The sequence below is a fragment of the Wyeomyia smithii genome, chromosome 3 (genome assembly GCF_029784165.1).
Source record: "Wyeomyia smithii strain HCP4-BCI-WySm-NY-G18 chromosome 3, ASM2978416v1, whole genome shotgun sequence".
Lineage (NCBI taxonomy): Eukaryota > Metazoa > Arthropoda > Insecta > Diptera > Culicidae > Wyeomyia > Wyeomyia smithii.
The window spans coordinates 219,138,386-219,426,743 of record NC_073696.1 but is presented as its reverse complement, the minus strand read 5'-3'; the positions used below and the strand labels follow the sequence as shown (position 1 = coordinate 219,426,743).

General features: G+C 39.3%; 10 protein-coding genes, 2 long non-coding RNA genes and 2 other non-coding genes across 26 annotated transcripts in view; 5 read left to right on the top strand and 9 right to left on the bottom strand.

The window, feature by feature from the left end:
• Positions 1-14,972, top strand: part of LOC129729942 (putative nuclease HARBI1) — a 15,497-nt gene extending 525 nt beyond the window's left edge. Inside the window, exons 1-4 of one of the 2 annotated variants that reach the window (XR_008728765.1) lie at positions 1-7; positions 72-150; positions 319-657; positions 13,884-14,024. The exon at positions 1-7 is cut by the window's left edge and continues 525 nt beyond it. Coding sequence is in view for 1 of the 2 variants with exons in the window: in XM_055688871.1 (XP_055544846.1) it covers positions 11,878-11,993; positions 12,059-12,494; positions 12,554-12,698; positions 13,884-14,158 (972 nt within the window). In the remaining variant the exon portion in view is untranslated. Of the gene's footprint in view, positions 8-71; positions 151-318; positions 658-10,183; positions 11,994-12,058; positions 12,495-12,553; positions 12,699-13,883 lie in introns of those variants that run through there. The other variant, XM_055688871.1, reaches the window with a different exon arrangement.
• Positions 4,962-6,869, bottom strand: LOC129729944 (uncharacterized). The gene is made up of 3 exons (XR_008728766.1): positions 6,311-6,869; positions 6,168-6,246; positions 4,962-6,000 (listed from the first exon to the last, which is right to left on the bottom strand). It is a non-coding gene; the product is annotated as an uncharacterized LOC129729944 (long non-coding RNA).
• Positions 14,150-15,908, bottom strand: LOC129729945 (uncharacterized). Its single transcript, XR_008728767.1, has 3 exons — positions 15,422-15,908; positions 15,261-15,361; positions 14,150-15,203 (listed from the first exon to the last, which is right to left on the bottom strand). It is a non-coding gene; the product is annotated as an uncharacterized LOC129729945 (long non-coding RNA).
• Positions 15,909-62,303: 46,395 nt separating this feature from the next.
• On the top strand, positions 62,304-79,489 carry LOC129726775 (protein polybromo-1). Of its 5 annotated transcripts, none has more exons than XM_055683850.1 (16): positions 62,304-62,448; positions 62,518-62,652; positions 62,713-63,631; positions 63,908-64,119; positions 64,180-64,796; positions 64,854-64,989; positions 67,388-67,758; positions 67,823-68,141; positions 68,431-68,518; positions 68,574-69,204; positions 69,265-69,437; positions 69,499-69,671; positions 69,758-69,817; positions 71,165-71,584; positions 71,715-72,243; positions 79,032-79,489. In XM_055683850.1, exons 2-16 carry the CDS (start codon positions 62,530-62,532, stop codon positions 79,331-79,333), a joined length of 5,073 nt encoding a protein of 1,690 aa, XP_055539825.1. In that variant the 5' UTR covers positions 62,304-62,448; positions 62,518-62,529; the 3' UTR covers positions 79,334-79,489. The 5 variants fall into 5 exon arrangements, with proteins under 5 accessions (XP_055539825.1, XP_055539828.1, XP_055539826.1 ...); XM_055683853.1 differs by having other exon boundaries at positions 63,893-64,119; positions 67,418-67,758; XM_055683851.1 differs by having other exon boundaries at positions 63,893-64,119; positions 71,715-72,213.
• Trnae-uuc (transfer RNA glutamic acid (anticodon UUC)) lies at positions 67,229-67,300 on the top strand. The gene has a single exon. It is a non-coding gene; the product is annotated as a tRNA-Glu (tRNA).
• Trnaf-gaa (transfer RNA phenylalanine (anticodon GAA)) lies at positions 68,323-68,395 on the top strand. The gene has a single exon. It is a non-coding gene; the product is annotated as a tRNA-Phe (tRNA).
• On the bottom strand, positions 79,395-84,596 carry LOC129726777 (D-aspartate oxidase). 3 transcript variants are annotated; one of them, XM_055683856.1, is made up of 4 exons: positions 84,299-84,596; positions 80,136-80,645; positions 79,880-80,079; positions 79,395-79,669 (listed from the first exon to the last, which is right to left on the bottom strand). In XM_055683856.1, the coding sequence occupies exons 1-4, from the start codon at positions 84,487-84,489 to the stop codon at positions 79,533-79,535; spliced, it is 1,038 nt and encodes a 345-aa protein (XP_055539831.1). In that variant the 5' UTR covers positions 84,490-84,596; the 3' UTR covers positions 79,395-79,532. The 3 variants fall into 3 exon arrangements, with proteins under 3 accessions (XP_055539831.1, XP_055539832.1, XP_055539833.1); XM_055683857.1 differs by having other exon boundaries at positions 79,892-80,079; XM_055683858.1 differs by lacking the exon at positions 84,299-84,596 and adding an exon at positions 82,123-83,315.
• A 124-nt stretch (positions 84,597-84,720) lies between these two features.
• On the bottom strand, positions 84,721-86,187 carry LOC129726776 (D-aspartate oxidase-like). The gene is made up of 4 exons (XM_055683855.1): positions 85,895-86,187; positions 85,620-85,835; positions 85,070-85,566; positions 84,721-84,986 (listed from the first exon to the last, which is right to left on the bottom strand). The coding sequence occupies exons 1-4, from the start codon at positions 86,185-86,187 to the stop codon at positions 84,823-84,825; spliced, it is 1,170 nt and encodes a 389-aa protein (XP_055539830.1). The 3' UTR covers positions 84,721-84,822.
• Positions 86,188-87,014: 827 nt separating this feature from the next.
• On the bottom strand, positions 87,015-87,999 carry LOC129726778 (aurora kinase A-interacting protein-like). The gene is made up of 3 exons (XM_055683859.1): positions 87,844-87,999; positions 87,342-87,784; positions 87,015-87,272 (listed from the first exon to the last, which is right to left on the bottom strand). Exons 1-3 carry the CDS (start codon positions 87,866-87,868, stop codon positions 87,072-87,074), a joined length of 669 nt encoding a protein of 222 aa, XP_055539834.1. The 5' UTR covers positions 87,869-87,999; the 3' UTR covers positions 87,015-87,071.
• An 8,243-nt stretch (positions 88,000-96,242) lies between these two features.
• On the top strand, positions 96,243-217,262 carry LOC129726498 (uncharacterized). 3 transcript variants are annotated; one of them, XM_055683287.1, is made up of 4 exons: positions 96,243-97,489; positions 163,566-163,806; positions 195,550-197,277; positions 207,750-217,262. In XM_055683287.1, exons 3-4 carry the CDS (start codon positions 196,812-196,814, stop codon positions 207,908-207,910), a joined length of 627 nt encoding a protein of 208 aa, XP_055539262.1. In that variant the 5' UTR covers positions 96,243-97,489; positions 163,566-163,806; positions 195,550-196,811; the 3' UTR covers positions 207,911-217,262. The 3 variants fall into 3 exon arrangements, with proteins under 3 accessions (XP_055539262.1, XP_055539260.1, XP_055539261.1); XM_055683285.1 differs by having other exon boundaries at positions 96,267-97,489; positions 207,741-217,262; XM_055683286.1 differs by lacking the exon at positions 163,566-163,806 and having other exon boundaries at positions 96,267-97,489; positions 207,741-217,262.
• Positions 217,263-217,573: 311 nt separating this feature from the next.
• On the bottom strand, positions 217,574-231,847 carry LOC129731957 (elongation of very long chain fatty acids protein AAEL008004-like). 3 transcript variants are annotated; one of them, XM_055692364.1, is made up of 7 exons: positions 231,709-231,819; positions 231,443-231,651; positions 231,051-231,382; positions 230,879-230,984; positions 219,020-219,055; positions 218,611-218,747; positions 217,574-218,431 (listed from the first exon to the last, which is right to left on the bottom strand). In XM_055692364.1, exons 2-7 carry the CDS (start codon positions 231,501-231,503, stop codon positions 218,183-218,185), a joined length of 921 nt encoding a protein of 306 aa, XP_055548339.1. In that variant the 5' UTR covers positions 231,504-231,651; positions 231,709-231,819; the 3' UTR covers positions 217,574-218,182. The 3 variants fall into 3 exon arrangements, with proteins under 3 accessions (XP_055548339.1, XP_055548338.1, XP_055548340.1); XM_055692363.1 differs by having other exon boundaries at positions 231,443-231,847; XM_055692365.1 differs by lacking the exon at positions 219,020-219,055 and having other exon boundaries at positions 231,443-231,841.
• A 10,859-nt stretch (positions 231,848-242,706) lies between these two features.
• On the bottom strand, positions 242,707-244,895 carry LOC129729538 (elongation of very long chain fatty acids protein F-like). Its single transcript, XM_055688170.1, has 4 exons — positions 244,531-244,895; positions 244,273-244,466; positions 243,967-244,210; positions 242,707-243,905 (listed from the first exon to the last, which is right to left on the bottom strand). Exons 1-4 carry the CDS (start codon positions 244,589-244,591, stop codon positions 243,547-243,549), a joined length of 858 nt encoding a protein of 285 aa, XP_055544145.1. The 5' UTR covers positions 244,592-244,895; the 3' UTR covers positions 242,707-243,546.
• An 11,399-nt stretch (positions 244,896-256,294) lies between these two features.
• Positions 256,295-257,744, bottom strand: LOC129727333 (elongation of very long chain fatty acids protein AAEL008004-like). Its single transcript, XM_055685073.1, has 4 exons — positions 257,280-257,744; positions 257,022-257,212; positions 256,823-256,960; positions 256,295-256,755 (listed from the first exon to the last, which is right to left on the bottom strand). Exons 1-4 carry the CDS (start codon positions 257,338-257,340, stop codon positions 256,345-256,347), a joined length of 801 nt encoding a protein of 266 aa, XP_055541048.1. The 5' UTR covers positions 257,341-257,744; the 3' UTR covers positions 256,295-256,344.
• Positions 257,745-257,879: 135 nt separating this feature from the next.
• LOC129727332 (small G protein signaling modulator 2-like) lies at positions 257,880-287,361 on the bottom strand. 2 transcript variants are annotated; one of them, XM_055685071.1, is made up of 14 exons: positions 286,627-287,361; positions 271,217-271,437; positions 270,467-270,639; positions 270,178-270,397; positions 269,895-270,116; positions 269,521-269,830; positions 269,280-269,465; positions 269,075-269,214; positions 268,853-269,012; positions 267,838-268,796; positions 267,648-267,772; positions 259,986-260,165; positions 259,646-259,923; positions 257,880-259,584 (listed from the first exon to the last, which is right to left on the bottom strand). In XM_055685071.1, the coding sequence occupies exons 1-14, from the start codon at positions 286,640-286,642 to the stop codon at positions 259,496-259,498; spliced, it is 3,279 nt and encodes a 1,092-aa protein (XP_055541046.1). In that variant the 5' UTR covers positions 286,643-287,361; the 3' UTR covers positions 257,880-259,495. The 2 variants fall into 2 exon arrangements, with proteins under 2 accessions (XP_055541046.1, XP_055541047.1); XM_055685072.1 differs by having other exon boundaries at positions 271,217-271,419.
• Positions 287,362-288,358: the final 997 nt, after the last annotated feature.

Here is a 288,358-nt window from a genome sequence, read left to right as displayed (position 1 = left end):
GAATGCGGTAACTGTGCCATCAAACTCAGAAATTTTTCGTGAAAATTAAATTTATTGTTTTCTTGTTGCAGAATTGTCGAAATTTGAATTTGTCCTTAGTGTTGTTCCGATAAGACAATCAGCCTGGTCTACAAGCTGTCTAAATAGCAGGTGAGTTCATGTGTTATTTTATCTAATTTTTCATGAGGAAATAGCTAAAGGATATTCAACAATTGATTAAATCCTCTAGCCAAAACCAATACCACATTCGTATCCTTTTTTCGCGAACTTGCGTGCGGTGGTTTTTTATAGTTTTTTTTTTTGTGTGGTCAATTGCAGAACACACCGGTTAAAGTTAAGCTGAAGCATCGTACACTAAAGGAGTTGAAGAAGACCATCAAGGGCAAGCGACACAAACGGGACTTCCGTCAGAATACCCTTCGTGGTGCTAGTGATATTAGGCGACCCTAGCGACCGGCCATCGCCTCAGGCCACTGTCTTCGTACGGCTACCACTGCCTCAAAACGGCCCTGTAAACAATGATGAACGATGGATGTGAGGTTCCAGCGAATTTTTATTATGGGCGCTTTCGGAGAATTGGCATCAAACCGACTCGCTTATGTAATACAAAAAGGACGTAGGTTCCGTAATAAAGCTCAATAAGTTGGAATGCACTTTGTGAGTAGACTATGAAAAATAAATGGTCGATAAAATCTACTATTGGAAGCTTACTGCTTTTTTGAAGTTAACTCCTGCTATTTATTCGCGAACTTTATTAGGTTTATATGCAACTATGCACTTTTTAAACAAACAGGTTTTAAATGAATGGAACTTTGCCAGCTTTTTTATTAAGCAGTTGTCTTAGCTTTTTCGTCACATCCGTAAATTTATTCAATCGCGCTCTAGTTTACTCTAAAGAGCATAATTCAAGAAATATTTTACGTGTGCTTCAATGACCACGCGATGTAATGGTAAAGTGTTTGGGTGTGCTCCGTGGTGGCCCTCGTTGGCGTTATGTTCACTCGAGCGCATAATCAATCATACCACAAAAACAACGTGTTAGTTTTTATTTCAGGTACAAGTGGCAATAATTTGGGTTTGGCTTGCTTTGTTTTGAGTGATACAAACTATTAACGATTGGATTGGTAGCCGAAGTTAATTGGAAATTTCGATTTTCTTGTATATCGGCACAGCGATTATGATACGGTTTCATTGCATTGTCTCCTGGTGGTCGGAAGCCCAGAGACCAAGTAGTAACCTTATCATGAACGTTGTTGTATAGCAACGATTGCACCACCTACCACAGTGATCCAGATCAGTTCCATGCCGCTACCACTAATTCCTTTCTTTGATACTTGTAGATGCTGTACAGGGTTCCTCGATCTCTAGTAGCAACTAGTATTGGATTGCTACTCCAAATATCTCATCCTCTATTGATCTGCAGCTGGCCTGGCCATCTACATTATTTACTAGGTAGTGAAAAGCAAAATCACCAGGTGTTGCATACCAAAAATAGTTTGCTATTCCCAGGACGGTTTTTTGTGCAGTTTCAGCTGATCCTGTTTAATCGCGGGCAACACACGGGCGATATGCTATGCTATGCTAGTTAACTCCTGATGCTTGTCCGAATGTGGTGCTCATTTGCTAATTTGTTGTTTTTTTTGTTAGTGCCAAAAAAGCCGTTCAATAAAATCACCATGCGTTTCAATTGAAGAGTTACTGCAATGCATGATGGGGACGCATCTGATATATTTTGTTACGTTGAAGATTAAAAAATCTCCAATTTTTAAAATATCAAGCGACACGGTCTCCTGTGTCCTGGAACCCTCCAAATCGGCCAAATGAGATAAGATAATGGTGTTCGCATAGTTATTGTTGTTCAAAGCACAATTAGATACTTTTCTCGAAAGGCCCATTAATTATCTTCAATTTAAGGTCTAAACACTCAAAATCGGTAAAACGGCTCGAAGGTTACAAATTTATGATAATTTAAAAATTAAAATAAAACCCAATTTAAAAAAAAAATCATATGGTTTGGTAAACCATTTAAATGTTTATAAAGCATGTTAAACTAGATTTTCAATAACGTGGTCCACTTTTGAGGTTCTATTCATCATAGCTTCGAGCGCTTTGAAGCACCCCTAATATATGTCCGATCGAGTTAAAGTTTTACACAGGATTTTTTGGAGCCTGTGTAAACGTACATAGTCATTCTTCAAATTTGATCGTGTATATATATATATATATATATATATATATATATATATATATATATATATATATATATATATATATATATATATATATATATATATATATATATATATATATATATATATATACATATTTATAAATATTGTATTAGGAAAAACATAATAACAGTTCATTTATTCTATTCAGAAGTCATGTTTTTTATTTGCAAATCAATCAATTCTTTTTTTGCTTTCAACTTTTCCAAGGCAATTTTTTCAATCTCGAGATTATGGCGGCGCTGTTCTCGAAGTTGCTCGGCCTGTACATTGTGGATCTCCAGCAAACGTTTTGCCACCTGCTTATTGTAATATGCTAGATCTTCTAGCTTTTTCGTTTGCTGTTCCAATATTTTTTTTAAATCCTGATAAAAAAGCTGTTGTTGCTCAACCTGCTGATCAAGTAGGGTCAGCGCATTTTGTTTTGATCGAGGAGTGCGTTCGGGCTCTGGGGTGGAAGGCTCCTCGGGAATACCTCCTGCTGCTTCAGCATCCTCGTTAGGGTGTGGGGAATCCGACTCTTCCCGGTTGGTATTCTGGATAACCCCATGTGAAGAGGTTGACGGTACGCCATAAGAGACGCAACCGTCTATCCCTTCAACCGCTGGGGTTAATCCAGATATTTGCAACACTCTTTCTTCGAGAGCGCTAATTTCAACAATTTTGTTTGGACCTCCCCCAGTCGCCTTTTGTTCTCGCTTATTGTGGGCAAGTTTCCGCTTCAAATTCGACTTCCAGTCAAACCACACCTGAAACATTGAGCTTACAATTATTTTTGACCTTATATATACATATATATATATATATATATATATATATATATATATATATATATATATATATATATATATATATATATATATATATATATATATATATATATATATATATATATATATATATATATATATATATATATATATATATATATATATATATATATATATATATATATATATATATATATATATATATGTATATATAAGGTCAAAAATAATTGTAAGCTCAATGTTTCAGGTGTGGTTTGACTGGAAGTCGAATTTGAAGCGGAAACTTGCCCACAATAAGCGAGAACAAAAGGCGACTGGGGGAGGTCCAAACAAAATTGTTGAAATTAGCGCTCTCGAAGAAAGAGTGTTGCAAATATCTGGATTAACCCCAGCGGTTGAAGGGATAGACGGTTGCGTCTCTTATGGCGTACCGTCAACCTCTTCACATGGGGTTATCCAGAATACCAACCGGGAAGAGTCGGATTCCCCACACCCTAACGAGGATGCTGAAGCAGCAGGAGGTATTCCCGAGGAGCCTTCCACCCCAGAGCCCGAACGCACTCCTCGATCAAAACAAAATGCGCTGACCCTACTTGATCAGCAGGTTGAGCAACAACAGCTTTTTTATCAGGATTTAAAAAAAATATTGGAACAGCAAACGAAAAAGCTAGAAGATCTAGCATATTACAATAAGCAGGTGGCAAAACGTTTGCTGGAGATCCACAATGTACAGGCCGAGCAACTTCGAGAACAGCGCCGCCATAATCTCGAGATTGAAAAAATTGCCTTGGAAAAGTTGAAAGCAAAAAAAGAATTGATTGATTTGCAAATAAAAAACATGACTTCTGAATAGAATAAATGAACTGTTATTATGTTTTTCCTAATACAATATTTATAAATATGTATATATATATATATATATATATATATATATATATATATATATATATATATATATATATATATATATATATATATATATATATATATATATATATATATATATATATATATATATATATATATATATATATATATATATATATATATATATATATATATATATATATATATATATATATATATATATATATATATATATATATATATACACGATCAAATTTGAAGAATGACTATGTACGTTTACACAGGCTCCAAAAAATCCTGTGTAAAACTTTAACTCGATCGGACATATATTAGGGGTGCTTCAAAGCGCTCGAAGCTATGATGAATAGAACCTCAAAAGTGGACCACGTTATTGAAAATCTAGTTTAACATGCTTTATAAACATTTAAATGGTTTACCAAACCATATGATTTTTTTTTTAAATTGGGTTTTATTTTAATTTTTAAATTATCATAAATTTGTAACCTTCGAGCCGTTTTACCGATTTTGAGTGTTTAGACCTTAAATTGAAGATAATTAATGGGCCTTTCGAGAAAAGTATCTAATTGTGCTTTGAACAACAATAACTATGCGAACACCATTATCTTATCTCATTTGGCCGATTTGGAGGGTTCCAGGACACAGGAGACCGTGTCGCTTGATATTTTAAAAATTGGAGATTTTTTAATCTTCAACGTAACAAAATATATCAGATGCGTCCCCATCATGCATTGCAGTAACTCTTCAATTGAAACGCATGGTGATTTTATTGAACGGCTTTTTTGGCACTAACAAAAAAAACAACAAATTAGCAAATGAGCACCACATTCGGACAAGCATCAGGAGTTAACTAGCATAGCATAGCATATCGCCCGTGTGTTGCCCGCGATTAAACAGGATCAGCTGAAACTGCACAAAAAACCGTCCTGGGAATAGCAAACTATTTTTGGTATGCAACACCTGGTGATTTTGCTTTTCACTACCTAGTAAATAATGTAGATGGCCAGGCCAGCTGCAGATCAATAGAGGATGAGATATTTGGAGTAGCAATCCAATACTAGTTGCTACTAGAGATCGAGGAACCCTGTGCAGCATCTACAAGTATCAAAGAAAGGAATTAGTGGTAGCGGCATGGAACTGATCTGGATCACTGTGGTAGGTGGTGCAATCGTTGCTATACAACAACGTTCATGATAAGGTTACTACTTGGTCTCTGGGCTTCCGACCACCAGGAGACAATGCAATGAAACCGTATCATAATCGCTGTGCCGATATACAAGAAAATCGAAATTTCCAATTAACTTCGGCTACCAATCCAATCGTTAATAGTTTGTATCACTCAAAACAAAGCAAGCCAAACCCAAATTATTGCCACTTGTACCTGAAATAAAAACTAACACGTTGTTTTTGTGGTATGATTGATTATGCGCTCGAGTGAACATAACGCCAACGAGGGCCACCACGGAGCACACCCAAACACTTTACCATTACATCGCGTGGTCATTGAAGCACACGTAAAATATTTCTTGAATTATGCTCTTTAGAGTAAACTAGAGCGCGATTGAATAAATTTACGGATGTGACGAAAAAGCTAAGACAACTGCTTAATAAAAAAGCTGGCAAAGTTCCATTCATTTAAAACCTGTTTGTTTAAAAAGTGCATAGTTGCATATAAACCTAATAAAGTTCGCGAATAAATAGCAGGAGTTAACTTCAAAAAAGCAGTAAGCTTCCAATAGTAGATTTTATCGACCATTTATTTTTCATAGTCTACTCACAAAGTGCATTCCAACTTATTGAGCTTTATTACGGAACCTACGTCCTTTTTGTATTACATAAGCGAGTCGGTTTGATGCCAATTCTCCGAAAGCGCCCATAATAAAAATTCGCTGGAACCTCACATCCATCGTTCATCATTGTTTACAGGGCCGTTTTGAGGCAGTGGTAGCCGTACGAAGACAGTGGCCTGAGGCGATGGCCGGTCGCTAGGGTCGCCTAATATCACTAGCACCACGAAGGGTATTCTGACGGAAGTCCCGTTTGTGTCGCTTGCCCTTGATGGTCTTCTTCAACTCCTTTAGTGTACGATGCTTCAGCTTAACTTTAACCGGTGTGTTCTGCAATTGACCACACAAAAAAAAAACTATAAAAAACCACCGCACGCAAGTTCGCGAAAAAAGGATACGAATGTGGTATTGGTTTTGGCTAGAGGATTTAATCAATTGTTGAATATCCTTTAGCTATTTCCTCATGAAAAATTAGATAAAATAACACATGAACTCACCTGCTATTTAGACAGCTTGTAGACCAGGCTGATTGTCTTATCGGAACAACACTAAGGACAAATTCAAATTTCGACAATTCTGCAACAAGAAAACAATAAATTTAATTTTCACGAAAAATTTCTGAGTTTGATGGCACAGTTACCGCATTCCTACAAACATGAAGTGGCCAAAAACGCAGGGCCAAAGTTGACACCGATTCTAAAACAAGCTTCTTCTGGTAAATTTACAGTTTTCCTATCGAATAAATTCACGTACGGCAAGCAGATCAATCTTCTTTTTTAAATTATACCGTGCTTTTTGATGATGATTTTCTACAGCAACAAGCACTCGAATCCATTAACGAAAACAGTCACTTCTAGATAGCATGTAATTACTCCAGCCGCATCAGAATCCATGTCCGCAGAATCGCACATAACCACACATTTACTTATTTATCACAAATCTTCAAAAAACGCGAATAAGCTTGCTAAGAAATACTGTTCGAGATGATTACAAAATGTAAACATACAAGTTTTATTGCATCATGCAGACCCATGACGCGCTTATGTTTTTGCAACGGAGTTTGTAAATTTGGTTCCAATTTCATATTTCGCCAAATAAATTTCATTCCGAAAATGAAAGTTTTAATAGCCGCGTTTAACTTGTGTTATATGCTTACGTTTACCGACGATATTTTTAAGAACATGGTATTTTTATGATGCAAATTATAATAAAAAAATATTTAATTTTCATCCAGTGAAAAACGGTTTGCCGTCAGGAGCCTCGCTCAATCGGCTTGACACACTTGACATTTCTCTCCTGACGTTTAAACTTTTTCTAACCCTTAAGTCTAGACATCAACCATTTTTGCATAGACATCCACCCTTTTCGCATACGTATCGCATTCGTACGGGATACGAATGGATTCGTACGGCCTTTGTACGTAAACAAGAATGGCATTTTCGAACTCATTCGAATCCAAACTTTCGTACGAATGTAGGATACGAACGTAAACAAGAATGAAGGTGAAAGACATTTGATTCCAATTCACCGTGGCCTAAAACCTGGTCCATCAGCCGAGATAGAGTAGCCGGGCTGTTGGCTAGGCCGAATGGTAACCGGGTGAATTGGAACATGCCTTTCCCCTGGATGCTGAACGCTGTATATCGTCTCGATCGTTTTTCTAACGGAATTTGTAGGAATGCTTCGGAAAGATCTATAGTACTCAAGTAGTTGGCTTTTGGTAATTGTCCCAAAATACGCCCTGGATGCGGCAAAGGATAGGCGTCTCTCACCGTTCGCTCATTCAATTTGCGCGCATCCAGGCAAAGTCTGACTTTACCCGAAGGCTTAATTACTGGTACTACATTCAGAGACCAGTCTGAATTGGCTCTTTCGATGATTCCTACCCGAAGCAAACGATCGAGTTCTTCTGTTACTTTCTCTCTTATTCTAGGGGACATGGTGTAGGGGTATTGGCGAGCTGGGGTCTTAGCTTTCCATTCACTTGAAATCTCTATAGTGTGTTCGATTAGTGGAGTGACCGACAAGCAATCAGGGTTTGCTACTTTGAACAACTGTTTCACCTGTTCTAGAGATTGCATTTCTTTTGGTGATAGTGTTGTTTCAAGTTTCTGGCCCTCGGATTGTGCGTTTTCTATCTCCGTGAGAGCACACTGTTGTATCTGGGGATAAATGTTAAATCGTGACCAAAAGGTCATGCCTAGCAGGCATTCTATGATCAAATCCTCTACCACCAAGGTAGGTACTACTTTAGTCTTTCCATCAAATTTAAAGGGTAAGTAAATTTCTCCGATAATATTCAACCTGCTTCCATCAGCAGACCGAAGTACTAATCTTTCTTCAAGCGATTTTGTTTTACAGCGGCCTAAGCGTTGTAATAAACTCTTGCTGATAAGCGTACGATTACTACCTGAATCTAACAAACCTTTAATTCTTAAATTGTTAATGTCTACCCACGCGTATGGTCGATTATCAAAACAGTCGGGAAAAGTAATCTCTAAAATCTGTGGTGTCTGATCGGAGTACATTTCCTGACCGACGGGGCTCCAGCACTTTTGCTCAGAGTCATAATTAGAAGTCGTTACGCGTTTTTCTCTGATGACCGGCGATTTTCGTTCATCGTCTGTCCGTTTTTTCGACAGTAGGGGCAATTTTGCGTATCAAACCCTTTAAAGCCGCATATGTAGCAAATTAAACCTTTTAGGGATCGACACTGTTCTATTTGATGACTGGGCAAGCGACAATTTAGACAGACATCTGGTCCTGGCGGATTGAAACCCGCGACAAGAAAGTCAATTGTCCTACGTGGCTTGGAAGGCCCTTCCTGCGGGTTTTCAGCGTTCAGAGCCTTCGGCGTGGTAGGTTTTCTTCCCATTTCACTTCGTTGTGTTTCCGATCGCAACAGGCGACCGGTCGATTCGAATTTGGGGTTTGCTGGTTTTCTATTGTCATTGCGGTTTTGATTTTCGCGCGGTTTCCATTTTTCAGTTCTGTCGCTCGAAAGGTTAGTATGGTCAATCACGTTAGTGGACTTTGGATTGCCGAAAACAGTATGATATAGTGAGAAATTTGAAGCATCAATTAAATTTCCAGCTTCAACCAGATCGGGAAGGGTTTGAATATCCTTCCAGAGTAAAGCCTTTTTATAGTCTACACGAAGATTTCGTTTAATAATTTCTAATTTCTCTTGGTCGCTCATTTGAGTAGTCATGGACCTTAACATTTTTTCAATGTCGAAGAAATAGTTCTGGAACGTTTCATGTTTTTGCTGGTATCTCTGATAGATACGAGACCTCATCATTGAATCGAGTTCAGGATGACGAAACGTTTTGCGCAACTCATGCACAAGGTGTTGCCAATTTTGTAGCCTGTAGCTGGACCTCATAGACAGGTACCAGTTAGCAGCTGGTCCAGTAAATAGATGAAAGGCCGAATCAAATAATTCTCCCTCCGACACACGTTCTGACAGAGCAAGCTGACCTACGAGAGCTAAGAATTCATTTAATTTCGTGCCTTGATCAGTGCCCGAATACTTTTCGATGTTCCATTGCGATACTGGCAGGGTCCGATGAGTGGTCGTTACGACTGATCGCGGTTGGAACTCTGAAACTGGTATAACGGGGATGGGATTATGGCTCGGTATTTCTTGGAATCCTGCCTGGTTTCCCATCACATTCAATCTCGAGATTATGGCGGCGCTGTTCTCGAAGTTGCTCGGCCTGTACATTGTGGATCTCCAGCAAACGTTTTGCCACCTGCTTATTGTAATATGCTAGATCTTCTAGCTTTTTCGTTTGCTGTTCCAATATTTTTTTTAAATCCTGATAAAAAAGCTGTTGTTGCTCAACCTGCTGATCAAGTAGGGTCAGCGCATTTTGTTTTGATCGAGGAGTGCGTTCGGGCTCTGGGGTGGAAGGCTCCTCGGGAATACCTCCTGCTGCTTCAGCATCCTCGTTAGGGTGTGGGGAATCCGACTCTTCCCGGTTGGTATTCTGGATAACCCCATGTGAAGAGGTTGACGGTACGCCATAAGAGACGCAACCGTCTATCCCTTCAACCGCTGGGGTTAATCCAGATATTTGCAACACTCTTTCTTCGAGAGCGCTAATTTCAACAATTTTGTTTGGACCTCCCCCAGTCGCCTTTTGTTCTCGCTTATTGTGGGCAAGTTTCCGCTTCAAATTCGACTTCCAGTCAAACCACACCTGAAACATTGAGCTTACAATTATTTTTGACCTTATATATACATATATATATATATATATATATATATATATATATATATATATATATATATATATATATATATATATATATATATATATATATATATATATATATATATATATATATATATATATATATATATATATATATATATATATATATATATATATATATATATATATACATGATAATGCATCATGACCGAATAAAACAACTTTTACAACAAAAAAAAAAATATATATATATATATATATATAATATGCATCGTAAGTGGCTGTCGCAGTTACGATAACACACACATGCAATGTTAAACGGACAGTTATTTATCATCTCCCTATGCCCGTTGGTTGTTCCAAGCTGGCGCTAATGTTACACTTTACAGCCTGACATCCTCTGGCACAAATCCGAGCGGGATGTCAGATGATTATGATTCAAGAGAGTAAGGCTGATCCTATAATGAAACCGAGGCGGTGCAAAACACGTGTTTTTCACACCTGGAGAGTAATATAAACAATGGGAAATATATGAAACGGTTTGCTTTGTATTCATTATGACATCGGCCTAAGATAAAGGAGAAGCGAAGCCCAATATCATCGCTAACAGCCGCAGCCGATCAGCAGGCTGTCAACAGCGCAGGCCAAACCAAACTAACTCGAAATGAACAAACTAGGGTATCATTTCTGAACGAACAAAATACGTGCGCAAGAACGAGCTGTCGTGTGCAACACAAGACGGCTTCGTTGCCTGTGTAAGCTTCAACTGAATGTGAGCTCTAATGAATAGCTCATTCATCAGGATGCTAGAGTAAAAAGATAGAATAGTCGTCAATATACTATCACACCGCAGTAATCTTCCGAACAGCCTTATGAAGTTCTACGTCAAACTTTTGGCCGTGGCTCTGCACACAACGCTTTCTGATCATTAGATTCATACTTATATAGACCATTTTACGAAACGTTTCTGAACTCAATTCATGAATGAAATTTTGACAGAAAGCTCGGAACCGCTCACATAACGCACGTAAAAGCAACATCAATATCAGCAGGATCCGTGACACCTGTCAGTTCGTAAAATGGTCTATACAAGAATCAATATGAGGTATTGTTTTTTTTTATTTTAGTTTGGTTGATTTCGTTTCCGTAAAATTTCAGCTGATTAATATCGACGAAAGAGAAACTCATTACAAATATGTCTTCGAATGTCGATATTTTTTTTTATCCTCGCTTATATTCCGTCGGTCTAGTTCCGCCACTGTTGAGGCCAATTCGAATGTCGATATGAATTTTATCTTTCAAAACGAAATTTTTGAAAATCAACATTTTGTATTAACAGTAGATATAAAAATTATCACGAAGAAGTAACCAATCCGCTGGGTAGGAATCACGCCTCGAAACCTAATGAGACAAAATTTTACGTAAAGCATCTAAAAACCAATGTATTACAAGCAACGATACTTCAAGACAAAGCCCATGACAAAGATGTTCTCATATCGATAAAAAAAAAATAATTCAAACGATTTTTATTTGAGTTTGAGTCATTGTTTGAAAGTATGTGGAATCAATTTAGAATAGTTCAATTAATTGAATAAAGAAAACAAATGAGAGGGACGAAGTTCGCCGGGTCAGCTAGTACAGGATATAATTTATCCGCAGTATATTTGCGCCTCACATAACTGGCATTATTGAGTGAAATAATAGACGTTGTGCACCATCACATAAAAGGACCACTCACCGATTCAATCTCAACTACTCGCTATATTTAGGGCTGTGCATTTACCCACGGCAAGGCGAATCGCTTTGCGATACTATTCACGCTTACTATGTTACCGTCCATACAGTGCGGAGAGTGATAATAAATAACGTTTGTTATTGGATTATATGCTAAGTGATTATTAACAAATGTGTCGATATATATTTGTGGCAACAAATCGCCTGCGAATTTTGTAGAAGCAATATTCTATATTTTCTGGTTATATTCGTGATGGATTCTATTATGTTAGGATATATAGCTGCGCAAGAAGACAAAAGGCAAAATTGTAGACAGCGAAGATGTAACCTACGGAAAAAGAGTAACGTCATGAGTTTGTCCGCTACAGAGTGAGTTTTTTAAAAATGCCACAACAAAGGCAAGTTTGTGTTTAATTTACTATAAAATCTTTTAGATTCAAAAAGAATTTCCGATTGAATAAAACTGCTTTTAGAAATGTACTGAGTGAAATAGAAAATGATTTTCCTCCACAAAGACATGGCGGGTTATCTGTATCAGACAAACTGGCCGCATGCTTGAGATTTTTTGCTGAGGGAAGCTACCAGCACGGAACAGGAAAAGACTACGACGTTGCGATTGCGCAACCAACTTTTTCTAAAATCCTCAGTGAAATGCTAGACATATTGGAAAGAAGGATTTGCTCGAAATGGATAAATTTTGAAATGACCGCAAATGAAAAATATCAAGCAAACCGATATTTTTTTGAAAAGTCGAGAATACCCGGTATCATTATGTGCGTGGATGGGACACACATAAAAATTATCCCACCGAAAGTTGATAGAAACTTATATTATAATAGGAAAGGATTTTATAGCCTTAACGCAATGATCGTAAGTTTTAAAAATTCCATGTACTTAGGAATAATCACGTTAATACAAATATTTCATAGATGTGTGACCACACTCAACGGATCAGATTTATCGATTCCAGCTACCAGGGATCAAATCACGATTCCCATGTTTGGGGACTGAGTTCAGCTCGTGCACATTTACGGGATATGCACAGAAACGGCAATACAAATATTAAAATTTTAGGTTTGGCAATTATTTTTCTGGTTTTATTCCTGCGTATTAGAAGATTTATTATATATATATATATATATATATATATATATATATATATATATATATATATATATATATATATATATATATATATATATATATATATATATATATGTATATATATATATATATATATATATATATATATATATATATATATATATATATATGTATATATATATATATATATATATATATATATATATATATATATATATATATATATATATATATATATATATATATATATATATATACATATATATATATATATATATATATATATATATATATATATATATATATATATATATATATATATATATATATATATATATATATATATATATATATATATATATATATACATAGTTTCTTTTACCGAACTCAGCAATCTTTTTAACGAGTTCTCAATTGAAAGTCAGATATCCATTTTTTTTTGAAAATCACACGCCAAACACTTAAAAACTCAGCTTCGGAACTCTGAATATTTGAAAATGGCGAACATTTGATGTTTCGTTTTGACAGATGCAGAAAAATTACCGAACAGTATAGTAAAAAAACAACAAGAGTTCAGTTAAACAATTGAAGAGTTTTCAGCGACACCTAGGAAGATGCTGACGGATCGTCAAATATTTACTGAACTTTATAAAAGTGTAGAACATACTTTAGTTTACAGAAAAGGTCAGTAATGTTTTTTGCTGAGTTCGTCAAGTGCCTTTTGCATAACGGTAATTCGGTAAAAACTTCAACCAACATCAGTTATTTTTGAGAAAATTACAAAATGATCAGTATTTTTTCAAATTTACTGAACATAACCGTAATAAAAATTACTGAACAATTGAAACGAGAATAAGTGTAAATATATATATATATATATATATATATATATATATATATATATATATATATATATATATATATATATATATATATATATATATATATATACATATATATATATATATATATATATATATATATATATATATATATATATATATATATATATATATATATATTTATATATATATATATATATATATATATATATATATATATATATATATATATATATATATATATATATATATATATATATAAAGAGAGAGAGAGAGAGAGAGAGAGATACATATAAATTTCTGTTATTCTCAGGTGATGCTGGGTACCCTTCCGAACCGTGGTTGATAACACCATACCGAGCGCCAGAACCAGGAAGCCCCGAAAGTGATTTTAATTCTAGGCACAGCTTGGGTAGAGGCATCATTGAAAGAACCATTGGTGTCTTGAAAAATCGCTTCCGGTGCATTCTTGGTTCTCGGCAGCTCCATTATGCTCCAGCTAAAGCGGCTAAAATTGTGAATGTCTGCTGTGCGCTGCACAACGTTTGTTCGAGCTACATGGAAGAAAACGATCTCGAGGATGTTTGAAATGTTTAGTGTTCTAAATGTAACATGTTTGTGATGTATTTACTACACTTAGGCTAACTAGACGGCACAGCAACGTTTTTTGACTATTCTAATCGTCCAGTCTTTAAAAAAAGTGACCAGATTTTGGCACTCATTTTAAAACAATTCCTATTTGTGACACTCGTAGAAATGCAGTAGAACTTGCGGTCTATAAACAAAACGAGCATCATCATCCTTTTCCTTCCCAAGTAGTGCAGCCGACGTCGTTATTGGTCAGTGCAGCGGTCCAGAAACGAAATTTATAGGGAATTTTAGATATAGAGCTCGATAGCAAAGTTTTAGAGAAAAACTTTCTTCAACAAAGTTGTTACTTATGATAAAGCGCTTATTGAAAAATGATTAAAAATTGGGGTGACCCAAATTTTCGATTAAATCAAATATCTAACTTTTTTATGGATAGAAGTTGTTTTACGATGTTTTAGCTGCTTTAATTCTAAACAGTGAAAGCACACCGATTTCTTTTTTTCGTATTATTTCTTGAAACGAGAAAAATATACGTTGATTTGATCCAAAAAGATAAAAAATCAATCACCTGGTTCAAAAATTATGTTGTTTTTAGAATAAAATACAATGAATAAAGCTGTTTTTATTAGGATCACCCTATTTCGGAGCTGGTCACTCTGACGACTTAATGAAAAAATACGGCGGTTTGGTTATTTTCATCGAAAATCCATGTCTGCAATTTTGACCACAATTGAAGCCCTTTGGATGACCAACACTCTTGGGAGATAAACCGAAGTGCTTCACGCCAGAACCGTAACTAGATATATATAATAATCGATCATGAAAATATTTAAAAAAAAATTATTATTAAATCTTAATCTTAATATTAATAAACATTATTAAATAAAATAAAATAAAATTATCCGTCATTTGTATTTTTGGTCAACACCAAACGGAACCAGCTCTCAAAACTGTCCTTTGTAGCTTGTAGTGGTTCATTGACCCAATTGTGAAAATTTGAGGCATCCGAAGAAATTGGTTGCTTTGTTGTATTCTTGGTCTTCTACAAAAATAACAACATGAAATAGTTATACTAACAATGTAATAAACAGTAAAATACCTTATTTGCTGGTAATTTCAAAAGCGTTGGAAACTGCCTAATTTACCCAGCAAAGTTATCTCCTGTATCTCCAGTAGCCAGTAGCTCCTGATCGATTATTTCTACAATATCAATAGATTTAAATATTATTATTTTCAAACACTATTAATTGAACTAATTACCTAGTACACAAATCGGCATCCAAGAGCAATGATAAATTAATAATCCTGTATCATGTTACCCAGTCAACTATCTGCGCCAATCAAATCTGCTTGCTGGTTGACGCTTTGCTGTTGCCGGGAAGACGATCCAAATATTCGGCAGATTTTTGTAGTACCTTGATGGTAGCGACTTATTCCTTTTTTCTATCACCATTCTCCCAGAACTAACGGCAAACCTCAATCAGTTTCTAGCGGCTTTTTTTTTCACGCGAAACAACCAAAACATTCCTCGGCGACGGCGATTTGTATCAACTGGAGGTTTTTGAGAATGGATTTTCACAAATGTTCTTTAGAATTTACTTACACTTCACAAATCAATAAAAACTATTCGGTTTATTAATTTTTTTTTTTCAAAAAACTAACACCAAACGGCAGAAAAACAAGAAAAAACTACCGGCGCCGGCGATTCGTACAGCGATTCGCAACTTTTGACTGACGTTTGCGAACGAGAGCAAAAAGAATACGGATACGCATTCGTACGTAAACAAGAATGGCACGTTCGTACGAAAGCAACAATGTTCGAAAGCTCGAATTGGTTAGAACGAATCGGATTCGTATGCGTTCGTATGGCATTCGTACGTTGCTGCTGCTTTCGTACGAAAGCGATACGGCCGTAAACAAGAATAAGGGTGTTTGTCTATCTGGATGACTTGATTGTTGTCAGCAATTCTTTTTCGGAACATCTTCGGCTATTGAGAGAAGTTGCTCGTCGATTGACATCAGCTAATCTAACAATAAACTTAGATAAGTCCAAGTTTGGTGTGAGCGAGTTGCCATTCCTAGGTTATTTGCTTACAACCGAAGGGTTGCGAGCAAACCCAGAAAAAGTACGAGCCATTGTGGAGTACGAACGACCGACCACCGTCACAAAATTGCGGAGGTTCCTAGGAATGGCCAACTACTATCGGCGGTTTATAGACGATTTCAGTGGCACGACAGCTGCTTTAACTGATCTTCTAAAAACCAAAGCAAAAATAATCGAGTGGAATGAGAAGGCGGAGGAAGCATTCTGTACAATTAAAGAAAAGCTAATTACGTCTCCCATCCTAGTAAGTCCTGATTTTGAAAAAGAATTTTCAATTCAAACGGATGCTAGTGACGTGGCTGTGGCCGGGGTACTAACCCAGGAACAAGCTGGACAGGAGAGAGTCATAGCTTATTTCTCACACAAACTTACCACGCCGCAGAAGAATTATCACGCCTGTGAGAAAGAAGCATTGGCTGCTCTTCTGTCCATTGAAGCATTTCAGGAAAATCGAGGGTTCGCACTTTACACTCGTTACGGATTCTTCCGCCCTCACCCACATTTTGACCACTAAGTGGAAAGTTTCATCACGTTGTAGTCGATGGAGTTTAACTCTGCAACACTACGATATGACCATTATCCACCGAAAGGGAAAGGACAATGTGGTAGCGGACGCACTGTCTCGTAGTGTGGCGATGGTGTCAACTCGTTCGACCACGTCGTGGTACGAAGATCTGAAACAAAAAGTTCTCAGTCAACCTGACAAATTTGTGGACCATCAGCTGTTCGATGGCGCCCTACACAAATTTATTTCCGTACCGAACCACCCGTACGATTATAAATTCGAATGGAAATTGGTAGTCCCTCCTGAAAAGCGTGAGTCGATATTAAAAGACAGCCACGACAATGCCATGCACTTAGGTTTCGAGAAGACGCTAGCCAGAGTTAGACTGCGTTACTATTGGCCTAAAATGTCCCGAGATGTTAAACTTTACGTCCAAAACTGTGATACCTGTAAGGAAACCAAAGCAGCGCATGTGCCAGTAGTGCCACCCATGGGTGAGCAAAGGGTTACCACGCATCCTTGGCAAGTTATTGCCGTCGATTACGTTGGGCCCTTGCCTAGAAGCAAAAGTGGACACCAACATCTTTTGGTTGTCCTTGACGTCTTTAGTAAATGGGTGATGCTTACACCAGTTCGAAGGGTAGATAGCAAGTCACTCTGCACAATCCTCAAAAATCACTGGTTTCTTCGGCTTTCTACACCACAAGCAATAATCACTGATAACGCATCGGTCTTTCTGTCCCGAGAATTCAAAGGTCTACTAGAACAGTTCGAGGTACAACATTGGCTAAGTTCGAAATATCACTCCCAGGCAAACCCTGTGGAGCGAGTGAATCGAACTGTCAATGCTGCCATTAGAACTTACGTACGCGAAAACCAAAGACTCTGGGACAGCAAGATCGCGGAAATAGAAAATATATTAAACACTTCCGTACACAGCGCTACTAAACTAACACCGTTCTTCATAGCGCATGGGCACGAGTCGTTCGATAGAGGAACCGAACACCGATGGTTCACAACAACGAATGCTCCCACCGACGAAGAACGCGACAAAACCAAGCAAGAAATGTTTCCAAAAATTTACGATTTAGTCCAGAAAAACCTAAAAAAGGCGTATGAAGATGGACGACGAAGATACAATTTGCGACACAAACAATATTCCGCTCCGTTTCATGATGGACAGCTTGTTTATAGGCGCAACATGAAACAGTCGAACGCAGCCGCAGGATATAATGCTAAATATGGTCCTATGTATCTTCCCGCAAGAGTCCGATCGAAAATAGGATCTTCGTCATACCAGTTGGAAGATCTGCAGGGTAAAAATCTGGGTGTGTGGCCAGCTGCCCACCTCAAGCCCAGTTAGTGTATTTGCTGTTATATTGTCTTGTACATCATTGCGGAATAATACAATTTTTATATGCTTCACTGCAGTTCGTTGCACACGGATTGTAGTTGATCTAAAAACAAAAAAAAAAAAAATGCAATCTGTCAGAGGTTAAAGTCCGACGACTAAACCTTACTCAATAATGCTGCTTTGCAATCACAACCTAACCAGTTGTTCCCTCTCGATACCACGAGTTCGATCCGCTCCATTTTAATCTTCGTTAGATTTAGTCCACCGCTCCGTTTGGGAAGATTTCCAAATAGTAAAATAAAATTAAAGAAAACTGTGCACTCGTTGTTGTCTCACGAAATGTGAACCACGATGAATTTACTGTCAGAGAACGAGATCCGAATTGACAACTGCAGTGTCACCGCTAGAAAAAGCGGCTCGCATCTCGTAATGAAATTCGAAAGTGGAGGGGCATGTCAGTAGAATTTATAACTGCTCACCATTCGAAACTAGGGTTCGAATCGGTTGATGTTAGGTACTTTCGAGGACGATAAGCTAAAATTTATGGCTGGAGTTAATGGGTGACCTAGGTTGCTAGAAATAAACATTTTCGCTGGAGACCAGAGTCTTATCGACGATGAAGGTCAGTAGCAGGACTTCTGATAAACGAAGGTAACCCTGAAAATAGCGTGGAGTTGACGAACGTCAACGGTGAAGCCTTATGACCCCGAATATGATTAATCAGGCAACTAGGTAACTTCATTGAACCAGAAAAAAAGCAAGGCGGAAAGAAAGAGCCTTGTGGGAAGGAGAATACCCTTCTAGTGACAAGAAAAGCTATAGTCACAGAAGCTAGAATAAATAGAATTAGAATGAGCGAATGGACATGAATGAAACGGGGGAGGATGTTTGAAAATTGAAGACGCGTCAATTGAATGGGATGTATGAAAGAATAAGAATGAGTGGAGAAATAGTAGAATTAGGTTTTTCTTTGTATAAAACAAAGAAGTACGAAAATGGAATGGAAGTAAATTAGAATGTTTTCCCGTGGAAAAATAAAAAGCCACCAAGAATGGTAAGAAGAAGTAGTTCGAAAAATTAGGAGAGGTGGAAGCATGATCACAAGAAGAGGCAAAACATTACGCGGACACGAACGGTTATGAAGTGGGTAACAGGTAATAAAAGTAAAGGAAGATCCAGTCGTGCAACGTTAACTAGACAGAGAGGAGCATATATGCAAAGATTGTTGAGACAGAGACGAAAAATTATATGCATAATTTTTCTACCCCGACTCGGGGAAGATTGTTACCGATCGCTTTCAAGGCGATCGGCCCAATTAAGGATTTGTTTAATTTGTAGTATGTAAGTTGTAAATATTTGTTTTGTTTGTGGTTGGTTCATTATTATTGTTGTTAGCTGTTAAATTTATTTTGTTTTCCAATTATTGTAATTTTTGTTTAACATAGCTTTAAGTTATACTAAACATACTAACATAAACATCATAGTTTACTCCAAAATTAGGCGTCGATAATTTGCGAGAGAAAAAAAGTTATGTATTGTTGCCGCTTGTAAGCCCGTGGATTTCCCGCCGGTTGACAATCTGGGAATAAAAGAGGCCTTTGGAGCCCACCCCGGAACGTGCAGACCAGACGTTGGGGCTTTTGACGTGGTTCCCAAGAGGCCATCAGAAATCCCAGAAGGCGGCCACACCTTACAGGCGGTCACAAAAATACGTGAAGCAAAATGTACCGGAAAAACCGCAACGGCAAAAGACGGCAAAATAGTCCGCACTAAAAATATCCCAACCGATAAAAAAAAAACCGCTAACCAAAAACAACCCTGACACAACGCCACCCCGGTGTATACCGAATCAAGAAAATATGTCATCAAGATAGCTGCATCCGGGTAAAGGAAAAGAGAGAGAGATGAAGAGAGAGGGAGATCGAGGATTGGGAGAAGGTCGATAGTAGGTGACAGACGTTGGAGAAGACGATTAGAGTTCGAACCATCAGAGAAGACACATGCGAAAATTTGAAAGTGAAAAACTAAAAAAAAAGTATAGTTGTCGAGCAGAAGAAGAAGATAGCGCCGGCTGTCTCCAAGTGGACCGGATTGCATCGTGGAAGAGGACAAAACGTGGACAACTCGAAAGTGTTCCGTGCGTATTACCAGGCGGAAACCGCCGTCAACTTCTCTTCGCCATCCCGACCAGGAAAACATCTGAACGAGTCAGTTCAGCGGGATAGCGATCGTCGAGACGTCCCCAGAAGGAAAACGGCGAGATATCGGCGGAACGTGGAAGCGCCGCCATCATTGGTTGACCGTTGATCGGTCAAGGTACGTACCTCTCTCCCTCCTCCCCTGCATGTCGTCGATGGGCCCCAACGCGTCGTGAACGGTACCGCATCATGAAAACTCAAGTCCAGAATAAAGAAGTAAAATGAACTTTTCTCTTTAATATTAAATTAGAGCCAATCCCTTTTCCGCTAATCTTTCGTTGGTCCGCTTTGCCTGATTGAGATCGGTTTCACCCCCCGAACACGCTACGACCCTGAGAACGTAAGGGTGAGCCAGCTGGGCAGTGTGAGGCAACTCATACTTACAAGCTCTAAAGTTTTGTTTTCTCGTAAAAATTTCCCATGCCAATTTTGAGCTCAAGCGAACTTCGGGAAGTAGAGCCTCAAAGCGGTAAAAGTAACTGTTTTTTGATCGATGAAAGAAATGTTCGAACTGGGAGTGTCTCTTGTATGTTCTGGTGTAACTCGAGTCTGCCAGCGCAAAAGTTTCCATGTCCCTGAAAGTTAATTTTTTTAAACAATTTTTAATGAAACGACGGCAGATCTCGACATTTCATGCATTTCTAAGAGATTTCCTAACGAAAAAAATCGATTTCGAATCTTCAAGAACTACTCTTGCGCCTTTTTAGGTTGTTCAAAAATGTAAGACTTTCACGACTGTAAGTGAAACTTTATCAGAAGTCCGATTAAGCTTAAATTTTGGATGGAGACTTTTTTCGAGAAGACAAAAATGTTTGGCTCTAACGTTTGCATTAAAAAACTGCTAAAAAAATGCCGATTTTTCAGCATCAATCATAGTAACCCATGCCGAAAAAAATTTACTCAAACTCTAACCGTAATGGCGAAAACAGTGAAGCTACTCCGCTTAGAAGTGTGCACGATCAAAGAACGTTACCTCGCCGCGTCGAATGCGGATATCGTACGGGAGAGGGACACCGGTTACGCTTGTTTCGGTATCTACAACATCTTGGCACTGTTGGACTACAATCAGTGCATCGAAAAAACACCGGTTCCGGGTGGCCGACAACCTTGTCGCTCCAAAGCTCCAAAGAATGCTAAAGAGTGAGACCGAGGGAAAAGTGGCTACATCACTGCGTACGCTTGATTGGAAGGTCGGTGCAACCGGCCAAACAGTGAAAAGGTATCTGGCAAACATGGACATCAGAAAGCGACAGTCCCGTCCATTGGTCTCGGAGCTGCAGGCAATGACGCAGTGGCAGCGGCAAAATAAGATGGTCGAGTCGATTTTTCCGGTGAATCGCGACATGATGGTGGTGGTCGACGTCGAGAGCTATCTGGCAACAACTGGCAGGGCACTCCGTATTTTACTTCCCCCACGAAGGAAATGAGCTCTGAGGTGAACTTCATTTCACACACCAAGTTCCCAAAAAAGGGGCTGCTGTGGCTGACAATCAGCCGAACTTCCTGAGAGACGTAGTTCTATGTCAAAATAATCAAACTGGGATATTTTTTGTGGACAATAAAACGCACGCGAATATACCGAACCTGTGACTCAATTAAGATAGACTCGAAAACTCTCTTTTTCCGTGTTGGGTATTTTCGTCACTGCGAGCAATTTTTTTTTGATATTTTGTGACATGAACACCGACACGTATCTTCCATTGATTTATCTCAGCTGACTACTCAATGTAACGAATGCCACCAAATTTGTAAAAAGGACCCTCTCTACACCAAAAACTATAGCGTATGGATAACTTTGGTCTACAAAAGTGAAAAAAGACCCAAAGCTCAAACAAGTTGCCTTAGGAATATTAGAACTTTTTAACCATTCCTGTGATTTTCGGTGCTCCTATTTTGGTTAGAAATGCGTCAAAAGGCCGATGAATAATTGCTCACCGGGATCGTCCTTTCTACGTTGACTTACGGGAAAACTCATTTAAGTCTCTGAAAAAGTTCACATGAATGCATGAGATGCTATAATCTTTCATTTTTCCAGTTTGAGCTCTAGAGCAAAAATTGTGTTTACCAGTGTAATCTATCTACAGAAAATGCGACCTCAAGGGATACTCGGTCCCCTGGACATCTGTCTTCATGCTTAACATGTTGAACAGGGGAGTGCTTTCGTCAACATTTTGTCTAGCAATCATCAATTCATCATGGAATCGAAACTTCATTTGAAATGCCTATACACAATATAAGATATTCCTTGAATGTGCACATCCCAGTCCGCACAAATGACATGTTGGTGACGTTTAAGAGAAGATTCATATTCGTATTAGGAATATGTTCTGTGAATGGTCAGGAATGCTGAAAAAGCGTCGAAAAGGCGGGGCTTAGAGCCTTATACAAACTTTTGGCAATTGTCCCAAAGTGGTTTGTTAGAAATTTCCTACATTTACATATTTTCAACTGGGTGATATTTAAAGGAGAAACTAGAAACGTGTCTAATTTCGTTTTAAATTGTCACCGCGAGTCGTATTTTTATCAACACATTCATGAATATTTTTCGTGACAAAGTTCTATAATAAAATATACAGTTCGTGACCAACTCCCGAACATTGCTATTTAAATTTTTTTATTTCGCCGATAAAATTTAGAAATGATTGAATGTGTACATATTAGTAATAACATAGAACATGTTGAAATTGCGATGAATGCCAAAAGCTATATTCAAATACAATTTCATTTTCATGAAGAAAGTATGTCACCTACCCCTTAAAATTTTCGCGCACCTTCCCAAAAATTAAGTTTTAGATAGTATTCGTAAAATTATAAATATTTCAGAAACACGAAAAATTAAATTTATTGATGTTTTTAAGCGTCTGTCTGTTAATGGATAACTCTTGTTGTAATTTTATTACAAAATATATGAAAATTATCAAGGAAAACTTCTAAATCATATTATGGTTTAATTTTATAACTAAAATGGGGGCAAAGCTTGACGGTACTATTTTCGTCAAGCTTTGCCCCCATTTTAGTGAGCCAACAAACTTTAGGTGCTCGTCACCATTTCTTGGTGACTTTCGTAAAAAAAAGATGCATTCCTCTTAATAACGGTTATAGATCATTTCTTCATTCTTCAATAAACATCAATTAATACGGGGGATCTTTTGAGACTAATCGAACGTTAGTTTTAAGAAATATGTGACCTTATTGAATTGAACTAATCTTTTTGAAGTTACTTGTTAAAAAAGGATAGTTCATAAAATTCCACGAAATTTTTGAGAAGATCACATATTCATAACAACATTTGACATATTCTTTACAAAAGTCACAGTGACTAAAAAGTAACATTTGTGGATTGAAGCCCGGTATTCACTTTTTCTGATATTTATTTAAACTAGAAGAGAAGATTACCAAAATCACTGCGACAATGTTACCATTCAGTTATCAGAAAAATTTAATGTACCTCTTAATGACTTAGTGACTATTCCAAGACAACATACCATTTATACTTCAAATTATCGCCGTGACTACTTAATAGAAAAAATAATTTCGTTTCACAAGTGGAATAATTTCGTCTGTGACCCTTCAGAGAAGAATAAATGAATTTTAGTTCAATTATCACAGAGACAAAATAAAAGAAAAATTTGTTTTATAATTATAGATAGCGCTAGTGTCTTTTGTAAGAAAACTCACACAAATTTTTCTATAAAAAGTACTGCTTACTCGCGTACAAAAACTATTTCCATTTTATTTTTAAAACATCGGTGGACAATTGTAAGAAAAAAGTCTTATTTTATTTGTGACTCTCGTGCGGATTGGGATTGTACTAAAAACAAACGTTAAGTCTTGATTTTTCCATTTATAGACATATTTATTCGAAAATAAGTCAATGGAAATTATGGGACGTTTACTCTATTCCAGTAGCAGTTTGACAGCCACACCAATCCCCGATGTCGACAGGTTCCTGAGAGTCATTTTCTGATTTAAGACCGAATTAAAGTAGAAAAGCAATAGAATGCTATTGGGACCACGCACAGCTGTGTGTGGTATCCCAAGTAACACACGTTGTTATAGAACAGTTGAGATAACTCCTATAAAACAACCTTCAGTTATAGATTTTAGTTGACATTACCTTTTGCATCAAAATACACAAATATATATATATATATATATATATATATATATATATATATATATATATATATATATATATATATATATATATATATATATATATATATATATATATATATATATATATATATATATATATATATATATATATATATATAAACCAAGGCAGAAAAAAAGTCAATTTTTTTTGCACTGTGTAATCTATAAGACACAATTATACTATAAAAGAACATCTCGAGAACAAGAATATAACAACACAAGTTTGCAATTGCGATTATAGCACTCTTATATGACTACTGTCATTGTGAATTCTTTTCTAAAGGCCAGGAAAGGGTCAAACAGAAAATTACCCCAAATTAAGCTCAGAATCGCTTAAAAACCCTCCAAGAGGCCAGAAAAGGCCAAAATAGGAAACGATCCCACATTAGGCTCGCTGAAAACCCCTTTATATTTGTTCATTTTTTGAGGTGAAAACTGATTTCTTTCTGCCGGGATTGGGTTAAGTGCTTTTGTACTTACGTCATTCACTATTTTTGACTTGTTTGACTGAGATTTGTTAAATTTTTTTCTCCTGACTAATAAGCTCAGTTCAGTGGAGTCCCCTACCGAATTATTTAATCACGTGCAATGTTCAAATTAAGTTCGTCGAAAACAATTTATTTTTCATTTAATGCACGAAAATGTTCGAGAAGATCACATTGTTACCAGTATTATAGCAGATGAAATTGCAGAAATCGACTTTGCCACTATTTCACTAAACTCCACAACATTCAGAACAGTATGTAAATATACATACACTTCATGAAGTCACGAGTAAACTTGTATACTCGAAGGATTTGATCGGCAGCAGCAAAATTCAAACACCGGAACAGCTGAGTATTACTGCTGCCTAGTATATCAGGCTGTTTTTGTGATGTCTTTTTTCTCAGTCCCTAAAAAGTGTGCATTTCGGTTGAGTAATTTATTTTTCTAACATATTTCAATACAGTGTTTTTTTTTTCGCTTTTATCAACAGTCGTTTTTATCACTACTCGCCAAATTCACGCTCGATTTTCTCACATTTTTTTTTCGTTTTTATCACGCTTTTTTCAAAAAAAAAACTTTAAATCAAGAATAAAGTACTTCCAGTTGTAGAAAATGCATTCGAAACATCATTTTCACTTGTGTCTTGTGTCCTTGCATGTATATAGTTTTATGAACTCAATTTGTTTGATCAATTTTCTGAGGCAACTTAGTATCATATCTGTTACAAATAATTTGTGTCATAATTTTGAGAAAAATGAACCGTGAATTACGTATTTGATTGACTTTGAAGCAAAAATTACGTATTATTAGAGCAGTTGAGAAAAAAGATCTGTTAACAACTCAAATAGCCCTACAGTTTGGTCCTCAAAGAGCGTGGACTCAAAAATTATAAAGTCTAGCGGTTCCACAATTTTACATAAACAAGCATTAGACTCTGCTAGCTATGCTAAAGAATGGGCAGTACAAGTCATATTGATATTTCATGTATAATAACCGGGAGAAAGTCCACAAAAATGCAACGGAGAAAAATATCATAAACTAACTTTTTCTTGTTTATTTATTTTTATCTTGAACCTATATACCCTCCAACCATGAAAGTGCATCATTTTACTCAAAATATCATAAATTTCAATTAAATCCAACACAAAAAATTACATTTTTATCATTTCGCTAAATTCACGGTTTCGACAAATTCACGGTAAATTTTTTTTTGACCGTGATAGAATCGAAAAAGCACTGTATTACAAATAGGTCACAAAAAATCCGATTAGTTACTTTGGCGATATTGGTTGATTTCAGGCTATCATGAAATAAATAGGCTAAGATATAGCACCCGCAAACTTCTAACTGATATACTCTAAACAAACAACAAAGTAATGATGAAACAATGGACTATCACCGTGTCGGTATAGCAAGCAAGTTCGAGTCCATTAAAGCATTCCTATCGGCAGATAATTCCATCTGCAAAACAGAAGCCGCTCTTAGCACCCCTCTACACAGTCACAGAAGAGCACTAGAACCTCGGTTTTCAAGAGATCAACTCTACCGTCTGTCGCTCAGGTCCTCGGCGGCCAGCTTTTGATCGGCACTTGGCGATAAACATCAATCAAAAATGAGATGTTTACGACCGCAGCGCGCGCGAAAACACAACATTAGTGTGCTTGTTAATTCAATCTGTGCCTCTCTTTCGCTGGCCATCAGGTTTCTCTAGTACAACACCCTCTGGCCACACACCAAGATGACGCACTCGAGGCGGTCGAGGTCTGCTCTAATGTCGGTCAAGTTGTCAAAATTTAATTGCTGTTAATCGACAGCGATTAAACTAATTGATCTTTGTGGATTATCTAACGTCTGTGGAGGTGGGTAGCGAAATCCATTTTGGGCGCGGAGAATGACCTTAAAGTCACTGCCCCGTTTTGTTCAGCTCCGGCCGGAACGTCACACAACGAAGAGGAACATCGTGGTAGGTAAAAAGCGTTTAACCTTTCACTTTTGTCTGCATAAAATATTGCCATTTGTCTAGAACAAAAGATATCTCATTCGTTCTCCTATTTCAATATAAAATAAATCCAACGTCTTCGTTGTACGTAAGAGGGCAGAATCGTCTACTAAGGGTACGGTACCGGTTGCCATTATCAACATCAATATAGATGAAGGTTTTCCGACTATGAGAAACTGAAGATTAATAAGGATATTTAAAGTGTGTGAACATTCATTCAAAGTTTATGATTCAAACCTATCATATAAACTTTATGAACGGGAATTAATCAATGCAAATTAAGAAGAAAACTAGAAACATACAATAATAACGCAACTGTCCACAATGTTGCCGTCGACTGTACAGCCAACCGCATTGCGCCTCACCATGACCAGCGCAACCGCAGTTCCCAGCACCTAAACACCTTCCTTTACCCCGCGCTCACCCAGACCCGTAGCCGTTAACAAAAATCAACAAGATATTGTTCGCTTTTCAAGAGTACAACATCGGTTCCAGCAAAGCGATTTGCTAAAATCTTGTAATAAACGATATCGCGATATATTTCCGCGGATCATATTCGACCCCAATCGGCGTGGCCACTGTGACCACTACCGGGGGAGTAGTCACAGAGTATATTTCGGAGCGATATCGACCGATCCTGGCCAGACAACAATAGCCCCGGCAATGACGATCCGATGGGAACCCCCTCGTGATCGTCCACCCGCTCTACTGTTTTGGTATGAAATCTTCATTTGATATCCACACCACGCCGAGCTCGGCCAGTACCGTACGGAGTTACTGGCGAAGTTAAAGTACATGACACAGAGGAAAAGTCCCTATTTAAACTACACGTGTCAAACTATGGCGCTGATGATCCTTCCAAGGTACAGAACAGGCACAGGGACCATTGTTACTGTACAGATTTATCAGATCGCCAATGGTCGGCCGTAAAGTTGAGCATTTATTATTTTCAGCTGCCGCATTTGCTTCTGTCTCACTGTTGTTATCCTTATTGTTGTCGATAGAGCGGATTGCCTACGTCGCAGGTCCCGGGTTGGTTCTCTGCTGATGGGCTGCAGGAGCAAGGGAAATTGTAACAGCAGATAGCAACCTCTGCAAGCGAATCCGTAGCACTTTGTGCGATCACTAAAGAAAGGCAACATTTCTCGTCTCCTGCAAGTTGAGATCTCAGCGGGGTTCAAATTTATGTTGTCCCGTATCAGCTCTCCTCTGTGCTAGCTTGAGAGTCGGGGCAGGTTCTGGTTGGGAGCACTCGGAGGAAAGTCGGTAGATATGCGCCAAGCCTCGGGTGAACAATACCGATTTGGTGGGGACATTGCATTGGTACAGAGTGTGGTGATAAGGTCTCGCAGATGGGAATCAACGGTTGCCAGCGTCTGGAATGCGGGTCAACTCGGGAACCTTTCGGAATGATTACATTTGGGGGAGCTGTTTCGGTGCATTGTTTGGCAGACTGAGACTCATTTTAATAAGTTTACTCACACAAGAACTGCTATTATTATAATCGATTAGATTCACAGAATTACAGATTGATGTAGTTTTTGTGTAATTTATTATTGAGAGAATTTCTTAGTTACGAAATTGTAGAAACATGGTTCATGAAAAGAGATTTTTAGACAGAATACATACAGCCTTATAGATACAACATGGTAATGTTAATATTTGTTCAAAGTTATGCACGTTTGAGAGGTATGCGGTTGTCGTAAACTTAATGGCGCAGCATTGCGGCTGGGTATCAGCTAGTTTAAAATATTCAATGCGATTCTAGATTCAACATTTCATCAAACTCTACTCTTCGAAATCAGCCAATAAATGTTGTACATTTTATATTCTTGCTGTCAACAACCTTTTATTTGATGTTTCCTAATTTCCACGTCAATAAAGAATGTATACTAGGGTGTCCCAAAATTGCACAAGTCTGGGGCTCACCCTCCAGATTATAGAAAATGGTGTTACGAACAAACTTTTGAACACCGTTACGAACACCAACTGAATACCATTAAAAGTTGGGAAATTTTTTGGGGAAGAATATTGCCAAAGACTATATGGCTCTAAAATAACTTGATTTTAAGTTATTCGTGATTTACTGTGGAATAATAAGTTACATTTTGATGTTTCCAATACTAAAATGTTCATTTGCCGTATCATATAGTATTATAATTTCAACTAAATCTCTTGTTACTCAAAGGGCTCGTTTTGCAGGGTAACTGTTAAGCTTCAACATTTCGATTTGGTATCAAGATAATAATTTCTTTCTATCCAGGCCTTGGGATCTTCCTGAATAAAAATACTTGATATCAAGCCGCAGTCTATCGAAAAAAATTTATTGTCTTCTTTGTCAGTCCACTAAGTTTTTTACAGACGAAAATTTTTTCACTAATGAATTTTCGTTTTCACTGCTCACCATTTTCAAGTTTTGTACCACCCTGCTCTTCGAGTCGTCATTAACATTTTTTTTGAAAAATACCAGGCTAACATTGACCTCCGGAAGATACCACAAGTGCAGTGTGCAGATCCGGCACCGTACCGAAGTCACCGGAGATTGCGGGTTCGAGTCCCATCTGAATAAGATTTTTTTTCTAATTTTAAGTCGCACTTTCTGTCCTTGTTCATTTTTCGCATCCTCGTTAAATTACATACGTTTCCTCCCCTTTAGTAAACTTGATATTTTGAGATTTTTTACTCGATTGTAGGAAAACATTAAAATTCAACTTTTTATTTCACAGTAAATCACGAATAACTTAAAATCAAGTTATTTTAGAGCCATGTAGTCTTTGGCAATGTTCTTCCCCATAATTTCCCAACTTTTAATGGTATTCAGTTGGTGAGAGCATTAGGTTTAATACCCACTTTTATTAATTGAATGTCAAAGTATACTTGAAAAAACTCTTCTCCAAACGATAGAATTTTTTTTAGGAAAACAAATTGACGATAATCGATCCGAAACGAATTTTTCCCTTACAGTTTGGACCCTAAGGAACCTGTAAAAAATATAAAAGGATTAGGTTTCATGGAAAATTGAATAACTGGACATGTTTTTTGGATTTAACATAAGAAAAACCGATTTTTTCAAAAAAGTCATCGGGGCCAGTTGAAAACATCATTTTTTAAAGCTACCACCGAACAAAAGTTTGTTCGTAACACCATTTTCTGTCATCTGGAGGGTGAGCCCCAGACTTGTGCAATTTTGGGACACCCTAATTGTATACTTATGTGTAAGAGCGTTTTCATGCCAAAATAAACTGTCGTATTTAATTTAGCAAATAGAAGATTTTCTGTACGTGAAAAAAATTCAGACTCAAAAACAACTTTCAAGAAGGGTGTAATCATTTTGGCATTGCCTATTTTTCAAAGTATTGTTACTTAAAATACCTGTGTTGTACAGAAAAACTACCTGAGACTGAATTGTAGGGAACCAGTGGCGTAGCCTAAAAAGGAAAGGTAGTCTTCTCTAAAAAAAAGTCCCTATGCAAAAATGCAACTGAATCGGACTTCGAGATGTGGAGCCTCAAAGTGGTCGAAGTTTCACTTTTTTACCGTTGCGAAAATAGTTCATGTCGAGATCTGGTGTTATCCTAAGAGAAGAGTTTTATGGAAACAATCGACTTTCTGGAAGAGCTCGAAAACTTTCCGACTCCCAGATAGATAGATTTAATTAAAACATTGTAGAAGCAACACCAGATCTTGACGATTCAATATATAAACACTAATTGTAATTTACAAAAAAAAAGAGATGAATTCATGATAAAGCTTTTGGTAAAAAGACCAGAATGAAGATAAAAAAGGGTCATTCCATACGAAGTGTACATGCCACTTGGACACGACCATCACAGATTTTGTTCAAAGTTGGGGGAATTACTCATCTACTGTCTCTTTGGAAAAATCTCAATTTCGGTGTCGATTGGAATACCCCCGCTCTCTAGGACCCCCTCTTTATTGCAAAGTCTCGCAATTTTTTTCAAAAATCACTTTTTTCTTTTTCTTACAATTCATAGACGTAAGATGTCCGAAAAACACTGATAGATGATTTTCGAAGAAAATAAACCAAGGAATCCAGAAAAAATACAAGTTTTGACCGGAAGTGTTGCCAGATAAATTATTTTTGTATTTGAAAACTAAATTCACATTTTTCGGCAAATGCAGCCATTTTGATTTGAAATTTGATAATTTCATCGTGTTCCTTGGAAAATTTCACATAAGAAACAACTATCATCCCGAGGTAATATGAGCCAATCTCGAGATATAATATTTTTACGAAAAAAGTTGTAAACTTCGTAATTATTTTATTTTATAATTTATAGACGTAAGACACCCGAAAAATAGTGATAAGTGAATTTTGAAGAAAATAAACCAAGGAATCCAGAAAAAATATTGTTATTGCCCGGAAGTGTTGCCAGATAGATTATTTTTGTATTTTGAAACTAAATTTGCATTTTTCGGCCAATGCAGCTAATTTTATTTTAAATTGGATGATTTCATTGTATTTCTCAGAAAATTTTACGTAAGAAACACTTACCACCTCGTTGTAATATGAGCCAATCTGGAGATATAACATTTTTACGAAAAATTAATTTCGAAATTCAGAACTATTTTCGTAAAAATGCTATATCTCAAGATTGGCTCATATTACCACGGGGTGGTAAGTGTTTCTTATGCAAAATTTTCTGGGAAACACATTGCATTAGCCGAAAAATGCAAATTTAATTTTAAAATACAAAAATAATCTATCTGGCAACACCTTTGGTCAAAAATAATATTTTTTCTGGGTTCCTTGGTTTATTTTCTTCAAAATTCACTTATCACTATTTTCCGGGTGTCTTACGTCTATAAATTGTAAAAAAAAATAATTACGAAGTTTACAACTTTTTTCGTAAAAATATAACATTATATATCAAGATTGGCTCAAATTACGTCGGGATGATGGTTGTTTCTTATGTTAAATTTTCCAAGGAACACGATGAAATTATCAAATTTAAAATTGAAATGGCTGCATATGCCGAAAAATGTAAATTTAGTTTTCAAATACAAAAATAATTTATCTGGCAACACTTCCGGTCAAAACTTATATTTTTTCTGGATTCCTTGGTTTATTTTCTTCGAAAATCATCTATCAGTATTTTTCGGACATCTTACGTCTATGAATTGTAAGAAAAAGAAAAAAGAGATTTTGAACAAAAAATGCGTGAATTTGCAATAAACAGGGGGGGGGGGGTCCCACAGAGCGGGGGGTATTCTAATCGACACCAAATTTGGGATTTTTCCAAAAGGACAGTAGATGAAAAAATCCCCCAACTTTGAGCAAAATCTGTGATGATCGCGTCCAAGTTTGTGCTTTTTCGTGATCACCCAATGGAATGACCCAAAAACAATATTTGATTGAAGGCTTAATAAAAAAAATGTTTCAACACTTTGTATTCTCTCGATTTTAGAAGATTCAGATAGATATTTCATATCAAAAAGTCTTTAATGATTACCTTCCTGAAGGCATCCGTTTTCAAGTAGGGTAAGCGTGTATAAAACGCCCTCCCTCAGGAACAACATTAATATTGTAGTTATGTATACCAAAAACAACAAATCTTTTATGTAGTTAGATACACTATTTAGTGATACGCCTTGGGGAGCGTTTATACCTGTTTACCCTAATTTTGACCTGAAGTTTTCTAAATTCAAGAATTAACACTTAAATTTGTACTACTATTTTTTGTACACGCAAAGTTTTTCCGTATTACTTATTTAGCAATAACGTGAAATGACTCTTTAGGTAACAAATTTGTTACTTAAAAAGCAATAAAGTTCATCTCCAGTCAAGTAACAACACATACTGTCACATATTTAGCACGTGTTACGGAAGTACGACTCCCAAATAATGGACGTTTCAACCACAGCAAAGTTTTCTCTGTCGAAAAATGCTCCCTTTCCATCTCCAGTCAAGAAAAACACCGTCGCATATGTTGTACATGCGTTGCGAGGGCGACTCCCCCTGACGCAGGTTAATGTACAGCACTGCTTAGAGCTGTACATTAACTCACGGCAATCGCAAATCAAGCCGCGCCAGTATGACCAGAGAAATGAACCTGATCGTTGCATCAATACAAATGCAACGAGTGAAGTTTTGCTAATACATGCATTGCGGTACTTGGCTGTATGTTCTCTTGGCTGTAGTGTCAGCAAACACCACCTTCGCAGGAGAGTTGTCCGGCATTCTTGCAACATGCCCTGCCCAGCGTATCCGTCCAGCTTTAGCCACCGTCTGAATACTGGGTTCACCGTAGAATTGCGCGAGCTCATGGTTCATTCTTCCCTCCATATTTCGTTCTCCTGCACGCCGCCAAAGATCGTCCTTGGTACCCGTCGTTTGAAAACTCCGAGCACTCGCAGGTCCTCCTCGAGCATTGTCCACGTTTCATGTCCGTAGAGAACAACCGGTCTTATGAGCGTTTTGTACAGGTTAAATTTCGTAGGGGACTCAGTCTGTTCGACCGCAATTGCTTGTGGAGCCCATAGTAGGCACGACTCCCGCTGATAATACGCCTTTGGATCTCTCGACTGTTATCATTGTCCTCAGTAACCAGTGAGCCAAGATAGACAAACTCATCGATTACCTCGAACTCATCGCCGTCGATCGTAATGCTACTGCCTAGGCGTTATCGGTCGGCTTCGGTTCCGCCGGCTAGCATATACTTTGTTTTAGACGTATTTATCTGCAACCCAATCCTCGCTGCTTTCCGTTTTAGTTTGGTGTACTGTTCTGCCACCGCCGCAGTTGTTCTGCCGACAATGTCCATGTCATCAGCAAAGCAAACGAATTGATTGGATTTGTTGAAAATCGTACCCCGCGTGTTGATGTCCGCTCGATTAATTACACTCTGTAGCGCAATATTGAATAGCAGGCAGAAGAGACCACCACCCTGTCGAAGCCCCCTGCGGGATTCAAATGGACCCGACAATCCACCCGAAATTCGCACACAGCACTGCGTCCCATCCACCATAGCCTTTATCAGTATAATCAGCTTCCCGGGAAAACCGTTTTCGTTCATGACCTTCCATAGCTCTTTTCGGTCGATAGTGTCATACGCGGCTTTGAAGTCGATGAATAGGTGGTGCGTGGGGGTTCTGTATTCACGGCATTTCTGAAGCATCTGCCGTATGGTAAAGATTTGGTCCGTCGTAGACCGTCCTTCCAAGAAGCCGGCCTGATAACTTCCCACAAATCTGTTGGCTAGTGGTAAAAGGCGGCGGAAAATGGTTTGGGAAAGCACTTCGTAGGCGGCATTCAGGACGGTAATCGCACGATAGTTTCCACAGTCCAATTTATCGCCTTTCTTATAGCTAGGACAGATAACCCCATCCTTCCACTCCTCCGGTAGCTGTTCTGTATCCTTAATTCTTGTATCCTTCCCAGCCGATTTATTGTTTTTCAGCTGCTTGATGGCATCCTTAACTTCGCCTATCGTTGGGGCTGGCACGTCTTCTACATTTGTCGCACCGGCGGCATCGCTTTCTCCGCCGCCATGGTCTCCTGCCAGGGCGCCATTCAGGTATGCTGCTTCCAACTTTGGGTCACCTCACGATCGTCCGTCAGAATACTACCACCTTTATCCCGGCACATTTCGGCTCGCACAAAGCCTCTGCGGGATGCGTGAATTTTTTGATAGAACTTTCGCGTTTTCTGAGAATGATGCAGCTGTTCCAGCTCTGCAAACTCCTCCTCCTCCAGGCGGCGCTTCTTCTCCCGGAAAATTTGGGTTCGCTGCATCTTCTTCTGTCGGTGTCTTTCCACATTCTGACAAGTGGCACTGTGCATCTTAGCCTTATCACCGGTTTGTATTCCTCCTCCTGGCCAACCTGAGCGTTGAAATCCCCGATGACGATCTTGATGTCATGTGCTGGGCACTGGTCGTACTCAGGCTCCAACTGCGCGTAAAATTCATCCTTGTCGTCTTCGGTACTTCCGATGTGAAGGCTGTGCACGTTTATGATGCTTATGTTGAAGAACCGGCCCTTGATTCTGAACCTGCACATTCGAGGGTTGATTGGCTACCACTCAACAACCCGTTTCCACATCTCGCCCATTATATGAAAGCTGTCCCCAGCTCATATGTGTTGCCGCAGCTCTGGTAGATGGCATGACCATCTCGGAACGTACGTACCATTGAGCCCTCGTCCCGAGTTTCCAATCGTTAGTCCGTTTTCAACGCATGGGTCTGTGCCGAATGTTCCAGTCGGAATTTCTTTGTTCCTCGTTCATTACTTTTTTTACGGTGGCGGCTTGTAAGGCCTGCGCACCAACCCCCTGTCTCGCCGGAGAACCATCGTGCACAACACTGAGTCCCACGTTGGCACGAGGACGGTAATCGGCCGCCCCTAACCTGGAGTACAGACGCCGTTTCGAGCCGCTCCTAACATGGAGGGGAGACGCTCGGAAACTCAAAAGAGCCCTCCTTCCCTGTCAGCATAGGCCAAGTTCCTACCGGGATTGGTTACCCAACCTTCCCTCGATTGCTCGTATCCCAGCTGGCATCGCGTGGAGGTTGGGATAGGAGCATGCCTGTCTTTTCTCCTCAGAAAACCTCTAGAGTGCAGGAGAACATCTTGCACTGCGAAAAAAACTGCCGTCACACTAAAGTGCACATCAACGCTTATGCTAGAAGAGAACGACAAACGATTTTTATCTGCTGAGGTACCTGAACGCACTGCGGTGAAATCTGAAATCTCTCTCTTGCGAGACAATGAACTATGGTGTACTTTCTCACACGTGTGGACATCACGCACAATAATTACACTGCAGAGCTATCTGCGGTGCGTTTCACAGTTATTTTCTTGAGCATGGCAGAAGAGGAAAAGAGATTGGGAGAAAAAAAAGAGACTGCGTTGCTCGTGCCGCTCGTGCCGGTCGAATTTACTTTGGTGGAATCCGTTTTCGCAGTGTAGCTACACGAGGACTACATTTTTGCCCGGTAGGTTATTTTTTCGCCATGGTATTTTTTTCGCCATGGTGGACACTGTTGTGTACTTCTGCGTTCTCTCTGTAGAGTGATTCACCCCTCTTGTTTCTATCAGATGTGGGGTGAGCTGGAAGTGTGTTTGTCTCTCTGTAAGCTGGTTGAGACACTTTGGAGTGGAGAAAGAAGCAGTGTAGTGAAAGCATTTGCTACACGCAGGCACATACTGGAAGGGAAGTGCGCGGTGAATTTTTTCTCCTCTCCTTTCACATACTGAGGAGAATGACAAGCATGGATAGGAGTGGCTGGATAAGAGGCTAAGAACCACGTGCGGGGTCTATTTTATTCCTGCGGGTGCACTTGGCCCCGATGGTACGCATTTTCCAGCCGTTTACCAACCTGGCATTATTTTAAAACTTTTGGTAAAATGTTCAGGGCGGAGAAATGTAATACAAATTTTTATTTTATATTCAAGTCCTGAAGATATGCAGTATGATTTTACCAGTTGTTTAAAATCATGAAGCTCTCGGCAACTAACTATCTAAATGAAAGTATTGGGATATTATTGGGATTATTGGATATTTTAGTGAAGTGAAGTGAAGGGAAATTTGAGATTTTCATAAGAATAAGCTTTCCCAAGTAACAAAATAGGTTATATCTATGTTTTTTAGTGCTAGTTACTATCACAACATGAAACCTTCAATGCAAATCATGCGACTATAACAACCTATTAACAACAGCTATAATATACAAACATGTCTCATGATTAGTTGGGACAGGTTAATTACAGTAATCAAAACTTCAAATGCGCTCCATTATAGGATCTGAATGTCCTCGAAATTTTAACTGAGATATATACATTGGCGTAACTAAGGAAAAATCCTAGGGGGACTAAGTTTTTACACAAAAACGGTATAGCAAGCCTATTTTTTTATATTTGGATTTCTCGTGGGATCCGATTTCGGCACTGCAGCAATAGCTGGTGGAAGTCGACAAAAAAATACCGAATCGGTGATACCTTCAATTGCAATCAGGAGAACAAAGTTTCAAACTATTCGGGAAAATGTCCGCTCTAGGATTTTGACAGCTGTTTGTTGATGAAATCAAAACGCGCGTTAATAAAGGCAGAGGTGAAGCAAAGAAAGTCTAAATGCGTATCCAATGACGTATTTTTTTTTCATTAAATTGTTGCCTTGTTGAAGTAGATTCACAACTATTTTGGTGTGGTCGACGAAAGAAATTATTATTATTTAGAAACTCCCAATCCTGTAGTGCCAACTGTACAATTTTGAGAAGTGAAATCAGTAATGATATGACCAACTCTAAGAAGGGCTACAGAAATCCTCCCCCGTAGTTACGCCAATGGATATATTCTCCAAAGACTTATATTAACCAAAGATTTTAATGTAAGTTAACATAAAACGAAAACAAAACAGTTCAAAGTCTTTGAAGCATTTTTTTTGTTACATGGAAAATCAGCAAAGTTTTGTTTTTTTTTTCTGTAACATCTTAATCTTCGGTAGAATCACGAATGACGTTGAAAAAAACAATAAAGCAAACGTTGTGTAGTATTCAACATATCGACAATCATTCGGATCAAAGACAGTCACAACCCAGCGATTTGCTATTTAGTAAAAATATCCCTACTCCTATCCTTTTAATGTATTAAAATCGATTGCAGTATTCTGATGATTTGAATCAATATAAATGTCATACATGGATTCCAAACGGGGAAATGTATACGATGGAAGTTTACCCATAATTAAAAGAAATGTCTGTTTATATTACCTTAAGATTAAACCAGCATAGTGCTACCAGACAGTTAAATGTCTCTAAAAAGTCAAAAGCGTCAACTGGATCTTCAACTACGGAAAAAGCTCTAGTATACGAGTTGGTTATAACTCGCCCATCGAATACGACCAAAATCTTAGCTACCGATGTGCGCTCAGCTACGTTCTAGTTTTGCTTTGCATCTCTATGCGGGTTAGAGAAAAATGGTGAAAAGCGCATTAACTAGAAACTAGTGCGCTAGTCGTCATCAAACATCAGTTTCAACTTGATTCCCACTCACTGTTGCGACAATCACAATAGCGACAGCTGTCCGCGGATCGGAGCACAGTTCGCAATATATGCGTAAAATCATTTACCAAAAAAAATGATGTTCAACAAAAGACGCAAAACAGTTGATTGTTTCGAGAGTACTATGCATAAAAGAGTGTTGAAAGTCTCCTAAGGATTCAGCTACGAAACTTTGCTACAGCAACTTTTAACGATACTAAATTTATAACATAATGCAAAGGAAGCACAGAGATATTTGTTTTAGGTTTTGAAAAATGCTATACCAAATGTAAGGATATGTGTTTCATCGAATTTGATAAAGATAGCAAATGACTTAATTTTTATTCAGAACGGTTGGGCTAAATAATGATTTCAAGAGTAGGAAAAATTCCAATCAACAATCTGACGGTTAAACTTTCAACTGTGCAGCTATCAATAACCGGGCGGTTTAAGGAAAAAGTATACTCCACGGAGGCCATCTCGAAAGGGCACATGTGATCTCTTCATTTTAATAGGATCCGTTCCGTCACCACGCCATTCAGTTACCATCGGAGAGATGCTGCCCGCGCGCTCACAGAGAATGTCAAACGTAAACCTCGGCCGGATGGATACCCCGACCGGCACAGCTGGGGTTAACCGGTGCGAGTGACTGCTGCGGTCGCACAAGGTGGGAGGAAGATTGTTGATTGAAGTGGTACAATGAATTATTGGATTCAATTATAGTTTCGCTCCCCCGCATCAATTCTTCTAGGTCGCGGCGATGAGCTGCTACAGTCGGAACTTTATTATAATACCTGGGTATGGTAGCGATTTGCTCCGCCGCACCGTGGCAGTTCATACAGAAGGAGAAAAGTCTCGTTGAATGCGGTAAGCCTAATGAAGCTCCTCCGCATTTGCTGGAGTGTCAAGCTTATACATTTCATCGCTGCTGTTTTGGATGTTGATTGTCGCTTTCTTCACTGGTGATGTATTGTCCTGGAAAGATTGCTTGATAGCAGATAGATTTTAATACTGGGGTTTTTCTGTGAAAAGACTTCAATGGGACGGAAAGCAATGAACCTGCAGATGCAATTAATGAATGTTTGATTGTATTTTTTCTGAGGGTTGCGTATTTTCCTTTTAATGAAAGACTCGAAGCACGTAACAAAAAGGAATCAGTAAAACTTTCCCACGCTTATCGTCATCAATAAATTTCACGTTGATAAACTTCCGACGGAGGGAGGCGGAGCGGCGCAAGAGAGCGTGTGCGCGCAAAAAATGAACGCAACAACATAAAACTGTCACCTTATCGCCATAACCAGCACACAATTAGCATAACTTACCGCAACCCTGTTATTTACGTTAGTGCGTTGAAAATTGCCTTCGGTGCGCGCATGTACGGTAGCACTGAGGCGGGTTTCGTCAGTTGCTTTTGTGGCCAAGAGGAATAAAAAAAATGACCAGGTGCATAAAAACTGGATCAATCACAGCGCATGACAACTTGCATATTGACGCAGTGCGTCACATCGGGAGCGGGAAAAAGATATGGTGGTCATATTTTCCGATAACGTCTTGCACAACGTTCTTTAGTAAACTTTGGTTGAAAACAAAATTAGGAAACATTGCTGAAATTATAATTAGTCATAAATTAGTTCCTGTTTATAAGCAGTACATTCGCCAGCAACAGCCAACTTACCTGCATTCCATTTAAGGCACACTTCAGTCTCGTAACAAAAAGTGCAATCAATAAGCATTAAAATTGTATAATTCACCTCTCAAGATCAAAGGAGGAATATGCTCTAATTTCCATCGAATTTAGTCCATCCAGACCGCTTGCAAAGTACTCCAGCCTAGGAGAAGCTGCATCGGAGATTCACGAATAAGCTTCACTACCACCTGCTGGAATTCGTTCGCTCTACCCACCGGGTTTCGTCGATACTTCCGAAGGGAGCACCTTTTAAAATCATGGCCAAACAACCACTGACAGATGATTTACATCAACTTCACACTGACTGTGGCGGGCGAAGGCAAGCTCGAACTGGGCAGTGATAGGTTAGGCACTCGGACGGACAGTTCCGATCCTGATGGTGTGGAGAGAACATGTTAAATCACACGCGTCGTCTTCGTCGTCGCTTGGTTCGTCTTGGTTGTTTTTAGCTATGAACTTGGAGGCCCTTTTCAGGTAAACAATCTGGCCGGAGAGGTTCGCAACATCCACGGTGGAATGGAAGGCATCGAACGTGAGAGTGTTGTAGACAGGAGCAGTGTTGCATTCAGGATGAATCGATTTTATGCTAGAATAAAATATTTTTTTTTTAAAGGGGGGGATTTGTTAGTAGCTTAAGTATTCATGATAAATATTAGTAAATAATGAGTATGTGTGTCCAATCACAAATGGTGACTTCTCAACACTGTTAGAAATTTGTAATTTTAATTGTTAGGATTTGTTTGCTTTGGCAATTAGGACTTATCATTCGTAAGGATTTAAACCTACTTGTCAGAAAAGGGGAAGTAAACTTACAACTAACTTAATTGCTAACTTATTGGCTATAAAGAAAGCTTATCGTAGCAATTGAGGATTGCAACGATTTTTGTCGAAAATTGTTAATAATTTTATTTGACATAGTTTCTAATGGTTCAACACCAGTAAGTCTATGTAATTCGAGTGTACCAAACCAAGGAGGACGCTTCAAAATCATTTTTAGAATTTTATTCTGAATCCTTTGGAGCGTTTTCTTCCTTGTTGAACAGCAACTTGACCAGATCGGTACAGCATAAAGCATTGCTGATCTAAAAATTTGTTTGTAAATCAAAAGTTTGTTCTTTAAACAAAGTTTAGAATTCCTGTTAATGAGAGGATATAAACATCTCGTATATTTGATGCACTTGGCTTGTATACTCTCAATGTGCTCTTTGAAAATAAGTTTTTTTATCATAAATTAGTCCCAAGTACTTAACCTTGTCAGACCAACGTAAATAAACCCCATTCATCTTGACAACGTGATTATTGTTTGGCTTGCTCTTGAGGAAAGAAGCCCTAGGCTTATGCGGAAAAATTATCATTTGAGTTTTAGAAGCATTGGGAGAGATTTTCCACTTTTGCAAGTAGGAAGAAAAAATATCTAAACTTTTCTGTAATCGACTGCATATGACACGAAGACTTTTTCCTTTTACGGAAATGCTTGTGTCATCGCAGAACAATGACTTTGTGCATTCCAAAGGCAAATCAGGAAGATCTGAAGTGAATATGTTGTACAGGACTGGACCCAAGACTGAACCTTGAGGCACACCTGCTCTGACAGGAAATCTATCAGATTTTGAATTCTGATAGACAACCTGCAGAGTTCGATCAGTAAGATAATTTTTTAAAATTTTGATTGGGAAAATTGGAAAATTAAAAGTTTGCAATTTCGCAATCAAACCTTGATGCCAAACACTGTCGAATGCTTTTTCTATGTCTAAAAGAGCAGCTCCAGTGGAATAACCTTCAGATTTGTTAGCTCGTATCATATTAGTAACTCTGAGCAATTGATGAGTTGTGGAATGCCCATGGCGAAATCCAAACTGTTCATCTGCAAAAATTGAATTTTCGTTAATGTGTGACATCATTCTGTTAAAAATAATTCTCTCAAACAGTTTACTTATTGAAGAAAGCAAACTGATTGGTCGATAACTTGAAACTTCAGCTGGGTTCCATCGTCACCAGGTGCTTTCATATTTTTGAAATTTTTAATAATTGATTTAATCTCATTCAAGTTAGTTTCAATTATTTCTGCAGGTAAAAAATTCTGGGAAGAAATTAAATCAAATTGACGTGTGACTTCATTTTCAATTGGACTCACAAAATTCAAATTTGAGTTATGAACACTCTCAAACTGCTGAGCAAGTCTTTGAGCCTTTTGTTCATTGGATACAAGAAAACGTTCACCATCTTTCAAAACTGGAATAGGCTTTGAAGGTTTCTTAAGAATCTTCGACAGCTTCCAAAAAGGTTTTGAATATGGTTTCAATTTTTCAACTTTAGTTTCAAAATTTTGATTTCTCCGAAGAGTAAATCTATGTTTAATCTCTTTCTGTAAATCTTTATAAATAGTTTTAAAAACATCACGAGAACGTTGATATTGACGTCTGCGGACATTTTTCAAACAAATTAGAAGTTGAAGATTTTCGTCAATTATTGGTGAATCAAATTTCACTTGAGCCTTCGGAACAGAATAATTCCTGGCATCAACAATTGCACATTTTAATGCTTCCAAAGCGGAATCAATATTCACTTCGTTTTGCAAATCAAGCTCATTATTGAAATTTCTCTCAATATGAGTTTTGTATCTTTCCCAATTAGCCTTGTTATAATTAAAAACAGAGCTCATAGGGTTTAAAACTAATTCATGTGATAAAGAAAAACTTATTGGAAGATGGTCAGAATCCTGATGGTGTGATCAAATCACTACATACATGACTTTGATCTGTTAGCACCAAATCAATTGTTGAAGGGTTTCTTACAGAAGAAAAGCATGTAGGACTATTCGGAGACAAAATAGAATAGTATCCTGAAAACAATCATTGAATAAAATTTTTCCATTGGAATTATTCCATGAACGATGTTTAGCGTTAAAATCGCCGATTATAAAAAATTTCGAACGATTTCTGGTGAGTTTTTGTAAATCACCTTTAAAATAATTTTTGTGCTCGCGTGTGCATTGAAATGGTAAATATGCTGCGGCAATGAATAAAATCCCAAGTTCAGTTTGAACTTCAATTCCCAAAGTTTCAATAACTTTCGTCTCAAGATGGGGAAGAGCACGATGTTTGATTCGGCGATGAATAACAATTGCAACTCCACCGCCGGAACCCTGAATCCTATCATATCTATGAACCACGTAATTGGGATCATATTTTAATTTAATGTTAGGTATTAAAAATGTTTCAGTAATAATTGCAATATGCACATTATTTACTGTTAAAAAATTAAAAAGCTCATTCTCATTGGCTTTCAATGAGCGAGCATTTATTTTTTTTTTGTTCTCGCTTATTTTCCGTCGGTCTAGTTCCGCCACTGTTGTGGCCAATCACCGACGCCCAGGGAGGCGACTCCACACCCAGGACCCTAATTCACGACCCGTTTATTAACGGACCGGCGCCAACGGCTTTACTTCCTCATGCGATGGAAGGCGTGATCCCAGAGATTTTTCGCCTCAGAAAATCTCCCGGTGTCGGCTAGGATTGAATCTAGACCAGTTGGGTTGGATCACGCCACCTCACAACCATCGACACCTATGTCGGCGGTGGGATTCGAACCCAGGCGTCGAGCGTGGTTGGCGGAGACGTTACCAACCACACTAGGCCCCCGAATGAGCGAGCATTCCAATTTAATATTTTAATTGTTTTATTTAAAATCATTGCTAAATTTTAAATTAGAAACAATTTTAATAGTAAAATTTGTGCCTATTGAATGGCTTCAAACATTGATTTTGCCTGCAACATGGCGTTCATAAGATCGAACATTGCCTGTTGCAAAAAAAGAAAGTTTACCTGCCGTAATAGGCCCCAGGCAGTTGACATTAGAAAAAACATTTTCGGCAGCAATATTAGCTGGTTTAATAGATGTACAATTATTTTCTAGCGTGTTTTGCTTACCCATATTAACGGTCATTTTACTACCACTACTACCAACACTAGGCGGTATAATGTTCGAACTACCTGTAACGAGTGCATAAGTTAAACGGGTATGCAAAGGAGTAGGTAAACTATGCGTCACTGGTACGCTTGAAGAATTTTGTTTTGAAGTTTGTTTTAATTGAGAAAAAGAACTTTGTTTACCTTGCCTTGCCTTAACAATTGCTAAACGGACTGGGCATTGGTAAAAATTTGACATATGGTTGCCGTTACAATTCGCACAGCGAAAATTTTTACTCTCTTTCACAGGACATGTGTCCTTTTTGTGAGAAGAGTCTCCACAAATGAGGCATTTTTGGTCCATGTTACAAAACTTTGAACCATGGCCATAACGTTGGCAAACACGGCATTGGGTGATATGCTTTTCACCTCCGCCAAACTTTCGATATAATTCCCATTTTACACGCACGTTATATAAAGCATGTGCTTTTTCAAAAAAATTTAAGTTATTAACCTCACTGCGGTTAAAATGAATTAAATAATTTACAAGGGAAATTCCAGTTCGCTGACTGTTTTCGCCTCGTGATTTTTGTTTCATCAGAATTACTTGGGTAGGGGCTATACCAAGTAATTCTGTCGAAGTAATTTTGATCTTTGATCGTTGGTGAGACCTTTCAATACGACCTTGAACGGCTTGGCGCTCTTCGTATCATATGTAAAAAATTTATACATCTTTTCAGTTAAATACTTAATAAGACGATTCCAATCTTTCAATGTTTGGGCCAGTAAACGGCATTCGCCTCTTCGGCCAATTTGATAAGTAACTTTGACGTCGGAGAGAAACGTAGAAAGTTCTCTTTAAAAATATCAAATTCAGAAGCAATAGTTACCACAATAGGTGGAACTTTCTCCTTTTTTACAGAAATTTCACTTTGAATAGTTTTACTTTCGAACATTTCAATTTCGCCGGCTTCTTGCTCAGGCAGAATATCATATAAATTTTCACTGCATAAGCTAGTTTCAGAAAGAGATGCCTCTCTTTTCCTCCCCGTAGCGATGCGTGGTTTCTTTTTTCATCCTGCCATTTCAGGTGATACGAAAAAAGTTCAAAAATAATATCAAATTGCAAGTATTGAGAAAGTAAGAAATAGGTAGTCTTGAGAAAGACTGATGTAAGTTAACTTCCAGGTAATCTTTAAAAGACACACTGACAAAACACAAACTTTGAAGCTATAGGCAGTCAAAGACCAGTCCACAAGCAACCGAAAATACGTCTGATCTGTCGGGCAGCTCAAGGCGCACTGTAGAATAAAATAAAAGTTTCGTGTGCTGTACCAGAACAACAAACTAATTTAATTCGTAAGAATTACTTTCTTATGATCTGGATTATTTTGTTGTAAATCGGTTCTCAACTAAATGCATTTTAATGTATTTTGAATGGATTGTATGAAAGAAGTTCTGATTAATTTAGAGATCTCAACTAAAAGCATGACTTGGAAAACTTGAATTGTCCATGTAACATCTATTTTGTTACATTAACGATACTTACAAATCACATTATCATTTTTTAAATAATTTTGAGGCATTTTCCGGGTATTTTATCGATTAAAAATTCACTTAAAATGGATCAATTTTTACAAAACCTATCCAAACCGTAACGCTAAGTTCTAGTATAGTACCGACAGTTTTTCTGAAGTGTATGAAAGCGGTAATACGGTGATAGAGTGAAGTTTCAAAAACTAACCGAAAACCACGAATTATGACTTGATATATTAAACGTTAGTCAATACCTGCCTCAAATTAAATATTGTCTGAAAAATCGATTTTGTCCCAAAGCCGCTTTATACGCATGTGAGATGTTTGTCGAAAGGGTAATGTTGCGAATAATTGAATACCTACTTCAAATGATTATAATTTATCGTAAAATAAAAAGCCATTCTACAACAAATTACTTATCATACTTCCCCCTGCCTGCAGCTCAGTAGTGCAGCGATCGGTTTCAACACTGACTAGTTAGCATCCGCTACGAGATACGATCACTGGGTGGCACAAGAGCAAGATCTTCGAACGCGATAAGCGATAATGAGATTGCGCGCGGCTGTGTGATGATGCCGATGAATAATTCATTGCATTCGGCGATGCGCTTACGTATTTGTACACACACATAAAACACATGTCCCTATCGTTGCTCCCTTCGCTTGCCATATTCCGCCGCCGCGTACGGGGTTCTGAGTCAGCAGAAATCTTACCGGACCGCAGGTTTGTGTCCAAATCTGGACAGGGCGATGAGAACGATGCGACGGCGATGGCGCACTGGCCTAAGGGAACAGCTGTAGCGAAAAGTGAATGGCATGCGCTTTTAGTTAATGCAACAGTCGTTTGTCTGTCGCGTGAATCCGCATTGTTCTGCGTCAGTTAATCAGAGGTAATGTTTTTTGATCGGTGCGTTCGCGCGGTGATACCTCGGCAAACGAATATGATTCCAAACGAGTCTGAAGCCGTGTACTTTCATTGATATGGACCAAATGCCGCCTGGTGGCAAATTTCAATTACTACCAATATCGATGTCCGCTTGTGTCGCGTCCGGTGCAATTTATGGACGCAATAAATCATAGCTGGCTGAGATTGGATTTGTCGCTTTCTCTGGGACCCCTGCATCACGAATAGGGATGGGTGACAATGCACTCAAACCAACCTGCAGGAACTGAAATCCACGCAGGAAACACCTATTCTGCTCATCTCCTTCGCATGGGCAGAACCAATTACGATGGAAAAGTGCAATTTATCTCTCGCCTTTTAAGAGACAGCGAACACACAGCTAGCAAGTACGCGAAAGAGTGTGAGAGCCGATCGGTATCTAAAATGCCGGAGCAAGTGTGACCCATGTAACGCTAAATTAATTCTCCGCGTTCGACCGACGGCAGCCTGGCTTCGCGGGTAGAAAATTGTTTTACATATGTCTACGGCAACTACCGTAATACGATCCGTAGTCCCAGGTTGCGATTCGCTCATGGCTGCATACTGCGTGTGCATTCTCAGCGTGTGACATTTTCATTTATGCTCCGATTTACATCCGTTTCTCCGACGCGGCGAAAACTGACAGCCCCCGGACAGGGTACGAAGATTTACTGGCGAACCCACATGTGGGAACCCGCGAGGGTTATCTATGGTTCTGCGTTCCATTAAGTCATGTTGATTGTGGGTTACGCGATAGAATGTGCTAATTTCCTCTTTTACGTTGTCTACTCTTAACGTGGTTCTCACTATGTTAATTTCCGATTTATCAAAAAACAATATGTTTGAGAAAGAGGAGGATATTGAATCGAGTATCATATTGTACCAGTCTTTAATTACTTAAACTTAATCGTTTTCGAAAATACCTTGGATTGTTTGGCATTTTTGGTTTTGAATGTAATAAACAGTTAATGACAAGAAATTTTTGTATAAAAGCGATAGTTATGATTCCTTATGAAAACCTTTTTCAACCAAATCCCGAGGGTTCAACTCTACTAGGCTCTTACTCACGGCAAATTTTAATATAGTATGGTAAATTGGTCAGTGCAGAAATTAATGAGTTAACATAAGGTCTGTTCCTGTAGCATTAAACCATTGCTTTTTATGATTTATGAAGTATATCAATCTGTTATCTATCTTTTTCTCTGTCAGAACTTGTTTTCAGATTATAGAACTAAGTTATCAAACTTTAGCAACAATCAATTAAATTGATTGATATTGATCAAAATTCAGAAGTTTGAGGCCTGTTTTCTTTGACTGATCCTAATAGGCGCCACTGCTTAAGCCGTTCCTTACCCTACCTCCACAAATGGATTTTACCCTTCATTACGTCTCGCGAGGGTGTCACGTGTGTTTTTTTTTTTTTTTTTTTGAATAAAATTGAATTGGGAGATCGAATCAGTTCAGCTGTTTTAGCTAACTTTGAAATCAAAATTTTTGCCTTTCCTCGGTGACGAAAACAAAATTTTCAAAAAATTGTAACTCTGTTTACATGTTACGTATTTCAGTGCTTTTACCGGTTCTAATTCATGTTCACCACTGCTGCAAGAATTTGAAAAGGACTAAGAGGTGAGAGCAAAACGGGTTAAACAATTATAGCAAAATTATTCAAATAACACTAAAAATTAAAAATCAATGCTCAAGTGATCATGATGCTGTTGTATTTGTGATAATCATATTCATTTGGGTGAAAAAAATTGATAATATGAAAAACCAAACTAAGGTTATTCGAGTTTTCAAGAATGACTTTTCCCAGCACTGCTATAAATATCGGCTCAAATACCGGCTAAAAAATCGTTGATGATTTTTTTCCTATACCTACACAATACTTAGACTTCCATAGTAAGATTCATAATGTTTTTCGGTTTAACGAGACGACAGAATAAATATTCAGAAAAAATACTGTTCTACTTATTATGAATAATTTGATATTTTGAATGAATTTTATCGCAGTACTATACTATAGCTGCGCGGCACTAAATTTTGACTGTTTATTTAATGAAAATGAAACTTTATTTTGAAAAGATAGTTACCTAATTATCATTCAAAGTAGTTCTCATCGCTAGTTACAACTTTATCATACCTTTGTCTTAATATGAGCAGAACTGCTGATCAGCCAGACCAGAACGGAATAAGTAATAGTCGGAAGGCGCAATATCTGAGAAATAGGGTGGATAGGGTAGGACTCTTCATTTGAGCGTGTCTATGTACGCTTTAATTACTATGGCGGTAAGAGGTCGAGCTTTGCCATGCAGTAAAATCACTTTTCCGTGCCTCTGCTCGTATCGTGGCCGTTTTTCGCGCAGTGCTCGCCATAATCGCACCAATTGAAGTCGATATCATTTCCAAAGCATACACTCTCTTGGAAATGGCTTTGCGGGTAACTCGCAATACCGAAGCAAGCTGTTCCTGCTTTTGGCATTATAGCGTAAATTTCTACTTGAAATACTGTTGGCCATTCACCCATTTAATCAAGGTTGTCCAGAAATAGTAATTTGCCTTTCGATTTTTCAAATTTTCCCATTTACGGATGTGGGATTATACATTTATCATATGCTGTTGATTTTCCGATCGTTCCGAACTGTTTCACAAGGCTGTTCGGTACACATGAGTTTTGAAATATTTGTTTTTGACCTCCCGGCAACATGTTTTAAACTTGATTGTATTTTTGGCAAATTTTAGAAAATGACAAAAAAAAATCCTTCAAAATGAAACTTGTTGATCTAAAATCGGGTCAAAATTGAGGGAGACAGGCCACCATACTAGGGCTGTGTAGGTTATACGTGGCCGAGCGAGGGTGATGTAGGACCAGAGTGCTAATTTCGGTTTTAACCCCCAGATCTTGCCGAACATGCAAGCTCAGTTCGCTGAAGTCGCCTTCTTGATAGTGTAATCTAGTTGAGCAGTCCAATTCAGCTTTCTATCCAGAATGATTCCAAGGTATTTGGTCTCATTGCTGAAACTCAGTCATACCCCATTCAATAGTGGAGGAGTGATTAAATGCACCCTTCGCTTGCTAAAGGGTATAATGACTGTTTTAGTGGGGTTAATGTTAAGCTCTTCTTCTAAGCACCACTGGGAGGAAGTGTTAAGAGCCGTTTGTATTCGACTAGAAAGAGTTGCATCACATTTTCTCCTAACAATCAGGACTACATCATCACCGGCATAACCAATGACTTCGTAGCTGCGATAACATAGTGAAAAGAGCGTCTACCACCAGTAACCATAGCAGTGGAGAAATAACTTCCTGCGGACACCCTTTTATTGCCTCAACTGTGACAGACTTATCTCCCAATGCAGCTGTGATCTTCCAGCTCGAAAGCATTGCTTGAATCCAACTCATTGTAGTATTATTGACTACTTTATTTTGTAGAGCCCTGTAAATTGATACTAAGGACGTGCTATCGAAGGCTCCCTCAACGTCAATAAAAGCGCAGACCGCTGTGTCTTCTCGATCTTCGTCACTAGGCAATGCAAAGCGGTTCCTGTAGATTTACCCTGTTGATAGGCATATTGATGCCTATGCAAAGGCAAGTTCTTCAGAACCTTGCTGCGGATGTAGTTATCCGCAATTTTCTCCATTAACTTGAGAAGCGTTGACGTCAAATTGAGATTGGTAATGTTTTATCTTTTTTGTCCGTCTTCGGTATTAACACCACCTTAACGTTCCGCCAGCTGACCGAGATGTGTACCAGAGTAAAACCGGCTCGAAAAAGGTTGATGAGTTCGGACATGACTCCGTCCGGTTTTTGCAGGAAGATTGGTAGAATGCCATCCGGTTCCGGTGACCTCAAAGGCTCAAAAGAGCCCAGTGCCCAGCTGATAGAAGTCTCCGTTAACAGTCGACGAGCAAGCATTGCGGAGTCACGTGACGTCATGCGTCTTGATGCGAGGCTTTGTTGTTCCTCTCAATGTTCGACCCGGTGGTCACTGTCGAGCCAGGAAAGTGAGTGTTCATAAGAACATCCAGCATTTCTTTGGTAGTGACAGTCATACTTCCGTCTCCCCTTTTTATGTGCCCAAGACCATTCGTGTGATCTTTGGACATCGCATTCTGCAGTCGCGTAGCCTCAGGCAGAGTCTAAATGTCCTCACAGAATCATACTCTAGATCTCCTTTTAGCTTGGCGTAGCTCGGCGTTAAATTTTACAAGGGATGCTCTATAAGCATCAAAATTGGAGGTGATTTTGGCCCTGTTGAACAGGCGTCTAGCTTCCTGACGACGGTTGCTAAGAGTTTCGTTCCACCAGGGCACATCACGGCAGACCGTTCGTTTCGTTAACGGACAGTTTGAATTGAAAGCTTCCGTGACCCTGTGCTGTAGGTTACTCGCTGCGATATCCAGTTCAATTAAAGTTCGAAAATTTATATGGCAGGATGTCCATGAGCTAACCAGATGTTCTTTGAAACAGTTCCAGTTGGTTTTCTTAGGATTCCTAAAGTGTTGTTCTCTATGAGGAGTAGCCTCGACGTCAAATCTGATATGTCTATGGTCTGATAAGCTAGGCTCATTAGAGACATGCCAGTTTTTGACCTTCTCTGTTACCGAGGCGCTACATAGATTGAGATCTAAGACCTCTTGTCTAGTAGCATTACTACAAGTAGGTTCGTCTCTACATTACATACATTACCGTTGTTAGAAGTAAGGTATTCAAGCAGGTACTCAGCTCGTGTGTTCACGTCCGAGCTTCCCCAGACTGTGTGGTGCGCGTTGGCATCGCAGCCGACGACGAGTGGCTTATTGATGCTTCGACAGTACCGCGCAAGCGCTGTAACTTCAGATGGCGGTATATCGTCCACGTCTCACAGTGCGTTGAATGTATGGGAACGCGGGACAAAAATCAAAACAGCCATTCTAGTATTTATTTTCAAATGGTGTGACACGAAAAATGATTAGTACCGATGAGAGCTACTATTTGCATAATTGGCGAATGTCAAATACTAAATCGCAAAAATGTCTCAAACGCCATTTTTTGTACAAAGGCATAAAATGATAATTTTTCAAGAATATTATCCATTTCGAGATAAAAGGCTTGAAAAACATGTTCAAATAATTTCTAGGCGATGAAAAAGTGACTTAAACGTCATTGTTATTAGTTTTTATTATTATTTTTATTTGATATAAGGTTTTTATAAGGTTTACTGTTGCAAAACATTTAGACATCATTCATCCAGGAATATTTCATGTGTTTTAAACATAAATTACGTGTTATACATGAAAATAAGGGACAGATGTACGATAAACTGCTCAGTCTTGGTTCCAGAGGTATCATTCAAAAACGCGAATTCCGGTTGAAAAAGCAAACTTGAGCAATGGCAATTGCTTCCAAAGTTTGAAGGATATTCCAAATTAGGGGAAAAAGTGAAATTCAGAGAGGTACTTTGGGGTACTTTTTTTGAAGATCGATTTTAAATCGAAAGTGTCTTTTTTATTCAAGCATAAAGGAGCATGATCAAGAAGCTATTAACTTCCAAATACGCTACGTTATGTCTCAATAGTAACATGCGAAATTAGGTAGTTACATGTCTCTACCGTTGCCATATAGGTTTTAACTTGGAAAGATATAGAGTATATTGAAAAATTAATTTGAAAACTAAGAGAATTTTTCAAAAAAAACGTGTCTTTTGAATAGGGGGAGGCTGGCATCACGGCTAACTAATAATACGTGCCCCGAAAGCTATCCGTTTAGTTTATTAATTTATAAGTGAATTAAGTGGCCAAACTTGTTAAAAAGTGTCAAGTTGTGATCTGTGATGCTTTGTCTAAGTGAGAAAAGTGAAGGTTTTGTGAAAAACACAGTGTTCCTTGCGTGAAAGTGATAGTTTTTCCTCGAATTGCAATTGAAAATTGTGAGGCCAGCTAAGTTGCGTGAGTGTGAGTGCCTACTTTGTGCGTCGCGCTAAGTAGCGGTTCGTTATTAACATACGAAAATGGAATGCATGGCGGTGTGAGCGAAGAGAACGATAATATCTGGAGAGAGAGCGAAGAGAGTAGTTTTTTTTTCTTCACCTATCGTTTATTTGACACGGCATAAATAGAAGAGAGTAGTGTTGCGCTATGCTTGTCGGCGTTTGTTTCGCTGGCATAGGCATAACCAAAATGAAACAGATGAGTATAAGTTTTTGTATCAAATATTTTAAGAATGCATAGGCTCTGTGTGTAGTGGTTTTTAGCGGGTTTTGGACTTTTTCAGAAGTGTAAATGTGTCATCTGTTGGGTGCACAAAGTGTGGTAGCTTTTCGGTTGCGGGTAGAGTTTTTTTTTATATTTACAAACCAGATTGTGCGATGCACTCTCACAGGTCAAAATTGACAGTTTTACAATACAGTTTCAAAATTTATCATTCGAGCATGACAATGCGGCATGCGATTGATGCATCGTCTACAATTGTGAGTCCTGGCAGGGCGGTGACATTTTATTCAGTTCTATGTTCTTGTTTTATGATTTTCCTAGTTTTTGGACAAATGTTGATATACATAAGTAACTTTTATTTAATTATGTTGAAATCGTTTTGGGCATGAAAATAGTTCACGACAACTGAACTTTGATTGCAATTATTTTGGCATTTAAATAATAAACTTGGAACTCTGTTTTGTTTAATATGCTTATTTGCATTTTTTTGAGTTTTTGGGCTATGAATGCATGAAACTTTGTCAGTTTTTATCCTCAGTAGGTCTTTGGTGCGAAACGTCGTGTCGCGTATGCGTCGGTAGGAGAAAATGGAGCGGTCGTGCATTATGCCCCGGTGAAACGCATCATCGGCCCGGGTGAGTTATGTTTATCTAAGGGTTTCCGGAGTGTAGTGGGCACGCTATTGTTTGCTTCGGGGAGGTCAGCTCAGTTTCGCGCACGTTATTTTGACAGCGCTCAGTGTAACCATCTTAATACAGCGGTTTCGGAGTTCAATGACCATTGCATCGTATAATGCTCGGGTGTGCCTTGTGGGTTTTTTTTTTACTCGCTCTAACGGTTCTTTGAGCTGGTACCAGTAGTTTGCGTTCGGCGTGCGGTGCGTTTTACGAAATTCATGCGTTTCGAGGTAAATTTTAATAGTTCACGGGATGAAACGCGAAGTTTGGTGTGATACAGACTGTTAACGATTGGTTGCCGGTGATACCTAGAAACTTCGATTCTCCTATATGCCGATACAGCGATCGTGATGCGGTTCTTTTTATATCGTCTTCTGATGGCCGGTTGCGCAGAGACCGAGAAATATCCATATCGGGCGCGAATTTGTGTAGAAAAGATCGCACCATCAACCTCGATGGATCCAGATCAATTCCTTTCCACTAACACTAATACCTTCCTTTGATACTTGTGGATGACGCAGAGGATTCCTCGGTCTCTAGTAGCAACAAGTATTAAACTAACACTCCCGATATCCCTTCCTCTATTGATCTGCATTGGGCGTGGCCAGCTACGTTATTGACCAGTGAAAAGAAAAATCACCAGGAATTGTACACTGAAAAGGGCTTGCTACTCCTAGGCACCATTTTGACGGTTCTTTGTGCAATTTCAGCTGATTCTGGTCAATCGCGAGCAACACACGGGCGATCAAATATGCTATGCTATGCTATGCTAAACGTGTCTTTTGAATAGTTGAAGCCACTTCACAGTAGATGCGTTTCATAATCGTATGGGTTAACTTACGAGGTTAATAATATCATTACAGTATGTCTCAAACATGTATAAAACATATCAGCATATAGATTTGGTTCAATAAGAAATCCACTTTTTTGATTTTTGTCTATGGAACGTTGCACTGTGCGTCTCTCGGAAAGTAAGCGGAGACAACGACTATTTCCTGAGTGCCCTTGGTCGTCTGGACTTCCAACGCAATGGCAACGAAATCCTGTTGGATGAATTCTGTAATGGGAACAAATTTATTATTGCTGTTCAACAGAATTGCAGTCCTAGGGTTTGACGCTTGGCTGCAATAGATCAACTCACTGTTTTTTTTTGCCGGAAATGGAAGAGCTGGGTCTTGTTGACATGTGGTTTCAGCAAGACGGAGTAACGTGCCACACATCGCGCGAATCAATGGACATATTGCGGAATGAGTTCGGTAAGCAATTCATCTCACAAAAATTTAATTTGAATTCACAAACTGATTGAGTTAGGTGCTCTGATACTGGGTTCGCAGTTTCGCAATATATAATTGCAGCTTAGTTGAAAAAAAAATGATGTTATATGAGGCATTTTCGGAATGCGGTAGTATGCAGGAGGAAGCCATCGGTCCTCCCATGATTGGATTCCGTCCCGATTCACGTTGATTTAGCCACCCGCTTCAGATCGGACGCTGTCGTCAGCCACCCGTTGTCTGAGAAACACACGCCACCCGTTGTCTGAGAAACACACGCTCCGAGGTGGTCAATCCCCCTTTCCTTTATTCAAAATTATAGCAATTCACGATGTGAGCAGTTTTTGGATACTACATTTTGGGGAGCTTTTTACTTCACTAAACCCTTTTCTCAAATCTCTAAGATTATGCAAATTATTGCATAACTGAACTTGGTCTGAAAAATTCAATCCGGTTAAAAGAGCTACGCTTTTGCACGAGAACATGTTATGGAAAAATTGTATTTTCTCATCCATTTCTAAAATATTTAAAATGAAAGCTCTTGAGTTGCGCCACGAAACGTATTCTTTGGATTAGTATTATTTTTTAGATGTTAGCTTTGAATATAAATGTTAGAATTTGTAAAGGTGTAAAAGAACCTCCTTTAATACCTACCTAACGAGTATTTTAAAGCTGCATGTATTGATAATTTGGCTCCAAATTTTTCGTTCGTTGTTTCATCCTATCCTTAAACTTTTTCTGAAGTTATCACTCATTTCATTTGCAATACAATAAAACGGATAAACGATCCACAATACAAATCAAACAATAATGTACAACACTTGTTTCTCTCGAAACAGTGGTCCAATTCCATTCGAATGCTCAATCAAAGAGAGAATTGAATGTCTCATAAAAAGTCAAATCCGGTTAAAGCAAAAGAAACGTTCAAGCAAACTCCAATTACCATTTACAGTCAAAATAGAAACTCAACCAAGCAAAACTTCAATTTCTTCATTAATCCAGCTTGACCGACTTCCTGACAAGTCGTGCCCTGCCCACATCAATAACCGTTTATTGCCTGGCTGCTGAATTATGTGATATGAATTTTAATTAAATTGAAGATTAATTGACGGCCATAATTTAAACTGGGCTGACGCACACGTTCCACATCGCGCTGCCCCCCGCTTTTGCGCCTGCCGTCCTCCTGCGCAGATCAATCAGCTTCAATCTCGACTGTAATAACAATCCGAAAAGCTCAATTGTCCACCGTCAGCTACGGTGGGGCCGATATCGTCGCAGGCCCCGTGTGTGCATAGCCCGAAACGGTTAATTTTTACGGTTCTATTGTTGGTCCGAGAAACAACCAACTGGTTCCGCCTTCCGCCCGAAGGAGTGCGACTTTGGAATACCAAATGTTGCACATGCACGACAACTGCTTTGTGTACTGGGGCCAAACGAGAGCTGAGAAAACCAATCATGCAGGCATTTGCATCTTAATCCACTAATTGCTGGCTCTAAATATTTTTCAAAGCAAATTATTGAATTACTAGACAGAAATCAATTTAGTTGTTGTTGATGCATACAATAGTTATAACTTTCGATGTGGAATAGTTGAATAGAAAATTATGTTTCAACCGTTTAAGTATTATTTTAACATGTCTCATTCACTTATTTACTTAATAACATAGGTAATGTGTTTGAGTGGCCCCAAACCGAAATTTCAACTAAGAGCGTGTGACTTTCCATAGCGAAACCACCCCCGAATGCAGGAATGACATCGAAAGCTACAACGACTCCGACGACGGACGCGAAATCCTTGCTCACGAAAGAAGATATTCGTCGTCAGAGAGATTTATGTATGTGACCGATAAAATTTGCATACAAAACCAATTTGAATGAAGTTCAGAGGTTACGTTATTGTTTCAAGTATATGTGTGCTTCAAAAGCAAACTTGGCAGACTGCACCCTTTGTACACATGAAAGCGAGCGTCAAAGAAAAGTTGATAAGAGAAAGGCTGAACGGGATACGGGGATTCTGCAGGGTCGAGTGTGTCGGGAAAGAATACCCATATTGTACGCACTCAAGGAAGTGCACAGCTTCGATTTTTTTTTCTCTTTAACGTTAATGCTACTCGTTTCCTTCTGGCAGTCCTCTCATGCCGACTGTGTCACAATGGAAGATTTATGATCAACAAGAAAGGCTACGGTCGGGAAAGATATCCTATTATAACATTCAAAATAGAATATGATATTGAAAAAATGCAGTCATATTAGATTTCAGTTAAAAGTGAATTAAGTTTTATAAAACTGAGCCGCTATTATGAACTATTTTTATACGTCAATCACCAAGTACACTCATACCTGTTTCTCTGCGATTTTTGAAATAGTAAAATAACTACTGTTTTTTTTTTTTTCGTGCTATCCTTTCTTATGCAATATTTCATTAGAACGATTTTTTTTTATATTCTTAAATCTGCATGAATCCTATAATACGCAAAAATTGTAGAAATATATAGGATAGGTAAGGCAGTTATACCAAGTGCACCAGTTGTGGTTATAGCGCATAAGCGCAATGGTACCAGTTATGGCAATATTCCATTCAAACTCAATAGGCCAAAACTGGTATATATTTTCGGTATTGCCACTTCCCCTATAAGAAGTATAATTTTCTGAGTGAAACGTCATTTTCAACTATTTTAAGCAAAAATATAAAAATTTCCGAGTTATAGGTTCTTTTAACCACTTTTACTTGTACATTTTTATCAATTAAATCCTCGAGACAACGCCTTCCTAATAAACATTGCCTCAATAAAAATTTACTCAGACATGAATATCTTGTATTTTAATTTTTTGGACATATTTCCAACTTACTGAACACCCTGTACACTATGTAAACACAATGAAAACAGGAAGCATTTTCAACAAAAAACAAACTCCTCGAAAAAGTCACCCGTAGCTCCTTTACCTGCTTCATAATGAAATGAGTTTTCGTTCTAGCTCAGGAAGTTGCGTAAAGTCTTCTATGATGTTTCTTCGCACCGATTTTACAGGAATGAATGATGGAACATACCGAGCTCCCGGACGAACACATACGATTCGCATAGATTCTCTAGGATTCCTCACATTGGATTCGTGAGCGTCCTTGAAAAGGATTTCTAAAAAAAGAATCCTCAGGAATGCCCTGTATGTGGCATTAGGAATTTTGAATAAGAATCGTGAATGGGAATCCTCTGGATCGTGTTTGCGATTCCTTTCACGATTCCGTCACCGTGTTAATCGATTCTTACTCAGGATTCTCTGCGTGTTAGTAAGGGCTGCGAGGAATCTTTGCGCGGACGAATTGAATAATAAATTTAATAAGTAGAGGGTGATTCGACATTGGTCTTAGGAAGAGTTACCCTTACCCAGTATTTTATTGGCCAAAACACCTTGCCGGAGACAACGGAGATTGCGGGTTCGAGTCCCGTCTGGACGAGGGAAATTTTTTTCTAATTCTAGTCACACCTTCTATTCCCGTTCATCTTCGCATTCCCGCGAAACTACATACATTGCCCGCTTTACTAAACTTAAAATGTAAGTCAATATGACAAAAAATGAAATTAGTTCGTAAAGTAAAATTAGCACAACGGAGCTCTTCCGTAATACGCCTTCCATGGGAGTTGGCCACCAACTGACGTGTCTCATCGCTTGCGCCGCTGTAGATATAATAAGTCATTATACATAGTGTGCGTAAAGAGACCACTCTCTCAGTTGACAGAAATAAACTTCCACAGGGCAGTGTGTGCAGTTTCATCGCGGCGTGCTGAGATGCGGGAACACAATAGTAGAGGGTGATTCGACATTGGTCTTAGGAAGAGTTACCCTTACCCAGTAGTTTAAATGGCCAAAACACCTTGCCGGAGACAACGGAGATTGCGGGTTCGAGTCCCGTCTGGACGAGGGAAAATTTTTTCTAATTCTAGTCACACCTTCTATTCCCGTTCATCTTCGCATTCCCGCGAAACTAATTTAATAACGTTTAGCCACAGACTAACAGACGTAACACTGGAACCAAGCTCCATCGCCGCAAAAAACGATCATTTCTAAATTCCAATCGAATAACAGCCATCGCGCGACAACACAGTTTGGGGCTCTGTCATGCAATCTTATACATATTTTGTAATTCCCAATTTGACACATGCACATACGCAGTGAGAACACGGTAGCAGATAGTACTAGTGTCACTAACGTGAAGTACAGGTATCACCCGAACGATGATTTTATTGAAAATTTGTTGAAACAGTTATGTCTGTTAGTCTGCGCTTCAGCGTACAAGCTTAGCAAACCGCTGACTTCCACATTCCGGGTTCCGCTGTTTGAGATCATCGAGCAGAGACTTTTTGATGCAATAAACTGTGGCCGAATGACAGCCTACTACCCTAAAACCTTCTTTGGCGTCAATGAACTATATACAGCTGAGGAAGAAGACATTTGTCGGTATTAATAGCAAAAAATAGGAAAAAACACGCTTGGATTGTGACGTAGATCTCGGTCAACGAGCAAATGTCATTTGAAACGGTGTTCTGCATTGCTGTTTACAAACATAAAGTCCTTCAAACCCGAGATTCAAACAATCTCCGTACCTTTATATAATCCATTGCTTCGGCGTCTCCTCGTAATTTGACGATAACGATTACGATTTAACGAAAAACTAAAACGACTGTGAAACTTCTGCATTTGAGCTTCGGAACCAGGAAAATGATAATGGATTAAATTTTTAAACAAGAGTGATATACACAGGAGACTGTTTCTTTTTTGCGATATTTCCTTAAAATGGATGTTCTCAACGTCAAAAACTATGCAACTGGATGGAAATTTTATCCCGCATACAGTAGACTGATTACTGTCGAGAAAATAAATATGAAATACGAAACAGGATATTTTTTTATTTCCTGCGATTTTCCGTTATAGAACTTCATGGTGAGCATTAGTGTTCAAAGTCGTGATTTTTTGAAAAATGATTGTTAATTTTTATAGACACAACAACCAAAGAACATGATTTTTTAGCCAACATTCTGGAAAAATAGGCGAAAAATGCGAGGAATGGTCCCACGATGACAATAAAAATTGAGAGTAAGTTTTAAAAAAAGGATAAAAGGATGAATATTGAAACCTCTGCGGTTGCAATTTTAGCATCGAGGGGAAAATTTACCTAATTTTGGGTAACGCTGCAAGAGCGCATACGCGTCAAAATAACCCTGATTTGCAAACTGCTGGGCAAGCTTGTATTCAACATGACAACTCTCACCACTTGCGCTGCATATCGTTCACATAAGTTTATTTTCCTTTAAAACTGTTTTTTTTTTCGTTTGTGACCGATATGGTCACATTATATCCGTTCGATAATTTTTATGTCAGGTTTGTGGATAAATTGTTAGGGTTAGATAGGCCGGAACTTTCCTCAAGCTGCGAAAAATGGTGCTGTATTCGGTTTCGGCGGGATTGTTTCGGTCGGCAGCAGAGGCAGCCATCGCGAAAATCATTTAGTTTAGCTTCGATCTCGGTACGGGACACACGTCGCGTTTTTTTTTTTGGTTTTTTTGTGCGCTTTTTTTAACTGTGATTTTTTGCAGTTGGTGTTTCGTTTTTGTGTAGTTTACAGTGAAGATTGTTCCACTGTTAAGTCCAGTGAGGGTTGTTTCGCTGGCCCGGGATTCAAGACCCCGCCGAAGACTGTTGCTGGTTCAGCACGGAAGAGTCCCGGAAGTCCCGAACTGGATAAAAAAGGCCATCACAACAGCGAAGGGGGAACCCGAAAAAATATAACATCAAAAAAACCTTAAAAGTTGCTGTAATTGTACATAGTTTTATCATAATTTAACTATGTTTTTCTTTGTAAATACATCATTTTTACATTAAATATCATTGTCCAGAACAATAAAAAACATTGTTTTTGACATTTTTACCATGAAAAAGGGGGGTTGTTATGTATCTTAACAGCATTTTTTCACTTTTCCCATACATTTAGATTTTAGTGACGATGTTTTTCATGGTAAAATTATTGTCGGTGGTAGATTCAACAACAAAAAACATTGTTAAAACATGGTAATAACAACAAACGTTCGCAAGCTTACAGTAAAAATACAATGTTTTTTATGGTTACTAAAAAATATTGTCCATTAACTGTTTGACCACAAAATACATCGTAAATTTTTTTTTCGGGAAAAGAAACGGATCAGTTTTTTGTTCTAATTATTTTGTTTCTTATTGTCGTAGCATTCTAGCAAAAGTCCGAAATCTGATAAAGGTACACGCCGCCCTGTAAGGGTCTGCCGGGCAAATTAAATAAAGCAACCCGAAGAGTTGCTAGCTGCCATCTGCAGTTAGCTATTGAATTTATGTGTGTACAGGGTAACCTCACATTCATAAGCCATACGTAACACTCAGGAAGAAATCTTCCAAAAAAGTTGGTACAAAATGAACTACTCGAAAGTACCAACCTCTGTAAAAAACCTCTGTTTGAGTAGTTTATGGAGGTTGTGTATCTGCGCAGCCCTGCCTTTGTCTCGTTCCCACTCAAAAAATGCAGCATTGATTTTGTAAACAACTTTTGACAGTTTCGTAAGGGATTTTGTTAAGGGCTCGAGTAGAGCCGCTATGAAGAAAATTCATTCCGTTCATTTTCGTCGTAACGTAACGCCAACACCTACCTCCACCCCCATAAAAATTGCGTAACGCTGTAAGAGTTGCATGATAAAAAATGCTCGTTTTTGAACAGGGTCCAGAGATTTTTTGATACATAACGCTGAACTCACCCCCCCCTCCCCTGTGTAAATATTTTTTTGTCATTACCATGTTTGCTTGCAAACGTATTTTGTCATTTCATACGTAACATTGGCTTTTTTTATGGTACACGTTGCCCCATAGTACTCCGTACCTCCCCCCTCCCCTGTGTAAATATTTTTTTGTCATTACAATGTTTGCTTGCAAACGTGTTTTGTCATTTCATACGTAACATTGGGTTTTTTTATGGTACACGTTGCCCCATAGTACTCCGTACCTCGTCCTGTCCAACTGCTCGACAAATAATGAACAAAATGAATTTTCTTCTTCTCGGCTTGATCGAGCCCCAAAGAAAATCCCACAAGGAACTGTCAAAAAGTTATTTACAGAATCAATGCAGCATTTTTCGAGTAGGAACGAGACAAATGCAGGGCTGCGCAGGTACACTGCCTTAAAAAACAACTCAAACAGTAATTTTATTCAGAGGGTGGTACCATTCGAGTAGTATTTTGTACCAACTTTTTTGGAAGATTTCTTCCTGAGTGTTACGTATGTCTTATGTATGTGGTTGTTGTGTATCCTCACAGCATTTTTTTCAGATATTTTTCCCATACATTTAAAAAAAACTGACAATGTTTTTCATATTTAAATTATTGTCGGTGGTAGATTCAACAGTGAAAATTGTTGTTAAACATGGTAATGACAAAAAACGTTTGCAACCTTAGAGTAAAAACAACCATATTTTTTATGGTTACAATAAAATACACAGCAAAATACATCGTAAATTTTTTCGGGTAAATACTTGGCATTTTTCTAAATAATCGAAAACTTACAGTTTTCAAAACTTATCCAAAATAAATTTAAACTTCTTGAAGCAAAAATCTTTAACTAATCTTTTGATTTTCAACAGTCTTTTGACTAAGTGTAGATATCGCAAAAGTCGACTTTGTTTTAATCGAAATTAGAATCAAGAAAATTAATTTGCCTAACCGGCACAGGCAAGCGATTTGTTTACTGCATTTTTCGATATTCTAAAAGCGCTCATGTCGCCACCTAGCCGGTTCAACGCCACAACTCGTCGCCCACTTCGGGCTGTCAATCGACTGGAACAAGTTAATAACAAGCAAATAAAGAAAAAGCCGACTCGAAATCGAATAGCAGTGTGCTAAAGAACAAGGTGTGGACGAACAAATTATTCAGTTGTGCTAATTTTATTACTTATATGAATAAAAGAACCTAACCATACAAATAAACTCTTCTACAACTTGAATTTAAAAGGATGAGTTTTCGTCCTCGCTTTGGCACTTTTTCATGTACATTTTGTTTCCAATAATGTTGTTAATACATTTCTCAGAAATGATCGTACCTTTGTATTTATCACTTTGAGCCTCATCAGACGCCTTTGTCTGACATTTTGTTTTTGTATTGTGCAGGTGTACTTGAGCAGAAATAAAATTCATGAAAAATCGCTAAATAACATAATTTTTCGAATAGATATCAGCAGAAGTTTGCAGTAAAAGTTTCATCTCAACTAACTGTAGTAAAAATTTCGGTAATTTATAAGAACTAATGTGCTTTATCAAAGTTTAGTTTTCAAGTGTTTTTGGTGTCATAATTCTAGATACTTTATAAAATGAACAAACGAAAGCGAGCTAATTCATTACACAGTAATCTGGAGGAAGACAGTGATGAGGATATTACTCCAGAACAATCTCCTGCACCACTATTTTCACGGAAGAAGAAAAAATTAGATCCGGTTTGTGCCATGTTTATGTATAATGAAATACAATTGTGTACATGTTTAATTTTTTTTTAGTCGGAACTCTGTCAGCATCTTTACGAGTCAATTCGCGCTTTTAAGAAAGAGGACGGTAGCACACTCTGTGACACTTTCATACGTGCTCCCAAGCGTAGACAGGAACCATCGTACTATGAAGTTGTAGCCAATCCAATCGATCTATTAAAGGTGCAACAAAAGCTGAAAACGGAAGCTTATGAAGATGTGGAAGATTTAAAAACCGATATCGAATTGATTGTGAATAATGCCAAGGCATTCTACAAACCCGAGTCTCCTGAGTATCAGGATGCCTGCCAGCTGATGGATGTTTTTAACGTTAACAGGACAAAGCTGCTGGAAAGCCAACAAGAGCACGAGGCGATTGAAACACCAAAACCTAGGAAGATTAATCGGCCTCGAAAATCTACACATGAAGACGATTCCGAAATTGATGATTTCGATCCGTACGAAGAAATGTTTAACTCAGTGATGACGGCAACCGATGAGAACCGAGAGCTGCACCGAATGTTTCAACTGCTGCCTTCGAAGAAGCTCTATCCCGAATATTACGACGTAATTGACCATCCGATCGATCTTAAGTGCATCGCTGTAAAAATCCAAACCAATGCGTATTCCAATTTGAATGACATGGAAAAAGATTTACTACAAATGATAAAAAATGCTTGCACTTTTAACGAGCCAGGCTCCCAAATTTATAAGGATGCTAAAACATTGAAAAGAATATTTACCAATCGAAAGGCAGATATTGAAGCTGGCCGCTATCGTAAAAGTGCCAATCGAAAGGCACGAACTGGGACAAGCCTAAGTTCGATGGTCGCAGCTCTCAAGGAAGAAGCGGAAAGTTCGGATGACGAGCTAGATGATTCGATGGAAACAGAGGGAGATGGTCCATTGTGGCAATTGTTTGATCAGCTGTACAATACCGCAAACACTAACGGTAAAAATTGTATTTATTTACATAGTTTTTGTTTGTGTTTCCTTCCTACCAAATTAGAATATTGTTTGCAATTTCGGTTAATTTTGATTTTATTTCACTTTTCCGCCCTATTTTCCCTGCCAAATGTTTTGCACTTCCTTTCGAATACCCTTGTCCCCTACACTTTCAACCTCGCCTGTGTGGTTTAACTATTCCAACTCTACCTGCCGCTTGAAACCCAAACTCTTCCACCTATTCTGCGAAAACGCGGAACACTTATAGATCCCAATGCTGTAGGCGCTCCGCTAGGTGAATCACTATGGAAGCTGCCGAACCGTCGTTTCCATCCGGAGTATTACGCACAGATTAAAAAGCCTATCTCGATGGGACAGGTGCGCAACAAGCTGAAGAAAGGCCTGTACTCTAACGTGACCGATATGAGCGCCGATTTATACGTGATGTTGGACAACGCTAAGAAAGCAAATCCTCAGAGTAGTAAAATTTATAAGGTAAGAGTTTGTCATGAAAAAAATTAAAATTTTCAGTAATCTTTCTTTAAACCTTTTAAGGATGCCGTTAAAATGCAAAGATTACTCAATCAAAAGCTTATCGATGCTGGCGATCTGGAAGACAGTGATGAAGAAGACGATACCGATTCCTCAATTATGACCGTGACGCCTGCCAAAAGCGCGAATACCATAAAGAGAAGCCGACCGCGTAGCTCCGCGGCAATTATTCAATCGCCACCGCATTCACTTGCTAGTAGCTCAACTGCAGGAGCTACCAGTACGCCCCTACAAAGGAGTTCTGGTAATCGTCAGTCGCTTGTTGCCACACTCAAGAAAAAGTTGCTCTCATTACATGAATACATGGTCGAGTTCACCCATGCAGGGCGACAACCGATGGTACTATTTATGGAGAAACCCTCCAAAAAATTGTATCCAGACTATTATCAAGTGATTCAACACCCGATTGATATGACCACAATTGAGAACAATATCAAAACCGATCGGTACGGCACATTGGATGACATCGTAGGAGACTATCGTTTGATGTTCTCCAACTGCCGCAAGTACAATGAAGAAGGTTCAATGATCTACGAGGACGCGAACATACTCGAGAAAGCCCTCAATGAGAAATTGAAAGAATTTTCTTCCATTAGCAAGAGATTGAGTACACCGAAAGCGTAAGTGACTAGAACAAATCAGAAACAAAACGACACTCAACCCTTTCTTCGTTCCAGGGCATCCAGAGCGAAGAACAAACTGAATACATTGGAATCAAAACTGAAACATCTGTACGACTGCGTTCGGGAATACCGAGAACCGAAAGCTAACCGACAGTTATCTTATATCTTTGTTAAATTGCCTTCGAAAAATGTAAGTACCATTGGCCCAATTTTCCCCCCCACCCGTGAGATAGGTATGTTGTTGGTTTCAACCGTAACCACTAATGTAACACTGCAAGTGAAGCCCGCTTATCGATTGCACTTGCGCTACAGTGTATATTATGTTTTCTTTTTTCTCTTTCTTTCCGGTGTTCCGTTTCATACACCACCGCCTCTGGTTGTGTTGGATGGACATTGTGGAAAGAAAAAGGTAATTTTTAGTTATGATTATTTAGGAAAGTACGAAATCCTATAAAATTAAAGAGAATGTTCAATGTTGGTAAAGCAGGCTGTGGTGGGTGTCCTAACTAAAAGCTTTGTTCTTTCTCGGTCTGGCAGGGTTGGCAGAATCGTTTTGCTGCTTCATTATTTGCACAGTTGAATGTAGAATTCTCAATCACAATATTTGATTTTTTCGTTATCGTGTAAACTTTTCATACGAAATTGGTATGCAAAATTTAACAGCTCTGAAAAGGCGGTCATTTAAAATTGTGTCGAAAGGCAAGTAATACTTTCTATTACGAACCCACTTAACAAAAAAAAACCGGGTTTCTATTAACTACAGTCTAACTTCTAAATATATGAATGGAAAACCCGCATTCTTTATAATGCATCATAAGTTAAAATATATGAATCAGTGAAAAAATTGATTTAAAAAAATAAGTACTATTTACAGTATTTTAAGCTTTTTCGGAGATTAAGATCTTAATTACTATTGTCAGTAAAGGGACTGCAAACTTAATTATTGCAATAAATTCTGCGTCACGTCGTTACTTACGTCTATAAATAAGACATTAATCCATTGTTGAAAAGTACTATTAATGAGGCCTAGTACAGAAGTCGAGACAAGTGGTGAGTTAAAGCTGGGAGGGAGAAACGGATACGAAGCTGTGTAAGTGTCAAAATGAACCAGAATGAGCTGTCATCGACTGCCAATTTGAACCAAGGAATAAAAGCATTTTTTTGCGATGAGTATTGTTATAACTGATACCTTTCAGTTGCTCGAAAAAATATTCATCGCAAACAGTTTTTGCATTCATTGTCGTTTCACAAAATATTTTGGTTTGTTTTTACGTAAAATAATAAATTTCATAAGCTTTATGTAATAATCATGCTAGCGTACTTCGATAATTAAACTTGCGCTTCTCTCGATTTAAGGCTTTGGTTACAATTTTGAACATACTTTACTACGGTCGAACTCAAAACTCTGAAAAAACTTTTATGCAAATTGAAAAAAACACAGACTCGAAAAATTAGTCTGTAAAATTTGCAGATTATTCGCGTTGAAAAAGATTTTTAAGGCTGTTCGCACTTATGTAAGCTCTCGTATGTAATTGTCGAAATGTGCGTGATGACAAAAGCAAAAATATTTTTCCTTCCTTCTTTTTCGCACGCCAAAACCAAACAAATATCAGCAACACCGTCAGCGCGAATTCCTGATATTACTAAAAACTTCGTTTGAGTCATGCATGCGTTACAGCAAGAAGATAGTTACACGCTATCAGAAAACGACGCAGGTGCGTGTTCTCTGTTTTGAGTGTAGTATTCGTTTCTATTCCAGAGTTAAAGTAACTCAATGAGGTATAAAAAGGTGATAAAGTAGAAGACATTTGTCTGTAGTAGTAAAGAAAAATAGACAAAAACCACGTGCTTTTGAATTGTGACGTGGATGTCCAAAAACAAGAAAATGCCATTTGGAATTATATTCTGCATTGTTTATTGACACAGAAAGGCTTTTTCAGCCGTAAACTGTCGTAACTTATGAAAATTTTTTGAGAAAATATACCGAACATTGATTTTTGGACATTTTTGACATGTTTTTGAACTTCTACGTCATCAATGTTGACAAAAACAGGGCTCTTTAAACCTGAGACTCAAACCATTTCCGTACCTTTCTATACTCCATTGACAGTAACTCGTCTGTTAAATTTTTATATTACAGACGGCGAGTCAGCTGGATTTTGAACGAGTAGCTCGTCTGAGTAAACTGCTCGACTCGTTCGTCACCATCCAAGTTTCACTCGCGTTTCGTAAATTTGCTCGCCTCGTGTTCTGTAATAGGCCCCTATGTAACTTCCAAACAATCAAAAATGTATCTAAAAGTCGACCTTAATTCTTCGAAGTAATCTAGTATTTGGCAGCACTGTTTGTTGAAAAGCTTGATTTTATATTCGTCTACTAAGTTCGCATTCAACTGAAATATGCTTACTAACAACTTCTACATTATAGCCTCCCATATGGTCTAGTGGCTAGGATATCTGGCTTTCACCCAGAAGGCCCGGGTTCGATTCCCGGTATGGGAAGTTTTTTGCTCATCTCTTCTGTTATACTCGTTTTATAATATTTTCCATCACTTTCGTGTCAAAGATATAATCGATTTCCGGTTTCAGGAATATCCGGACTATTATGATATCATAAAGAACCCGATCGACATCGACAAGATCGAACAGAAGCTTCGCAAGCAGAGCTATGAAAGTGTAGATGAGATGGCAGCCGATTTTATGCTTATGTTCGAAAACGCCTGCAAATACAACGAACCGGATTCACAAATCTACAAGGACGCACTATGTCTGCAGCAACTGGTCATTCAGACTAAACAGGCCCTCCGAAGCGATGAAACCGTTCCGGATGTACCGCAGGCCGTTCAGGAGCTGCTGCTGTCGTTGTTCACCAGTCTGTACAACTACCAGGATGAGGAAGGTCGCTGTTATTCGGATTCGCTGTCGGAATTACCGGAACATGACGAATCCGATGGAACTAAGTAAGTCGAACCAGTATGTTTTGTTAATGGCAAAACTTTTACACACGTTTATGCTTCATTCAAGGGTCCGTGGAATTTCGCTCGATTTAATCAAACGTCGATTAGATAAAGGTTTATACAAACGGCTGGACATGTTCCAGGAGGATATTTTTACCTGCCTGGAACGGGCACGAAAACTTAGCCGAACGGATTCACAGGTTTTCGAGGATTCTATCGAGATGCAATCGTTCTTCATCAAGAAACGGGACGAACTCTGCCGGCACGGTAATGTTCTCGAATCTCCCGCCCTAAGCTACAGTGTAATGCATTTGAGTGCTGCAGTGGAAGCATTGCGTCAGACTAAACTCTTGGAGGAGGAAGCGGATACGGAATCGGATGCCATGGTATGTTGGTTTACCTAAATTGTTGCCTTACGCATAAAAACTTCAGTATACCGTGAATTTCAATACCTTACGAAGGTAGCTAAACTATCGATAAAGTAGATTTATTTCAAAGCTTTTTGCTTTTTATTATACATACGTTAAGCATGCTTCATGAAGTACTTTTAGATCTTTCCTCTCATCAGCCGAAATAGCTCAGTTGGGAGAGCGTTAGACTGAAGATCTAAATGTCCCCGGTTCAATCCCGGGTTTCGGCACACCACAGTTGATCTTTTTTATTTTTTTTTTCTAGCAACCATCGCAAGGTGAAAGTATGACAATTGACCAAAGAGTATTTTCTCCGGGTGATTTCGTCTACGTAGACCTTCCAGATAATAAAAGTAAGCGTAACATAAAGTTTTTTTATTCTACCAAACCCTAACCCTCATTTTGCAGTACCCGGCGTTATGTACATCGAGCGACTGTGGACAAACAATGATAACATCAAAATGATGTACGGCAACATGATGTTGAGGCCTTACGAAACGTACCACCTAACGACGCGCAAATTCATGGAAAAGGAATTATTCAAAAGTGATCAACATCAAGCCATTCCGTTGTCACAAGCGCAGAACAAGTGTTTTGTGATGCACGTAAAAGACTACTTCAAGATGCGACCCGAAGGCTTTCAAGACAAGGACGTGTATGTTTGCGAGTCCCGATACAGCTCCCGAGGACGCTGCTTCAAGAAGATTAAAACGTGGACAATGGTCCGTGCTAATGAACCGGTCAATTTGATTCCACGAGAAACTCCACTTGACGTCAAGCGAGTCATGTCCGTTTTCAAAGAACGTGTCGAAAAGCACAAGGAAGAACTATCTGAGCTGCAAATGCAAGAGGCACTAACAGAAAAAGAGAAACCCAACGTGATTGTGTACGTTAATGGTGGAGAGGAGGGCAGCGTGTTTTTCGAGCAGTACAACACTGTCTGTGGAGGCGTCGTTAAAACTGGAGACTTTGTTTACGTGGCTACAGAAACTGGGAAGCAATCAGTTGCGCAAATACAATCGCTCTGGGAAACAAAAGAGTAAGTCTGTGAATACGTGTGTTATCTGTCTAGCTTTATTACTTTCTTTTTTTTCATCAGCGGAAAAGCTTTCTTCCGTGGACCCTGGTTGCTTACTCCACCGGAAGTTCCGGGTACTATCAGCAGATTATTCTACCGTCAAGAGGTTCTGCTTTCAACTGTTCAAGAGACCACTCCTACAGTAGCGATCGTAGGCCGATGCGCCGTGTTGGAACAACCTGAGTACATTACACGTAATGCGTTTTTTTTTCTTGTATGTGATAAACCAGAGTTTACAGTGCCATTTTCCCGTAGGTCGTCCAACCGAAGTACCGGAAGTGGACGTGTTCCTGTGCGAATCCGTGTACGACGAGCTGAAGAAGCAAATACGGAAGCTTGGCGCAGGCGGTCTCAAAAAGTTCACTCACTCGCAGATGGTGACGACCGACGAAATTTATCACTTCCGGCGACCGATAAACCCACCTAAGGTACGGTATTCACCAGCCCGCGCGCGTGTGTGAGAGTGTTCCTTTTTGTGTTAATCACTTTGTTCCTCTGTTGTGTGTTATTGTAGGTCACCTGCGGTGAAATCGCAGCATTGCAGGAGAATCGACCGATTCCGTCGGGCGATCTGGTAAATACCAGCAATATTTTACTCGTTTCTCCATCTCTACTGATGTGGTGTCGTTTAGTTGTGTTTTAGTTTAGAGCACTGTTTGATTTCTAATAGTTAGAGCTTCTCGTATCCTGTCCTTGCCGTGAGGTTAATTGTTAGATACTACTTTTAATGTTCATGCTCTTTCCCGGTAACAGTATAAAACAACCTTATTACTCAACAACTTATAACATCAGATGAAAATTGCATGAAATCTGGAAACTTTTATTCCCGGCTCAAACTTATATCCACAAAAGTTGTAATCATGGAAGATTTGCTTTACTGTTTGTTAATTTTTTGGCTTCTTTATTTAGGTTAGAATTACGGATACGGTATGAATTACCTCTCCCAAATGCTAGTCTTTGAACGCAACAATTTTTAAGCTATGAGGTATTCATTAAGGGGTTAAATACATATGCGCAGATTTTTTTTCTTTGAAAAATAGGTTTTCGAAACCTTTAGCATACCGAAGTGCGTTGGGCTCAGAAAATCACTCCGATTATTATAAATTAGCATTATCGGCTTAAAACTGCGAGATAATCGAGTCTCCGTTTTCTCTGCTTGTGCGATTTTTCAAAAAGTAGTATGCTGTAAATTTTGGTGATTTCAGTTCTAGTTCACCGGTTTTAAAAAATTCTTGAAAATGTGTAGTTTCCGTAAAAAATCGTTTTAGTTCTTGCATATGTACATAACCCCTAATTTAGGCAGAAAAAAAGTTTGAAAAGGTTTGACAATTACATTGACATTAATTTTATTCCTCGCTATTGGTATTTTAAATTAATCTTTTTAAATACCGATTTTGGACTCTAAGAAATGCATAAAAAGAAATGCTTGTCCTCAAGTGTTATGTTATTTTAAACTAAACTAAAATTTTGTTTTTTTAGCATGTTAATAATACTGACTTGACTCAAACAATCATAAATGCTGCTAACCTAAAAAGTTCATACATATATTTATAGCCACACTCGTTTTTGTTTAAGCAAAAAAAAATCCGAGCGACTTTAACAGAACTTGTATCGATGCATAATACAATCGAATCGTTTTGTTGTCTGAATGTTTTTGCTGTAACTCAACATCAATCTTAATCATTATGAAATGACACATAATCAATTTAAAAAAATTTATAATGTCCATAGTATTTGTCACACGAATCCACACATTAAACCATAATCGCATGCATGAGAAGGTAATATTTGTGCGACTATTAAATTCGTTTCCGTTCAACACATTTCGACCTTCCCCGCAACAAACCTAACATAAACGTATCAATCACCTGAGAAATAAACAAGCACACACATGTGTCCTGCTCCCCTCTCGTCGTTTCAGGAGTGCAAGGATGAATTCAGCATCATCGATGACTCGATTGATGGTCCACCGTCAATCGGGTCGGACGTGGTTGCCACGGCGTCTCCCATTCCTCCAACCGTCACCCCGCAGGCTTCGGGAAAGAAACCAAAACAAGCTGGCCGTAAGCTTGTTACCGGGTACATTCTATACTCGAGCGAACATCGCAAAACCATTTGTGCCAGCAATCCGGATGCCACCTTTGGCGAGGTTTCTCGCATAGTGGGCAACGAATGGCGCTCACTGCCGGATTACGAGAAAACTACCTGGGAACAGCGGGCTTCCAAAATGAACGAGGAAAATGCGGCTAAGTTTGCAGCGGAATCCGGAGAAGGCAACTGTCCCAGTCCTGCGCCGACTAAATCAGAAGGGCCGGTCGTGCAGGAGATCGTACCGAATCATGTATGGATACTTTATAGAAACTTTTAGTAACACGGCCCTTTTGTTTCTGTTATGTGTTCTTAGTTACATGTTTTTTGTTTAACTAAACCCTACCTTCAAAATAAATAACACTGATTTCGCTTTTGCACAGGTTTACGAATGCTGCTGGGAAAAATGCGACTATCAATTCGAAGATCCTTTCGACTGCATGGAACATTGCATCACCGATGTGACCGGATGTGTGTACAAGACGTTCATGAAAGCCAGCGAGCCAGAGTTCATATGCATCTGGCGCAACTGCGTTAGACTGCGGCGCAACATGCCACCTTTTCCGCACATGCAACGGCTGGTGAAGCACGTTCGCGAGGTGCACCTCACCAAGACGGGTGGAAAGGTTGTACTACCGCAGGATCGCAGCAAAAATTTCGTTGCAGCCAAGCGGCAATCAATCTCCCAACCGCATCCATCGACAATCAAACAGCAGCCGGTTCCGGTCGCTACGGCAAGCCCAACGTTACCTCAGGAAGCTGCGGGAACATCGTCGAGTCCGGCGGCCGCAGCCGCATCCGGACCTGCTGGGGCATCTGCACAAGCTCCGAGCACTTCACAGCAAAGCGGGGCCACCGGTCCGGGTGCAAACAATCAGTCAAGTAATTACATTCCTGCGTCGTACTATAATTGTGAGTTTTGGTTTTCATTGATTTGCTTTTTAATTTGCCGAGAGCAGTGCTTTTTAGTGAGTAATGCATGCGTCCGATATCAATTTTTGAGAGAGGGGGAAGAACAATAGGTGTTATATTAGGCAAAACTAGGGACAAATATTGCATAACATTGGTAAGGTCGTGATTAAGAATATATTTTCTCCACACCCATTTAGTGGTGTGAAATACTAGAATTTTTTCATTTCTAATTTTTTTCTAAAAAACGAAATGATTTTATTATTATATGGTCGGTGTTAAGTCAGACAGGACCAAGTGACATTTTGATCATTTCGAGAAAAACGAATTTGAAGTTTGTTGTTGTGTGAAATTCGAAGTTTTCAATATTACTACGCAATTTTAATGTTATAGGTTAGAGATACTCTTTAACTGTACCATTGGATGTGACAATTGAAAAAAAACGAGCGTTATGAGTTTACCAAAGACAATTTTATAACTGGTTAGGTGAACTTGGTTCACTCTGACTAAACCAAAGAAGAATCTATATTGACTTGGTCCATTATAACTGAACAATTGGAAAAATAATTTTAGGCAATTCATCCACAGTCCAAAGTTTTGAATTTGTATTATTAGCTTCTGCGACACCAAAATTAACCCTATCCATGCGAAGAGAAATCAATGTTTGCCTCAAAAAATGAACTTCAGACTCTTATTACTCATCAACTATATGTACAATTGACACGAACTGTATTGTATATTAAAGATCAATCTGTTCTCAAACCGTACTGAATAGATTCATCGTTGCAAATTTTCAAGTGTGATAGTTAAACTTAAATCAAAGTTCAAATGTCAGGTGATGCCATATGGCATCACTCGCCGAGAATGGGTTGATCAAAAATAATTCGAACAACCTAAATTATACTAGTATTTATATGAGCAGTGCTAACGTAAAACTTCATAATACAACACTGATAGAACGGACACGTAAACGGGACCAGACAACAACACTCATTGCTCTTACTTAATATTAACATAGGGAAGTGTCTATTGTCGAGGAGAATTATATGCTTTGCACCTACGACTTCTAAAAAAGGTAGAATACCACTCTGTAGCAGAATGTGTCGCCCGTAGTTGTGCAGAGAGGGAAGATGAGTGTTGGCAAAAGGTGCTTTTTAATGTTCACTGCATTATTTCAAAACGGGTGAAACAGGTGAGGCAAAGACATTATAAAAAATTACGTTCACTCGTGCGAACACAAAAACCGGAAAAACGACTCCCGAAAAACATAGAAAATTTTGTGTTGTACAAATCGTCACCCAATTCACTCGCACAGAGTTAGTACTTCTGAACAAAGGTTTAAACTTTGCAATAACTCCGAGGTGTGCGCCGCTAGCCGAAATAGTGAACAGTGTTGAGAGCGTAGTTCAATACCACGATTTTTCATCCAAATCGGCAATTCGTCACGATGTTGCAGGGTGTATCTCCCGGGCAATGACAAACGCAAAAAATTCGATATGTGCTAAACCCGATAATTGGGACACCGTCCAAAAATTAAAAGAACGTAATGTAGTGTATTCTCGTGCTGACAAAGGAAACGCGGTGGTTATTATGGACAAAGAGGATTACGATACGCGCGTACTCGAAATGATAAAAGCCGGTCCGTACAAAGGGTGTATATTAAAAATGGTAAACCTAAGGATCCGCTTAACGTGATGATAGAGGAGCCAATGGCGTACGTCAGAAGATCGCCCGCTTGATGGGTGATGACACACTCGAGAGGATACTCCTTGTTCCGAATCCGAAGGTAGCGTCGTTATACTGCCTACCAAAAATTCATAAGAATCCGGTTGCCATGCGCCCCATCTCCTAGAATTTCTGTACACCAACAGAGAAAATGGCAGCATGGTAGGTGAATGAAATGCGTAAGTACCCAGTAACGCATGGCAATAGTATAAAAAATTCGATAGAGATAGTGGAGCAAATAAAGGACCTCGAATTGCGCCGAAGTGAAATCCTCGTGTCGTTTGATGTTACTGCCTTGTTTCCTAGCGTGCCGGTAGCCGGTGCATTACAGAGTCTACGTGAACACTTGGACCGTAAACGTGCCCCGCCAAACCATGCTGAGGCGTATCTAGCCGTAGCTGAAATGAGCATGAAACATAACTATTTTTTGTTCCGTGGCAAGTTCTACCAGCAGACCTATGGCCTCAGCATGGGCAATAAGCTGTCACCTTTGTTAGATGAAGTCTTTATGAGCGATCTTGAAGTAAATGCACAAAAAGACATAGCTTTTCCACGCATTTGGAAGCGTTATGTGGACGACGTTTTCGCTGTGACAAAAGCACGCTTATTGCCAAAAACACTTGAATTGATAAACGCACAACATACCTCGATCAAATTCACAGTGGAAAAAGAAAAGGATGGTAAATTGCCGTTTTTAAATCTCCTCGTTTCAAGGAAAGAAGATAACACTCTGAAATTTGACATATATAGAAACCCCACTTCAACAGACCGCTACATTACTTCGGATTCAAACCATTTTGGTGCACAAAAACAATCAGCTTTTCACTCGATGGCCCATCGCCTTTTTAACATTCCGTTGGAAAACGAGGAATTCAATTCGGAAAAAGAAAAAATTAGAAAAGCTGCTGAATTGAATGGATTGGACCGGAGGTTTGTAGACAAAATCCTTCGTAAGCACGAACGTAAAAAACATCGCCAGAATGCAACTACCCTGCAACCGGAGAGAGAAGAGACGAGACGAAGAATTAGCTTGCCGTTCTACCCGGCTATCACTAACCCTATGAGAAACGCACTGGAACAACATAGGTTGGCGGTTGTACACAAAAGTAGGAACACTTTGCGAGAACTGCTGTGCAACCTAAAAGACAAGGTCCCCCCAGATGAACGATCCGAGATCTACAAAATTATTATTATTATTATTATTATTTATAATTCATCTGGCAAGTTATAGTCTTAATGAATAAAAAAAAAAAAAATTACTTAAATTTAACAGGTAATGAAAAAGTCTAGCTGATAGCAGTTTCTGTTTATAAATATTCGAGGAACATCCAAAATCAAACAGTTGACTAGTTTTGTTGAAGGTACGGATTATTCTGGAGATTGGTTCAAAGTATCCAAAGACAGAGCGATGAAACGGCGTTATAAACATTTCATCCAGTGATCTGCGTTGAATTCGACCAGGAGCATTCAGGGAAAACTTGCTTAGAAGAGCCGGGCGGTCGATTTCACCAAGAATAAGTTTAGCAGCAACCATTACCTGCTGAATTTTTCTTCTACGTTCCAGAGAAGCAATCTCTAACAGATTACAACGGTGTTCATAAGGAGGGTGGTTCAGCCTGTCTGTCCAAGGAAGTCTACGAAGTGCGAAACGGATAAAACGCTTCTGCAGTCTCTCAATCCTATCAATCCAAATTGTCTGGTATGGTGCCCACACTACAGCTGACGACTCCACAATCGATCTTACTAACGCCGAATATAACGATATCAGGCAATGGATATTAGTGAAATCTTTAGACACCTTCATAAGAAATCCTAGCTGACGACTTGCACGGTCAATAATATTGGCTCGATGGGGCCCAAAAGTCAATTCATCATCAAGTAGTACCCCAAGGTCGTTAATTTCATTGACACGAGCAAGAGGTGTACGTCCGATTGTATAAGTGGCTTTTATGGGATTACTACATCGATGAAATGAAATTACAGCACATTTCTGGACACTAATAGTCATTAGGTTTTTTTGACACCAATCCTCGAAAATATCCAACAGATCTTGCAGTCTTTGGCAGTCGGAAAATTTGTCAATGACCATAAATATCTTTAGATCGTCAGCATAAAACAGTTTACATCCTCTTCCAAGACGGGATGCGACATCATTTATAAACAAAACGAAAAGGAGCGGTCCAAGATTACTCCCTTGAGGAACGCCGGAGGTATTTGTAAATCCTCGGGATGTGCAGGACCCAAGTTTGACACTCAGGCTTCTATCACTTAGGTACGATTGCAACCATTTAACCAGGTCGTTGGAGACACCCATTCTAGCGAGTTTTTCGAGTAATATTCGATGATCAATTCTATCAAACGCAGCTTTCAAGTCTGTGTATACCGAAGTGAAACAAAGCATATTAGTTGTCACAGAACGACCAGGATAAAAACCGTGTTGATCACTAGAGATGATGCTTTTTGTGTGAAACAGCAGATGATCACTTAGAATCATTTCAAATAATTTCGAGCAGGCGCTTAGTGATGTTATACCACGATAATTACGAACATCTTGTCTGTTTCCTTTTTTGTGAAGTTTTTCCAAAGAGCTGGGAATTTGCCTAATAAACTGCAAAAATTGCACAGCAATTTACTTAGGACAAACTCGCCGAAAATTCAAAACCCGTTTAAGAGAGCATAAACATGCAGTTAAAAACAACAAGATCAACAACACCATGATATCGACTGGGAGAGTGCGAAGCTAATTAAAACCGCCCAGAAAGTTTCTCTGCTGAATGCATGGGAATCAATGTACATTGCTAACGCGGAGGAGCCTTTAATGAACGAAGATGACGCACCAGTTATTTCACCTCTCTTCAACCTAGCTAGAAAGACAGTACGGAGTTCCCCATCTCTCTGAGACTGGGAAGCTGTAACAAAAAACATTTGTTATCAGTTGGACATCGGGCCTCGTCCTGTAGATGAGTATAAAAATGCTCGAAACCGGTCGACTCTAAAAAGGTAAATTTCATAATTTATCTTTAATATTAAGTAAGAGCAATGAGTGTTGTTGTCTGGTCCCGTTTACGTGTCCGTTCTATCAGTGTTGTAACCTAAATTATATTTATTTCAACAAATTGATAACAAAATTAATTACTTGATAAAATTACTCGCGATCATCTTCTTTTTCTTTATCTCGTTGTAAATTCTCATAGAATTGACGGTGGATTGGAGGAACGTACTTCAGTAGATGCATAATATCTGCATATTTCGCTTTTTGAAATTCCATGCCAAACATTCGCTTACCCCATTTTTCAACCTTCCCAAGACATTTCCGTGGTAACATTTTTAACTTCGAAGTCTGAACCACTCTAACTTGTTTCTGAAATTGTGGAATTTTGCATCACCCACACTAACGATAAACATTTCTCAGTTATGTTTTCAGTCAAAACGGACCATGTACATTTTTTTCATTTACTGGTAAAGTATACTTATTATGTTAACGGGTTTTGAGGCTTTACGATAAGTTACATGGTAGCTTTAAAATCAACTTATGCTGACTTTACACCAATGCCGAAAATTCCCGTAATAACCACGTTTTTGTATTCGACACATGGTCCACTCTGTCTGCACACTATGAGGCATGTTATCTGGTCAGTTAAGTGATAACAATAAAACACCAAAAAACACATTTAAATAGACGGCAGAATGTGAAACTTATCAGATTCCGACAACAGATATAAGGAAGAGTCCTCTGATACAGAGAAATCTGTAAAATCACTTGAGAGTTCCTTCATTTTTCTTGCTTGCATCAACCCGTGAACGATTTGCAATCGCATAAGCGCGAACAGTTGGTCCATTCTGACTGGTTACTATGATCACTTTTCTTTGGTCATTCAGAAAAAAAAATTGCCGTTATTGCTGTTGTTTCTGAGATAAACGAAATCTGACTACTGTGTAATGTAGCGTAAGAAAATCTTGGTCCAATGCTGTCACTAAATCGTTTTTTTTTTTTTCATTTTTGTGACTTGGTCCGGTCTGACTTAACACCGACCATATATAAGTAAACAACTGTTGTGAAACTTTTGTTAACATATTAACCAGGAAGTATCAAAATTTTAGAAAATTTGTAGACTCTAATAGATGATCGGTAGCTATTTTCATATTTTTTGAAGTTTTATAGGGACACCTGCAAGCTTTTTATTCCTTGTCAAATATTGTTAGTCTTTGGAAGTTATTCAATACTTACATCTCTGTTTTTCTAGTTACCTGCTTTTTACTTCTTAAAAGTTTTTATTTTCATTTTTTGGTTTGTTCTGCACGTTTTGTAATACTTCGCAATTGCGCTACACTGTAGGCCTAGCCGTTGGAAAGAAAAATATCTGGAAATCATTTTTAAGTATTAAAAATGATGGATATCATTTTCCTGGATTCTTTCAAGTACCTACTGGCTGTGTTAGTGTAGACTAAACTAGACTAGGCATGTGTTGTTCATATTTTGCAAGTTTTATTTTTGCTAAATTTGAGCTAGTGTTTTTGTGACAAAAAAAATCATATATTCTAAATTCCACATGTTTTTTAAATTTTTCTGTACATTTTTTGTTTATATGTTCCCATTTTAATCGACTTTTTCCATATTTTTTATTTTCTATTAATTGTTTGTGTTTGTAGTTTTTTCCAGATTAGCATTTTATCATTGTTGCATTCTATTTTTCCTACTATAGATGTTCTTTTGTAGCTCTTTGGCATTAATTCGGTTACTGTGCAAAGTTTGTCATTTGAAAATTCATCGAAATTTGTTTATTCGGTAGGCATGAAATCCGTGTTCCACCACATAAAGTATCGGCATTTCAGTTTCTTTAGTCCAAGAATAATGGTAGAGTACCGTATTTCAAAAAACCGTCATAACCTTCATAGTTCATAATTTCATAAAGGCATGGTAATAACAATTACATTCATTTGCATCGCTCTAGAAGACAGAATAGCTATGTGCGTGCGCCGCGCGAGATTGCCAGAAGCATGCTTCTCTACCACCGGTTGTACCCTACAAACCCTTCATTAAACCAAACTATTTTTCCTCTTCACAGTTGTACCAGCTCCCCCGGCAGAGCCACTGTTCGTTACAGTCCCGCCACGACCGCAGCGAGTTCTCCATTCGGAAGCGTACATTCGCTACATCGAAGGCTTGCAGAGCAACTCGCAATACATTACGCCTTGGCAGAAAACTCTGACCGCCACCCGGGAAACCATTCCCAACCAGGACGCCAGTCGCCTTCCGACGCACTGGCTCAGCAAGAAGGGACGCGAAAAACCGGAAGCAGTGGTCGATGCTCTCTGGCAGCTACGAGGCTTTTTAATGAAGGATGTGATTCAGTTCGATCGCTATTGAATCTCTAACGTGAATCTTACATTTACGCGACGATCGTTTATTTAAAAAAACGACACAAAAATTAAGTGTTTTAAAGGTACGTATATTTTACTTTTTTTTTCCTATTTGAGAAAAGTTTCATCTGTGGAATATATGTATATGTGACGTATTTTACAATTGCTATGGCGATAATCTGATTGATCCGAACGTTACCGGTTGTTTATAGTTTGGACCGAGTGCTCTTTGTCAAATCTAGACGTTGGCAAAGTTCGACAACTTCGGATCCGCAACCCCAGCAAAGCGTTACACCGCATCCTCCGTGCCCATAGTTGTGAATGATGGGGACCGTTTGCTCGCCTATGAATAAAACAAATCATTAGGTGGAATTAACACTGACTGCAATTTCTCATTGTGCAGTTTGAATAAACAACATCTGATAAGGGAAATGTAATCTTGCGGAAAAATACCCCCCAACAACTGTCAATTCTATCGCTATCAGTTGCGATTCGTAAGCTACTAGAGAGGCATAAATAGCTATATGGAAATATAAACAGTATATGTTCCTACCTATTACGTAACGTTCTAACTCCAACCGTACGGTGCTACGACCCGGTCGCAATCCTACCCACTCGCTGACTTTGGTAGCATTACGGAGACTAGGCAGCATTCGTTCGCATCCATCGAAGATGAATTTACTATCATCCTTGTTAATGTTCCGATTAAAGTCATTCATTTGATGCGTTCCGCCTAGTATCACCGTCTCTGAACTGTAAAGAACACACCAAATTAGCTTTGTAAAAAAATGTAAATTCCGGTTGCCTACTTTGGTATAACGTAATTGCCGTCATCGCTGTCATCAAGGATTATCTCAAAGACCCACGGTGCACAAACTCGTGCTACCTGTCCTCGAATGGATAGCACCTCCTTATCGCCCAGCATGTTGAGCGATCCTAGTCCGGTGCAGTTAACAATGAGATCCACTTTACGATTTTCTAGAATGTTCTCCACGTTATCCACCCTTGCCCGTACGAACTTACCGCCAACATTGACAAACCGGTTGAACAGATACGGCAGTAGTCCTGACGGCTCACAGGTGAACGTGGCGAAATGATACCCTCCAGTATAGCGCCGTCCGTGCTCGTAGCTCAGCCGATCCAGCTCAGACTGTGAGAGTTTTTCACAGCCGAAAACGATGTCCTTCCAAACTGGATCCGGATAGCCCTGGGGGTCAGTTGTAAGCCGTGTGCACGGTTGCAGACTGACACCGACTCGTGCTGCTAGGCCATTTTTCCATAGCTGGTGGAAGAACACGTGTGTCGCGGTTGACCATTTGCTGAAAATTATTAAATTTTTGAAGAGGTTTTCAGTATCAGTTCAAAAACACAGTTCTAACGACCATTAGTTCTGGTACTCAATAATCACTGGTAGCAATAATATTCAAATCTTCGAGTTCAGTTATCTTTATTAGGTTCTTTCAAACAAATGCACTTGATTTGTCCTCCATTTTATCAATGCCATCCTTATAACAAAGCATGTCTTCTGAAAGCAGTCCTCCGGTATCAACAACCACATGCGTAGTATTACAGACTTCAAAGTGTGCAGTGCTACAGCATACGCCCAAATCGAATAATCTGGACCCCTAGGGAGCCACAAAGCTTTCGACCAAAACCAAAACTTCGAAAGAGTTACCCGCTCCACAATGAAGTATTGTTTCGTTTTAGCTCTGGAATCACGTTTAGCGTACGTTCAAACCGCGGATCTTCATCTTCCGGATTGCTCTGTTTAGGACCACCATTCTTCAACATTCTTTGGATGGAATAATCCGAATGATTATCACATGGTTTGGGGTGGGTGTCATAGTGATTCTCACAGAGCTCAATAAGCTTTTGCAGTGTTCAATGTGAATTCCAATATGCACAGCCTAACTGCGAAGAATCGAACGGGTCACAGGTTGTGAGTAGCGAAAAGGCTTCCAGATATGGAGGGGTGGTGCGTATACAATGAATTAGAACCCCTAAGCAAGCTAAGCTCTACATTATCTCGCCTTACGACTGCCGAAACACGAGTCACCGGCGGTGCCATAAGCGTTTGTTTCGGAGCAAGCAGCTGAGTAAGAAATGCTGTATCTCACCAGTTACACACAGCAGTCCCATCAGCAGAATGTAAATATCGCGATCCTGGTAAGGCAACATATCGAAACTTTTCCTAATCAAGAATTTCGGAGAAAGGAAATTCCGTGCAGTAGACCATATTGCACACACTCCTACCACATCGACTACAGTGGCGGCAAAGCAGTAGAACGAAGTGTCGGTTTCTTAGTGCCGGGAAACCGCGGCATTTGATAAAATCAACGGTAAAATATGTCTGCACAAGCAGACTCGCTTAGGCGTTTCTTCGCAACTAATGTTGAATTCCTATTCAACAGAGCGGGAACTTTGCGTCAACATTGACGGTTTCGTTCCAAGACCGTTTTCAAACCAATCGAGAGTGCCTCAAGGTAGCAACCTGGGCCCGCTACTGTTCTGTTTGTTTCTTTTAACGGCGCAGGTTTTGTTCTGAGAAAGGTTTTAGGCTGCTTTATGCTGACGACTTAATATCTATATTGAAGTGCGCACGGAAGAGGATTGGCGGCTTCTACAAGACAACGTCGAGGTATTTTTTCAGATTTCTTGATTTTAGTTTTACACATCTTCTTAAAATGTCCCGTAATTCCACATTTGTCGCATATTTTGGTTCTAGCTGGACATTTCCTATCATTGGCGAAGTGGCCTGAATTTCCACAACGGAAACAAACATCATCACGTACTTGCCTTTTCACAAAGTTCAACGGAATTTCTTCGACCGCTTTACTCATTTGATCTCGGTTGCGTTTTACGGTCTCCAGCACTCTTCCTTTTTCTGCTATTTCCTGAACTGACATTAATTTTTTTTCAATATTGCTTCTCTCAACGAATCTGACAGACAGTGGTCGAATACCTGTTCTGTAATGCGCATTTCAATGCAGCTCCGTAATCACAAAGTCGGCCCTGATGACGGAGTCGATGTATAAATTTTTCGACTGATTCATTTTCTTGCTGCGCCATTTTTCTGAATACGCATCTTTCATACGGAATATTATTCAATGGGGCGAAATGTGCATCCAATAAACGAATCGCTTCAGTAAATACATCAGAACCCTGGGGCGGATTTGCGTCATGTCCTTCTATATTATAGAATATGTCTTGCACATCTGGGCCTGCGTAGTGCAATAAATATGAACGTTTGCGTGAAGCCAAAGCCACACAATTTACTTCCAGAAACAATTGCAGCGATCTTTTCCATTTAACCCACCGACTTGCGATGGACGCCGTGTCCGACACATCAAATGGCACTAGCGTTGTCGACTTTTCCATTTTGCACTGGAATGAGGTTATGTCCACTTTATTTTATCAGTTTTGCCTCGATTAGCCCAAACTGTAGTCGGATTTTTTTCTCCTCGAATCGAAATTTATTAATATCTTATCGCATTTAAGCTCTCAGCGAATTTAATCCTGGAATCCCATTATAATCGCCAAAATGTTACGATTAAAACACAGAGCATGTGGACTATTACAAGTAACTGTATTAACTGAGCCTATATCTAAAACAGTGTGGCCAAGAACTTTAAAGACTACAACAGGCTGGACATGTAAGCAAAATGCTTGACGAGAGAGCCACCAAAACTATCTTCTGTATTGAACCAGAAAGAGGCCGTCAACTCCGTGGTAGGCCTCCCACTCGGTGGATGTGCAGTGTGCACTGAGGAAAACGATGCGCGTTCTGCTGGTGTACGAAATGATTGAAGAACGGCAGTTCAAAACAGAAGAAGCTGGACATTTCTAATTGTTCGGCCCTAGACCGGTGAACAGTCCATTGGCCAACACAATAAGTAAAGTAAGTAAGGTCAAATGACATTCTTCCATCCCGGAAACCACCTTCGGCATCTTCTGCACGAGCAGCGTCGTAACGTAACTAAATACACTGTTACCAGAAATAAGCTGTTAGATACAAAAAATTACCCATTAATAAAGTTTACACATTTTCGTATTATTTTCTGCCACACCCTGTAAATGGTTTTTGAGCGGTTGCTAGGTTTATAATTCTCTATCACTTCTGTGAAACAGATTTTATGAAAATGGTTCATAACTATTCAGTCACTACTAAACTCAGAACCTACGCTTTTGAATTTTACTAATTTGAGTGATAACACTCAAATAAGCATTCGAAATATCTACAGTGTCTATGAGTAGTAAAAAAAATCAAAATCTTAGAAAAAACGTATTATTTGAATTTTAAACTGTACAAAAAGGAATAGAAAAAATGTTCATCGAAAGTTTCTTTTATTCACAGTAGATCAAACTTTTTAAACGATAGTAAATCATTCTCGTAAATGGCTTATGAAATTCGAAACCTGAACATCATCACAATTTCTCCACATGTAGCAAGAAAATAATCAACTGAAAAACATGCTGAAAAAGTGGTTTGATTGCAAACAAACAGTCCGTTGATAAGCCACCGTTGAGCGTACTTCTTAATGTACGAATTGCATGTATGAGTAAAAAAAAGTTTGAACCTCACCCGGGTCCATCAACAAATTCGCTATTGAACAGCATAATAAATGCTTGCGCTCCGTAACATTCTTGGAGTAATATGGAAAACAATCGATTTCGTGAAAACGAAGATAAATTAAAAAACAATTATTTGTCCTGCGAAATTCTCCGCGGTTTTCTATAAAGTTTTTCTTAGTCTACTATTAAATACTTCCTAATTGAACTAGACAAACACCGTTCGGTTTCGTATTCATTAATATGACACGAGAAAAAAGCACCAAGATCGATCAATTTGCATATTCTAAACTTTTAATTATCCAAAGCTGCCAAAACTCGATCTAGCATAAAGAAATCCTTATGCTGATGAAAAGTAAAAAATCTTCTAACGTGATGCATATCAAACAGAAAATGCACATACACAATTTTATGATCCGAAGTTTTTCCACAATAGTACGGCCCCCAGAGACCTGCCGATCCGTCACCGGTCGTATCTGGTGTCACCTGCTCCGAAATGAGTGTCACGTTGGCCACACCGTAGTAATGCTCGGCCAGCTGAACGGCGGCACACAACCCGTTCACACCTGCTCCAAGTACAACTATTTGTTTCATGCTTCGTGGAAAAGAACAGCTTCACGGTTCAAACACCAGGCAAACCTACGAGTATCTACTGGCTCTGCTGATAACCGGACGCGAACTGAACCTGAAGCGCACAGTTCGAAATGCTAACTTAAATGAATTGCCTTATCAATTTGGTCTTCTCACCGTCAATGTCAGGTTGTTTCCATCCGCGTTTTGCTCACCGCAGGGGATTTCTCTCAACGCCGGAGAAAAGCGATAATATGCAATCACTACTTTGTGTATTTAAATATATTATAAATCACAAGCAACTTGTTTTTGTTTTCAATCTTAGAATTGAAACAAAGCGTTTACATTTGATGATTGTTAAAGCTTTGATTTCCTCCTACGATAACGCTGGTGAAGCTGGCTGTGATCAAGAAGATCTTGCACTAATGCTAAGACATCGCCTGCACAGCCCCATGCCAGTGTGATACCACTTCCCCCATGGCCATAGTTGTGGATTATTGGAACCAAGTTGGTACTGTGTTCTGTAAAGATGTGAGAATATGTTTTAAAAATTGGTCAAGTCTTTCAAGTTATTTTATGATCAAGAATTATTCGATAAACTCACCTGCTTGAACGTGCTCAATTTCTAATCTTACAGCGGTTCGTGTCGGTCGCAGTCCCACCAAGTCAGCAATTACAGGTGCTCGATCAAGAGCACGTGTTAGTCCTGTACATCCATCATGAATACCCAATGTATCCTCTGACCTGACTTCCAGTTCGCAGTCACCAGTTTGCTTTGTACCACCCAAAGTAACACTTTCGGTATTGGGAATAACATAACCGGCAGCGGAGATCAACACATGGAACATCCAAGGTGCATGAACACGTCTTACCTGACCCCGACAAGATCTGACTGCATCGTCATTTAGTAATTCTCTTGATCCTAAACCCAAACAATTTATTACTATGACATTGGAGAATGAGGCATTCTCGCTGATAAACCGTAGCAACTCCCCTATCGTTTCCTGGCGGAACACCGTTCCTCGCGAGCGTAGTGTTCTAGTGTAGAACTGCAGCAATTTTGTTGGCTCACAAGTGAAGGTTACAAATTCGGCTCCAGAGCTACGGTGATGCCGTGTTCAAAACTATGTTTTATTCTTGCTGCAAATACTTACCAATATCTCATGCCATGTTCAGCTCTAAATTGCATCAATCTAGTCTCGGACAATTCAGAAAACCCAAACACAAAATCCTTCCAAAAGAATTCATCATCTCCTGATTGATTTTCGGAGGAAAGTGCCAAATATGGTATCAAACTAATTCCACATTCATCGGCGTATCCTGCTTTCCACATCTCATGGAAATATTGGTAGGTATCTCTGGACCATTTTCTAAATAGAAAAACTGATCAAATGATTATGATTACTCAAACCTATCAATAATTATTCACTTTACTAGCTGCTGCGCAGTGTCCCCCAGCAGATAGGGCTCCCATAAACCTGCAGCCACATCACTTGTAGTGTTTGGACTGAAATGCTCGCTGACTATCTCAATGCACGAACGAGGATACTGTTCCGACAGTCGCATTGCACAGGATAAACCGTTAATACCGGCACCCAGGATGAGAAATTTTAAATCGCCGAAGCAGTTCATTGTTTGTTTCCAACTGCGCGAAACGCGTGCTCTTTTCCGTCTCACAGTTGTCAATGCCAATGAATGATCTATTTCTGGCATCTCATTCATCAGGCGACAGAGTTAGGTGATAAGATTCTCTGTAGAGCTTACAGTGGGACACGTTGATAAACAGTAAGTGGTTCTCTTTATTATTCTCCATTTTATATAGTTTCAAAATTTTTATGGAAGTGAGGTAACATGTTTCATTTTCATTCAGCACAATGTCTTTTTATCATGCTTGTTCGAAATTTTTATTTGCCGTGTCCACAATTATAATAGGGATATCAAATTTAAAGTTTCAAATATTATTCATATACTATATATAGTAGAAATCATATACTAACTTTAATACTAGGATGTACGCTATATGCGTTAAGAATATTTTTGGGTGGATGATGTTTGAACTAATTGGCAAGTGTATTAGGTACCCTAATACATGTGACCAGCCGAGAGTCAAATTGTGACTGTCACGATTAATCGAAACATGTTTCAACAGATTTCCGTAATTATTTTGAACTTTTTGTTTCAATGTTGATCAATTCCACATAATCTCAAAATTTGAGCACTTTTTTCCAAAAAAGGATGCGTTTCTAATCATTCCACGGTACGATGAAATCCGTCAGAAAATTTTCGTTTCCGAAGAAAAATGTTCAGAAGTTACCTATATTCAAAACCCGGTAGAAACCTCAGACGTTTACAAATAAAAGCATATTGTAAGAAACAAAATCATGGACCCCAGCTTAACTGTAAACAAAAAAGGAAAAGGATCGGTGTTGGTTATTGCTTTAAAAGTAAGAAATATCAAAAATTTAACTGCTTTAACTTCTGCGTTGTATATAACCCATTAGCAATCAAAAACAAAATGCATTTTTTTGGAGGATCATTAAACCGAACGATTAACCACATAATGCCAATAAAACCTTTATTGCTGCATAAAACTACCAACTATCATTTCATTCGATGCCCAATTTTTGCTTAATAATAAACTGCGGCAATCGTTTACCCTTCCACAAGCGGGGAATCGGCGTTTCAGTCGCTTGCCGTAGCTTTTCGGCAACGTACATTTCGGCGGAGAACTTCTCCGCTTGCTTTATTTGGTTTATCAGTTCCGCCTGGAAAGCCTTCTCTTTACGCAGCTCACGACGTTGTCGAACCTGATCGAAATTGAATTTTATTATTAAATGCTAACAAACCCCTTCGACTGCTTGCTGATGGTTACCTACCTTAGCCCATTCGAATTTCATCTTCTTGCGAAGCTTTCTCAGCTTGTGTTTGCGCATTTTACGACGTCGAATAACGATCAACCTAGCGGCCTGGATACCACTGTCGTCCGTGGTTCGACCGTGACCAGTTGGAAGTTCCACATTGGATATTTTATTCAAAGGATTTTCCGAAATTTCAAAAATGCGAGTTTGGTTAGGATTTTCGATAATTCGGTTGCTCCGCGGTACGTCGATAATCTCCTTTCGTGGAAGCAGCGGATTTACTACTGGGGAACAGCCGATGTCAAGTGAAATTTCACGTGGCCGAAATAATAGTCTTGGCTGCAATATAGGTAAAGGCACCGGTGGGGCTGCATGTTGTGTTTTAACTAGTGCAGGATTGTAATCCGCCGGTTTGGCATGCAGTGTTACGTTTGAAAACCTTCGAGTCAATTTTAAAATTGCTGCAAGCAGAATGTTTGATTTATGAAAAGTTTATTATTATTATCAGGTAATTAATCACCTTCAAACGAACGTTGACATAGCATGGTTCCCTAATTTTTTGTTTGAGTTCAAACTGCATGAATGTTCCTCGATTCTACGGTAATCCGGCGATCCATCCAGTTATACAACGTTATGGTTAAATTTTACTGTCATAACAAAACACGGCTGCTTACGAAACGTCACGCAAAAGGAATCGGTGAAAAGGAGGGTTTTGAAAATGCTCATATCAGCCCAAGAAAACAAATTCGTCACACGATAATTTCAATTTACATGCAGGTGGCGCAACGTTACATGCAAACGATTTGAAAGAATATACGATTCTGCAAAAATTGAATAGGGTACCTATTTATTTGAATTTCGAACTGCGCATAATTTCGTACAACCTAAAGATACATGTATGTATTGATAAAAGTACTATGACAATAAATATTTGAGTGGGGCGACGTTTTATTAATATAATGAAGCTTGATAGCACAATTTTAAATTTATCGGAAGTTGATTAGTTTTGTCTCCGCTTGGCCAGCTTGGCGCATTGCGTTTCAAATTTGTATGGAAAAACTTTAAAAGTTCAAAATGGCTTAAACCATACGTTTCTTGACTTCAAAAGCTAGATTTTTTGATACTCAACGATTTTGCCGCAAAAACGAAAGAAAATAAGATATCCCTAAAAATGGATAGGATGTTTCCTAATTGACGCCGGTACACTGGTAGTATTGACAGAAAAAATGATTTTCAGCATTTAATTCTACCTACTCAACATTGAACAGCTATTATATTAATAGCGTTTTTAGAGACATCCTTGCTCTTCAATGTCTTCGGCAAAGTTGTTAAGTAACTAAAATACTATACCTTAACGTTACACGTACACTTTCCGATGCTGTTATTTGAGCCCCAGAATTTCACTAGCTTAAAAACCTATTACGAACAACTATTGCGCTATTGCTTGAAGTCTCATGGCAATAATTTCATGACGATCAATTTTAAAAATAACACGAAATATATCGTCAGTTGATTTCAAGACTGGAAAAAAATCACTGTTTGGATCGTTCTTCATCTGTTGCGGACCGATCGGGAGAAGAGCATCAAGCATTAAGTGCATGTTACATAGGAAGCAAGAGTTTTTTTTTTGTAACTAAATGTATGAGATAAATGCATGGAAAATTGCTGTTAAAATACACAAATCATAGTGAAAAGGTTTTTTATTGTTTTGAACAATGATATTTGATGTAAAGTTGAATTATTTACAGGCTTTGTTTTGCTCATCTTCATCTTAAAGAGAAAGAGTTTTCTTCCCTCTTAACAACTGCGAGCTTACATTCAATGTGCATGATGCACAGTGATGTCCGATTACTTCTCGATTAATCGAGTTAATCGATTATTTGCGGAAATATTCGATTAATTTTTAATCGATTAACTGACTTTTGAATTATTGAATAATCGAATAGTTGACCCCGATTATTGTTCGATTATAGTTCAACTTTGTCCAAAAATGGGAAAATTGGTGATGCCAGCGGTGAAGAAAACACAAGAGATTTCGAAACCTCTGTTCTCACTTATTTTATATTATCCATTTAGTTGAAAATTGTAGTTGTCGACTGGCGACAATTGATTCTACTCGCATGCCGCACATTATACATTGTACCTTACGTCGCAAATAGTGCGCTGTATAGCGCATCTGATGTGCTATACAGCGCATTACTTCCCACGTAAGGTTATTTAAAGTCGCGATTTCGATTTAGTGCTGCGACGTTGATATTTCATTCAAAATTATAAAAATGCGCGCACGAACGAAAACTAAACTTTTTTTTGCGTGTTCACAAACAAAACTCTTGGCGACGACTACGAAGTTAAAAAAGATTTTAAGGGCTGTTCGCACTTACGCAAACTCACATCAGCGATTGTTAAAATATGTGTGAGTGCCAGAGATAAAATATTTCCTTCCCTGTTTTTCGCATGCAAGAACCGAACGAATTCGCGTTGACCCAATTATAGTATGGAACCGAATTCAAGGACAGATTCCAACGCTTTATAAAATACCGATGAGAGCGGGGGCCTAGTGTGGTTGGTAACGTCTCCGCCAACCTTGCTCGACGCCTGGGTTCGAATCCCACCGCCGACATAGGTGTCGATGGTTGTGAGGTGGCGTGATCCACTCACAACCAACCCAACTGGTCTAGATTCAATCCTAGCCGACACCGGAAGATTTTCTGAGGCGAAAAATCTCTGGGATCACGCCTTCCATCGCATGAGGAAGTAAAGCCGTTGGCGCCGGTCCGTTGATAATCGGGTCGTGAGTTAGGGTCCTGGGTGTGGAGTCGCCTCCCTGGGCGTCGGTGATTGGCCACAACAGAGGCGGAACTAGACCGACGGAAAATAAGCGAGAATAAAAAAAAAAAAAAAATACCGATGAAATACATGCCAGTTCTAGGAACATCCGTTCCTTCAGAAGTCTATTCAGCAAAGCCGGTCAAACGATTACAAAGCTGCGAAATCGGCTCCAAAGACCCCAACTAGAAATGTTCCTAATCTAACAGTCGATAGGAGAGGATGCATGGTTCTACTGACGGCACCTACTCACGTCACGTAGGATTCGATCACTTAAATCTAGTGTAAAGTTTTTCGTACAGCAAAATCACTTGCAAACAAATTCACAATTGCAAAACTGAAGAATTAAATGAATCGGAAAAATACTTTCTCGAAAATTCATAAAGAATTAGGCTAATTGAATTATTAAATATATTAAATAATGTGATTTCAAACCGAATAGTCAAAAAGTGTCTTGAAGAAAGTTTTAATATGTTGTAAAATTGTACAATATTTTTGCTGCAAAAAAGCAAAGTTTAGGTGTTACACTATTTAACACAGAATTTGCAGTAGAGATTCGATCATAGGCTTGTTCGATGACCCAGCTTTGTACATCGAAATCAAGAGGTAGGCCACGGAATATTTCTAGAGCTTTCTGCCAGATTTGTCAGTAAAATCTAGAGGTTTATTGGTAACTGACTGTTGGTCAGCACTAACATTTTATTTTTGAACGTAGGGCTCACGCAATCAAATAATCGATTATCTCGATTAATCGAATATCTTGCGTCAGTTAATCGAGTCCGATAAGCGGGCCCGAACAAAATAATCGATTAACAATTAATCGATTAGTTGAAAAAATCGGACATCACTATGTGCATCACACCATCTGCTGTAGATAGACCGCAGAGTAATAGTTTCTCTGACGAAAAAACGCTCCTAATTTGACAGAGCATCCGCGCACGCAAGAAAAATGAAATAAATTGCTCGGCGACCGACTGAGCATTGCGTTACCGTTCTCATCGCTCTGGGGTGCGGCAAAAACAGTATACAATCGAACTTTCTGCAGAATACGCACCCATGGTGAGTTGTAATCTTCCTATAATATTGAATTCGAAAACGGTTAGGATGTGGCTTCAATATGAACCTAAATGTTTTGATATTTGGCCAACTTCTCTTTTAGTAAAGGAGAACGAAAACTACTCCCTCTTAAACTGAGAGAGCAAATGTTTATCCCTAACACGTGATGATAAAGAGTGAAAAGGAACTCTGCGTCTGAAATACTCTACGCCTAAATGTGGATAATTACTCACTCTGTGTGAGAGAAAGTCTAGTTCTCCAAGGGGTTTGGCAGGTAGAAAAGGAAATTTGGGCAAAAATCAAGAGAACGGAAGAAGCCTGATTATTTACAATAACAAACATAGTTGAAATATGGTATAACTATGTAGAATAATATCAATCTAGAAGGTTGAGAATTTTTAGTCATTTTTGAAGGTTGGAAACTAATATCTACAACTTTGCTGAAGTCGCCACACCGATCAGATATATTTTTGATCATCAATACCTTCCCAAAATCGCATTTTTAAATAGCTTCTCAAAAATGAATCGTGTTTCAAGAAATAAACCAATGACACAAAATGGCATCTTGTGCCCATAGAAATGTCTATGCAAATACTTTCAGCCAAATCAAAAATGACAATTGGAAAAAAAAATATACTGGGGGGTCATTCCATACGAAGTGTACATGCCACTTGGACACGACCATCACAGATTTTGTTCAAAGTTGGGGGAATTATTCATCTACTGTCTCTTTGGAAAAATCCCAATTTTGGTGTCGATTGGAATACCCCCCGCTCTCCAGGACCCCCTCTTTATTGCAAAGTCGTGTATTTTTTGTCAAAAATCCCTTTTTCCTCCTTCTTACAATTCATAGACGTAAGATGTCCGAGAAATACTGATAGATGATTTTTGAAGAAAATAAACCAAGGAATCCAGAAAAAATATAAGTTTTGACCGAAAGTGTTGCCGGATAAATTATTTTTGTATTTAAAAACTAAATTTACATTTTTCGGCAAATGCAGCCATTTTTATTTTAAATTTGATAAAAAATAAACCAAGGAATCCAGAAAAAATAAAAATTTTGACCGGAAGTGTTGCCAGATAAATTATTTTTGTATTTGAAAACTAAATTTACATTTTTCGCCAAATGCAGCCATTTTCATTGTTAATTTGATAATTTCATCGTGCTTCTCGGAAAATTTCACATAAGAAACAAACTCGGACATTTTACGTCTATGAATTGTAAGAAAAAGAAAAAAGAGATTTTGAACAAAAAATGCCTGACATTGCAATAAACAGGGGGGTCCTGGAGAGCGGGGGGTATTCCAATCGACACCAAATTTGGGATTTTGCCAAAGTAACAGTAGATGAATAATTCTCCCAACTTTGAGCAAAATCTGTGATGGTCGTGTCCAAGTTTGTGTTTTTTCGTGGTCACTTTGTATGAAATGACCCTGGGATATTTTTTGTGGAATTTCATCTGATTTCAATAGTTTTAGCATCAAAAGATTCAGTAACTTCTGTGCTTTGAAATCAATGTCAACGGTGCTCCGGAAGAGTATCGTCGAATATGGGTATTTCCAGAATCAGGATGTTGCCCAGAGAGCGAAAACCTACTACAGACGCCATATTGAAATTTAAGATGGTGACTACCAGTTTCCGGAAAACAGAGATGTCCAGAGACCTGAAAACGACCACAGTGGCCCTTTTTAATTGCAAAATGGCGACTTCCTGTTTCTAGAAGAGAACCAATTTTGGCCGAACTTCATCGGATATGGGTGTTTCCGGAATCTGGATAATGCCCAGACACCGGAGATCAACTCCTGATGCCATTTTGAAATTCAAGATGGTCGCTTTCGGTTTCCGGAGAACAGTTAGAACTGACCAAATACCACATAATGTGAATACTCTCGGAATCAGGATGCTGCCCAGCGATCCAAAACGACACTAGACGAACCGGAAGTCACCACCTTGAATTTCAAAACGGCGTGTGAAACTGATTGTCGGTCTCTAGGCATCATCTCGATTCCGGAAATGCCCACATTGGTAGAATTTTATATTTCCAAAAACCGAAAGCCACCATTTTGATATTCCCGATTCCGAAAACACTCATATGAGGTGATGTTTGGTCTATTTTGACTGTTTTCCAGAAACCGGAAGTCACTATTTTGAATTTCAGAACGTTGTCTGGAGTTGACTTCCAGTCTCTGGGCACCATCCTGATCGCGGAAATACCCATATAGGCGATTAAAATGACTGTTCGACTGACAGCTGACGCTGAAGTAAAAATAAGGATGATGATTTGTAGGCAGCATTTTACCTATCAAGATACTATTTGCAGTGAGTTATCACGAGTTTACGTAGCGGAAAACTTTAAATATTTAGATTGTTTCACTAAACGGTAGATTTAAACTAAAGAAATGCAATTTCAACATGCCATGTACATACCAACTCCTGTAATAACTTAACCTCAAATTAGAATCGAAACCGGATCTCATATATTTGCAATTTCATAAGTATTTTCTTGACAGTAATTAGTCTACTAGATACTACTGAGAGTCTCTAACCAGCAGCATTGTTATTGACGTCAAGAACATCCATTTTACGCAAATATCGCATGAAAAACAGTCTTTTGTGTATATAAGCCTTGGCTAAAAATTGAATTTATCATCATTTTCCAAGTTCTAAAGTTCAAATCCAGAAGTCGCACGGTTGTTTTTAGTTTCCCAGTCAGACTTCCATCGGGTAAGAGTCGGACTGTCGGGCCAATTTTTCTCAGAATTCATGCGGGTTGAACGAAATTTGCTCGAAATACACGATCCAACAGACTGTTGGTGTGTGTGTGTTGAACGCTCTTTATTTCTGTTTTTTTTGTCTTTCTCGTTTTGGCACAGATCAGTTGGTTCATGAAAACTCTCTTCTGGCGAGATGGATCAATTTAGCGTTAGATCGCCTATTGGGCGGTATTCGTTCATTTTTGATTCTCTTCCAGAGACCGTAAGTCGCCACTTTGAAATTAAAAATGGCCTCTGGAGTCATTTTCAGGTCTCTGTAATCATCCCGTGTCTGAAAAAACTCATATGAGGTAGTATTTGGTCAAATATAGCTGTTTTCCGGAAACAGGAAGTCACCATCTTAAATTTTAAAATGGCGTCTGGAGTTGATTTCCGCACTCTGGGCATCATTCCAATTTCGGAAATACCGTGGAATGAAGTGAAATTGATCAGTGGGGTGAAATTGATCACCTGAAAATTCATGATAAAAAATACTAATCAAAAGATATTGCTCCCACAACACTAGGCAATGTTAACGTGTCCTTAAACGCAACTTTTGCATGATTCACATACCTGTCAAAGTTAACCTTGCATGCCTGGTGCAATTTTTCATATTTTCGAAAAACTCTTCTAACTCAGTCAAAACTCAATAAAATTTGATCAAACAAGTTTCCAAATAACAAAAAAAAAGTATTGAATTTACTTAAAATTATCTTAGTTGAGGGTTAATTACGTTAAATCTGAAGAAGTGAGTAAAGTTTGATAAAAGCTCAAAAAAATGTAATTTTCAACAATGATCATTCCATACCATTAAAGACATACTGATGAATTCGCAGGAAACCACAAAGATTTTAATTTCAGAGCTAGTTTTTGAGCTTTTGCAACAAACCGAATTGAAATCGATCTAACGACGATCAAGTAAGAGCAAATTTAGAAACAAGCATCTCGTGAACCAAAATAAACAAATTTTAACCTGAAATATCATTATTTTCGTTTCCAAACTAGCTGTAGGTGATATTTTTCAGTACAGAAATCATCATTTATCTTTAGCATATCGAAAAAAAGCACATTGCCCAAAGAATGTATGGATTTCAATGGTGATCAGGGCCGGCGGTTCATGTGGGTAGTGTGGGTAGTAGTACCCACTCGGAAAATAGCCCTGTGGGTACTTACCCACACGGGACTTTCGGACAAAACCAAGACAAAAATGACAGATTTTTTGATGGATATTGTTGAACTAGAGGTTATAAATCTACAGATATGTGCAGTTGTAAAGTTTCTCAGGGAAAAGGCTCATTTTTCAATTGTTCCCGAATTCGTTTGTTTTGTCTGATTAACCAATACCAGGCTTGTTCAGGGCCGGTGGTTGATGTGGATACTATGGGTAGAAGTACCCACTCGAAAATATCCATGTGGGTACTCACCCACTCGGGATTTTCGGGAAAAAACAAAAATTCCAATATTTTTCACGTTTGAAATTTAAAAAATACGTGTAGATGCGTGAATGACGGTAGGAATTTCTCTAAACAAAATTCGTAGATCTGGTAACACTGATCGCGAGTGATGCATTTGTATAGAGGCGTTGTCGCATCTATTTCCCCCCAATCAGTTTCACCCCAATTTACCTCACAGTACCTTATAGAATTATCGAATTTATTTTATGAAGTAGACGATATAAATTCACCAATAGCCATAGAGGTTTACTGGAGCACATACCAGTGTTTTAAAATTATACTATTTCGGGAAAAATGTACATGAAGCTAGTTAATTAGAAATTGTTGTAAAAATTGATCAATTTCACCCCGTTCCATGGTACCCCATTGGGTGGTATTCAGCCAATTTTGGTCTCTTCCAGAAACCGGAAGTCCCAATAATCAAAATGTACATGTCGGTGTTTGAGATTTCATATAAACATTTTCGTGGCCTTTTATACATGCATGAAATATGTATGATGCAGGCGCATGGTAGGTAGAACACTAATCGGTCCTACTCAATGACCAAAATTCACTCCAAACATAAATAGAATTGCTTGATTGAATTGACATGATATAAAAAAACTTTTCGAATACCGGCAGCACTGCAACCCCTGATACTACATATTCTCTACTCTTAGTATTCTATAGGCATATGCTGATTACGGCTGCGATCGCATAACACGCTTGGCGACCGCGGATTATCACTCTCAATTTTCTCTCCCGCTCTGTGTTACCAGTAGTGTACCCAACCCACTATTCGCCGTACATACTTCGAAATTGACAATCCACGCGCACCAATATCATAATGAGGCGATGAGATGGGAAGGAACTAGTCGATTATAGAGGAAAATCTCTGGAAATGTGAACGCAGTTCGTGTCAGAATTTCGTATCATGCACATCGTCTTTTTCATACACTCAGACGTCTAGTTGGCGGTTGCCAATAAGTAGTGTAGTGCGTAGCCAGTTCGAAGCAAGTGCGCTAGAATCTCCGATGAAATTCGCTAGAATGCGCGCGATTTGATAGTCAGCTTTTGCCTTTTTTCCGGTAGTTTCGGGTTATTGCTTTCTGTTATCGGTTTAATTGACGGAAATATGACGTGTTGGTAAATATTAAACATCGCGCAACTGATGTGCTCGGGCTGAGTTGTGTGTGCGGCTCGGCTGGCACTAAAAAAGAACAGAAGTTCCGTTCAGTGTGAATAAAAGTCATGCGAGGAATGCAAGCGATGCAAAATAAACAGTAAATTTATACGTGTCGGAATAATGTGTTGATATTATGTTGAACTTGCTTTGCTGTGAGAATTTCCGCAACTCAGTTTTACCGACGACGAGGTTTGGTTTTGAACGGTAAATATAACCTTTTTAAAATATTTTTTATCATGAGCAAGAGGAAAACGATTGATAAAGAAAAAAAGTTACGTTGAAATGAGCATGAGAAGTTCTAACTAACCCCATGGGCGAATGATCTTGCAGAAAGACAAGCATATAATCGGTGCTACAAAGTGGTAGCAGTTGAAACAAAGTGAAAAATTTGATGCAATACAGTTTTCTACACGTTCCGTGGCCTGCTTCTTGCTATTTTTCCTCAACTTGTGGAAAATAATCATCACACTGTTTATGTGTTAGTGCGGGTGAAAATCGTAAAAGGAACACCACATCTGACAAGGAGCCGCTTTTCATCCGGTTACGAATATTACGAGTGTGCACAGTGAGTAGCTTTTCATTCGGGATAGTATTGGTACGCGAAGGATATACACAGCTGTTGGTTTGGCAGTACTTGTGTGACCAATTTTTCCCATTTGTGTGTCGATGTGAAGAGGTAATTGTAGTTTAGTAAAACATACTCTAAATACATGACAGCTAAAGGAAAAGAAAATATAGCCAAACGCACATTGTCTGTTTTATAAATCACAAAACCGAGCACTGTTAGGATATCAACAAAACGTAACAGTTCGACCCATCAGAAGCTGACAGTCGCAATCGGACTCAGTCTGACCAAACTCTCCGCAACCCACCCGTACTCGTTGCGAATGATAGACATCTCATCTGTAACAGGTAGGTAACGTAGATTGTCAACATTGAATATCTAGAGGTTTTCTTGTCATTGTTGTTGTTGTTCAATAAGCTACAACCTCGCTTTTAACGTCGACCTTATTTATGTTCGCACAGGGGCGCTCGTTGCGTCCCGCTGGTTTCGTGTTTATTGATTTTGTATTATGCTGTTTTTTTATTTCTTTGCACTGCTATCTCACACTGAGTATATTGTTTTTCTCGCAGTTTTCTACTGTTCCCGTCGGTGTACTAAGTACTACGACTAACTAACAGCCTTTGGTAGGGTGTCTTACCATTTCAATTTCTTCCTTTAGTTCTGTGTGACAAAGGAATTATGAACTGAAAGTGCTTGTCGTTATATTTGCTTCAAGCATACTTTCCAGTATGTACATGTCTGGAAGCCACAAAACTTCCCTTTTGGGGGATTTCGATATCGCCCTTCCGGTATAGAGCCGCGTGTCACCCTAGTAGCTACGCATTATCTACGAACTCTCTCACAAACGATATACGCGCTTCTTCCATTGACTCATCAACTAATGCATATATCCAATTTGCTCGAGCCTGGGACCGTCAATACTAATGATAGCCGCCACAGACACGGTAACGATGCTGCTCAAGAGGACACGTAAATGATGTCAACCTCAAGGAGAAGCTCTGCGCTAGGATGGCGGCTGTAACTAATTAGACTAGCTGGATGTGACACGCTAGATAGTAATAATAACCGGTGGTGGTCGTTTGTTGTTTCGTATGTAAATTTTCATTTCGCAGGCAGCCTATAATGTGGGTTATCTTGTGGATGATGCTTAGTAAATTGGCTGGTTTCGATTGGATAATTGAGTAGAGCGTACTAGCGAGAATAGAGAGTTATTGAATAGTGTTTCTGCTTTGGAAGCGTTGCAGATGTTAAGAAGATGGCAATTATCTTCTAAAAATGGTGATTTGGACAAAATTATATAATTAGTCAACACTAGGTGCTAGTAGCACAACATTTGAAATTAGATCAGAGGGCCTTAAGATTGATATCAATTGTCTAAAGGTTGATAGTGGAAACTGTGATTCGTTCGAGCTCTCCCGCACGGTTGTGATATCGAGTTCGATTCCCGACGAGTCGAGGATCTTTCCGAGCTGGAAATTTTTTAGACTCAGCACTGGGGCACGGTGTATCGTTGTACTTATCCTACACATGCAAAATGTGCCAAAAACAATATCGATAACGAATTCTCTCAACTAATTTAGTTGATCGAGACCTCTATTAGCCCCCAGGCTAAGCGTGCGATATTGTATTGTTTGGGCACCACTCTACGGAATTCGTCTTGAGAACAGGACCGACCAAAGAAAAGTACAGTGATCGAAGGAACAGTGAATCGCGGAATTCCCAGGCTATCTTAAAAAAAAGTCCAGGTTGTCAATTCGCCTTTGCAATAATCTCGTTGTAAAGCGCCTTGAATGATAGCGATGCATCTAAAGTAACACCCAAATCTCAAACCTGGTTAACTTTCGTCACCAAAATATGACTGAGACGATTTGACATATACCTATGTACTTTTAGTCAGTAATGTAAAGAAATTATTAATCGTACGCTTAAACGACAGAATATTAATTTTAACAAGCGAATTGTTTCTTGTTTTCGCCAAAAAATTACTTTATTTAGTATTTTTTGGAGAAGAAGGTTACCGCGAAATTACCGTGAATTTTGAATATTTTTCTTTTTGCCACCCGCGAATTTTCAATTTTTTTACCGCGAATTACCACTGTCTCTAGTTATAGGATATTTTTCTCCATGGAAAGAGATTGCACAACATATCTGGATACTAAATGTCAGCAGGTTGTTGGAGCACCACTCATAAAAAATGTCGATGAGCCGCTGAAATTCGCGATACTTCGTATAATCCTCATTAACGTGACATCGTTCGCAAAAAAAAACATACAACTTGACCCTGGCAGTAATACGGACGCGTCATTTATGAACAGTGCAAAGAGCAGTGGTCCTAGATTACTGCTCTGCGGAACGTCCGAGATTCGGAATGTGTGTAAAATGTTGTGATCCGATTTTAACGTACAGCGGGCGTTCGATTTACCAAATAGAACCTTATCCATTGTACGATAGCAGAAGCAACTCCTCGACGCGATCAAACGCAGCTTTTAAATCAGTATGAACTATGTCGATTTGGGTACCTTCAGTCATGTTCTGTATGCATTGCTTACCTTGCCAAACAGTCCCAAGTCGTGGTGTTGCCTTTGCTGTACGTAAGAGTCATCTCCATTCCACTCGGTCCATGGCTGCAGTTCGCCATTTGTGCAGTCTGCGTAGGGTCCGTAGGTCGTCTTCCACCTGATCAATCCACCTTGCCCGCTCTGCACCTCTCCATCTCGTCCCTGACGGATTGGTCTCATGAACCATCTTTACCGGGCCTGTTGTCCGACATCCTTACGACACGACCAGCCAACCGCAACCTGCCAATCTTAGTGATGTAGACGATAGATGGCTCCCCAAGCAGTTCGTGGGTCGATTTTTTTTGTGTATTTTTATGCAAAACTGAATCTCCCCGAGTTCGGACATATTCAACTTAAGGGGCAACAATGGCGCCATTTTGAATTTTTGAGAAACCGGTAACTTTTTATGTTTTTTCGACGCCATTTCGTTTTAAGACCAAATATCCAAATTCTAAGAGTTTGTCCACATATTAGCATCTTTTTACCCATCTTTTGAAAAAATCAGATCCTGAATCGGACAAAAATTGAGCTTAAAACGGTGATTCTACGAAACCGGTTTTGGCATAGTTTTAGTATATTTCACAAAGCAAAATAATATCGATTATTTCTGAGCATTAATGGTAATTCGCTGATATCTTAAAGTGGTAGTCAAATTATATCATCGACATTTTGCAGACATTTTACGTAGATCAGACACCATTCGATTTCTGAGACCTTTTTACTAAAGATAAGATATGATTTGACTACCACTTTAAGATATTAGCGAATTACCATTAATGCTATGAAATAATCGATATTATTTTGCTCTGTGAAATACACTTAAACTATGCCAAAACCGGTTTCGTAGAATCACCGTTTTGAGCTCAGTTTTTGTCCGATTAAAGATCTGTTTTTTCAAAAGATGGGTAAAAAGATGCTAATATGTGGACAAACTCTTAGAATTTTATTATTTGGTTTTATAACAAAATGGCGTCGAAAAACATGAAAAATATCCAGTTTCTCAAAAATCGAAAATGGCGCCATTGTTGCCCCTTAAGGTGAAACCTCATTGAATCCAAAACTGGCCAACTTCGAGTCACCACTTCGAATTTTCAGAAGCACAAGATTCGGAAATACCCATTGCGTTCCCTATGAAAATTCTATTTTATGTTTGCTTCACCACAGCAAACATAAAATAAAATTTTCACAGAAAACGCATAAACTATTTCCGAGTCTTGTGCTTTCCAAAACTTGAAGTGGTGACTCGAAGGCGGCCATTTTTGGATTCAATGAGGTTTCACCTTTAGTTGAAATATGTTCAAACTCCGGGAATTTTCTTTTCGCATTAAACTTCTCCAAAAATCATACATAGAAGCCAAGGCAAAAAAATTGTAGCACTGTGTAATTACAGACTACACTTTGCAAATCTCTATTAAAGGGTGTCCACGATGAAATTGCCACACCATGAACTTGCTCTAACTTTTCAACCGTTGGGTAGAATTTAATGAAAATTTGGGTGGATTTAGTTCATAGTGCATTATTTACATCCTGCAAGTTTTAAAGTCCTGTAATCAAAACTCGCGGAAATGAAGTCGAAAGAACAGATCGTGCGTGATAAAATCTTGCGCATTCATCACGAGAACAAGGATCTCCCGCATCGTTCCTTCGCTAAAACGTTGGGAATCGCGAATTCCACGGTGTCGCGAGTGATTAGGCGGTTCGAAGAACGATTGACCACCGGTCGGAAGCCCAGAAGTGAAGGAAAAAGTATTCCGTACAACACCAAAAATCACAACCGCGTAGTTGGGGCCTTCAACCGAAACCCAAACGCCTCCGTTCGGGATGCGGCTAAGAAGCTTCACCTAAGCCGAAGTTTTGTCCAGAAGGCCAAAACTAAGGCTGGGCTTCGAACGTTCAAGGTACAAAAGGCCCCTAATCGCGACGAGAAGCAGAACAAGTCCGCCAAAACCCGTGCCAGGAAGTTGTACCTCTACATGCTGACGAAAGTTGAATGCTGCATCATGGACGACGAAACATATGTGAAGGCCGACTTCAAACAGATCCCCGGAAACCTGTTTTTCACGGCCAAGGATAAGTTCAGCGTTCCGGAGTATGTCCGCACTCGGAAGATGTCCAAATTTGCGAAGAAATTCCTGGTTCGGCAAGCCATCTGCACGTGCGGGAAGCGAAGTGCACCTTCCGTGACCCAGGACACGATGAACGGACAGGTGTACATGAAAGAGTGCCTCCAGAAGCGGCTGCTTCCTCTCCTGAAGGCCCACAACGTCCCAACAATCTTCTGGCCGGATTTGGCCTCATGCCACTACTTTAAGGACGTGCTGAAGTGGTATGCGGACAATAAGGTTAATTTCGTGCCGAAAATGTTCAACCCTCCCAACACTCCGGAGCTCCGCCCCATCGAAAAGTACTGGGCGATTATGAAGCAGCACCTTCTTAAACAACCAAAGGTAGTGAAGACAGTCGAGGAACTGAAGAAAGTATGGGTTTACATGCAAAAAACGGTTGATTCACAGATTGTGCACAATCTTATGGCCGGGGTTAAGGCCAAGGTGCGGGCATTTGCGTATGAACTGTAAATAAAATGAGTGAAATGCTAAAATGAAGTTTAAAAGTTATTTTCCAATACCTGAAAATTTGATGGCAATCGGATGAAAACTCGAATTTTGCGAATCAATTTTGTGCGTGGCAATTACATCGTGGACACCCTTTACTAAGTCATTTTTTTAATTGATAACAATTAACGGTGTCAAAATTTCGATTATTATCGAATTGTCATAGACCTCTGATTTTTTTTTCGCAGAATTATTGCCAACTGGATAAGAATCGGGAAGTTAAAAAATATTTAATCGGCGATTTTTTGAAACACTTGGGTTTTAATTTTTTTCAGCGCAAATCAACTGAAAAAATTCCCACTAACTTCACTAATGTCAGTCATATTAATATAGGCAGTAACCAGTGCATTTAAGGGTAGTGCAGTGTCATTTAATTTCAAAAATTTAACAATTAAGTCAGTCATTTTACCACAGACAAACAAACACAATGTCCAAAACCGTGTTACTATGAAGATATCTCGTTCCGCTGAAGGAAAAGTACGCAAAACTACGAAAATGTTTAACTCTCTTTCTCAAAATTGTGACGAGTCGACGAGTAACTCTTCCACCATTTTGTAGTACTAGCCTAAAGCTTCAAAATGGCGGTGAGTGTGTACTTCCAGGTGTCCCCTTTTTTCTCTAATCCACAGTTGAAAATAGGGTAAATTATTGTTATTATTGCTTTTATCTTTTGAACCAAAAGGAATTTTAGCATAGTGTCTTCATGGAATTTTTAAAGCATGATAAGGCCTAAAATTCTCTAGAACAGTGTGTTTATAAAAAAAAATCGAACCAAAAAGTTAGGAGCAAAAAACAGATTTTACGGACATAATCACACAAAACTTAAGTTCTTTCAAAATCTACAGTATATAGAGCAAAAGTCTTGTTAGCAAAGTTGTTTGTAATGAAATTATCTACAACTTTGCCGAAGACAACTTTTAGTTTTATGCAGAAACAAAAAAGTTAGAAATTTTATTTTTTGCATAGTAGGCTATGGATATTGTTGCATAGCACCATCATGTGGGCAATTTCAATACAAACAATTGCTTCGGAGATACTATAGTCTTAAAGTAAAGCACTTAGGCACTATAGAATTAAGTTCGCGACATTGCTATTCTAAACCAATGTGCGCTCTAAAGTTTCCAAGGAAGACGACATTGTTATGAAGAAACGTTTGCTAGTGGCGATCGATGGCGGCCAAGAATCACTCAAATCCTTATGATTGAGGATTGACAAGAAGGTTCTGATAAATCGAATTTCAAGGATTCCGGAGTTAAGCGCTGTTTTATCCTCGCAATAGTAGAAATGTTCGAACTTCGAAAATGTTAGCAAAATTTGGTCAAGGCAAGAACTCGGTAAGGTTAGCGCAATGATCACTGGTATGAGTTTTTTTAACTTACGGAACTAGTTTTCATCCTAACATATTCTTCCAGGAGACCTTACGATCATTAATATCATATCGGATGTAATGTGCAATATTTCAACGTATCCTTTCGCTTTTTGTGCCGTAAAAAATGGTGATCTGGGAAAAAAATTTGGGGTTTTGCGGACAATCGAAGCCGTGAAAGAACAGAGCTCTTTGTGGCAAACGCTGGAGCAAGTAGAGTAACCGCAAAGAGTTACTTCAATTGCATCCATGAACCTCTCTTCCATGGAACAAACAAAACTTTGATTATGAACATTTGTCCCCCTCCGTCGCTACATCTCATGTTGGGCATGGTGAATTCTATATACAATACAATTGAGGAATATAATCCAGATGTTGCTCAATCCTGGACCGCCGCCTCAAGTGCAACTCGACATGTTCAGTTCGGGTTTACGTAAAGGCACTGTCGCAATCTTCATGCGAAGCGAAGAATGCTGAACATCAAGAACGTTGTTCATGCCTGTTTTGGAGTGGACCTGCGAGACGACTACAGTAGTTGCATCAGTGAGTTCTGTAACGCGTGGAAAGCTGCACAACTACCGTCCATGACGTCCACCCCAAAGTTCCACATAATTCAACAACATGTGGTGGAAGCTTCTCAGAGCAAACAACGGAAGCCATCCATAAAAAATTTTCCAAGAAATGGGCAAATTATAAGGTACCTATTATCAATCCAAGATATAATGATAAGATTTTAAATTGTATTGTGGCATACAATAGTCTGCATATGAAGTGATAGTACTCTGCTGTAATTTTAAAATATAAATTACTTTGAATTTTTCAAAGAAAAACTGTGTTTCACTTCTCGCACAATGGGTTCGAAATGATGGTCAAAAACATGTTATGACAAGTTGGATTTTCTCACGCATCTTTATAACGGCGCATTTCTTGAATATATCAAATGAAAGTCATAACAATTTTACGTTTTTAGCAGTTTTTGGACATCAATTTTTGATGTACGTTTTTGCCCCACTTACCCCTTTTCAAAAAATCTGATATTATGCAAAACATTGTACTATTATATAGATGAACAAACCCTGAAAGTTTCAGTCCGATCGGAGAACCTCGAAACAAGACCTAGTTGCGGTCTTCGCGAACTGGCTATTAAATAATTTGTTTACCTAATCCGACTAAGATTGAACATTAAGTAAATTTTCTCTACATAAACATAAAAAACAAACTGGTTTTCTGGATTCCCGTACATTTTTCCTGCATTCCCGAAAAAAATTTTACATCTTAATTTTTTTGCGCTTAACGTCTTTTAAATAACTTAATTGAGTTTTTCAAGAAAACCGCCGATGAAATATTTTTTAACTTCCCGATCCTTGATTCTTATCCAGTTGGAAACATTTCTGCGAAAAAAAATAGAGGTAGGTACATGAAATTTGATAATAATCGAAATTTTGACACCTTGCAATTATCTTTCCTGTTTAATAAAAATTACCTGGAAAAAATGATGCGCATCCCAGAAAATGGATGCAATAACATTCATAAGAATTGTGTAAAAATCAATTCTAGTAGGTACATTTTTTTCATAAACTCAGAAAAAATAATGTTAACGCACTGTTGTTAATGGTCGAGAAGGCTTTGAATGTCTTCAACTTATCATGAGAGCGGATTTATAATTGCAAATCTGGAGTTTCAGAAACAATTAAATTTCATGTTGCTTTACTAGATTGTTTCTGTTCAAAGTCCATTGGATTTCAAGGTGAAACTTTTGAATTTCGCTTTATTCTTTTAACTTTGTTCCGCTTAGGAGAGTTTCGATTCACTCTCTTCGTAAATCACACATTGAAAAGGGAAATAAAAAATTATCTATTTTCTCAAGATGGAAATATCATCTAAAAATAGCAAAATTAGACGATTTTCGCCATGCTGCAAATATACAACCGATTCATTCGAGTGCTTACGATCAGTCAAATTATTTGTTATGAGCCACAACAGTTATTGGAACAGTTAAAAATTGAAAAGTAATCAATAATAACTATTCCTAAAAATACCATCTATTGTCTCCTTGATGGTAAAATCATATGAAACCACTCGATTAAATACGTACAGGTGAACTTATTCAAAACACATACCGACCGATGATTGCTTTCTATCAAACCACAATAACCACATTCGATGCCGGCCAGCCTTAATTGAACCGCCGATCAGCATACAACCAATTCCAATCCAGTTTGGTTTTTTTAGTACGATGATAAGCTACGACACATGTACGCTAGCACAGACAAAATAAAATCTATGAAAACGCCAGTACGCATTGGAGAGTAACTTGATGCGGCACTCGTCTACTGTCAGTAATCAAACGTCAGTGCCGTACTTACCGCGGAATTCTATCCAGACGTAACAGGCTTGGATTTATATAGTTTGAAGCATTCGATGTTGAAATGTTTTTTTTTATCCATACATCAAGATCGTAAATAGTTCCCCCTGTCTAACATAATTCGTTCCCTTTGCATTAATTGACTCTGCTCACATACATTTTCGATTCAAATTCGAAATTCGTTTGCGGAGAAAAAAGTGAAATTGTATAGAAAGTGAGAATTCAAAAATTAACTAGTAGAGTAACTGTAAGATTTTGACAAAAATAAGAAGCCATCGATAACCTAAAGTGCTAATGGCAAATTCAAAAATTCATAACAGGGCAAAAAGCACCAAAAATGTTAAAATTTTGTGATTAGGCTTTTGTTTAAATAAAACAGATAAACAAAGTTCTGAGAGAATGTTTGAAATGCTAAATCAATAATAAAAAATAAAAACAATTCAATAAATGGAGTTTACAATATTATTAAATTAGGCTTGTCGTTGCTCGTAGAACTTAAAAATTGACTAAACTCCAAAGTGTATGTACTAAATTGTTGGTATTCTGGGGTTAAGTTGTAAACTTCTCACTATAATAACGGCATTAACACTTATCGGTTGTTAAACAATCAGACGCAGCTGCAAAAACATGCTGTAATTCGCAAGAATTAACCGATACATTTGTCACCAACGTATAATAAAAGACCTACAAATCAGTTCGCTACTACTTTTTTTTTTTGTTTCTTCGCACTGTGTGTTTTCCTGATACCGAAAATAACTCGACATTGAATTGCGCTACGAAATTGTCTTCTTGTTATCATATAACAAATCTTGTGACATAATAAAAGAGGACTCAAAAAATCCCCACCAACCGCGGCGCACGTTCGCCATTTCGATCCGACAACATTTGGACATTGTGGCTAGAATTTGCGCACCGCGCAGCACCGGCCGGCAGCACGAAAACAGCGTAGCTGCGTAGTCGATTTCCTGCTGTACGATCAACATTCGTGTGGTAGTTGTAGATTAATTGCGACACATTGTGCCGGGAAATCAGCATGCGTCTAGACGTTCACACATTAGAAAACTTAAGACATCGTAGGTGGTTAACAAACAAAAATCTGAAATGCATGTGACACATGTGAAGAGATTAAAACAGGGAACACCGGAATGACAACCGAATCTGAAAGTAGGGAGCAAATCGACGCCAGCACAAGTGGTAAGCATAAAGGTATGTTTACACAAACGATTGTCATTTTCAATTGGCTGGGAACACATCACCGTGGTTTTGGAGTTGTTTCCAAACCACGGGTAGATCAAGCAGGGTGGTGAGGGGAGAGTTTGAAGGGCAAACTGTGTGTTCTCTTCTTTCCTGATGTTTACATTTCCTTACTGCCATTAAATACCATTCCATCGAGTTAAAAGTTATTTTACTTGCTTACAAAAATAATAATTTAGGTCTGGTAGATCGTTCATAATTGAATGGAACGAAATGCAGCGTATAATGATCAGTAAACTAACATATATAAAACTGTTTTGTGATACCCCTCTCAGTTTAATTAAAATGTAGATTTTTTGAAACACAACAATCGGACATTTATTTGTTTTATATTGTTTTCTCACAAGGAAACTATTATTATCACCAGGGGTTTAAAATAACCTCGGGAATTTTTTTTACTACTACAGAAAAGTTCGAAAAAATGGTGAAAGCTCAAAGACTTCCGATGATTTAAAATCGTACAGAAGAATTTTCAAATAAAATAATTTCTTCCTAACAGAAATTTTTATGATTTTTTTTAATTTTTTAGGTCATTGTTTTTTTTTCAATTCATGTCCGAAAAATAACTTTTGGTTGAAAAATTCCACAAGATGAATTTTCATTCACTCTTCGAATCTAAGACACATTAACTTTGATAATAGTTGCAGATTAATTGCTCTCTTTGTTACCGGGAAATCAGCATGCGTCTAGACGTTCACACATTAGAAAAGTAATATTCTTGTAGGCGGTTGACAAATAAAAGCTAAAATGCGTGTGACATGTGTAGAGATTGGAACAGGAAACATCGGAACGACAACCGAATCTGAAAGAAGCGAGAAAATCTACGACAGTACAAGTGGTAAGCAAGTGGTCGGGGTGCTACCAATCTGAACCAAAAGTTAGAGACATCATCGTAATTAGACTTCTAAGATCAACAACCCACATCTTGTTTGACTTGATTTGCAATTTTATCTTCAGCACGTAATGGGTAGAAAGTCCTGGTATTTTGGATATCCAAACGTCATATATAATATACTTGGATTTAATTTTTAACAACCATGACAGCTCACTCTGGTCGAATTAAGATCAAATTAAATGGTTTTCAGTCCGGTATGTTTTTTCAAACTCACTCAACAATAATTTTTATTCGCATTGTAAAAACTAAATCATATTGGCATCTTCGTTATTTATTTTTTGATTCTTAATAAAATGTAATCGAAAATAATTTTAATACAGCCGATAGACATGCGGGATATTAATGAAATAATAATATAAAATGAAATAATAATATGAAATGAAATAATAATGAATATTAAATAATAATATAAATGAAAGTTTGTGGAAGTTGACCAATTTTAATATTTTAATATGGCGTGTTCCTAAACATAAAATCTTATTTTACAGCAAAGTAGTGGGTTATATCTAAGAAGCAGGACTTTCGTTGAACTTTTCATTGTATTTATGATGGCTTTGAACATAACATTATCATATCCAAAATTAAAATCCGAATGCGATCGAGATTGGCTATATTCTGCCATAAAATGCAAGGTCCGTGTGAGAAAAATTCAGATAGAAATTCAATCGGCTTGTTTGTAGATTTTCCTCATGCAGAGAACCTGCAGAAGATAGGGAAAGCAAAAAGAAGCGACTACATAATTGGTTAAATTTTGCTTAACTTGGTAAATTTCAACCCAACTTTTCGCAAATTTAAAAATTATTTTAGTAAAATAATTTGATTAATTTCAATTTGATAATTTTAAAATAATTTCATTAAATATCGATCAAGATAGTACCAGAAAAAGTATATGCGTTAGAAAATGGCACTTTTCATTACACTTGCATCATTACACAGCATGCCACCCTACGAGACGCGATCCTAGGTCAAAATAGTTAAAGAGGTTGTTTATAAACCACGACCGCAAGGACAGTTTGTCTACTGTTAATGTATTTATAGCTGGTTACGTAGTCCGTAGAAGGCCCTATTCGCAGCTGTAACTCGTCGTTTCACTTCACGGCTCATATCGTTGTCACGTGTCACAAGCGTACCATGTGACCTGTGAATTTTTCTTAACTTGGTAAATTTCAACCCAACTTTTCGCAAATTTAAAAATTATTTAAAAAAAAAATATTTTGATTATTTCAATTTAATAATTTTAAAATAAATTATTTCGATATCGATCGAGATAGTACCAGAAAAAGTTTATGCGTTAGAAAATGGCACTTTTCATTACACTTTTTCCAGCATGCCACCCTACTAGACGCGATCCTAGGTCAATAGTTGAAGAGGTTGTTTATAAACCACGACCGCAAGGACGGTTTGTCTACTGTAAATGTATTTCTTGCAATAGGTTTTGGAATACACTGGATTGGGGTCAATCAATTTGTTGGTGCGTGTAACGTTGGACAAAAGCGTTGTTTAATTGATTCGAAGTCATTCGAAAATAATGCTAAAGGTGGCTGGAACACGATTGTAGGTCAATCAAAAATGAGATGTCAAATTTGATATTTTATTCAGAGGCAAAATTATTTACTACTAAACTAAAATGATTTTAGATCGATTCGGCCACCATCATTTCGTTGCTGTCGCTGCGGGCGTTCAAGGTCAAAGCATTTTTAGTTTCGATTCCAATAGCAATTTGTGTCCGTCAAGAGCGAACGTCGACAGGAACGGAATCCTGGATGGTGAGTTCGTTCCATGTGATTGTACACAAGTGAAAGTTGACTCATGTTAGAGACCATACTTAAATGACGTAGCATGGGGGGGGAGGAGGAATATCATCATTTTGTGACAAGCTACACAAGGGGGAGGGGGGCTCTTATAGAAAAATCGACGTAGCATTTTTTTTAAAGACTGATTTTTTTTTGCAGGAAAAATGTATACTAATAATAAACTTAAACATTGAACTTACTTGGATTTCCAAACACACAATCTTTTTTGAATACAAAAATCGTTGCTTTTTGTAGCTTTTAACAGTGAAATTACAAGATACCCGTTTTGTTTCCGTAATAGTTTCTGTGTTTTCTGCGGACATGGATCATACTAAGTTGTTTAAACACCTTTACTCCTTGTACCAAAACACAAGCCCTTCGAAGCAGAAGATGCAGTCACGAGTCTATAAGTTGTAAATAAATTGAATTAGTATTTTTTGGTATGTATGTTACTACTTGTATTTTTGTACGTTTTTTCAGAAGCGCAGGGGGGGGAGTTAATCGAATGCTACTTTTTTCAGGGGGGTTTAGGTTTTGTGACCAAATGCTACGAGGGGGGAGGGGGGACTTCAAAATCATGAAAAAAATGCTACGTCATTTAAGTATGTTCCCTTAATGCACGCGAAATGTCACAAGGAAGCCATAGATTTTACTTGAGAAACAAAGGACATAGACAAATTTTTAGTACTCAAATTCACTTCCTAATTCATATTCAGACTTTTTTTTTTTTTTTTTTAAGGTGGCGGGGAAATCTGCAAACAGACACCTGAGAAGAGAACTCAGGGTGTGGGGATGAGACTAGGGGAGAGATGCTGGGGTAGTTGCACTCGCCCAGACACCTACTGATCCCTGTCCCGACCCACTAAAACCCCTCCAGTCTCCAGCCCTGGTCTTCCCGGAACGACGGTTGAGTATTACGTCGGGGAGTGGCTTTTGTGCGTGATGCACCCTCTTTACTCTTATAACCTCCTAGCTAACTACCTGGAGACTGGTAATTACCTACCACTGGCGTGTTGGTGGTTGACCCGCCACACACGTTGCAGCTCCAGAACAATCTGAGAGGCGGCCGCACAGACCGCGTTCCAGATGTCCGGGTCGTCGCACATCCTCCGGACTAGATTGTCCGGAGTAGTGCCAGGCCCGCTCACAGCCATCATGTTGCTCCTCGCTCTTGCGAAACGGGGGCATACGAAGAAGACATGCTCAGCAGTCTCCTCCTCCTCCACGCACTTGGGACAAATGGGGGACACCGCGTGTCCGAACCTGTGCAGATATTGCCTGAAACAACCATGGCCTGACAGGATTTGTGTCAGGTGGAAGTTCACTTCACCATGTCGTCTCCCGACCCAGCCGGATATCTCCGGTATCAGTCGGTGCGTCCATCTGCCCTTTGTGGAGTTGGACCATTCCCGCTGCCAGCGGAGCATCGAGAATGACCTTCTGGTACCTCGTATGCCCCTTGTGTCACGTTGGTCGAAACACTCTCTGTCCTCCTTGATGGCGATGCTGATAGGCATCATGCCGGACAAGACACAGATTGCATCGTATGACACCGTACGATACGCACTCGCAACTCTCAGGCACATGAGCCTGTAGGTACTTTCCAGTTTACCACGGTAACTGTTGGTACCTAGCGCTCTGGACCACACTGGCCCACCATACCTAAGTATGGACGAAACCACGCTGGCAAGAAGTCTTCGCTTGCTGCCATAAACCGCTGAGCTATTGGACATCATACGAGATAGTGCTGCAATAGCCGATGAGGCCCTCTTACAGGCATAGTCGACGTGACTCCCGAACGTGAGCTTGTCGTCCACCATAACCCCCAAGAGCTTCAGGGATCGCTTCGAGGTGATGGTGCAGTCTCCGACTCTGACCACCGCCTGTTGCTCCGATTTACGGTTGTTCACAACCATGACCTCCGTCTTATGATGCGCGAGCTCCAGTTTCCTGGAGCGCATCCAGTCCTCGACCTTGCGTATACAGTGCGCGGCCGTCAACTCGACCTCCTCGATAGACTCGCCGTAAACCTCCAGCGTTATGTCGTCTGCAAAGCCGACGATCACAACCCCTACAGGGAACTTGAGTTTCAACACTCCGTCATACATGACATTCCACAACACCGGGCCCAGGATAGAACCTTGCGGAACTCCTGCGGTAATTGGGACGCACTTCTGACCCTCCTTCGTGTCGTAAACAAGTACTCGATTCTGGAAATAATTTTCCAGAATCTTGTACAGCGACACCGGTACATGGATGCTCCTGAGCGCGAGCGCTATGAAGTCCCAACTGGCACTATTGAACGCATTCTTCACGTCGAGCGTGACGATTGCGCAGTAGCGTATTCCCCTTCTCTTGCGCTGGATTGCTACCTCCGCCGTCTTGATGACGGAGGAGATTGCGTCCAGCGTGGACCTGCCCTTCCGGAAGCCGAACTGGTTACTTGCCAGACCGTGTACACCCTCCGTGTACCTCACCAGTCTGTTGAGGATGATCCTCTCAAGCACCTTGCCCGCGGTGTCCAGCCGATGGGTCCCCTGGCGGTTTCCCAGCCTTCGGCAATAAGACCAGTCTTTGCCGCTTCCACCTGTCCGGAAAGAGACAGTCATCCAGGCACCTCTGCATGACTGCCCTGAACAGCCCGGGGGCCGTTTTAATCGCCAGCCTGATCGCCAGGTTAGGGATACCATCCGGTCCCGGTGCCTTGCTCACCTTTAGGGATTTGGCGATCACGATGAGTTCCTCATTCGTAACCCTTGCCTCCTCCCCTGCCTCGACACGGCTGTCGTCGCTCACGGATTGGATGCTCGGCAGGTTGGCCGACTATCTCTGGTCTATGTCTGAGATACTGATTTGTATTGGCACTCGCACATAGCCTATCGAAGCAGGCCCTCTTGCTGGCCTTTATCGCACTCTTTAGCATCGATCTTGCCGAACTGAATGCTGCGCGGCGCTCTGTCCTCTCTTCTTCGTTTCGCGCACGCTGCATCCTCCGTCTTGCACGGAGGCACGCACTGCGAAGGTCGGCTATCGCGTCCGTCCACCAGTAAACCGGTGGCTTTCCATTCCTAGGTTGGCGAGTCCTAGGCATGGTGGCGTCGCACGCCCGCGATAGCATAGCAACTAGTTGGTCAGCAGTCGGGCGGAGCCAACTGCCCCCCTCGCGCTCCCTTCTCATTGCCTCTTCGAATACCTCGGCATCAAAGTGCGATGTCTTCCACCCGCGAACGGTCGGAGTGTTGGCTCTACCCGTCGCTTGCCGCCTCTCGTTGTTGTCTACACTATAACAGACCGCCTGGTGGTCGCTATTAGTGTAGCCATCGTCTACCCTCCAGTTCTTGATCAGTCCTGGGCTGGAGAACGTCACGTCGATGATCGACTCCGCACCATTTCTGCTAAATGTACTTTTGTTCCCAACGTTGGCCAGATCTAGGTTGAGCTTTGCAAAAGCCCCCAACAGGATCTGGCCCCTCTGGTTCGTGACTCCCCCACTAAACAGCCCAAGCGTTGAAGTCGCCCGCCACCACCAACGGCGTTAGGCCCGTTAGCTCCATGGATAGGAGGTCGACCATCTGGGTAAACCTTTCGGTAGACCAACGTGGCGGAGCATAGCAACTGCAGTAGAACACTCCGTTTACCTTAGCAACTACGTACCCTTCTTCTGAGGTTGAGACAACCTCCTGAACCGGGAACTTGCTCGTCGTACATATGGCCGCCAAACTGGACCTATCCGCAACCCAATTACCGTTTCCGGGAGGGGTGCGGTAGGGATCCGATATGACGGCGATGTCCGACAACGACTCAGTGGCTGCTTGGTGTAGCAGCTGCTGTGCCGCGAAGCAATGGTTCAGGTTCAGTTGCGTCACCCTTACGCCCGTGGTTTCGCAGCCGGCTTACCGGCTGGGCACCTGGGGCCTCCCATAAAGTGTTTGGCGTCCCGTTTCCCGGAACATACCATGCACTTGGGAGACTCCACACAGTCCTTTGCTTTATGGCCTGCACCTCCACATCGCCTGCACAGCTGGCTCCTATCGGGCCCCTTGCAGGTCCAGGACTTATGTCCGCCCTCAAAGCACCGGAAGCAAATGTCTGGTTGCTGTAGTATGCCCAGAGGACATACAGACCAGCCGACCTTCAACTTGCCCTCTTTCAGGGCCAGGTTAGCGTCCGCCGGCGGTAGTCGGAAGGTAGCTATCTGGGTCCCCGCCGGACCTTTGCGGAGGCGGATTGACTCCTTAGCCACCTCCACCCCGCACTTCGCTTTTAGGGCTTGTGCAATGTCGCACCCCTCAGTGATTTCGTCCAGGTTTTTAAGCTGGAGAGTCACTTCTGAGGTGAGTGCCCGCACTTGCACCTCCTTCCCTAGGACCTTTTCAGCTACCGTTTTGTAGGTAGCCCCCTTGTTCTTGGCGTCCTTCCGGAGCTCAAGTATCATCTCGCCAGTGCGAGATCGGCGGATACCCCGCACATCCGCCCCCAGATCCTTGAGCTGGGTTTCCCCCCTCATCTTCTTCAAGACTTCTGAGTACTTCGACCCATCCGTCTTGAGTATGAGGGCATCACCCCTACTCCGCGCCTTTTTGACCTTTTTTGGTCCTCTGGCCGCTCCGCCATCATGTCGCGTCGCACCTTCCCGACGCTTCCTACCCTCTACGGTAGTCCAAGGGTTGCCCGTAGCCTCCACCTGTGCCTTTTCCGCGGTGGACCTTGAACCGGTTGGCGTGTGTTCCCGTGGGAGTAGCACGACCAATCGTTTCTTGGTGTTCCCGGGGGCCGTTTCCCCCGGGGACTGCCTCGTTCGCTTAGCGACCTGCCCCGTGGAGCAGACCGACGCGAACGAGGGGGCGTCTGTCTGCACCTCTTTAGATGCAGTCGCCCTCCCGGTCCTGGCCGCTTTCTCGGCCGCCTTCACCCGAGCTACGAGTTCTTCGTGCTCCTTTCTGGCTTCATCAATGGTGCTCCGAAGCAGGAGGAGGCTCTGCTTCAGGTCGCCAGCGATGTTTCGCCTGTTCGCCAAGAACTCGATTATGGCATCGAGTTGTTCAGACAGCGCCGCCACTCTTGGCCGCGTGTCCATACACCTTTCGACGGCCTTGACTAGCAAGGGACCGTCTACCGAGATGTCTGGTGTGGACACCGACGGATTCGCCGTTTTTCCACCTCCAGACTTCGCCGCATCCGTCTCCGCCTTCTTCTGCGGAGACCGCTGGATGCCACCTCGTGCGAAGGGATTTGGTAACCCCTCCGCACCCGTCTCTTGTGTTTTTGAGTTCAACATTTTTGTTTATTGGGTCCCCCTACCAGCCGCTATCCTTATCCATAATGGAGTAGTCGCCTAAATGGTCCCAAGGTAGTCTATGCCGGAGCAGTGAGGCCATGGCTAGGGGCGGCTGCCATAGCGCCTTATGGGCAACTATGACACCCCCGACCGGCGCAAGTCAGGAAAAGACATCTGATCCTACTCCTGCCGGGTTCCCACCCGGCAATGGACTCGGAACGTACTGGAAGGCCTGCCAGGTTTTACGGGACGGAGACCCCTGAACCGGTTGTAATCTCGCCGTTTCAAGCCGTTATTACACGACATTACTAAGGGAGCTCGGCGCAGGTGCCAGCCCAAAATCATGGTACGAAAACGAAATCCGACTCTTATCCTATAGTGATGCGACCAGTTGCCGTAATTGGGAACATTACTGGCATCAGTCCCAATGGGCGGTATAGTGCATTTGGGTGGTGGGAGCGGCACTACTCGCTCCGTCGGAGCTGCTTCCGGCCAGTGTGGCTTTTGCGAGAATTCAGCGGCCCAGTGCCTGAATCTCGCCACGACCTAGGCTAGCTCCCGCTGATGGTCCGGGACTGCTTGCTAGCAGTGAGCACTTCCGTGGCCTTCAGTAATCGCCAATTACTGACCCGTGGTGGCATTCAGCTCTGCCATGATATATTCAGTCTAGAGAGTGAGTAATGACGCTATAATCATAAGCTGAAAATGGTAGAACTAGAGTTAGTACTCAAGTTCCAACCGTAACAGTTGAAGCGAGTAAAAGAGCTATATCCTTGGTTTTGAAACCCGAACATAAGGAGGAAATACCTATGTTTCATCCTAGGAGATTGGTCAACAAAGGAGTGTACTTTCTTAGCTCTGTCACTCCCAACAAATTGTAATACTTTTTACATACGGATCGGTGGGTACGGATTGTCCTCGTTCTTAGATCATATTGTATTATATTGTGCTAAACAGTAGGCCTGGCCGTTAACAAGAAAAATGTACACACTTTATTCATCTCGGCAAACTTCTCAATAGCTGATCGAGTTCGGCGAAGTTTTAACAAAGATCAACTATATATTACAACGAACATTCATCAAATATATCGATTTACTGTAAACCAACAAAAATTGACATTTCGTTTGCCGAAGTTCTTAAGAATTCTGCCGAAAACTTGCAGAACATTTCACTGAATTTATCAGCTGTTGAATTATCGGCAATAAAATCTAAGTGTGTATAGCAATCATCTTTTTAAAAATATGGATATCATTTTTCAGGATCTTTTCAAGTACTGGCTGTGTTAGTGTAGACTACACTAGACACAACTTTGCAGAAGAAACTATTCGTATAGCAAGTTACGTTCAAAAGTTAGGTGTGGCGACCCTTTGTACGGTGAAAATTGAACCTAATTCCATTGAAGCTTATAAAGGACAGCAGTATACAAAACAACTTTCTGGAAGATATTGATAACATTCGACTTGAAAATTTCATCTCTTCGTCCGTTTCTCAATTTGGCCCCAGTGTGGTCTCTGTTTGTTAGGCATAGGAACGGAAACGTATTGACGCGTTCGATCTCTATGCTATAAGGGGCGCACAAATGCAGGTAAAAATCGATAACTTGAGTTGGCCATATGTTCGAATCTACAAATAATCCAGTGAAAATTTGTGTTTTTATGTTAGTCAGAAAAGTATTCTATCGGATGGCTTCACGGAAGCTTGGGTTCGTTTACACCTTTTCGAGTTACAACTCCAATAAAAAAAAACTTTAAAAACACTTTTTTTTAGTTTTCGTTCATGGACATTGTATATATCACTAAAAATTGTTCTTCTTGATTTACCGCGTTATTCTCAATTTTATACAGCCATGTTTTGTGCGTCAGAGTTGAACATATGAACGAAAACTGCTTTTAAAGAGCATTTTTAGAGAAAGTTTTGTAGCTCTGAAATCTCAATTTGTAGAGGTTTGAAGTTTTCAGCATACAGTTTTGTAATAAAATTCTACACAATTTTGCAGAAGAAACTATTTATCAAGCAAGTCACGTGCAGAAGTTAGGTGCAGCGCCCTCTATACGGTGAGAATAATAACTGATTCCAACAAAGCATATGAAGTAAACGAAGCAACTTCCTAGAAGATATGGATATCATAGGACTCTGAAAAATAGTTTTGCCGTCCGTTTTTCGATTTGGCCCCGCTGTGCGGCGCGGCGTAGGTGGTAGAATAAAAGAAGATATACAGACAATCGTTGTGCGCGAAACACATTGTTCCTCTGTATGCCTGAAGGGCACTGGGTACTGAAATGCCACTGCGACATTCTTGCTGATTGTCTTTTGTGGCGGGCCCCGATTGCTGTGCACAGGTTACGGATTGCTCGTACTCATTGATGGAGGAGAGCTGTTTTGTTGTAAACCTCTACCCCAATTAGGTACAACATAGTTGATGAAACTAATTACCTGTTTGGGATTAGAGCTCCACACTTGGTATGGAGTTAAAAGGTAGCTTCCTAAGAAGTTGTACCTAGAGGAAGCAAGAGCAAAGCAAATGCTCTGAACTCTCTGGTTCAGATTTGCAGAATCGGCAGGTGTCGTTCAACACTACGCCGATTTTCTTTAAATGATAAAAAGCGGGACAGTGTCCGGTAAGGAGTTCGGTGATTATCCGTAGGTCACTACGATTTAGACTAAGTAGCTTTCTGGCGGTTCCAGGGTTCGGATAGATAAACTGTTTAGCTTGTCTACAACCCTGTGCCTGTACTATTTCTAGCCCTTCCCAAGTTAGTAGTTCGCTTTTGATAGCGGAAATGGACGTACCCAGAAACGGCTCGGGGCCAATAAACCGCTGAGCTGATCCCTGTCTCGCTAGGTAGTCAGCGTGTTCATTACCCTCGACTCCGCAGTGTCCGGGCACCCAAAACAGAAAAACTGAATTCTGTCGGGAAAGTTCCCGTAGAGTTTCAATGCATTCCCAAACAAGTTTGGAAGCGCATTTGACGGACTTAAGTGCTAGTAGTGCTGCTTGACTGTCCGAGAATATACCGATTTTCCAGTGGTGGGCACCGCTAACCGAAAATTTAGCGACGCTATGAACTTTTTTGAGTTTGGCTTGCGCAGTCACTTCGTTCACCTTAGGCCACCACACTAGGGCAGCATAGGTAATTCTTGGTCGGGCAATGGTCTTGTAAGACCAGAGTGCCAAGTCTGGTTTCAGTCCCAGGTCTTACCGAACAGAGTTCTGCTGGCCCAGATCGCTGAGATCGCTTTCTTAGCGGCATGATCCAGTTGTGCAGACCAGTTCAGTTTCTTGTCCAGAATAATTCCGAGATATTTGACTTCATTGCTGAAGCCCAGTCTGACTCCATTCAGTATTGGAGAAGTGATGGAGATCTTCCTTCGTCTGCCGAATAGAATTAGGACTGTTTTTGAGAGGTTTATGTTTAGACCCTCCTGTAAACACCATGACATGGTGGTATTCAGAGCCGTTTGCATTCGGCTCGACAGAGTTGCGTCATCTTTACCTCTGACGATAAGGAAGATGTCATCAGCGTATCCAATGACCTCGTAACCAAGCTGTGAAAGCTTGTTGAGAAGTGCGTCGACAACTAGTGACCATAACAAGGGCGAGAGAACTCCTCCTTGCGGGCATCCCTTAATCACTGACATTGTTACAGACGAATCTCCTAAGGTTGCTGTGATCACTCTGCTAGAGAGCATTGCGTGTATCCAGCTCCTTGAAGTGTGGTCGATTCCCTTATGAGAAATAGCCGTATCAATTGATGCAAAGGACGTGTTATCGAAGGCCCCTTCAATATCAAGAAAGGCACATAGCGCCGTCTCCTGATAACTCAGGGACTTTTCAATCAACGTCACTAAGCTGTGAAGAGCAGTTTCTGTTGACTTGCTGCTTTGATAGGCATGTTGGTTCCTATTCAGCGGGGAGTCTTTAAGAAACTCATTACGGATATATTTTTCCATTATTTTCTCCATCAACTTGAGAAGTGATGAAGTCAGACTTATGGGTCTGAAATTTTAGGTAGGGTTTTGTCCTTTCTTCCAACTTTGGGGATAAACACTACCTTCACCTTCAGCTAGTTATCCGGAATATGGCCCAGGAGAAGGCTGGCTCTGAAGAGGTTGATGAGTTCGGACATGATAACTGTGGCCGATTTTTGTAGAAAGATGGGTAGTATGCCGTCTGGACCTGGAGACTCCATAGGATCGAATGAGCTTAGAGCCCAACCTATTGAAGCTTCCGTGAACAGTCGACGGGCCAGCAGGATGGACTCCCGAGACGCCATATGTCTCGAATTGTCCTGTCGCGACCCATCACTATTCAGTTCTTCGGTCTCTGTCGATCCAGGAAAGTGGGTGTTCATAAGAACCTCCAGCGTTTCCTTGGTAGTGACAGTGAGGCATCCATCCTCTTTCCTCACTTGTCCTAAACCGTTAGTATGGTCTTTGGACATCGCCTTTTGGAGCCGCGTTGCTTCCGGCAGAGTTTAGATTCTTTCACAGAAACTAACTCTGGATTTCCGTTTAGCCTTGCTCGGCGTTGTACTTAGTGAGGGACGCCCTGTAGTCGTCCCAGTTAGACGTGACTTTTGCCCTGTTGAACAACCGCCTAGTTTCCCGACGAAGGTCACTAAGTTGATCATTCCACCAGGGTACGTCACGGCATACTGACCGCTGTGTTAGTGGACAGTTAGCGTCGAAAGCATCCATGATTCTGTTTTGTAGATCATTTGCTGCCGAATTCAGGTCAACTGAATTTCGAATGTTGCTGTAACTGAAAGTTCGTGAATCGATCAGGTGTTCCTTAAATGATTCCCAATCTGTATTCTTAGGATTTCTGAACAGCTCTCTTTTCAGAGGGTTAGCCTCTATATTAAAAACGATGTGTCTGTGGTCCGACAAACTAGTTTCATCGGAGACATGCCAGTTTTTAATCCTTTCAGAAATAGAGGCGCTACACAGAGTGAGATCAAGGACCTCCTGTCTGATAGCGTTGATAAACGTTGGGTTATTCCCTACATTACATACATTGACATCGTTAGAAGTAAGGTATTCAAGTAGGTACTCACCCCTGGTGTTGGTGTCCGAGCTGCCCCAGATCGTGTGGTGAGCGTTGGCATCGCAGCCGATCAGAAACGGCTTGTTGATGGCCTTGCAGTACCGCACGAGCGCAGCAACTTCGGGTGGCGGTATATCACCTTGATCGCCCGGGAAGTAAGCCGACGCGACAACCATCTCCTGCTTTGCTCTGGTTGTCGGTACTTCAACCGTGACGGCAACGACGTCGCGTTGGATAAATTCTGTAATAGGTAAAAATTTTAGTTCTCTATTTAGCAGAATTGCAGTCCTTGGTTTGGACTGCGTGTCACAGTAGATTAACCTACCGTTAGGAGCGTTAAGTCCCAGAACTTTCGATTCGTTGATCCACGGCTCCTGGGTGAATGCAGCCGCTAGCTGCTCTTTGGCGAATCTCCTGCAAAGAACACCCGAGGCGCCTTTTGCGTGATGGAGATTCGCTTGCACGCAGCGAAGGCTGCTCACTTTGCAGTGAAGTTGCCGTCTTTGTCCGGATCGGAAGATGATCCTGGTATTGGCTGACGGCTGCCAACAGCGGTTTGGCTGGTTGATAGAAGTTGCTCTTCCTCACTGTTCGGCTTCGGTTGCTGCAGTCGATTGGCAACAGAAGGTCGTCGCGCAAACTGTGGCGGTTTTTGACTCCGGGGGGTGCGACTGTTCGGTGGTTGATGCTTCACACTCTTGCGAGTCTTCGGCGGAACCGTCCGAGCAGCCGCGGGGCCGCGACAGAGCACTCTCGGGGGAGCATCCTGCGCGTACCTTCCCAACCGCAGGGTTGCGTTTGGGTGGTTGTGGGGCACTCCCGGAGGAGTTTCCCACGCGAACCTTTAGCCCATTCGCAGGATCGCTTTGCCTGGGTGGTGGCAGAGTACTCCCGAAGGAGTTACCTGCACGTACCTTCCCTGACATTGCGACGGAGTCTTTCCTGCCTGTGACGTTCGGCCTTCCGCTTACCTTTCGGATGCGTGCTTTGCAGAAACCGTAGTGCAGTTCATTATTCCTACTCTCAACGAGTTTGGCCGATTCTTCGTCAATATCCAGAACTAGTTCGGTCCAAGGTCCAAGGTTCGGACCAAGGTCTTTACCAATTTGCGGTTACAGACTCGCCACATTTTGGTAGAGAGATGGTCGTTCTGATTCTGGAGTGAACGAAGAATCTTCTCGTCCGGAGAGTTCGCACTGTTCGCGAAGTAACCGACATACCGTCTGGCCTTCGGCGGATCCTTCATGTGGTATACACGAAGTTGTGCTCCCTCCCATGGTACGAGAGAAGGTACCTCCCTTTCCAACCACTGCACTGTGTCGTTGTCGGCACAGGCAAGTTGCAGGAAGCCATTTTTTAGATGGCAACCGTTAAACTTGGGCTTGGTGGTTGCATTTTCCTGGTCCGCAATGTGATCGAGGATGGAGGTTCGGACAGCCTGAAGCTGGTCCGTTGTGAGTAGGGAGCTGGGGTGGGTAGCAGAAGTAACCGCAAGGCTTATAGCTCCCACCATGTCCCTATATGTGGCCGTCGGGAGCGGCCTCGAACCCGATGACCCTAAACCAGTGCCGCTCCGCAGTTTTCTAGGCTGTGGACACTTAGTACTGGTATTTGGGGACACCAAGTCGTCCGACCGCTGTCGCTTGACGGCGACTTGGTTCGATTGAGCAGGCTGCTCTGTCGGAAGGAGGGCCAGCTTCCTGGCTTCTTCGTACGAGAAACCGGAGAGAAGACTCTTGCTCAGTCGCCGCCTTTGCGCATTTGAAAGTCGCTTGACAAGGGGTGCCGATGATTCGGGTTTCCCTTCGTCATCGGGCCTTGTCTGTGGACCGGGAACTAAGTCCGTTTGAGTTTCGTTATTCCCTTGCGGAGAAAGTAGGATTAAGGACGAAGCAGAGGGTCCTCCGTCCAGCAATTCGCTGTCGAGGTTAAAAACATCCTCATGCTCCATCTCCTCCGTTCTGCCCGGTGCGTTTGTTTTTACTGGACTACGCTCCGATGAGTCCATGGGTTCCGGCAAAGAAAGGCTGCCGGTGGCCGAATTTTGTGAAGTTTTGTCGTTCATAAAATTCCCACGAGTCGCTGGGTAAAGAAGAGTCTGCTGCATCAGTGACCCGCGTGATGCAGTAAGGGCTAATTACTGTGAAGGGTGCCCTGGTACTCCACAGGCTCCGTTAGAGGCTGGGTATTTCTTAAAAAATTTCTTACATTACAGGGTGGCGAAACCTAGAAAAACCTGAAAAATCAGGAAATGTTGAGGAATCCAGTTCCCTAGGAAATCAGGGAATGTCAGGGAAAAACTTAAAAAAAATCATGGAACATTTTTTAACCGAGGTGCGATTCTTTTTTAAATGTCACTTTAGCAGTAAAACTGCTTTTTTCAGCATGAAAGGGTTACGCGGGACCTCTACTGTATGTTTTTATATCCGATAAAATACTTTTTTCATTGGGACTTCTGAGTTGATGTAATACACGCACTTTTTTGGGCTGAATGCCCTAAAATATCTGGGAAATCCATGTTATATTTCAGGAAAAATCAGGTTTTTTCCGTGTTGGGTATTTTCGTCACTTTTTTTGATATTTTGTGACATGAAAATCGGGTAATTATATTTTGAAAATTTTATAGCCACCCTGACATTAGTTTTTCGTCAACAGTATAACCGTCAACAAGCATATCGTTAAGGTGGTGCCGATAACAATCGGCAAAGCAGTCATGTTCAGGCTTCTGTACGTTTTGCTGTTTCTGCAAGAGAGCTGGGCCTGAAGCCAGAGCTGTTACGAAATACACTAGCTCGAATTAATTTGTTTCATTACTCTTGCCAAGTGCAAAAATACAATCGGCCTTTTTCAGGGCCACAAACACGTTCTAGCTGAATGTTCATACCTTACAAACTATCGAAAGTGTGACCGCAGCCCTACATTTGTTTCAAGCGATTAAACGATTTTATTCTCACTGAATGCGATCATGCGATTGATTATCCAGTTAGTTTGAATTTTGTAAATTAGCAATCTGTGATAGAACCATTTAGTAATTTCAACGAACTTAAAAATATAACTTTCTTTTTACTATTATCAACGTTTTGGCGAGTGGCAGAAAAATAATAACTACTTCAATTCAGTAATTTTGGACGCTAAAGTGCGTGTTTGTTTAAAGTTATTTTGGATTGCATGCTACCAACACACGCACAACTAACTATTGGTAGTGTCCAAACGACTGAAAACGAACACGGCAGATCCGGACGATATCACTAACATGTCTCAATCCCACATTCAACCATGGCAAGGCGCATCACTTTGCAACGCTATTCGCGCTTACTATGTCATCGGCCTAACTCGTCCGGACATGTTCAGCAATACTGTGCAGTGCGGCCCGCTAGTTTCCTCCTGTTCCTGTTTCGTCTGCTGTGAGAGGCTACAATCGAATGGAATGAACGGGTACAAATACCACGCAAAATGTTTTTGCATTCGTTGCCTGCTTAGCTCTGCTGCACTGAAATTTGCCGCTTACTGCGGGTCGAGCCTGTTTCCAGTAAACGTAAACTATTCTCTTGCTGCAGTAATCGGTTATACAATGAAGATTAAATTTCTCCATGCTAGCTAATATATGTGACGACTGTGAATTATACTTACGGTGGGCGTGTGGTTGTGCACTAGAGCAAGCGAAACAATAACAACAACAAGTTGCTTAAAAAGTCAAATCGTTTGTATACTTAACGTTTGTTGTGCCAGAAAAGAGAGGTAGTGATTTTTTTTTGTGGACCCCACTGCGACCAGTAGTTGTTTGATCTATTGTGGCATTGTCCGGACGTTTTTGCTGTTTGCACATTTCTGTTTTTTTTTCACTACACTTTTCACTTTTTATTCACTTTCACTATTTAATTCTATCACTTTTCACTTGCAAATACGTATTTCGGCACTGACATAGTGCCTTCGTCAGTGCTTATTTGGACTGTGTGTTTTTTTTTTACCATTTTGCAGTGCTACTTATGAGAAGTACCCTGCTCCGTGTTATGTGCTTTTTGTCTTCTCCTTCAGACTTAGTGACTCCTTCCTTATCGACCTTATTACATCCTCCTGCAGGCTATCACTCTAAAAGCATATAACGTGCTATAGTCTATGATATTATCGAAGCTTTAGATCAGTGGTTATTAGTTCTGGAGGGAAGTTATAGTACTTTGGTTGTCTTCTCATTCAGATTTAGTAACCTACTTTCTTCCTCATCGATTCTATCATATCCTCCTGCAAGCTATCACTCTAACAGCGTAGACGTGCTATAGTCTATGATATTATCGAAGCTTTAGACGAGAGGTTATTAAATCTGGAGAGAAGATTTTGTGTGGAAGAGCCTGAGAATAAACTTATACTTAAAGTCCTTTTTTGCGAACGAATGGTTTGGTTCTACTAAGATTCGAACCTATCACCATTCGCTTGTCAAAGCGGACTCTGTAACCTTGCGGCTACGAAGCTCGACACGAGGTAGTGATTAGTTGTTTAATTTAGTTGTTCAATTTGCACCCCTATATTGCCGTAAGATGTAATTCTACGTCAAAAATTGAATTGAAAATGTTACAGGATAGGAGAAAAATCTAATCCGCTTCATCAAAACGGTGTTCGACTATACGAAAACCATTTGACTATTTACTTCTCCGAAGAGAATTGTTTCCATAACTGTCCGAAGCAAAAAATTGCTTTTGAACTATAACAATCACTATCATCCTATACCTTGTTTCGGGGCTCGGTTCGATTTGGTTGTACCTCAATCAAATGTGTATTTTACACAAACGATTGCATTTCCAATAGGTTGAAAACACAGAATTTAGGATAGTGAGTAACCTTACATTTAATGTATGTTTCAGAAGCTTAGATTTCAGATTGAATAAACTGTTACACAGTCTAAAATTACAGTTTTTTTATTCACACAACTAAACTATGCAAGACCAATCAAAATGATATCGAATGTTAGGCAATCATGTCAATAAAATGGCAAGATAACAATCGTAATGAAAAAAAGTGGAAGGAAATGCTATTTCACAAAATTAAGGCGAATTTTTCCTTTTTTTATTTTCCACGAACATAACGCCTGTTCTCTAGAGTAAGGATAATCTCAGTTGTATCGGATAATGCACCTATAAGAAAAAGGAGCAAATTGGATCTCGTGTTGTGCACATGCCTGCAAGCAAGTAAGAAAAGGAACCCTTTTCTATGAAAAAAAATACAAGAATCTTTACAGTTCTGTATCGAACAAAAGATTCGGACCGCCTTTGCGTTGTCAGTCGTCCACCGTAGCTCCGTCACAATCTTTTTCCGAGCAATTTGTATCCGTGAAGTATCCGGTCTCCATTTTTTTTTGTTTCGTTCTACGACCCCGCAGGGAATCCAAAATTGATTTCGACGGAAACTTTTCGTGCAAGTTATTATCAGACCAGACCGACATAGCGGTATATATTCAAAGATTCGTGTATTCTCCGCTGCCGCAAACTTCCGCTCGAGAGTTAGCCGTCACAACACAAACCCCTCTCGCACTCGTTGCTCATCAGATATACGTACCCTGATTCATTTTAATACGCTTACCGGCACTTTAGCGCAATAGCTCTTCCTTTAGGATAATTGGGAGCAGTTAACATGTGCACCTTTATTAACTGTAGAAAGATAGTCTGCGTCAATTTGACTCCTCTCTTTCAGTAACATCGTCCTTTTTTCTAAGTAGTACGAATCCGTTCTCGTTTTTTCAAATTCTGGCATTTGTAAAAATTTGTAAACAAAAACATACATCTTTAATGATGTGAAAGTCATGTGTCAATTTTACATCAAAATATGATATTCTTTCCAGTGTTACCGTGTCTTGGTATGATAACTAAGCAAACAATTTCATAGAGACCACGACACGCGCACTTTCGCTGTCTAAATCTAAACACAGATGGCCTTACTTTTATTGTTATCCAGTAATATCGCGAGTAGTATTTTAGGAAAACTACTATAATAGATACAGCATCGTATCTCGGGACCAACTCGTAACCAACTCGGAACCAACTAGGAGATGATGATGAAGTTTATTGAGTGAATAACTTAATCAACGAAGCAAGTAAATATTTCTGAACCTAAAAATTTTTGCAGATTACTTTTGAACAACAGGATAAATACACAATCCTCTTAAATTAATTATAAAAGGACAGTGTTAAAAATCTAAAATTTCTTTTTTATATAACTTAAGGTAGAACGGAAAAATGGTCGACTTTGAATTTCCAAAGGCACAAGACTCGGAAAAAAGCTTTTGCATCACCTGTGAACTGCCGTGATATAACATTATGACGTACATCCATTTGATCAGTTTTTCAATACGGCCCAAAAACGAACGGGTTATTTGTCACCTTTGTATTGAAATGGTGCATACGTCATTTCGTTTTCTTGATTTTATGCAACGTACGAATAAGTTACAACTAAAAGAAAGATACCAAATGATGGGTCTTCGAATGACGAATAAATTGACATGAGAACCCCATATTTGAAAAAATGGCGCTTTCGTCAGTCTGCGAGATTACGGCAGTGAAAACATATCCTCATATCACCCTAGCAATGATACCAAATGATGGGTCTTCGAATGACGAATAAATTGGCATGAGAACCCCATATTTGAAAAAATGGCGCTTTCGTCAGTCTGCGAGATTACGGCAGTAAAAACATATCCTCATATCACCCTAGCAAACATAGGGATATGTTTTCACATGTGATGCATTGCCTTTTTTTTCGAGTCTTGTGCCTTTAAAAATTCGAAGTCGTCAATTTCTGGCTCCTACACCGTTTCACCTTAAATACGAATATGCGGAATTAATTTTCTCTGAAAGTACCTCTTACTAGTGTTAAGATATGGGAATTAACTATTCCAAAATTGGACAATGAAACTTGACTATTTTCAAAAAATCAATGAAATTTTGATAATTTTCGTTTTATCAAATTAAAATATACTTAACACTAGGTACATTTCCCTCTTTGTTATTAACTGCATCGAAATTGCTGTGGAAAGGATATAAGAATGCTTTTATGTGAAAAAAAATAAATATGTTTTCGATTGGAGACTTTGTTCAAATATCACAACAGTTTCGTAATTGACAACTCAGTATGACCAAAACATTGTCTTTGTTTTTCCAGTAGTCTAGTAGTCAGCATGTGATGTAAATATATCCGAAACTTTTTTATCAAAATGGGTATGTTTTTCAACTGGAGATTGGACTATGCAATTTTTTTATTCGCTGGGATTCATCTTGGTTCGGTGCACTGCCTTTGTTAGTTTCATCGAGGTAAACGAAGGCATAATTGGATTGTTGTCGTTACAGTGGGATGTTTTTCTGTTTCTGTTAGATCCCGTAGTACACATAAAGCAATCAGGTAGGAGAGGTATCTCATCTGCCAGACGGCAATTTTCCGAGCCCTTGTTATACATCAAACCACGTACAAGGATATGCCCGGAGCAGTGTTCATAGCAAGAAAATTTAAATATAAAGTAATGTAATATTCAACCGAAATCATTTCGAGAAGGAAATATGATTTTCCTGTCAATTTGACGCATCCAGTGGTGTGATGATCATGACAGACTTATTTTCTCGACAGCAAGGTTGAACGTTGATAACAATGCTTCTCAACAAAGAAGTCACAATTTTCATGTAATGTTTACATGCGTGAAAATGGTTTATTGTATTAGGAACATTAGGGAGGATGTATTTTCTTTGCTATTTTTTCGTTCTTTTTATGTATCTTTTACTTATCATATCATAAGCAGAAATCACTTCAAAATCTGTTAATTTCATTGATTTTAAAAATTTGTTCGAAAGCATGAAACAGGTTTTCGCAAAGTTCTCGCTAATGACTGGTAACGTGGCTAATTTATTGTGGTAATTTAAATCGCAAAAAATATCTCCGCTTTTGAGACTTGAATCCACCCAACCGGTTGTAAGGCTGCAACAATAACAGACCAGAGAGTGGACCAGCAGAATTTTGCCATTGTCAGAACGATCGGTCACTCGGTCGGTCCACCAGCCGGTGCTTTATTTCATCCGTACAACATTTCACAACGTGGCTGACAGCACGTTGACAGTTGTGAATTCATAATAGCGCTTCTGTGGCACCATGAGACGACTGGCAGTGCTGTTATCTCATCTCAAATAAGCATCGAGAAGCGTACGCGGTGGAAATAAGCGGAAGCTAGTTGCGGTTGGGTAGGAGGGAACGGTGTGTAAGCCTGCCTGTACCTGCAATGAATGGTATATTGAAATTTTGTGGAAATTGAATGGAATGATCATGCTGCAATTTCCATTACAACCTGTCTGGAAGCAGGAGAAGTTTAACTCATATATACACGAGAGACAACAGAAGATACGCTGATACGGAGGCTGCTGACAGGAACGGATGCATTCGTCAACCGCTACTTGCATGAGCGTCGTGTCGTCCTGGAAAAGTTATTCTGCCCACTTGGGGACATTTCACTGTGCTGTGACAGTTCGAAGTCAATTGATTACATGCAATTGAAGGTGGGAAAATAGAGCACACGAGCGAAATATTTTAAATAAATAATGGCGATGCGTTTCACACTTCATCAAAAAAGTCGTTTGGTTATTTTTTTTACAATAATCCATCGGTAAAGTGTAATAATACCGGTATTCCTACAAAAAGCATCAAATTCACGACTGTTCTGTAAGATCCGTAAGTTTTACCATAATTTCATTATTTTTACCGAAATATTTGCTTAATTTAAAATTCACCGAAACCTGTATAACTTTTTACCGAACAATCTATATAAAAAAAACCAAATTGTGAATGTGGCGGCCAGTTTTCTCATACGTGCAACCGTGCAAGACGCGAATATTTTCTACTGGTGCTGCTGATATGTTTCTATTGTTGTTGTGTGTAAACATTAGATATTTATAATAGGGAAAGTGTTTATGATGAATTGCTGAAACAGGATGTACGAATCGTTAACATTTTTCGTAAGTAATCTAGTTAATTTGGTTTTATTTTGGACGGTACCGGCAGGCTCATTTATAACTTTTTTCTGCCACCGGTATTTTTTACTGGTGCGTTCGGTATTTTTGTTCATTTTTACAGTTTCTTTCGGTAAATTTTACAGGCTGCTCGGTTTGGAATATTACCAAAATACTGCGAAAATTACCGACCACTTGGTTGGTGGTTTCACAAGCTGTTCGGTAATTTTCGAAAACACCGAAAATTTCAACGAACGTTCAGCTGTTGCGATTCCGGTTAAATTTTACCGAATTCAGTGTTTTATTTGATATTGATACAGCGATGATAATTTTGTAAGTAAAACTGAATGATATGCCTTCAATGTCAAAAATAACTCCCTTGTGTCATATAAAAACATTTCACTTAAAAAATTGACAGCGCAATATTATATAATATAATCTAAGAACGGGGACATCCGATCCGCATATAAGACTGAAATGTGAGAAATGTGAAATTTGCATTAAAAACCTTTTTCGGATGGTGATAAAAAAAAACTAAAATTGGTAATTGAGTTTGATAAATTTCCCAAGTTGGTAGCTTACTTGCAAATAAATTCAGCGACCTTCCGGCAGTTAATCGGAACATTCGCCATGGCAAATGGAAAAATGCGTGTAGTTATGCTTTTGAGTTCTTTCTTCGTTTTATTTATCAATCTCTCCTCAGACTTTCCAGACAAAATGGAGCAGATTTTACGCTTCAGGTTAGCCCAGAAATTCTTGATGGGACGCAGCTGTGGGACGTTGGGTGGGTTCGCCCCAAGCAGCAAAATTTGTTTTGATTATGAACTTTGTGCTTCACAGCAACAAATTCTTATGCGAAATTAAGTTGCAGTTACATCTCAGTTTTTTATACAATGACAAAAAAAGCGCAGAAGGTGGAGCCAATTGCAACATTTTCGTTGTTTCAACACAAGTTTCAAGAATGAAGCCGCAATGTGAATGAACTAATGCATGGAATTTGATAACAACATGGTAAATGCTGCATGGTAAAATTTCAGCTACGAAGACGTATCGAAGCAGCAACTAGGGCGCAATAGAAACTTCATGGCGTTGTGGTAAGATTGTAAAATGGCAAATGGTCAGAAAGGAAAAAGATTGCCTGTATAGCGATTTATCTTTGATTATTTCCAGAAATTTGAGGATTCAACTCCAGTTATCGATTTCTATTCACTTTTCTCTTTTGTACTATTCACGTCATTTGCTGTAGAAACGCTTGCAAGTTCATGGCTCAGTTTTAAATATTGCTTCCCTTATCATGCTAATGGTCATTACCAGTTTTAATTTTGCTTCTTCAACTCATCAGTACCTCAGCGTGATAATGAAATTCAAAGCAATTTATCATATTTCGTTTTAGAGACCCACACTTTTTGGACGACTTCTAGTCCAAGTACGCAAAAGTTACAACGCAGTAAATAACCTCATCTCAAAAACAAATATAAGGCGAACGATCGAGCAAAAGTTGCTGTTACATGGCTTCAGAACATGACAGCAACTTCTAGAAGTATTTTTGTGTGTTTGTTTTTTGTATCTCGCAAGCACCACGTTGGCAACCTATATGCTCCACCCACTAGATCTATTCAGTAAAGGTTAGGTTTTCAAATGCCGTTTACACGTTTCAACAACAAATCCAACCTCGCGAATTACGTTGTTGGTGTGAAGATTTTTGAAGCAGCGATGCAACTTTAGTTGTTGCTTGATTCTTTACAATTTCGTCGTAGTAACAAAAAATGTTTCTTAAAACCTCGGAATTTCATTAGTGCAACAAATAATCAAAATTTATTTTTATATTATGTTTCAATTGTTGCTTGGGGCCGAGTCGACACTCAGCCACTCCATCACTTCGAGTAGTGGGCCGACGCAAGAACACCACGTCTTCGCCCCTATAGTATTTCTTGATGAACGACGCAACTTCCAGCAGGACTTCGTACTATAAATTTTCTCATTCACAGCCAGTTCGGAGCGAAAAAAAAGGGGTCTTGACATCCCCTTCTCGCTGACAGTCGGCCACAGCAGCACCTTCTTGGGGAACTTGGTGTGTGAAATGAACTTCACCTCGGAGCTCACTTCCTTCGAGAGGGAAGTAACAAAAATACGAAATGCTTTGCCAGTCGTTGCTATCCAGGGTGAGATAGGATTGACCATCTTAGTCAGCTACTGCCGCTGGACGGACTGCCGCTCCCGGCCAATCGCACGCAGCGATGTTGCCGCTCTTCCCTCGATTTCCCTCCTCAGCATTCTATAGAGCTTCTTGTCGCTCAGGGTCATCGGCCGCCCGGAACTGGGCTTTTTCTCGGTGCGCTGATTGTTGTCTAATAGTAACAAGCTGTTGTAACTCAAGTAACACGGTTAGTCTTTATAGGTAATTGATATATAACAAATCTCGTCACTGGTACAATAACGTATGAACTTATATACAACTTGTGAACAACTCTAAAAGCGCAAGGGGCGAAGCCAATATAACACATATATTCAACTTTAAGTGAATTGTTCACACGACTTATATAAAACAACTTTATAACGACTATAACCACCACTCTTACATTTCCAGTCCCAACAGAAACAAATTGCACAAATGAGTTGAAATTTCACTCGCTGATGATTGTTTCTAATTCATACAAAACAGATGACCTACGAAAATAATCATGACTCTTCATTTGAGAAATTGTCAAGACAATAAGCCGTATGAATAAAAGGGTTTGCTTTACTCATCCCGTGCAAATCTTACGGGAGAAGCAGAGTAACTTCTTTTATTCATACGGCCTAATTTATTGATAGATAGAATAGAGTGTTGGTATAGTGATTCAATACAATGAATCTACGTGCGATTTTAGATTTGTCGTGAATATTTTCCTTGTACTTCGTTATAATTTACGAGCCTAGCAAATACCACAATATGATAATAATCAGAATCATATTTTTTGAAAAATTTTGAAATATGGAAAAAAGTAACAGATGAACTCTAGAGGAATGTGTCTTAGGCATATATTTTCGATAAGATTACATTTTGAAACGTGCTCGTAGCACAGAAAAATGGTGTTGAATATTATTTTATCACTCCGCTTGCGCTAACCAGGCAGCCATGTTGATTAGCATTCGCTGAATGGGTACACCAATTGCCCAAAGATTTTATCCGTTATATAACCACTATCTAGTTTATTTAGGGAAAAATATCGCAAAATAATTGAAAAAAAATTACATTGAAACACCACCCATACAACTAAAAGGTGAATTAAGAAGTCAGGCACTATGTACTAATTATTTGAACTTTCTTACTCATTAAGCGAACAACACGAGGAGTAAATTCTGCCACAATTTGGAGATGGAATTGTGAAACCAATTAAACATGGCTGTATAAAGCTACTACAATCTATAAAAAAGTCGCCGTCGCCATCTTGGTTATTGTAGTAAAGAAAATAATATAAAAATTCTCCAAACCAAACCATGCATTAAGTGATGTATTTTGAAATTCAAGCAAAACAGAAACATTAAAATGTTGATCTGAGGTTATTACCGATAAGCAAAATAATAATAATAAAACTGAAGATCGTTGAGCAAAACAAAAAAGAGATTTGAAACAAATCATGGCCGATCAGATCAAACGATTTTATTCTTTTATGTAAATTGAATGATAAATTGATTAATTATAATTTACTGTCAAATTTATTATTTATGTTTATTGAAACATACATTCTCTGGGTGTTTAAATATTTTATAAGAATTTTAAATATTATAACAGTACTTTCGATCTGCACTGTATTTGATGAAGAAGAACACCATCAAATCACATTTACAACTGATTTAAAACTGAACTACAACTTTTGCGGCCATTTTTCAATTTTGTCTCCATTATACGTTTTGCTGTGAAACACATATTCACCACTGTTGTCTCTCTTACATTCTCAAGAAAAAAGCTGGTTATAAACATGTTATAAATCAGTTTTTACAGCATTTCGTAATGTATTTACAATTTCAACTTATCATTCCAATTTAAAACATCATTCCGATTTAAAACATCAATGCGAGTGAATTAAAACCTAATGTTTTTCCTGTAACTTATTTATGACTTATTTATAACTTTTTCCTTTCATTTTTTTCGTAAAAGATGTTGCAGGTGTTACTTGGGAAATGCCAGAACGGGCTTATCCGGTGTCCGTTTTTGACGCGCGGGGTACCGTTTTTTGAAAGCGCACACTTCTAAACGGAGTAGCTTCACTTTTTTCGCCATCACGGTTTGGGTTCGAATTATAGAGCTTTCAATTTTTTTCTGCTTACTGTGGGTTACTATGATTGATGCTGCAGGGGTGGTTTCCTGAGAGTAGTTTCGTCAGTGCGTGTGAAGGTAAACTCATCAACAATCGGCAATTTTTACTTTTTTTCAATGCAAACGTCAATTCGCTGGGAGTGACAAAGCTAATAAAGAACACTTTTTGTTAACCAATCTCCTGGGATAGAACATAGTTATTTACTTCTTGTGTTCGGGTTCCGAAACCAAGGTTACAGCGTCTTTATTCGCTTCAACTATTACGGTGGAAACTTGAGTACTAACTCTAACTGACTGCTTCAGCGAATCATCATTATACGCAGTTTTGCTCGATCATGTTTGGCACAATATAAACTTATCTTCACATACTTAGGTTGCAGGTTCCAATTAAAAAAAAAACAACAGTTTTTTTAGTCACGTCTTCCCTCACTAGCACCATTTTGCAGCTTTTTTTTTTTTTTTGAACTTCATAACACACTTTTTCTCTGCAGATGAAACTTAGCAATCTAAAAAAACCGAAAATACGAAAATATACGAAAAAGATCCACGCGCCACAGCGAAGAAAATGAGGATCGCAATTCCGCTTAAATTCTCAAGCACTTCAGCACGATGAATCGGAATACGCGTATGCGAATTTTCTAGAAATACAAAAAAAGGCTAGCGAAAACTTTTCACATCCACCTACGTTCGCAGCTTGCAATGATCCCGGAATATTTTTTTTGATATTTGTTTTTTGAGTTTAATTTAAAAACATTACCTTTTCTATCCCTTCTAGCCTGTTTGTTACTTTTTCTGTCCCTTCCGGCATGTTTGGGACATATTCGAGTAAACTCTATCCCCGCGGAGAGAAATCAGCTTTAACTTCGAAAAATGACTTTCAAACTCTTATTACTCAGCAACCACATGCAAGATTGGCATAAATTCTATTGCATATTGAAGATTGATCTGTTCTCTAACCGTATTCAATAGCTTCATCGTTGAAAATTCCAAAGTATAGTTGTTAAACTGTAATCAAAATGTCAGGTAACATCATGGCATCACCCGCCGCGAATGGGTTAAGGGGTTGTATACCTTTTTGCTCGAGAAAAAAGAGTAAAGTTTGGATTTTTTTTAAAGCGTGAAGCACCTTTTCTGTTGCATACAAGTAGTAATTTTCTGAAAGTTCAGTTATTCAACCACAATAAAACATGTTTGTTCATAAGAAATACCCATTTTTTGGCGAGTAATGGCCGTTTCCCCGAAACGCTATTTTTGGCAGAGGTTTGCGGTGTTTACGATAGCGACGCAGCAAATCAACGGAAATTTGAACGATCGTTTTCATGAGTAGGTATTTTGTTTTCAGTGCAAACAGGAACGTTTTTCCCGAAAAAAAACATGTTTTCAGCACTCAAAATTACATTAAATTTTTTTTTTTCATCAAAGTTAAGCTTCGTGTATAAAAAATCGATTGTTCAACGATCGGGAAATTTAATAACGAACATTTAATAAAAATGAAGAAAATCGGTTCAGTAGTTTCGCCGCAAACGTAAACAAGGCAAAGTCATTTTTTTAAGACACACCATTCCGAGATACACGCATATAAAGTTTCAAGTTTAGCTTATGCGGCAGTGGCGAGGCGCGCTGCAAATCGCTCTAAGTTTCTACCTTTTGCTCAGGTCTTTATGAAAATTTGTAAAAATGTTCTCAAGATGTTGTACCTTAAGATAATGCAGTAAAAAATTTTTTTTTTGAAATCTCAAAAGGTATATAACCCCTTAAGTGAAATTGATCAATGTTTTATTTTGCTTCTCAGCATTTTTTTCCACAAAAAAAAACTGGTTATCGCTCGCTGTACATTTTTGTTGTCGTTCCAAACGATGAACGTATACAGACACTGGGGTACGAATAATTGCTAACAATCTGACAGCCAGAAGACTGTAATGTTGGTAATGAAATAACTTGATTTTTTAACGGTATAACATCCCTTATGCAAGGCACAACAATTAAACTAAACATTCCATTTCACGCGTCAATGCAGCACAAATTGGTTTCCAACCTACACCGGAGTCAATGTACGAGTGTATATTCGGTGATGACACCAGAGGGCACTTGGAGCAGGCAACATTTGCCCTTTGGATGATTGGCAATCGTCAGCACGATGTCATCTTTATAATGACAGCCCAATACATGGCGGCACTGAATAAACGGTCAAGCCAGCAGCAGTCAAGCGCGACCATTTTCACCCATACATTTTCACCTGCACATTTTCACCTGCTAATAGATATAATATAGATCCACATACTCAATAAATATTACCGACTGTCAGACCAAGACAGAATCGATTCAATATGCTGCGAGCGTAGTGTATTGGACTGGAAGAAATTAATCAACATTAATCCGATGCCCATCAATTAGTTATTACAGTGGGTAACAATGTTGTTGATACGACTTCAGCAATCTATAATTAGAACAAAAGTACGGTATTTTGGTCTCGTTTTTGTTTAACTTACATTATTCAAAAAACATGTGTCGAAAATGGCTCGCAGATGTGTCTCAATATTTTCGTTACACACTTTGTACTGAACGACGGTGTGCGGTAACAATCTTCTCAACGGAACAATCAATCATATTTCCAAATTATTACTCCGAGCGTTAGCATTCGTCACAAAGTTGGGCTCAGTTGGATGATTTACGCCAAATAATAGATACAGTCAACTGGAAATAAATTTCTGAGCTAACACGTTTGGCTCCATCAATCTGAGTCTGTAATACCGTCATACTTTGATGTGTAACGGAAAACCCGATTCACTCGATGATGAGTAGCTTTGCGTGTACAGGCGAAAACTAATATTTAACCTGTCGAAATCTTCTCATTTCACCCAATCGGCTGCGTTTATGGTCATTAATCATAAGCGAATACTGCGAGATTGACGCTTGCGATAATGAAATTGACAATCTCATGATCGGAAAATACGTCCTATCTGTGCGACACTCGCGAGTGCATATTGCTGTTCGTCAAACTGCAGCCCATTCCATGTATGAGGCACGGGGAGGAGCTTGACCTTTCCATGATAATGTTGCATGCAAAATTGAATTGCAGTAAATCAATTCGAGTATGGAAACGAATTGACTATCAGAACTTCGCAAAATTGAACGAGCTCAAATCTTGTCTAGAATGTTGGTTTTGACCTGAATTGTAGTTAATGTTGCTGCGTGAACCGCACTGCTAAAAATCACATTTATGAATATTAATTTAACCAACAAGGAAGAATAGGAAAAGCAAAACCGATTGCTATTCGTAAATAACGATAGTTATTTCTGGAAGTCTTCCGTACTTTAATAGTTTGTTAGGAAAATCAGCAGGTAACCCTTCTGGCCAACCGACCAAAAACAAACAAACTAGATAAATAAATCTACTTTCGCCAAGCGTCATAGAATTTATGATCTGGAGACGGGTGCAATTGAAATCTCTATGGCTGCAAGTAGAGACACCGATTAGTCGGAATTTCCTGCTTACGCAGTTTATATATTTCTTCAATTTCATGACGCTCAACACAAGCAAAGCGAATCAAATACGATTGAAGATTGTTTCGTCGGTGCATCCTACTACTTCTTTCTTTTTGTACCTGTCAATTGAATAATAGGTATTAAGTATTTTATATACTTAATGCTACATTAACGAAACAAATTATATTTATTTGCGGTCACAAAAATGTATCGTTCGATAGGCCCTACAAGCCTCTTCCACATAGGCAATGGAAAACACGTCGTCAGTTTTAAATTACCAAACCAACTCGTGCGGTCTGGATCGGGAGAAACCGGGCTTGTGTACGGCAGCCGCCGTCGGAAATAGATTGATCTACCTACCATTGGAGCGTGCGATAGATTAGATACAAACAGTAAGGTGCGTTTGATTTCCCATCCAAATCATGAAGCTGACGTCCGGTTTACAAACTTTGATCGTCGTAGGTGTAGTAGAGTGGTTCATTCGAACTGTTTGTTTCTTCTGTATTGAAGGTGTCTTCTATCTGTTCAATGTCACATTGCCACCACAATACTTATAGACAAACGAAAGAAGTCTGTTTGCTGTTCGTAAATCTGTCACTAGCAAACACAAACAGGCAAAGCGAAAGGTGAAAGAGAAGAAGGAGCGTTCCGATTCAACAATACATCAGTTTTTGCAGGGTTTATGAAATGTGCAGTGGTGGGCACCGCTAACCGAAAATTTAGCGACGCTAATCGCTAAGTCGCTAACCGGAAAATTTAGCTCGATAATCGCTAAACGCTAAACGCTAAACCCACATAAGCGGAACTTTCGCTAATCGCTAACTTTTTAATATGTAAATAGTCTTATCACTATATTTATTGCTCATGTTTTTTAAGATTTGGACCACTTTGATCTGTTTTGGTTAAACAAACGAAAACAATTACTTTTTAAAGCTATTTACAGTAAGAGGTTCACGAAACGGTATTCATATTTGATTTTGTAAAAACAAGAATAACAAAAGTTATTTAGCTTGTATTGAAAATAGATACTCTTAGGAATGTTTTCATGAAAATTCAATTATTATCTGAATCGAAAAAGTAGAACCAAAGTTCTCATAATTTCAAGCGCATTGCAATTTACCAAAGTTCTTGGTGTGCCAAAAATTCAATCTAGACCCTATCAAAAGAGCATAACAAGAAAACTACAAAGTTCTATCAACACGAGATACAAATAACATAATTTGATACGATTTTGTATTTTCCCATATGCTTCTGATATCAAAATATAATCTGAATGAGTTTTAAAAACAAATCCTGAAACAAAGTTTTTTTGAGACAAATCTCACATTTTTTTCGTCTCTATCAAAACCTGTAGTATATAACAATGGTTGTTATTATACTGTTCCATATGCTATCTCATTTTGTTAGAAAGCTGATTCACGACGTCAAGAGTTGAATGGGCAGTGGATTCCTTAAAGCCCTTTAAATCGCCGGGGCCAGATGGGATTTATCCAGTGCTTTTACAAAAAAGCAAGGATATTATAGTCCCCTGTCTGGTGGAGATGTTCAGGGCTAGCATGACACTAAGCTACATTCCGAGTAAATGGCGAGAAGTCCGCGTCATATTTATACCTAAGGCTGGAAAACGTGATAGGACGAGTCCCAAAGCATATAGACCAATCAGTATAACTTCTGTCATTTTGAAAATGATGGAAAAAATCATTGATCTACACATCAAATTATCTTACTTAAAAAGTAGACCATTAAACAAATTTCAGTTTGCCTATCAAACTGGTAAATCAACTGAAACAGCACTCCACACGCTGGTTTCAAAACTAGAGAAGTCTTTTGAGGCTAAAGAAATCTCACTGACAGCCTTCCTTGATATTGAGGGAGCATTTGACAATGCTTCTCACGAATCTATAAAAAATGCTATGAAAAAACGCGGTTTTGACATGTGCATCTTGAATTGGACTATCGCTATGTTATCAAACCGGTTGATAACAGCCAATTTAGGAAGATCGACTTTAACGACAAAACCAACAAGGGGTTGCCCACAAGGAGGGGTTTTATCTCCCTTATTGTGGTCTCTTGTTGTCGATGATCTTCTTAACAACTTAACGAACCTAGGATACGAAATCATCGGATTCGCTGATGACATTACTATTTTAGTTAGGGGTAAATGCGGATCTACTATTTCCAATAGAATGTAATACGCCTTAAACTACACACTTAAATGGTGTAACCTGGAAGGACTAAGCGTCAATCCTTCTAAAACAGTCATAATCCCATTTACAAGAAATAGAAAATATAATATTGCAACTCTTAAGTTGGGAGACACACAGTTGGTGCTATCCAAGCGAACCAAGTACCTAGGTGTTTTGCTTGACCACAAGCTCAACTGGAACGACCATCTAGATTATGCGATCTCAAAAGCAAACAACGCTCTTTGGGCTTGCAGCAATACATTTGGCAAAAAATGGGGACTCAAGCCGAGGATGATTCACTGGATATACTCGGCAATAGTGAGACCCAGAGTAACTTATGCCTCGCTAGTGTGGTGGCCTAAAACTTCACAATTATCAGCTCAGAAAAAGTTAGATAAACTACAACGTCTGGCATGCTTATCAACAACAGGAGCAATGGCCAGTGCACCATCCAAAGCCTTAGAAGCTCTTTTATATCTTCTACCCTTACATCAGTTTGTACAACTTGAAGCCGAAAAAGGTGCTCTTAGGCTAAAACGTGTTGGAGGTCCTAAGGTTCGTCCAGGATCAGTCATTTTTTATACAGATGGCTCTAAAATGGGCGAGTCTACAGGCGCTGGGGTCACTGGACCAGGAATCAATATATCAATTCCAATGGGGCAGTGGCCTACAGTTTTTCAAGCGGAAATAATTGCTATTCTAACATGCACAAGTATTTGCTTGGCTAGGAAATATAGGTATGCCAATATCTGCATTTTCTCAGATAGTCAAGCAGCTCTCAATGCTTTAGAAGCATACACATGTCAGTCGAAGTTGGTATGGGATTGTATTCAATCCCTACGACAACTAACTGTAACAAACGTTGTCAATCTATACTGGGTGCCTGGTCACTGTGGTATAGAAGGAAATGAAAAAGCCGATATCTTAGCGAGAATTGGTTCTTCAACTGCTTTCGTCGGGCCGGAGCCATTCTGGGGGGTATCTTCATCCTGTTTGAAATCTGAGCTAAGTGGCTGGGAATCAATGATGATTGATGCCAACTGGAAGTCTTACTCCAAAGCAAGGCAATCTAAACTATTCATTACACCATGTAAAAGAATCACACGGAACCCACTCAGTATGAATAAAGCTGATCTGAGTACGTTAACTGGTCTACTTACTGGGCACTGTCCGAGTAGGTATCACCTTAAAAAATTCGGTGAACTGACAGATGACTTATGTCGTTTCTTTAATTCTGAAGTAGAAACCTCGAAACACTTACTGTGCCAATGCAGCGCATTAATTCAGCAAAGACTGCGTATTCTTGGAAAAGGTATCCTCACGCCTAACGAGATATGGTCTGCTGAACTAATGAAGGTAAGGAACTTCATCAAAGAAGTCATACCTTCTTGGGGTGAAATGCAAAGTCTGGGTGCGACTATCACTGATACCCATAGTGATGGAACGAACTGACAGTGCATAAAAATTAACGCGGAGTATACCACAATATATTTAACTAATGCTAGCAGTGGTCGTAGGCTCCTACAGGGGAAAAAACGCGCAATAAAAAATAGTCGTAGAACGCATTATTCAAAAATTCGGAAGAAAATCGAGTTATTCGAAAAATTGTTGCAAATAACGCGTTGTTTATAAATCGTCTCAAAAATCGTGTAGAATAGTTGAATACGTTGTTTATAAGACAGGACCGCAAAAGTTACGTAGAATTACGACAGCCTGTCTTATGTCAACATAATTCTTGCAATAGGTCCTTCGCGTGTATTGAAATTTGATTTCAATCTACTTATTGGCTGATCCATGGTTTACCTTTTACGTGTCTTTAAAAATCTTAACATTTAGTTTAAGTTTTAAATTTTCTAACCCGTTTCCTCGAAATTATGAATTATGAGTTGTGCAAGTTTTTGACAAAAAGGGCGTTATGCAAATTTGGAATAGTTTGTTCGTTTTGTAAAGCAGTAACCAATTACGGATGCTATATTTCCATACAAAGACGTTCCCAGTTTCTGGGAGAAAATAGCATTCCGTTTCCGTATTCCTATTCCGTTTTCGCATTCCGTAGAAAACTCACGATTACTACAGTACTCCTTAAAAGGTCGGTTGGTTTCAGTTTCCACAAAACTGAGAACATCCCAAGTAACAAAATTGGTTTTGTCAAAGTTTTATAGCGTTGTTTTGGTGAAATTAAGCGCTATAAACCTTTGATAAAACCAATACTGTTACTAGGGATATCTGCATGTCAGCGGTGCTTCCCACAACGAAGGGAGATCCAAAATCTCACACTGTGGAAGATGCTGTTGCTCCGTCCGCTATTAAAGGCAGCAAGATATTTAAAACCACCTGCTGCAGCTCTGCTTGCTGCTGTTCGATCCAGTTCCCAGTAAATTATCCTCTTGTAACAGTGATCGGACATACCACTGCACAGTGGTCCAATAAGGCAAAAAGTGGAACTTAATTCCATAGCGCCTTTCACCTTCAAATTGTCAAAAACTATGAAAAGTTCACTATACTAAAAATGAAAAAAAAATAACTTATTTGTGTTAAGAGATAGAAGAATAGTTTATTCGGCAAAGTTATAGAAAATTCAAAAATATGAAACTATGTTGAACAAATGAAAATCTTATCTTTTTGCTTCTTTAAAACAACATTTTCTTGTAAAATGTAACTAAAAAAAGTTAGGTGCAAAAAATTACCTTTTAAGTAACTTTTATAGAAAATACTCTGTTACTCTGTTCCCAATAAATATAGAAATTTTGTTTGTTCAGCAAAGTTTCATATTTTTGCACGTTCTAAAACTTTGCCGAATAAACCATTCCAGCTTAACTTCAAGGAAAAGTATTGACATCATGATTCCACTTGCCCCTTTTTAACCTATACGTTCATGAATTTATCGGAAAAATAAACTTAAATATTATATAACTTTGCAAGGAAAAGTCCTGGAGATATATGATCTTTGGCAAAAATGTGTGTTTTGTTTGCCCTAACAATTCTTTTGAACTACACTTTTGTGTAAAATGCAACTAACGAAAGTTAAGTACAAAGAACTAACTTTCGAATGAATTCCATGTAATATACTTTATAACTTTGTACCGAAAAAAGATAAGATGATTTGTTCAACAAAGTTTCATCTTTTTGAATTTTCAACAACTTTGCCGAATAAATTATTCTTCTATCTCTTAACACAAAAAAGTTATTTTTTCTATTTTTAGTATAATAAACTTTTCATAGTTTTTGACAATTTTCCATTATGCGGGTCATTCATATAAACCAGCGGTTCTCAACCTGGGGTACGCGTACCCCTGGGGGTACTCGAAAGCCTTCAGGGGGTACGCAGAAGAAAAATCAGTAATGGCGGACAAAGCGATTTTTCTTTATAATGCTTCATTTGTTGTTCATTCTTGCTCTTAAAACATGACTTTCAGCAATCAAATAAACCATAGATGAATCAGAAACCTGAACTAGACTACCACAACATGATCTACCACTACTCTCTCCCACTTTGCAGGAACATTCCTAGCCAAGGGGTACAATCGATATAAAAATATCGCCAAGGGGCACGCGGACAAAAAAAGGTTGAGCACCGCTGATATGAACAATTGCTCCGAAGACATTATTAAGCCAGGATGAAGGTGAAAGGTGCTATGGAATTGAGTTCGACTTTTTGCCTTATTCACTGTGCACTGCCGTTACCGATATTGCTACCCGCTGCTGCTATCCGCCGCTAGTATGCAGGGACCGTTCTTCCCACCATCCATTAGTAGAATGATTGGTTTGAGCAGAAACAGGATTTTATATAACCCAAGAGAGCATGGTATAATATTGTCGACCGTGTTAGGGAAGCAAGATCCAGTGAGCAATCGGATCAATCGAAATTTGAGTTTCAACAAGGCTTGACCATTTTCAATAGTAGTGTTGACAAAATTACCGGCTTGTTACGTAGGGAAACAAATAACACAAACAGAAGATGCTGCACTCAGTTACGCAACATTTACCATAGTTGTAGCCACCACTGCTGGTTAACTAGGTATAATATTCTGTCGACTGTGTTAGGGACAGTAAGCATTAAGCGACCAATGAAGGGTCAGAATCGTTGTTTTAACAAAGCTTGACAATTTTCATTAGGACAATAGTTTAAATAATCAAACTAGCATTTGGGCGGGTGCATAGGTAATTTTCCAATCGGTTGCTGTGAAATGGAGGAAAGCGGATGGAAACTAATTGAGTTTTGAACATTCAAAAATGGACAATTTTCGTGAAACTCTCGATGTTCTCGGTTTTTGAATTTGTAAAAATCGTTGCAAAAACGCGTTATTTGATAAATCGTCTTAACCCATTCCCGGCGGGTGGTGCCGTTTAACATCACCTGATATCTAAACTTTTATTCTAGTCAAACAATTATGCTTGCAGTTTTGAACAACAAAACTATTTATTACCGTTAGACAAATGCAATATGCAACACGGTTTCTGTCAATTGTGCATGTAGTTGCTGAGTAATACGAGTTTGAAGGTCATTTTTCGAGGTAAAATCTGATTTCTCTCCGCCGGAAATGGATTATACACTAGTGGCGGGCAATCCGCTTACGAAATGATCTAAAAATCTGGTTCTTCAAAGTGAGTGAGTGATTTACCGCTCTTTTTTAGCGAGCGATAACTCACCTCTTACTTCAAGCCAAAAGGTAGTGTCAGATTTTGTTGATCAGATACCGCAAGCGAGAGCCATGTGAAAGCTTCACACCCCAAGCGCAAAGTAGCGCGTGAAACTGCAACAGAACTCCCAGCAACAAGCTGCCACCGACTGTCTGCACTGCTATGCATAACCATCCACCAGCTCCACTTGGTATGAGGGCTGTAAAACTTTCACATGACTCTCGTTTGCGGTGTCTTAAAATATGCTATACTAGAAATTATGTGGAATGAAAAAAGCGAGTGAGCCGTTGAGAAGAACTAGTTCACCTTAGTGCGCGGAATCGCTCTGATCCGCTCACTGTAGTGAACCATGTTTCCCACCTCTATTAGCCACGATGAAATGGTAACAAACGAGGCTGGTTCTACACATTTCTTTGCTTAGAAATATTTATTTTAGTCAATATTTATAAAGATACACGCACTGTTTTTTACAAGGATGGAAAAAAAGAACAAGGACAGAAGGTGTGATTTAGAGGGGACTTGAACCCGCAATCTCCGCATGGTGTTTTGGCCAATTAATCTACTGGGAAGGTGATCTCCCCCCTACTATCGTGTCCCGTTTCAAGCACGCCTCGATCAACTACACACACTGTCTTGTGGAAGTAGTTATTGTAACTGAGAGATTGTCCTTCTCACAGTTAATGTAGCGACTTCCTATATCTACCGGTGAGTATCAAACGATCACACCTTCTGTCCTTGTTCATTTTTCACATCCTCGTAAGACATCGGACATCGGAGAACTGCAAATATTGGTTTAACTCCTAAATCTCAACTCGTTAGTGTCGAGACACTACAGTTGGCTACTAAGTCTGTATCAAATAAACAGAGCTGCACGAGTAACCTCGGCTCTAATTTCTGGATAAAAATTGGGTGAAGAGCTCTAATCTTTATCACGCATCTAAGCTTGTGACTTTACAAAGTGATCATTGCTTGCGAAATGTATCAGATAAAAAATAAAATTGCCAAATTGTCGAAAATCACAAAGGATTTCAGTTCTGCTCTGTTTGCAACTCAAAAGGAAATTTCGCACCTATGAAATATTGATTGCACTAGGAAAAGAGGAAATTTCCCGCAATTTTTATGTTCCAGTTATGGAACGAAGCTTGCAACTGGCATATGATTGACAGCACTTTCACCGGTGAAATCTATGCGCATTCTGGACCAAAGGCTGTCTAGACGTGTCGATGAAAAGATACAAAAAGCTTTCCAATTGATTGGCTTAATAGTCTGTCAAAATTCAAAGCACGTAAAGTGTTATCACGCCATTTGTCTTTTGGTGTATTTTTGGGATGTTCTCTAAAAATAGGAATTCATATCATACACATTTTTCAAATATAAAACAATTTATTTTTATTCGTTAACATAAACAAGTCTCTCTTGTTCCCGAAGCAATTCAAGAATCCGCATAAATACAAAGCCTAATAACTTTCATAACAGCCAATAAAAGTCAGTGCAAGCTTCAAACAAATAGAATTATCGCAGCAACACAATCTGTAAGCACATGAATCTTAAATAGAAAGGTTGAGTTGTTCTAATTATCATCGCACTCCTGTCTGCTGACTGCTCCGCTGCACTTGCTGGTTGCAAGCAAAACTTTGACTTGTCGATTCACACGGGTTGCACTAGCTGCTTCGGAAAGCATGCTAATTTTTTTTAAATTTACACTACTTCTGCCTGAGTGCACTGCACGTAAATATGTATGCCAACAAACGGCGGCATCGAATGAAGTGAACCTTTTCAAACGAACACATAAAGCACTCATCGCGGTTCGGCGGGGGCATCCACGGACTGTGCCTTTTAGCCAGCTAATCATCAATGCACGCTTTTGAGCAGAATTTTCCTATCATGAAGTGCATCCGTCTTTCCAGTGGGCAGGCTGGTTATAGGGTTGCTTCATTTTTGTTTTTGCTACCAAAGGAGACAAAAATAAAATCAGGTGCTTGTGGTTTTTCTAGCACCCCTGTCGCGAGGGAATAATACAAACAATGATGTGTTTTTTTGCAAATGATCCATGTTCTAAATTTTTCCGCTGTTACCATTTTTATTAGCACTAAAGTTGTCGCTAAATGTACAATTTGAAACTTCACTTCTATCAGTGTTTCTTGCTTTGGTGTATACTTGAAAAGTGGGTTGCTGTAGAGGTTTGGCCAAGGCTATTTTTTGGATTAAAACATCGTAAACTTCGAGTAAGGATTCAAATTTCTACTTTTGAATGTATATGTTATGAATAAAATATATATGGAACATTTTGCTGTTGTCTTTATTTTGCGGTATATTAGTTTTTTTTTTAAACTGACTAGCTGAACTGACCTATCTGAGCTTTTAGTCTTCTTCAGCTCGTTTTTACATATTTATTTACAAACTGTAAAGAATCCTATCTGAATAATCTTTGAAATTGGATAAAATAAAAGCAGTTGATCAGCACTCCCTAGCATTATTTTAACATAATCATATTAACCAAAACTGGCAGACTACCACACTTTATTATCTACAATGTTAAATAGTTGTTTACGATCTGGGATAGATTGGCATTGGCACCTTTCAAGTCTGGATGAGTCGCTTGCTTTCGCTGAAAATCTTCAGAAGAAGAATGACATTCGTGTATATTATGTTTATGTAATCCTATTCCGAATCAAGGAACAAGAATAATGTATTCCGCTAATTTTTTTTTTCTTTTTTTATGTACACAGTAAACACGACGACGCCTCTGTCCTCGACAAACTATGCACGTTAATTAGCGAACACTAATTAGTCAATTATTGTGTTTCTAGGGGCGAGCTTCGTAAACAGATGATTCAGAATTCGAATTGCGTTAGTTACCATTAGTTATTAGTTGTTCATATACATAATAATGAATTGCTTAGGGTTTTCGATGCCAGTATGCGCAACAAGTAAAACTCCACTCACGAAGAATTTGTTTCCAACCTTCGTGATAAAAAATCATTATATTTTTGTATAGCAAAAGAAGTGCTTCAAATTAATATTATTGTTTACTTTTTCTTCGCATTGTTGATAAAATAAAGGGTCACAGTTTACGGTGATTTCACCGTCGCTGTCGCATGTCCAAACGCGTACGTGTTTCCGTATTTCGCTGCTGTTAGTCTTGCTTCAGGTCATAGACCCTCAATTTTGTCTTATTGAAATATGTATGTTAGGATACGGTCGGAATTGGTTTTATATTCTCACTGTTTTCAGAACAATTCTCTTAGCATTTTTTTTACGTATGAAAAAGTCTACATTCGCTAAAATGAAACATGACGATAATGAAAAAAATAGCGTAGTGAGATAACCCCTTCAGGTTATCTATTACATTTGCACTGTAACATTCATTCTATATCAGCTCTAAAATTTAGCACTCATTCAGTTTTCGTTTCATACTACTATTAGCACACGCTTTCATTTTGATTCACTTCTGTTGATTAGGGGCGAACTGCGGCCCACTATTCGGGGTGAAATTAAGTTATATTCTTGAATCATTCAGTCTCAAAGAATTATCAAAATTGGCTACGGTCGTTATAGATTTGGAATAGTTTACCTATTTCAAACTGATTAGCATAGTAAACAAAACATAATTCTACCAAGCGATGTTTGCAACTTTAAAGTGTTTAATATTTTATGTTGTATGCTCTAGAAAATTAGTCTGAGACTCTCTATATTTGTAACTGTTTTGAATGCTTGAACCGGGTTTATGAGCATTATGCCACTAAGACCCCTGGCTAACAAATACTGCTAAAACCCTCCAATGTGTATACAAACACTTTTTCATTAACACCAGAAGCTTTTTGTTTTCAATAAGCTAAGCAAATTAAATCGAAAAGATCGTTGAAACATCAATAATCAGTAAATATTTTGTTCCGTGTTGAATATTGTTACAGAGTGTGTTCACGTATTTCGGTGTACGGTATCGCTGTTCCACTTTCGGCTATCCACGGCGTTAATCGCGCGCTCGTATGTTATTCGTTTGTGTGGAAAATTCGCGGAAAAAATAGCGACATTGAAAAATTTGATTACGCCAATAAACTGATACTTGAAGATGAAAAATAAGCACCCAGTCGGGCGATTCGTAAACAAATCGACAGATTCCAGAGTTCTTTGTGTGAGTGCAGTGCGACCGCTCGCTGGCAGGTCGCATCGGAAGCGAAATCACGTACCTACACGCAGACAGGCAGGCTAGAATTGAGTGCGATTAAGCACATTTTGCGATGGTATATAAAGTATTAGTTTAAGACATCATATTCGTATAAAATATTGAAGTAAAAACTGCTGAGACACTTTTACAAACGTTAATCAGACTGAGGTGAGATCATTTAGAGGGTAACGATATAGGGATAATTTCATTAGAGAAGTAACTCAATAAGGCTGTCATTTAAGTAAACATCATTCGGCAAAAATCTGCTCTTACTCCGTGATGTGAGTTATTAAGAGACTCAACATGTGAAATTGCACAGCGATAATGGACATGAATTCTCCCTACCGTTTCGGTTCGAAATTTTCATTCCCGCTAGCGCTACACACGACCGGAATTTTAATGTGATCACATAATCGAGATACGGTGTCAATTTCCAGAAATGGAAAATGCTTGTATATTCACTTAAATTAAAACGTTGCCATTCGCCTGGCATACGGACGGCGCCATGCTGCTCTGCTCGTTTGCGGTGAACTGGAATAAAAAATAATGATGTAACGACTCTTTCTTCTCGAGTGGACCGTCAGCCGGAGTCTACGAAGATATCTCCTGCTAGAAGGAGGTCGTGTGCTTCCTTGCTTTTCCACCACAATGACACACATACTGTTTGAAAACAAGCTCCTTGTTGTTGGGTTGTATTTACAGTTTCGAACGACACAATTGAGACGTTATGGTAAATTGCAAACGAAATTTAAACAATGCAAATAAAATATTTAATAATTTGTAAGTAGTAAAAAGTTAATTATATTGTAAGGCAAACAATATATCGAGCCCTGAATTCAGGGCCAGATTTAGGTGCTGGGGGGCCGGAGCTCTTTTTTCTTAAAAAAAAAACAGGAGGGTTGTGTGCAAAGCCACGACCGCAAGGTTGAAGTAGAATACTTTTACAAGAAAGATAACCCGTGTCAGTCATTTTTTCTAGGAAATAAACGTTGACTAATCAGATCAATCAAATTTTGCGCTTCAACTAGGATTGACCATTTTCAATAATATAGTAAGTTGTTTGTCATGGTTGGGGCTTGACAATTTTTAAATTTTGAGATGAAATTTTTTCGGATGTCGTGCTCATGACTGAAAGAAAAGATAATTCAGTACGTTTTGAGACACGGAGATGAAGTAAAATTTATAACTTTTACAAATTTAAAAATGTGAATTAACTCATTAGAAAATATTAACTCTTCAATCAAGTTTTTATTTCATCCTGAAAAGGACAATTTGTTGTTTATTTTAGTATCGGATAAGATGCCGATCACGGGCGAATAAAGTATTCCTTGTGATAAAGTAAACAATGAAATGCTGATATAACACTCGAAACTAGACGGCTCACGTGTTGTCAAAATGAGTCAACTTTTCATTGAATGCATTTACTAGTGCCCACTATCGCACAGAGACTGCATTTCACTAAAGTGCCTCACTGCATCAGCCGCTATCGATGCTGAAACCCGCTGCAACTAGTTCGCTTTCTATAGCCATGCCACAGTTGTGGCCGCTATATGCTGCCATTGATACCCACTGTCCCTGCATCAGCTGGTCCAGCTGCTATCGTTGCTGGAATCCGCTGCAACTAGTGCGCTATCCATTGCTACGCCACAGTTTTGGCCGCTTTCCGCCATCGCTGGTATCCACTGCACTGCTAGTGCTGCTGCTAAGGAAGGACGACTGCCGTTGTCGCTGTCTAGAACTATTATGTGCGGCTTCGACGGAAACAGGTTCTTATATAGGCCAAATAGCATGTTTAAAATTGCAAGGTATATGATTCTGTTGACCGTGCTTGGGAAGCAATCATATAACGACCAATCAGAGGTCGAATTTTTCGTTTTGACAAGGCTTGACTATTTTCAATTGTACAATAGTGTGAATAATAAAATTACAATTATCTTCTTTTGGGAAGAATCTTAGAAGATTTTCCAATCTATTGCTGCAAGAACGAGGAAAATCCATCGAATACTAACCAATTCATTAGCATTTGAAATTGGACATATTTTTCACTTTTTTCGGTTTTAGATTTTCATTTCACATCCCTTTGTACCCGAACTTCCTGAGAGAAGTATTCTACTTCAATAGAGATAAAGTATTTTAAATTTTGAAATGACTTAATGCTTTGCTGGAAGCTCTTCACTCTGTCTTCACGTCTGACCCGGGACTAGGGGGTCCGTTGTGTCGGAAGGCTCAGGGCATTTGCCCGCTTTGCCCACCCCCCCTTAAATCCGGGCCTGTCTGAATTTGCCTAGTACGCAAATACTCAATTCTCTCCCTCCAAAGGAACATCACCGGCACGGCGGATACCGTGGGAATCGGTATGCTATTGCTCCAGCTGACGGTATGAGTCACGTAAAGAACGAATATCTTCTCCCGTGGCCTAGTTTTTGTTCGGGTAGTAAAAGATTACGTTGGAGCTTTTGGTCGAGGTGTCTGCTTGTTCGATAGAAGGTGACCGAGCCGCTGGTGGAGTGGCATTTTCATAATTAATTACTATTATTTTAAAAGTTCTTAGTTCGGTTAATTGTACCGCAACCAACATCGTCAACAGTAAGGTAAGCCGATTTAGAAGCAAAGCTACCGTCGTTGTTTGATGAAACTTCAAGCTCTTTTCTAGAGCTTATTTTGCTTCCTTACTGCTTATGAAAGGAAATGTTTGAATGGTTTCTAATTTGTTAAAACTGAACTTGTGCATAAATGTAATTGTAGCTTGATAAAACAATACTATTAGTCATCACTCGGCAATTTGTGCCCCCAAGTGTAAAACTAGACCCACGTCAAACACTTGGTCTGACATCATTCATCTTTTTGTGTATTAGACTTTTGTCGTCGACATTCGCGTGCGACAACACAGTGCAAAACATGGGAAAGTTGGGTGCAGCTGAATAACTGATGAAGCAGGTGTTGCAAAATAAACATACAGACAGGACGGGAAAAAAACTCACAGCACACAACCAATTTTAGCAGACAATGTGGTTTGCACTCTCGGATGTAAACAGGGTGTTGCAAACGTCGATGATGATAAAATCCCTACCAGAAAAAAGGGGAAAAACGAAATTCCGCCGAAATTTGTTTTAAACTTTATCTAGCAAGTAGTTAAGATTAAGACAACACAAGCTAGAACAAATTTATCCTCGCTAATGCAATGACTGTATAAAATTTCGATAAGATTGATAGCTTCATTAGTTATCGTAACGTTAAGCCTTATGTTTAAACTGTACCGTTCGATAAAAAAGCAATGCTAACTCTCACTAATCAATCAGTTTTGATGGAACATTGTGGTCACTGCTGCAACAGTCGAGTCGTTATCTAAATTGGAATACCAATAATTATCGGTGCCATCATCTATGTGTGTACGTTTGCTATTTTTACAACTGCGCAACAACAAAATTTTACAAAATGAGGCGAAAAACACTAATTATCACTTATTTTTTAAAACAAAAGAGCAAATTTGAAGTCGCAACGGTTTGTTTGATTGATATGAAATCGAAAAACTCACTTTTTTAAAATCTTATGTTTGACCTAGATTAACGTCTTACGGCAACATGTATAGAACATCGAGAGCGTCACGAAAATTGTTCACTTTCTAAAGCTACTCAGTTGGTGTTCAACGGATTTGCTTTATTCTTACAGCAATCGATTGGAAAATTGCTTATGCGTCCACCAAAATGCGGAGAATTGTGATTTTGTGATACTAACTATTGTACTATTGTAAAAAGTAGAGCCTTGTTGAACGCATGTTTCAACCAATCAGAGCTGAAACAAGGTCTTCTTCCCCAGCACAACCGACGCTGAAGTATACAAAAACCGATTTGTTGTTGTTTACTCACTCTACATTCCTACCGGAAGTTTAACTCTCAGTAGTCACGTATAAAAGCTAGCATGCAGAAGTTTAGTCTTCATTGTATAACTGAATTACTAAAGCAAGAGGACGATTGACGCTTACTGAAAACTAGCTCGTCGAGCAGTAGCTGATTTCAGCGCAGCAAGGCTGAACAGACGACTCACTTGATCCCTGTATTTCACAGTCGATGGACCAACCGGCAGATCGCAGCACTGCACAGCATTGCTGAACATTTTGATACATGTTAGTAATTATGTCCGGATGAGTCGCGCCTCGTTTGCTTTAAGCCATTTGTCCACTCACGGTTGTGAGTGTGCCGTTATATCTATTTACTTGGGCGTATATATATTACTATATTATATATATTACTCTTCCGAGTACAGAAGTTTTTGAAGTACTTAAGTGAAAATATTACACAAAATTTGAAAAAAATACATGATTTTGTGAATTAGGCATCTCATAGGTTAGCAAGTATTAGCAAGCCCTGATTTTTTCTAAAAATTATCCATCAAAAAATCTTTATTTTCTGAAATTTTGAAAGATGTGTTTTTTGTGTTTTTTTTTTGATATTTCAGTTTGAATATAACCATAGGTTTCATGTAAAAATACAATTGCTATGTATTTATTGCATGGAATACACGATCCAGTACTCTGATACTCTATTCAACCTATTTGCAGTCTTCAGCAACGTTTCTCAGTGTAATAAGAACTTCAACTTGACGTTCAGTTTAGTTCGCGATTTGGCCGCAGAGATGGCGCTTCGACACCAACTTTTTATTCTTACACGCTAGAGCTCTGCAGTTTTCGACAAAGTTTTGGATCAGAAAATTTTATATAACCTCGTAGAAGAAACAAAATTTCTGTTTCTTACATTTTCTTGGAAATTTACGAGTTTTTGATGAATTTGTTTAAGTTTCACGTTTTTTGTAATAGTTTTGTGATTCTGTACTCGAAGAAAACGACGTAATTATTCAATTTCTATCGAGAAAAAATTTGTAAAAAATTAATTCGAGTGAACTCATAAAATTATCACAATAAAACGTGAATTTCAGACATATTTTATAAAAACTCGTAGATCTCTGAAACTCGAAGAGTTAGAAATTTGGTATGTTCTGTGAAGTTTAATAGAATTTAAAGATCTACAACTTTTTCGAAAACCGCAAAGCTCTAGTGTGTAAGGGGAAGAAGTTGGCATCGCAACGCCACCTTCGCGATTAAATTCCGAACTAATTCAAACATCTAAAATGAAGCCCTAACTATACCAAGCGACTTTGTAGAAGATCAGAAACCGATTGGTCAAACCCTGAGAGCGCTAATAATTTCGTACCGCTGGATTCTATTCCTCGCCCAGTGTGCAATGGTTGCTAGTTACTCCGTGATGTGTCCGAGCCGCTCGAGATGCACAATGAATTAACTGTACGAACGACTGGGAGTGGTCATTCCTCCCGATTTTTTATAGAGTAGGCGCCGGCCACGTACTTACAGTCAGGTGGGGATATCGTGCAACTCCAGTACATCTCAAAGATTTTTTGTCTATTTCAAGCAGTAAATGTAGAGTTGACGATTGATTTAATTGATCTCTTACTGATGCCCCACTGTGACGTGAGAATGATGAAAACAACAGCCAGCCACCAAACAATACTCTCTACTAAGTTAATGCATGATACGAAAAAAAACTTATTTTCAAAGAGCACATTGAGAGTATACAAGCCAAGTGCATCAAATATACGAGATGTTTATATCCTCTCATTAACAGGAATTCTAAACTTTGTTTAAGGAACAAACTTTTAATTTACAAACACATTTTTAGACCAGCAATGCTTTATGCTTTACCGATCTGGTAGAGTTGCTGTTCAACAAGGAAGAAAACGCTCCAAAGGATTCAGAATAAAATTCTTAAAATGATTTTGAAGCGAGTGTACCTCCTTGGTTTGGTATACTCGAATTACATAGACTTACTGGTGTCAAAACATCAGAAGCTATGTCGAACAAAATTATTAACAATTTTCGACAAAAATCGTTGCAATCCTCAATTGCTACGATAAGCTTTCTTTATAGCCAATAAGTTAGCAATTAAGTTAGTTGTAAGTTTAATTCCCCCTTTTTGTCAAGTAGGTTTAAATCCCTACGAATAATAAGTTCGAATTGCGAAAGCAAACAAATCCTAATAATTAAAATTACAAATTTCCCTTAGCAAGGCCGAGTTATACGTCCTGCGTTGGTTTATTCGGAAACGCATCTGACTGGAGATTAGTACTTGTGGGTTCGAGTCCCACCTGCTAGACTATATTTTTCGAAAAATTTCTTATTAACTATTTTCCTAGTTAGTACATTTCTCAATCGTCAACTCCACATTTACTGCAGAAACAGAAATTTAAATTTTGATTTAAAATTTTAAATTTTAACGTTGAGCATACAGAAAAATAATAAGAAAAGATTCGGAAAACATATGAAAAGTGTGCGTTATATTGTGCTGAGATAAAATAGATGAGCTTATATGAGTCTATTTCACGACATGTAAATAGTTGTTGCTTTGCTGCTTTTTGAGGCTAAAACATGAATTAAAATAAGTTATTACAATAAGATTACAGCGCTTGCTCAGAAGTGTCACTCCCTTCTACAACCATTCACCTCATAGGGTCATCCAAACAGATCATCCACACGTTCACAAATCTTCGCACTGTCAGCCTTAGTTTCGTCTACAAACACTCGCTTTACGTTTCACTCTACACATGAGCTTTGATGGAAGTAGAATATAATAGTTTAACACTGAAATTATGGTGTTTCAATACTCGACTTTGAAACTTGTGTGAAACCTTTAGTAAACCTACAGCGGAATGCACCAAGTGCACACCTTGTTCGGTCGAAAAGAGGAAGCCGAGAACTTGTTTGCTTGGGGGTGTGGACAAGAGAACTAGAATCATCCCTATCATCGGGAAATGGTTATCTAATTTAACGGTTCTTTCAAGGTTACCAATCAATTAATAAAAAAGGGAGTTGAAATAGATTTATCACTGAAATTCACCGCTTCATACCATTGAATTGCTTAATCGAGTGTATTTCCAAACATTTTGCAAACAATGCATTAACAGTAGAGAGGCCGTCATGATTCTACGCTAACCTTGTAGTTGTACTTTATAAACAACCTCTTCAAAAAGTTTTTATGAAACCTATACAACTGAACACTGATAGTTGTTTAAAGTTGGAGACATAAAAAATTTGAAGTTTTTCAAAAAGCATTTTTTCGATTTCTACCATAGTTATATTTTGGATGCACAAAGTCATTATCTACGACTTTCCTGAATACACTACACCAATCAAACAAACCGTTTAATCCTTTTTTTAATTTTATGTATAGTTTACTGTTACTGTTTCCGGTGGCGAACCAGCCTGTGGCTGTAAGCGACCATAATAAAGAAACAGAAGAAAAGTTTACTGTTTATTTTCTGAAGAAAATTTTTTCCATGGAGAAAGTTTTTTGCCTTTCTCCTAGGAAGGTATAGCAATCACTTGCAAAACCGAAGATATAAAAGTGCTCCAAAGGGCCGAATGGCATATATCACTCGACTCAGCTCGACGAGCTGAGCATTTTCTGTATGTATGTGTGTGTGTGTGTGTGTGCAGATTTTTATTCTCACTCACTTTTCTCAGAGATGGCTTGGGGACCGATTTTCATGAAATTAATTGCAAATGAAAGGTCTTGCCGCCCCATAAGACCCTATTAAATTTTATTGTAATTGGATTTTTAATTTAGAGGTTATGTATCAAAATGTAAAAATCATGAAACATCATTATCTCTAAAACCACACCACCGATTTGAACAAAATTAGTTTCAAATGAACGGGCTACCTGAAAAACCCTTAACTTTTGAATTTTATAAAGATTGATTTCGTGGTTCAAAAGTTATGAAAAGAAACGTGTTCTGATGACTGTTTAATCTCACTCATGTTTCTCAGAGATGGCTGGACCAATTTTCATAAAAACAGTGCCAAATGGAAGGTCTAGTTGCCCCATAAGACCCTATTGATTTGTTTTGTAATCGGACTATTACTTTGCCTGTTATGTTTAAAAATGTGAAATCCAGCTATGAAAAGGAACATATTCCGAAGATTACTTGGACTCACTCATTTTTCTCGGAGATGGCTGACCCGATTTCCACAAAATTGGTGTCAAATGAAAGGTCTAGCTGCCTCATAACACCCTATTGAATTTTTCTCTAATCGAACAGTAACTTCGTCTGTAATATACCGAAATGTGAAAATCACGAAACTTTATTATCTCAGAAACTACACAACCGAATTGATTAATATTATTGTCAGATGAGCGGGCTAGTTAAGGGTTAACTGATGAATTATGATTGAACACGTGGTTTCAAAGTTTGGCTGCCCTATACGTTCCCATTCTGTTTGATTGTAATCGAACTTAAGCAACCGTTATGTATGGAATTGTTAATAAAATAACGAAAGTCTATTATCACAAAGATTACATGACTTATTTGAACATAACTAGTGTCATACGAGTGAGTCATCTCTCAAACTTACAAATAACAAACTTCATAATAATTTGATATGTGGCTCAAAAGTTATGGAAAGAAAAGAAATTCAAAGACTATTGAAAGCTATACCTGCTTTGATCGATATATGAGGCCTCAACATAATTTAAATGTGGTATCGTACTATTTGAACGTTCCAAACTCATTGATTCCTTGCGATGTGTTTAAAGTCTCCAAATGCACGACGAATCGGCCATAGGATATGATCAAAATCAAATAACAAATCGTTTAAAAAAATTGGTTTTATCGAAATAACAACATCCTCGACTTTTGGCTTCTGTACATCGCCTTAATTCTGAACATATTCATATTGGGAGGTATTTAGTTATTTTGGTTGTTTTCCATAAACTGAAAGTGGTCGTCTTTAAATACAAAATGGTGTCCAGGGTCAGTGTTTGGTTTCTATGCATCATCTTGATTACGGAAATATCCATATTGAGCATTATTCGGTCATTTTCGACTGTTTCCTAGAAGTTGCCATTTAGCAATTTAAAATGGTGCCTGAGGTCAATTGTTAGCTCATTGCATCATTCTGGTTCCAGAAATACTCATATTGGATAGTATTTGTTTTTTTTTTTTTATTTAGGCTGTTTTCACAAACCGGTACTCGGCATCTTGGATTTCAAAATGGTATTTAAGATAAATTCTGGCACCTGAGCGTCATTCTGGTTGAAGAAAAACCCATATTGGATGTTATTCGATCATTTTCGGCTGTTTCCCTGGAACCAGCTGCCGCTGTGTATCATTCTAGATCCGGAAATACTCATATTGGGTGGTATTTGGTCACTTTGGGCTGTTTTTCAGAAACCGAAAGTCGTCATTTTGGACTTTAAAATTGCCTGTGAAATCAATTTCTGTCATCTGGTCGTAACACTGGTTCCGAAAACATCCATATTGAATGGTGTTTGGTTATTTCCGGCTGTTGGCCAGATACTGGAAGTCACAATCTTAAAATTCAAGATTGTGCCTGTGATCAATTTTAAGCTTCTGTCCATTTTTCTGGTTCCGGAGATACTCATATTTGATGGGAATTGTCTATTTCAGGCCGTTTTCCAGAAACCGGAAGATGCCATCTTACAATTCAAAATGTTGTCTGAAGTAAATTTGTGGCTCCAGTGCATCATTACGGTTCCGGAAATACCCATATTGGGTGGTATTTGGTCGTTTGCAGCTGTTTTTCCGAAACCGGAAGTCGCCATTTTGGATTTCAAAATGGCATTTGAAGATAATTTCGATCGATTTTAACTCCTGTGTATCATTCTAGATCCGGATATTATTATATTGGGTGGAAATCGGCCATTCTTGGCTGTTTTCCATAAACCGGAAGTTGCCATCTTACAATCCAAAATGTTGCCTGAGGTCGATTATGAAACAAATTTGTTACCACTAAAAACATTCACATGCTAAATTTGGTTCCATTTACTCGGTTAGTTCTCGAGATGTGCAGAAATTTGTGTTTCATTTGTATGGCACCCCTCCCTTCCAAAAGAAGGAGAGGTGTCAAAATATTATGGACATATTTTTTTACCACTAAAAACATTTACCTGCCAAATTTAGTTCCATTTAGTTGATTGGTTCTCGAGATGTGCAGAAATGTGTGTTTCATTTGTATGGAACCCCTCCCTTTCAGAAAAGGAAGGGGCGTCAAACTAGTATTGACATATTTGTTACCCCTTAAAACATCCACATGCCAATTTTGGTTTCATTTGCTTGGTTTGTTCTCGAGTTGTGCAGAAATTTATGTTTCATATGTATGGGACCCCTCCCTTCCAGAAGAGGGAGGGGTCTCAAACTATCATAGGAACCTTTATCGGCACCAAAACCACTTAATACAAATTTTCACTTCGATCGGTTCGGTAGTTTTCGAGCCTATATGGATCAGATAGACAGACAGCCGGCTTGACTTTTTATATGTATAGATTACAACTTCAATATTTTAGAACCTAAAGAGTGAATATACATTTATTGGATTGAAGCGTTCATGTAAATCTATTTAAACAAATAAAAGTTTGAATGAGAAAGGCTGGGTCTGACCGCTAGGTGGATTAATTTAGGTTTTTTTTGTAAAGCACCGTTAGTTCCATACAATTCGTTCTCCGACAGTTTTTCTGTACAACCAAAGGTTTTGTGAGCTACAATTCTATGAACAGAACTTATGCCAAAATGCATACGCCGTTTTATGATTAGTCCTAAGCCTGAAAAATTTCTCCACCCGCGGAAAATACGCAGTTTGCTAAGACAAATAGGTACGTGTGCAAAGTTTTATTTCAATCAAAAAAAGGTCGATCAAATTATTGCGAATTTCCAGGTCATTTAGCTCCATTATCTCCAATAGTAACGTCTACCGAGGTGAGATTGGGCCACCAGAATGATTTTGTGCTGGAAACGAGAAATGTCTGCTTGTGAAAATATTCAAGAAGCATGAAATTCAACATAATATGAAGGTTGGCATATTAATTCAAAACTTGGAACGGAAAAGAGATAATATTAGTGATAACTGATAACAATATTTCAACATTTGATTAAAAAAATGTAAATTTTCAGAATATTGAAGAGAGAGTGGCAAGCTGAGAGAGAGCAACCTAAATCAAAAACTATCATGTTGCAAAACGGGATAAGAAAAATATGTAGTGATTCGACGCGCTGTGCTTCATTAGCGATACCGCTTACCGTACAATGCACATACTGTTGAAATTTACCCTTGCATAGTTCCGTCAATGCATAATGGTCCAGAAACCAAATTTTGGGGGAAATTTGGGTCTAGAGCTCTATAGCAATATTTTAGAGAAAAACTTTTTTCTACAAAGTTATTACATATGATAAAACGCTTATTAAAAAATTATCAAAATTAGGGTGACCCACATTTTTGATGAAATCAAGTATATAACTTTTTTATCTTTGTACATAGAAAAAAAATTGTTCAACAATGTTACAGTTCAGTTGATTTTAAGTAATTTTGTGGAAAAAAGTTTTTTTCTACTTTTGGAAATAACCGATTTATATTGAAAATCACATTTCTCGCTTTAACTTTTTTTATTTAAATTTTCACCTTGTCTTTGCACGACTTTTAGGGCATCTCAAGAGAAACAATTTGCATTGCATCGTGAATATCTGAACTATAACATATCAGAACTGTAACATTGTGGAGCAACTTTTTCTTCTATCTACAAAGATAAAAAAGATATTTGATTTCAGCGAAAATTTGGGTCACCCTAATTTTTGATATTTTTTTAATAAGCGCTTTATCATATGTAACAAGTTTGTACAAGAAAGTTTTTCTCTAAAATATTGCTATAGAGCTTTGGACCCAAATTTTCACCTAAATTTGGTTTCTAGACCATTGTTCAATAGTTAATTCGAGAATAACATTCAAATTATTGTTTATCGCATGACATTACCAGTAGAATGCCAATGGAAATCGAATATTGTTTAGCGGTAGGTCTTAAAAGTTTCGTCTTCTTGAAAAAAATTCCCATACAAAATTCCAGCTGAATCCTGCAACAGCCTCTTTCCCAGAACCAGGTATAGACACGGAATTCCATTCCCACAGACAAACAGACGTACAATGCAACCTTGCTGTTTCATAATCTGAAATAGTATATTTTCCCAACATTTCCTCGTCAGTATAAAGTTCTGATATTAAACACCTTGTTTTCCGTGGGAGAAACAACGACGGCCGCACGGCAGCGAAATAAGTAGGCAACAAAAAAGTAGTTCTTCTTGGTAACTATTGCTGACTGTATAAAGGACAAAAATAGAAAAACTAGGTAAGGATGTGAAAAACGGAAAAGATAATTGTTTCTCTCCGGTGTTTAAGTAGATTAGTTTAGTTAAGTTTGTTAATAAAATCGATTTAGAAACAGTCTTGATTTCGGGCGGTCGTAATTTTCTCCGCATGTTTGGGGACTTATGTGTTAAAAGGCCTAAAAGATTAACTTAGTCTTTGCAATTGGACTTACGGAAGTCGTTCCTCCAAGCGGTTTGAAGTTCATTTTGTTGACGGATGACAAAAAAAGCTTAATTCGACGTGATGTTAGATTCTCTCTGGAATTTTGAACACAAAACCCCTGCCCCTCCGCCCTTGGTTCTTCTTGTCCCATAACTAGGGTAGAAGCACCGGTTTTGGCCATAGCACCAGTTTTGGCCATGATAGAATAAAATTGATAGTTGTGAAAAAGTATTTTAGATTACTCCTAATTCGAAGTCTCCTATTGAACCTGCTGATATTATTCAACAAATCTTTTACAAACTTAAGCAAATAAATATGCGTATTTTAGTTTTAATAAAGGAACTTACTATGCTTTCTCCAGTTCACTATACAGCCTAACGTTTAGGTAGTTTGCAAGCTATTTTTCATAGAGCATAACTCTGTTTAAATTTGCCCATTTCTATAACAAATCTTTTTACCAGCATCAGGCACAACTTACTACAGCACATGGATGAAAAAAGTAGACATTTTGGTGTGCTTTTTCTCTGCAATATCAAAATTACCTACAGCTTCCAAAAACGTTCATTGATCCATTCTTGGCCTAATATTAATGCAATTCCATGATTCATAATCCTGATATTGGCCATATGTAAACAAAACCATGGTAACGTATTGATGTTTATGCAAAACATGAAATGTATGGAGTTTTTCGGGCTGATATTTCAATCGCATGAGATATGTGAAACTACAAAACTGGTTTGGGATTAGAAAGTCTCCGTTTGTTCAAATTATTTACAAATCTGTAACTTCATTTGGATTTACCAAAACTCACGCTTCGGGATCTCGACCTTAACCTACGAAAAAGTTTCTATAAGAAAAAGGAAAGAGCGGAAGCTTTTTAATGTACATCAATGACAGACGAAAAATTATTATAGGTCAATGATGTGATGTCAGTGTTATTAAACATCCTACTAAGTTTAAACAAATTCTAACTTGAAGTACTTTGCCCTGCTAGCTATGTGTGACTATGATATCATTATTTTGTTTTATTATTATATATACTGGCCCTTTGGTTAGTTCAAAAACGAGGATTTTCTGCTGTTAAAATATATCTATATGATAAAGTCAAAATATATAATAAATTCGTGTGACTTCAACTTTTTCGCGAATTGGCCACAATAGGAGACCCAAGTTGCCAATTTAGAAATGCTATGGCCAAAACAGGAGCCTAGAGAAGTTTTTTGATTGGAAAATATGTAAACAATACAACATAATCTGATTATTTAAACTCATTGTTAGTGCAAAATATAGGCAATTTCATCCGATTTCCCCGTTGAAATTATTCAATTACATATTTTTCGAAGGAATAAGGACAAATATCTCTCATACATAACATACTATGGCCAAAACTGGTGCTCTTACCCTAATCTAAACATTATTCATAGAAATAAAAAAGTAAAATTTCGTTTTACAATTTTACAAAATTTGCACACAAAAGTACACTTATTTGATTGCACGGTATTTTCTCTTAAACTAGAAAAAATACCTTTTATTTGACCCAAAAACGTTGAAACTCAATTAAATGGTTAGCTTTTAAACCAATGAATGAATTTTTGAAAATAAAATATATCGAACAGGAGAAAATTTGGTTGCCCTAACTTTTGATAAAAAGCACTTCGTCAAATGTAACAACTTTGTAGAAGGATGTATTTCTCTAGATTATTACTATCGACCTCTAGGTCCAAATTCTTCGCTGAATTCGGTTTCTTGACCGTTGTGTTTCATTTATCCAATTGATAATTTGGAACTGTATGAAAACAAAGTTTTTAGATCATTCTTAGATTAGTCGATTGTCGAATATATCATGGAATTCACGAGATAAAATCTCATTTTTGTACAAATAAAACTAACGGGCATGTAAATTAATTATCAATTTCTAATTATAACTTTATTTAGCTGTCATAATGGTCGAAGGTTTTCACGATAGCCGACACGAAAAACTGCTTGCTCTTTCCTTCCAAATAATCCGGCTATTTCCGACGCGAAACACTCTGAATATTTAATATTCCTCACATGTGCTCCCTCATCCGAATCGTTTGCAAGTTTAATGTGCCCCCCAAGTACATAGTTTTACTCTCAGGAGAAACGGCTCCTGAAATGCGACTGGAGCATTAAAGTTGTAAAGAATAAAAGTCGTTGACTCGCTTCGTTTCAAGCCGGAACAACCGTGCGTTTAGTCGATTCAGTTGGGTAAATTGTTGTCAGCTAAAATGTGAACCAGACCAGCTATAGAATGCTTGTTATTTTACAGCACAAACGAAACGGTAACATTTGCCCGGCAAAATGAAAAGTACGAGGAAAAACTCACGAAAAGCGCGCTGAACTTACCGGAAATATGACGTCCTTACGTAATGGCTCCCACATCCAATGCTCCCATTGTACCACAATCGCTGAGCAAGCAGGCAGGATTTTTCCGTTTGCTTCTCCCGTCAGCATGAATGTCGAATTCTTTGTATAGGGGAAACGATATGATATTCTCAAACGAGTGCAAAAAATTGCACTGTGCAGGTTCATTATTTTGTTTTATGAGAAAAAGAGAGCTCTTGTCCGGGTTTGGTGGATGTGATATGTGAACCCGTAAGAGTTAAGTAAAGTTAGTTGCCTGCCTGTAAAAGGACCAGCCCCGAATGATGGCTTACACGTGACATGTAACAGAGTGTGACTCTTAGGGGATAATGGAATTGCTCGTCTTAGCATGAGGATTACCTTGCATTGGGTGGGAACATTACTTAGCCATATACTTTGTCGGCCGAGATTTATAATTATTTTATGGAAACGTATGGAGAATGCTCATTTACGGCATTCATTAGCATTAGTCTGATAGGGAGCACAACATTGGTGTCACTCACACTGTGATTATAAGAGAGCCTTATTTTGAAAATAGAATTTATGGATCAATCTGAAAATATTATGGGATTTCATCGCAGCTCTAGCTCTAACTAAACAGCAACGAAAACATGCTCGTAACGGTAGAAGAGTCTTTTCAGCTATAGCTACCGCCTCTAAGATCACACACCAAACACCAAAAATCACACGTACAGTCATTTATCCAACGGATAATGTTTACTCTTCGTTGTTTCAGAGCATAGAACAACCGCAACGCAAGACTGCACCACTCAACCCAAACAATCCGCTCCTGCCAAGCCTTTCCGCTCCGTGCCACCGTGTCCTGAGGACTGACTGATATCCGGACCGACGGACGGAGGTCACATTTTCCGCACTTCCATCTGCAACGTCAAGGGAAACGAAAACGCAACCGGACCTGCCGCGCATCTAGGAAGCAAATTTTTCTTTTCACACCGATTGCCGGGCACGCTATCCAGGTGAGCAAACCGCCATTAATCACGCCCCCAGATCGAAATGTAATACAAACACAGAGACTCGGTGCCACCGGTGCGCGCATATACAGTCTTGTGCGAAGCTTGCGGTCGGATCGATGGTGTTAGGTTCGGAATATTTACGAGCAGCGGATCATTTTGTACAGGATGGATGACCTCGAGAAATGGTCTAAACTTGTTGATGTGACATGTTGGAGAAGGTCGACAAATTTAACTGCTGTCAAGATAGTACGAACAACGGAAAACCGAAATTGCTGCGTGGGCGCATGAACAGGAATTAATTCTTTTGAATTAATCTTTTATACGCTTGTTAGTCCCTTTGATGAAAGATCTAATTTCGATCTCCCGGATGATAAAATGTCTGTTTTTGTGCCAGGCTCTGAATATTGTAGATGATTAATAAGGAATGACAAACAATCCCACGAAGTATACGTACCTATTTTCGTTGATGATTTTGTATTACAGACTCTAATTTAATATTGAGATCCATGGAATCTGGTGAAACTTTTTTAGTGTTGAACGTTTTTACGACTTAATAATCATAATCAGCTGATATAGTGTTTTACAATTTATTCATAGAAACGCTGAACGCTCCAAGTTGCACTATCTATTATTCATTGTTTTTCTAAAAAAATAAGTAAGAGTTTGCTGCAACGATTGTGATTATTATTTTAAAATTTCTGAAAATCATTAATGACTTCAAGACAGGCAAAAATTTCATCGACCGTCTTCGATTTTCATGAACTAACTTAAACTAACGCTAACTAAAGCTAACTAAAAAAAATTACACACGTAAAAATTTCTTAGATTCAAGTGGTTTTCTAAAAGGACTACATTTTAAGTATTTTGAGCTACAATACTTAAAATGTAGTCCTTTTAGAAAACCATTGTCTTGAATTTCTCCATCCTGAACTTTTCACCAAAAGTATCGAAATAATGTCAAGTTTCAAAAAAAAATCTAAGGAGAGTTTATCTCCATTTATATTCAATACTTGATCTTACGATAATGAAGGTGTTGTAGGAGAAAATAACATCAATAGATGTTGAGCAGGTGGTATAGTATAGAGCATACCCGAGCAGTGAAAAATATCAGGATTATAACAAATCTTGATAGTTTGTTACGAACTTTTGAATAAACTTGTGTTCTAAACTTGGTCTCATTAATAGTTAAAATATCAAAATTCCTATTAAAATTACTTACTGGTTATTACGAATTATAACAAGTTTTGTAAGGTTTTTGGCAGAGAAGGATCAGAATTAGTTAGAATGTTACAAATTTTGTTTTAAATATGCTTAAAAACCCTTTTAAACATTCAAGTGTATCATAACAGAATTTGATACAATTCTGTAGTTTTTATCATCCTGGCATATCAAGAATATTACAGGCTTTGTTATTTCTATTAAGTTCAAATGTATTTGTATTACCCGTTTGTAATCTCTTTGATCGGGTAAAGAAAAAACTCTGGGGAGGATGAGCAGACATTTTTGATTCGTCTTTTTCATATATTTTTTTATTTTTCTGGTACTTTAAAAAAATGCCGTATCCAGAAACTGACCCTGAAACTGAGAAACTGACCTTATTCTTGAAAAAGATCATTATCTGAAAGTGACGTAAAAATCAAAGTTGAAGATACTTGAACATTCTTATAAAAAAAAATTCACCTCTCCTATTTGATAACTATGAATAGCATAAAGTTAATCACGAATTTTGGAGTGAGTAAATAAAATTATTCATTAAGAATCCATTCCAGCACAATGTTAGCAATGTTATGTATTTATGGAGTTATTTATGGAAAATTTTCGGAAAAATATTGATCTTCATGAAAAATAACTTAATATTCTAAGGGAGTATACTACAATGACGTAGCTATTTTTCATGATCTTCAAACCCTCTCGTTGGTCACAAAATCTCCACCGACCCTGAAAAAACGTAGTATTCCATTCACGAATTCGCAAAAAAATCGCTGCGCTTACAAGCTTTAAACATGAACGATTATCTTGTAATTTCATTACACTACTACTTACAAAATCGGATTGTTACTTTTCCCAATGTGTGGAAAGGTCAGAGTAAATATTCACTTCTTGCACAACATGAACGCTGCGTGTAGCATTTTTTGCACCACACTTCTTTCTTCTGTTTTGTGCTGTACATCTGCCGCTCACAAAAAATAATATACTTGCTGCTTATACCCCAGCTGAGTGAAACAAGAATGGCGAATCACTCTAACGAGAATACACAGAAGTACACCGCGGTGCGCATTACCAAGATAAATTCGAAAGCAAACAATTTCAATTGATATATGCTCAAGAGACACACAGTGGAGGCACTACAATGAGCTCTGTTGTATACATCCTTCCATGTGAAAAAGCTCATACCAGTTTATTATTTCTCTGGCGAGATATTTCAAATTGTACCGCAGAGGTTTTTGTAAGCTTTTGAGCTCTCTTCAAGCAAGTGCGTCGCTTCACCCACCAGTGTGAGAGTTGTTTTCGCGCTGAAAGATATTTTCTCACTGAAACAGAAGCATAAGCAGCAGCTCTTGAATATCTTCCGAGGGATGATGCATATGAAGCGTGCTTCATATGCATCATCCCTCGGAAAAGTAACACACAAAACATGTTAGAAAATAAGTTACAACGAAAGTAGTCATATAAGTGTACTACAAGCGCAATTGAAAACATGTGTTATTACATTGTGTATGAAGTTGTTTTTCATCAGTAATACAACCGCATTTCGAAAACAAGCTATTTTTTTCTGGTTTTGGAGATGTTTTTAATAACAAGAGTTCAACAATAACAATCGCTATCACTATGCCTTTTCGTAAGACATTACACCATCTAATAAAAACGCTACGTCCTTTAAAGTGATTTTCGTTAGGACAAAAGTCATAGAATTCAACGCCCAACGGAAAGTTACTTGACTAAATTAATATTTGAATTATTTGAACGATTACAATGTTTATTGGAAGCGTGTCAAAACGCGCCATCCAAAGATAAACAAAACGCTTGCAGTGTAACCAATATCGCTTCAATTCTTGTTATCGTATATCTAACAACGTTTTCTAGTTTTGTTAGATTTTATGTCCAGATAACGTTGAAAACAGTTTGAAAGGTTGAATATTATTTTTTGTCATCAACTAATAATCAATTCAAACTGCCACTGATAAACATGATTGTCGATCTAGTTGCACTGCGCAGCCACAACACATTTGCGCATGCGCAGGTTAACAGTTGTCATAGCAACAGATTTGCGCATTGTCGTACTCGAGATGTACTTTGCCAATTCCTCTATCAAGTTGGCTTGCTTTCATGCAGTTACGTAATACTTCATATAGTATCGGTACTTGTTCTAGTAGCCTTCAATTTGTGCGCTTTTCTGGTGATAGAGATGTCATGGGATAGGTAACGTCAACCATTCTATACCAACGTGTGTTACTTGGGACAACTATACAACTTTTTTGGGTTCCGTCATTCTTGTTCCTACGTTTACGAAGCTGATCCTTTTTTTCTAAGGCAATGCTTCGCTTTATTCTGCCAAGTATAATCTTGTCATTCATCATCAAATGCGAAAGAAGCAACATCAGCAATCAACCAAGAGTTGAACTGAATTTTCGCTTTAGTCCGGTAGGCGTCGTACAGGCTAAATAAGTCCTCCGTCAAGTGTGTTTTTGTCTTCAACGGACATCAATTCGAGATTGAGCAACCAGTTTCTGACTGTAGAATAGACAAAGTGGATGGTGGAAGCTGTGAAAGCAGCAGAAAAAGTGTTCATTAACTACTAACTGAAGCGAAATTCGGTTTATGCTTAATAATTGGGGGCAATTGTTTCAATACAAATACTGTCCTTCTCACGAAGAACAAATCTTCCATTTAGGGGTATTATCTACCAAACGCTCAAAAAAACAAGGCTTTTTTCATGAATTTTTTTACAGGACATTTGAGATGTAAGGTATATAAATAATTTATCATTGGATTGAGCAACTCTTGCAAAATGGAAAAAATATTTTTATTGCTATTTTTGTTATAAAATGGCGGCTGTGCAGCGATTGCCGTGAGCCGCTTTTTTTTAAGTTGTTCCGCGGCGAGCAGTAGAAGTTGTGCCCTAATCCACCTATAACCAAAACAATTTTTTTTTTCATTATCTACATAAGTATCGCTAGTGAAGTACAGATGATTATATTTTTAGAATTTTTCTTCGCAAAATGGCAACAGTTTGAAAAAAAAAAGTTCGGTTTTGACCAAAACAATCGCCTTTGATTGTTTATAACTTTAGTTGTTGTTAATCAATCGCTAAAATCGTGTGTACTTCACTAGATAATCTAATAAAGAAGCTACAGTTAAAATTTCAAGTCAATCGGATGTAAACTTTTTCAGTTCTGCTGCTCGCCGATTTTGAAAACATGGTTTTGAGAAAAACGCGTTTAAAGTTTCAAAATGCTATAAATCTTAAGAATCGCAATAACAAAACCCCTAATATTTTTTTTACCTTCAGTCAGCTATCCCTGCACCGTAAAGTTGTCCTTCCTGGGTATTATTTTCCTCTTCTTCCTTTTTGTCATCTGATGTATGGCTACGCCTAGCCTCTTTCGCGATGTCGGACATGCGATGCTTAGCGACTTTGACACAGTTGGCGCCCGATTCCACGCAAAACTCAAACTGGTCACTGATATTTAAGTACTTTTAAATATAACTCACAGTTAAAAAGTATAGAAAAACTCAAACAAAGAATGTACACAACGAGAACGGCTGATCGACTGAACAAAGGGAAATTGTGAGTAAACACGTTCTGTAGAGACGCTATAACGGTCGAAACTTGATGCGGAGCCCTCCTTCAAATTTGAAACACGATAACGATCATAGGTAACTTTTGCTAGTTTACAAAGCCTCGAAATAAAAATAAAAACGAGCATCGCCAATTAACGAAAAATGTGATCGTTGTCTAAAATTTTGTTTATCTCGCAAGCTAGATCGTCGTGCTCATAGTAAATAATAATTATTATTTGATCAATTGAAATACTGAATTTTTATACTTTGATGAATTAGCTAAGAATTCTACCAAATACGAAAACTGGCAAAAAAAAAGAAAACATAACCTAACAGAGTTTTAAACTCATTTACAAGATACCCAACTTTTCTCAATTAGAACATATTCGTGTCACGAGGTTTTACACAATTTCATCGCGATTAAAGCGATGCGATCGAATATTTCCTAGTCTCGCGCAAAATTAAAGAATTTAATTCCTCACAGTAAAGCTATTGCTTCAAAAGCTATGCAGAATGTTTAACTGATAGACTTCGGCTAAGTTGCATGTACTAATTATCTACATTATGAGAGTCAATATGTTTGGTGATTTGTAACCGTTGGTTACAATTCTTAGTTTTTTTGTACATAATTATTTGTTTGCATGTTTCGAGCTTTCACGTTTCTCCCTGATACAGAACATTTCCACACTAGTTAGAGTAAAATACCGCTGCAACGAAACGACGTGCTGTTTGGTCGATGAGGCTGGACTCAGCATGGCGCAAACTGCTTCAAAAATGAAGATTTAAATGAAGCGCAAAACTATTGGAGGGAATACTACTTTATGAAGCTATAAAAGGGAGCAGATAGGAAGGCTCGCGAGCTTTTTTTATACAACAGGCGTCCGTGTGCTGTGCAGTGAGTAAGACATAGGATTGGAAGCCCCCCCCCCCTTGTGGGGCTATTGGTAGTGCGCTTGCAGATTGACCCGCAGCTACGAAGAAACTGCGCAGTACACGGTTCGGCCCGCGAACCTGGAACGGTTCCGCGCCTAACCCGTAAAGGAGCATCGACACCCTCGGACAACAGGTCCTAACCGTCAAGGAGGGTCCTCTCTCGGTTCTGGCCATTGCGGTCAGGCCGATTGCGTCAAAGAGGGAAGACGCCTGCAACATTCGTGATCAAAGTTCGAGATAATTGGGATCCCGCTATCCTGCCATCCGCTCGCCGCCTCGTACCGGTTCGGAATAGGGTTGCGCAGTCGAGAGGACTCCTGCGTAGCCTAAGCAGCAAAAGTAGTGAGTAAACGTTACACGCCACACCATCATTTGTGATTACACACCCACACGCCACAATTACACGAAATAAAAATTAGAAATGTGAACGTTCTTGGTTTTTGAACTTTATCCGCGTTATCCGTGGTTACCCGGTAGCTAGCCGACCCTGCGATACCAACAATAGGGCCTGCTCTGCCGCAAGCTTTGCCAGCCGTAAGTGTTGGGAAGTCAGTCGGTTTCAATTGGCGCCCAAATAAAAGTCCGCGAAAGGTAATCAAGTGATCGATTAAAGTAAAAAATCTAAGGATTTTTTCCAATGGGAGGCGGAAGGGATTCGGTACTTAGGTACGAATTTCTTGGCCCTATCACTAATCCCCAGATCTACTAAAAAAATATGAATGCCTATAAAATCGTGGTAGTGATAGTCCTTGAGGAAAAGTAGTACGTGGAAGCTTTTTAAAATTGTTTAAAGTGAGAAAAAATTCGTGTTTTGGTTAATTTGATACTTCGTGAATCGTTTTGCCTGAAAAGAAAAATCATAACACATAATAAATCTCAATTTAACCATACCCAAATTGATTCATTGATAATTCGCGCCGTGCTGCTTTGCGTTATACTTACTAGAACAATGAACTTGTGAACAATAGAACTCGAGCGGCGCACGCAGGCGAAGCCCAACGGACAAGGTGAACCCCAGAATCCAGTTTCGTGAAGAAAGCTTAAGAACGAATGTGAAATTTTTTGAACCCAACGAAATACAGCACTGAGTTGAGTGCATCATGAACGCTAGCCGTTCATATTCGAATAGGAATATAAAAATCAATGTTTATGGAATGATAAGTGGATATTGGAAAATTTAATACGAATATTCAGAATATGTTGAAGGATATATCTTTCGTTTTAAAAGAAACTCAAGGATTAAGCAGATATATTTTCTTGCTTTAGGGAAAATTTGAAATTGAATGTCATTTACCTTCATTTTGTTGCAGTGTGGAGATACTTGCCAATTTACCGGAGGTTGCTCGCAATCAACCTGGTCCATCTTCAATCATCAGAGGTTACGGCAGCGTCCGATTTTTTTTGCTCTGAGATTGAGGACAGGTTCTGCACTTCCTTCAATCCGGACTCTGGGCAGTATCCAGGTAAACTGCATCGGAAACAAAGATCTTCGAACGCGGAGAAGAGTGATTACTTAAAATCCGTGTCATGCAGTTTACCGTGATCCAGTCTTTTTTGGGAATTCATAGCCGCACTGGCCATATTGCGGGGACAATAGAGAAATTATCCGTTTTTTTTTCCTCTATTCGAGCGATAGTGGTGGAGCTGTGGTGAGGGGATGTCACTGTTGGAAGCACTGGTTCACACTGTAAAAAGATGATATGGTTACGATACAATTTTTATATTATATTCAATTTTATTTACCTGATACAATCTTGCAAAGTCAAGAACACTATCATGGGGGTAGCGATACGATATACGCTGCATCGCAGGGCAATTTTTATTGAAAAAATTCACCCTGGCGTTGCTCACAGATAATTGCACAATGTGCTAGAATAAACAAAAGAAGTTATGCTTCGATATGTTGTGGACTTACCTTGATTTCGTTGAAAATTTGGCCTGCTTTCACGAAAACTTTAACTTTCGCATCAACACTTTGTGAAATTTGATATTTACATAGTGACACAGATGACAGCTTGTCTGGAATCTGTCGGTAAAGTAGGGTGAAACAACGAAACCCGATGCGACAGTTGGTAACATTGACTGACTAGTGTTGGCGAAGTGGTGTATATAAATGTAAATAGGGTTGTAAAATAATTTTGTAGATATTTTTAAACATGTACATTTGTTATTTTATTTCGATTGTATTATATTGAATTATACTGTGTGTATTATGTGTATGAAATTTTTAGCTTATTTAAATTATTGGTAATTATTGAATTTATTGTGATTTCGCGCGTTGTATAAAGTTTGATTAATATTTAATAATAAATTTATAATAATCAAAATCACGAATTGTATCAAGCTAAATGGTTTTATAGAGCAGCTAGATTCGATTAAAAAAAAATGCAAAATAACTTCGTGCTTTCAAATTTTTTTTAATGGGAGTGGTGGATAGTGTAACCGTTGGTTACAATTCTTAGTTTTTATTTGATGTCATTATTTATTCGTGTGTTTCGAGCCTTCACGTTTCTCTCCAATACAGAACATAAGCACATAAGTTAGGGACAACTACCGCTGCAACAATACAAATCGCTGTTTGGTCGATGAGGCGGGACCAAGTATGGCGCAAACTGCTTCAAAAATGAAGAGTTAAATTAAGCGCAAAACTATTGGAGGGAACTGGCGGACTGTCTGAGACTATAAAAGGAAGTGGACTTGCAGACTCGGGAGCTTATATTATACACCAGGCGCTCGTGTGCTGTTTAGCAGTGAGTTAGACCAACGATTGGACCCCCCCCCCCCCCTTGGGGCTATCGGTAGTGCGTTTGGAGATTGGCCCGCAGCTACAGGAGAACTGCGCAGCACACGGTTCGGCCCGCGAACCTGGAACGGTTCCGCGCCTAACCCGTAAAGGAGCATCGACACCCTCGGACAACAGGTCCTAACCGTCAAGGAGGGTCCTCTCTCGGTTCTGGCCATTGCGGTCAGCCGCGGTCAGGCCGATTGCGTCAAAGAGGGAAGACGCCTGCAACATTCGTGATCAAAGTTCGAGATAATTGGGATCCCGCTATCCTGCCATCCGCTCGCCGCCTCGTACCGGTTCAGAATAGGGTTGCGCAGTCGAGAGGACTCCTGCGTAGCCTAAGCAGCAAAAGTAGTGAGTAAACGTTACACGCCACACCAGCATTTGTGATTACACACCCACACGCCACAATTACACGAAATAAAAATTAGAAATGTGAACGTTCTTAGTTTTCGTACTTTATCCGCGTTATCCTTGGTTACCCGGTAGCTAGCCGACCCTGCGATACCAGCAATAGGGCCTGCTCTGCCGCAGCCTTTGCCAGCCGTAAGTGTTGGGAAGTCAGTCGGTTTCAGATTCATGGCAAAACTCGGCATCACTGACTATAGTAAATAAAAAAAAACAATAAGATTTCGTTCAGTTGGAATATTTTCACATTGGTATGATAAAATATGACAAGACGAGTATGATTGTGAGTTAGCAACATTGCATGGAAAAAAGGAATACTTAGCTTTTGGTTTTCAGATGCTCAGTTGAGAAAGCTGTTTCTCAAAACCAGAAACACTTGTGGAACACTTTTGCTTTGGTGTAGACGTTTTTTTTGCCAAAATGTTTCACTGTAAGTTTCTTACTCTCGCTCTCCTCGCACCAACATCTCACACGAACCGTTACCGGGGTATCAAAAACAAGAGTATAAAACATTCCGGCAAGCCGAAAAAACACATCATTGAATACAATTTTCGCTTATAACACAGCTTGTTTTAGACGAACTTCACACATTTCACACGCGGCGACCCGAACTAGAAAAACCTACATAAATTGACCGAATTATTAACACCAAAACTACTGGAAAAATCTAAAATTATCGGAACGATTGAAAAGTACGTTGCAGGCGACCAGTACTGTGCTGCCAGTCTTCCATAACCGTTCATTATCAGTAACACGGAACAAAAGTCAAAACTGCATAATTTTGTTAATTAAACAAATCGATGTAACAAAGAAAGTTGTTAGTTATCATTAGATGTCTTATAAGATCTAATGCCAGAAACCGTTTATGTTTTTATGTGAAAATGGTCCAAACTAATGAAAACTGCACTTTCTATATATAGCTTACTTTTATTAAATTTTTAAATGTGACCTAAATGCGATTACGGTACAAGGAATCGACCTCATTACAATCGCATTTTCTGTTATATATATATATATATATATATATATATATATATATATATATATATATATATATATATATATATATATATATATATATATATATATATATATATATATATATATATATATATATATATATATATATAGTGTAAATATTCAAAATTCGTTGTATTTTCAACTCAAAAAAGTTTATTTTTAAGCGGGACCATACAAATTTGGAACGCGTAGAAAAGACCATTCGAAAGAGAACAAATTTCGTCCCCTTTTCCGTTTTCAGGTTTTAATTCTAAACCCCTGTAGCGTAACGTCTTGAAAAACGTACTTCTGCGTCAAAACGTGCAAATATCCGAACCTCTATTGGCACTGACTTTCCCAACTGACGTGCATTAATTTTCATCTAAAATCAAAAGATCAAAATCCGAGAGGGAAGTGTAGCACCTAGTTACCTAGTTAATGTTGAACAAATATGTCACAAAACTTCCTACTTCTTTGCAAAATGGAATGAAAACGTCAAAAAAACTATCGTCAGCGAAATCAACCATTTTCCATCTTTTGTATTATACAGCTAGTAGGTAATGTTTCCGCGAATACCACATTAGCTAGTTTTTCATATTATATTTTCGTGTGCAATTATATATGACAAACTAATTTATGCCATGAAACTTTTTTCGACGTGAGGAAAAAGCAATTAAACGTCAGAACATTTTCATTTTTTTACGATGGCACATAAAGTTTTTACCTTTCATTGTTCTTGCGAAGACTGCACTCCTCCAGACTAGGTACTTGTTTATTTTATTTTGTCTTTTCGGATGATGATTTTAATAAACTCATGCATGGTCCCCACCACCATGCTATCGTTCCTTTGCAGCTCATACAAGAATCCTTTTCCCTGTCCAACTTCAATCCTACATGTATTTTTGGGTTTCGATACAATCTTATCCCCACTGATTCGAAAGGAGAAGGAGGCGCATGGTTATTTTGAAACTTGAGCATTGGGATTATTGCTTGGAACAGAAATTTCGCAATGGGCCAGCTTTTCATAGGGTATCGCCCGTTTTCTTCGGCAAGTTTTTGCATAAACCTGTTGCAGTAAACCTTCCGAAAAAAAAACAAGGCCACAGACGTTCGATATTCTACATCCCAAAAAATACTGTTTTTTTTTTAATTTAATTTCCAGGGTCAAACTAATTTTATTGAGTATAAAACAAATACCCGCAGAATCGATAAAAGGACGTAACTGAATATCAGTATTGTAAGAGGAGATAAGCTTTGATGTAAAAATAAAAAGTTGAACATTGGAAGTGGCACAGAGTCAAATAGCTGGTACACTGATCTTACACGATGCGATAGTTTGCCGTAGCTGCAAGGCAAAAAAAACTCGATGTAAAGAATTTATTAAACACGAATGCATCTAAACTCAAATCTATAGCCGCATAGCCTGTAATATGTTGAATAATTGAGAAGTTAAACTGAATAGCACCAATTTCCTGGCCTTTTGAACTTATATTAATTAAGAAGTGTAATCTGTTTGGTTTGTTCATGAACTCAATGAGTGTTTGACCAAAGCTAGAACTTGTACAAAGGTAATTTTATTACAACTCTCCACGAACATTAAACTTGCCCTGTTAACCAAATCTCAATGTCAATCAAGTTGTGGTAAATTCGTCCTTCGAAACTTTCACGCCATTCTGTCGGGAAGCCCGTTTGTTTACTTTCATTCCAATCCCCGAAGAAAGTTGGTAGTTGGTTCGATTCGCGCGCAAGTTATCCGTTGCGAATATTCGGCTTCTAGCAAAGCTATTATAATTTAGATGAATGATACCACTATGGTACCACTAAAATGAAGCCAGAATCGATATTTGCACAAGCCACGTAAGTACTGTGGTGGTAGAGCTTTTGCATGACTGACAAAGCCCCGGCAAGATTGCCGATAAAATTAAACGAAAACAACCCGTTTTGCAAGGGTATGAGGGTTGAAGTGACGGTAAGCGATTGTGGTTATGTATTTCGATAGTCATCTAAATTGCCAATCGGTCGGTTGGTGAAGAAGCTAGTCAACGTTCATTTGCCATTAATTATTGAAGAAAATCTTGCTAACTTGCTTTACCACTTATTTCTGATTGACGATAGCTTCTGGAACTGGCAGTCTATAGTTTGGTATACTTCAACTTTACAACAAAAATACAACTTACACGAGTATGAGTCTAGGGTAGGTTAATAAACTTCTGACGTCCAATCTCAGCGTGAATGCTATGTAATATTTCTGTTCATTCTAGGTTCAATGCAATTTGTGGTTTGTTGCTTTTATGATAGCACTAAGCTAAACTGTTTAGGTTTTACCTTATCAACTTTGTCGAACAGTAAAACTACTAAACCAACTTATTTACGAAGTACGTCGTTTGCGGTTGAAGTATTCCGATCATTAATTTCCTCGTCGCTTTCCGTTTCATATGGTTTCTGCTTCGGTTCTTACGGCACGAACCGCAGCAAATTACAGCGAAAAACGCAATCCATCGGTCGGCTGGCAACAGGAACTACCAGAATAATTCGACTTGAAATTGATTAATTTCACCTCAACTCACACTGTCGCGTTTCAATTACCGGAGCGGAATTTTTCGTTTGTTTCATACACGGGGGAACGCTTTAAATTAATTCCACAAGAAAGCCGAAATGTCGTTCCGTTCAGGTAATACAACCAAACCCTGACCCTAATTTGAGTGACGGCAACCGAGAGAGTGGGAAAGTGGGTGGTAGAGTTTACTTTGTTTTGCATACCCAATTCACTTGCCCCGTCCGTTGCCCTAGTTAGTGGAACAGGATTGAGTTTTGATCGTATCTCGATTGTGGTAACGGAGTTCACGATATTGACTATAGAAAATCTGACTTGATTGACCTCCTGCTGTTATATATAGGCTAGTTTACAGTTTATGATTCAAGCATTTTTAAATGCATTTGATAGTGGAAACAAGGGTTTGATTTGTTTCTGTTTTCCATTGATTTTAGATTCAAATTAATCCCATGTTTTCGAGAACAAGAAGACATACCTTATGCTTACTTGCTGTCATATGGTGTACAGTAGGTACCGATTTCAGTCGTGCAAATAGTTCTACATTATTCTCACCGGCAATAACTTTACAAACAAAAACAAACTTCGCGACTGCCCGTGTAGAACTTTTCGTCTCTGAAGTACCAGCGAATAGTTCTTTACTTACCCTTCGTCAAAACGCTACTTGTTGTATTCTAAGTTAATTAAAATGACTTGAGGTAAAAACTTTCTCAGAACATAAATTAAATAAGCCAAGGAAAGGCTTCAACAACAAATGGCCAACGCGAACGCAGGACTTAGTCGCTAAAGATTAAACTCCTTTGTTCTTTTAGACTGCGAATTGAAATTTTGAGCACTATTTGGCTCCGTTAGTAATCTACCTAAGCAAAGGTTAGAAAATATTTTCGCATTTTTGAAGTGATATGATTATCATGATGATTTATTTACAATTGGTCGGCGTGCGACCAGACCGAACCAATCAATTATATACTAAACAGCCAAAAACTAGTACGACTAGAACATGTACAACCGCTAATTCAATCGAATCAGTGCTGCGTGCCATCGAATAATCAGAAGAAATATTGCCTCGAACGGCAACCGAAAGACGACTATATTGCCACTGGGGGTCGACGATTCGCACGACGAATAACTTTTGACGACCAAAATGCCAAATCGAATGTTGAAATGTAAGTTTTATAAAATTTATTACCCCAGACGAAGCGAAGCAAATTTAATACCCACAAGCAGCACTGACTATTGCTTGATTATTTAGTCTAAAACCGACCGCGTAAAGCAACTGTCACCGCTTTTGTTCGTTCCAGTTCTAATTAGTTTCGCGAGGGTCGTGTCACGAGCGCGCTTAAGCCAAGTGAAATTCTATACGTGTGTGATAATTTCATTCGCAATGTTTTCTCCAAAGCTGTCGGTCGCTGGCTGTTCGTTGGAAATTAAAAGCCGCAAAGCCCGCCAACGTCAATCAAATCCTTATGCGGGCAGCACTGCCGAAGCCGTTAATCCGATATACAGTGCAAAACCGGTAATCCGCCGAGTTTACATGCCACTAGTTGCAGCTGCCGACAATGAAAACCCAGCGACACGGCCAGAGTCGTCGTGTCAGAAGGGAACTGACGAGTGCGGAACCACCCCAAGCCGATCCAGTACGAGCAGATATGTGTCGGTAGATCGTTTTCGGGTCCGTTCGGTAGCCGGAGTCCGAGGGCGGATCGGAAGATGGCAGAACGGTTTGCCGCGGTGGATGCGTGTTTCCAGTTCTGACCATGAAAGCCGGAAAGTGTTGAAAGTTCCGTTGATTGTGTTTCCCATAAGGTAGGGTTGTATTCTGATAAGTTTTTACTACGATTCAACAATATTTTTACTCTTCATGCATTTTTCTTCAAAGAGATGGTTTTTCTTCATCCTATATTTTTTACGAGACGCAATCTAGTTTAAAATGTAACTATGCAATCTCAATCAGCTCTCACGGAGATAGTTGATCTAAACTTATTTACCAACAATAATGTAAATGCTGTCGACTTTTTTTTTTATTTCAGGTGGAGGGGAAATTTACAACCAAACCCCTGAGGTGACCAACCTCAGGGAGTGTGGGGTTGGTTTGAATCAGTGACCGGACCCACTAAAACCCCTCCTGTCTCCAGCCCATAATACTCCCCGGGACGACCGCTAAGTATTGCTTCGGGGAGCGGTTTTTATGCTTTGAGCAACCTCCTGTCTCTATAAGTCTCTTAGCTAATTAGCTAACTAACCTGGAGACTGGCCGTTAGCTAACACTGGCGTGTTGGTGGTCAACCTGTCGTCTGCTTTGCAACTCTAGGACTATTTGAGAGGCGGCTGCACAAACCGCCCTCCAGATGTTCGAGTCTTCACACATTCTATGAACTAGGTTGTCCGGAGTAGTGTCTGGCCCGCTCATAACCATCATGTCGCTCCGCGCACGCGCAAAACGAGGACATACGAAGAAGACATGCTCAGCAGTCTCTTCCGCATCCAGGCACTCGGGGCACATGGGGGACTCCGCATGCCCGAACCTGTATAGGTACTGCCTGAAGCAGCCATGACCCGACAGAATCTGTGTCAGGTGGAAGTTGACTTCTCCATGGCGTCTCCCGACCCACCCGGATACCACCGGAATAAGTCGGTGCGTCCATCTACCTTTCGTGGAGTTGGACCAATCCTGCTGCCATCTGATCATCGATAGTGATCTTCTGGTACCTTGTATGCCCCTTGTGTCATGTTGGTCGAAGCACTCTACGTCCTCCCTAATGGCTATGCTGATAGGCATCATGCCGGACAGGACACAAATTGCGTCGTATGACACTGTACGGAACGCACTCGCAACCCTCAGGCACACGAACCTATAGGTACTTTCCAGTTTGCCACGATAACTGTTAGTACCTAGCGCTTCGGACCACACTGGCCCACCATACCTAAGTATGGACGAAACCACGCTGGCAAGAAGTTTACGCTTGCTGCCATTCACCGCTGAGCTGTTCGACAACATTAGAGATAGTGCTGCAATAGCAGTTGAAGCCCTCTTGCAAGCATAGTTGACGTGGCTCTTATATGTGAGCTTATCGTCAACCATAACCCCCAAGAGCTTCAAAGATCGCTTTGAGGTGATGGTGCAGTCTCCGACTCTGACCACCGCCTGTTGCTCTGTTTTGCGGTTATTCACAACCGTTACCTCCGTCTTATGGTGCGCTAACTCCAGTTTCCTGGAGTGCATCCAGTCTTCGACCTTGTGTATACAGTGCGCGGCCGTCAACTCGGCCTCCTCGATCGACTCGTCGTAGACCTCTAGCGTTATGTCGTCTACAAAGCCGACGATCACAACTCCTACAGGGAACTTGAGTTTCAACACCCCGTCATACATGACATTCCACAACACCGGTCCCAGGATAGAACCTTGCGGAACTCCTGCGGTAATTGGGACGCACTTGTGACCCTCCTCCGTGTTGTAAACAAGTACTCGGTTCTGGAAGTAGTTTTCCAGAATCTTGTACAGCAACACCGGTACATGGATGCTCCTGAGCGCAAGCGCTATGGAGTCCCAACTGGCGCTATTGAACGCATTCTTCACGTCAAGCGTGACGATTGCGCAATAGCGTATGCCCCTTCTCTTGCGCTGGAGTGCTACGTCCGCCGTCTTGGTGACGGAGAGGAGAGCATCCAGCGTGGACCTGCCGTTCCGGAAACCGAACTGGTTACTTGCCAGACCGTTTACACCCTCCGTGTACCTTACCAGTCTGTTGAGGATAATCCTCTCAAGCACCTTGCCCGCAGTGTCCAGCAGGCAGATAGGCCTATATGCCGATGGGTCCCCTGGCAGTTTCCCAGCTTTCGGCAGTAAGACCAAACTCTGCCGCTTCCACCTGTCCGGGAAGAGGCAGTCATCCAGGCACCTCTGCTGCCCGAAACAGCCCGGTGGCCGTTTTAATCGCCAACCTGATTGCCAGGTTGGGGATTCCATCCAGTCCCGGTGCCTTGCTCACCTTTAGGGAGTTGGCGATCACGATGAGTTCCTCGTTCGTAACCCTTAACTCTCCCTCGATCTCGACGCGGCTGTCGTCGCTCACGGATTGGATGTTCGGCAGGTTGGCCGACTGCCAACCGGCAGGTCGACTGCCGGAGGCCAAGGACTAGGCTCGTGGCGTGGAAAGAGTCCCCCGATGATACGCTCCAGCATCGCTGGTGATTGCTCTGCGGGTGCCAGCGCGCCTTTGGTCTTGGCCATTACGATCCTATAGGCGTTACCCCACGGGTTCGTATTGGCACTCGCGCACAATCTATCGAAGCAGGCCCTCTTGCTGGCCTTAATCGCACTTTTTAGCGCCGATCTTGCAGAACCAAATGCTGCGCGGCGCTCAATCCTCTGTTCGCGCGCGCTGCATCCTCCGTCTTGCACGGAGGCACGCACTGCGGAGGTCCGCTATCGCATCGGTCAACCAGTAAGCCGGTGGATTCCCATTTCTAGGTTGACGGGTCCTAGGCATGGTGGCGTCGCACGCCCGCGATAGTACGGCAACTAATTGGTCAGTAGTCGGGCGGAGCCAACCACCTCCATTGCACTCTCTTTCCATTGCTTTTTCGAATACCTCGGCATCGAAATGCGATGTCTTCCAGCCGCGGACGGTGTGAGTGTTGGTTCTACCCGTCAATCGCCTCCTCGCGTTGTTTCCTACACTATAGCAAGCCGACTGGTGGTCGCTATTGGTGTAGCCATCGTCTACCCTCCAGTTCGTGATCAGTCCTGGGCTGGAGAACGTCACATCGATGATCGACTCCGCACCATTTCTGCTAAATGTACATTTGGTCTCAACGTTGGCCAGATCTAAGTTGAGCTTTGCCAAAGCCTCCAATAGGATCTGACCTCTCTGGTTCGTAGTGCGACTTCCCCACTCAACAGCCCAAGCGTTGAAATCGCCCGCCACCACCAACGCGTTAGGCCCGTTAGCACCATGGATAGCTGGTCGATCATCTGAGTGAACCTTTTGGTGGACCAACGTGGCGGAGCATAGACACTGCAGTAGAACACTCCGTTCACCTTGGCAACCGCGTACCCTTCGTTTTAGGTGGAAACAACCTCCTGAACCGGGAATCTGCTTGTCGTCCATACGGCCGCCATACTGGACTTATCCGCAACCCAGTTACCGTTTCCGGGAGGAATGCGGTAGGGGTCCGATACGATGGCGATTTCCGACAGCGACTCAGTGACTGCTTGGTATAGTAGCTGCTGAGCCGTATAGCAGTGGTTAAGGTTCAGTTGCGTTACTCTTATGCCCGTGGTTTCGCAGCCGGCTTACCAGCTGGGCCCCCATAAAGTGTTCGGCGTCCCGTTTTCCGGAACACACCATGCACTTGGGAGACTCCCTGCAATCCTTCGCTTTATGGCCTGCACCACCGCAACGTCTGCATAACTGGCTCCTGTCGGGCCCCTTGCAGGTCCAGGACTTATGTCCTCCCTCGAAGCACCGGAAGCAAACGTCCGGTTGTTGGTGTATGCCCAGAGGGCATACTGACCAGCCAACCTTTAGCTTGCCTTCCTTTAGTGCCAGATTTGCATTAGAGATGGTCGGGTATGGGAAATTTGTTACCCGTACCCGACCCGTACCCGACTAATCGGAAATTTTCAAACCCGTGCCCGACCCGAACCCGAAGTCTGATTTGTTTAAAATACCCGTACCCGACCCGAACCCGAAAAATGTCTATTCCAACAACCCGTACCCGACCCGTCCTGGAAAAATACCTGGGTACCTCGCACGTTATATGCACTGATTATCATATGTGGTTTCTCGAGATGATGGCCGGAGTTAGACAAGAACCGAGTGTGAATGTGAACGAGTGTTAATGAACTCAGAGTTCCAGGCGGATGGTCCACTATAAGGAAGGGGTCCACTATTAATAGTGCATGTCTGGTAAAGTTAAATAAAAACAACGAGTTTTATGTGACCATCGCAGCAAACTGAAATCTAAATATTATAATAAGGTCAAAGATGATATTGTTTATAACATGAGAAAAATTTAATAATTCATTTGCATTTGTCGAAAACCTTTAATTTTTGAGTACAGATTCGATGTCATCGATTCAATCTAAAAATCGGTATAACACAGATATTTCTGTACATGCGGCATCCCTGGTCACAGTGCAAACCAAGACTATGCTATCGCTGTCATATCTCATATACATATTTGCTTCATACCATACCAATGCACAGTGGGGAATCGGTGGCCACCCGCCTGATTTTTTTTTACGTCAGCTGTTTCATAATATTTTTCCATTGTTGCTATAACATTCAAGGGCTTCAATCCAAAATTTGGGTGCAATATCATGAGATCTGATTTTTTTATGACTTTTCGAAGTTTGGCATACTGACGTTTTTTGACATATGTTTAAAAAAACATTACTTTAAAACGCTCCGCAGCTTCAATGATAGCTTGGATTTTTTGGCGTCAAAGAAAAAGTTGATTTGTAGTTAGTGTGTATTACCTATTTTGTTTTAATTTAAAAAAAACCTTTTTATCGCAAAATATGATTGATTTGAGGGGTTGTGCCAAAGCTACGTAATTTGTTTCTGTAAGGAGGACGCCCTGTGGCGTTACTTGTAATTGAAGATATGATTCTACTTAATATAAAAGTAAGGGGAAAAGTGCCAAAATCAATAAAAATTAGGTCACGTGCTTTATGGACGGCCTCAAATAAAAAATGGAAAAATTAAGGCAAAATTAAGTAAATACCATATTTTTGTCGCATTTATCCACACTTTTTTTGCTTAGCCAGCCTTTGTATTAAGTTGCCTTACTGTACAATGATCCGCGGTTTCTCTGACATATATGAGAAAAGCCCGGCAAAAATTCCAATTAACACAAAACAGTTGCAGGAAGAACTATTCACTTTCATATTAGAAAAAGATAGCACGGTGTCATTCCCTTGGTGCAAAGACTGCCGACATCTGTCAGAATAGGTTTTGGCCATTCTCTCGTTTAGTGAGAATGGGCAATTTCTTCTCCGATCTTTCCGATTATCGACACTAAGAAAACACCTAGGTTTGAAATGTTAAAAATTAAATTCTCATAATGCAAGAAACTCGAATTACCCGTACCCGACCCGTACCCGACCAATTGAGAATTTGCAAACCCGTACCCGACCCGAACCCGAAGCCTTGGTTTTTAAATTACCCGTACCCGACCCGAACCCGTCAAATATTTTTTGGTGTTAGCCGAAACCCGACCCGAACCCGTCGGGTACGGGTTTCGGGTAAAAATACCCGTACCCGACCATCTCTAATTTGCATCTGCCGATGCTAACCGGAAGGTGGCCACCTGGGTCCCTGCTGGACCCTTTCGGAGGCGGATTGACGCAGTGGCCACCTCCACCCCACACTTCTTTTCGAGGGCTTGTGCAACGTCGCACCCCTCGGTGATTTCATCCAGGTTTTTAAGCTGGAGAGTCACCTCCGAGGTGAGTGCCCGAATCTGCACCTCTTTGCCAAGCACCTGCTCGGCTACCGCCTTGTAGGAAGCGCCCTTGTTCTTCGCATCCTTTCGGAGCTCAAGAATCATTTCGCCAGTGCGAGATCGACGGATGGTCCGCACATCCGCCCCTAAATCCTTGAGCGAGTTTCACTCCTCATTTTCTTCAAGACTTCTGCGTACTTGGACCCGTCAGTCTTGAGTATGAGGGCGTCCCCCCTGCTCCTCGCCTTTTTGATATTTGGTGAACGTTTTGCCGCCGCTTCATCCTGGCGCTTTTTACCCTCCTTGCGCCCTTTTCCTACTACGGTAACCCATGCATTTCCCGCAGTCGCCGCTCCGGTCGATGTTCCGGCCTTTGAGCCTGTTGGTGTGCTAGATCGTGAGGCTAGCCCTCCACCGCTTCTTCACATTATCGGGGGCCGCTTCCCCCGGGGACTGCCTCGTTCGCTTACCAACCTGCCCCGTAGAGCAGATCGCAGCGAATGAGGGCATGAGGGCATCAGTCTGAACCTGCTTGGATTCAGTTGCCCTCCTGGTCCTCGCCCCCTTTTCGGAGGCTTCAACCCGAGCCACAAGTTCGGCGTGCTCCTTTTGAGCTTCGTCGATGGTAGCCCGAAGCAGGAGGAGGCCCTGCTTCAGATCCCTGGACATATTGCTCCTATTCGCCGCGAACTCGATGATAGCATCGAGCTGTTCGGAAAACGCTGCCACCCTAGGCCGCTTGTCCCTGTTCCTTTCGATGGCCTTGACTAGCAAGGGACCATCGACCGTTCTATCCGGTGTGGAAACTGGCGTGTTAGCCTTTCCACCATCGGGTTTCACTGCATCCGTCTCCGCCTTTTTCTGCGGAGACCGCTGGATGCCACCTCACGCGAAGGGATTTGGTAGTCCCTCCACACTCGTCTCTTTTGTTTTTTGGTTTAACATTTTGATTTAAATGGGTCCCCCTTTCAGCCGCTATCCTTGTCCATGGTGGAGTAGTCGCCTATGTGGTCCCATGGTGGGCTATGCCGAAGCAGTGAGGTCATGGCTAGGGTAAGCAGTCATAGCGCCTTATGAGCAACTATGACTCCACCGACCGGCGCAAGTCAGGAACAACCATCTGATCCTACTCCTTACTGATTCCCACCAGGCAATGGGCTCGGAACGTACTGAAAGGCCTGCCAGGTTTTGTGGGACGGAGACCCCTGCACCTGGTATCGCCTCGCCGTTTCAAGCCATTGTCACACGACTCACCACCCCTAGGCTACCTCCCGCTGCTGGTCCGGGACTGTTAGATGCTGTCAGTGGTCGCACATGTATTTTGTGTCCTCGACGATCGCCACACGTCGACCCGTGGTGGCATGCAGCTCTGCCGTCGACTGTCGACTGTGACTGTGACTGTATGTCGTGTATATATTATTGCTTGGTTTTTCGGCTCATCAGACTAATAATACTTATTCTCCAACATTTTCCAAAATCTTTGAACAAAAAGTTCTTGAAGAATGTATTCAACAGGAGTGCTGATGAAGAAAACTTAAATGGTGAAAATCAACGTGACTGACGGATGACTTTATTTTCTTATGAATAACCAAAAAATTAAGGAAGAGGGAATCAATATTTCATGATAGTGAAATATTTCATTGTCATGGTAACACAAAAGTTTACTTTCATGCAAATTATCAGCCCTGTTCAAAAGATCAGTAATGCTGTGGCACTTTTAAAATTATAATATCATTATTAAGTAGGTTACTTTGGTCGAATTATAACAGATATATTGTGCAAGATTAAGCAAAGCATTTTCTGACAAGAAATCCAAACCTTAAACTACATAGCTACTCTATGATGCAGGCAACATTTCACAACACAATGAAAGTAGAAATTACAACTTTACTCAATTAAGTATTAAAAGCAATGAATTCTAGTAACTTGAATTAGAGTGAGAAATATATGTGAGATTTCTTATAGTCCTGTGCGCCGCCACGCCGCGCCGCCGCCGACACTTTTTCGCACGCCGCCGCCGCCGATGATTTTGAGTCGGCGCGCCGCCGAGGAAATTTTTATCGCGCCGATAGTCATTTTTTTGCTGGTTGTTAAATTGTTTGTCTACTTGATTCTTGGCCATTCTTTTTTTTCGACATCCTGTCAACCCGGATGAACATATTTTCATTTATTTATGTTGAAATAAAAAAAAACAACATGAGAGTATACACATTGTACGCAATATTTTGGAAGTGGTAATTAGTGTCACGCCGGGCACGCCGCCACCGCCACCGCCGAAAAATAGCCACGGCATCACGACGGCGCGCCGATCGCCGCCGAGGTAAAAATTTTTCTACGTCGCCGAAGATATGGTCGGCGCAGAGGTCTAATTTCTTAATTATTATGAAAAAGCGGGTCGAAATTTCGCAATAGGTCGATAGTTTAGTTAATCTACGCGAAAAGAAAACGAATAAAAGATCAATCTAACCTGAAATAGTACAGTTACTTTGCTTTAGATTTTGGTGCCCCTAGTGAAAATAGCTTTTTTTAAAGACTTAAATGAGTTTTCTCGTAAGCAACCGTAGAAACGACGAACCCGGAGAGCAACTATTCAGCGGCCTTTTGACGCATATCTGCAGGAGCACCGAAATTCACAGCAATGGTTTATAAACTAAAACCTTTTTAGAAAAACTTTCTCGAGCTTCGGGGCAACTTTTTTTTCGTTTTTGTCGATCAGTTTTGAATAAAAAAGGATTATATTTGAGTTAATTTAACCTTTATTAATAATGGCATGTTTTGATAGTTCTTGAACAATTATTTAGATGGGATTGTATTTGGGTTGTCCCGCGGCAATTGGTTAAATTACATAACAAATATTTTTTTCCGAAAACACAAAAATCGTGAAAAATCTCAAAATTTGCAAAAAAAGTCACGTTGCGTTGATTTAAAATGCCTATAAAGGATATACTTTACAGGCCCGACTCGATTATCCGGTGACTCGATTATCCGGGATACGATCATTCGGAATTTAAGACTCGATTACCTATCCGGAGTATTTCATTTTTTTGCTGTTTGTTTTTAATATGAGAAATTCCCGATGAGACCGGCCTACTATTTACATGGTAATAATTAAAACAGTTCAAGTTATGTTTTTCAGGAAGCACATGTTAAATAAGTTAAAAAACTACGTTTGGTTTATCAGATTTGTGAACCCCTCGTTAACTCGTCCTTTTTTTGCAAAAGTCAAAGTGGGTGGTCGCCATATTGAATTATGACATAATATTGGTTTCTATCAGAATAAATGATTTTTGAAAAGGTGCCCACTTATCTACCTCGTCATGTAAACAGTCGGCCGGTCTCAGCGGGAATTGCTCAATATTTATTTTGAGATTTTACCTTTACTATCCCTTTCGGCATATTTGTTACCATTCCTGTCCCTGTCGGCAGGGGGTTAAGTGAAACCAATCAGTGTCTAATAAAATTTATTCTTTTCTCAAGACTTCGTCACTTGTTTCCACAGAAATAATTTCTTGCTACGCCACTGCCTCATTCAAGTAACATAGCGAAAGAAAATTCGTTCGCGTTTGTTAATTGCAAGTTTAAATGATTTTTTTTGGGATTCGATTATCCGGAAAATTCGATTATCCGGAAAATTCGATTATCCGAAGTGAAAAAAAAATCGATACTCTTGACAATCGAGTGCGACCTGTATCAGAGTATGCATAAAAATTCAAAATAATTATAACGCGGAATAACAGCTGACACGGCAAATTTCGTTCTGCCTATTTGTTTATTTATTTAGATAATATTAAACATTTTAAATTGATTGATTGCTTGCGATTTATTTATAGTCTTTGAATGCATGACGAATCGGATATGGTATAAGATCAAACTCAGAAGACCCGTCCGAACCCGAGAATCGTTTGAAATTATTGGTTTTATCAGAATGAGATGGCGGAGGCCTATCGTAGTTGGTAACGTCTTTGCCAACCACGCTCGACGCCTGGGTTCGAATCCCAACGCCGACATAGGTGTTGATGGTTGTGGGGTGGCGTAATCCACTCACAACCAACCCAACTGGTCTAGATTCAATCCTAACCGACACCGGGAGATTTTCTGAGGTGAAAAATCTCTGAGATACGCCTTCCATCGCATGAGGAAGAAAAGCCGTTGGCGCCGGTCCGTTAATTAACGGGTCGAAAGTTTGCGTCCTGGGTAGAATAGCCTCTCCGGGCGTCGGTGATTGGCACAAACCACAGTGGCGGAACTAGACCGACGGAAAATAAGCGAGAATAAAAAAATCAGGATGAGAACATCCTCACCCTTGGCTTCTGTACATCACCTCGATTCTGAAAATACCCATATTAGAAGTTATTCGGTCATTTTCAGCCAGAAAATTTTCCAGGTTTTTTTTTCAGAAACTAAAAGTCACATCTTGGATTTCTAAATGGCATTTGGAGTCAACTTCTGGCCTCTGGGCGTCGTTCTGGTTCCGGAAATACTCATATTGGGTGGTATTCGGTCATGTTCGGCTGTTTTCCAGAAACCAGAAGTGTTCATTTTAATTTTAAAACTAGCATCTGGAGTCGATTTTTGGCTCCTGTGCATCATGCTGTTTTCCGGAAAAGATGGTTGAAATACCTGTTTAATTTGTATAGGAGACCCCTCCCTCCCTTCCAGAGTATGGCGGAGTGTCAAACCATCATAGAAACATTTCTTACCCCAAAAAAACCTCTTCACGCCAACTTTGGTTCTATTTAGTGCTTTGAAATTTGTGTTTCATTTGTATAGGATCCCTCTCTTACGGAAAAAGGAGAAGTGTCGAACCACCTTGTAAATATTTCTTGCTCCCAGAAAAACGCCATATCCCAAATTTGGTTACATTTACTTGATAAGTTCTCGAGTTGCGCAGACATTTGTGTTTTATTTTTATGGAAGCCTTCCCTTCCATAGAACCTCCGAAAATCAGTGAATCTACCTTAGCTGGATGATGATGTACTTTACTTTGTTTACCTATTTTTCAGCTTCATCTACTTTAATATGTTATGGACTGAATTGGTTAACGTGTTCTGCTTTTATACTTTATAAACTTGCGGAATAAAAAAATGTTTTTTCTTTGAAAATAACAATTCTTTCCATGGAAAGAAAATGTTATATAAAATTTGTGGTGGCGAGGGGAGTAATGAGAAATCATACAAAACCTTAGTAATAAACCTCCCCCCCCCTTCATGCGTTACGTAATTTGTGTACGACACATTACAAATATTAGTGGTCCCCGTGGTTCTGTGGTTAGCGATGTCGGTCGGCTAGCTCTTTCACTCGGTTGTGATATCGGGTTCGATTCCCGATCCGGTCGAGTATCTTTTCGAGCTGGAAATTTTCTCGACTCAGCACTGGGACACGGTGTATCGTTGCACTGATCTCACACATGCAAAATGTGCCAAAAACAATATCGATATCGAACTCTCTCAACCAATATAGTTGATCAAGGCCGCTATTAGCCCTCAGGCTAAGCGTGCGATATTGTTTTTTTTACCTTACAAATATTTTTAGAGCCAGAACGATTTGTCTGCCCGGTGTGACATCCTCAACAAAGTTGTAGACAATAGTTTTGACTACCCAAAACAACTTGAAATATCTTATATATTTTTTAAACTGCGAAAAGTTTTATATACACAGTAAGAAAATCTTATGTCGAATCGCATGTAAAGAATCGCCTCCATCGCTTATGATAGAAAATTCCATAATATTCCACGCAAGTTTAAATGATATTGAATATAATTTTCAAGCAAAATCGTGGTTTACGTCAGAAGCAACTGAAATTTAAATGATAGCAAAGCGAAGCCTTGGTGCTACATTCCGATTCGAAACTTGACCTTCTGTTTATTTATACACAGACTTCGCAGACGACTATTTAGTGAACAGGACAATTGCGGGGCTAGCGCTACGATCCTACTGACACTAACATTCTCTCCCGAGCCGAGACTCGAACCTACGACGACTGGCTTGTTAGGCCAGCATAATACCTCGAGACCATCTGGGAGATGATATTGCACTTGATTTTCAAACAAAATCGTAGTTTACGTCAGAAGCAACAGAAATTCAAATGAGAAAATATTTTACGTGACGTGTAATATTCAGGATTTTTTAATGTGTACATTGATTTGATTATGGAGAAATGAGTCAAATGGATCCGAACAAAATTGCTGTGTCCATTTGCTGTGAAACCCTGCGATCAAATGAGTCGCCTACTCAGCCTCACTGCGATTAAAAACCACCTGCCCGCTGTGCGTCGAGCCAGTTTCCAGTAAAAGTCATCCGTTTTCTTACTGCAGTAATCGATTATACAATGAAGACTAGACTTCTGCATGTTAGCTTTTATATGTGACTACTGAGAGTTGAATATATGGGGACTTGTCTAAGTGGACTAGACAGAGTAAAACAACAACAGCAACAGCAAATCGGCTATAAAGTCAAATCGTCTGTATAATTAGGCGCCAAAGCTCTGATTGGTTGAAACACAAGTTTAACAAGGCTCTACACTTTGCAATAGTACAATAGTTAGCATCACAAAAAGAGATTTACGCATTTTGGTGGAGTTTTAAACATTTGAAAGTGAACAATTTTCGTGAAGCTGTTGATGTTTTCGGCATTTTAGTTTGTCAAAAATGTTAAGATTTTCTAAAAAAAATTAAGCCAAGGTGGTTTGTTTGATTGGTATTGGGCAAAGTTGCAGACAGTAATATTGTCTTTCAAAAAACCAAAAATCTGCACCGTAACAAAAAAAAAAGAAAGAAGAACACAAACATATAATTATGACTTGAGTACCTCAAAACCCCCACTTTTTCAAAATCTGAATTTCCTACGCCAAAATTACACCATAGTAGGTAGACATTGATAAATCAAAACGGTTTGACTTCAAAAATGTTTGTAATGATTATTTCTATTTTAACATAGACCCTGTTCAAAAATTAGTTGTAATTTAAAAAAAAATAGCACAAAATGACATCTTTAGCCCAGAGAAACATATGTGCAAAGTTTCAGCCAAATCAAAGAAGACAATTGAAAAAACATTAAAATAGGCACATTTTTGTGGAATTGCCTGTCTGCGGGAATCAGCATGCATTCTGCACAATTTGTTTAAGCAATATAATTGCACCACTATGAGTTTTGATTAGTGATATATTGTTCCGGTGAAACAATCTCAATATCACGTAATCCAATGGAGAAAACTATAAACTAACCTTTTTTATATTCTTCAAAATGCTTTTTTTTTCACTATAAAAAACTGTTTTGTAAATTTTCACTTGTTTAAGAAAACTCGTGTTTTTTAACTTAAATGCAAAACAATTTATTCTAATTTCGATAAATTCTCTAAATGAAGCAAATATAATATATGAGCAGATAGATTTATATTCCCACTATAAAAGTTTCACAAGCTTTCACAAGAGTTCTGACATCCTGTAGTCACTCGAAATGGCTAACGACTTTCCCGGCACATTGCTCTCCAACCGGATCATAATATAACTTTTCTTCTAACCTCAAGCGCTCGCTATCTGCTGAGGAATCAGAGCAAAATGAACAAAGAATAATGAAACCCAGGAAGCACCTCTTTGAATTCAGGTTAATCACGACAGACAAGCGGCCTCTTCTTGTACGATTTATCAGGGAAAAAACATAATCCTGACCAATCCAACAGCCACTTTTACCGTCAATGGAAACTCATTACGCCGAGCAAGTGCCGTGCTTCCGTCGCTGCCTGACGTGATATGACAACATCACTGCCGAACAAAATATGGTTATAATAACTACTGTTGTGGATTAACATTTACCAACCATTTCATCGCTGTTTTACCAGTCCTTCATTCTATTGATTGATGAATGCGTTGATCAAGCATGCAAACACACCAAGCGGTCGATTTAGCATTGAATGAAATTATTCGTGTATTCAGAGCTCGGCAAAAGTGGGTCACAGTCCGGAAGTACTTGGCACACTCTGTTTTGGACTGTGTGTTTTTAATCATTGACCTTTGTTTCAATGGAACCTAGAGAAAGTTCCGCGAAATTTATGCTTATCGCATGCAATTAAAGCTAACCGATAGATTGAAATTGGTACATAGATAAGCAACATATTTGAAATCGATGTTCGCTGTATTGAGCGCTAGAAACACGGAATGAATTTCAAGAGAATGAATTAAATCAATGGAAGCCGGAGCGAATACTTCTTAGGATAAAACACAAACACCGCTGTAATCCAGTTATCTCAATTTGCTCTAATGCACAATCTGGCTCACCTTCTCTTTTTAATTATCCGTAATGACACTGCACTAGACATCTTATCAATAGCCCAGTTTTCGTCCTCTCTAACCGCTACCGCAAGGATCATTGTACAGAGACAGCATGCACTCCCGCGAGAATCCGATCAATGCAATTGCAATAGAATTCCGCTTTGGCTGACTCACGAATAACAGGAAAACCTGCTGGCCGGGTATGTGGAGGGAGAACCGCATGGAATAAAGCATAGGAAAATCCAACTGTTATCCACGTAATAGTGAATGTTTACCTGCTTCATATGGTGTCACGTTTTATTTTACACTAGAATTTTCAGTTTTTAGTCGTGAGCTGTAAAATGTTCCACATTCAACAATTAAAGTAAAGTATAACGCTTTTAAAGCGAAACTAAATTCTTTTCACGATGGGGAAAGCCATACAAATCTAAGACTTTGTTCAGCGAGTGAAACCTATTGCATCGACCGAGACAGGTGAGTGCAGTGCAGATCCAACAAACGGAGTCTACAAGTGCATCCCCACTTACAGTAATGGATTCGTTATGCAATCGAGAACAAACTTGTAAAAAACCATTAAGGATGATACGTACTAGAATAATCAGTTTTGTTGTTGCATACTTTGCTAGGATTTATTGTGATTAACTAAATCATACACTGCCTTTGAATTGCGAAAATTAAGGATATTGTTGTAGCTTCCTCATAACAACGTTACAAGCATTTACCAACAAAAGTTTCAAGCAACGCTCCCAGTTGTAAACTGTACAGTCATTGGAAAAAGAAGACAATTAACTCACCACACAGCGCACTATATGAAACAGTAAAACAAAAACAAGTATCCGGAGCTGCTACAAGAATATAAAAAAAATTATGTGTGTAGTAAAATAGACATGCACTTAACCCATTTCAAGCACACCTGCTCACACAGCCACGACATAGCACATACGCAATTTACAGATAATCGTTCGTCCAGAAAGGAATGCAGCGAGGTATGACAAGCAAGGATAAATAGATAGTGCATTCTCATTCTTTAGGAGGTTCAACGGACGTGATGTGCAAGCTGAGACGGTTCGATTCTAACCGTCATTATCAGAAGAGAGATTAAATTTGTTTCGGTAACCGCATAGGGTATTTCAGGGTGGTATTACAGCAACAAACTCTTCATTTTATCACACAATGTTACTCCTGCTAATAAAATACTGTAATAGAATCAGTTTGCACAACTATAAAATGGTAAATAACTTGAATTTTGTTAGCTATGTTTGAAAAAGAAAACGTTACATTAATTTTATCCGAAGCTACTGGAATTTGCGTACGAGTATTCTAAATTTTGCAAAATCATAATCACTGCAATTAGTTCACTTCGCGTTCGATATACTGGTGAGCATAGTTAACTTTAATTATCGCCATTTAGGCCTTTTTAGACATTTTTCAAACATTTAAAACCCAGCGTGCCAATTTATCCCCTCAATTAGCTTGGGAGCTACGCAAAAATCATAACTTGTAGAAAATACATTGCAAAATTCTAGTTAGTTTATTAATTTGCTATGCAATATTCTTATAAGTTTGATATCTCACACAAATTTTCACGGCCGTGGTAAATAAGAAGAAAAAGACTAACAAAAACCAATTCAAGAAATTTTGTTCTCGATAAATACCTGGCAAATTAATCATGTTAGGGGGTTCATAGCTATCTCGATTTCGTTTCAAACTTTGTTTGAGTGGTCATTGAAGATGTGCCTCAAGGATCATTTTTTGGTCCAATTTATTACAGTTTGTTTTTTTTTACTCCTTACATACTTCACAAAGCTATTATTCTAAAACGATACAAGCCTAAACATACATGCAATATCGGTTGCAAAGTAAAAGCTTCTATCTAAATGTAAAAATGAAAATTTTCTTTCGCCTTGGAATTTAAGCAAGCGCGTCATTAAAACCCATGTGAATGGTTCGATCCATGATCATTTACTCTACCCGTACATTCTACTGGAAAAGCCTCGGTCTCGGTGCCCAGGTAGGTGTTTGCACTCTTCAGTCAAGGCTGCACACACCAAGCGTGCAAAATTCATCGTTGTGTCACCGTTTCACCCGGATGAGAGTTATAATATGGTGACGACAAGAATGCAACTACAGAGTAATTGTGCCCGAAGGGAATTCCTCCGAGTTGCTTAGTGGCGACGAGTTTGTTATTTTATCCACGTCAGTGGTACCAGTAATGTTGCTGTACTTTCGCTGTCACTAGTAAAGGAAAAAAGCATGTTTCCAGGGGAAATTTACCCCCGAGCAGAATCATGTTTCGGATTGCTACAGTAAAACTTTTCAACGGACGAAAGAAGAATTTTATATCAGCTACATTGTGTTTAGCGATTTTCGTTTCGGTATCAAATGTGTCAGGCCACACATTCGCGTTTTTTTTTTTTTGAGTGACACGTATATGCTTTCAATATGAAAATCAAATGACGCGGATTTCTGAATTAACGCGGTTTTTTACGCACTAAGTATCCTCCGCGTAAAAAAGACTCTAATGTATATGGAATTTGCAGGACTGCAAAGTACCATCATCTGACTTTCGGATTCTTGCTAGAAAACTACACAACAAAAAAATCAAAACTTACCAAGTCAAACTTATCCACGCTTTTCGTATTTCCCTCTTATCCCTTCCACTTGTCGTTTTCTGATAGTAGTGGTCCTTACAGTGGCAGCTCCCGAGCCGGCTTCGGCTGTACAGAAAGTGTTATTGCGTTGATTTTTTGCAATTGGCCAGGGAAAGCGAGTGGAACAGTCGCACTTGATCCACAGGCCAGCGAAACAACTTTTCCTGATCTTAACATTGAAAAGCCGAGCAACCTTCACTTTCACGAAAGTGCTTAAAACACCTAAACGAAAAATAAACAAACCGTCCATTGTATCTCGCACCGGGATCGAGGCTAATAGAATATTCCACGATGGCGGCCACCGCCAAGACGTCATTAACCCACAACAAATTTAGCATCAGTTTTTCAACGGCCAGAGGAGAACCTGAAAATTTATTTACAAGCAAGACAAAAAATATTACACCTATCTAACGCGACCGAATTATTCATAAACAGAAAAACAAGCAAATATAATCAAATTGACCTGAATTCAGCATACAGTGGTGAGTTCATCATTGATGGTACACACTAATACAGCGGTACCCAAAATCAAAATATTTTTCCACTCATTGCTACGATTGAAACTGCGCACACGCTTATTTACAACTGTTTGAAAATTATCCCCAGTCAGGTGTTTCAGTTAGTTTGTTACTAATACAGTCAACGTTAAAATACAAAAATACGTTCGTTTCCTAAAACGTTACTGATTTTTCAGTTACAATCAAAGGCTTATAATATAGGCTACTGTCATGCATGAGCAAAGTTAGTTAAATCATTCTACCCCCATTTTTTACCAACTGTTCGTCCATCATCTTGCTACCGAAGAGTGAATTGTAGAATCACACTTTTCGGATTTCACACTCCTTGCCAAAAAAAAACTATTTATTCACAAACAATTCTGTAAAACAAACTGACAGCGCCTTTCATCGTCTATTTCAGACCCGGAACAACTTGCTGGCGTCGCACCAATCGTCGACTCTGCGAACAACGCACCGAAGAGCCGTCGTCGACTAGGGTGACAAATGAAGCGTTCCAATCGGACGTAATCTGTTCCAGCGCTAGTGAGACCAACGAACTGTTACCAGAGCGATACCTCTGGTTACGGAACGCAAAATCCTACACCGATCTTTGTCGTATTTTGGATCGCAATGGGAAGTATTACATCAGTGGCTATCGGAAGCTGAAGAGAACTCACAAACGTGATTACGATGGCCGGTGTACAGAAGGTAGCCTTGCAAAACGACAAACAGCCATTGTGCTGCAACGTGCTCCAAGAAATCTAGGTCAGTTAGGTCACCAGGGGGGAAAAAAGGAGGATGACGGAGAAGTGTTCAGTTGTGTTCGGCGATATAAACAGGACAGTTGGACTTTCACGAGTAGTACTGAAAGAGGATTAGCGAGCTTAGGTAAAGTAGGTAATGGTTACTATTGTGTAAGCATTCAGTGGTATTTGGACTATTTGAGTGAGTGTGCGCACCGTGCGGAGAAACTACGAGAACGGTTTGTTGAGAAAAAAGTGTTTTTCCCGAAGTTACGGACAGTGATCAATGTGCAGCGTTCACAGTCAGAAGAGATAGAACAAGAGGTGGCATTTCACGAGTTGTTTTCGTCACGAACCACTGTCCGAAACATTATTATGGACAATCAAGATACAAGATTATATCAGGAAAAAACTAAAGAGCTGCAAAATATTATTGATGACTTTTACCGGTTGAAATTAGAAGCGGGAGATATCAAACGCGAGGCGATTCCAAAAATCATCTTGACTGATTATTCATCTTATTCTACAGAACCTAGCGACAACCTTATAGACAGTGAATCCAAAATAGTGCATAATAATAATGAAAATACTTTCACAAAAGACACCAAAAGTGCACATAGAAACAGTGATAATCATCTGAATAACAACAGCAGTAACAACTCTGGTTGTTTTCTACAGCCTCATTTTATTACCCCAAAACTCGATAGCCAACTAGATATTCCGTCACTGAACGGCTATCAAAGTGAAGCAAGGCCACCGTAAATTTTTACATCTACGAACAGCTGATCTTTGTGTACCACTATACAAATGATTTGTTATACCCTTGTCTGCACTAACAAGCACCGCCATCATTTTCACCTGCATCTACCATCAGCAGTAAGAGCGACCGCCAAGCCAACCGATAGTGTCCCAGACGAGTAAAGCTTTGGGGCGGCAAACCATGGTTTCAATTATGGATATCGAACCCAAAAGACAAATCTGTGATAATCGTGCAACACTGTCGCAAAGTGCTGTTAGTCAAAAATCAATCGATTTGGAAATTCCGATTCCACTCAAGTCGCCAACTACATCGCCCACCTCCCCACTGTCCGGAGCCGGCTCAGGAACACTTTCCCCCACGACGACAACGACGATCACGGTCGCACCGAGCGTAACCGTGACGGACACCGAGCTGGCCAAACGGGCCATGAAACTGGACCTGATCGAGGCCCAGAGTAATTCGACAGCCAGCGTTAGCGGTACCAGTGGCGCTAGCACGGTTACCACCCGTACCACCACCACACATTCCTCGACGTCGCAGTCGGCCGGCACCACCACCACCGCCATCATCATGAAGCACCGGAAGCTGAAGGAGCGCACGTTCAGCGATGAACTCGGATCGCCAAAGTCACCGGCGGCGGCAATAGGTATTAAATCTAATCTATGTTTTATGTGTCGGCTTTGATTAGGTACCCAAGCAGCAAAATTTGTTTCGATTATGAACTTTGTGCATCACAGCAACAAATTCTTATGCGAAATTAAGTTGCAGTTACATATCAGTTTCTTATACAATGACAAAAAAAGCGCAGGAGGTGGAGCCAATTGCAACATTTTTGTTGTTTCAACACAAGTTTCAAGAATGAAACCGCAATGTGTATGAACAAATGCATGCAATTTGATAACAACATGGTAAATGCTGCATGGTAAAATTTCAGCTACGAAGACGTATCGAAGCAGCAACTAGGGCGCAATAGAAACTTCATGGCGTTGTGGTAAGATTGTAAAACGGCAAATGGTCAGAAAGGAAAAAGATTGTCTGTATAGCGATTTATCTTTGATTATTTCCAGAAATTTGAGGATTCAACTCCAGTTATCGATTTCTATTCACTTTTCTCCTTTGTACTATTTACGTCATTTGCTGTAGAAACACTTGCAAGTTCATGGCTCAGTTTAATTATTGCTTCCCTTATCATGCTAATGGTCATTACCAGTTTTAGTTTTGCTTTTTCAATTCATTAGTACCTCAGCATGATAATGAAATTCAAAGCAATTTATCACATTTCGTTTTAGAGACCCACACTTTTTGGACGACTTCTAGTCCAAGTACCCAAAAGTTACAACGCAGTAAATACTCTCATCTCAAAAACAAATATAAGGCGAACGATCGAGCAAAAGTTGCTGTTACATGGCTTCAGAACATGACAGCAACTTTTAGAAGTATTTTTGTGTGTTTGTTTTTTGTATCTCGCGAGCATCACGTTGGCAACCTATATGCTCCACCCACTAGATCTATTCAGTGAAGGTTAGGTTTTCAAATACCGTTTGCACGTTTCAACAACAAATCTAACCACGCGAATGACGTTGTTGGTGTAAAGTTTTTTGAAGCAGCGATGCAACTTTAGTTGTTGCTTGTTTCTTTACAATTTCATCGTAGTAACAAAAAATGTTTCTTGAAACCTCGGAATGTCATTAGTGCAACTAATGATCACAATTTATTTTTATATTATATTTCAATTGTTGCTTGGGTATGACGATTGGCTTTATCTTTAAGGGACGGATTTCAGGCACTTTTGGGGAATTATCTAAACTTTCAATTAAAATTATTGAAATTTTTTTTAAATCCTGCACTGGAAAAGCATCGATTTAACAAACAATAGTGTTTTTTAGGAAAATCGGTCATCTCAGATTTTTCGTAAAACATTAATTTGTATTGTGCCGTGTCAAATAAATGTTGTGTGAACAAAAAAATCTCAGATTTTTGTCAAAACAAGTTTTTAGATGGACAATTCAGTTTCAGGCAACTAAAAAACTTATTTTGAGGAAAATCTGAGATGATCGTTTTTTCTAATTCTCCTTTTGTTTTTAAAATATTTTTTTCGGTAAAGGATTTCATTTTTTTCTCAATGCACACCCATAAAGTTTCATTGAATTCTGAGAATGTGCTGCCAGCTAACTAATCGAGTTGGCATAAAATGGGTTCATATTAACAATTGACAGTGTATCAACAAAATAGAGGTTTTCAACAATCCCAACTTCGTATTCGAAGATTGATGGCACTAAAATCGGATGTTTTACACAAGGGTAAATTTACTATTTTTTGAAGTTGAAAATTGCACGCATTTGAATATTTGCGGCTTGTTGAACATATCAGTTGCATTTTTAAAAGTTGCAGCTTCGGCGTTTGACCACACAGAAACTGAATTTGTTGTTTTGACAGTCCTTCAAGAGTACTTGAAGATGCACTCTCGTTGCGTTTGCGTTGATTGTTTATTCCCGTTCACACCTATGAGTGTCGAATTTTGACTGACCTTGTGTTTGTTAACGGCCATGTTTATTTTGATTGATTTTTTGCTCTTTGGATTGAATGTCGATGTTCCTCTCGCAGTCCACCAAAAAAGTTCAATAATGGGCCGTCCACGTTCCACGCGGATACATTTATTTTTTTAAATAGAAATCTGCCTTCAAAATTCCTTCATTTTTATCCTTACACATTTCAGCTCGCGGCACAAAGCCTGCGTGAAATTCGTTTAGATTCTTGTAGAATCAGTGTGTTTCTTGGGAACGATACAGTTGCTCCATTTCCTCACACTCCAGCTCTTCCAGGTATCGCTTTTTGTCCCGGTAACAGGTGTTGTTGACAACCGAAAGTCTTTGGCGCATTTTGACCATCAGGAGACGTTTGCGTCACGGTAGGCTCGGCAGTTGATTATATCCGAGAAAATCGTTCGTGAGCCGGTGCGCGCTGAACTTTCCAATAGCCGGTCCGAATTTCTCCGCGTTGAGATCCGACAACGATTTTTACGTCGTGTTTTGGGCAGCTATTGTATGCGCGCTCCAGCTGCGCATAATACTTACTTAAATACTTTTTTGGCTAACGGACCGTTCACCGGTCTAGGCGTGCGAGGCCTACCACGGAGTCGACGGCCTCTTCCTGGTTCTCTACTGAAGATAGTTTTGGCGGCTCTCTCGTCAGGCATCCTGGCTACGTGTCCAGCCCACTGAAGCCTGCCCCGCTGTATTACCTTCACTATATCAGCATGTTTGTATACCTGGTACAACTCGTGATTCATGCGTCTGCGCCACACTCCACCTTCCAATTTTCCGCCAAGTATCGATCGCAGAACTTTACGCTCAAAAACTCCGAGCACTCGTCGATCAGCTTCCTTCAGCGTCCATGCTTCATGTCCGTAAAGGGCCACCGGGAGTATCAGCGTCCTATACAGCGCTAGTTTTGTGCGAGTTTGCAAACTACGGGACCTTAGCTGGTTACGCATTCCGTAGAAAGCTCTGTTCGCAGCTGCAACTCGTCGTTTCACTTCATATCGGCTCATATCGTTGTTACATGTCATAAGCGTACCAAGATAAACGAATTCGTCAACCACTTCAAATCGTTCCCCATCTATCTCCCCCTCAGCACCAAAACCACGGGGACTCCCACGCTCTCTGCCAGCTACCATGTACTTCGTTTTGGCAGAGTTAATGACAAGTCCCAATCTCGCTGCTTCTCTCTTAAAAGGTACGAAAGCCTCCTCCACGGCCTTACGGTTGATACCGATGATATCGACGTCGTCCGCAAAACCAAGAAGCATGTGAGATTTCGTGATGATCGTACCGTTTCTTTCGACGTTTGCTCTTCGTACTGCACCCTCAAGAGCGATGTCAAACAGTAGGTTGGAGAGCGCATCCCCCTGCTTCAGTCCATCCAACGTTACGAACGCGGCTGATGTCTCGCCAGCTATCCGCACGCACGATTTTGATCCCTCCAGTGTCATACGACTCAGCTTTATTAGTTTCGTAGGGAAACCGTGTTCCAGCATGATCTGCCACAGCTCGTTTCTTTTCAATGAGTCGTATGCCGCCCTGAAGTCCACAAACAGATGGTGAGTCGATAAGTTGTACTCCCAGAACTTATCGAGGATCTGTCGCAGGGTGAAAATTTGATCCGTCGTGGAACGCCCTTGTCGAAAACCAGCCTGGTATTCGCCAACAAAGGATTCCGTTAGCGGTCTCAATCTGAAAAACAGGATACGGGAGAGCACTTTATATGCGGAGCTAAGCAACGTTATCCCTCGATAGTTGCCACAATCCAATCGATGTTCGTCCGCCCAGATTCTTAGTATTATCTGGTGGATCGCATAGTACAGCCGCTCGCTTCCCGCTTTTAGAAGTTCGGTCGGGATACCGTCCTTCCCAGCAGCCTTGCCGTTTTTCAGCTTACTATTCGCCTTTTTTACCTCCTCCTGTGTCGGTGGCTCCACAGCTTGTTCGTCACTCATAATCGTCATCCTGTTCCTGCTCTGCTCATTCGGCTCCTCACTGTTCAATAGCGCCTGAAAATACTCCTTCCACCTGGCTGCAACCGTCGGCTTATCAGTAATCAGGTTGCCGTCCTTGTCTTTACACATGACCGGCACAGGGAAATTCCTGTTTCTGACTCTGTTGACAGTTCTTTAGAATCTCCGCACGTCGTTTTCAGCATAGCTGTCCTCTGCGCTGGCGAGCACCTGCTCCTCGTACTCGCGCTTCTTCCGACGGTGGGTTCTATTTTCGGCAGCTCTTGCCACCCTGTACCTCTCTCTGATCTGACGCGTAGCCGCAGTGAGCATGCGGCTCCTGGCACGGTTCTTCTCATCTGTCGCTCTCTGGCACTCAGCATCGAACCAGCCGTTAGGCTGTCTTCCACGCGTCGTACCTACCACCTCTCTCGCAGTCGTTACGATGGCGCCGTGAATACTGCTCCACAGCCCATTTATGTCTTCAACTACTTCCTGTTGCTGTTCTGCGATCTGTTGATCCAGCTCTCTAGCGTATTCTGCTGCCACGCCATCAGCTTTCAACCGCTGAATGCTCTCTGTGCGAGATTTCAGCACGTTCGACAACCGTGCGCGGATCTTACAAACAACGAGATAATGATCAGAGTCAATGTTTGGTCCCCGAAAAGACCTAACATCAGTAACAAAAGTGCCGACCGTCAATCAGTACGTGATCGATCTGGGAGCAGGCTTCTCCATTTGGATGCCTCCAGGTGTGTTTCCGAATATTCAAACGTGGAAAATAGGAGCTACATATGGCCATTCCTCTGGCCGCCGTAAAGTTTATCAGCCTCAGGCCGTTCTCATTGGTTGACGAGTGGAGGCTATGCCTTCCAATGACCGGACGGAAGAATTCCTCCCTCCCAACTTGTGCGTTTGCGTCTCCGATGACGACTTTTACGTCGTGTTTTGGGCACTCGTCATAGATTCGCTCAAGCTTGTCATAGAACTTATCTTTGACTTCATCGGATTTGTCGTTTGTCGGTGCGTAGGTGTTGAATAAACTGTAGTTGAAGAATTTGCCCTTAATCCACAACACGCATATACGGTCATCTACGGGCCTCCACCGGATGACTCTTGTTTTCTGATTTCCCAGCACTACGAAACCGACGCCCCGTTCCGCTGCTTTGCCGCCACTGTAGTAGATGTGGTACTTGAAAGAAGTGCGTCCAATAGGGTCTACTGCACGGAATTCCCTTTCTCCGGAATTTGGCCACCGAACCTCCTGAATCGCTGCGATTTCGACTCCTTGCCGCTGTAGTTCTCGAGCAAGCAAGCCAGCCCGCGCCGGTTCATTGAGAGATCGGACGTTCCAAGTACCCAATTTCCAATCGTTTACCTTAATCTTTTTCCGTGTTCGTAGCCTAGGTCTTTGCCGATTGATCCGTTCCGTATTTCTAAATTCGTTGTTCGTGGTTGATGAAAGGTTTCGGTATGCTACCTTACCAGGGTCGCGATACCTACATCCTGCTGATGGGGCAGCTGGCGGGATACAGCATTCCATAATTCAGCCGCCCACTCCTGCTCAGATGCTGTTGTACGCCGCCCCTATGGGGATACAGCCGCGTACGACCCCCTTCCCAGTCAGCATACGACCATAGTTTCCACCGGGGTTGGTTAGCCGATCTCCGCTAAGGTTACTCGTATTCCGGGCGGCACCACGTGGAGGTTGGAATAGGAGTTGCTGGACAGAGGTGAATGGCCACATTAGGGTCTCAAGTTACACGTGTCCAGCCATTTGCCAACCGCTGCGCGTAATAGGCGTCCTTATTATCATTGTTACTGCCTAAATGAGGAATGTGCACGTTAATGATGCTAACATTGAAGGAATGACCTCTAATCCTCAACTTGCACATTCGGTTGTCTATTGGTCACCTTATGATCACACTCTTCTGCATTTCGCTCATCACAATGAAAGCTGTGCTAAGCTAATGTGTATTGCCGCAACTATGGTATACGGAGTAACCATCTCTGTGCGTATGTACCGATACTTACTTCCAGCATGTATCCTGCAGCGCTACAATGTCGAACTCGCGAATCCTCAATAAGTCAGAGAGAATTCGGGTACTTTCCAAAAAAATTAAGAGACCTTTAGCCGTTTGGTCTCTGGGTATTATTTTGGTTCCATAACAAACCATAATAGTTGGTGTTTGGTAATTTTGTGAAACCTGATGTCGCCATCTTAGTTTTCAAAATGGCGTCTAGATTTGATTTCCAATCTCGGCACTGTTCAGGTATTAGAAATATTTATATTGGGTGGTATTGGACCATTTTGGAACGTTTTCCAGAAACCGGAGAATGTCATCTTGACATCTTGGGTCGATTTCCGGCCTTTTTTTCGTCAATGGGAAAGAAATACAAAAAGTTATACTCGTTTCATCTAATTTTACTACTAAGAATTGAAAGTAAACCTACTTCATTACGGCACCGTATGAAATAGAAGTGGAGTCCTGACGCTGTCAATTTCGCATTCTCCAAAGCAAATCAATACCAATACCATGTCATTTCTGTAGGTATGTGAGATGAGCGTTTGTACATACGATTGTTCAGGGTTTGATAAATGTTGTCCTTTGGTGTGTGAGATCGAATAGGATAGGAAAATTAGCGCACGACCAGCGCTTCCATGTCTGCCACAAATTATGTTTCTGATCTGTTCTGTTACTACAACTCTCTCAAAGGGCACAAACTCCCATTTCGATGAAAAATATTTTACTTTTTTTGAGAAATTTCTGCAAATTGACATTTGATTTCAATATACTCAGAACTTAAGCTGGTGTGTCTGGAGCGGATTCTGCGTAGTTTGTAAACTAAATGGTGCAAAATAGATACAATTTTTTTTTCATCAGGACAAGTAGCGAGTCACTATTTAATGATATACTATTTTGAGTGTAGTCACTATTCACGTCAAAAAGTCACTATTTTACAACAAAATGGTTGCTAATGTCACTATTTTAGCTTGAAATGAGCAAGAATAACTATTTCTGTATTGAAACGCTTAATGGTTTGGAAACCGACTAAAGAGAGAAATTTATTTCTAGAGCTCGATAGCAATACTTTAGAGAGAAATTTTCTTCTACAAAGCTTTTACATATAATAAGGCGCCGATTAAAAAAATATCAAAAATTAGGATGATTTTCGATGAAATCAAGTATCAAACTTTTTTATTTCTGTAGATAGAAGAAAAAACCCTAAAATACGACTTTATTCGATGTAACTTATTTTCAAAGGTCATAACTTTTAAACCAGTTGATCGATTTTCGATCTCTTTAGATCAAATTAAAGGTATTTTTGTCTAGTTTTAAGGGACAATACTTAAAAATAAATCAGTGTGCTTTTATATGCAAAATATATAAAATTAAAACAACTTTTGTCATGTTTTCAAATAATTGCACTCAAATTCAAAAAATTGCATATTTTTCAAAATTTCACCAAATATAGAGCCAAATGTGCCCTTTTAATTGAGACCAAGAGACATTTTTTATGTTTGCCCAAAAAAGAACCACAAACAAATGAAAAAGGCATATTTTTTGTAAAAAACAGTGATAACTTTGTGAGTAGAATTGAGGTATTCACGATGTTTGCAAACTTTTTTCTGCAATGTTGCTTAAAATTAACGGATCTATAACATTTCAGAACAACTTTTTCTCCTATCTACAATGATAAAAAAGTTCGATACTTGATTTCATCGAAAATTCGGTTTCTGGTTCATTGTAATTCGTGAGAGTGCTTCTCATTTACTAAATATTTGTACAGTTTGGTTCGTTAGAACCTTTCGTTGACTTTTTATCATAGAAGTTTCTTGGCATCCAATGTTTTCTAGTCTGTCATTGTAATGAACAGTGCAGAAAAGTTTCGATTAAACTGTGTAAGAGCAGCCAATGTGAAGGTTTATAGTTAATGCTGTCTCCGTCTCCAGGCAATGTTGTGCGTGAAATTCGACGTTCTTGACTCAAATCGCCTGTAGTTTGCTGTTTTTCTGGTTGAAGAGAAGTTAAAACCAGTGGTGGGCACCATTCCGCTAATTCGCTAATCGCTAATTAGCGACGCTAATATGCAGTTAGCAGCTTAGCGATTTCGCTATTTTTTGAGCTGGTTAGCGAAACTGTTAGCGTCGCTAAAATTTTGGCCTTCGAAACGCTAATCGCTAATTCGCTAAATTTTGTAGAGAAGCGACAATAGAACTATTTAGAAAAACTGTGAATTGCTGATGGCTTACGTAAATTGTTTCGAACAAAGATGAACATACTTTACTGCGAAAGTTATTTTTGGAACGTACGTTTCATTCAAACAACGTTCTATTGTCTTAATTATCTAGAGTTCCTCTGTTTACGACACAAGTGCAAGTAAATTTTTCTATCCTATAATGGAGTTCCAGTTATCGTACACGTCACAGGAGCATTTTGAATTTTCGGCACACCAAGAGCTTTTGTAAATTGCAATCCGCTTGAATTTTTTTTTTTTAAAGAGGCTTTGCCTAATTTGGCATTTGCTTCTGTCTTGAAATTATGACAAATTTGGTTTTTATTTTTTGATTTCGATAATATTTGAATTTTTATGAAAACATTCTTAAAAGTATCTATTTTTAATGAAAGCTGAATATAGGGGGACTAGTTCGTCAGGGGTTTTCTTCGTCATAATTTTTGGTTCATTCTAATGAGAAATATATGACGAAGAAAGCCCCTGCCGAAATAGTCCCACACCCTATTTTGTTACTTCTTGTTTTTACAAAATCAAGTATGAACACCGTTTTGTGAACTCGAAATTGTATTCTGCAGTGTCGTGTTGGGTCTCAATTCACTGGATAATGCACAATAAAAATTCAAAATCTATAAAAAAAAAACTGTTATATAAATAAATTACGATCTCAACCGTGATTTCCGATTTATTTCTACGAGAATCAGTCATTCCGCATCCTATGTTCTAAGCATCTATTTGAGATGGTTAAGTTCACAAATCAATTTTAAAGCTCTATATTATTCACGTCTGGTCATTATTTGAATGAAAAAATAAGTCACTATTATTTTACTCCAAGTCCACTATTAGCCTTGCTAATCGATTTTAGCACTGTTTACTAAAAAAAACAGGTTCCGATTTTCTTTTCAATTCTAGTTTAACATAAACCGATATGATTGAGTGCATTAACACTCTTTTCAAGAATTCGAAGGAAAGAAGTGGGTATCACGTAACTCTTTGGATATTGAATGACTTCTAGTATATGGTCTATATATTTGCAGGATTTCCGGTAAATTTACTGCTTACGGCATAACTGCTTAATTTGCTGATGTTCTTCAAAATGCTTCTGAAATAATTATCCCAAGCTCTTAAATCGTCTCACATCACCATCTCTTTGTGTATGGCTCGAATGTATTGCACGATTGTGATAGTTGTTTCTATGGATGTGGTTGTTATATCTCATCATTAAATTTTACGGCCATGTCCACTTTGCCGCTGTTCAGGTCAGCTGAGCTACCTTGTGTGTGCCTGTTTTTATACCAAAATACTTATAGCGCTTTTATCAATTGACTCAGGATAGAAACTGAATGAGGAGCTCATTTGTTTCTGATTAATAGTGTTACGGGCGGAAATTAAAGAATCGAGATAACCAATAAATTTCTCACTAGATTGAGGCAATCGTTCGAGAATCATACTGGTCGACAAAATGAAAAAAAAAAGTGCATTCCAAAAGCTCAACCCGGAAAAAAATGAAACAATTGCTCGCCGGATTGGTCGCATTAACGTCATGTTTACGAGGAAACTCATTTAAGTCTCTGAAAAAACGGTAATGGGACACAAAAATTCTTTTTTTTTTGTTTGAGCTTTAGGAACTCACCTCTGCTGACCAGTGTAATTCTTTTGAAGAGTTTCTGCTTTATAAACTAAATCTTGAATAACATTTTCCATTCCGTTTTGCTATTTAATAGCATTGGTAGTGAAACTGTCCTAGGGCTGGTTGAAAAACTTGAATGTGAGAATATTACGTCTTTCAGTGAACTTTTACCGAGTAAAAATTACATACAGAAATTACTTGCAAATTAAATCCTCAATCAAGTTTTTATAGAACGTATAGCGTATAGCGTAATTTTTCAATTGAAGGCCATTTGTGTTTCAAGTCTACGACCGAAAAAGGACGAATATGTCATTACTTTCAAATAAAAGTTATGAACTTTTAAATGTTATGAGCTAGAGTGCATATTTCATCTCAATTTCCGCAATCATTTAAAAATATTTCAACCTCAAAATATTACTATGGCTTTAATCAAATTAATTAAATTGAGCTTAATAATCGAATTTCTTTACCTAAATTAAACAGTTCTGCCTCAATCTAGATAGCTCAAACCATAAGTAACGGTATAAGTAAGGAAGAATACGCTTAAACAATGAAGAAGGGTTTAAAAAACATAAGTTTTTTGTTGGGATTTACGAAAAATAGTTATTATAATCATAATCAATACAATAACAGGATAATTTCATTACTCTCAATCTAACATGCATTTCTCTCTTACTCTACACACCCAGATCACGGCGGTACCCCCCACTCCGCGGGGTACCACCACTGCTGGCACTATTCTTCCAATCAGACGTTGTAGACGATCGCAAGGCACTACGGGACGCATTATACCAAGGCATCTTTCACCGGCACCGGCGAACCATCTTCGCCGTCGGCAGTTTTTTGCGGATGCTGAAAAGTCGCAGCTCCAGCTACAACACCATTCGTAGTTCTTCGGAGGGTGAGGATGACACACGATAAACCGAAAGGCAACCGAAAGTGATTGCTAAATAAAACAAAATGATACAGGTAAACTTATGATCGAAAGAAGCCTGCCTCCCCCAGATGAGAGGTCCACATTAAACACTAGACGATTAGATTAGATGAGGAGGGGTTAGATGCGAGGAAGCACCACTAGAGCCACATGAAGAAAATGCAGTGTTAGAGTTTTATGGTCATTAGACGGTTAGCAAGCAAGACCATCAACTTAAACGTGTTAACCCTTTATAGAACGGAACCATAAGTGGCAATTGCTCGCTGGAAGATAAGATGAAAATGCTTTCTAAACATTAGGTTTTTCGTTCGGTCTTAGTACCGGAACCAATTTGATACAGGCTATTTCCGAATCGAACCAAACAACTATTGGGCTGTTATTTTACATCATTCATTAGCATATGCGTTCCATAGTACGCTATTAGGGTAAAGACATAAATAACGTAAGTTAGTAGATACTGAAGCGTTGTTAGCAGTTATCCTTTTTGACGATCCTACAAGCCGTTATGACCATTTTTTGCACTTGTTTTCATGAAAGTTGAAAACAAACTCCCTAAATTAGTTGCATGCGGTATACAGTAACGGAGTAAACAGGAAACCTCCTGCCGTGCGGTACGCTAAATGGTAAAACCTTGTAAGACGGTTCAGTTGGCTGGAGGCACTATCAAGGTTAGTTTGTAGTTGCCTGCGTAATAAGATAAAATTTGATACGTAATTCATTGAATTCAAGGATGAAAGAGTTGTACTGCACAAGCAATTTTCATTTCAGGTAACCTTCTTAGCTCTACTTAGAACGGAACCATCAAACGTGGAAAAAAACAGAAAGCACTGTACATTTTTTTCTCGTTCAAAGTTTCATTGTTAATTAGTGGAGACGCATGGTGTTAGATCAAATTATGAAGACGCATTGTTATATGTTTCCTTATCGCTCCAAAAGTCAACAACAAGTCCAATCAAACTGTCGATTAATTTTCAGTAGAAACCTGAGATTCATGTAAATTATAACATCGACAATATTAAACCGACAACGGAAGAAGACCTCCCCAAGCTTTCAAGAAATTTGCCGGAGAAGCTTCCTGTCAACTGCCAGCCATCACGTTGCCTGGAAGTGCAAATACATTTTCCCATCTCAATCAAACTGTGCTGGACCAGATACCGAATGATTTACATACGTAGACGTTCAATACCTCGTTTATACAAAAGCATTTTCCTATCAAATCGCACAACAGGCAACAGCCGTGGGATCAATCATGCTGGTTGTATACAAAACCTTATGAACATTGAATTTATCAATCCAACATCCGCCGACCTGTCTCACACCCCGATCAGCAACCGTATGATATTGCCAGCTTCGCTTGGCCGGAAAATGATGAATCTCAAATTTCAGTCCACCGGCACACAATCGACTAGCGCTTCCATGCGCTTTGCACTGGCCTTGAACTAGCGGTAGCAGTAACGATGCTACTAACTGCTGCTAGTACAGCTGGCAAAACGAACACAAAAAAAAAATCGCTAGCCTGTGTTGGCTTACCATACCCACCGGTCGCCGCTAGCGGATAAATCACGCAAGGAAACAGCAATTCCCGTCCACGTACATATGATACAACAAAGGTGCGGGGTGAAACAGAGTGAAATGTGTGTCGTTATTTTTTCGATGTTCACATTTTTTCCTAAAAGAAACGTGAAATTTTTTTAGCGGTATTCTCATGGATGTTGACTGTAATAAATATTATTGGAAAATTTTAAGGTTTCCCAGTTAAGACGAAAGCTCAGTCACTTGAGTTTCGCGTTCTAAATAGTTAGACGCTATTGCTGTTTGTTTTTCTCTGATAAGAATAAATTATTGTTATTATGTTGACTACGCAAACGGTTGCCTTTTTCAACTGTTTTGGATTTTGCCTCAAGTTGCACAAACTAATTTAATCTACTTTTTCAGTCAAGCAGTTTATTCCACATGGGTTTGAGATACACTCTATAAATTTTCATGATTTTCTAGAAGATAACAAAAAAGTTACACCTTCTCCAAATTTTCTTAAGTGCTCTAGAAATTGTTTTCTTACAAAAAAATGTCAATTTGATGAGATTTGTAGTCTTCCAGTTATGATTGTTTCAACAAATAAAGACTAGTATTCTTTGTTGAATAACATTGGAATCTAACAAAAATACTAATTTTTATCATTTCATCAAGTCCACAGTTTCGTTGGATTCACGGGAAGGTGTTTTTTGACCGTGATAAAATCGAAGCAGCACTCTATCTGCAAAAAAATGTTCAAGTCGCAAAAAGATGATACAAAACAAGTGCTTTTAGCATGTTAAGCTGGGGTATTCTTTTTTTATTCGCAACGTAATATTTTTTCGATCATTTCATTAAACCCACTAGTAACCCACTAGTAAAGGCTTTTAGTTTTATTGCTGCCTCTTTATTGACAATAAACCACTGCATATTAACCAATTATGGATCGGACCAAGATCTCGACTAGCAAATGATGAACTTCCAAAATTATATTGCTTTTTTAAAAAATAAATGTGAAAATGTGTTAAATGTGTTAAAATTTTCATATCGATCGATTAAACTATATTTTTTCCGCCCGATATTTTAAGTTATCATACAGTAGAAAATTGACTTTTTCATTCTCGTGAGATGCCCAGTTTAATTCTAAAAATATATCAAAACATGATATTTGTAGGAAATTTTCTGGGAAAAACTCCTCTAAAGATCGTAAGACGCTACGATGTTTGTAGCGAAAGTTATTTACCTCAAACTGATTGAATATCAGACAAGCGGCTCAGCATTGAACTTTTCTAGCAACACTGCTGCAGTATGCTGCTGTCCAGGCCTTATATTTTCGAAACATAATAATAAATCTGAATATTTCGCACATTCATTTCGATTCAAACAGTTTCATTTGATTCAATTCAGCTACTGTCATCGAATTACGATGAACATGTTCACTGTCAAACAGATTTGGTTACAGATTTCTGTCTGGCTCATTTCAAATGAAACTGATGACAAATGACAGAAACACTGACGCATACTATGACACTTTCCTGAAGTGATTGGAAATTAGCACCGCATCATGTCATTCGATGATAGTTTTCTTGCACCGCAAGACGCAGTAGGCACGTTAATGGCATCCAATACGCAAGTTCCGCAAGTTCCGAGCATTATTTCGGAGATTTTTTTCTGTTGATCACATGCGCCCCCCTAGCCACTTCGGGTTGCGAAACTAATATTAGCGTCCTCCATTTCATATTGTCATGATTTTCCTAATTTCCTCTTCCCTCTATATGTGTGAAGTACTGTAAGGAAACACCCTGTCTCCGTTAGTGCTCATTGCCATTTTAACAGTAGTCAAGTGATAGTGACGCTGTTATTCTTCGCTTTCATTTGAAAATCCTTTCATTCCTTTCCAAGCCCTTCAATTGGGTTGTTTAGCTAATCACGAGTTTCTGATTTTTATATATCAGTAGAAGAATGTAATTTTCTGAGCAAAACGTGATTTTTTCAAATTTCATTGGGGAACTGCTCCATTATTCATCTCAGCCCATATATTCATCTCATACAACATGAAAACACAATTGAAAACAGGAAAAAACGCATATTTTCTAGCTGAATCAATCTGCTAATCCATAGAATGGATTCTTCTTAGTTCACTTTAGATTTCTTATAAAATAGAATACTCAAAAACTCACTTAAAAGCTCTAAATTTGACATTATGGTCGGGCATCTGCACTCGAAAACTCATTTAATTCAATCACTTACCTCAGAAAACAAAATCCGCGCAGAACAATTTCTGTACGGCTACAACGGCACTCGTTCAGCAGCCAACCAGTTTTTTTTTTTGTCACTAGCGGACCATTTTTTATTTTAATCACTAAACAAAAACACTCACTACACTAAGAATACTTTAATCTTTGAAATGTTCACCTCAAATTTCCAAAAACAAGCTTGAATTAGCAGAAATATATGAGATGAATTTCTTCAATTCCAAAATTGCAACTGTATGTATTTTCATCTCTTTTCACTGCTTTGAAGAAAATCAAAAGTTGCCAAATCAGTTTCTGTTAATACGAAAAAATCATACTGAAAATATTGATTTGTTCCGACATAATTGATATAAATCTACAGCACTGTAGTGGTTACCTTGGTTACCATTTTTGCACGTAAACAACTACAGCGGATATCTAGGTAACCTACTACGACGGGCTGCATCTACGTTCATTCATGATAATGTGATTCATTCATGATTAACAGTGTGATGGATATGGGGGCGTCGTGAGATGAAGAATTGAGCAGTGATTTAAGTTTTGAGATGGATATGGAAACGTTGTGAAAAATGATTTGTTTTACAAAATTCAGCATAATTCTAGCTAAGTTTACTAAATATACAATGCTGAAAGATTCCATAAGAGCACGTAAGCGTATTCTGTTTATTTGTTCAATGATTTCGTTACAATTTGGTATTCAATCCGTGCATTCTCCGTGAATATCGGCTTAATGAGATGGATGGAGCAGATCCCCTATCATCGTCTTTCGACTTTTAAATGAAGAATAAATATCGCTCTAAATCGCTACAGTTGATACATGGGCGAAATGCAGCTCTTTCAGATAATATAAAAAACGGATATAGCCCAATTCAATTCACAATCCAATTGTCAAAATATTCCAAATGAATGTAAGAGTATTCGAGTAGTTTTCGTTTGACTCAAAAAGTGCTCGAAAATGAAACAAATGTTATTCAGTTGAAAGCATAATTGCAAGATGTTTTTGAAAAATGTCTGCAACTACTTGAAAAACCAGAAAAATCTTCTTGAAATTCGATAAAAAAAATTATCCGTGACCAAAAAAACTATGTGCTCTCGCAAACAAAAGTCTGCAAAAATCTGCAATCATTTTGAGACAGTCTGCGCAAATACAAGGAGACTCTGACAAAAACCGCGGAAACTATGAAGAAATTTTAAATCAATAAAAAATCTGCAGAAGAACTCTAAAAATCTGCTTTCGCGGACATATCTGCACATCTGGTATCCCTGGTTGAAAACGACAGCGTCACCATAGACCATTGTACGAGACGTTTCAAAACTCAATTCATTAATGAAATTTTGACAGGTATCCCTGAACAACTGAAATAACGCACGTAAAAGCCTGGGGGGTGACAACTGGCTTCTTACTCTTCTTCATCGCCCACCTCGATGATTCCTGTTGTATTTTTCGCAAGTGCTGCCATTCACACGGAAAATGCTTAAAAGTTTCAATTACTTTTTATTTTTTTACTGACATCATGCACAATTTCTCCTACAGGCGATAGATTTACCGTCTTAAAATTACCGGAGATTCCCCGCCGGCCTAGTCTTTAATTTTCTTTAAAACGAACGAGTATTCAATCGATGATTATAGTTCATTCATTGAACTACCTGAATTTTACTCTCCGCACAAGAAATGTGTTTCAACAGGTATATTCTAAATTTAATATAGAACGAATTCAAAAGTGGTAATAAGCTGCTAATACTCAATATACTTCCGACATTGAGCAACGATATATCGTTTGCGTGCTTCATGCAAAACCGTATCCACTCCTCGCGCACTTTTGAATCTTCTGGAAATTGATATAAGTGGTGATCCAAATGGGATCTCTTAGTACGCCCGTATTTGTACGCTGTGCACTTTGATTTGAATGTTCACATTAATATTCTAGTTAATAACAGGTGAAATCATTAATAAACCATATATCGGTTCAACAAAAACATGTTGTTCGGCAACACTGCCAAAATCAAAACATTAATCTGTGATGAACAATTTTAACGCACCCGGGGTTTTCAATTTCAACCAATCAGCGAGTGGTTTCCAAAGTGGATGCAAATCTACACCCACTTGTCTCCCGTTAGCTAAAAGCTCAAGATTTCAAATGAACAGATTTGTCTGCAAAACGCAGATTTTTAGAGTCCGTGTGCAGATTTTTATCGATTTTCAGATATTTGCAGTTTACCACAGTTGCTGCAAATTTTTTCATAGTCTCCCTATATTTGCGCAGATTTTCTCAAAATGTGTGCAGATTTTTACAGACTTTTGCCTTCGCGAGGGAACTTTTTTTCGAATCACGGAAAGATTTCAGATTTCGAGCACATTTTTCCGGTTTTTCGAGCAGTTGCAGACATTTTCCAAAAACATCTGGTATCTCCTACATCAATATCAACATTACAATTACATTTGTCATTTCGTAAAATGGTCTATAGCTTGACAATTGTCAATTAAAGTGACTTTGTCAGGTTCTGGCTGCTGTTGTTTGGTCTCAACTGAACATTTCACAAATTTACATATTTGTTGTAGGACCCATAAGGAACATAAAAAGTGCATTAGAGCTGATATTTATTTTTGCCCCCATCCTAGTCACCATTTCGAACACATATGTGTCTGTATTATTCGACTTTCTTTCACTTTTTGACGTAGGATTACGTCTTATGGCAACAGGAGGGGTGTTAAATTGAAAATCTAAACATGGAGAGCGTCACGAAAATTGTCCGATTTCAAAGACTCAGTTAATTTTAAATCAATTTCTTTCATTCTTTCAGTGATCTATTGGAAAATAAGTTACACGTTCACAAAAATGTGTATAATTGTGATTGTATGAGGCTAACTATTGAACTATTAAAAAATGAGAACTTTGTTTTGAACGCTGATTTCCACCGCAGAGCTGAAAACATGACCAAATACCGTCCAATAGGTATTTTCGGAACCGGGATGACTTCCGGTTTCTGGAAACAGCATAGAATGGCCGAATATCACCCAAGATAGGTATTTTCGATTTCTAGATGATGCCCTGAAACTGCCGTCAACTGTTTCCAGCAACTTGCAACATGCTTTTTGAATCACAAGTCGGACTCGATTATCCGGAGGTTTGAAAAATTTTCACTCCGGATTACCGAATTCTTCGAATAATCGAGTCGATTTTTTTTTTATTTTTTATCTTTACTAATCGGAAGAGTCAGTTTGTTGCTCAAAAGTATATTGTAGTTGGTAAATATGCCAACAAAAAATATACAAATTATCTAGCGGCTTTATGTCAATGTTTGTCAAATGTAAAAAACTTAATCATAATGAGATGAATCAACCGTGGCAGCTCTCTTGATGCACAGAATTAATTACGCAGTATATAGCGCGAAATACTGCATTAAATTTGGCATTTCTAGATAGAATCGACAAAAACACAAGCGTCATAAATGTAAACAAAATATGAAATGGAAGAAAATAAGATGACTCCGGATAATCGAGCCATTTTCTCCGCATAATCGAGCCACGGCTAATCGAGCCCCTGGATGATCGTGCCTCCGGATAATCGAGTTCGACTTTTACTTGAATCCAATCAAATCACGCGCCTCTTCAGGAATCATTCAAAAAAGAGCTGAAAGAAAACTATTGCTTAAGTTTATTGCGTGTTCCCTAACTTATTGCAAAACACACATTGACATTAAACAGGCTACGTTAAAGTTGCGGCCATGTCTCATCCACGACTTCTTCAACTTTTTTGCCTGCAGTCCGTGCTAAGAGAATACAAGTTTTATACATGTTGGACACTAAAAAACAGACAAATTAGTAGAAAATTTTGTCACCCGATGTTGCTACGATAATTTTGCCATCTTGTGCTAGATTTTCTGAAATTGACTTTTGTTAACCATTCTCAGAGATCAAGTCAAAGACTATGAAAAAAATCCAAAATTAATTTGCCTTGTCTACCGTCTTGAACAACCAACTATGAAATTTATTGTGCAACGCTTTGTTTCGCTGGGTTACAGCTAATCAAATATTTACGAGATTACCGCAAAGAAAGGGGACAATCGATCGAAGGGAAGCCTGCTTCCGGGCGCTCCACTGCGACAACACGGCGAAAGTGAAAAAGGCAAATCGCTGGAAAAGTGGCTCATTTTTGTCACTCGTTTGGAAGATTACAGTGAATGGCAAACAAAACTTGTCTGACTTCGGTAAGTGTATTGCTTGCTAATTCCATTGAGATAATAGTAAGTGACAATGCGAAGTACGCTTGACATTCCAAGTTTTCTGAGATTTTTGTTACTTTTGCTGGCGAGAAAGAGATCGCTCCATCACAGTTAGTTATGGCCATTTTTAGTACCACCTGTATTTTTAATGTATGCATTCTAAATTTTTGAAGCATGTAATGTCCGAAAAAAGTTCAGCTTTCATACTAAGGTTGCGGCTCAGATACACTTTTGTTCCTCGTTTCTCAAATTACAAACACCTATGTTTAAGCACGAGGAACAATATTTCACCCCCCACCCGTGTCTAACCTTATTCATCCATGATTTATACTCATACGACCGGAGAGAAGCGAATAAAATGCACGGAAACGAAGAGGAAACATCATATATTTGTCATCATCCACCGGCTAGGTTCGCCAAACGCTAGGAATTGCTAACAACGGGCATGAATTATGGATCAATTTTATCAGGCCACGCGTCAACTGGTTCTTTGCTTTTTTCACAATGCATAGAATTTTTCAGAGATGTTCGAATATAGTTTTAATATCGATATGGCGATTTCGCGTTCTATTTTTTTTTTTTATAATTATGTGTTAAGTATTGGAAGGTGCAGTAATTATGACATAAAAATGTGTATAGTATACCGATGGTCGAATGGTCGAACCTTACTAGTATAAAAGTATTGTAGAAAATGATTTATATTCGCTGCTCCGGATCGGCATAACAAAACAAATCAAGATATTCGGGATCATACGCAACAGACTAGGAGAAATTTCTTCACATGTACATCACAGCAGGGGGAGGAGGCACACGCAAACACACTTTTCTATCACCAGGCCGGCATTGTTGTCATCGTTGTTGTTTTTCTACATACATCTAAATGAGTACATAATGCACTAGTGAAAATCGATCTGTTAGTTAAGTAGTACTCGAGGACGCAATGTCCGAAACAGCAAAGCATAACTGACCGAGCGAAACTCTCACGCATTATACAGCCAACATAGAGCACCGCCCTCCAAGCGATCGCGACAAACATCAACCATTTATGTTAAGTTTATACACAGCCAAACAGCAAACCGTGGAATGCGGGAATATTGTGAACATAGAATAAATATGAACATGTAATAATGAATGACCATTCGGAGGGGAAACTGCAGCAGTAAAAAAAGAAAAAATGAACAGTGCACGAAGATCACGTATGAGTACTAGTTATGGTTAATAAACTAAATCGATAACACGCCATGATGAAGATGTTATCGAGTGTACACTCAAATGACAGACATTATTTCTTTTAATCAATTCGTTCAATCCGATCGACGACGATAATAAAAACTGCTTTACCAACATAGCTTTTTTCGTGTTGTTCTTTGAGTCAAAAATGCAAACCTCCAACTATGAAATTGAACATCTTTTAAAGGTAAGTAAACATTGTGATATAAAGTACTTTCAAAATTATGTACCTACCTATATTCTTTCACAGGTGCCGTCACAAAGAAAAGAAAGAAATTCAAATTTTGTATTTTGAACTTTGGCGAATAGAGAAATGACTAAATGACCCTCGCGTTTGTTATAAAAAAATTTTAATCCCCACATATTTTTTACATTTTTCTAATTTATTTCGCAATAGACAGCTTTCACTTAGAAAACAACTGTCCATGAATAACATTTTGCCATATTTTATGTCATAATTTAAGTTTTCTTTCAAAAATTAATTTTGATAATAAATTTCATTTTATTTATATATATTTTTGGTTCCAAAAATATCTCAAAGGTTGTAAAAAAGCAATTTAAAAAAAACTCTATCGAAGAGAAACCACAAGATGTCAAAGATTGGTGGTATGAAAAGGTTTGATCGATGAACTTGTCCCTAAAGGTTATGGCTCAAATCTACATTTTTTCACTGCTTTCTATCAGTATAATAAAGGCATACAATTGTTTGGTTTAGGGATCAGATAACATCATTAATTCAATCGACTGTTTATTGTGGGCTCGAAATAAAAATGCACAACTAGATAATATTTGCTATGTGGATGCCTAATAAATAACAATGCACGCCAACCAGAACCTACGTACAATTTGTCGTGTTTGTTCGTTACAAAAATTCAAAAGTCCTTGATTTCCTCTTATCGAAAAACCATCAATTTTAAAATAATGTAATACACAAAAACACAACATAATTGTCGCATTTGGAGGCACTGGTGGTGGCTGCATTGAGTATGGGCGATGGAGTAAATGATTAATTTGGTGGGGTTTCAATTCAATATCATCTCATGAATGTTTAATGGATCTGTCTGTGCTAATGGTGGCGGATTCGAGTGGGCTCCCGTCGGCGTTCTGCGTCACCGTCACTGTACTCGACTTTCGCTTTTTGAAGTAGGCCTTGACGTAGAAGTCGGCAAACAGTATGAACATGAAAAGATTCTGCGTGAAACCGATTAGTAGTATAGCCTTCGGGTAGTCGCAGTAGCCTAGCAGCAGCGGCAGTCCGAAGTGTACCATGAGAATCAGAAATTGTAGCTGAAAATGGAATAAAAAAAAACTTTTTCAAATGGTTGACATTTAAACAGCAGAAACTCTAGATGTAGGTTGTTATCAGTGTCCAACGCTATTCGATAATTGCCACGATTCAAAGGACGAAAATAGCAGTGCACCAAATTAGCTCTGAAAAGTGCATCCCACATTGCAGTAATACGTACCAATTGAACCTGCGTGATGTGCTTTTTCCACCAGAGAGAATTCTTCAGCTCCGGCCGGAACGAGGTCAGGAAGTAATAGAAGTACATGATGACATGCACATAACTGTTGATCAGCCCAAGCAGCGTCGCGTGGCTTCCTACAAACGAGACACGGTGAGTGAGTTTTTCAATATGTTTAAATGGGCCACTAGGGGGGATGGAAAATCCTACAGTAGGACAGCCGGATGCATGTGGTAGCCAGTCAAAAATATATCCGTCTACAGAACTGTAACTGTGGGTCACCGGTCGGACGGTCGGTCGTCAACCGGAAAAAGCCATAAAACAGAAACTTGTGTATCATTATACAGGGTCAAATTGCGGTACATAATTGATATGGCGCCACTATGCCGCTACTGTCACTGATAGTTACCCTGGCTGGCTGAGGCTGCTGTGTCCTGTGTGAAGGCTGTCGACGGTGCGTGAAATTTTTATGCAGTGCAGAATGATTAGAAATGAAAAATGGTTCGGTGAATTGATACGCCTCGGGATGGTTGGAATAAAAATAGCAGATATTGATGTACTAGAAAAATGTACGTACGTAAATAAAGCAGGTATTAGACGAGGCAAATATTTGCTATTTTTCAATACAGATTTTATTTTGTGCAAATAAAAATCGTACCAAAAATAGCAAATATTTGCGTCGTCTAATACCTGAATAAGAACCTTCTGTCTTTTGAATTAAATGACTTAATGTAGCTTACAGAAGAAAAAAAAGTGGAAAAGATTTGGAAAACTCCATACGATTTTCCTTATTTTTCATTGAGTTGACCTTTCACAACTAGTATACAAATTGTTTTTGCTTACCTAGCAAAGCACATTACTTATCGTAAAACGTGATGAGTGAAATTGATAGAATTTATAAGTGAAGTAGATTGAAAGCGTAAAGGTGCCGCCACACGGACGCTAATACACCAATGCAATAGTTTCTAAGTTATAGTTGATCGTATAAAGCATTTTTTTATCGCGAAATAATAGGCTATGAACTATTCCGTCATGACGGATTTATATAATAGCTTTTGACAGTAGAATCCCGCGCTACATCATTATAGCGCATACTTTTGAGCCATAGGTGTCATAGGGAACTATATCATAGTTTTCGTGCTTCATGTGGCAGCACCTTAATGTGAGTGTATAGTAACACTAGGCACAAATCCTCCACATGTGAGGGGAACGTGCCGTTATAAGCCATGGCTTAGCCGACCTACCTGATATCTGATAGTAACACTACATATTAGCAAGGCCAAAAGCAGATCCAGAGCTCGATTCTGTGAGAACATTCAGACTCTGTCTGAGGCTACACGACTGTAAAAAGCGATGTCCAAAGATCATACGAGTGATCTTGGGCAATTGAAAAAGGGAGATGGAAGTATGACTGTCACTACCAAAGAAACGTTGGATGTTCTCTTAAACATTCACATTCCTGGCTCGACAGTGACCTCCGGGTCTAACGTTTGAAGAACTACAGAGCTTAGGATCCAGACGCATGACGTCACGTGATTCCGCAGTGCTCGCTCGTCGACCGTTCATGGAGACTTCGATCAACTGGGCACTAAGCTTCCCTGAGCCTATGAAGCCACCAGGACCGGATGACAACCTACTAATCTTTCTGCAAAAACCGGACGAAATCATCATGTCCGAACTCATTGGCCTGTTTCGAGCCAACTTTACTCTTGGACATATCCCGGTCAGCTGGCGGAACGTCAAGGCGTCAAGGTTATACCAAAGCCGGGCAAAAAAAGACAAAACATTGCCCGAAATTTTCAGACCTGTAAGTTTGACGTCAACTCGTCTCAAATTGATGGAGAAAATTACGGTTAACTACATCCGCAGCGAGTTTCTGAAGGACTTACCATTGTATAAGTTTCAATATACTTACCAACAGGGTAAATTTACTGAAACCGGTTTGCGTCGGCTAGTGACAAAGATCGAGTAGTCACTAAAATATAAAAAACAGAGGTCTGCGCTTTTTTGATATTGAGGGAGCTTTCGATAATATATCCTTTGCGTAAATGCTCACGGCTCTACAAAATAAAGGAGTCGACAATACTACAATGAGCTGGATTCAAGCAATGCTTTTGAGCAGGATGATCACAGCTGCACTGGGAAATATGTATGTCACGATAGAAATAGTGAAAGGGTGTACTCAGGAAGGAGCTCTCTCTCCACTCCAAAATAAATAAAAGTAGGCTAGAATGGAAGCAAGTAATGTTAATACGGACCAAAACAATCGGCATAGACCTAAGCAACGAAAACGGACTAACGATTGGAAATTCGGATCATGGAACTGGAAGTCTTTCAATTTTTGACGTGGGACTACGTCTTTGTTTTCTATACTGGAATGCATTCTGTAAAATAGGAAACGAAACTGGCGAATGTTACGTCAGATTTTAAACGATAATAACAGTATAACCTCATGATGGATAACAATAACCAATATATTGTTGGATAGATAAAACGTGTAACAATTTTATAATACGCTAGTCATCATTATTATTTCACTGCTCAACGGTGAAAATTGATAAAATGTTACTAGAAAATTTACGCGAACAATGAACCAATCACGCGCAAGCATTCCTAGCACAGACGTTGTGAATGGACACCAACCATTCCCTGTGATATTTTTGGTTTCCATATCAAAAAAAAAATGGACAGAGTTCCCCCGTCCCAACAGGTCAATTTAAGTTTGCTTCCATGAACTTAGACTAATTTGAAGTCTCGAAGGTAAAGATCTTTTGAAAAATTTTGAAACAAGCCTTTTACTTGAACAATTTTTAAACCTGCTGTCAGAGCATAATAAAAACTGATGTCTTGAAAGAAAACATACTGGTAAAAGCAACAATACCGTACAGTATAATATACATATCGTCAGTTGAATTTAATATTCAATTGAAAGTTTATCTCATGGATATGGTTACCTTAGAAAAAATATAAACTACTCAACAAAAATTGAGCATTTTTGCAACGGTCATAAGATTTGTTTTTGCATTTTATCTCCGATATTCACTAAATGATCGTGATCGAAAGAGTAGATTTCTGAAAATACAAATTTATAGAAGCTTAAGAGCCAGCGAATGCTTCTGAATATTTTGTCGATTCACTAGGATTTATTCAGAATCTTTGCTCACATTTCAACATTGTTAGATGATATATTTTTGTTTTCAACTTAACAAATAATATTCTTACGTATATTAGCTGTCTTCGTAATACAGTGAATGTAATTGTTGGCAAATGAAAAAAAATTGTCAAACAGAACATAACAGAAATTAATCATTTCGAACTTTAACTTCCTTGTAATTGTTGATTGTTATGACTTTTCGCTGGACTTATTGATTATTTTGTTCAACATATCTTCTTATGTTTCCCCATTAGTGAACCTAAGTAACGGCTTCGAAATTATTTCCATAGTAAGATTTATGTAATAAATTTAATTTGATCAGAGTTAAATAAAACAAACAATGTATTTTGATAACGTAGGTATTGTTGGATTTGGTTTATGAGGAATCAGAGTTAATTCTGATTCAGACGCATTGCGAGAAATTCTTGGTGCTTCTACAATAACAACGACACGCTTGTGCCTTGTTAAATAAATGTTGTTCGCACAAAAAAACACTACAGAATATCGTTAAGTGAAGTCAAAGTTCTTTCGAGTGTTGTTCAATATATTTCTAAAAAAAAATTTATGGGGAGGCTGCGTATAAAAAAATACTTAAACCACAGGACAAACGAATTGTTGCTGTCTGCTGATTCTCTAACCTTTGTGACTAAAAATTCTTTTAATTACAGTGTTTAGTCCCACGTCACCATTTCATACAACCCTAGGGCTGTATACCTTGCAGTATTTGGGAAGTACTCGCATTCTTTTCGACGTATTGAGAGTCCGCAAGTGCGACATTGAAGCGCTGCAGTACGTATGCTGGAGGGGAGTATCTGTACATACGCATATAAATGGCTACACCATCTACCAGAGCTGCGTCAACACACACGACCTGGACACACCTTTCACTTCTTGAATATTATCGGATCCCAAGCAGCACACAGTGTTGCAATGAAGCAAATGCAACTCTCAATGCAGCATTCAAAGATTGTAATAATTCGCATCCGTTAATTTTATTCAACTTGTAAATAACCGAAAAAGCGCAAGATGTGGAGCCTATATGCAACTAACAGTGCTATGTTGAATCATCATCTGCATCGGTAGCCGCTGCAGTATAGAAAGAAAAGAGAGGAGAAATAAAATTTAGTTTGTTTACCTTTACTCTCATTACGCTTCGGTGATGGTGTCGCGAAGTTTCATATAACTACAAATGTATCGAAATTTTTCTCTACTTACGCTTCTGATAGGTATGTAATTCTACCTGCGATTCGAAATTTACCGTGCAAAAAATGTTTTTACTTCGTAATTATTCACGCGCCTTTTATAAAGTGTTGTAAAAGAAATTTCATGATTCAAACTCGCCAAATTATAAACAATGTTTTGGTAAACGATAGTTCAGAATACCTTGCTCAGTGAATATGCAGTGTTAATCATGCGAAATATGAAATAACAAAACCATATTTCCAACAATAATCATTTATCATTCATTTATATTAAAGATGGCTTTTACTGTGTGGTAATTTTAGCAAATATATGGTTTAATGAGATGTTGCTATACATTCTCATTACTAGTTTGCTTTCCTTAGAAGAAAACATTTTTGAAACAACAATATGCAACATGATGTGACATTATCGTTATTTAAAAGCATCATGGAATATGCAGTTGGAAATAGATTGCAGAAAACTGTTGAGCAATTTCTAGTGTTCAGTTACGAGAATGATACACGTAAATAACAAAATGTTGCTCAATTCTTTTAAATTTCTTTAGATTAACCGTAAAAGTTTCTTGCACCGTTAAAAAAGTTTTAATACTACAAATATTGAGTAGTCTCATTTGAAAACATGTTGCAAGTGCTGCTTGGGATCTAACCGAATCTACCGTAAATCTACCGTCGATTCTTCTAATGGTCAAAATGCACCAAAGTCTTTCGGTTGTCAAAAACATCCGCTACCGTCACCCGCCACGTTATGATCTGAGGCGACTTAAACTCGCCGAAGTCGCTACTGAGTACGCGCAAAGCCTTGTGACAGCGTTGTCGGATGAGGGAGAGCTTACCGAAGCCCCTCTGGAGGACTGCTGCAGTATTGTGAAAGTAGCCATTGACAAACACAGCGAATGGTACTGTTGGATTCGTCGAGAGGAATCAACGTTACGGCTGGTTCGACAAAGAGTGTCAAACGATTCTAGACGAGAAGAATGCAGTGCGGGCATTGATGCTGTAGCAAAGGACCCGTCATAACGTGGGGCGATACAAACAGAAACGAAGACAGCAGACCCATCTTTTCCTGGAGAAAAAGCGCCGCCTGGAAGAGCTGGAAATGGAGCAGCTGTATCGTTCTCAAGAAACTAAACGCATCCCGCACAGGCTTTGTACCGCGAGCTAAAATGTGTCGGGGGGATAAAGATGGTGGAATCTTGACAAATGAACGTGAGGTGATCGACAAAGCAGCACTACAATGAACACCTGAATGCGCAGAGGCAGAAAACCAAGATGGTAGGAACGACTTCGTCTGCACAGCGGACGAGGGAGACATATCGCCCCTCATAAGTGAAGTTAAGGATGCTATCAAGCAGCTAAAGAATAACAGATCAGCTGGAAAGGATGTCATCGCAGCAGACCTTACCAAGCTTCGCCCAAATAGTTTGGCTTGGCATCAGCTGATAGTCCGGATCTGAGATACAGAGCAGCTAACGGACGAGGTAGTAATATGCCCCATATATATAAGAAGGGCAACAAGTTGGAAGGTGAGAACTACCGAGCGATCACTATTCTCAACACAACCTATAAAGTGCTATCCCAGATCATCTTTCGCCGCTTAACGTTGCCACGAAGGTTTAGGGTAAGGAATCAAGCCTGTTTTGTGGATGGGTTATCGACAACGGCCCAAATCTTTACGCTGCGGCAGATCTTCCAAAAGTGTCGCGAATACGAACTCCCCCACGCACCACCTATTCGTCGATTTAAGGGCTGCTAACGATTACACCGACCGTGTAGAGCTCTGGAAAGTTATGGAAGAAAATGGCTTCCCTGCGAAACTAACAAGACTGATAAGGTCCACAATGGATGTACAGTGCTGTGTGAAGATTTCAAGTGCGGTATCAAACCCGTTTGAAACACGCAAGGGACTTCGACAAGGCGACGGTCTCTGCAGCCTACTGTGCAACATTGCGCTTGAAATTGTTATGAAACGTGTAGCCTTCAACATGCGAGGCATGATCTTTAATAAATCCAGCCAGTTCATCTGCTTCGCTGATGACGTGGCCGTGGCCGGAAAAACGTTACAGGCGGCTGCTGAACTGTATACCAAGCTGAAACGTGAATCTGAATAGGTTGGATTAAAAGCAAATACGTCGAAGACTAAGTATCTGCTAGTATTACCGGGGGAACCGAGCGCGATAGGGCTCGCATAGGCAGTAGCGTAGTTCAAGGTGGTCGACGAATTTGTGTTCCTCGGATCATTGGTAACGTCAGACAACAACTGCAGCAGAGAAATCCGCAGACGTATTGTAGCTGGAAGTCGTGCCTACTACGGACTCCACAAGACTTAAAGGTCTGGTAAACTTCGCCCCCGTACCAAGTGCATTATGTACAAGGCGTTCGTAAGACCAATAATCCGGCGCGAGACATGGACAATGCTCGAGGAGGACTTGCAAGCACTGGCCGTTTTCGAACGACGTGTGCTTAGGACTATCTTCGACGGAGTATGTGAGGATGGCGTAGGGAGGCGAAGAATAAAACACGAGCCGGTGCAACTCTACGATGAGCCCGTATCCAGAAAGTCGCTAAAGCTGGAAGGGTACAATGGGTGGGACATGTTCCCCCAGAAATGATGTTTGTCTCGGATGCGGCCGGTACAAGACATAGTGACGCGCAACGAGCTAGGTAGTGGAACCAAGTGGAGCAAGATTTCGGAATGTAGAACGCTCAAGAAACTGGAGACAAGCTGCCCTGGGACCGAGTGCGTTGGCGTAACATTGTGACGCAAGTGAAATCCTGAGGGATGTTTCACCATGAAAGTAAGTAATAGGCTTAAATGGTCGCTTGCGGTAAACGTTCTTCTAACCAACCATTGCAGCTAGGCTACGAAGTCATTGGTTATTGTCCTTATTGTTCGGGGAATATGTGATGCAACTCTATCTACTCGTATGCAAACGGCTCTTAACACCACTTTCCAGTGGTACGTAGAAAAAGGGCTGAAACCCCACTAAAACAGTCATCATACCCTGTACCAAGCGAAGGATGCATTCAATTATTCCTCCGCTATGGAATGGGGTAAGACTGAGTTTCAGCAATGACCAAATATCTTGGAATCATTTTGAATAAGAAGTTGAACTGAACTGCTTAACTAGACTACGCTATCAAAAAAGAAATGGGCTTTCAGTACACTGTTCGGCAAAACCTGGGGGTAAAACCACAATTAGTGGCCCTGGCCTTACATCACCATTGCTCGGCTTCGTGTAACCTACGTAGCTCGTATGGACTAAGGTTAATACAAGGACAGCTCAGGTTAAACCTACTAAAGTTCAACGAATGTCCTATCTTTCAGTTAGCAGTGACTTGTGCACAACCACGACTGCAGCCATCGACACAATGCTCTGCTTACTGCCTCTACATCTCCATGTGAAGAAGGAAGGAAAGCTTGACGCACTAAAGCTGCGAAGAAATACCAAGATGCTCGAAGATGACGTAGTGGGTCACCCAAGCATCCTGAAGGAGTTAAAGTTAACACCTTTAGTAACAACAGTATCGGACTAAATGAGAGCAAACCCAAACATGGACGTTCCATCGGCCACTATCCGTTTCTACATGGATGGTTCGAAAATCAGATCCCAGTCTGGGTCAGGGGTCTACGATATGAAGGCCACTATCTCTTTGGCCAACCCTCTTTCAAGCAGAGGTATACACAATATACATCTGGGCTACGATATGTCTAAAGCATAACTATCCAAAATCGGAATCTTTTTAGACAGTCAGGCTGCACTAATGGCATTAAAGTTTGCCACATATTTCTTTGTTTATTTGTTTACTATAATTTATCCGACAATAGTTCAATAAATCAAAGTCAAGTCTGCAAGAAATTTGTTTCGCACAACTATACACAAACTTGCGGGATGGTTCGCCAAGCTCAATAGTTCTACGTTCGAAAACGTTCTAATTGCAGCGGTAAATGGTCCATTGAGCTTAGAGGATGTGCGATGAAATGCGGTGGCTTACTACAGTTGATCGTAAGGCCAGGTACATACTGGCGCGTTCTGCGTTGCGGAGACGGTTCGCCTTGCCGTGGGTTAATGTACAGCTCTACTCAGCGCTGTACATTAACCCACGGCAAGGCGAACCGTCCCCGCAACGCAGAACGCGCCAGTATGTCCCTGGCCTAAGGAACGTTGAGAGGCACGGAAGTTCAGCAGGGAAAGGAGAGTCGATGGATCTATTTCGCCGTTTAGTATTTTCGCCACAAGTGCAGCTTGCTGGATTTTATGACTGCGTTCAAGCGTGTCTAGGCAAAGTCATCGACAGCGACCAGGGTACGGTGAAAGGTTGTTTGGATCACCCCAGGAAAGGTCACGTAATGCAAGTCGGACAAATCTCTTCTGGACGCGTTCGATCCGCAGACACCAAGTTAAGTGAGGGTACCAAATTAAGCTACAATTTTCAAGTAAGGGTCGTACTAGTGAGCAATACAAAGGTTCTAGGCAGTAAGGATTTTTAAAGTCACGGCCATTTTTTGCAATAAATCCCAGCTGTCGAGTCGCCTTTCATATCAGGCTGGCATGATGTAGGTGAAAAGTAAGCCTAGCGTCAAGTAGAATGCCAGGGTCGCAAACACAGTCAACTCTTCTCAGCTCAAGTCTATCTATGCGGTACTCGAATATAATTGGGTTCAAAATACGGCGGAATGTCATGACTTCACATTTTCCAATGATAATTACCAGCCGGTTTCTATGGCACCAGTCGACGAAAACATTTAACATATCTTGCAATTTACGACAGTTGTCGACTGTACGAACTACCAGATACAACCTCAAATCATCAGCATATACCAACTTACAACCAACCTTTAACCGCAGCATTGCATCATTGAAGAATAGCGCGAAAAGTAAAGCTGCGGAACTCCAGGTTAATTTGTGAATTGCGACGAAACACAAAAACTAAGCCTCACACCTAGTATCCTTCCACATGAATACGACTTTAACCATTCAACAAATGGATGCAACGCTCCTAGTCGTTAAATTTCACGCAATAATGTGTAATGGTCAATTCGATCGAAAGCTGCCTTCGAATGTGTTTCTAGACTAGTTTTGAAGTGCTTTGCAATACCCATGGAACCTTCTTGTTCTAACAAAGTTATGCTATTTTAAGTACCCGGTTACCGCAAAATCGAAGGAAATTGAACATACATAGCACATGCACTGAATCGCCTAGCAAAACAAGGATCTTCACTGCAATTCATTGGACCTGAGCCGTTTCTGAGTACCTTCACATCCGTTATTAAAGGCGAACTAAGTGCATGGGAAAAACTAGGAATAGCATCTCATTGGCAATATGTTCAAGGTTGTAGACAAGGTAGACAATTTAGCTACCATGACCTAGCGGTTACCAAAAGGCTACTTAGTTTAACTCGTAGCGAACTACGCATCATCACGGGGCTCCTCACTGGACACTGTCCTACTCTTTATCATTTAAGGAAAATCGGCAAAGTCCCAAGCGACAGTTTTCGCTTTTGCAAGGCTGAACCTGAGAGCTCAGCGCTTTCGCTTTGCTTTTGCGGGTCTCTTGCTTCATCGGGGTACAACTTCTTCGGAGGTTCCATCTCAACTCCATACCAGGAATGGAGTACCAATTCCTAAATCATATTACCTACGCTGATGTTAAGTTTATTGAATTTTAAAAGAATACCGTCCACATCAAAATTCATCAATCAATTCATCATAAAGGTTGAACACAAAAAAATCCGGACACCCGAGCAGTGCTGCCATTTATTTTATGACACTTTTAATGGAAATTTAATTATCAATGTTAATAGTAACAACAGGCATTTTTCGCTCACAATAAATATTCCAGAATTAGTTTTGAAACGATTTGGAAAACTTTCAATAATCAACAGAAAACCCAAGAGCGGTATAATAGCAAACGTAACTGATCCTTAAAGTCTGTCGAAGCTAATGGCTCGTTTATCAAATTGAATCTGAAGTTGTCATTGGAAGACGCGGAAGATTTGCTATTACTTGCCCAAAAGGCAAGAAGAAACGCTGGTCCTCCTCAAGACCAGACCTTATGCTACGCTTTTTGCAAGGCATTGTAGTTTGGAAACCTTCAGCTATATAGAACAACTGTCTAAGAATTAGTTGAGTTAGAATTATTGGACCAATAATGCTTCCTAAAATATATGCACCGAGAAAAAAAATTATATGAAATTTATTATTTGACGTTCGTCTGGATAATTCACAAAGGCCTTCAAGAACTCATTTAAATAAACAATGACAGTCAGGTTACGCTACTAGTGCCCAATCGTTTCCTGAAACGGTAGAAATAAAAATGTATTTTCCAGCTCGATTTGGTAAGCGATCACTACTTAAATGGCGTCACCGCGGCTCTTAAAAAAATTATTTCAACGACACTCTACTGCTTTCAAGTTAATCCTCGACAAATTTATTTGTTTTTGCCAAAAACCTATCAAATGATTTTGTTCAAGCCAGCCTAGTTAGTTAGGTAAATATAAAACATAACTGAAGAAAACAATTTGACGGATTATTTACCAAAGCTTTCTACAGAAACAGAAGGACAAAATAAGGCCAAAATGAAAATGTACTCGCATGCAATGTGCAAGGCTGATGACGCTTCGCTTGGTCCTTACTTGTACTTTTATTTTTCTGTCCAAATACACTCTCGCTGTTGAATTGTAATAAGCATAAAACATGTGCAACGAGTTAAATATGAAGGAGCACTCCCAAGAATAATATGCGCTCAACAGGCGTAACTAACAAACTAAAGCTCTGTTTCCGGTATGCAATACTCAGTAAAGCTACACAAATGGAGCTGTTAACATTAAATCGGTAGAATGTTCTGCTTTCCATGTTAATGAAATTTTGTTAAGGTCAACGAAAAAAAAAACACGTTCAATCCAATTGCATTCAAAATGTATTACATTAATTAAGCTTGAGATCAACCACTAACAACATTAATTTTCTCGAATGGTGAACAAACAAACAAATTTCAAAAAGTTCAATACGGGCTGAACGCTGGAATAGTCCACGTCCACGGAATAGTCCACTGCTACGCTGCCAGTGAGAGGCCACCCAGCAACACCCCCACCAGGTTGGAAACACCCAGAAGGATGGAATTTTTTTAATCCTATAAATTACTACTCGGTGTGCCGTATCTCTGCAACGTCGGTTCAAGGTTGGTTGATGTTGGTAACTTTCCGCAGTACCTTTTCCCTGCTATGAAGGAAGGATTCGCCACATTGAGTGGAAGAAGCAATCAGCAGCACATCATCGCCACTGGAAAAATAAACTGTTTGTCTGACTAAACGAGGGCCCGCATCTTCAAGCCGACCGAAAGTTGCTGAGTTTGCAAGCAGCTTACGCTTAAGTTTCGACGGCCCGATAAAGTCTGCAGTGCTCGAGATACATATTTAAACATGTTATTAAATTTATACGTTCTTATTTCTGAGAAAGAGGCAGACAGTGAGAAGCTGAGATATTATAATAAGCCGGAAAGGAAAGGAATAAAGCTGATTGCATAACTCTTCGACTGATGTGAAGAAAAAGAAACGAACAGCCTTCATTACTAAATATAATTTCGTGAGGGTTTCGTTTGAACTCTATAATAAAGCGCTTCCTACATGATTCAATTACCGAATAAAACCGCTGCCGTAATTGGGGTGAATTGAATGAATATATGTAATATATACTTATAATAAATGTAAACATATCAAAAATATTATATGAAAAAAATGGCCGAATTCAACGTACGCTACAGTTCCGAGCTCTAAATTCTGATATGTTTTGTGCCATCATTCTTGTACGCTAATTATTCCAGAATAATTTACCTCACTTGGGCTGTTCTAGCCAAGAACGAGGCGTGCCAAGTTTGCCGACAAATAAAATCTAATCAATTCACACACACTTACCCGAGATGAACTTTGAAAACACGTAAGTAGCTGCTACCATACCCGCATGGTGATAGATATGTAAAAATGTTATTTGATTGTTCTTTTTCCGCAACACGAAAAATATCTGCAAAAACATACATTTTTAATGTTTGGTCTCACTTGCCATCATCAGTGCAACACGTAAACTTACTGTATCCAGCAGATCAACAATCTTGGATATGAAGTACAAGTACGAAACGAAGATAAGCTTGCCTCTAGAAGCGGAGACTTTTTGGTTGATCGGTTCACACAATCGGTTGAAATCATTCGCAAAATATGAATTGTTCAGCCCAACTACACCGATGTACAGATTTATCAAAATCTGGCAAAAATTGTACACGTTCATGACCGACTTGAGACAGAACGGTTTTCGGTTCTCCATCAGTCGGGGACCCCAGCTGCAGCAGAACTTCAGATACAGAATTATCACCAACAACACTGGCCACGGCGATCCGAGTAAAGGAAAATGTTCCACTCTGGGATCTGATTACAACAAAAAAAACATATAAACTCGATAACGAGGTTTTCTCTCAAACTACGCACCATTGTACTCTCTGAAGTAAAACGTGTACGAATCGAAAAGGTACCGTAAAACTAAGGCCATGCTCTTTGAACTTTTTTAAACGAGTCTTCACTAGCGAAACACTAAATCGTAGATCTAACCCACGGCTAAACCTAGCACTCGACTAGAAACATTCTTTTCCTTGTTATTCTAGTAGGCAAACAAACTCTTCCTTTCTATCAAAAGTTCACTGAACGTAAAAAAAGCTCATTAAAATTTCACCCAAAACAACAACGTATGCTACAACCTAGACACACTACACTAGCGGCAGCGACCTGCACGCTTCGCTACTATCGAACGATTGAACCCGTTCGAAGCACATTGCGCTACTATTTATCGTTGCAATTGACAAGAGAGTCGGTTGAACGTTCGGGTTTTCTTCCGGTTCTTGAAGAAATTACCATATTTTAGTAGTAGAACCGCAATACCAACAGCGTTGAAATGATCGAAGTGTTCAACAACCCAACTCCGGTGACGACACAGTGGCAAGTAACTCTTTTTTTTCGTTCGATGGAATCACACCTCGAATGAAGATCTTCGGCGCAACATTGTATCATGCAAGGGGAACGAGTTACTGAGCTCAGAAACTGGCCAGTATACAGTCGGTCTAAAAAAGTTAATATTTGCTAACTTTTACGCAAGCCTTTTTGTTGATGTGACTTGAAATGGGTCAATTTGTAGATTCTAGTTTTCACTCTTTGCAGATATCAAACGATAAAGGGACATGTACGATACCGTTTTTATTTAATTTAAAAATATATTGTAAGTTACTGGAACGTTTGAAATTGTAACGTTAATGTAAATATCGCTCCTCGAAAACACTGTGAGAGTTATTCGAACCATTAAACTTAGTCTCTTGTTCCTGTTGCAACTTCTACAAATTCTATGAATTTTATAAGACTATGTTACACATGTAGAGGAGAGATGGCGTTAAGAAAATCGTGACGATTTGTGGCGTAGAAGGGAGAAGAGGAAGCATGTAAAAAATGTAAAAAAATATTTGGATAATTTGTTTGATTACCTTTTTTATATTTATACACAAATTTTACACACAATCAAACTGTAACATTAATTTGATATTTCCGATTATTATAATTTTTTTATAATTGTGAACAGGGTTTTAACCCAATAGTATGTTATCTGGCATCCCTGGCTTATTTTTTATTCCTTGAGGGGCTAAGGGGCCGTCCACTTTTCACGTAGACAGAAAAATCGTCACATTAGAGATATTAGATAAAAATTAGCGCCAGGAAAAGGCCGAATTCTACTTTTAAAAATTTATTCCAAATTACCTTCAAAAAACTTAAACATACACAAGTGTATGCTAGAAAACCCTAAAACCAAAAGGAAATCAAGAAGAAACTAATCTTGAATATAGCCTCAAGTGACAAAAAGCACGTTAATGGAAAAACGTTAACGAAAAAACAAAAGGTAAGAAATATCGGAACTTGAATTGTGATACATTGTTCTCGAACCGGTTCAAACCTTTTTCTACAAAAATATAAATTAAGCCCAAAAAATGAAAATTATTTCTAAAAAACAGTTGAAACTAAAAGCGAAAATGACCTTCAAGTTGGTGAGGATTATTAAAGTTATTCTAACCAGATGGAAAGACCATAAAGAAAATATTTTAAAGAAGACCAAAGAGCAAATAATTCGAATTCACGCTTCTAAATGAAAGAAAAGGCCAAAGCAGAAATTGATGCCAAATTCAGCTGAAGGTGATTCCATAGAATGATAAAACTAACGAACAAAACTAATTCTAAATTTAGCTCACAGCTAAGTAGAAAGTGCCGTGAAGAGGTGGAACAAATTTTATGAAAAATTATTTGATTTGAAATCCTGAAAAAACTTAAAAGTACCTCTGCCTATAAAAGAAAACAAAACAAAATCTTATTTTACCTCTTGAAGGTTCTCTACATGTCTTAAGAAATTTTCCAAAAAAACTATGAGACCACAAAAAAGAAACGATTCCAAATTTATCTCAAATATTGCTTACAAAGCCAAGCAAAGCCTTGGTACTACATTCCGATTCGGATACTTCGGTTTATTATACACAGACTTCGCAGCCAAGTATCAACTACCACACAAACAGTTTTTCCCGAGCTGAGACCCGACACTAACAGTTTTTCCCGAGCTGAGACTCGAACCTGCGACGACTGGCTTATTAGACCAATATCGTACCTCGAGACCAACTGGGGGATTATAGCTACCAGCGACTCTAAAATGAATATATATTGAATTTTTGTATGAACCAATGAATTTTGGAAGTTTTCCATTTTTTTGGAAACAAAATATTTTGTCGACGTGGACATTTTCATTACCTCCTCCCCACTATCCGTAGACATTTTTTTGTCCCCTACCCACCCCAAGTTGTCCACTTGATATATAGACAGCCTCTAACCTGGCTGCGGATCTAGAAATGCCAGATGTTTTGATCAACCGTCCATGAGTTCTATGAATTAGATTAATTCCATGAGTTCTATGATTTCTATGAATTATATGAACTCTATGAATTCTATGAATTCTATGAATTCTATAAATTCTATGAAGTCTATGAGTTCTATGAAATCTATGAATTCTATGAGCTCTATAAGTTCTATGAATTCTATGAATTCTGTACTCTTTAAATTCTATGAACTCTAGAAATTCTATTAATTTTATAAATTCTATGCACTCGCTGAATTCGATCAATTCTATCAGTTCTATTATTTCTATTGATTCTATGAATTCTGCGAATTCTAATGTTCCTAAGATATCTAAGGATTCTATAAACTATAAATCCTATAAACTCTGCGAATTTTATGAATTCGATTATTTTTATAAACTAGATGAATTCTATGAAATCTTTGAATTCGACGAATTCTTTAAATTCTCTAAATTTAATGAATTCTGCGAATTTCATGAATTCTATGAGTTCAGTGAATTTCGTGAATTTCATGAATTCTATGAATTCCATGAATTCTACTAATTCAATGAATTCAATGAATTCAATGAGTTCTATGAGTTCTATAAGTTCTATCTGAATTCTATTAATTCAATTAATCGTAAAAATTCAATTAATTCTGGGAATTCTATGAATTCTATTAATTCTATGAATTCCAAGATTACTATGAATTCTATGAATTCGAAAAATTATATTAATTCTACAAATTTTACAAATTCTATTAATTCAACTAACTATGATTTCTATGAATTAGATGAATTCTATGAATTCAATGAATGAGATGAATTCTATGAATTCAATGAATTCAATGAATTCAATTTATTCTGTGAATTCTGTGAATTCTGTAAATTCTAGGAGTTCTATGATTTTATGAATTCTATGGATTCCATATGAATTCAATGAATCGTACAAATTCTATGAATGCTATGAATTCTATGAATTCTATGAGTTTTATGAATTCTATGAACTCTAGTAATTCTAGGAATTCTAAGATTACTATGAATTCTATGAATTCGAAAAATTATATTAATTCTACAAATTTTACAAATTATATTAATTCAATTAACTATGATTTCTATGAATTAGATGAATTCTATGAATTAGATAAATTCTATGAATTACATGAATTCTATGGATTCAATGAATTAGATGAATTCTATGAATTCAATTAATTCAATTTTTTCTTTGAATTCTATTAATTCTATGAGTTCTATAATTTTATTATTTTATGGATTCCATGAATTCTATAAATTCTACGAATTCTATGATTTCGACGAACTCTATTAATTCGACGAATTCTATGAATTCTATGAGAGTGATGAATTCAATGAATTCGATTAATTCTATGAGTTCTATTAATTTTATTGCATAAATTCTGCGATATAATTTCATGAATTCCATAGATTCTATTATTTATATGATTTTTATGAATTAAATGATTTCTATGGATTCTATTATTCCTAATAATTCTAAGAATTCTCTGAACTCGTAAGATCCTATGAATTCTTCAAACTTTATGACCTTTATTAACTCTATTATTGCCATTAATTGTAGATTCTTTGAATTCTATTAATTCTATGAACTCTACAAATTTTATGAATTCTATTGATTATGTGGATTCTACGAACTATATTAATTCAATGAACTCTATGAATTTCATGAATTTTATGAATTCGATGATTTCTATGGACTAGATAATTTCTTCGATTTTTATGAATCCTATGAATTCTATAAATTCTATGTATTCTATAAATTCTATTAATTTTTAGTTAATTTTTAATTCTATGAATTCTATGAACTCTATGAGTTCTATTAATACTGTGAGTTCTATTAATTCTCTGAAATCTATGAATTCTATCAATTCTAGGAATTCTATGAATTCCCGCATAATCAATAACCGTAAAACGTGCTTAACAACTAGTTCGGGATATAGTCCCGACTGTATGGGGTATCGTTAAACCATACGAATTATCATCCGTTTATGGTTATTGATTATGGGGGTTCCACGAATTCTATGAATCCTTCAAATTCTTCGAATCCTTCAAATTCTTTGAATTCTCTGATTTCTATGAATTCCATGAATTTTGTGAATTCCATTATTTCTATGAATTCTATGAATAAAATCAATTCTATGAATTTCATTGATTCTATGATTTTTATAAATTCTATGAATTTCATTAATTTTATGAGCTCTTAGTATTTTTCAAATTCTATGAATTCAACTATTTTTTATCTCACATAATTCTATGAATTCCATGAATTCTTTGAACAATGCACAATGGTACAGAAACCAAATTTAGGGGGACCATAAAAAATGACTGTGTTCGGTGTATTTAATTTAAAAAAAGTAGGAGGGTGGTATTCAAGACACGACCGCATGACGTTGACTACCGTATTCTTAAAAAAAAAAATATTCCATTGAAGCAAATAGTAGAGGGAATTGCAACGCTTCTTTTACAAAACTTCTGTAACAAAATTTCGAGGCTCCAAGAGGTACCAGTTTCCGATTATTCTCGTCCAGAATTCCAGCCATTTTAGTATTTTGCAGTAGCCATTTATTACTAACAGCCACCAGCATAACGGGTGAAACCGGCACGAGATGACCGGTACTATTTTGTCTTTCCTCCTTTCAGCTGCTAACACCTAGCGCTGTCGTGAAATTAACATCAACATAAACATGCATTTTTGCAAGGTTTTTTCCGCTAGCAACAGCAATTGTAAAACATAAAATTCAACTAACCGCTTCTATTATAAAACTGCGAGGCACCAAAAGGTGCCAGTTGCCGATTTCTTGTTTACCGGTTTCCGTCCAGAATTCCAGCCATTTTAGTATTTTGCAGTAGCCACCAGCATCACGGGTCAAACCGGCACGAGATGACCGGTACTATTTTGTTTTTCCTCCTTTTAGCTGCTAACACTGAGCGTCCGTATGTACCCGGTACGGTTTAATAATGAAACTGATGGGGTGAAATGTTCGAACGTTACGTTTTATACCAAGGCTTCGTCAGATAATTATAAAAAGGGAGGGGCTACATAGATGATGGAATGGTAGAGACAAATGTTTCTTGAAAGCTGCGCCGGCCGCTGTCATAATATTAACACCAACACAAACATGCATTTTTGCAAGGTTTTTTCCGCTAGCAGCATCATTTGGTAAAACAGAAAATTCAATTTGCCGCTTCTGTAACAAAATTTAGAGGCACCAAAAGGTGCCAGTTGCCGATTATAGTTTCCTGGTTAGTCCGTCCAGAATTCCAGCCATTTAAGTGTTTTGCAGTAGCCATTTACTACTAAAGCCACCAGCATTACGGGTGAAACCGGCACGAGATGACCGGAACTATTTTGTATTTCCTCCTTTCAGCTGCTATCACCTAGCGTCCGCATGTCACTGGTGCGGTTTTGGAATCAGAATGATGGGGCGCCGGCCGCTGTCGTAAAATTAACACCAACAAAAAGATGCATATTTGCAAGGTTTTTTCCGCTAGCAGCAGCATTTTGTAATAAAACAGAAAATTCAATTAGCCGCTTCTGTAACAAAATTTCGAGGCACCAAAAGGGGCCAGGTGCCGAATATATCCATGTTTTTGGTCAGTCCGTCCAGAATTCTTTCAAGATAGCGTCCGTATGTAGCCGGTACGGTTTAGTAATGAAACTGATGGGGTGAAATGTTCGAACGGTACGTTTTATACCAAGGCTTCGTCAGATAAATTAAAAGAGGGATGGGCTACATAAATTATGGAATGGAAGAGACAAATGTTTCTTGAAAGCTGCGCCGGCCGCTGTCATAATATTAACACCAACACAAACATGCATTTTTGCAAGGTTTTTTCCGCTAGCAGCATCATTTGGTAAAACAGAAAATTCAATTAGCCGCTTCTGTAACAAAATTTAGAGGCACCAAAAGGTGCCAGTTGCCGATTACATTGTTGTTTTCTGGTTAATCTACTAAGAGCCACCAGCATAACGGGTGAAACCGGCACGAGATGACCGGTACTATTTTGTCTTTCCTCCTTTCAGCTGCTAACACCTAGCGCTGTCGTGAAATTAACATCATCATAAACATGCATTTTTGCAAGGTTTTTTTTCCGCTAGCAACAGCAATTGTAAAACATAAAATTCAACTAATCGCTTCTATTATAAAACTGCGAGTCACCAAAAGGTGCCAGTTGCCGATTTCTTGTTTACTGGTTTCCGTCCAGAATTCCAGCCATTTTAGTACTTTGCAGTAGCCACCAGCATCACGGGTCAAACCGGCACGAGATGACCGGTACTGTTTTGTTTTTCCTCCTTTTAGCTGCTAACACTGAGCGTCCGTATGTACCCGGTACGGTTTAGTAATGAAACTGATGGGGTGAAATGTTCGAACGGTACGTTTTATACCAAGGCTTCGTCAGATAAATTAAAAGAGGGATGGGCTACATAAATGATGGAATGGAAGAGACAAATGTTTCTTGAAAGCTGCGCCGGCCGCTGTCATAACATTAACACCAACACAAACATGCATTTTTGCAAGGTTTTTTCCGCTAGCAGCATCATTTGGTAAAACAGAAAATTCAATTTGCCGCTTCTGTAACAAAATTTAGAGGCACCAAAAGGTGCCAGTTGCCGATTATAGTTTCCTGGTTAGTCCGTCCAGAATTCCAGCCATTTAAGTGTTTTGCAGTAGCCATTTACTACTAAAGCCACCAGCATTACGGGTGAAACCGGCACGAGATGACCGGTACTATTTTGTATTTCCTCCTTTCAGCTGCTATCACCTAGCGTCCGCATGTCACTGGTGCGGTTTTGGAATCAGAATGATGGGGCGCCGGCCGCTGTCGTAAAATTAACACCAACAAAAAGATGCATATTTGCAAGGTTTTTTCCGCTAGCAGCAGCATTTTGTAATAAAACAGAAAATTCAATTAGCCGCTTCTGTAACAAAATTTCGAGGCACCAAAAGGGGCCAGGTGCCGAATATATCCATGTTTTTGGTCAGTCCGTCCAGAATTCTTTCAAGATAGCGTCCGTATGTAGCCGGTACGGTTTAGTAATGAAACTGATGGGGTGAAATGTTCGAACGGTACGTTTTATACCAAGGCTTCGTCAGATAAATTAAAAGAGGGATGGGCTACATAAATTATGGAATGGAAGAGACAAATGTTTCTTGAAAGCTGCGCCGGCCGCTGTCATAATATTAACACCAACACAAACATGCATTTTTGCAAGGTTTTTTCCGCTAGCAGCATCATTTGGTAAAACAGAAAATTCAATTTGCCGCTTCTGTAACAAAATTTAGAGGCACCAAAAGGTGCCAGTTGCCGATTATAGTTTCCTGGTTAGTCCGTCCAGAATTCCAGCCATTTAAGTGTTTTGCAGTAGCCATTTACTACTAAAGCCACCAGCATTACGGGTGAAACCGGCACGAGATGACCGGAACTATTTTGTATTTCCTCCTTTCAGCTGCTATCACCTAGCGTCCGCATGTCACTGGTGCGGTTTTGGAATCAGAATGATGGGGCGCCGGCCGCTGTCGTAAAATTAACACCAACAAAAAGATGCATATTTGCAAGGTTTTTTCCGCTAGCAGCAGCATTTTGTAATAAAACAGAAAATTCAATTAGCCGCTTCTGTAACAAAATTTCGAGGCACCAAAAGGGGCCAGGTGCCGAATATATCCATGTTTTTGGTCAGTCCGTCCAGAATTCTTTCAAGATAGCGTCCGTATGTAGCCGGTACGGTTTAGTAATGAAACTGATGGGGTGAAATGTTCGAACGGTACGTTTTATACCAAGGCTTCGTCAGATAAATTAAAAGAGGGATGGGCTACATAAATTATGGAATGGAAGAGACAAATGTTTCTTGAAAGCTGCGCCGGCCGCTGTCATAATATTAACACCAACACAAACATGCATTTTTGCAAGGTTTTTTCCGCTAGCAGCATCATTTGGTAAAACAGAAAATTCAATTTGCCGCTTCTGTAACAAAATTTAGAGGCACCAAAAGGTGCCAGTTGCCGATTATAGTTTCCTGGTTAGTCCGTCCAGAATTCCAGCCATTTAAGTGTTTTGCAGTAGCCATTTACTACTAAAGCCACCAGCATTACGGGTAAAACCGGCACGAGATGACCGGTACTATTTTGTATTTCCTCCTTTCAGCTGCTATCACCTAGCGTCCGCATGTCACTGGTGCGGTTTTGGAATCAGAATGATGGGGCGCCGGCCGCTGTCGTAAAATTAACACCAAAAAAAGATGCATATTTGCAAGGTTTTTTCCGCTAGCAGCAGCATTTTGTAATAAAACAGAAAATTCAATTAGCCGCTTCTGTAACAAAATTTCGAGGCACCAAAAGGGGCCAGGTGCCGAATATATCCATGTTTTTGGTCAGTCCGTCCAGAATTCTTTCAAGATAGCGTCCGTATGTAGCCGGTACGGTTTAGTAATGAAACTGATGGGGTGAAATGTTCGAACGGTACGTTTTATACCAAGGCTTCGTCAGATAAATTAAAAGAGGGATGGGCTACATAAATTATGGAATGGAAGAGACAAATGTTTCTTGAAAGCTGCGCCGGCCGCTGTCATAATATTAACACCAACACAAACATGCATTTTTGCAAGGTTTTTTCCGCTAGCAGCATCATTTGGTAAAACAGAAAATTCAATTTGCCGCTTCTGTAACAAAATTTAGAGGCACCAAAAGGTGCCAGTTGCCGATTATAGTTTCCTGGTTAGTCCGTCCAGAATTCCAGCCATTTAAGTGTTTTGCAGTAGCCATTTACTACTAAAGCCACCAGCATTACGGGTGAAACCGGCACGAGATGACCGGTACTATTTTGTATTTCCTCCTTTCAGCTGCTATCACCTAGCGTCCGCATGTCACTGGTGCGGTTTTGGAATCAGAATGATGGGGCGCCGGCCGCTGTCGTAAAATTAACACCAACAAAAAGATGCATATTTGCAAGGTTTTTTCCGCTAGCAGCAGCATAAACATCGGAAACAGAAAGTGACAACAACAATAACAACAAAGTCAGATCGATTGTATCCGTTAGTGTCGACTGTGCTTGGGAAGAGAGGTAGTGATTGGCTGCGCGGTATGATTTAGACAATCGATATTAATTACCAATTTTTCAATAGTGTATCTCAAACAATAGTTTGTTTTTGTTACATAAATTTAACCGTAAAAGAATTTCTGATCGATTGATGCCAAAACCTCGAAAACCTGATTATAGATGACTGCAAAATAAGCGCTCAAAACCTGACCACTTTTCTCTGGTTTTCCCTGGTTGAATTACTAGATTTTTAAATTCAGGGGCCTAACTTCGATATAGACGTTAGTCAACGTCAAAAAATCCATAACTTTTGAACCAGTTGATCGGTTTTCGATCTTTTTGGGTCAAATTAAAGGTAATTACGTCTAGTTATAAGAAAAAATACCAAAACATAAATCTGGGTGCTTTCATATGCATAATGTATAAAATTATTGAAATTTTCGTCTTGTTTTTAAATTGAATTTATTCAAATTTAAGAAATAACATATCTCTAAAAGTTCCTCCATTTATAGAGTCAAGTATGCCCTTCAAAATGAGACCAAGAGATGTTTTTTATGTTTGCCACAAAAGAATGACATACAAATGAAAAACGCATGTTTTTTGATAAAAACATCAATAACTTTGAGTAGAATAGAGATATTGGCGATATCAGAATTGCAAATTGCTTCTCTTAAAAAGCTCTAAAGTCGTCCAAAGGCAGTTTAAAGGTGAAACTTGAAATAAAGAAGTTAGAGCGCAAAATGTGTTTTTTCAATATAAATCGGTTGTTTTCAAAGATAGAAAAAAACTTTTTTTTACAAAGTTACTTAAAATTATTGGAGCTATAACATTGTAGAACAAGTTTTTCTTCTATCTTCAAAGATAAAAAAGTTAGATAGTTGATTGCTTCGAAAATTTTGGTCACCCTAATTTTTGATAATTTTTCAATAAGCGCATTATCATATGTAACAACTTTGTAGAAGAAAGTTTTTCTCTAAAATATTGCTATAGAGCTCTAGACCCAAATTTCCTCCTAAATTTGGTTTCTGGACCATCGTGCAATGTATTCTAATTATTCCATGAATTCTATGAATGCAATGAATTCTTTGAATCTTATGGATTTAATTAATTTTCTAAATTCTTCGAGTTATGTGATTTCTATGAATTTTCTAAATTCTATGAATTATACAAATTCTATAAATTTCAGATTTTTTGAGCTCTAAAAATTTTATAAATTTTATGAATTAATAAATTCTTTGAATTTTGCGATTTATTTAAACTCTATTAATTCTATGAATTTTCTAGGTAATTTTTTGAGCTTTATAAATACTATGAATTCTACAAGCTCTGTAATTTTTGTTTCATTCTATGAATTTTAAAAAATCAATTTAATGAATTTTTCGAACTCTCTGAATTCTGGGAGTTCTATGATTTCATGTGTTTATACCTTTGACATGTAGAATACTCTATGAAATCACGGTCAAAAATATGCACCCTTTTGAATGAAACAACGTATTGAAAATTTACGATTACTTTTCGATAGACTCTTTACAATAGCTTCGTTAAATCGAAGCAAATTGCATCAGTTACACAATATTATTTTCTTTAGCTTAGGGATTTTTTTTTTTGCAGTTTTTATAACATGTGATAATTATGCGTCTAATGGCAGCCTAATTCATCTGATCGGATTCAAGTTGGGACAACTAAAGTTTTGGATTATTTCTAGCCTTTTCTACTCAAACACACTCAGAGAGAAATTAGAGTAAGTAAATGTATGCTCTCTCTCTCTCTCTCTCTCTCTCTCTCTCTCTTCTTTATGCCAGTATTTTTTGTTTTGTTTATGCATGCTCAGTTCTGTTCGAAATGGTGTCTAAACAAGGAGTCTTGTGCAAACGCATTGCAAGCTTCTAAATTTTGACTATAGCTCTAAAGTTCACGGTAAACCATTTTCAAAGTGAAAATCTTTCAGTTTTGACTGTGTATGCCCCCGTGTCAAATAAACTATTTTTGAACTAAACTGTGTATGATTTCCGGCAGACTTTCGCCAGGAAGGTAGTTGAAGACTGGTCAAAGTAATGGATTAAAAGGGACTTCGTTCTTCTTGTCAAGCCTTGGTTCCAATTCAGTGGTTTGTTTATCAATCAAGATGTGTATCAGAACAAATGTTTAAAAAAAATGTTGATTCCATTTCTTCCCAAACTCCATGCCGATTAAAGGTATGTGTTTTGACCAGATAAAGCATAATCACATGATGGCAAAAACACAAACGTTCGTCAACAACCCCATTTGTACCTAACATACGCAATTTAAGTGTTTTGCTGTACAAAAATTGATTGGTAGAATAAAAAAAAAATAAACCAGTTTTCGTTTAAGTACATCTGCCTTTTTTGACAGCAAAAAATCCAAAACTTGAGTTGTTATAATGTTAAAAGAAAAATTTTTATTTCTAAGGTGACAAAGCTCTTTTGGACTCTTTTGGAAATTCGAGTTAATTAGATGCATATCCACGTGGTTCAATAGTCACGGCATAGAAATGCTTTCTCTGTGTTCTACCATAGAACTTACAAACGCATAACCACTAGAGGTATCGTACTTCTAATTAACATATTCATTTGTATCGCAATTACACAAGTCATCCTACCACTAAGCACTTATTGCGCGCGTTGCATACATAATTGATCTCGGCCTTCTGGCTTAGCTTTCGTTTTTTTACATACGATTTGACGTAGAAATCTACGAACATGGTAAGTATGAACGCGGCCTGCAGAAAGCCGATCCACAGCCAGAAGCGCGGGAATCCGCAATTCATGCCGAGTAGAGCCGGAATTCCGAAGTGTAGTCCCAAGTGAACGAATTGTACCAACTGCAGGAGGGTTATATACTTTTTCCACCAGCTAGAATATTGGTTTCCGTATGATGCCACGTAGTAGTAAAAGTACATTACCGCATGGACTAGCGTATTCCAGATACCCAACATGACAGTTTGCCCTCCTGAAATCAAGGGATTACAGTTTTTTTATTCACGTTTATTGCTTAAGGTAGTCAAACATACCGGGTACGAAAATGAAGGCCAGATAGGTTATCATCACCATAACGGCATGGTGATACACGTGCAGGAACGATATGTGCGATTGCTTTTTACGAAGAACGAAAAATACTGTGTCCGCAAGATCTAATACTTTAAGAAGAAAATAGCAATAGGCCATAAACATTTCCTCATAGCCTTCGCGCGTCTGGGTATAATTGACTGCCTGGCAAAGGTATGAAAAGTTTTTCCTAATCGAAAGGAGGTATACCTTCAAAAATAAAAAAGGCAAATTATACTTCTCGCTTGAGAGTTTCTACTTTTTCTACTCACAATAATCACAAACAATATTCCGTTAGCTATGACCTGTACGGCGTTGTAAGCCCGTATAAAATATTTGAGATCGAACGGTTTTCGGTTCTGCATGAACTCTGGCCCTCCTTTGAGAACCACAAACAAGTAGACAGATATAATAGATATTACGGGCCATGGTGAACCAGCTAGAGGGAGCTCAATGCTTCTGGTATCTGCAATAAGTTCAAATTTTCTAGCATTTAGAAAAAAATGCTCGTCTCTTTGTTCAACACTTACCCCGGTACTCGGTCATGAAGCATCGATACCCATCGAATATTCGACGTAGAACAAGCGCCATCGCTGCTTCTCGGGAGTTCTAAGTTGGTGCTGTCCGCCTGCCGTTGAGACTTCGTGCTCCTTGAATGGGTGATCGAACGACACTGAAGGCGATTTTATAAAGCTCATCCTAGCTAACTGACCCAAAGAGAAAAGGAACGGTTTGGTAATTTGGGTCTAATGAACGCAACTAAGCAATTCGCCTAGAAAACGACGCTAGAAAATTTCCTTCGTTGGCTCTACACGGTAACAGCGCACGGTACGCTTTGGAAATTAGCTAGAGAGAAAGCGAAAGTGATTTCGTGTCAACACAAGTTCAAACTTAACTGTGTGCAAGCAAAACGGTCGTAGCTTTGAGCAACTTTTCTACTGATTTCATTAGCATAAGATCGATGGCTGATATAGTCAAGCAATTATCTATCGCGTAACAGGCATGTGTAATTTATTTAATTTATTAGGATGGTATGAAAAAATTTATTAAAACTGTGCATAACTGAAAAATGTTAAATTTTATCAGAATTCGCTTAACGTTTGATATATAGCGTGTAGGTATTTTATTTTAATATTGAAGAGCCTGAGAATTTAAAAAAAGGTTAGAAGATGGGATCCCCGTTCACCAACGATAAATACAAATTTTAAACACCTTCAACATATTCACAGTCAAAAATAATTTAACTAATTAAAATGCTTAAACTGAGATCAACGCAGTGTATACAAACTAGAATAAACAACTCATCCGATTTCTAACCGAAGCTGAAAAAACAGAAGTTGAAAAAAAAATACACATTTCCTAATTCGTACACAAATGTTCGAACATTAGTCGACTGTTGCGTTCTGCATATTCGCTCATTTTTTCAACTGATTTCGTCAAATTGTGCTTGGGTAGTTAAGGTGAAACGGGATTGTGGTTTTTTCCTATACAATTTTGAGGTTAGAGTTCTTTTTACTTTTGTAGTTTGAGCGTAAAAAATTCGGCTTCCACTAAATAAACAGCACTCAAATTGCTACTTCAGACATGCAAGAGTTGTGAAAACAATTGATCAAAGTTTCATGTACGTAGTCTTCATAAATCAAGAAAAATTAGATTGCAAAATTCGAGTTGATCGCGACCACGTCCCGATTCACCTTAACAATGGTTACACTGGTAAACAGAGGTTATGCTTTACAGCTTAACTGGAAAAAAACTAAAGATTATGACTTTTTATTCATTTTTGTGAATTCTGGTGCCTCTAACAAAGATTTTTAAGGACTTATAGAGTTTTCTTGTAAGCAAACGACGAAGCGACTCGATGACCAATTACTCTACGGCCTTATGACGCGCTTTTGCATTAACTGGTGGCACCAAAACTCACAGGAATGCTTATAAAGCTATAATCTTTTTAGGGTAACTGGTTTGAGCCTTAAGGCAACATTTTTTTCGCTTTCGTCGGCCAGTGTTATCTAATGAATACATAGTTTAAAACAAATTTGACAGTTTTCGAAATCTTTCACCAATACAAGTTCAGAGACTTAGTTATTTTAGTGGCTTTTACCGATCAACGCATCGAAAACAGATTATACGTTTGATAAAAGATTCACCGCTAAGACACATTCAGTTTACAGATTTCAAACCATTTCCAAAATTGCCCAAACTTCGCAAAATATCGATGTGGTTTAGAACTACATATTCAAGGCTTGCGTATGGGGTTCTGTTTACCGATTGACAAGTGAAATTCGTGAAACTCATGCTTACAAAACAATAATGTGGTAAATGACCGGGCAGAGCGGGACGATCTTCAACGAACCAGATGTTCACCTTAAGCCAGATCTTCGACAAGTTTCGAGAACACAACTCGCGGCACATCATCTATTTATAGACTTCAAGGCGGCGTACGATTCAGTCACACGCAAGGAGTGTTAACAATTTTGCTTGAACAAGATTTCCCAACAGCGACTGATACGGAGCGGCTGAATAAAGTATGAAATGCGATGTGACCAGTTACACCCAGAACGGAAGCCCCGTCGCACGATTCGACATCAAATTAGGTAGAGATCATCAATGACCATCTATGCGTATTAAGGATCAAGGGCAGATTCTACAAATACAGTCGTTGATACGTGTATGCACCGACAAACGAAAGAACCAACGTCATAGACAACGTAAAGGAGGAGTTCTACGAGCTCCTTGAAGAAACGTATGGAGAGTACCCGCAACACGATATAAAGATCGTCGTCGGCGATATGAACGCACAAGTCGGACGGAAGGAACTCCCACACCTCGTTACTGAGAGGGAAAGCCTCTAATCTACCGCCAAGGACAACGGCTTGAGGCTAGTGAACTTTACTGCAACCAAGGAATTGACCATTTCTAGTACCTACCTTTTATTGCACGTCGGAAGATTAGGAAGTTCACCTGGAGACATCTCAATGGAGAGGCCTGCACATACTAATCGACGGCTGTGTGTTGAAGCACATCTACGACACGATCAGTGAAACAACGCGAGAAGTGATAGGCATGGAAGTTGAAACCACGCGTAGTGGATGGTTTAATGCTAAGTATCCAGAAGTGACGGACGAAAAGAACCGAGTCTATGCTAACAAGTTAAGATCAGCAAACAGTATGTTCAATCAGATACGGAGAGATACCGGGAAGACCGAAAAAAGGCTTCACCGCCGTAGGACACGCGAACACTACGATCACGTCATCACGGAGGCGGAGAATTGCTTAAAGCACGACGCGAGGAGCTTCTATAGAACCAAATTCGATTTCAGGAACCGGACCGTACCAGTTCCTGCCATGTGTAATGACAAAGAGGGGACCAGACTACCGGAAAATAGTAGGTGCCCAGGCGTTGGAAATAACACTTTGAAGTGGCGTTGAACGGTGAGGAAGGTAGGAGAGGGTACCGAAGGGAGCATTACAGAAATTGGGGAGGATGGACTAGTTGTGGATCCGCCAACCTTGGACGGGATGAAAAAAGCTTGCGGAGAGCTGAACAAACACAAAACCACAGGACATTCCGAACTTTTCTAAGTCGGGAGCGAGCGGTTGTGTAACGTAAATCGCCAGAATATCCTGGCCTGAAGAAAAACTATCTACGACCTGGTTGGAAGGACTCACATGCTTAATCTATAAGAAGAAACACATACTCGACTGTAACAACTATCGAGGTATAAACCTCCACAATTTCAAATATATTTTTTTACTCCCCCATTCTGTTCCAAAAATTAAGGCCGTTGCAGGAAGCCTTTATTGGTGCGATTTTCGAGCGGGACGATCTACAACGAACCAGATGTACACGTTGAGTCAGATCCTCGACAAGTTTCGAGAACACAACTGGCTGACACATCATCAACAGATAGCAGACAGATTCAAGGCGACGTACGATTTAGTAAAACGCAACGCAACGAGTTGTGGCAGATTATGGTTGAACATGGTTTTCCCATGGTCAGGCATCTTTATTACGAAGACTCATAAGATTCTAGGCGTTGCGGGCGACATCGATTCGGTCGGTGTTAATCGTAGAGCTGTGATGGAGGAGACGCTGTGAGGCTGGAGAAGGAAAGCTGCGAGTATTGGAATCACACTGCTAAAACAAAGTACATGGTGACTGTCAGAGAGCGTGGTAGTCTTATGGGAGTTGATACTGCGGTGGTGATGGATGGCGGTGCTTCCGAAGTGGTCAATGAATTGGTTTATCTTGGTACACTTGTAAAGTATGATAACGAGGTGAGCCGCGAAGTAAAGAGCTTAGGCCCTGCAGCATACAGATTTGCCTTAAATTTGCGCTCTGCAGGACGATGATCCTCCTGGTAGCTCTCTACGGACATAAATCGTGGCTGACCGGCGAGCGCTGGAGGTTTTCGATCGTAGAATTCCGTGATCAATACTCAGTGGCAAACAAGACAATAGGTTGTGGCGCAGGCACACGATTCACGAGCTGTAAAGAGTATTCCATCAATAAGAACTAACCAAAGTGGTTTTCTCTCTTTTTCATTACTTTCAATCATTCAGACACAAAAATATTCTTTTTAAAAAACCTCGTGTCACCAGTGAGACGGTATCAACGAGAATTGCTTAGATGCAAACTGCAACACTTTTAATGCGTAATTCTAAAAAAATCATATATTGCTCATATTTAATTGCTGAACAATTGAAGAAATAAAACCGATTGCTGTAACGGCACCCGCGTCCTTGACCGCATGCCTACAGGGTTCCGTCACATTATGTGGCACACTTAGAATCCGGAAAGGCCCTTCAAGACACAACTGAAGACACAACCTTCAGTCGTTCATAAAAGTAGGACAAGATTTGCTTACACTTGAAGCCAAGTCGTCTGTTTGGCTTGGGTGACGAAAACTGCGAAAAGTCACCCGTGAGCACAATTAGTATAAACAAGAGCCCGCGTTGGACCGTGTAACTCGCGTCCTCGTGAGCGAGGATGAGTTGCCGGTTTGTTTACGAAATGTGTCGAAGCGAAGAATCGTCGTTCAGAGATTGGGTAAGTCAATTGTACTAAAATAGAGATAGACCGAGAAAGGCCATTAGGATAACAAAAAAGGTAGTGGTTCCGCGAGGGGAAATTGTCTCTCGCAGAATACACTCTAGGGCTCGAATGTAAGTTGCTCTATGTGGACTGAATTGTTCTCGAATTATAAGCGATTCCGTGTGGTACGACCACACGTACAGGATTTGTGCCGCGTTTATTTTATCGCTAAAATATATCACATATCCTGGAAGAGTCCTACAGAGGACTCTACATTGCGAGCAACTTTAACGCGAATGTAATTTCGTCCTCAAGCACGGTTGCATGAGATCATTAACATCAATACATATGCAGCATATGTTGTTTATAAAACCGTACTGATATGGTATACAGTGCAGGAAAAAATAATAGGTGTCAGTATTGCTTATAAATTATATTATGGGCAACGAATAGAACGATGCTATCTGTCAAAATTCATGGTATTGTTTCCGTGCGCGAAAAAAAAAACTTTCATTGACCAATATTTTAAGTGGAAAATATAATATGTGTAAAGTAAATTATACATCGTGACGTGACTGATAATACAATTTGATTATTGAAATATATTGATTTACGGTTTTCTTCGAGTGGAAACAGTAAGCCCGTACTGATAAACTAATATTTCAAAAGTTGGCTTTATAAAATTTGCTTTTTGTTTACCGTTAAAAGGTCGCGGTAAACATTTCAGCCCCGATACAAAACAGCTGATCAAAAACTACAATATGAAAATAAAACTTTCAGAAAAAAGCAGAAACAATCGGCTGCACACAAAATATAGTTATAAAATCTGTGACCTACCGGCAGAAATCAGAAAAACAAGGGGGGGAAGAAAACTAGTTCTAGGAATGACCGCCGAATACTGAAATTGGTAAAAGAGATGCATTCCTCACATCTATAGCCATCAAAACAGAACTTGAGTTGAAGGTGACATCTAAAACCATCCGGAGCCGTCTGATTGATTGTAAATACCGCTTTGAAAAATAAAAAGTAAAAATGCTTCAAAAATCTATTTCTGATTTCTCCGTGATCGGACCGGTTTCATTGTTTAGGTAATCTTTCGTAGTTTTATTAAAAAAATAGATTAATTTTAACTTTTTTCCACGAAAACAATATTTTTTTAGAGTGTATTTTTTTCGGAAAAACAAAATTGCCATCTATAACTTTGTCGAAGACGTCATACCGATCAAACAAACTGTTTTGGCCCTAAAAATGTTTGTACATACATGCACCCAAAATATAATTTTTCAATAGCTTCTCAAAAATGAGTCGTGTCCAAAAAGGTAAACAAATAGCACAAAATGGCATCTTTTGCCTTAGAAACATCTATGCAAAGTTTCAGCCAAATCAAAAATGGTCGATCAAATTGGTAACCCGTTTTTTGTGGAATTGCTCTGTACAGCCTTACTGTTTCCATAGTTTACTTTACACCTATTATATTTTCCACTTAAAATATTTTTCGCTAACGGACAAAATACCATGAATTTTACACGATATAATTGTTCTAGTCATTACCCATCCACAGAAGTTGCATGCAAATATGCCTTAGACATGATAGGTAAAAATGCAGACTTTATAAGCAATACTCGCATCTATTATTTTATCAAGCACTGTATTTGCGAGATATATTGGCAGCCCGGATTTGTCACAAGCATTGTGTCGCGTCGAAAGGCGATCCTGTTCGATGTTGACGACTCGTCGAGAAACCGACGTCAGTCGTTACAGGCATAGGTGTTATAGTTATGATCAGTCGGGCTTACTGTTTGCATAATACAACTATGCTTTAAATGCTTTAAAGCGCGAAAACAATCGTGTTGAAGGTGTTGCGGTTGCGGCAGTAGCGTAGCTAGGGGGGTGCGGTTGGTGCGGTCCGCACCAGGCCCACCACTCAAGGGGGCCCCAAAATCTTGCGAACACCGAACCGGTCTAACTGCCCATCTGAACTTAACCTCATGCTGGGTACTTTGGTCGATGATTCGGCACGCGAAGAGCGGATATCTCTTCGTTGGTGTTTTTCTAAAGTTACATACAGCGCACGATGTATTCCCGAATCATTTTGCTACTTTTTTGCTTCGTGGCATCTCCGTCTTCTTGTACTCTGCTTCTCTTTGCTATGTATATTACACGTTACAGCTAGTGCAGAGGGTGAGCGCTGACGACGTATGCGGGTGAGTGGGTGACTATATGTTTGTGTTGTTTTTGAACTTAAATGTCATGAATTCAATGAAATGACATTCAATGTAATGAAGCAGCAAAATAATGTTCTGTTTAAAAGTTTCAAAAGAACATGCCGTGAAAATTTTTTACCTGCAGCAGTTGCAATTGCTTGGATTTGTTTGTTTCGTTTAAAGAAAGCATGCGTTTCGGTAAATATTTCTTGTAATATGAGGTTTAAATTGCTTTATATTTCTGAGCCTTCAGCCAGAAAATACAGTGGAATATAATCGAGACACTATTTTGATACTTTCCGTCGTTTCAGGTAGCATAATCATCAATCTTTATTAAAAAACGAGTTTATAGTTAAAGAAAATATTACAAAATTCTTAATCAAACTTGGTACGCACAGCATCTCAAGCAGAGCTTGATTGTAGCTCTAACTCCATAACCCACACGCACTCGGGCTAGGTGCTTTGGTCTTTAGCTTGGTGCGCAACAAATTAAGAAAAGCATCACACAGCAAATATCTCTTCACAGATCAAAACAAGACGAAAAAGAAAAAAACGCTAAACGTGCCTAGAGGTGACTACGAACACAAGATTATCTCATTGCATTCGTAGCTTTTTTAGCTCTTGCGCCGAGCTGGTGCTTGCTACGAATGTCACATAAGACGATAATACGCTTGTGGTGCTTGGTGTCTATAATTTGGCGATGTCATCGAGCGGCTCGGAGCGGTGCTTTTACCAAGTCTGGAAAACGCGGTCTATCTGTGTTGCTGTATGGCTATCGAAAACATGAAACAGAGCGAGGGGAATAATTTGCGTTCACGCGAGACTATATGCACTCGAAAACATTTGGCTCTAAGTTGAAGTTGATTAAGTTTCTCTAAGTTAAAGTTGATCAAGAACTATTTGAGGTACGTGAATCACGTGAACGTGAAATCACTGATTCCATTGATTTCGAATCAGTAATTTCTGATTTTTCCAACCAAACGGCTCGGTAGTGAGTATCTGAATACCTTATTATTGATTTTGCGGACAACGGAATAAATAAGTAGAAAAATCTAAGTTTTTTGTTTGTCTCAATTCCTTTTATGGAAGAAAAAACTGCCCAGTCATTTTCATTGCGGGCCCACATTTTTGTTACCGCACCAGGTCCACCAAACCATAGCTACGCCACTGGGTTGCGGACGTACGCACAGTGGATTAAAACACGAAAAACGTGATCGTCAGCTGTTTGAGTAAAAAAATGACATTTGAATGCTTTGGTGTATTCGACAAATTTTTTGTACATCTCAAGGGGTATATTTTGATGAAAATAAATTTTTGACTAATTCACCTAAAAGTGAGAGAAAATCTATTTTTTCAATTACTTGTCAAATCAAAATGAAGTCTTCAGCGAAGTTGTAGATAATCTTATGTAGAAAAACTTTGCTGCAGACACATTGGTTCTATCTCTTGAAAATCGATCACACACAGATAGTTTTATACCCAGACATTTGAGGTTGCATATTAAATTTTGGGGTGTCAATTCAATTCAATTGGCCGCGTGTCGATAGCTCACTCCACAATTTTGAAACATGATGTACAACAAACTTGCAATCCTTAAGTAATGCTAAAAATTTGTCGAAGAAAGCAATGCACTAACTCTCTGCTCTGGGATATTCGGCCAATATTCGCGGTGAATGTCATGATATTCACCGTGAATACTGACTAAATATTGCACTGAATATGGGCTCTCACGTTTTAAGCATAAAAGTTGAAGTATTGCACTATTCGACAAACTTGTAGTACTACTTAGGGGGTACAAGTTTATCATTCATCGTTTCTCCAAATTCTACTTGTGAAGCGAGCTATCGGCACGCGACGAAAAAGCATTTTAAAATTGAATATGCAGCTTTGCTTCTTAAATTTCTAAAAATTAAAAAATACCAAATAAAAAGTCTAACATGATTTTAGAGGCCTACTATGCTCTAGACTCTTTTTCATATTTGAAAAATACATTTTTCTACCGAACATGATGCCTTGGGCAAATTATGAACTTTTTCATAGGATTCATGACGTTTTTGATAAAAAAATGCACTTTTTCAAATTAAATTTCTCGCAAAGCTGCAAAAACAACAATCTTCACTCGAAAGATGGAGATCAGTACTAGCTATTTTGGGTGGTTTTACTAGTTTTTTTTATGTTTTTTTTTCTTAAAAGATGTACAGAATGGAAATAATTTTTGATTTTTCAATAAATAGTACGAAAATCGTGTATGTTCACAGCACCGTACATTATTTGTAAAACATAAAGATAGAAAAAAAAATTTTACCGAAAATATTTTTTATATTTTTTTGCATATGCATTTGGAACAAAATTAGCAACATGCTTTATCATTTTTTCAATGCTTGCATTCCAAAAAGAAAATTTCAACTCAGAGATAGATACCGTTATTTTTTTTATTTTTTTCCATGCAAAGGTACCTCGGTATGATCAAAAATAAAAAATAAAAATATACGAAGCTCCCTAGCAGCCCGGACCCTAACCCGTCGAATTATTCGATTTGGGTGTATGTCGATGCAAGAGCCTGCAAAACATCTCACCCTAGTGTGAACACCCTAGAGTCCAACATAGCGTACACATGGCGTCCGATGCCCGAGGACTACGTTCGAAAAGCGTATTTAAGCTTCAGACGTCGTCTCGAATTGTCACCATTGCTGACAATGAAGAACACATCAAGTAAATTTTTTTGGAGAGGACCTCATACAGATAGCTAAATTCGAAAATTTTGATATTATTGCCTAAAAATACTTCAAATAATATTTGAAAAAAAAAACCATAAATTCTCGCGCGCATTACGCCGCATTCTGTAAACGACAACGCGTCTACATGGAACTACGGTTTTTGTTGTTCAGCATCATAGTACTTAATAATAGGGTCAGAATTCGTGAAACGGATCACTGAAAATCGCGATGTCTAATTTTTTCAAATAAGTATTTAAAACTTCAAGCGTTTCACTCGGGAAGTTGATTCTCCAATTTTTATTGAATTTGAGTAAGTTTACAAGTTGTTATTGTCATTTGAAATTTAGGTCAAAATTGTTTTTAAATAGACATAGCTTTAAAAATATTGCATCGAATTTGATGAAATTTTCACAGCAGATCCACATCCTGAGTTGTAGTTTTCGAAAATATTTTTTTTGGAGAAAAAAATATTTTTTCAATAGTAACTATTTAAAACAATATGTTGAAAATCTATGTTCTGGGGCACTGAAAAATCTGAAAAAAATCACAAGTATTTTTGACGAAATTTGTAAATTGCCCTGAAAATTTCGCGGTGGTGATATTTTTTGATCAAAAAATATGGGCCTTCAAAGTTGGTGCCGCAACGCATTTTTCAAGCGAAAAATGTTCCTTAACCAAGTTTTTTTCAGTTCTCATACCAAAAAGTGCACCATAATGGCTAAAAGTAATAGCACGGGTGATCTTAACCCGCTGATGCGTTCTGTACGGTTGTTCCCCAACTAAATTTTGCAATATTTTTTTAGTAAAATGTGTAGGTAGGCTTGCGAGTTGTAAGGGGCATAAAATATACTGTCTTCATTATTAAGTTGGGTAACAGACTAAGCATATTTTGACTATTTTGCGACTAAAAATCATTTCTATTAAACTAATTTTACAAACCTTATAGAATTTTTGCATATAACTGAAACTGGGATTGTCAATAGTAGTACTGCTCACTCGCTTCACGCTTGAAAATGCGCTTGGCACCAACTTTGAAGGCCCATATCTTTTGATCAAAAAATATCACCACCGCGAAATTTTCAAGGCAGTTTCGAAATTTCGTCAAAAATACTTGTGATTTTTTTCAGGGCCCCAGAACATAGATTTTCAACATATTGTTTTAAATAGTTACTATTGAAACAATTTTTTTTTTCCAAAAAAAATATTTTCGTGAACTACAATTTAGGATGCATCTGCTGTGAAAATTTCATCAAATTCGATGCAATATTTTTAAAGCTATGTCTGTTTAAAAACAATTCTGACCTAAATTTCAAATGACAATAACAACTTGTAAACTTACTCAAATTCAATAAAAATTGGAAAATCAACTTCCCGAGTGAAACTCCTGAAGTTTTTAATACTTATTTGAAAAAATTAGACATCGCGATTTTTAGTGATCCGTTTCACGAATTCTGACCCAATAGACAAATCTTGAATCGTCCTAAATCCACAAAAAAAGATGTGAGATTCCAATTTAGAATTTAACCTTTTGTATTTCCGACACAGACTTGGCAACCGTTGCACGGTGGAACCAATCAGCAAAAAGAACGATTGAAAGTATTTACCGATGTTTCAATATCTAGGTGTCTTCGGAGAAGTATTTCAAAATGCGCATTGATATCCTTGCAATTGTCAAATGGGGGACACCAACATCTTCGGAAATTACTACCTAACTCCATTCGAGGAATGGAAGCTCCTACCCAAAAAGATTATTAGTTTTTTTCAATCGTGTATTATAGAAATGTCAAATCACGTATCCTATCACAGTGGCTTTTTGGACCAATGCTTAATTTTAGCTCCTTTGTCGCATTTCCAGATATAAAAGGATGTATTTCACGAAATAGGACTCTAAGTTTTTTTTTCATCGCACTCTAAGTTTTCAGCGCAGCTTATCAGGTGAAACGGTGTCGAATCAAAAGGTGGTCGGCCTTGAGCCACCGCTTCGAATTTTCAGAAGCACAAGACTCGGAAACAGTTATAACTTTCCTTGTGAAAACGCTATTTTATATTTACATCACCGCAGCAAACATAAAACAGCGTTTTCACAGGTGGCGCATTTACTGTTTCCGAGTCTTGTGCTTTTGAAGATTCGAAGCGGTGGCTCGAAGTCGGCCAGTTTTGGATTCAACACCGTTTCACCTTAACCGGCTGTAAACAACTAATTTACTTTTTAACTTAATCGAAATAATTATAAAATACGTACAACCACATACGTTCATCTGGAATAAAACAACACATCAAATAAATCATTTTCGCCAGTGAAATGTAGTGGATGATTAGAAATGAAAAAAATCTACAATTCTGCAACTAAGTAGATCTTTTATTCACTTTCAAACCATCTTCAAAGATCTAATCATCTTTCTTCTGACCATACGCGGTTCGATAGAAACTAGCAAACATCGCCAACATAAACAGACTCTGCAGCATAGCCCCCCAGAACCAAAATCTAGGTATTCCGCAATCGTAGTTGAACATTGCCGGTAATCCATATATGAAGACCAACATTACGAATTGCGTCATCTGAAGCATCGTGATGTATTTCTTCCAACGAACGTTCTTGGTCAACTCTGGTCGATAGACGGATAAGAAAAAGTAGAAATACATTGCTGCGTGGACATATGTGTTAATCAGCCCCAGCATAGAGCCGTGACCGCCTGGATAAAGCCTTGCGTAGAAGAATGGAATCAGCACCATTGCTGTGTGGTGATAGACGTGCAAAAATGACACATGGTTTTGCTTCTTTCGAAGTACGAAGAATATCTAAAATTTGCGAAAAGCAAGTTAGTTACATAAATCCAAATGACATCAGTCGAAAAAATTAACTAACCGTATCAATTAAATCTACTACTTTAAGCACGTAGTAGCAATGCACTAATCGAACTTCTCTTAGGGCGATTTCATTAGTTGAGCGATCAATGGGCTCGCAAAGCAATGACACTCGTTTTTCGATCATCAACTTAGTACCCTGAAAGAAAAATCGTGTACGAAAATTACACAAAACTTGCGTAGAACTGTTAGACACTCACAGCAAAAGCCACGAAGATATTAGCCACAATTTGTATCAAGTTATAGACCAGTAACATGCGGCGAAGATCGAATGGCTTCCGATCCATCATTAGTTTCGGTCCCAAACTTTGAACGAAATACAAATAACCGGCTATGATTGCGATTGGCATCCATGATGGATTCAATAGAAACAAATCTTTTGTCCGAGGATCTTAAAATAAAAAGTCCAAAATTTTATAAGAAAAATTTGCAAACTGTGATTATAGTAAACATCTTACCTTGTGCATTATCGTAATAATCTTGATAATATTGATAGAGATGCCGTAACACCAGAGCCATTTCGCGCAGAAGCTTTTCGAAAGCGAAATCTGAAATTTATTCTGCAACAATATCCACCAACTGCTTGAGGTAATCGGAACAGCAGACTAAATTTCAATGCAGTGCGCTAGTTTCCTTACAGTAACAAATATGTAGTTCACTGTCAACTGACCTTTGAATTGCAAATTGCCTGTCTAGTGCATTAATTCACTTGGTAAACAGCGCGGTCCGTGAAATTCATCCTTCGCCGCACAGTGCGATAGAGGACGATGGTTAATCTTAATTAATTTATCGAAATCTCCTTAGTCCAAAAACTGCTTTAATTTTATGACAATGTAAGCGGCACTATGTGAAAAACTATAACAAATAGGCTATTTAGAAGAGTTACAAATGAAAAATGTGAAGATTTTAGATATTTGGGACATTTTTGCCACTTTCAAAATTTCTGACATTTCTGTCATTTTTTAATTTTTTGATATATTTTAATGTTTCTGATTAGGATGGAATTTTATGCTATTTCTTTTTTATTTTGCATTTTGTAAAATCGAATTGAAACAACCTTCTAGTAGTCATTCATTTATCGTGCCTTTTTATTCAGCTCTAAACTCGTTCAAATACAATATGTTCTTACAAATGGTCATTCAAAACAGTCGGCACGATGTTTTTTTCTGGCTATAAAGATTGATTGATGCTAGTAACACCGAACGACGACATCAAATCTTTTCTTGTCCTTTCAAACTTCACGCTCTCGTACCTTCTCAGTTCGAAGTGCTTTCAAGGGATAGTTCTGGTTTTCGAGATGGTGGCATCAGCCGTGACATCGTGTACTATTGGCAAACCACGATCTTTTCGCACTTGTGATACAAAACTCAATTGTATGTTTATTTACTCGAAAGTTCTAGGAACATCGCTTTTAATTCCAATCCCTGTTTGTAGAGGGAAACTTTGTTACAATTCTTTTACTAAATTTGTGCTCTTTGATGTCACAACTGATGCTACCATCCTACTATGTAATATATATTCTGTCATACAAACTGTTTTCTCAGTAGGCGTGGATTCACTTGAATGTAGCCTGTGCCACATGAATCAAATAGTATATATTTGTGTATATCTATTTATATATATATGTTTTGTTTTTATTTATTTTTTTTTTCATCTGTTATCAACTACGTTTGGAAGATGTGACGATTTGATAACATTTCATTCTAATGTTGATGGATGCACCTATGCTTAGGAACCATCTCACAAAAGATTCTACTTCCTTTAAAGTTTGTGTTTTGTTTCATAAGATTTCTTTCTTAAAATATTTAGATTTCCATTTTTTGTGAATTTTGACACTTAGTTAACAAAATGCTGGGACGATGTGCGACTAAATACACTGTAAAACTCATTCGTTCAAATAAACATGCTCTTGGAGCCTCTGATTACTTAAAGCGATTTTATTGATATAACATGCACTCATATGACTCTGTATGTTTAGTACCTTAGAATTAAATTTAGATCAATAAATATTTGTATCTATTTGGATTAGAAAATAACTCTCTGCTCATGATACAATACTTCAACAATCTATAATAAATAATCATTTTACGTAATACGTCTTTACGGAGTTAAAACAATCTACCAAAAGGATTCAGCTGGATGATTTTTCTATTGAATTATATATAAATATAGGCAGAGTTAAGATATCTTACCAACATGAAGGTCTACATAAATTTTAGATTGTAATCGTGGTTAGTACACATTTGATTAAGTTTCAGTAAAACTGGGTGTTCTGATGTAACATATCTATCAGAATAATTTTGGTTAAAATAGTTACTTTAGCTAGAAGCAATAAAAACAATAGAACCTGCACTGATTTGAGACAGTTCTCAACCTGTTTGTGTTTTTTGTGTTTTTTATGTATACAAGAAGGTAACAGTGACATGTATATGACATTGATTTTCGTTTGTTGATGTGAGTAATATTATACTTGGATATTGGGCTAATATTTCTTCTCTAATAATCTCCGAGTAAACGTTCTCTTCGAATAGCTCAGAAATTTGGTTTGTATTCCGTGGTACACATTTCCGGATTCCAGTCCAGCAAAACTGATCTACAGTTTTGCGAGTACAGTCGTTTCTTATAGCTGCTCTACAAACTGCACGCAATTAACATTTCAAACAACGGAAACACATTATTTATTTTCAATGATCGTTTGCAATTGTAGCACAAGATTCCTTGCCAGTTTCAGTACGGCGGGTGTGTTGTGGCGTTCGGCCATTTCTGTAATTACGAAGAATTGAATACGATTAAAATTTTCGACCTCAAACATCAAATATCTCACCGTTGAAGAATTTAATTATGTCAGTGAAATCCATGCTGTTAGACAGTATTATATCCCGATAGGTTTCGAGTAGGGCAAGTGCCAAAAATAGCACAAAGTGGGCTGAAGCTACATGTTTTGCAGCCCAAATAGTTTCCCAAACGGAAAAAATATCTGCATAGATAAGTTCGCGTTTGAAGTCCAACAGGAACCATCGATAGCAGAAGTAGAAATGTGTGTAATCCCCATGTGCATGCATTAGGTCGTACATTTCCGAGTCCAGAATCTGAATCAGTGACCTAACGAAATAGATCAAATGCATTTTGTTTTTCTGAGAAGTATAAGCTTCACCGATGTGTACCTCATATTGGCGAAATGCATATCCATCGCCCCACCGTTGGGAAAATTCTCAATCATTCGTTCCATGAACCGACAGAAACAACCATAGCTCAAAGATTCGTCGTCAAAAATTACCAACAGCGGTGCCACCAGGTCGCACATCCCCTGCATATATCCGACATCCAAATGCTCCCATACGTACCTGTTAAACGAAAAGACAGAAAGAAACAAAGGAAAATTGTTTCAAATTTTTTTCGGTAAATTGAATTTGATAATAAACTGTATCACTAACGTAGAGGTTACAAAAAAAAAAAACATAGAAAACTATTATCAAAATCAGGAAATTGTTTCTCGAATCAATATTTCCTGCTCATACATTTTTACTGTGCCAATGATTTAAAACCACTCACTTTTTTTGCTTGCTCAGAGCGAACTTCTTTATTTCCAGTGCAAACCCCAGTTGCAACCCAACTGCTGTACCATAGGCGTAGCCAGAGAGGGGCGAGGGGGGGGGCGTTGCCCCCCTAGTTTTTGACATTGGTGCAGAATTTTGTTTTCAATAACTCTAATAGCACAGAACGACATCTTTAGCCCATAGAAACATCTGAGTAAAGTATTAGCCAGATAAAAATAATTGATTGAAATGCTTGTTGCGTGGAATTACACAGGTTGATCCACCAAGGACTAAAAGTTTCGAGCAAATCAGCCTGCATCAACTAGCTTGGAGTATTGGAACCGAGCTGTGACAATTCCTTACTTTGATTCTCTTGTAACCTCACTGGAAACACGGTTCAGTGAGGATAGTGCATCTGCCCATGCGTTGTCCTTGCTGCATTCCGCTAACGTAATACGCATGTCGTTGGAAGAGTTTAAGCACAAAACCAAAAGTTTAGTAATTTTTTACGAAGTTGACAGTTTTGTTTGAGAGGTGGAAGTTTGGTATCAACATTGCAGCAGCATGAGAGCAGATCGTAAGAATTTGGAAGAGCTGGATCTTATAGACCTGATAGCTGAAACCCGTTCTTTCTTCCCTGCGACTGAGAAAGCAATTGAAATTGCACTCGTTCAGCGCATTACGTCGGGTGAAAACCTGGCGGAAGTCAACAATGGTTGAACAGCGGTTGAGTGCTCTCTGCTTGCTGAGTGTTCATCGGCAGATGGTTAACAACACAATCGTGAAAAATTTACTGAATTAGCGCTGGAGCAATTTGCGGAGGATGAAAGGAAGATGGTTTTTAATTAACGACATTGTTATTGTTATCTTTCTACGGTACGTTTAGTGTAAATTAAATTACAGTTTAGTTCAGTTAAGTGTTAATAAAAAATGAAATTTAGTGTTCGAGTGTCCTGTTCATTGATATGTCTAAAGGTTTAAATGAACTTAAAAGTTTTTACTAAAGAGCATCTATTCCTATTCGAGGTTGGACAAAGAATAATCAAATTTTACACTCTGATGTCAAGGACAACTTTTCACTGGTTGCCTTGATGTTACATCTACCTCCTTAAAACAGCCAATATCCTTAGAACCTGGAAGGCAACGAAATGAGGCAGTTAACGATTGAACATTCTCTAGCATGAAAAGTAGTCTTGCCCGGACATCCGCATATTTTGTGGCTTTAAATCCGTTGACGACAATGAGGCGCTTGAAATGATCCGATGTTAGGTTCTGGAACTGAGAATCTTCACAGGCTCGATTGACGTTGCCGCCGTAGCTGATAATATCCTCAGATGCGCATTTCACTAACTGCAGACACATGGACTGCTTCCGGAACGTTGACGTTGGATGCCCGAAGATTTTATTGAGAATCTTGACTGTGTCTTCAAACTTCATGTCCTTGGGCAGCTTTGGCAGGATGTAGTTGAGATAGCGGCTGTGCGAATGGGTGTCTAGCTTCCGGAGAAGTAGACGTATCTTCGCCGCATCATTCAGCTGGCCTGCATCGTTCCCGAAGAGGTCCTGGTAGCGGTTACCAGCGTCCGAACGTAACTCCGTTTTCTTCATCGACGACAAACTCGGTGATGACCGGTGAGAGGGACACCAAAATCTGCTCCGGGGTTTGATACTGAGGCTGTTGCTGCTGGGCTGCCATCTGCTGTAAAAGTTGGGCCATCTGGAGAATCATATCTGGAATTCCTGGTTGCGGTTTCTGATCAACTCTATCTTCTGCCATGTTCGTGGATTCTTGAGATCCTCGTCGCCGAAATGATATATCCAAAGGTTTAAATTAACTTAAGAGTTTTTACAAAAGAACATCTATTTATGTTCGAGGTTGGACAAAGAATAACCAAATTTTCAACTCTGATGTCAAAGACAACTTTTCACTGGTTGCCTTGATGTAACAATCACTAAACACTAGTAATTATTTCTATTTTTAAAAATACCATATTTTGACTTTTGAAATTTTGAAGAACTCCTGTCCTGTCCTGTCCTGTCCTGTCCTGTCCTGTCCTGTCCTGTCCTGTCCTGTGTCCTGTCTGTCTTGTCTGTCCTGTCTGTCCTGCCTGTCCTGTCTTTCCTGTCTGTCCTATCTGTTCTGTTCATCCTGTCTTTTCTGTCATGTCTTTTGTTTCGATCCTGCCTGTATTGTCTGTCCTGTCTGTTCTGTCTGTCATATCTTTTCTTCCGATTCTGTCTGTATTATCTGTCCTGCCTGTCTGTCCTTTTTGTCTGTCCTGTCTGTTCTCTGTCATGTCTTTTCTTCCGATTCTGTCTGTATTATCTGTCCAGTCTGTCTGTCCTGTCTGTCCTGTCTGTCTGTCTGTCTGTCTGTCCTGTCTGTCTGTCCTGTTTGTCTGTCCTGTTTGTCTGTCATGTCTGTCTGTCCTGTCTGTCTGTCCTGTCTGTCTGTCCTGTCTGTCTGTCCTGTCTGTCTGTCCTGTCTGTCTGTCCTGTCTGTCTGTCCTGTCTGTCTTTTCTGTCTGTCTGTCCTGTCTGTCTGTCCTATCTGCCTGTCCTGTCTGTTCTCTGTCATGTCTTTTCTTTCAATTCTGTCTGTATTATCTGTCCTGTCTGTCTGTCCTGTTTGTCTGTCCAGTCTATTAGTCCTGTCTGTTCTGTCTGTCTGTCCTGTCCTGTCTGTCCTGTCCTGTCTGTCCTGTCCTGTCTGTCCTGTCCTGTCTGTCCTGTCCTGTCTGTCCTGTCCTGTCTATCCTGTCTGTCCTGTCCTGTCTATCCTGTCCTGTCTGTCCTGTCCTGTCTGTCCTGTCCTGTCTGTCCTGTCCTGTCTGCCCTGTCCTGTCTGCCCTGTCCTGTCTGCCCTGTCCTGTCTGCCCTGTCCTGTCTGTCCTGTCTGTCCTGTCTGTCCTGTCCTGTCTGTCCTGTCCTGTCAGTCCTGTCCTGTCTGTCCTCTCCTGTCTGTCCTGTCGTGTCTGTTTGTCCTGTCTGTCTGTCTGTCCTGTCTGTCTTTTCTGTCTGTCCTGTCTGTCTGTCTGTCCTGTCTGTCTGTCTGTCCTGTCTGTCTGTCTGTCCTGTCTGTCTGTCTGTCCTGTCTCTCTGTCTGTCTGTCCTGTCTGTCTGTCCTGTCTGTCTGTCTGTCTGTCTGTCTGTCTGTCCTGTCTGTCTGTCCTGACTGTCTGTCCGGACTGTCTGTCCTGTCTGTCTGTCCTGTCTGTCCTGTCCTGTCTGCCCTGTCCTGTCTGCCCTGTCCTGTCTGCCCTGTCCTGTCTGCCCTGTCCTGTCTGTCCTGTCTGTCCTGTCCTGTCTGTCCTGTCCTGTCAGTCCTGTCCTGTCTGTCCTCTCCTGTCTGTCCTGTCGTGTCTGTTTGTCCTGTCTGTCTGTCCTGTATGTCTATCCTGTCTGTCTGTCCTGTCTGTCTTTTCTGTCTGTCCTGTCTGTCCTCTCCTGTCTGTCCTGTCGTGTCTATTTGTCCTGTCTGTCTGTCCTGTATGTCTGTCTGTCCTGTCTGTCTGTCTGTCCTGTCTGTCTGTCTGTCCTGTCTCTCTGTCTGTCTGTCCTGTCTGTCTGTCCTGTCTGTCTGTCTGTCTGTCTGTCTGTCTGTCTGTCTGTCTGTCTGTCCTGTCTGTCTGTCCTGACTGTCTGTCCTGACTGTCTGTCCTGTCTGTCTGTCGTGTCTGACTGTCGTGTCTGACTGTCCTATCTGTCCGTCCTGCCTGTCCTATTTGTCCTGTCCGTCCTGTCTTTTTTTCTGTCCTGTCCTTTTTTATTCTATCCTTTCTTTTATTTCTGTCCTGTCTTTTCTTTCGATCCTATCTGTCCAGTCTCTCTAGTCTCCACTGTCTGTCCCATCCATCCAATTTTTTTTGTCATGTCTTTTCTTTTTGTCCTTTTTGTCCTGTTCTTTTCGAACTTGTCTGTCCTGCCTGTTCTGTCTGTTCTGTTTGTTCTGTCTGCCCTGTCCGTCGAGTCTGTCCAGTTTGTCCCGTCTGTCCAATCTGTCCTAGCCGTCTTGTCTTTTCTTTCTGCTCTGCCTCTTCAATCTATTCTGTCTGTAGTATCTGACCTGTTTGTTCTGTCTGTCCTGCCTGTCCTGTCTCTTTTGCCTGTAGTATTTAACCTGTTTGTTCTGTCTGTTCTGTCTGTCCTGTCTGACCTGTCTGACCTGTTTGTCCTATCCGTTCTGTCTGTTCTGTCCATCTAAATCGAGTGTCCACGTTCGGAAGCTCATCTAGGGACACCACGAGAGCCTTGGTTTGAAAGATGAAAAAAACTTCTGTCCTGTCTGTCCATCCTGTCTTTCCTGTTTGTCCTGTCTGTCCTGTTCGTTCCTCTGTGACAGTAGGTTTTCAACTCTTCTGCATAGACCAAGGCATCAAACAAATTAGTTATGCATGATGGTATGACACTGCAAAAAACAACCTCGTATTACAAAACTTGTATCTGAATTTTTTTACAAAAGCCGTAAAACGCTTTGCGCTTCGAAAAGCGGACCGCGGAGTTCTTTTTGCTTGGCAAAAAGAGTCGCAATGCCAAAATAGTTGGGAATAATTGGTCCAGTTCTAGTATCCTTTTCTATAGTCTGTAGATACTCTATACGAATGTCGCAGAGAAAAAACTAAAATACTTCTGAGGAATGTCAAAAAATATTTATGTAATATCAATATTAGTACCATCAAAAATAGTCTATTTAAAAATGACTTCTATATTCTTTGGAACTTTACATCAAATCTGTACGAGCGATTTAGAAAAATTGATGACACACTAAAAACTATAGTTTCCGGCGGATGACAATCTTTCTAAATTGAATCATGGAATGGCGCACCATCTATACGTGATTTCACAAAGCTTTCATACTTTCTTTGTCATACAAGTTGCGTTAAGAAATCGTATTAGGAAGCCTATGGCATCGCGCCATGTTTCGAGGGCTAACTTCTCAACGTTCACCACTTCACAACGTGTAAACGAGATAGCATATCATCGCCACCATTTAAACATTCTTATCAGACTACTGACAGCGGGCGCAAATGAGTTTGAGCCCAAGAGAGTTCATTTTTATTCATTGTTATTCGGTATAGGGATGCCAATGGCTCGTACTTAACCTATCTTTTACATTTTTGACGTAGAACTACGTTTTTGAGGAAAAGTATATAGGGAGGTGAAATAAAAATCTAAAATGGTAATCTGCAACCTTCTTCGTTTAAGCAATGGATTGGAAAATTAACTAAGCGAGTTATAACTCAATTATGCAGATTTCGACCAATCCGAGTTGAACTGCATTAATGCTTTGCCTGGCACGATTGAAGAAACATTATAGGGTTTTTGATCCTGGTTCGAACCATGTCAAAATTGATCCTGGTTCGAACTATTACGAAAAATCCCGAATAATCATATTAAATTCAGTTATTTTAGATAAGAACGATTGCATAACATGCTTTCGATATCTGTCTTAATATAGGATTTTTTTACATAATAAAAATTACAGCCTTAAGTTCAATTATTTACAATTAAAAAAGCATTGAATTTGGCTTTGGTTGTTCATATACGACCTGGTTTGTCGTCATTATTATATGGTATCCAAACCAATTATATTCAAGCAAGAACAGTTTTGAAACATTTAGACATGAATATTATTCCATTCCTGTAACATTTTTTCAATTGAAAGGTTAGTTAAAATACATTTTAAACAAAAATATGACTGTATTTTTTTATCCTGCTTCGAACTACCGATGATCGTGGTTCGAACTAGCAAGCGTCGTTATACCACCGCTAGAGTCGCTACGTTTTTTTTATATTTCAATCAAAGCCGTCCAAATATTCAGTAACTTTTTGGTAAATTAGTATGCTATTAGGGGTTATCCATTTCCGTTCAGTATTTGTTTGAGTCATTGAAGGAATATTGCATATTTGGAGGAGTGAAAAAAACTTTTGCACAATTCAATCAGTAGTTCGAACCAGAATCATAAATGGTTCAAACCACAGTCAGCATGGTTCGAACCTGAATCATTATTTTTCTGTCATTAAATATCGGATAGTAAATCATTCAGGCATTGAAGTACAGTTTTGAGTACTACAATATAATCGTTATAAGTGTGTTTTCACATGAGAAATCAATTTTGATACATAACTGCCATCATTTATTAGAAACGCTGAGATCAACCCAAGTGTATCATGAAAAACACTGAAACTAGTTCGAACTAGGATCAAACACCCTACGTAACCGGGAATGCACTCTTATGGTGCTCCGGTTCAAACAAATAATTTTTCTAGCGGACTGTCCAAATAAAGGTCCAAACACAATGGATACGTTGCGGCTGCGTTTGCGGCAATTTGACGAATAGCCCATACATTTTCTGTGAAATTAACGTCAACGCAACACAAACGTATCAATTGTGCTTGGGTCTTAACGGTCAAGGCAGCAGCAGCAGACTTGATGTCAATGTATCCGATTTCAGATGAAATGACAAACTGTCCTTCTCAGTACAACCAAACAATGCATTGAAAGAGTTGCGGTTGTTTTTTACTAGTTTTGCGCTAATATTGTTGCTATAGATATGAGATTCTACGAAATACGTAGCTTAAAGTCTCGAAGTTTGCAAACCTGCACAAAGCTGACGTTGTGTACAACACTGATTCTCTCGGCGGCCGTTTACGGGCATAAAACACAGGTGCTGGAGAAAGCAAATCAACAAGCGCTTGAAATTTTTAGGACAAGGTGTTCAGTAAGACATTCGTGAAAACACTAACACTGAAATATATATCAGACACATCCGTAAAATCGTAAAATCTTAGCCAACGCCAAAAAGTTTTCCGAAAAAACAAATCTCTGGGATTTTGTTTATTATACTGGTCAACAAAAGCGAAACAATGCTGTCCCTAAAGCTTAAAAAAGTTTCCTTAGAAAGATTGTAGCTTTTTAACCTTGCCTGTAAAATGTGGTGCCTTTGGCCTCTAGTAGAAAAGCGTCAACTAACGTCAAAGTGTCACATAGTAATTGCTCGCCGAGTTCGTCGCTTTAAGTTATGTTAACGAGGAAACTCATTTGAATCTCTGAAGAAACATTGCTGGCTACGGGCACCGAAATTCACAGAAATGGGTAAAAAGCTTTATTTTTGTTCATTTTTTTAAGGTTGAGTTTCAGAGTTACACCTGTGTTGACCAGGGTTGTTTTTATTTGGGAGGCTTTTAGCCTGCTAGCTGTTTCATCTCTGATCTCTGACGTTAGCAGACTTAAACCGATTTATATCGGCATATAATGTCAAAATTAGAAATAAGCTTTGAAACACTTACGTGCATATCACATTTCGCAGTTTATCCAAGTTTTCATTAGCAAAATACCAATAGTTCCGATCGCATCTCTGCACATCCTTTTCGATTCGGTGTAGATTAAGACCAAACGATTCCAATAACTCGCTCTGTAAGAATAAAAAGAACACCAATTAAAAGCTCTTTCCTCCAAGAAACCGCCTCGAGTGTTTACACTATAAATTCCTCCATTCGAACTAGCCGGCGAGACACAGGTAGACTTCGGCTCTTGCAATGCATCCAGCTGGACTCCAGCAGTGCCGCCTTCCTCCGGTAGCGATTCCAACATGTTGTTGTTTTGCTCTCTAGCGTCGTTCAGCATACTCACATCTATGGAAGCATCAGTCACGATCACAGCTCGTGGATGACCGGAAGATTGAACCGATTCTTGCTCATCTTCCTCCTCATCCTCTTCATCACCCTCCTGCCCATTTTGTCCATTCGCGATTATTTCAGTATCGGTCTCATTTGAACCTTCATCCACATTCATAGCAACTGGCAGCATGTCGGCGACGTCTACGAAATCGTTACCCACTGTGGCATAGGACGAATCCGAGGGAGAGCTTTTATTGCTGTCCATATCTTTGCTGTGATCCGACAGCGGTAACTCTAGCCGGTTAGGCGACCCTTGCTTTTCTCCACGTTCTACGTCGGCTTTCTCCGGTTCATCGCAAGGCTTCGCCTGCTTTGCTTTAGAATTCTCTTCCTCGTCATCCACTTCCGGCTCGGACATGTCGGAGAAACCATTCTCCTCAAACACCTCATTCTCCATCTCATCCTCCATTTCACCATCCTTGCTTTTATTCTCCATACTGCCACTCCCGGAGCTGAGTTTCGCAACTGCCACCGCCGTTTTTTCCTTATCCCTCTGACGCACAATTGCTTCAACGGCCAACCATTCACTCATTGTAGTCTCGTAGTAGTGTTTGGTATTCTCATCCAATTCTGCCCGTTCTTCTGGTGTACTGCCAAAAGTATAATGCCCCAATAAGTACGGCCAAACCTCTTTCCGAATGTCGTGCTCAACTCCTCCATAGTAAACCAGTCTGTACACCTCTTGATCGGCTGCTACCACGCCTTTCTCATCATGAAGTTCCTCCCAGCGAGCGCGAGTCAGACCATCTTCAGCTCCGACTAAAAAGAAATGATCTGTAAATGCTTACTCTCGCTAACACTCACAAAATACTTACTATCCGGCGTTATTCGTCCATTAACCAATCCAGACAGGTGCGTTCGAACTGTCGACAGATGGCGGCAGTAGGCGAGCCAACCGTAAAATGCCCTAGATATAATCTGTCTTTTCATCGTTGAGCAAACCAGGGCAATGCTAGTAGATTGATTTGTAACCGGCTGGAAATACGCAAAAATAAACTTAGCACACGAAGCAATGTGTGACATTGTAGTTGTCTCACGTTAGGACTATCAATTGACATGGCATCAATCGATAGGCTCTTGCTGGAACAGTCACTACTTTCGTTGGTCGAACAACTGCTGAGTTGTGCCCTGTAGCGAGGACAAGTACTTCCTATATCCAAGATCGAGTGCGTAGCCACTGCGAAACAGAAGCGGACATTATGGTAGCATAGGTTGAAAACCTTTAAAATAGAAAGTGCATACAAAACTCTTCAGTATTGCTCTTGTTGACAACCCGAAATACGTAGTCGATCGGTAGTTCGTCGCTAGTGGCGGCCTCCAGTAACGATGGCAGTGGTCTGCGACGGGACTTATGCGGCCATGGGAAAATTCTGCCAATACCCCGTTGCGACCATAGCGGTGGATCTAACTGGCCATGGGGCAGGAGGCCTTCAGGGAAAAAAGTTTATCGTTTTCATTAACTTTTTCACTGCATTAAACTTACCTGTTTCAAGGCAACTTAGAAACGCTGCCATATGGCCTCCTTCCGGGAAAAGGATCGGTGGTCGTTGTACGCCATCTTGTCCCACCAAGATGATTGTGCCACCCGTATCCCCGCCCCGGGCCTGGTGACAGTGAACGTACACAATTTCGTCGACATTTACATTCAGTGCGTAATTCCAGTAAGAACTCTTATCAATATTCTCCGATTCCGTGTAGCCGTTCATCAACTGATTCGGAGTCCACTTGATGGTCAACGATTGGATGGTTTGATGCAAACTCAGGTAACCGGGCATCGGTTCGCTGGCATCTTTCTGCAAAGGAAAAACGATATTTCAAAAAGGTACTCTTCACTGAACTCTATCTTAAAAGCCGTACTGGCAGTACTTGAACGTTGTTCTTCCCGTACAATAGAGTAGCACGGGAGTTCTGATGCAAAGATTCTACATAGTCCTTTGAAGCGGACACCAACGAATTGGACTTGAAGGATGACATACTGCCCTCCTCCGAGCTGGTATGAAGACTTCGCTTGAAGTTCAACATTGGCCTCCGGATGGCCGGTGACGCTGGATTGACAGAGCTAATTCTGTGACGCTGGACCTGAAAATTAACAGCGTTGAGATTGGTAGTTCAGTACTTTAAGAAGCTCATAGTAACTAACCAGTTCGTCCGCGGGTGGATCCGTCCAAAAGTGGTCTGCAGTTTTGGCACGGGAATAATCCAGCGCGCAAGGTCCAACCAGCAGGGAGCTCAGTATTGACCCGTAGTCTGGATCCGCAACAAGTGAATCTCGATCGTAATATCGGGTTGCGTTGGACACCAAATGGTCAATTATTCGGGATAGTTTTTTCTCATACAATGCCAGCCGAATCCACAAATATCTGTGAAAAAAATGGGAATTTTCTAATTTATTTATCTATTGCCGGACGGATGAACAGACGGATGCTTACTTTATAACTGGTTGCGTTGACGGAGGAGTCGTCGTTGACACCGAATGGCTGCTACCTTTTTTCAAAATTGGTGGTTTATTCGTGCTATCGCTACTGGATGATGAACGTTTGTTAGGGTCGTTATTTTCTATTTCCTGCACCTTCTTGCTTATGAGTGCCGCTTCAGGACAATGCTGCAGTTTGTGTGAGAAATAAATACACAATATACACGGGAAGGGTTATTCATGACAAATCTCTTATGTATGATGTTTTCGTTATTATGTACACAATCTACAGTTGGCTGTTCCATTTTATTAAAAGCGCATACAAATTCTCCCACAATTACGCTAGAACACACTAATTGTAAACGTACGCAACAATCGAACCCGGAGGTAGCAGTTCCGGCAATGCTCTAGAATACAACAAAATAAGTTCATACCGTTTCCGAAACGGAAGCATCTATACAAGAAACAAAACGATTCTACATCTCTTACCGTACTGCAAATAGGGAAAACAAAAAAAAGACAAAAAACAGTACCTGAAATTTTTTATGAACTTTGTTTTGTACAATCCAAAGCTTGCTGATGGCACGAAAAATAAATTCACTGACAGGATATAGGAACTGGTGAGAAAAACATTCTAATAGTCCTCTAAACGAGCAACACGGCTTTTGGAAGGCGTCTAGAGGAAGGGGAAAGGGTGTTCAATTCCTAATTGCAAGCACTCACCCCGAAGTGCTTTTCGCTCATTCTGCACGTCCCGGGTACTCACCTTGGCCACCTTGTGCAGCAATGCCGTGGTCGATGAGGTTTTGAAAAGACCCAGAGCCCGTCTTCGCAGTCCCTGGCTAAGGCAGGCTTCCACCGCGGCACACAGCGATGTCACCGAACCGGACTCTTCGTGAATGTACTTCTTGGTGACCGCTTCTTCCATGACCTGTTTGACCTCTTTCTTGACGGCGGCTATCAGTTTCTCTTTAAAATCAATATTATCTGAGAGTTTTTGATTGTAATGATGGTTGGATTGGTTTGGTGCCGAACAGCGGGTGCATGTCGAAATATGTGTTGTTGTTTTTTTTTTAAACATACAATGTATCATTGAGTATTACCATGTGTTGTAAGCCGGTGTAACGCGTGATGAGGGTGGCGCACAAGTGATACACGTATGGTCAATCGAACAAACGACGAAAAATATGGGAGAAGAGACGAGAACAAACATTTACTAATACATTGATTGGCGGTGACTAGCGTATTTGAAAACGGAAGCTTAAAGCTTTATGTCTAAATTGAACATGAAAAATAAAACACAACCTCAGTGCACAAAACGAACAAAATAAATATCGAATAACGTTTGCTACCGAACGAGCCCAAGCATTCTCCTGGGATAAGTTTGACGTCAATCTATGTTTTTGCCCTTGGCAGCAATTCTGCAGTCAGTTTAATTTTGGCGTCTCCTGAACTTCAGAATCGTCTTTTCTGATTTTGAAAGCGTCAGTCTTCAGCTTAATTGAGGATTAACATACAAAAAAGTTTTAACAATTTATTTTATCCAATTTCTGTTTGGCTTTTTCTGGCCCACAGAAGCGTTTTTTGGCGATTCTGTGTAGAATTTAGGATAATTTCAGAAATTTCTCATTGTCGAATGAAATATTAAAAGCAAAATACATTTTGAAAGTATCAACTTTATCGAAGATTCTGTCTCGTAGTTTAAACGAGATTTTTATATTTTAACCAGTTCTAGCCAGAATTGTGACCCTTTTCCCGCAAAAGGAGGAGGATTATGTTAATTTTGTTGTTATTGTATCTTTGAGTATCGCTCACACTTTTGATATCACATTAAACTGATTTGTAGGCTGTGAGGCCGGTCTTTACATCGCTTCCCTACCAACCTGGGCGTTCATATCCCCGATGACGATCTTGATGAGCCGTCGTATGTTGCCTCCAACTGCACGTAGAACGATTCCTCCTCGTTGTCAGGTCTACCTTCGTGTGGGCAGTGCACGTTGATGATGCTGTAGTTCAAGAAACGACCTTTAATTCTCAACAGACATATCCTCTCGTTGATCACCTTCCAATTGATCACGCGATCCTACATTCTGCCCATAACACAAAAACCCGTTACTAGCTCGTTGGTTCTCCACCGCTCTGGTAGAACTGAACCTTGCCTCCACGGACTTTCCACACTTTCTCACCTTTGCGACAGATCTCCTGCAGAGCCACGATCTCGAACTTGCGGGGTTCTAGCTGCTCAAGTAGCATCCTGTCTCCGCCTACAAAATTTAGCGTCTTGCAGTTCCAGGTACCGAGTTTCCACTCGTGATCCGTTTTTCGTTGCCTAGGTTCATGCCGAATGTTCCGAGTACTCAGCCGCCCGCTCCGGGTCAGACGTTGTTTTGAGCCGCCCCTTACTTGGGAAACAGACGCCCAGAAAGGCTTGGTTTCCCTCCGAGGTGGTCGACCCACCTTCCCTGCCCTGTCAGCATACGTCCGAGGTCCCACCACGGGTTGGTGACCATGATCTTCGCTTGGTTACTCGTATTCAGGGAGGAAGGGATAGGAGTTGCTAGGCATGATGCTAGGGACCACAATGGGGTCTACTTTATGCCAACTTGTACGGGATGTACTGCAGGTACGCTCTGCCCAGCCGTTTACCAACCAAACCATCAATCCGAAACGGAAAAACCGACAGTCTCAACCGACAACCGATAGTCTACATTCAGTTGACTTCGACCTTACACTTACTCCATTAGATTTTGGCGTTTTGAATTTAGATTTTCGAATTTTGAATTGATTTTTTTTATTCTGGTCTGTTAGCTATGGTTAACGACTGGAAAATGAGTACCATTGGTATAGGCAGGTTATAGGCATACAACAATGGTGTATAGTACCACTGACGTGCCTACTCAGCAACCCACGTTGGGAAGCTAGGCGATTGTTCAGCGGAAACGTACAGATTTTCTCGTTTTTTTATTCGGTACAGATTCTGTACTGGTTTTAGGAAAAAGTAGAGATAGGTACAGATTTTTCAAATGGCTAAAAAAAGATTAGTCTAAACTTTGTAACAAATACAATTAACGCGATATTACTATATAAAAGTTTCATTGACGAGCGAGCTAGTAGCTTAGACCTATTTAATGTCAACAGAGTCAATGCAGTCATAGTTTCATCAAAACAAGAAACGTACTTCGTTGAAGTTGTTTTTACTTGTCAGAGGTTTACAAAATAAACAACTGTGTTCCAATGGAACAGATTATGGTACAGATTTTTGTCGAAAATGGTACAGATGACAAAGATTTTTGCAGCTATTAGTACAGATAAAAAAGTGGCAAAACTGCGTCAGACCTTTTGAAGAATTAGAACATTCTGCTGATACTTTGAAGCAACCAGTTCCGGAAGAATTTTCTTTGTTGTTATTGTTTTTGTCTTATTAGTTTTATTGGAATTATTAATCAAGAGGTCAGTTTAAATATTAATCAAGAGGTAAACTAAACATTTTTTTTCGGTCAATATTTCATTTTTAAATATTTGTCATGTAACATCACACAACATTATACCCTCCCCCCCCCTCTTCGTCACAAATCGTCACGATTTCCTTAACCCCCTCTCACCCTATATCATTTCGTTGTTTTGCTTTCGTCTTGATTAGACGCAAATTGTTTATCTCCGTTTGATTCGCAAAATAACAATACACGAGTTATCGTACGGGTGTTTTTTTTTTCGATTAGTTCTTGTGTGCGATAACAATAGCCTGCAGTTTATCGGCAGAAACATCTTCTGCACACTGGTAGGGGCAGGCTACCCCGCCAGTGATCTGATACGCAGCTGATATATCAGCAAGAATAATTCTCCCGCACTGCTGTTACCCCGCTAGCAGCACGGACCATCATACGATCGAGCGAGTGGAAGTCAACTACAAGTGGCATCTACAAGGTCGAGTGTAAGATACGGCCACTGTGTCACAACACGAAGCTGGATCGTCATTGTTTGTTCTGCGGAGACACTCGATTAATCCAACAATCAGCCGTGAGGTCGTGACTTAGACGTTCGGTGAAGTATTCACTTTAGATTTTTTATCATTATAATTAATATTATTATTATTATTGTTATTATTATAATTATTATTATTATTATTGTTATTATTATTATTATTGTTATAATTATTATTATTATTATTACTATTATTACTATTGTTATTAGTATTAGTATTACTGTCTTTTTTTTAATTTTGATCCGTTGTAGTTTGAAAAATTGTTTTTAAAATTTAATATCAACTACTTGATCCCCCCACCCCCCCCACATTCGAATATTTATCGTTTGTGTGCGGTAGAGCGTAACGCTCCCGCAAAATGGACGACATGCAGGTGCAACTATTCCTGGATGTGGAAACAAATGGGGAAGAGATTGAGATCTCCCCCATCAATTCCCCTCTACCTTCCCCGCTACCTAGCCCCGTACCAAGGGTACCGGCAACACGGGTGAAAGCTTACCCAGATGCTTCGAAAGGTCCGTTCGTAGTTTACTTTAGGCCCATAAAGGAGCCTCTTAACATAATACAAATAGGCAAGGACCTGGCAAAACAGTTTTCGGCCGTAACCGAGATTACGAAGGTGAGGCCGAACAAACTGCGAGTTGTCGTGAGTAGCTTGAAGCAAGCAAACGAAATTGCTAGCTTCGAGCTCTTTACAAGGGAGTACCGCGTGTACATCCCTGCCAAGGACGTGGAGATCGACGGTGTGGTTACCGAAGGAAGCCTCACGGTCGATGACATTTTGCGTCACGGGGTTGGCTGCTTCAAGAACCCCCTGATTCAAGATGTAAAGATACTGGATGTCAAGCAATTACATTCAGTATCCATCGAAGAAGGGAAGAAGAAATTCCTCCCTTCGGATTCCTTCCGTGTAACATTCGCCGGATCCGCACTGCCGAACTACATCTCTTTGGACAGGGTTCGTCTGCCTGTACGCCTGTTTGTACCGCGGGTCATGCATTGCCAAAACTGCAAGCAGTTAGGTCATACAGCCACCTACTGCTGCAACAAGGCACGCTGCAGCAAGTGCGGAGGCAATCATGCTGAGACCGCTTGCAGTGAGGATACTGAAAGGTGTCTTTACTGCGAGGGAACTCGGCATGACCTTTCGGCGTGTCCCGCGTACAAACAGCGCGAGGAAAAAATTAAGCGTTCCCTTAAGGAACGATCAAAGCGCTCTTTTGCAGAAATGCTTAAGAGGGCTGAGCCACCCTCGATAGGAAACATCTTTTCCTTTTTGCCAACCGATGAGGGTACATCTGACGATCCCGTCGAAGGGTGTTCTTATGCCTTGCCAGAGGGATCTAGGAAGAGGAGAATGCTCAACTCTCCTAATCTTTCTCGCAAAGGTCGTAAGATAACCCCTAGCGGAATGACCAATAAGACAACACAGAAAGGAAGCGGTGAAGAAAAACCGAAGCAAGTACCCCCCGGTTTTAATTTCAAATCAAACCAGGAGTACCCACCGCTTCCTGGGGCACCAAAAACCCCTCGTGCACCCATTTCTCGATCAGAAGACATAAAAGAAACAGGGTTCATAAAATTCTCTGATATTGTGGACTGGATATTTAAAACATTCAACATACCAGATCCCTTTCAAAACATTCTTCTTGCCCTCCTCCCTACAGTGAAAACCTATTTGAAGCAACTCACAGCAACTTGGCCCCGCATTTCAGCTATCGTATCTTTCGATGACTAATACGTCGAAAGAGGTTAGGAATTTTGTCACTGTGTTACAGTGGAACTGCAGAAGTATCATCCCCAAATTCGATTTATTTTCACATTTGATAAACACATACAATTGTGATGCGTTCGCGCTCTGTGAAACTTTTCTCAATTCAAATGACCAATTTAATTTCCACGATTTCAACATCATTCGTCGAGATCGAGACTCACACGGTGGAGGGGTACTTTTAGGAATCAAAAAGTGCTATTCTTTTTTCAGAATCGACCTCCCCTCGATCTCGAATATTGAAGTTGTTGCCATTCAAACGAATATGAAAGGAAAAGACCTTTGCCTTGTTTCGTTATATATTCCCCCATCCGCGCGGATTGAACAGAAGCAACTCCTTGATATAGCAGAATTGCTTCCCGCACCTTTTTTGATTTTGGGAGATTTTAACTCTCACTGTTCGCTATGGGGGTCGCTGTACGACGACAACCGATCTTCTTTAATCTGTAACATGATCGACGACTTCAATATGACAGTTTTGAATACTGGGGAAGCGACACGCGTACCTAATCCTCCAGCACGTGAAAGCGTGCTTGACCTATCCCTCTGCTCGACATCACTAGCGTTAGATTGCCAGTGGAAAGTAATCAACGATCCCCACGGTAGTGATCATCTTCCAATCATTATATCAATTGCTAATGGTTCAACTCCCTCGAACCCAATCAATATTTCCTACGACCTTACACGTAATATTGATTGGAAGTGTTATGAGTCTATTATAGCGCAATCTATCGAGACTCACGAGGAACTTCCTCCGGAGGAAGAATACGCGTTCTTAGCTGGCTTGATAATCGACGCCGCGACTCAAGCTCAGACGAAACCGATACCCGGGGTAACGATTAGACAGCGCCTTCCCAACAAATGGTGGGAAAAAGAGTGCTCTGAGCTGTACGTGCGAAGGTCCGCGGCGTATAAGGACTACCGGGAGTACGGCACTGTCAACCTGCTTCGAAAGTACGAGGCACTGGGCAGGCAGATGAAGAGCTTAGTAAAGGCGAAAAAACGCGGGTACTGGCGGCGGTTCGTAAACGCGTTGTCGAGGGAAACAGCGATGAGCACTCTTTGGGATACCGCCAGGCGCATGCGGAACCGTGACGTTTCGAATGAAAGCGAGGAGTATTCAGATCGCTGAATACTCTATTTTGCCAAAAAGGTCTGTCCGGACTCTGTACCGGAACAGAAAACCTTTCGCGACGCGTTATAAGTAACTACGGAAGAGCCTCCATTTTCGATGTTGGAATTTTCAATGGCTCTCCTGTCGTGCAACAATAAGGCTCCAGGGTTAGATAGAATAAAATTCAACCTGTTGAAGAATCTACCCAACTCTGCAAAAAGACGTTTGTTGAATTTGTTCAACAAGTTTCTTGAGCTAAATATTGTTCCGCATGACTGGAGGGAGGTAAAAGTCATTGCTATTCGGAAACCCGGGAAACCTGCCTCTGATCACAATTCATATAGGCCGATTGCGATGCTCTCTTGCCTCCGGAAATTAATGGAGAAAATGATCTTACGGTTAGACAAATGGGTCGAAACAAACGGGTTACTTTCAGATACTCAATTTGGCTTTCGCCGGGGCAAAGGGACGAACGATTGCCTAGCGTTGCTTTCTACTGAAATTCAACTAGCCTTTGCTCGAAAAGAGCAAATGGCTTCTGCGTTCATGGATATTAAGGAGGCTTTTGACTCTGTCTCTGTAGAAGTTTTAAGCGCGAAACTTCATTCGCAGGGACTTTCACCAAATTTGAATAACTTTTTGCCCAATTTGTTGTCAGAAAAGCATATGTATTACTCACATGGCGATTCGACAACTTCCTGAATTAGTTACATGGGTCTTCCCCAGGGTTCATGTTTAAGTCCTCTCTTATATAATTTTTACGTCAATGACATCGATGAATGTCTTGCAAATTCATGCACGCTAAGGCAACTTGCAGACGATAGCGTTGTATCCATTACTGGTAGCGAGGCTAGCGATCTGCAAGGACCATTGCAAGATACCTTAGACAATTTGTCTGAATGGGCTCTTAAGCTGGGTATCGAATTCTCTCCGGAGAAAACTGAGCTGGTCGTTTTTTCTAGGAAGCATAATCCAGCTCAGCTGCAGCTCCTACTAACGGGTAAAACGATCTCTCAGGTTTTAGTCGCTAAATATCTCGGGGTCTGGTTCGACTCTAAATGCACCTGGGCTTGTCATATTAGGTATCTGACACAAAAATGCCAACAGAGGATTAATTTACTTCGTACGATTACCGGAACCTGGTGGGGAGCCCACCCAGGAGACCTTCTAAGGCTTTACCAAACAACGATATTGTCTGTAATTGAGTACGGGTGTTTCTGCTTCCGCTCCGCAGCAAACACACATTTGATCAAACTGGAACGAATACAGTATCGTTGTTTGCGTATTGCCTTAGGTTGCATGCAGTCGACCCATACGATGAGTCTTGAAGTGCTAGCGGGTATTCTTCCGTTGAAACATCGTTTTTGGAATCTCTCTTACCGGTTGCTAATTCGATGCACAGTTATGAACCCATTAGTAATTGAAAATTTCGAGAGGTTGGTCGTCCTTCAATCTCAATCCAGATTTATGACTTTATATTTTGACTATATGGCTCAAGATATTAATCCTTCTTCATACGATTCCTCCAATGTCGCACTTTTAGATACTTCTAATAATGCTATATTCTTCGACACCACCATGAAACAAGACATTTCTGGTATCCCGGATCAATTGCGACCCCAAGAGATCCCTAAAATTTTTTCCAATAAGTTTAAACATGTTAGTTATGATAAAAGGTTTTACACTGACGGATCTAATCTAGATGAGTCCACTGGCTTTGGTGTTTTCCACGAAAATTTTACCGCCTCCTACAAACTCGATGCTCCTGCTTCCGTGTACGTCGCAGAACTTGCTGCCATTCAGTACTCTTTTGGGATCATCGAAACCCTGCCCATAGACCACTACTTCATCTTCACAGACAGTCTCAGTGCCATTGAGGCTCTGCGATCGATGAAGACTGTGAAGCACACCCCGTATTTCCTGGGGAAAATACGGCGGTTTTTAAGTGCTTTAACAGATAAAAATTACCGGGTCACCTTAGCGTGGGTCCCTGACGCTTTAGCTAAGGTGGGTGCTATTGATGGCGATATTTATGTAAGACCAATTGCTTATGATGAATTTTATAGCATTTTGCGTCAGAGAACACTCAACAGTTGGCAATCATCATGGAACTCAGATGAACTGGGACGGTGGCTACATTCCATTTTCCTAAGGTATCGACGAAAGCATGGTTCAAGGGGTTGGATGTAGGTCGAGACTTCATTCGCGTGATGTCCAGACTTATGTCCACTATACGTTAAACACGCATCTCTTTCGTATAGGGCTTGTAGACAGCAATCACTGCGTTTGTGGCGATGGCTACCATGACATCGAGCATGTTGTTTGGTCGTGTACCGAATACTGTGGTGTTAGGTCTGAGCTTATAGATTCCCTTCGGGCCCGAGGAAAACAACCGAACGTACCCGTTAGAGACATTCTGGGAAGCGGTGATCTCCAGTACATGACACAGCTATACGGGTTTTTAAAAAATGCTGGCATTAAAATTTTATTTCTTTTATCTATTTGCTAGAATACAATTTCTGTCACAAACTGAAAGAGAATGATACACCCGGCTGGAGACACTAAAACGAAGACTCGGCATCTCTATGTTTACGCAGACACCTCAGACCAAAACCGCTCAAATAGAACATGACTGGTTAGCCACGTACAAATGAATACATTCTGTAATATAAAATAGTTAAAAACAAAATTGTAACACCCCTCCTCTCACCTTAAATCCCCACTAGCTCGTAGTCGGCCGCGAGAATAAAAAAAAGGCCTCCCTCTTTTCCCTGCTAATTTAGAATTTAAAAAAAAAATGTACTTGGCTCAGTTAAACATAAATTGTATCGTGCCGTGTCAAATAAACTATTTAAAAACTCTCACCCTATATGCGGGACGTTCTTTTTGGATGCCACCTCAGAAATTTTTTTGCTGATTCTGGAACAAATTAACCTGTTATGGACCTTCAAAGCGGTTTTCGAAGATTCTGTGCTCGAGATGGAAACTTTTTCTTTTTTTATTTCCATTTTTAATTTGGACTTTTTTGGACAAACCACTCTACAGGGTGGCAACATAGAAGTGATACACGTATTAGAGTGCCCCTCGTTGTATTTTCTGTCACAGCATGACAAACATCTGAGCATGTATTGAAAGAATGACGTGTTTACTGTTTATTCGGAATAAATACAGTCAGTTTTCAGTTCCGCTCACAAAAAAATTGCAATGGATTCAAATAGAGAACAAATAGATCAGAAGGAAGCTGTCACATCTGAATTTAAGCAGATTATTCGTCTACAGGACCATCAAGCGTTTCAAAGATACAGGCACGGTTGTTCCCAAGAAGAAACCTAGTAAAAACGAAGTGTTCGGACTCCAGCGGTCATCAAAGCAGTTAAGGAACGTTCCCGGCGAAATCCAGCCCGTTCGGCAAGAAAAATGGCGTGTGAAATGAACATGAGCCCCACTTCCATGCAAAATTTAATTAAAAAAGATCTTGGATATTCAGCTTTTCGGAATCAGAAAATCCACGGAATAACTCGTAAAAATATTGCCGACAGAGTTGCTAGATCTCGGTTGCTGCTGAAGCCGCACGCAAGTCAAAACATTATTTTTTCGGACGAAAAGTTTGTTTTACTCTGGCAACAAGTAATTTAGCAGCCGATAAAAGAGCAGTCTAGCGATATCAAAATGCGTCAGCTATGAAGGTTTGGGGAGGTATATCGACCAAAGAGAACATACTATTGCTATTCAATGACAGGGGCGTGAAAATGCTAGAAAAAATAGACGACATTAGGCATTTGAATTTGGACATTTAAAAAAATGTTTGGTGAAGATTTGAGACGAAATGCCGATCGAAGTTATGCGTGCTTGCAGTGACTTCGAAAAGCGTCTACGGGCCGTTATCAAACACAAAAGTGAAAGATTTGAACTCAACTAAGTACATTGTAATTTTACTACATACAGATGATATTTGAATCGATTCCGAAGATAAATAAAAACTCTGGAACAAAGTCCCGAAGATGGGCGGTAGCACGCCCGGAACCGGTCGACTGAAAGGTAAATTTTTATGCATTTTTTATGTTGTAACAACAAGAAGCGTTGTTTGTCTGGTTTCGCGTCGCGTAATGTGATCATCGGTTTTCACGTTGCACAAAACACCGAAAATATGATAAAAACTGGTTTGAGTTTTATGACATAAATAAAGTGTATCACTTTCACGTATCTATACATATCAAAATGAAATTCTGTCAGATCCATATAGACTTGCAAATGACTAAACCGATCTGCATGAACATTTGTATGTAGGGGGTTTTGAGGTCGGGGATGATTCTTATGATAGTTTGACATCCCCTTCTCCAAATGAAACATTCAGATGAAACATACATTTCAGCATATCTCGAAAACTAATACAGCAAATGGAACCTAATTTGGCATGTGTATATTTTAAGAAGTGGGAAATATTTCTATGTTAGTTTGACACCCCTCCCTGCTCTATATGTAAGGACTTAGGCATAAACGAAACATAAATTTCAGCATAACGTGAGATTGAATCAAGAAAATGGAAAAAAGTAGGTAGGTAGGTTTTTGAGGGCAAAAAAATATTCTATGGTGATTTGACACCCCTCCCTCCTCTGTAAGGGTGGATTCCCATACAAGTAAAACACAAATTGTTGCAAAACGCAAGCACTAATCAAGCAAATAGAACCAAATTTAGCGTGTGGTGGTTTACAGGAGCACACAATATTAGTGTGATAGATCAATGTGTGATCTGTATAGCTCGAGATTTGAAGATTTTGGGAGCAAAAATGTGTGTATGATAGTTCGACACCCCTCCCTCCTCTGGATGGGATACAAATTCTTGCATAACTCGAGAACTAATCCAGCAAATGGAACGCAATCCTGAAAATGAGAATTTTAGAGTACAAGAGACGTTTCCATGATGATTGGACCCCCCCCCCCACGACTCTAGAGGTAGTCCCGCACAAATGAAACGCATATTTCAAAAAAAAATCCGGAAACTGCCCAAAATGGCCGATTCCAGAAACAGAATGATGCCTAGAGACTAGAAATTTACTCCACATGCCATTTTGAAATCTAAGATGGCGACTTTCGCTCTCTGGATTATATAACAAAATGACTAAATACCACCAAAAACGGGTATTTCCGTATTCAGGATGATGCCGGTTTTCCGGTTTTTGAAAACCCGCCCAAAATGGTCGAATACCACCCATAATGGGCATGCCGTTTTGAAATCCAAAATGACGACGTCCGGTTTCTGAAAAACACTCTAGAATGGCCGAATACCATGCGGTGTCTCTGGTAGAAGAAGCTTATTCGAAAAAATTAGTATCGCTCTAATACTCATAATTCGAAAGCTTAAGGTGTCCCCATTATTGTGCCACAAAAATTTAAATGTTCTATTGGCAGGTCTAGAGCATTTTTTTTTAAACCTTTTTTGTAATTAAAAAGCTAGTTTCAAGACTACGATGAGTTATCGTATATTCTACGATCGTACTGGAATATTAAAGGTTTGATTATTTATATAATATAACAATGTTTTATTTGAATAATTCCAGATTTTTTGACAAGGGTCAAGTGGGGTAAAGAAGAACCTCAAAAATTTCGAGTCAAAATATGTTGAAAACAAACAAATGCTGTAACTTTGAGTATACTTATTCGATTGCAATTCTATCCAAAAAATTATAAAATGCTGGTTACTACAAGTGCTGTCGTTATAAGAAATTCGCTATTTTCGTCAAACCATGGAGATTTCTAGAGTTTTTTCTTTTGTCAACTGAAGTAGGTCATGAATCTAGAAAATACGTGTTAGAGAGTAATTGAAGAGCTTTCAAAAGGCACCGCTTAACCCTTTAGTGCCCAAGTTAATTTCTTCGGTAAAAGCACTATGAACCATTATAAACACTTTTTTTTAAGTATTTATTGGAGTTTTTCAGAACTTCGGCTGAAGCCCGCCAAATGGTGGCATTGGGCACTAGAGGGTTAAGAATCCAGCATGTCATGAATTGAAATCATTTCAGGCTAAACGGTATTTAGGCCAAAAATGGCCGACTTCGAGCCACCATTTCGATTTTTTAAAGGAACAATACTCAATAACAGTAATCGCGTCACCTGTGAAAACGCTATTTTATAATTGCTACGGTGTAGCAAACGTAAAATAACGTTTTCACAGAGAACGCATTATCTATTTCCAAGTCTTGTGCTGCTCAAATTCGAAGTAGTGGCTCAAAATCGGCTGTTTGTGGCTTCAATACCTTTTTACCTTAAACCTGTTGTGCGAGCAGTCCAACTCCGTTTTGTGATATTGAAAACATTTGAAATGCTGGTCACACGATATAAAACCTTCAAGCTGGTCTCGAGGTAGGATGCTGGTTAAACAAGGCAATGATGTTCGAATTTTGGCTGGAAGACACCGTTAGAATTAATCGCATTTTGAACTTTCGTAATCATTTGCACACTTGTCTAAAGAAAAAAACAGAGTTTCTTATTAAATTACTCTAAAAGTAAGAACGTTCTGCTGTATTCCGCGCGTTTTTTCATGTTCGCACTGTCACTTTTTGTAGAGTAACCTGCTACGTGTTTGTGTTAGCGGATTTATTCGTAGCTCAATTGTCTTCCTTCAGAAGAACTTTTCTCTTATTTTCTTATCGGCCTTATCTTGAGCTATCTCGCAATTTATTAAGGAATATAACGTGCCATGGTCAGAGAAATTATCGATTGTTCAGATCAGAACTTTTTATTCTAGATCTTACGCCATACTTTACGTAAATTTTCTCGGTGTAAAGTATGTTTTAAAATATAAAATTTTCTCGGCCGTTTCTAAAACGGCGCTTTTTATATGTCAAATAAAAGCTCTTGAGTTTCTCTATTCAACATATTGTTAGGATTTAAAACATTTTTTATTGCATTATCTTAAAGTACAACCTCTTGAAAAGTTTTTTACAATTTTTTATAAAGATCTGAGCAATAGAGAGAAAGTAAGAGCGTTTTGAAGCGCGCCTGAAACTTTATGCGCCTTGAATCTTCACGCGCACATATCTCGTAATAGTGTTTCTCAAAAATTGACTTTGTCGTGTTTACGTTTGCGGTCAAACTAATGGACCGATTTTCTTCATCTTTTTTTTTTTTAATGTTCGTTATTGAGTTCCCCGGTCGTTGAACGATCTTGTTTTGATACACGAAGTTTAACTTTGCCGATAAAAAAATTAACACAATTTACAAAATGCACACTTCTAAACTGAAGCAATAACATGAGTTTTTTGATTCAGTTGCTCTGCTGAGTCTCTATCGTAAACACCGCAAACCTCTGCAAAAAAGCGTTTCGGGGAAACGGCCATTACTCCACAAATTATTGGTATTGTTTATGAACAAACGTGTATTTTTTTTTGTTGTTGGTTAGCAGAACTTTTAGAAAGTTACTACCTTTTAGCAATAAAAAAGCCTACACGCCTACATGCCTAAAAAATCCAAACTTTGCTTTTTTTCTCGAGCGAAAAGGTTTATAACCCTTCCAGCATACGCAAAGTTACAGCTTTTTTTTGTTTTCAGTAGATTTTGAACTCGAAATTTCCGAGAGTCTTAACTCTTTCCAAAAATCTGAGCCTATGCAAACCATTGTTCTATTATTCAAATTAACAACCCTCTAATGTTCCAGAACGATTGGAGAACCTTGTAAAACTATTCATAGTCCTGAAACATATTACTAATTCCATTTCACTAGCTTTTCAGTTACAAAAAATGTTTGAAAAAAAGGAAAAACTTGCAGTCCTGGCGGCGAAAAACAATTATGTAGACCATATGAATTTTATACTTCGAAACAAAATTCGTGGAAATCAACATATTATCTGAATAAAACAGTAGATTGTCAAAATAATTACGACGAAGTAATCAACTATTCAATGGATCATGCCTTGAAACCTGAACCAACTAAATTTATGTAATGATGAGACAAGATTTGATGTAAAGCATCTAAAAACCCATGTATTACAAGCAACGATACTTCAAGACAAATTTTATTACGAGGATGTTCTCATTTCGATAAAACCAATCATTTCATACGATTTATCTTACGAATTTTACCTCTAAATATTACTTTCAAATTCATTACCAACCGTTACTTTAACGTTTCGTGAATAATTTCTTCAACCGTTTTTGAAAACGATACGGTTCAATATTATTAGTATAATACAATTATAGTGAGACCACCCGGTATCACAGAAATGGTATCCCTCTAACATTCAGCAAATCTGTCAAAAGCATAGTTGATCTTGGGTCTATGTGATTTAGGTTAGGTATCATAGAAATAATCACAGAATACGGGATGAATATCCTAAATATGGTTTGATTCCACTACACCACGAGCTCACCAGAGTGGCAGCTATATTTGCCTACATATGCCCTGAATTGCACTGATTTTACTCAAAATACAATTAAAAAGAGTGAGTAAAATCCACGTATCAGCGTATGATCTGTTGGTAGTCGTTAACCACAAATAATGAGAACTCTACCTAAAACTAGATACTCGAGCATTGCAACTAGCTTAAAAAATAAGTGTCACAGAATATTGGCTGTTAATCACAACCATATTTGTAATTTTATTTAATTTTCATCGTGTGGCACGTCGTTCCACTCGAATGCTTTTGGCGCAGGTCTACATAAGACATTCCTCGCACCACCAGGGGAACTTTACAACTTTGTTACACATAAAGCACAAAGTAACACAACTAACGTAAAAAGTCAACACCAGTTTACGGTACGTTTATGTACACTTTAATGTCGCCCGTATGTCTGAATAAATGTTTGATTTAATTACACTCACTTCCCTTGCCCATGGTTCGCAAATTGCTTTTCATTGCAAACACGTTATAGAAGATGTGGTTCCATCAGCCATTCCCGTGGTAACTCGCTGATACCGTGCCCTACCCTGTTTTTTCTCCTCCTCCCAGTTACAGCTCAGTGAGGATGAGGATGTTATCAGCGTATGGAACACAAGAGAAAAACCTTATAGATACCATATTGTTTACGAATCAGCGTTTAACCTAGTTTACTCTAAAACCAGCATGAATCAGTTGCGCGAAGGGAAAACAAGAACAACAGATGGTATGACAACTGGAAAGGAAAATTACGAATAACAATTGTACTCTACTTTATAACGAAAACTTGTACTACCAGTGCATAAAGAAAAACAAACAAAATAAACCGAAACAAAAACATTATTGTCTGAAACCGTAAACTATGTATAACTGCAAGTGCAAAAGAATCACTAGCCAGAAACATTTTCATGAAAGTCTAAAAGACATAAAAATTTACCTGTGTGGAGCGACATATTGGTGGTTTGCTTGTTATCGAATATCCCTATCTCCGAAAGCCACACTTTCCCACTATCAGAACAGCAAAAATGGCTGAGATTTCGCCTAGTGTCGGCCGCAAATTGCAAACTTTTCACTGCTATCGTAAACAACCAGCTGGTGACACAATTCTTTAGCCACCCGTACGAGCATCGAGCGAAACAAGAAAAATCCTTTCAGGCTAGGCACGGTTTCATTCCTCGATGCAATTTTACTGCTCCACTTGCTACACTTTCTTACTTGTATCGACGCCCTTTTTTATTTGCAGCACCGACCATCGACCGTTATCGCTTCACTGAAGTTGAACTTCACCTTCAACGCAGACTGTGAGCAATTACCTAAAGCAAAACGCGCCACCACCGTCACCTCAAAATGAGGGGATCATGTAGTCAAAATGGGCTCCAATGCTTTAATTTTCCACCATACAGCAGAACTTTTTCACACAAGTCCTCTGTACCTACAGTACTATCTGAAACGCCATTCGGCGCTTTGATTGTTCGTCCGTCGACTGGCGGTGGAAAACTTTATCTCGAGCTTAGATATCCCAATGAATTTGCAGTTTTTCACTACCAAATTATTAGCAGCACAAAATTGCGCAAGGAAAATCTTCACTTTTCACAGTAATCCTCTCACGGCCAAACCAGCAGTACGTCTGCTGACTTCGGGTCTGCCTGATTCCAATGCAGGTTGCTGATTGTGTAGCTGATTCTCCATAGCCTAACTCTCATTTATATTTTTGGATCTCACAGCTCTTGGCTGGCTGTTCAATCTCTATGTTTATGTATAGTCAACAGTTAGTGCTCTTCCTCTCCCGCGAAACGAAACATAAACAAAAAATCAACTGTTCCCGTAAGTATCCATCTACTGCGGCCGCCTGCTCCCATAGTAGAAGCAGGATAAAAAAAACTCACGGTGAGAGCGGTCCTGTGTTCCGTATCCTGCTGTTGTCAGAATGAGCGTACGAAAACAAAGATGAAAAATCAATTCTACTAAAAGCTGCTCACCGACGGCGAACTTGGATGGCACGGAAACTTCAACGTTACACTGAGACAATACACTGCGTGTCACTTTTGATTCGCTAACAACATTGCGCCTCCATCATTTTCGTAGTTCGATGGAGAAGGATACGTGTGGGTAATTATATTGTTATGTTATCTTGTATTTTATTGTATTCTATTTATTTTACTGTTAGGAGGTATTATTTACATTTTTTTAATTGTCTTTTTGTGGTGAAAACGGTTTTTCGGTTTCACATCATTTTGTAACTTTTTCTAAGCAATTTGATAACAACATCTAAAGAAGAGTGATACGATTCATGCGTTTTTATCGATCTTATTGAATTGACGTAGAATTACGTTTTGCGGCATCGAGGCTTGAATTGAAAAACCGAGAACATCGAGAGCGTCGCGAAAATGGTCCACTTTCAAATGCCAAAAACTCAGTCAGTTTTCAACGGATTTCCTACATTCTTACAGCAATTGATTGAAAATTAGCCGTGCGTCCACCAAAATGCGGAAAATTGTAATATGGGCCACGATCTATTGTACTATTGAAAAATGCAGCGCCTTGTTAAACGCTGATTTCGAGCCATCAGAGCTGAGAACGAGGGCAAATATTATGTGAAACGATTAGTCTCAGACTAGATTAAACTAAACAACCAATCACCATCTTTCTTCCCCAGCACAGCCGACATT

Bases quoted from the DNA above. Each gene is read 5' to 3' on its own strand.
- LOC129726778 (XM_055683859.1), bottom strand. From the start codon at position 87,868: ATGCTATGTCAACGTTCGTTTGAAG. The intron at 87,785-87,843 runs GTGATTAATTAC...TTCTGCTTGCAG, and splicing joins ATGTCAACGTTCGTTTGAAG to CAATTTTAAAATTGACTCGA. The intron at 87,273-87,341 runs GTAGGTAACCAT...AATTTCGATCAG, and splicing joins TGAAATTCGAATGGGCTAAG to GTTCGACAACGTCGTGAGCT.
- LOC129731957 (XM_055692363.1), bottom strand. From the start codon at position 231,503: ATGGCCTTAGTTTTACGGTACCTTTTCGATTCGTACACGTTTTACTTC. The intron at 231,383-231,442 runs GTGCGTAGTTTG...TGTTGTAATCAG, and splicing joins TTACTTCAGAGAGTACAATG to ATCCCAGAGTGGAACATTTT. The intron at 218,432-218,610 runs GTACGTATTACT...TTCCATTTTCAG, and splicing joins ACATCACGCAGGTTCAATTG to CTACAATTTCTGATTCTCAT.
- LOC129729538 (XM_055688170.1), bottom strand. From the start codon at position 244,591: ATGGCGCTTGTTCTACGTCGAATATTCGATGGGTATCGATGCTTCATG. The intron at 244,467-244,530 runs GTAAGTGTTGAA...AACTTATTGCAG, and splicing joins CTTCATGACCGAGTACCGGG to ATACCAGAAGCATTGAGCTC. The intron at 243,906-243,966 runs GTATGTTTGACT...CCTTGATTTCAG, and splicing joins GGCCTTCATTTTCGTACCCG to GAGGGCAAACTGTCATGTTG.
- LOC129726776 (XM_055683855.1), bottom strand. From the start codon at position 86,187: ATGAATGAGATGCCAGAAATAGATCATTCATTGGCATTGACAACTGTG. The intron at 85,836-85,894 runs GTGAATAATTAT...TTTTCTATTTAG, and splicing joins ACTGCGCAGCAGCTAGTAAA to AAAATGGTCCAGAGATACCT. The intron at 85,567-85,619 runs GTAAGTATTTGC...GCATCACCGTAG, and splicing joins GAACATGGCATGAGATATTG to CTCTGGAGCCGAATTTGTAA.
- LOC129727333 (XM_055685073.1), bottom strand. From the start codon at position 257,340: ATGGCTCTGGTGTTACGGCATCTCTATCAATATTATCAAGATTATTAC. The intron at 257,213-257,279 runs GTAAGATGTTTA...TTTTATTTTAAG, and splicing joins TTATTACGATAATGCACAAG to ATCCTCGGACAAAAGATTTG. The intron at 256,756-256,822 runs GTTAGTTAATTT...CGCAAATTTTAG, and splicing joins TAGTAGATTTAATTGATACG to ATATTCTTCGTACTTCGAAA.
- LOC129727332 (XM_055685071.1), bottom strand. The intron at 270,640-271,216 runs GTGAGTACCCGG...CACAAACTGCAG, and splicing joins TGCTGCACAAGGTGGCCAAG to CATTGTCCTGAAGCGGCACT. The intron at 259,585-259,645 runs GTGAGATATTTG...TCGTAATTACAG, and splicing joins CATAATTAAATTCTTCAACG to AAATGGCCGAACGCCACAAC.
- LOC129726775 (XM_055683849.1), top strand. From the start codon at position 62,530: ATGAACAAACGAAAGCGAGCTAATTCATTACACAGTAATCTGGAGGAA. The intron at 63,632-63,892 runs GTAAAAATTGTA...GAACACTTATAG, and splicing joins CAATACCGCAAACACTAACG to ATCCCAATGCTGTAGGCGCT. The intron at 67,759-67,822 runs GTAAGTCGAACC...GCTTCATTCAAG, and splicing joins GACGAATCCGATGGAACTAA to GGTCCGTGGAATTTCGCTCG.
- LOC129726498 (XM_055683286.1), top strand. From the start codon at position 196,812: ATGGTTTCAATTATGGATATCGAACCCAAAAGACAAATCTGTGATAAT. The intron at 197,278-207,740 runs GTATTAAATCTA...TCTTCCAATCAG, and splicing joins GTCACCGGCGGCGGCAATAG to ACGTTGTAGACGATCGCAAG.
- LOC129726777 (XM_055683856.1), bottom strand. From the start codon at position 84,489: ATGAAACAAATAGTTGTACTTGGAGCAGGTGTGAACGGGTTGTGTGCC. The intron at 80,080-80,135 runs GTAGGCAACCGG...TGTTCTTTACAG, and splicing joins GGCAATTACGTTATACCAAA to TTCAGAGACGGTGATACTAG. The intron at 79,670-79,879 runs GTAGGAACATAT...TTTTATTCATAG, and splicing joins GTTAGAACGTTACGTAATAG to GCGAGCAAACGGTCCCCATC.